Below are 282565 nucleotides of genomic sequence, written 5' to 3'. Positions count from 1 at the left end.
ACATAGAAGGTGCATGTTATTTGTATAAAAATATGGTAATCTTAGAATTTCTAAAATCTCTTTGCTTAGAGTCTAATCTTCCTCATTGATCATAGTTCCCATGAGAATGAATGGCATCAGTTTGTGTCTCCTATAGGAAAGGAAAGAAAATTATATTTTTTTTACTATATGGCAGGCACCTAGGTACATCATTTGGTTCTGGGTGTTACTATGAATTTCGTTAAACACTATCATAGCTCCTATTCAGCATTTTTCTTCCCTTCCCAAATTGTTTGCCCTCTGTTTGGTTTTTGTTCTCTGTTGGCAGTCTACTAATCTCCCAGAAATGATAGCAGCCATTATTGGTCACTTACTATATGCCAGGAACTGAGTTATACTCTTCACGCAGACATTTCTTTCTTAATCCTCAGATAATCCTGTATATTCTTATATTGCTCAGTAATGATGTTAGAAAAAAAAACTAAACCCATTGCCGTTGAGTCAATTCCAACTCATAGCCACCATAAAGGACAGAGTAGAACTGCCCCATAGGGTTTCCAAGGAGCGCCTGCTGAATTTGAACTGCCAACCTTTTGGTTAGCAACTGTTGCTATTAACAGCAACGCCACCAGGGTTTCCAGTAATTATGTTAAGCTACAAAAAATGAATCTAAAAAACAGCAGGGTAAACAACAGAAGACTGGTTTTGTTTTTCTGCCTTTAAAAAGTCTGGAGGTCAGTGGTTCAAGGCTGGTAATCAGCTCCATGTTGCCATCAGGGGTCCATCATGCCCATGTTCTAGACAGGAAGAAGGGAGGGGAAAGAAGTACATGGCATTTGTTCCTGTCCCCTTTTTAAAAGATTTCCAGAAAGCCACTCCCCTCATTTCTCAATGGCCAAAATTGTCACATGGCTACCTCTAATAACTGGTAGAGATGAGATTGGAGCCCAGGATTGCCTAAGTCCAGAATCAGAACTCTTATCCACTACAGGATAAACCAAAAACCCATTGCCATCAAGTGGATTCTGTTAGCAACCCTATAGGACAGCGTAGAACTGCCCCCATAGGGTTCCCACAGCTGTAAATCTTTATGAAAGCAGACTGCAAAATCTTTTTCCCAAGGAGCAGCTGGTGGGCTCCAATGGCGACCTTTTGGTTAACCGCCAATTGCTTTAACCACTGCACCACCAGGCTTCTCCACTAGAGGACAGTATTTCTAAAGGCCAGGAGTCTGAGGGCCCATCTGGATTTGAACAGGGCACCACAGGGTGTGCAGTTAGAACTGTCACCGCCAGTGGATTTTGCTTTTTAAACTAAGGCCAAAGCAGAGACAGGAAGTAAGAGATTGTCTCCCTGGTAGTATCTTGGCAACTATCCAGCCCATTAGTAACTAGCTTTTTTTATTATACACTCAGCCACCCTGTGAGGTTGGGTGAACTGAGGTTTCTTTTATCTGCTATTGACCAGCTGTACCATTAAATAGACTAATACACACTTTAAAAAAATACTTGCATTAGAAGGATGAGTTTAAATGCAAAACTGTACTTCATGATGCTTCATATACAGGCTTTTCTTTAAAAAGGTAATGTATATAAATAATCATTTGTATGTGGCACAGACGGTAAGCACTTAGTTGTTAACCAAAAGGTTGGCAGTTCGAACCCACCAGTGGCTCCACAGGAGAAAGATGTGGCAGTCTGTTTCTATAAAGATCACAGCCTTGGAAACCGTGTGAGGCAGTTCTACTCTGTCCTACAGGGTTGCTGAGTCAGAATCGACTCAATAGAACAGGTTTGGTTTTTGTTTTGTTTGGGGGGATTCACATTTTGTAAAGCATTATACATGTGAGATAGTATTTTCACACAAATATGTCATTCGCTGGTTATATATACTTTAAAAGTCTGCAACCTTTTTGAAGTTGAGAACCTCTGATTTGAACTTTGGAAATATGCAGAACCTATTTTTATATGTCAGTACTTAACATTTGAGTAACTAACACCTGTCTTGCCTTTGACAAACTTTCTGAAACCTACGGTTGTCAAAAGTAACAAATTAAATGAGTTAATCATGGAAGAAGGCATAGTATGTTACCTTGAGAGAAAAGCCAAATGAAATAGGTACGTCCTAACCCCTTTTGTGTAGTGAAAAATGTTCCCAAAGTCACACTGGAATGGCATCTTTTGTTAGGTTCAGTATGTTAGTGTAAACTGCACCTAGCACATGTATTTAATATCTCATAGAGGGCTTTCTTAGGCTCTCTAAAAATATACAAGAAGTAATTCTGAAAGACTTTAGAAACTCCTCCAAGATTGTCTTCAATTCATAATTCAGTTACAAAAGGGAATAATGTTCCATAAAGCAAATAATACTAATTCATTTATTTAACAAATATTTATGAAGCACTTTTTCTTTACTGAGGACAATACTAGCTGCAGTGTCAGGATCAGGTAAAACTGGACAGATTTTCTCCAAAGGAGCAAGCTCTTAAACATACACCTAAGAATTATCTGTCCTAACAAACATGAATTTAATTTTGAAAAACGCATTTCAGAATAAGCATTTGAAATAGATCTTGGATTTTACCATCCACTTTCTATCCTCAAGAAGCTTAGCAGTTTGAGACATCTCAGAATCTTTCTCTTTGCTAAGTGAATGCTGTTAGAATGGTTCCTTAGACAACAAGCATCCTTACCTTACACTTGGGTCCTTCAGCACGCACTTAAAGAATTGTGGAACAGTTGTCTGCTATCACACCAACAGAGGCCAGAAGAGAGCTATTTTTGGAAAAATAATCAGTGGAAACGGCTGAGTAGGATAATCATAAAGAAAATTTCTAGATAAATGCATAGGAGCTGGGAACCTTTGGTACAGTAATGAAGACTCATTGGGCAAAAACAGCTTTCAGGGTAGCTGTTGTTGGAATAAAACAAGTGGCAGAGGAAGAATTCATACCCTTGAGAGAAAAAAATAACACTGTGTACCTACCATGTATTGGGCATTCAAGGATTCAAAGAGATCTGTGAGATCCAGTTATTACCCAGTGGGAGACCATAAAAAGATGCCTAAGAGGTCAAAGCAGCTTAGGCTGAGTGCCAAAGACATACTGAAAATAGAGTGTGAACTGTGCCTTGAGGGTGAGTTGGACCTAGAGCAGCAGAGAGGAAGAGAGTACAGTGTAGATGGGAGCTAACCTGAATGTTGAATTGCTGGGATACTAAGAGTCAGAAGGAGCCCTAGAGATCATTTGGTTTTAGTGTTTCTGTGGCTTTTAAACCATTAGTAGCAGACACCTTTATTCAAATTAAATCTTACAGAGTCTCAATAAAAACATTGTGATATTTTAATGGCATGTTTATTTTAAGCATTCAAGTTGATCACCTTATAAATATAATCAGGCTAGTAATAAGGCTACAAGAGTGAAGTGAGTTATAGATGGCAAGTGATACCCTAGACAAGTATTTGCTGCACCCCAGACCAATTCAATCAGAATACCTGGGGCTGAGGACAAGGCATCAGTATTTTTTTTTTTTTTTTAAGCTTTCTAGGTGATTCTAGCGTGCAGCCAAGATTGAGAACCATTGCCTTAAATCATTGTTACAGGCTAGCGAGCGCAATCATAGTCAAACTTGAGTCTACATCGGAGTCACTTGGAAGGCTTGTTAAAACACAGATTGCTGGGATCCACCCCAAGGTTTCTGACTCAGTGGATCAGGTGGGGCCTAAAAATTTACGTTTCTAACATGTCAGTCCTTGGTGGTATTAATGCTGCTGTTCAAGGACTAGAAAGACCTAGTCATAAAAATTCCCTCGGAGGCTTGGTAAACAGAGATTCCCAGACTACTCACCTGGGGCTTTTCATTCACTGTACTGAGGAGACCTGAGCATTTATATTTTTAGCCTCAAAAAACCCAGATAACCTCAAAATCTGATATATATCTTGAGGCCCTTCAAGTCTCTATCATTCCAGCCTTGTGAGACTACCAGGAATTTTCTGTTGAGTTCTCTGCTTCCTAGTAGTGAGTCTCTGGCTTGGATTTCTCAGCCTTCTGCCTCCAGAGAAAAACTATTAATAGAATTAAGTTCACCTGCTCAGGCCCAATCTTGTATATACCACTTCCATTTAATGATGGATTACTGCTGTGCATGTCCAACTTTATGACTCTGTGGGTCAGACAAACCCAGTTCATGATGGGCAGCTCAGGCTGCATGGCGACTTGGTTAAACGTTCAGTCTCTACTAAGGCTCAATAACAAGCCAAAAGCTGGTACTCAAAAGGAGAGTAGTTATCTGCAGAGGATGGCAGGGCTCTGCTCCAAAATCCTAAGGATCTGCGCTGTGATTCACCAATAGGGGCCTGCCAAAGACTCCAAACAGCATCTCTATCTGCCACAGACACTTCGAGCACAATTGGATCAGCTGAATCATATGGCCCAAAGGGCAGAGCAGCTTGCCCAGCAGCCTGTACCTGTTGCAGAGTTTCTCTTATTCTGGGCCCCGCTGAAAAGTAGCAGCTTTTTGAGTCACTTGAAATAGGCCAGAGTAGCACACCCAAATGCGGAATATGTTGCCTCCAAAAACCAGAGAGACCCACTAGGCGTTGTGCTTCCTTTTTAGTTGTGGGAGCAGCCAGATGAAATAACTTATCCTTCACTTTAGAAGGAATATCTCAACGTGCACCACACCACTGCACCCCTAGAAATTTCACTGAGGTAGGAAGTGCCTGAATTTTTGTGGGATTAATTTCCCACCCTCTAGCACACAGGGTGTGTGTAGCACACAAATGTCTTACCAATAAGTCCAGAGTCATTGACATTTCTTCCTTACTAGGTCCAGTCAGCATCATGTCATCAGTGTAATGGACCAGTGTGACATCTTAGGGAAAGACAATCAAGGTCCCTATGGAGTAAATTATGACATAGGGCTGGAGAGTTGTTGTAGCTCTGAGGTAGACAACTGATGCTGGATTGCTGGCCTTGCCAGCTGAAGGCAAACTGCTTCTGATGGTCCTTCAAAGCAGGTATGGAGAAAAAGGCATTAGCCAGGTCATTAGCTGCATACCAGGTACCAGGAGACGTGTTAATTTGCTCAAGCAATGAAATCACAAGTGGAACAGCAGCTGCGATTGGGTTCACCACCTTGTTAGGTTTAGGATAATCCACCATCATTCTCCAAGATCCATCTGTGTTTTGCACAGGCCAGATAGGCGCGTTGAATGGGAACGTGGTGGGAATCACCACCTCTGCATCCTTCAAGTCCTTGATGGTGGCAGTAATCTCTGCAGTTCCTCCAGGAATGTGGTATTGCTTTTGATTTACTATTTTCCTAGGTAGGGGTAGTTTAATGGCTTTCACTTGGCTTTCCTACCATAATAGCCCTTACTGCGTTTGTCAAGGATCCAATGTGGGGGTTCTGCCAGTTGGTGAATATATCTATTCCAATTATGCATTCTGGTACTGGGGGAATCACTACAGGATAGGTTCGGGGACCCACTGGACATCCCGTGAGACTGACATGAGCTAAGACTCCATTAATAACCTGACCTGCATATGCCCTCACTCTGGTGGGCCATAGTGATGTTTTGGGTATCCTGGAATTAGTGTCAGTTCAGAGTCAGTATCCACTAATCCCGGAAAAGTCTGATTATTTCCTTTTCCCCAATGAAAAGTCAGTCGTAAAAGGCCATAGATCCCTTTGGGGACGACTGGGAGAAAGATTAACAGTGTAAATTTTCGGCAGTGTATTGGAACCTTTCCTCAAGGGACCCAGCCACCCCTTCAATCAAGGGGTTGTGGGTCTATAAACTCACTCCAGTCTGGGAATTGATTGAGGGACCATGACTCTCTATTCGGGCAATTGAAGTTAGACTGCTGTTCACTTGACCTAGAATTCATCCACTTGTACAGATCAAGTAAACATTTAGTAGATTTCCTATCTATTTCACTCCTAGGACACCATGACGAAGTAGCCAATGCCGTAAGTCCGTAAGAGTCAAACTATTCTGATTACTGCTTTGACTCTGCTGTCCATTACAGTAACCCTGTCCACCTTGTCTTTGCTGATTGAGTGCCACCACGTGCCCCTACCACCACAGACTCCAATCAACCCCATTGTATTCAGGTGTCTTCATTCAGTTAGGGCAGTTTCCACTGTCAAATCTGACTTACGTAAAATAACAATCACAGTAGTCTTCAAGGATGTTGGGGCTCCCTTCACAAATTTGCTCTTCACCGTTGTGGTAAAAGGTGTGTCTTCTGGGCACTCCATGTATGGGTCTGTGGGTCTAACCTGATAAATCCACTCTAGCGTGCCAGTTTCCCTAAGGCTTTGGATACCTTCTATGGTATACCAAGGCAGGTCTGGTACTTCAACTTGATTTAGTGTAGGCCATCACATAATAGATCCTTTAGCAACCCAACCAAATAAACTATTAGATCTTTTCCTAACTTCTCGAGCTGAAACATTAAATGAAGAATTCGTGCTTATGAGCCATATCGATAGACTGATCCATCTTTTTGTTCCTTATACCATTATCCCACACCCTTAATAGCCATTCCCACACATGTTCCCCAAGTTTCTGTTGTACATATTAAAAAAGTCAAGCAGTTCTTTCAGAGTGTAGCGTACCTCCTTGTGGGTTACACTTCGTACTTTACCTCTGGGGGTTCACTGGAACTTTAGGTCTTGAAGCCAAAATAGGTGGAGAAATGGTTTGAGAATGTTCAGCATTGTCTTGTAAAGCATCTGCCTCAGGCAATGTCTCAGACTATGAGTCAGACAGAGGCTCTTTAGATGCAGTTGGGTTAATCTCATTAGATGGGAGTGGAGTGGCTAATGGTTCTGTTGGAAGAAGTGATTCAACGGAATTTAGGGACTCTGTGTCTTCAGCTTCCTGATTATCTGCCCGTATGTCCCCATTCCAGGTTTCGGGATCCCATTTCTTCCCAATCAATGCCCTCACTTTAACTTCAGACACCTCTCGAGATTGGCAGTTGAATTGGCATTGTAATTCAGCCACTCTTAAAATAAGACTCTGGGTTTGGTTTTCAGCCATATCAGCACTGTTACTACAAGAAATAAGGCTTTCTTTCAAGGCACAAGTGGAAACTTTGAGGTCATTTATGCTGCACTTGAGCTTTGACTCTGAACCCCTGAGCTCATCTCTTTCACGAGTTTGTCTAGCAAAAGTAGGACCACGCAATCAGCTTCCTTACACTTCTCATTCTGACAAAATTGTAGTAAGGCATGCAATCACCCAGAGCCTCACCTTTCACCAATACCTGATTTATTGGTGGTGATATTTTTCATATTTGAATTGCCACCTCTCACCATGGACTAGCAGTGCCCTGTTTACTACTGGAAGCAGTGTCATCAACATCTTTAAGACTAATCAGACTTGAGAACCATCTTAGAAAATTCATCCTTACAATTTTGTTCCTCTAGAACCACTCTCGGTACTAAATGTGTTAGGCTGCGTTCTCTAGAGAAGCCAAACCAGTAAAGTGTATAAATATATATAGAGAGAGAGAGGTTTATATCAAGGAGATGGCTCACATGGTCATAGAGGCTGTAACATCCCAAGTCCATGGGTCAGGATAGAGGCCTCTGATTCACGAAACCGCAGGGGCTGGTGAACCCAAGATTGGCAGGTCGGAGAGCGGGGCTATTGCTCACAGGCTGTGAAGATCGATGGATCCCAAAACTAGCAGGCAAGACTGCAGGCAAGCTGCCAGCTCAAGTAAGTCCTAAGAACTGGAGGTCAGACAAATAGGAGCAGGTTGCAGGATCCAGAACAAGAAAAGCTCCCAAGACCTGCCAGAAAGTCCACCCACATTCAGTGCAGGCCACACACCCAAAGAAACTCCTTTTTAACCAATTGACAGTTGAATCATTTACAATACCTAAAAAGGGCTTGCATCTCTTATTGTAAATAGAACAAGTCATACAAGAAGTAGCTGAAACTTTCAAAAGCTCTATGTATTATACATTCACTTGTCCAATGATAGCAAATGCAACTGAGCGTGCTTGCTGTTTCAATATGCATTGTACACTTGTGATGTGGTAGTGTATTAACCCGTTGCCATCAAGTCAATTCTGACTCATAGCGACCCTAAGGGCAGAGTAGATCTACCCCCATAGGGTTTCCAAGGAGCAGCTGGTGGATTCAAACTGCCAGCTTTTGGTTAGCAACTGAGCTCTTAACCACTGTGCCAGCAAGGCTCCGGTGGTGTATAGTTGCAATTTTCTGTGAGCAGACATAACTAGGCCAAAATATGTATAGGCCAAAATTTTTAAAAGTCTTGTGCAGAGATACAAACTTTCTAATTGATTCCATATTTATAAAAACTTTAATATATGCCCAGAGATAGTGGGGAAACCTTTATTCTGAGTTGCCACAAAATTTGAGTTAATCTGGCAGCACAAGTTAACTCCATGCTGTCCAATTTTTCAGAATTTTATATACAGCATGTTTGCATGGGCATGTTTTTCTAATTGCAGTCTTTTAAAGAGTTTAAAATAATAACTATTTCACTTTAATAATTCTTTATTGTGCTTTAGGTGAAAATTTACAAAGTGAATTAGTTTCTCATTAAACAGTTAATACACAAATTGTTTTGTCTAGTTTTCCTGTCCCTTCCAGCCTTCTCATCTTTGCTTTTGGGCTGGTGTGCCCACTTAGTCTCATACACGTGATTGAAATACAAAGCATGTTTCTCATGTGTGTTATTGTTTGCTTTATAGACCTGTTTGATCATTGGCTGAAGGATGGTTACGTTGAAGGTAAAGAGCATCGGTAGGATTTGCTAGGGGACTTAAAAGGGTATAAAGGAAAATGAAGAGTCAAGGATCACGCCAAACGGGAACGACTTAAGCACTGAGTTAAAAGGGTTTTCAGGGGCCATACTCTTGGGGTTTCTCCAGTCTCTGTCAGACCAGTAAGTCTGGTCTTTTTATTGTGAATTTGAATTTCGTTCTACATTTTTCTCCCACTCTGTCCTGGACCCTCTATCATAAGCCGTGTCACAACAGCCAGTAGCCAGGCACCATCTATTTGTTCCGGGCTCAGTCTGGTGGAGTTGTGGTAGTTGTAGTCCATTAGTCCTTGGGATAATACTTTTAAAAACATTAAATACAATAACAACATCCAAAAGTGGAAATTCACACTAAAGAGCTTACTCCCCAGGAAGTGAGTACAATCACCAAGGATCATCTTTTCTCTTTGAAGTCTGGGTTTCATTTCAAGCCTTGCTGGTACCCTGGAGAGGCGTTCATTTATTCATTAACAAATATTTATTTAGTGCTTCCTAGGTGCTGGGAACCTAGGGGAACAAAAAGGGATAAATCCCTGCTCTTACGGAATTACATTCTCAAAGGTGGCAGAGGGTGCAGGGACTATTGTTGATGGGAGAGAGGTGTCAGGGAAGACCTCTCTATGGAGGTGGTCAAAATGAAGTGAGGAACTGAGCCACTGGTTGACAGGAATATCTAGGGAAGAGTTTCCAGACAGAGACCAGCAATATAAAGGCCTTAGGTAGAACCATGCTTAGTAGGTTGAGTCCTCATTATCTGGAGCAGAGAATAGTGGAATCAGGTCAGAGATGTCAGAAAGCTTGTAATGCCCCATGTGTGGAAAGGACTGGATTTTAGCCTAAGTTAAGATGGGGAATCATTAGAGGTGGGATGTGTGGGGGAGGGACCTGACCTGACCTGACCCATCTTAGAAGGATCCTTCAAGCTGACATGTGGAGAGAATGAGATAACGGGCAAAGGCGAGAGAGAGCAGGGAGTCTGAGGTGATTGCCTTTGTCCTGGAAAAAGATGGTGGTTTAAGATGGCAGCAGTGGAGGTGGTCATTTTGAAGGTAAGTAGCATCAGTAGCATTTGCTGGGGGACTTAAAACAGTGTAAGGGAAAATGAAGAGACAAGGATCACTCCAAAGTGTTTGATTTGAGGAGCTGGAATGTAGAAGGAGCAGATTTGGGGTGGAGCAAAAGGAATTAATTTGGACTGGGTAGGACCGAGATGCTGTCAGACTTCTAAGTACAGATGTTAGATGTACAACTGAACATATGAGTTTGAAGTTCAGGGGAGAGGCCAAGGCAGGAGATATAAACATGGGAGTCATCAACCCCTAGGTGCTATTGAAAGCAATGGGCCTGGATGAGATCACCAAGATTTGACCGTAGACAGAAAAGAGATGAGGCCTGGGAAATTTGAGTTAGATTAAAACCAGTTGCCAATGAATTGACCCTGACTCATGGCGATTCCATATTGTCAGAGTGGAACTGTGCTCCAGAGGATTTTCAATGGTTGATTTTTTTCAGAAGTTGATCACCAGGCCTTTCTTTCAAGGCATCTCTGGATGAATTTGAACCTCCAACCTTTTGGATAGCATCCAAAGGTGTTAGCTGTTTACACCACCCAAGAACTCCTGAGTTAGATCAGGGATGTTTAAAACTGTATGCTAGGATTACCTACAGCTTGGGCTTCTTGTAGTGACAAAAGTACAGAGTTACAGGGCAGTTGACATTGGTTTTCTATAAACTTGGAGTTGGCAGGGGCAGGCCCACAGATCCCTAGGCCTTGGTGGGGGCTAGGAGATGGGAGTGTTGGTGTTGAGAGTACTCAGCTGAGTCCCTCTCTGGGGAGACTTCAGCTCGAGACAGCCACTGAGCCCAAGGTCACAGTCCCTCCACGGACAGCCTGTGTCTATGAATGTTCTTTGGGGGTGAGAGGGGGTAGGGAAGGCCCAGTGCCCTTGTCTCAGAGCAGGACACCTCTGGAGGCCATCCCAGCTCCAGAGGTCCTGAAGGACCAGTCAAGGCCTTTATTGTAACTGCCTTCAGTTCAGTTCCTCCCTCTTGTTGATTGATTCCTAGAACATTCCCAATGAACTTCTTGCATGTAAGTCTTGACTAAGATCTGTTGCCTGGGACCCTCAACCTAATACAGGTTGTGGACCATTTGTTTTACCATTATGGGTAGTCCTGCTGTCAGCATGCTATTACATGTCTCCTTCTCCATATGTGCAAGTTTCTCCAACTTAAAAAATGGATTATTTGAATCATAAAGTATGTTCATATTCAACTTTACACAATCAATATCAAATGGTTTTCTAAAGTATACTCTCCCCAACAGTGTCTAAGATTCCCATTGTTCCATTAGCTTTATTGCATATTAGTTTGTAGGAAGAAATAAAACTGGCCCAGGGATTGGAATAATTGCATGGCAAGAAGTAAGAGCTAACTTGTCCTGGACTGCATCCTTGTAGACTGGTCTCTGGGGAAGGAGGTGACCTTCTGCAGAGATCCATGGAAACAGGTCAGTCAACCCCGGTAGAATGCTAAGGTGAGAGTTCGATCCTCTGGTCCTCCATGTCCTCCAGCTGTAATAGCCAGGCTGGGCCCATTCTTCTAATCACACCAGGGGAAGGGCTGATGCTGTTCCAGCTGATGAGGGCTGAGATGACAGAATCAGACCTGTGACCAACTTTCTGTCACATTGCTGTGGGATCCCAGCCTGAACCACATCAAAGGAGGGCCTACTACTTCCCATCCATGGAATATAGAAGCCTCACAGCCCAAGGGCCAGGGCCTCTCCTGAAGGCTGACATCTGGCCTTTCTGGATCAAAATAGGCTACACCGGATGTGATGGACAACAGGGCACCTGCACACCAGCTACTGCTTCCATGCCTGTGAGCTCCCCACTAGATACACTATTCCATGTGGCCGGTTTATGTGCTGCCTGGTCAGTCACCCTTGTTTCAGTGACATGTGGCATGATAAGCTGCAGTCAAATGCTGCTGCTGATCTGGTAGCCATTCTTTCTCCATTGCACACATGTGCATGCATACTTCTACTTGGATCCAGTGTGCGTGTTGATATTACTGTTTAACTCTCAACTACTGAATTTTCTTTTCCTTCCAAGTTCTCAAACAAGACCTTATTGTGGCCCCCAAGTCCTGTCAGCTCACTTGAGAGGGTTTGTTGGGCATCTCCAGGGATTCTCAGATAAATTTGCCTATGAAATAAATAATAAATCCAGGCAGTGGTGCCAGGATGGAAGACACCTAAGAGGACAAGCTTAGTAACTTCTGCATCCCTACACACTCTACAGCAAAGGAAGGACAGAGTCTTTTGGAATTGGATCCCTGGTGGCACAGTGGTTAAGAGATGGGCTGCTAACCAAAAGGTCAGCAGTTTGAATCCACCAGCCACTCTTTGGAAACCCTGTAGGGCAGTTCTACTCTGTTCTATAGGGTCGCTATGAGTTGGAATCGACTCCACGGCAATGGGTTTGGTTTTTGGTTTAGACTTAGCTGGCAAAACTAGGAGTCACGCTTCCTGTTTTCTAATGCTTGTACTTGAAACGTCAGTAGTTGCTTGAGCAGCGTTGAACCATCTTCATAAACAGGGCCTTTCCTGCATGTTCCACATACCCCTGAAAAGGAATAAACAGCTGTAATCAAACACCCTCTCCCCCGGTGTCCAACACACCCTCCCCTGTGGAACTGCAACTGCTTCTGAGCTTGAGTTGGTCCATGTGCCTAAGCCCCCGAGGACAAGTGAGCCACACTAGGAAGAGGCGGAGGTTTACTCGATCCCCCGTTTTAACGCAGTTCTGTGTGTGAATTCATTAAACTTGCAAAACGAGCACCCAGAGAGATGCAGTGGGAAAGATATGCAGGGCAGCAGAGCGACTTAAACATAGCAAGCTTGAGTAAATGTTTGTCAGACGAATAAATGATGAACGGGTGTGAGAACCAGGGAAGCTGGTACTTGTCTGGACTCTGCTGAAACTTCACTGTGTTACCTGGGTCCAGTCTCTACCTTTGGGGGCTGTAGGGTCCTCATCTATAAAATAAGAAGACTGGGCAGTATAGCCTTGGAGGTCCCATCCAGCTTTATCAGCTTCTCAAGATTAGGTAATTAGCATCTTCCAGGAGGGCAAACTGAGATCAGTTAAAAGCATGGCCTTTGGAACGAGGCAAACCAGAGCTGGCGTTCCCGCTCCATCACTTTGCGTATGGCATGGCAGTGCACTCAAATTCTCTGTAAATAACAAGATTATTATGACGAGCAAATGAGATTATATAAGAGCTTACGACAGTGTCTGGAGTCCCTAGGTGGTACAAATGGTAAAGAAGCTCGGCTGCTAACCAAAATGTTGGAAGTTCGAGTCCACCCAGAGGTGCCTTGGAAGAAAGGTCTAAAAATCTACTTCTGAAAAATCAGCCATTGAAAACCCTATGGAGCACTCACTTCGGCAGCATGTGTATTAAAATTGGAACGATGCAGAGAAGATTAGCCTGGCTCACGCATAAGGATAGCACACAAATTCATGAAGCGTTCCATATTAAAAAACGTTTTTTTAAAAACATGGAACACAGTTCTATTCTGACACACATGGGATTGCCACGAGTCAGAGCTGACTTGACAGCCTCTGGTTGGTTGGTAACTATTCAGTCACTGATCATCGTCATCATTATTGTCAATATTGCAGAGATGATGATGAATCAGAAATGAAAGCCTCTTGAAGAAGTCAGAATCTGAGTTGGGCTTTGACATCTAGGTCAGATTTAAAGAGGCTGGGGCACAAGGTGGGATGGATTTCATAAAGCGAGAGGGAGTCATATGAACAAAAGCAGGAGGCAGCCCGGTAAGAAGGGTGCTGCAGACTGTGGTGGGGGCTGCGGGTTGTGGTGGGGGCTGTGGGTTGTGGTGGGGGCTGCGGTTAGGGTGGGGCTGCAGGTTGCAGTGGGGGCTGCCAGGAGAAGACAACTGGCCTGGGCGGGAGGGTCCAGCAGGACAGTCACACTCATTAGGGCACACGGGATGTTTAAGTGAGGATTTCTAAGTAAAGTTGCACAAACTATGCTCCATGGCGCCAACACCCATGCTAAGCTCTGGGTTCTTCCTGCTTTATAAGTGTTCAAACTCTGGAGTGGGAGTATAGACCAAGTGTCCCTGCTGGGCCACAGAGTCATTTAAAGTGCTGTTATCTTTAAAGGGTGAATTTTATTCCATAAATACTAACTGACCACTTCTTATTTGCTTACCATGGATTCAGCAGAGACTAGAAATAGAAGTGTGAACAGTCTTCCCAGGACCAGATGAAAACCAAAAGGCTAAATTAGTACTTCTAAAAGGGTGTCTTAGAGGAACACCCACAAAGGGACTTTCCAGAATGTACTCAACGTTATTTCATAATTCAGGGTTTGAAAGAAAAGCCAGGTGACCTCTTCTGCAGATGCAACACATAGAGTGCTGATAGCTCACCTGGTAGGTGTGCATTTCAGGTGCAAGTTGTCTGCTTGGCAGCACTGCCTGTCCCCCAAATCTACCTTCCCGGGCACCCCATTTGTTTCATGCAAAGGAGGTAGCCAGAGCTAACCTGACACAACTGCTGAATTATGCAAAAACGTTCCCCATCACAGCCCTCCTCTCTCTGCAGAGAAAACAAGCTGGCAGCCTCCTTAGTCAGAACAAGAGTGGGCAAGGATGGGGCATAGACTTGGCCCCCAAAATATCGAAGAACGACCTACCCAAGTAACATCCAAACATCCGCACAGGGGACAGGGTGGAAATGCTGGAGATCAGCCATGTAAACTGAGACACGTGCCTTGGTTCTATTTAATGTCCTTTGATAGTGTAAGCATTGCACATTTTTCACTCCTTAGGAACTGAAACAAAAAGTTATATGGCCTTCATCTTATGAGGAGGCAAACCACTGTTCATGGATTTCATCTCCTAGCTCTCATCGGTCAATCATCAGTTCCTCTGACTTTGTTTCAGCAGAGTCTCAGCCCTTAATGTGATTTCAGAGGCTTCCAAATCACCTCCGTTTGCCTGAAATGCTCCCCACTGCAGAACTATTTCCTTACGTTAAGGCATAATGCCTCCAACAGCCTCCTGTTAAAATATAAACACCGCTGCTTAACACACTGAACACGTTAGTGGTCATTCTTATCTTGGCAGTGATTCACTTCTCAGCTAACCAGATGCTTTATTGAAAAAGGACAGCAGAGTTTTAGGGAAGGCTTTGGAAAATGAGGAAACCCTGGTGGCTTAGTGGTTAAGTGCTATGGGTGCTAACCAAGAGGTCGGCAGTTTGAATCCACCAGGCGCTCCTTGGAAACTCAATTGGGCAGCTCCACCCTGCCCTATAGGGTCACTATGAATCGGAATCGCTATGAGTTGGAATCGACTCAAGGGCAGTGGGTTTTTTTTGGTTTTGGAAAGCGAAAGGTTGAAGAAAGGAGAGAAAAGTCTGAGGTGAAAGGACTCCCTGTGAGCAGAGAGCCGGGGCATTGTCCAGGACAGGCAGGACAGGGCAGGGCTCCGGTAGCTGTACCTGTGGGGAGCACAGTCATGAGCATGGCACCCGCTCATTGAAGCTACTCTTCACACAGGGCCCCTCTTGTGTGGCCTTGGGCAGCAGGAAACCCAGGGCCCCTGGGATGCTGGGAAGAAGGCGCTGAAGAGAAGGTTCCTGGGAAGAGAGGCAGGAGGTGACACGGCTGTTCCTGTCGGCTCCTGTCTTCGTAATTCATCTGAATGGCAATTGTGCATATCTCCAGGGAGCTGGAAGAGTTGGGCCCCAGTTGCCAGTGTTGCTGCAGCAAGCTTGGCAGGTTTGATGTAAAAAACAAAATCTGAGTAGTTCTACCTCTACCAAGAGCTTTCAAGTTATGGTCCATACCTCCATGGGAGTCCCCAAGGCTCTTCCAGAAGGCCCATGGGGCCATTTCCATAACAGTACTAAGACAGTATTTGCCTTTTCCACTGTGACGATATTTTCACCGATGGTGCAAATGCAACAATAGGTAAAACAGGTGCCTGACACAGCCCGGCGGCGGTCGCATTCGGCGCCTGACACAGCCAGGCGGCGGTCGCATTCGGCGCCTGACACAGCCAGGCGGCGGTCGCATTCGGCGCCTGACACAGCCAGGCGGCGGTCGCATTCGGCGCCTGACACAGCCAGGCGGCGGTCGCATTCGGCGCCTGACACAGCCAGGCGGCGGTCGCATTCGGCGCCTGACACAGCCAGGCGGCGGTCGCATTCGGCGCCTGACACAGCCAGGCGGCGGTCGCATTCGGCGCCTGACACAGCCAGGCGGCGGTCGTATTCTTCACTGGCAGGAAAAAAAAAATGCCACTTTTGCTTAAGAATGTCTATGCAGAAGCACTAACAGAGCGTTCATTTGATTACATTTTAACTTTTTGAAAAAAATATTTATGTTGGGAGGGTTGTCTTGAGGACAAGTACTCGTCTGATTGAGTTACAAGCTGAGTTAGCCACTCTGCATGGACTGCCTTTTGAAAGGAAGACTTTTTTGGCAAGAAGGACATATTACGGTGATTCAGACTTGCATATTTGGCAGACATGTCCTCAAAAATGTATGAAGTGAGGCTGTGATTTCACAGGAAACAACTGACAGTATTTGTTCCCAATGATAAAATTTAAGTTTTCAAGCAAAAATTAGATTTTGAGCAAAGTTGTCTCTGCTACCCTGAGCTTGACAGCTTCCTAATACTTAAAGATTTTGCTGAGATTGGTGATGCTACTTAAGGAAGGTGATTTTTTTATCACATAACGAAATGTGTCAACATTTAATATTTTCCAAATGACCAACGCAAGTTGTCACAAATCACACCTGGGTTAGCATCCACTCACAGCGCAAGCCAGGCCCGTGGACTTTAAAGCAACAGGGAACGAAAGTTCACTGATACGCTTTCAGATTCCACAATACAACTATCCTTTAAGAAACAGCCACTTATCAGTATTGGTACAGTATCCAAGTATCCAAAACTGTCTAAGAAATCTGTTGAAGACGGATTTTCTTCAACCAAAACAATATATCACAACAGATTGAATGCAGAAGTAGACATGAAAATCCCACAGTCCTCTGTTAAGCCAGATAGAGATTTGAAACAGCTCTTCTCAGTAATTTTTTGTTGTTGTTTGGAACAGTTGTTTTTCATAAACATGTTATATTTTCCTTAAAATTTTTGTTTTTATTTTTTATGTTTAATATAAAAATTTTTTCATGATAAATTTTTCTCATTTTTTATTTCTGATATGGTAAATAGCAATCAATACAACCCACATTAACCAAAGCTTCTCCTTCAAGGTCTTCAGTAAGTTTTAAGGCTAAAGGTGTTCTGACACCACAAAGTTGGGGGACTACAAGTATGGTGGACAGAGAATGCTCCCTGGGTCAAATTTACACAGTATGCTATTTTATATACATATAAATATTTAACATTTTATAATATATATATTAAAAAAAAAAATCCATTGCCTTCGAGTCGATTCTGACTCATAGCAACCCTACAGGACAGAGGAGAACTGCCCCATCAGGTTTCCAAGGCTGTAAATCTTTAGCAGACTGCCACAACTTTCTCCCAAAGAGCGGCTGTTGGGTTTAAACCACTGACCTTTTGGCTAATAGCTGAGAGCTTTAGCTACTACACCACCAGAGTTCCTTGTCTGGCACATCATAGGGACTGAAAAAAAAGACGACGATGAAAATTTCATTTCCAGGATATAAGAATTCCGTATTAGGAGAGCTACAGGCATGATCTTTTCAATGCTGTGAGGATCCTCCCTTCAACATGCTCAAGTCCTCTTAGAAAGGGAACCCCCTCGTATGAGACTTCAGGAACTAGTGGACAGTTGAGGGACATGAGGCCCAGAAATACTCAGGGCCACACAAGCGACAGATTAACTCATCAACATGCAAAATGTCTAATGTTTACTCAGTAGATTAGTGGAGTGTTTTGGGTTTGTTTGTGAGGTTAAAAAAAAAACTTCTGGGGGAAAAACATGAGAATGAGTGCGTCTGAGCAGATGCATATCTAGGAGGGCGATCTGAAGCAAGATGAAGTTCTGAGAAAGACGTGTGGCATGCCATATTAGAATCAAAAGTTTGAAATAGAGTTTTCCTGAACTCAGGCTTTTTTAAGAAAATGTTTTCCTCATGGCTGGTTTTTTTAATTGAAAATTTTACGGAGATAATTGTAGACTCACATGCAGAGATCCCCTGTACCCTTCACCCAGTTTCCCCAGTGTTAACATTTCGCAAAACTGTAGTACAATATCACAACCAGGATATTCACATTCATACAATCTACCCATTTTATTCAGATTTTCCCAGTTTCACTTGTATACCTTTGTGTGTGTGTGTACTTAGTGCTATGCAATTTTATCACGAGTGCAGGTTCACTATCACAGTCAAGATGCAGAACGGTTCCATCATTACAAGATCCCTCATGTAGTCCTTTTATAACTACGCTCTCTCCTCTAACACCTGGCAACCACTAATCTGTTTTCCATTTCTAAAATTTTGTCGTTTCAAGAATGTCATATATAAATGGGATCGTACAGTACGTAATCTTTTGAGATTGACTTTTTTCACTCAGCATAATTCTCTGGAGGTTTATCCAAATTGTTGTACGTATCAATAGTTCATCCTTTTTGTTACTGAATAGTATTCCATGGTGGGAGTGCACCACAGTTTGCTTAACAATTCACCTGTTAAGGATATCTGGGCTGTTTCTAGTATTGGCTATCATGAATAAAGTTTTTATGAATATTCATGTTCAGGTTTTTGTGTAAACGCAAATTTTCATTTCTTTGGGAAAAATGCCCAAGAGTACAATTATTGGGCCATATGGTAATTATATATTTAGTTTCATAAGAAAGTTCCAAACTGTTTCCAGAGTGGTTGTATCATTTTACATTCCCACCTGCAATGTATAAGTGATCACTTTCTCCACATCCTTGCCAGTATTTGGTGATGTCATTATTTTTATTTTAGTCATTCTGGTATCTAATATCTCATATCTGGTTATAATTTGCATCTGTCCGATGGCTAAGGATGTTAAACAGCTTTTCATGTGCACGGACATCATACATGAAGGAAGCAAAAGGTCATTAACAAGATGGGAAAGAAAGAAAAGACCAAAATGGATGTCTGGAGAGACTCTGCAACTTGCTCTTGAATGTAGAGCAGCTAAAGAAAATAGAAGAAATGATGAAGTAAAAGAGCTGAAAAGAAGATTTCAAAGGGCAACACAAGAGGATAATGTAAAGTATTATAATGACATGTGCAAAGAGCTGGAGATAGAGAACCAAAAGGGAAGAACATGTTCAGCATTTCTCAAGCCGAAAGAGCGGAAGAAAAAATTCAAGCCTCGAACTGCAGTTTTGAAGGGTTCTATCAGAAACCCTGCGTAGTGGTTAAGAACTACGGCTGCTAACCAAAAGGTCGGCAGTTTGAATCCACCAGGCACTCCTTGGAAACTCTATGGGGCAGTTCCACTCTGTCCTATACGGTCCCTATGAGTTCGGAATCGACTCGATGGCGACGGGTTTGGTTTTTTGGTTTATGGCTAAAATCTGGGGCCCTGGAGGTGCAGTGGTTAAGAGTTATGGCTGCTAACCAAAAGGTCAGCAGTTCAAATCCACCAGCCACTCCTTGGAAACCCTATGGGGCAGTTCTACTCACTCTTATAGGGTCACTGTGAGTTGAAATTGACTAGATGGCAATAGGTTTTTTTGGTATAGGGAAAATACTGAATGACACAGGAAGAATAAAAAGAAGGAATAGAAAGTCACTGTACCAAAAAGAATTGGTTGACGCTCAACCATTTCAGGAGGTAACATATGATCAAGAACTGATGGTACTGAAGGAAGAAGTCCTAGCTGCACTAAAGGCATTAGCAAAAAACAAGGGTCCAGGAATTGAAGGAATACCAATTGAGATGTTTCAACAAACGGATGCAGTGCTGGAGGTGCTCACTTGTCTATGCCAAGAAATTTGGAAGACAGTTACCTGGCCGACCGACTGGAAGAAAATCCATATTTGTGCCCATTCCAAAGAAAAGTGATCCAAGAGAATGAAGAAATTATTGAACAATATCATTAATATTACACGCAAATAAAATTTTGCTGAAGGTAATTCAAAAACAGCTGCAGTAGTACATCGACAGGGAACTGTCAGAAATTCCAGCCATATTCAGAAGAGGATTTGGAATTAGGGATATCATTTCTGATGTCAGATGGATCCTGGCTGAAAGCAGAGAATGCCAGAAAGATGCGTACCTGTGTTTTATTGACTATGCAAAGGCATTCGACTGTGTGGATCACAATGAATTATGGATAACAATGCCAAGAGTGAGAATTCCAGAACACTTAATTGTGCTCGTGTGGAACCTGTACATAGACCAAAAGTCAGTCATTCAAACAGAACAAGGGGATACTGCTTGGTTTAAAGTCAAGAAAGGTGTGTGTCAGGGTTGTATCCTTTCACCATACTTATTCAATCTGTATGCTGAGCAAATAATCCGAGAAGTTAGACTATATGAAGAAGAACAGGGCATCAGGATTGGAGGAAGACTCATTAACAACCTGCATTATGCAGATGACACAATCTTGCTTGCTGGAGGTGGAGAGGACTTGAAGCACTTACCAATGAGAATCAAAGACTACAGCCTTCAGTATGGATTACACCTCAGCATAAAGAAAACAAAAATCCTCACAACTGGACCAGTAAGCAATATCATGAAAAATGGGGAAAAGATTGAAGTTGTCAAGGATTTCATTTTACTTAGATCCACAATCAACACCCACGGAAGCAGCAGCCAAGAAATCAAATGACACGTTGCACTGTGTCAATCTGCCATAAAAGACCTTTCCAATGTGCTGAAAAGCAAAAATGTCACTTTAAGGACCAAGGTGCACCTGACCCAAGCCATGATATTTTTAGTCCCCTCATATGCATGTGAAAGCTGGACAATGAATAAAGAAGACCAAAGAAGAATTGATGCCTTTGAATTATGGTGTTGGTGAAGAATATTGTATATACCATGGACTGCTGGACAAAGGAACAAGTCTGTCTTGGAAGAAGTACAGCCAGAGTGTTCCTTAGAAACGACAATGGTGAGACTTTGTCTCACATACTTTGGACATATTATCAGGAGGGACCAGTCCCTGGAGAAGGACATCATGCTTGGTAAGGCAGACAGTCAGTGAAAAAGAGGAAGACCCCCAACGAGATGGATCGACACCGTGGCTGCAACAATGAGCTCAAACATAACAATTATCGTGAGGATGGTGCAGGACCGGGCAGTGTTTCATTCTGTTGTACACAGGGTTGCTATGAATTGGAACCAACTTGATGGCACCTAAAAACAACAACAACATAGCCCCTTTGTTTATGTCTTTTGCTCATTTTCTAAATGGATTGTTTTACTGTTAAAAATGGTTTATTTTTAAATGGCAATCTGCTCACTTTGTCAATAGGAAGCCCATCTGTATTCTTGCAAAATTATTTTAAATTGAAGTCAGCTGTATCCCATAGCAATTTTCAGAGGCTCTAAGGGTGGTGGCTCAGTGGTAGAATTCTCAACTTCCACACAGGAGACCAGGGTTCGATTCCCAGCCAACACACCTTGTGCACAGCCACCACCTGTAGAGGCTTGCGTGCTGCTATGATGCTGAATAGGTTTCAGCAGACCTTCCAGACCAAGACAGACTAGGGAGAAAGGCCTGGCAATCTACTTCTGAAAATCAGGCAATGAAAAACCCTATGATCACAATGGTCTGATCTGCAACCCATCATGGGAATGGCACAGGGCTAAGCTGTGTTTCATTCCATTGTGTGTGGGGAACAACAAAGGGTGTTTATGGCCATCTGGTGAGTGCCAATTTTCTGACAAGGCCAGAAAAAAATAAAGACAAGAAAGCAAGTTGATTCCCTAAATCCTTAGGACTTCTTCCTTCCAGAGGTAGTGTTTCACCACCAGCTCTGTTGATTCACACCCACCCCACTGAGTAAGGGTGAAGTCCAGTAGGAGCCGGCTTGGGTGAAGACATGGACTAACGTTCAGTCCAGAGCACCTGTCCCTGTTTCCAGTAATTATCTCGAGGATTACCTGGGCACAATAAAGAGGTTTATTCCATGTTGGTTACTGGCTCACTCTGTAGTGAGTGTGCCCACAGAATGCTCAGCTTTGGGCAGTTCGAGAGGTTACGCGGCCAGGAAGTGTGGGCAAGAGGTAAGCAGTGAAACTTGAAATGCCTCTAAACTGGGACCTTAGCCAGTCAGTCAGCCATGACCCCACATTAGCTGCAACCCCATACGTTGGGGTTAACCCAACTCCTGTGGAACTGTGCTCAACAGGGCTTTCAGGGGCTGACTTTTCAGAAGCAGATCACCAGGTCTTTCTTCTGCAGTACCTTTGGGTGGACTTGAACCTCTAACCCTTGGGTTAGCAGCCGAGCATGTGAACTCTTTACGCCACCCGGGGACTCCTAAACTTGGATCTTGGTGGACGGGAAGTACAGAGCACCAACAGTGTGGAGGCGGCTGCTGGAAAAGTACAATTTGGCCACACTCAGCACTCACAACGTGTCAATCCTCTATGCCTACCTTATCCAGGTTTTTAACTTATCAGCTCAGACCAGCACTCCAAACTAGCATGCTTTCTAAGCCCAATAAAAGATTTTTTAAATATAGCTGAAACCACTCTTCACTTCGAGTTCTGATTCCACTCTCTGCACATCCTTTGATGTCATGTAAAAATGTGAGTCACCTTGTCCTGCTGAATGCGGCTCTGCCGTTGGCTCAGAGGACCTGAAGATGCCTGCTTTCTCCTTCAGGAAAAAAGAAAACTTTTCCCGTTTCATTTTCTCTTCAGCTCCTTTTTCGGAGAAGATAAGCTGATGCTGCGACACACTGATTAGCCATGTTATTTTTAAATGTATTTTTAATGGCAAATAATTTGTTCCATCTGGAAAAAGACTGATTGCATTTTCTGCAACTAGGCACGAATCAGGAGGGATTCTTTCTAGCGCTTAAAAAAAAAAAGGGTGTCCTTAGATCCCCATCACACCGGGCGCTCAGCATCAGTGGCGTTTTTGACCCTGAAGAGGGGCTGAACTCTTGGTTGCTTCTCCATCCCTTGAGACCACCCACCTCTCACACTATCAAAGAGTTTTGCTCACCAGGCACCCTGGTGGTTTTTGTCACCCAGTTTCAGGGGTGGGAGGGTGGACTCTTGTGGTTTCACACTGAGGTAGTTCACACCGTACCTCACCTCAGCCATTTGGCTAGCTCATCAGGTGGCGTCAAGTATCAGCCACTGAGCTTGGCTTGGCTTCTCTGGGTGCTGTTCACAAAGCACATGGCCTTCTGGTTGAGAAAAGGGAGCAGAAACAGTCAGAGAGCATTAGGACTGCAAGGGTTGGGGTACCCCAGCCCCGTTTTGATCCATCCAGCTCCAGAATTAACGACATTCATAAAAAGGAAGAAAAATACGATTGTGCTTGCCACTGTTCCCAGGTCCTTTTCTAAAAGAAGGCTTCTGAGCTCCATCATTGCCAAGTGAGGCGATGGTTAATGACTGAACTACTCATTGGTGTGCTGGTAAATGTTTAACAACTGGCTTGCCGACAAAAATATATTTGTACGTACATTTATTATAAATTTTACTGATACAAAGGATGTGTGTTGCATAACTAACAAATAATAATAAAATATACAATACTTATTGTAAATTCCATATAGCTGACTGATTTCACAGCATGTTCTCATTGATACCCCCCCATGGCAGATTTTTCAAAAGCTGATCACCAGGCCTTTCTTCTGAGGTGCCTCTGGGGTTTTAATTGATTTTTGCCAAACTCTTGTGTCCACAGCCAACAATGTTTGCAATTGATGAACAAATGTAGTTCTGACATGAATGCTAGTTAGATGTCTAAGATGAAATGAGTAAGATGAAAGTGAAATAAAGGCACAGGTCAAATGTCACTCATTTGTCAATGATGTAAGCAATTTCTTTGATGAATTGGAGAGTAATTTTGAATGTTGTTGCTGTTGTTAGCTGCCATCCAGTTGGCCCCCAACTCATGGAGGCCCCATGCACCATGGGATCAGACGGTTGTGTTCCATAGGGTTTTCACTGGATGATTTTTGGAAGTAGATCACCAGGCCTTTCTTCCTAGCCTGTCTTAGTCTAGAAGTGCCATGAATCCTGGAAGGCTGTGGAATTTCTGTGCCCAGAGCCCTACTTGGGGCCCGTCACACCCCACGGAACCGGGAGTGGCTCTGAGGGGCACAGGTCAGATTTCAAGAACAGTAGAAAAAATCAGGTTGATCAGACAAGGCTCTATTAGAGAACTTACATACAGAAATCGGTGCCAAGATTCTGGGGACAGTCATCCGAGAGTCATCCGAGTAGAGGTCACACATGGCAGAGTAGGGTGTGGGTTAGCACTTACATGGAAGGATACATGCAGTGGAACCAGGAAAAAACATGTTTAATCTAAGATAGATAGAGTTGTTTTTGTACTAGTTAATGGGTTCCAACTGAAGCTACCATGAGTCAGGTGTTTAGTGTGTTTTTTTCCTGGCCCAGGTCACTGTTTGGTTAGGTGCTTTGGTTCTTTCCCATGGTCCTTTGCAGGAAGGACCCATCTTGTATTGTTCATGGCCCTCACAGGGCCTCATTGTATAGGCATGATCAGAGCCTCATTTCATAGGCACAATTGATTCAGTCATGCTCCAACCACCCACTTCGTGAGGTCAGCTGATATCAAGCCACACAGTGGTCTGTCTGGCTTGGCCAGTGTCTTAGTTATCTAGTGCTGCTATAACAGAAATACCACAAATGGATTACTTTAACAAACGTAAGTTTATTCTCTCACGGGCTAGTAGGCTAGAAGTCTGAATTCAGGGCATCAGCTCCAGGGGAAATCTTTCTCTGTCTGTTGGCTCTGGGGGAACCAACCTTCCCTTCATCTGGGAGCGTCTAAGCACAAGAACCCTGGGTCCAAAGGACACGCTATTCTCCTGGCACTACTTTCTTGGTATGAGGTCCCCATGTCTCTCTGCTCGCTTCTCTTTTATAGCCAAGAGATTGACTCAAGACACAACCTAATCTTGTATATTCAATCTTGCCTCATTAATGTAACTGCTGCTAATCCCACCTCATTAACATCATTGAGGTAGGATTTACAACATACAGGAAAATCATATCAGATAACGAAATGGTGGACAATCACACAACATGGGGAATCATGGCCTAGCCAAGTTGATACACATTTTTGGGGGACACAATTCCTGCCTCATTAGCATAAACCCTCAAGTGGAGTCTGAAGACTTAGATAACAAAAGCCACCTCAGTTACTCAGGGAATTCCTACGGTTTTATCTCAGGAACCAAGGACAAAGGCCAAATTATTTGAGGTAAAGTAATTCTTTTTTTTTTTTTTTTTTTTAACTTCACAGTAAACTTTTTTTTAATTTAAGTTTTTAAATGACTGTGTTTAACAAATGGCACCCAAAATTCCTGAAAATCTAACAATTGGCTTCCGTAGGCCAGCACAGACCAGGCCTGGCACACCACTGAGGCTCCATTTCTCCAAGGGCATTACGGAGCCAGGGAACAGCTCCCTGCCTGGTATGGACTGATTTGGGTCCCCCCCAAAATATGTGTTGGAACCCTAACCCGTATATCTGTGGATACCATCTCATTTGAAAATTGAGTCTTCTTTGTTACATTAAAGAGACCACATCAGTGGTCTTGAACTTTTGAGATTTAAAAGAGCAGATTTGGCACAGAGAAGTAAGCACAAATGGAAGGAAGATGCCACATGGAGAGCTCCAACCTGGAGAAGCTGAGACAAGGATTTTCCCCAGAGCAGACAGAGCCTTCCACTAGAGCTGGTGCCCTGAATTTGGACTTTCAGCCTTCTAAACTCTGAGAAAAAAGAGCCCTAGTGGTGCAATAGTTAAGCACTCAGCTTCTAGCTGAGAGGTCAGTAGTTTGAACCCACCAGCTGAGCCATAGGAGAAAAGACTTGGCAATCTGCTCCCTTAAAGATTGAAAAAAAACATTGCTATTGAGTTGATTCTGACTCATAGTGACCCTATAGGACAGGGGAACTGCCCGACAGGGTTTCCAAGGAGCAGCGGGTAGATTCTAACCTTTTGGTTAGCAGCCAGTCACTTAACCACTGCACCATCAAGGCTCCCCTTAAGGATTATAGCCTAGGAAACCCTATGGGGCAGTTCTACGCTGTCCTATAGGGTTGCTATATGATGGAATTGACTAGATGGCACACAACAACAAACTGAGAAAATTAATTCCTCCTTTCTAAAACTACCCACTGAAGGTGTTTCTGTTCAGTAGCACTAAGAAACTAATGTACTACCTCTGAAGTAATCCCAGGAAGCACAGGAATTGGAGACACCTGTAACCCTGGCCTCACAACAGCTCTCTAGGTTTTTCTTCTCTCTCCATTTTCTTCATGCTTCCATGGATCTGGTATTTTCTAGGGCAGCATTCTCCATGTAGTATTTCCCACATATCCCACTCTTCTCAATGCTTCCTCTGTGGCTCTCTTTGGTATTGCTGTTATTTGTTCGTTTTTATTTCTGTTTCTTTATTCCCATTGCAGTCTTGGCTCTTCCTCCCCTTATTCCCCTTCCCCTTCTTCCATCTTTCAGTGTACCACTTTTCAGTCGCCATTTCCATGGTTTTCTCCACTCCCTCCCTCTTTTCTCTTCTCTTTTCTGGCAGAGCTGGAGCTTAAATTTAAGAGGAGGCTGCAGGACTCCATGTCTATCAGAGGACTCGGAGGAAATCTACTGCAGGCTCGCCTTCTTGGGCATTTTCTTTTTAGTCTTCTGATGCTCAGTGCAGCATTTAATGAATTCAATAATCAGAGGGGTGCACACTCTGGGATGTATCTGAAGTTGGACCCCTAGAGTGGCTGCCCACTGAGTAGGTTTTCATTAGAGAAAAGAGCACAGCACAGATGGAACTGATGGGAAAAGCCAATAAGCCCTATAATAAAACAAGGCAATGAAATGGTGCAAATTTCTAGAGGACTAAATACTCAGTGACATCCAGTCATCAAATATTGAGTAATTCACAGAGCCCTTTAAAGAGAAAAAATTTAAAACCAAAACCAAACCCACTGCCATCAAGTCGATTCTGACTCATAGCAACCCTACAGGACAGAGTAGAACAGCCTTATAGGGTTTCCTAGGGTAATCTTTATGGGAACAGACTGCCACTGTTTCTCCCATGGAGCCTCTGGCTGGGTTCAAACTGCTGGTCTTTCAGTTAGCAACTGCGCGCTTAACCACTGTGCCACCAGGTTTCAATAAAATTGATACAGATCCTCTTAAAGGAAAAAGAATTCTTACGAACTCTAAGTATTGCCTTAAGTTATTTTTATTTTGCCATTTAAAGTGTACAAACTAGGCATAAAGCCCCTATCCTTATGTTGTCATTGTTGTTAGGTGCTGTTGGGTCGGTTCCGACTCATAGCAATCCTATGTACAACAGAACCAAACACTGCCTGATCCTGCACCATGCTCACAATCACTGCTATGTTTGAGCCCATTGTTGCAGCTAGTGTGTCAATCTATCTTGTTGAGGGTCTTCCTCTTTTTCATTGACCCTCTACTTTACCAAGCATTACGTCCTTCTCCAGGGACTGGTCCCTCCTGATAACCCCAAAACAAATGTACTAAAATGCAAACAAAAACATAAAAATCAATGCCATTTTAATGAACAACATTAATATGATGAATGATGGTCTTAAAAGTCAGTTGCCAAAGAGTTGGCTTGTTGAAAAAAAAAATGAATGAATGAATCAATAAATTATTAAATCTTGACTTTGTTCATAGGTGGCAGTAAATGGGAATTTATGGCAACACTGATCCCCTAACCAGGCCCCACCAACTCTTCACTGCCACACAAACATCAGCCAGTGAAAAGCACTAGCCATCTTCTCTTTTACATTCTCCTACATCTGTCACTATTAATAAACAACCAAAAGAAAGAAAAACCAAGGAAAGCATATTTACCAGCTCATAAATGTATTTGATATTTAATTTTACAGTCTTAAAAATTGGCTGAGAAAAAATTTTAACTTTATTTTTCTATAATTGATTTTCTCTCTTGAACTCTCATTTCTGCCAGGCAACAGGAAATGTCATCTTGCCAGTTTAAGGTGAACTCAGCCCTACCTGGAGAAAATAATCAATTCTTGAATCTCTTCCTCACTTTCCTCCTAGAAAGTGACCTAAGTTGCAGGGGGCCTAGTCTAGAAGGAGAGGAATCCTGGTCCATGCCCATTGGTGTCCACCATGTTGGCTTCTTCTGAGATACGCCATCCCCACTGGTCTTTACAATGAGCACTTACCCTGCTTGCCTTCATGACGGAAGGTCAGTGATCTCACTGGCCTGTCCACTCCATGTCTCTGAGCCAGTTCCTGCCCCCATCCTGGTGGTAGACAGGAAATTTCTAAATGTTCCTTGGCTTCATCGGGAATTAAGGGAGACACGGCAGTGGGTGGGCATGGCAGGGAGGCCAATGCTACGCAGCACTCTGTGTAGCTGCCATCTTCTCAATCCACACAAACCACTCTTCTCCATATCTCCAGGCTTATGTGGGGGTTTTACTGCACCTACTTCCCTTACCCCCTTGGGTTCCTCCCAGGAAGGGTCTACTCTAGCAGTTCACCCATGCTCTTTTCTCTTAATTCTCCCTCTTTCCTCAATCTGTGGGATCTTTATCTAGATAGGGGCAGGAAACTACTCTTACATCGTCATTCATTCTTTTGAATCAATTATTCATGGAATAAAACAGTGGTAGTGGTATGTTGGTAAATGTGTAACAACTGACTCTCCAGGGGAAAAAACGTCCTGGTTTGCAGTGCTTGCCAATTTTCTTTATGTAAACACTTCCATTATGGCTGATTTCAAGCAACCAATGTGATGTTGCTGAATGTGGAGCTGGCAAAATTGGTTCTCATGAGCCCAGCCAGCACTGGCACACCAGTGGATGTTGAAGACACTGGTTATTAATAGTCAAAGATGATCTTTTTTAGAATTACAAACATTCTTTTCTCTCTCAAAAACCCATATCTTACAAGGGAAAGTCTTGACTTTCAAGACTTTCCTCCTTGCTGTAACTCTAAAGACCCTATTTTAGAACTCAAAGCCAAGAACTTGTATCTGTCAGTTCTCTTCTGAGGGCAGTGCCTTTAGAATCCTGTCCGTATGTCCCCAGTGGTCAGAGAAGGCTAATGGGTAAAAGAGAGCCTGGAAAAAGAGAAACCTCAATTAATATCACTTTCCACTTACTACCTTTCTGGATGGTTTGAAATAGCAACTCTACTGCCAAAAGAGGCTCCACGAAGAAACTTCTATCAAACTAAACTTGGTATTAAGTTAAAGAATGGGTCAGTTACTGGGACCTCTCAGCGGCCGAGAGAGAGAAGGATGGGAGAGCTAGAAGGAGAGTCATTAAAGCAGAACTACCAAAAATGTGATATACATGTGTTTTGTTGACTTTCAACAAATCAGTGGTTTCAGCACATGTACTCACCAAGTATAACTGTACGCCTAATCCCATTTGGAGATGTCATAAGACTAATTCTGACATCCTGAAGAACAGGAGGCCCTCCTGGTGCCTCTACCTCTACCATGGGTGCTGTAGCTACTGTCCCCTCAGGTGAAGAGGGGGAGACAGGAAGTCTAGTTACTGCTCGTTCCTTATCCCCCACACCCCTTCCCTCCTCTGTACCTCTCCTGAGACTAGCAGGGCAGAGTTTTGCACCCCCTCTTTAGTTTCCAATCTAGTGGGAGCCCCTGGCAGTATAAGAACTGGAGGTACACATGCTGGTGATGCTCTGGCCCCTGGATCTGGGAAGCCTACGACCCAGACTGAAAAGGGAAAGTAAAAAACCCATTGCCTTTCAGTCAATTCCAACTCACAGTGACCCTAAATGACAGAGTAGAACTGTCCTATAGGGTTTCCAAGGAGTGCCTGGTGGAGTCAAACTGCCAACCTTTTGGTTAGCAGCCATAGCTTTTAACCACTACACCACCATATTGACTAATTATATAAATTTTTGTTTGTTTTCTTGTGTGTGTGTGTGCTTTAGATGAAGGTTTATAGAGCAAACTAGTATCTCATTAAACAATTAATATAAATATTGTTTTGTGGCATTGGTTGCCAACCCCATGACATGTCAACACTCTCTCCTTCTCGACCTTGGTTTCCCCATTACCAGCTTTCCTGTTCTCTCCCGTATTCTCATCCTTGCCCCTGGGTTGGTGTGCCCATTTAGTCTCATTTTGTTTTATGGGCCTGTCAAGACTATATTTTGATCGTTTGTAAATGGTCTCCTTTCCCCCTTCCCATTTACTCTGGCCTGCAGTAGACAGGTACCTCAAAGTCTTATTCAACATGAGAAGCGGCAAAGGCACCAGATTCCAATTAGTCTAACCCCTGATTGCTTTAAAAGTCTGGGAAAGTGTACTGTGAAGCCCAAGAACTTCTGCTATTTACTTCTTGGGTGACTTTGCAAAAGTTACTTAGCATCTCTTAGCTGCAATTCCCTCATCTGTTAGTGGAAATAATTCTTACATTATAAGGCCAGTGTAAGCATTAAGTGAAATTTTATGTAAAAGGGTGATAGGCAAGCTAAAATTCTATATAGATGTTTGCTCTTGGTATTCCTCATTGATTTCCTCAGTGGCAGAGACCACGTTTTATTTATCTTTGTAACCACAGCACTAGCACAGATCCGCCCTCAGTAGATGTTAATGAATCAAATTATGGAAAGGGCTGCTTGTATTAGTCAGGGTCTAGTCAAGAAAACAGTCATACTAGTTATTTAGTCATACTAGTTATCTTTCCAGAGGTCATTTCAAATAGCATTTGATTAAACAGGTTTTGGCATACTGGAAAGGAAAAGAGAGGAGCTGAGGTAACAGAGACAGTGACTGCAGGAAGCAGCTACCACCCGTGGAGTGGGGTGAACACAGAAAGAGGCTGAGATCATTAGGACCCAGACCTCAGAGGAGGGCCCAGCTGGTGCTGGTGCATCTGAGGGGTTCCCAATGTAGGAAAAACTGGAATTTCTTGGGGCTGGAATCGACTGTTGCTGCCAAGGTGAAGAATCATTGCTGGGGCGACAATAGCAGGAACAGCAAGCATATCCAGCGCACCCACTCTCCCTCTAGCGCCCCCTACCTGCACAAGCAGAAGGGATCCAACTAGCAGAGATGTGCGTATCCCAGTCTCACCCCTAGGGCGGAGTCTAAAAGGGTGGCATATTAGCCAGACAGCATTCTTGAAATAAAAATTTTCATCATTCGCGGTAGTTCTGCCATATAGAGTCCCCACGTAGGCAAATCAGCGACTTCCGAATCAGCCGGGCTGGCCCTCCGCAGGGACGTTTCGGCCACTCTGCGCATGCGCATGTCTGCGATGTCCCCAAGGATGAGATGCGAGCATCTTTAGCCGATAGACAGGTCCTAGAATACAGAACTCGGGAATAATGAGACTCGCAGTAAAGGCATGTGGGACTTTTACCTGTGGGCGAAAATGCCAAGGGCTATGCTCTGAATGATTTCCTCGCTCTTTTTACGTTACTTCAGAATGATCAGCTGGGATATGACAGTGGCACCATGAGAATCAGAAGGATCCCAGCCCTCCGTGCCCTGCCCTCGCTGACTCTTACCTCCCTGGGGAGCACAGCCTGACCTACACCATCCAGGTGGGCGCGGAAGGCCCTATTGCTACCGCCCGTCATGTTGGGCAGTGGCTCCCAATGCGCACAAGCAGAGAATAGTGTTCTTACTTCCTAGGGCCACCGTAGAGGTAATCAGGAGAGCAAGGTGGTCTTGTCTCGGGCGACACACCTGGAGATGCTGGAGAGGAGATGCAGAGAGGGTCCTTTGCTGTCCGGCGCAGGTACCTCGGGCAAGTTTTACAGCTGCAAGAGACAGGAGTCTGTCCCTGAGGCCCCCTCATCTGGGCACAGTCTGATTGGTGATTTGACCTGGCTCCCTAGGGCAAGCGCCCAACTGGCCTCGGTGGGTTTAATCACAAGGAGAAACCCAAGAGCTTCAGTGATTTCTTACCTTCCTTCCCACCCCCCACGCCCACCCCCTTTCTCCTAAGGAACACTGATTACACTGAGGGCTATGAGAAGACTGCAAGGTTGATAGGACTGATTAACTCCCTGGCTCAACCCTAAAAAGATTTGCGTTTTTCTTTCTAAGTCAGAATCTAAATGAAACTGTTATTTCTTGGATGTCTCTTGAGATGATGTTTGAGAGTTATGACCCATCCTTCCTGTTTCAGCAGACTGCTAGATCACGATAGATTGCAGCGTGGCTCAGGAGAATAGGTTTCTCTTAGTCGGTGAAGGCTTACACTGCTCCAATTCTCTCATTAGGAAGGCAAGAATACATGGAGTTGGAGTTGCACTTGCTTCTAATCTTAGCTGGAATTTTCTTCCAAGTGAAATTCATCTCTCCTCTCACTCCAGGACAGGGAATTTTCCAAGTTAGCATTTTCCACGGGCAGAATCAGCACCGGGGCCATAGGGGACAGAAACGCAGGTTTGACTTCAGCTCCCATCATCCACTTTCTCCTTCTTTTGAACAGGCCTGTTTCCCCTCCGCCTGCTTCCCTTGGGGTATTACCTGTGTTCCTGCTGACCCCTGGCTGCCCCGGCACCCCACCCTGCCCCACTTTGAAGTCAGGCACTCTCTTTGAGGGCAGATCTTTCCCTCACTCCATATCCCTGCCAAAACATAACCAGCTTCGTATCTCAGTCTATTAAGGCTCTGTTCTGTTTTCCAAGGATATGGTTAGTTACCTAGATGCGCAGGGGGTGGGAGGGGGGCTGCAATTCAATTCACAGTATAAATTGTGTTATTAAGCTAACAAAATGTATGTAATTATTCTCTAGGTTGATATTGCCTCTGACATGTTGTGTCACGGAGAATAGACTTGGAAGCTGAGACTGAACGATGCAGTCCGGTTTAATGCTACCATAAATGATCAATGTTTTCTTTATCAAGATGATTATTTTTATAATAGCAGATGAGAGTTCATCCATAGATTTCCAGAAATCACAGCTAGTCCATGTAGTTACTCTTATCCCCTTCTGAAGAGGGACCCACACACAGACCGATAGTGTAAAATGTAGACAGGCATGCCTGGGTGGTACAACCGGTTAACACAACTGGCTGCTAACTGAAAGGTTGGATGTTCAAATCTACCCAGAGATGCCTTGGAAGAAAGGTCTGACAATCTACTTAAAAAAAAAAAAAAAAAAACAGCCATTGAAAACCTTATGGAGCACAGTTCTACTCTGCTGACATGCATGGGGTTGCCATAAATCAGAATTGACTAGATGGCAACTGGAAAAAAAAATTGTAGACACTCCCATACCAGTTTTACTAAGCCGCCACATTATTTCAGCTATGCTGTATTTCAAGTATTTGTTTATTTCCCCAGAAAGTACTGGTGTGTTTTGGAAATATTGACGATGCCCAGAATTAGAGTAACCCCCATATAAGGCATAGAACAGCAGTACGCTTGGTACTCAGACAGCTCAGGTTAGATCTTCTGGGGGGCTCTGGTTGAACCTGACGCTTCTCTGGGTCTCCTGTTCCTCACTTGTAAAATGGTGATAATAATGACAACCACAAAGGATTGTTAAGTGGATTAAATGAAAAGAGATGAAGGATGAAAGGGGGTGGCTTAGTACTTTGAACTCCATTTGTGGAGTCAGGCAGGTCTGGATTTGAATCCTGAGTTTGTTTCTTAAAACCTGTGTAAACTTGGACAATTCATTCAGTTCTCTGCATCTCAGCAGCAAGAGATATAAGGCATGTAAAGCACAGCACCTGGCACGTAGTAGGCACTCAAGAAATATTTCCTAGCCCTGTTAAATTATAAAACGTGCTGCAGATGTTAACTTTATTAGATGAGCTGATAATCATAGTCCTATCTCTGAGCATGGATGGTTTTTCTGAACCTATTCTAACATGAGATCAAGAGAGTCTAGTGGCACTTAGATTGGTATTTTGTTGATTTATAACCTACCAACTTTATGAGGGCATGAGTGTATTTGTAGGTTTAGGCTGAAAGTGTGATGGCATGCATTTGTCTTAAAGACACCTGAACTCATTTAGCTTGTCCACATTTCAGAATCCTTGTGTGGTAAATGTGAGGGTTGAACAGCATTCGTATGGTTGCAGCTTCTCTGTACTACGTTTCACTGTGTTGGTAATTTTAATAACCACTGCTTTGAGAGTAAGAATGAATTTGATGTTTCAGCTAAAAAGTAGACTTTTGCAGAAAAGGTCTATTGCATTGATTAATATCTGAAGTCTGAAGAAAAATGTTCCCCTGTCTTTCCTTAGCCAACTGCTTGTCAACTTTGTCTCCAAAATTTCTCAAGTATTTTCCCTTCTTTCCATGGTTCTACTTCTGTGCCTTCTGATGGATTTTTCCTCTTTTGGGATCTTTCCTCTTTAACCCAGTTTGTACATCTTGCCAGAGTCATTTACCTGTTCATTCCACTACCGGGCTCAGTGGTTCCTCATCCTGACCTAGGATGTCTGTCCCCAAAATAACATATTTCCACTACTCTTTTACGCATGTCCTGGAAACCCTGGTGGCATAGTGGTTGGGAGCTATGGCTGCTAACCAAAAGGTCGGCAGTTCAAATCCACCAGGCATTCCTTGGAAACTCTATGGGGCAGTTTTACTCTGCCCTATAGAGTGACTAGGAGTCAAAATTAACTCGAAGGCAATGGGTTTGGTTTCTGGGTTTTGTCCCATTAAATGATGCTATTCCATCATATAGCATAACTTTTAGATATTACATATTTATAGTCATTTCTAAGCCATTTTTTTGCAGGAAATGTCTGATCTTTTATACAGTATTTGATACATGATTTCAAACTCTAGTGATAAATACCATTTCAACAATTTCTACCTGTACAATTCAGTGACATTGATTACATTTTTCAAGTTCTACAACCATTCTCACTATTCTTTTCCAAATTACTCCACCACCATTAACATAAACTCACTACCCGCTAAGCCTCACATCTAATCTTTGATCCCACACAGATAATTCTTTAAAAGAGCAGAATGCTCAAGACAGACATACTTTACTAATTAAACTAAACTATTGTTTTTTATTATTTGATTCAAAGAAAATGTCAGGGGATAGTTTTGATTTAAGGTTTAAAGATTAGGGCAATAGATTTGGGGGTTCATCTAGTCTCAATGGCTCCAGAAATCTGGATTCCATTGATAAACTGAAATTCTGCTCCATCCACATTTTCCCCCCTTTTGATCAGGATTCAGCTGTCAAATCTTTGATCACAACAGAACTTTGTTTTTTTAAGTGACCTATTTAATGATGTTATGACTGACTGCCTGATAGAAGGACAATATTCTATATGGATTCTAGAACCTAGAGGAGACAAAAAGTAAATATTTGTTAGTGTTTATCCTCTGCTGCCCAATGGAGCAAACAGTATGTTTGACAGGTCACTGGATAAAATAAACCCAACATTTATAGAGCACTTACTATATGTGTAAGGCCAGAGTTAAATAAGTTTTATGTCAGCTTTCTCATTTAATCTTCACAAGCACATTATGAGGTACGTTTATCCATCAGCCTTTTGTGAGTTTAATTACTGGGGATCAGCCACCCAAAGCCTGATTATCTGAACTTGCAAAGCTAAGAGTTTGGAACACGGTGACCTGCCAACATACAGCCACCCTGAGAGTGGCAGGCTAAAACAGATGGTTAGACTCTCTTACACAATCTTGATTGCAAAAGAGATCATCCATTCTAGCCCTTGGATGACCTGGATAGCTTATCAAGCTGCTTTCATTTCAAGATGAGAGATTCCAAATACGCAAACCCAGATCTGAACAGAGGCATAACATGGAGTTCAGATGGGCCAGCCTCTGTGGACACTGTTTCCATCACATGTGCTTTGCTCTCAAGGACTCTTAAAGTGAAACAAGAATGCATCCTACCAGAGAAGACAAGTGACATGTCTCAAATAGCTTGTAGGAGGGTAAAAGTGGATCGTGGTGGGGAATGTGTTTGCAAGGGTTCTCCTTGCCCCGGAGAGGAGAGGAACCCCCTTTGACCAAAAAAGATTTGAAACTTGAACCATTGACATAAGAACCTTACCACAAAGTGTAAATATCTAAAAGGAGAGGATTATAATGATTCTGACATTATGCAGCTTCCAGCCTAATTTCACTCTGAGACAACTGATTATTCTGGGGTTTGTGGAACACCCATCGCCTCCCTAAGATAATCTAAAACAGCAGGGGTGTGGAGGGGCTGATGTGATGTTATTGCACCCAGAAGAAAGTGGCTCCCTAAGCGGGTCTGGTTTAGTAATTAGACTCTTTACTCTCAAAAGTAAAGCCTGCCCCAGCAACTTTCTTTGATAGTAAAATATTCCAATTCTCTTCCAGACTGTGGTAATGATCTAAGAGGTATATGTTTATAGTAACAAAATTATAAAAATATGGGTATTTGAGGTCAGAGAAAATTTGCAAAACAGTACATACCTATGACCTGAAGGACAATGAGACCATTAGCCTTCAAATACACATATATCATTTTAAACACTTCTTTTCCTTCCTATCCATGTCTCATTCAAGTCCATGTTGATGCAGTATCTTGGGGTCCCCATTCATTCATCCTTTCATTACCCCAGCACTGTGATAGAAGGACAAAGTAGAAGGACCCTCTTCCCCTATCCTTCTACCACCAAATAAGAGAGATAAGATTGTGAACAATGAGCCTTGTATTTGTGGTGTTCTAGTTTAACAATGCGGGGAGTGTTAAGAAAGGGCAACTATTTCTAAGAGTGTGTCTCCATACAGGGACAGAACAGTCCCAAGAGCAATTCCAACTGTCTCTTTCAATCAAACTAATCACTGATGTGTCCGCACCACAGTATAATCGGAACATCTAATCCTTCGAGCTCTCCCTGGCTATGTGGACAGAGAACATTGATCAGCTTCAGCAAAAGCTACAGCCAGAATAATTCTTGGATTTCTCCTATTGAAATTATTCTAAGAAGCAGTTTCACATAGTGGTGATGGTTGCACAACATGAACATAATAAATGTCACTAAATTGTACAGGAGCCCTGGTGGCACAATGGTTAAGAGCTTGGCTGCTAACCAAAAGGTTGGCAGTTGGTTCAAATCCACCAGCTGCTCCTTGGAAACTGTATGAGACAGTTCTACTCTGTCCTATAGGGTCGCTATGAGTCAGAAGCGACTCAACAACAAATTGTACATGTAAAAAATGTTAAAAAAAAATTTTTTTTTTAAGAAGTTGTTTCAGAAGGGTGGCAGTGACAAACTGAAAGTGTCAATGAGTCTGTGGGACAGTGAAAATAATTTGTAGACAGGTGCTTTTTTTTTAATTTTACTATTCTAGATATTTTTACTGGTTATTAAAATAATTCAACTCACTGCAGAAAATACAGCAAAGCATAAAGAAGAAAATAAGTCACCAGTAACCTTCCTCCCAGCCCAAATGAAGGACCGTGAACAACTTTTTCAACCTACCTAAAAGGTGGAGCCCTGGTGGCGCAGTGGTTAGCAGCTTGGCTGCTAACCAAAAGCTGGACAGTTGGAATCCACCAGCCACTCCCTGGAAATCTTATGGGGCAATTCTACTCTGTCCTGTAGGGTCACTATGAGTCAGGACCGTGGCAACGGCAATGGGTAAAATGTGGAACTAGGACAGTACATCACCATTCCAGTGGTGGAACAGGCAGCTGCAAACCCTGTCATCCCACAGAAACATCAAAAAACAAGCAGAAACTCCCAGAACAAACTTTGCTAGAACTCCGGAAAACAGTCAATGGTTTACAGCAACCAAGTGAAAGTTAAACCAAGAAAAAAAAAAAAACCCGTGGCCTGGAGTCAATTCCGATTCATGGTACCCTATCGGACAGAGTAGAACTGCCCCACAGGGTTTCCAAGGAGCAGCTGGTCAATTGGAACTGCCAACCTTTTGGTTAGCAGCCGAATGCTTAACCACTGCATCACCAGGGGACCAAGAAAAAGGAAATTAAAAAAATGATAGGGGAAAAGCTTATGGCTTTTTCCCTTGTCCCATATACTTTCTGGCTCCGTGGCTGACTTGAAAGGATCAGTCCATGTTCCCATTGTGGGACCCTGGTCTTTGGTTCTGGAGGGAGCAGAGCAGACGTAATTTGCAAATCACTGTGTTTGTTCTCATCTGTCTGGAGGCTACCTGAAGGACTGACATAGGCGCTTGTATCTGTTTTGCCTACTTTGGAGCCCACTCAGGGCAGAAAATTGATGGCATTGATTGAAAACATAGTAAGGCTAATGAAAAAACCTGCAGCTGTCTGGGGCAAAAGATTATGGTTAGACCCCCTAAGGCCTGGGAGGAAAAGCCAGAGAGAGAGAGAGTTTCTTTGGGAAATTAAAACAATCAAAATTGTCCATGTCTACTGGGGAATTTAGAAAGCAACATACATGCCCAGGACAGAACACATGTTCAGAAAAGACCTGAGACGACCCTAAGATTTCATCACTGGCTGAGATCTAGGCTCCCTGCAAGCAGGGAGTGAAGACTGAGGCAGAGTGTAAACAGCCTAGCTTAGTGTTAAAGGAGAACCTCAGCAAAGAGCCACTTCTCACATACTGAGAGAGGTGTTTTTTGGTTTGGGGGGTTATTTGTTTTGTTTTTAAGCTCCAGGCATTCAAGGAAGTCTCTGCCAAAAGACTAGCTGAACACAACCTAAAAGAACAGAAACTTCAGTGACCACGTTCAACAAAGAATACAGTCTTTGAGAAAATAGTATGTAAAACACACTAAATAAATGAACTACTACAACCTTCAGCAATAAAAAAAAAAAACAAAACACAGTATGGTGATCTTTCAAAAAACTAGAAATAGAACCACCATAAAAAAAAAAAAAACTATATCTGTTCATGTTGCTACTTTTATGAATAGTTCTACCATATGACCTAGCAATTCCACTCCTAGGTATATACCCTAGGGACCTAAAAGTAGCAACATGAACAGATACATGTACACCTATGTTCAGTGCAGCACTATTCACAATAGTGAAAAGGTGAAAACAACCCAAGTGAACATCAACAGATGAACGGATAAATAAAATATGGTACCTATATACAATGGAATACTACTCAGCCTTAAAGAAAAATGAAGTCCTGAAACACGCTACAATATGGATAAAACTTGAAGGCACTATAATGAGTGAAATAAGTAAATTACAAAAGGACAAATAATATTGTATGGTCTCACTTATATGAAATGACAAGAATAGGTAAATATATAGAGACCAATGGTTTCTAGTGGTTACCAAGGGGAAGAAGGAGACGACAGAGGGGAGAGTCATTCCCTGCAAAGTAGTGAATTTTTATCTACGGTGATGAGAAAATTGACATTGACTAAGGATAATGGTTACACAACTTAACTAATGTAACTTATATAACTAAGCTGTACACCAGAAAAAAGGACAAAATGGCAAATATAGTGTTATACATAATTTTAAAACAACAGCAGCCAAAAAAAAGAAGAAAAGAAAGTTTGCACTTGTTGATACTACTTAGGTACAACTAAACACCTCATAGGATTAGATTTCTTGTTTCAAAGGTTTAGGGTCATGGATTTCTGGGTCTACCCAGTCGATTGGCCTAACATTGTTTTTAGAGCCTCTGTTCTACCTTCTAGTTCAGTGAGTACTGCCCATGGTCTCAAAAGCTTACAAGCGGCCACTCAAGATACGATCGTTGGTCTCTATTTGCCTGGAGTAGTAGAAGGAGACCCAGGAACTGGAGAAGGAAATGGATTGCAGGTCTCATTGCCTTCATGAACTACCTCCTTTGCATGAGATCAGAAGAAATGGTTGGTGCCTAGCTACCATTACTGAATATTTCGATGAAGGACCTACTAGATGGATCCTGATCAAAAGGAGAATAAATGTGGAACAGAATGTCAAATTCTTATGGAAATCAGACTTACTGGATCCACTGAGATTGGAAGAACTCCCAAATCTATTGTCCTGACATAATCTTTGAACCTTGTACCAAAACTATCCCAGGAAGTCATCTTTAAACTAAAGAACAGCTTAGCTTAATTCATAAAGAATGTCAGCCTTGAACATTGTGCTCTTTTAAAGAATTATCTTAGTGAGATCAAACTGACAACAGTAACTCAAAAACTCAGATGAGAACTTTAAGGGGCACAGAGGGTGACTTAACTGTGGTGAAACAATATGGGTAGGGATAATGAGAATGCTGACACAATGTGAATGATTTGTACATGTACAAATTGTTGAATGGGTGTATGTTTCCTTGTGTATATCGTCACCAAAAATAAAATTACAAAAGAAAAGAAAACAACAAACCCAGAAGAAAGGGGAGAATCTGGTTTCCAGAGCTACCACATTATAATATTCAAAGAATCAGTTTCCAACAACAGCAACAACAAAATCACAAGGCATACAAAGAAACAGGAAAGGATGATCCATTTAAAAAACAACAACAACAACAATTAAGAGAAACCATCCCCCCAGATGTACTAGACAAAGACTTTAAAACAACGGTCTTATGTATGCTCAAAAAGCTAAAGGGGAGAGGGGTAGGCCAACATGGCGGAATAGCCAGACAATTCCAGTGATCCCACTTACAACAAAGACCACAAAAAACAAGTGAAACAATTATATTTATGACAAGCTAGGAGCCCTGAACATCAAAGGCAAAGTTAGAAAACAAACTGAGTGGCAGGGGATGGCAGAATCGGTTCAGAAGCAGAGAGGAGTTGCTGGACCTGAATCTCCAGGATCCCTGAGGCATTATTCCTGGGAGCAGCTCTGGTGGGCTAGTGGTAGTGATCAGCCGCAGTTTCCTCAGGGAGAAGCAGCCAGCTGCACAGCCTACTCACACCTCTGGAACCAGAGAAGAACGGCGCTCTTGGCAAAAGCTAAGTACGTGTGTATATTTTACCACAGCCCACACCCTGAAGCTGGCTTCAGAGGCTGTTGATTTCCCTGGGCCTGAGATATGCCCTGTTGAGTACCTGGAGCCATTCTTCCAGCCTTGGAGAAGGAAAAATTCATAATTGGGGGAAAAGATAATTTGCCAGCTCCACTGGCCTGGGAGCTCCACACAGAAGTGGCTCCAGTCCAGGCATAAATGGTCCATGGACTTTGAATAACTTTTGCCCCCGCATGGACCTGTGTGGGCCTATTTCATGAGAATAGGCCCTTGTTGGCAGGCTGCAACAGTTTCAGCCGTGCAACGGAGAGGTGGGTATTTGGTGATTGATACCACTTTGCCTATTAAACAGGGTCCTCACCTACAGGCATCAGGGACCTAAGGACTGGTGGCTCCACTCAGGTCACCAAACCACCCATGACGGGTCCAAGGATAACTGGTACCTCCCAGTCCTTACCATCAAAAGCCTTGGGTACCCATGGTCCGTCTGCAGAACCCACCCACCTGTATGCTCTAGGGAAGAGGGACGCGCTTTCCTCAAAGTCACTTGGACGATTCTAAGACCCTTTCCTTAATCAGAGCATGACCGCCTGCTGCAATCAGATACTGGTACCTACACCAATCACCCCTGCCCCTCTAAGACTTTAGGATAGAGCCTGGACCACACACTTGATGACCAGCTACCTGGACACCTGAGCTGAATCCATACAAGAAATCTGAATGGAATCCTAGACTGATATACTTGATAACAGCTCTAACCATCTGGTGACAGGAAGTCAGAGCTTCAAAGGCAAAATAATCAAGCTAGCTCACCCAAGCAACCCATTTGGGCATATCAAAATGAAACAAAGAAAGAAGCTAGGATATAGTAAACTAACATAAAATAAATTGATACAATAACTTATAGATGGCTCGGAGACAACAGTCAATATCAATTCACATAAAGAAACAGACCACGATCACTTCAACAAGTTCTCAAAACAAAGACTCAAGCGATCTTCTAGATGGAAGTGCCTTCCTGGAATTACCAGGTGCACAAAAGATTAATACACAGAACTCTTCAAGACATCAGGAACGAGATTAGGCAATACGCAGAACAAGCCAAGGAACACACAGATAAAACAGATGAAGAAATTAAAAAGCTTATTCCAGAACATAACAAAAAATTTAATAAGCTTATTCCAGAACATAATGAAAAATTTAATAAGCTGCACAAATCCATAGAGAGAAAGCAATCAGAAATTCAAATTAGCAATAAAATTACAGAATTAGACAACTCAATAGAAAGTCAGAGGAGCAGAATTGAGGTAGTGGAAGGAAGAATTGGTGAGCGTGAAGATAAAGCACTTGGCACCAATATATTTGAAAAAAATCAGATAAAAGAGTTTTTAAAAATGAAGAAACTTTAAGAATCACGTGGTACTCTATCAAAAGAAATAACCTGCGAGTGATTGGAGTACCAGGACAGGGAGGCATAACAGAAAATACAGACAGAATTGTTGAACATTTGTTGGCAGAAAACTTCCCTACATAGTGAAAGATGAGAAGGTATCTATCCCAGATGTTCACTGAACTCCACACAAAGTAGATTCTAAAAAAAAGTCACCAAGATATATTATAATCAAACTTGCTAAAACGAAAGATAAACAGAGAATTTTAAGAGCAGCTAGGGATAAACAAAAAGTCACCTACAAAGCAGAGTAAATAAAAATAAATTCAGACTACTTGGCAGAAACCATGTAGGCAAGAAGGCAATGGAAAGACTTATATAAAGCATTGAGGAAAAAAAAAAATTGCCAGCCAAGAATCATATATCCAGCAAAACAGTCTCTCGAATATGAAGGTGAAATTAGGACATTTCCAGGTAAACAGAAGCTTGGAGAATTCATAAAAACCAAACCAATAATATCAGGTATTAACCCAAGGCTAGAACACTGGAAAGAGCAATCAGAGGTCAACCCAGATAGGGAAATCACAAAAACAAATCAAGAAAAAAAAAAGACACTGAAAACAGGCAAACAGTGACTTTCTTACATAAAAGAAGACAACATTAAAACAAGAAAGAGGGACTAAGAAATGTAGTCATAGATCTTTCATATGGAGAGGAAGACAAGGTGATATAAAGAAATAAAAGATAGGTTTAAACTTAGAAAAGTGGGGGTAAATATTAAGGTAACCACAAAAGAGACTAACTATCCTACTCATCAAAATGAAACACAAGAAAAAAAGAGACTCACCAGAAACAAAATCAACAAAAACGAATAAAAGAAACAGACAATATATAAAGATGAACTACACAGCACAAAAAATTAAGTCAGGAAAAGAAGCTGTCAACAACACATAAAAAAAGACATTAATAACAGCACTAAACTCATAAACCCAGGAACCCAGTGCCGTCGAGTGAATTCCGACTCAACTCATACATATCCATAATTACGCTGATTGTAAATGGACTAAATGCACCAATAAAGAGACAGAGAGTGGCAGAATGGATTAAAAAACAAGATCGGTCTATATGCTGCCTACAAGAGACAAACCTTAGACTTAGAGACACAAACAGACTAAAACTGAAAAGACACAAATAAGTGTATCAAGCAAACAACTGTCAAAAAACAGCAGGTGTGGCAGTATAAATTTCCAACAAAATAGACTTTAAAGTTAAATCCACCACAAAGGACAAGGAAGGGCACTATATAATGATTAAAGGAACAATATACCAGGAGGATATAACCATATTAAATATTTATGCACCCAATGACAGGGCTGCAAGATACATAAAACAAACTCTAACAGCATTGAAAAATGGAATAGGCAGCTCCACAATTATAGCAGGAGACTTCAACATGACACTTTCGGTAAAAGATAGGACATCCAGAAAGAAGCTCAATAAAGACACGGAAGATCTAAATGCCACAATCAACCAACTTGACCTTATAAATGTATACAGAACACTCCACCCAACAGCAGCAAAGTATACTTTCTTTTCTAGCGCCCGTGGAATATTCTCTAGAACAGACCACATATTAGGTCATAAAGCAAGCCTTAGCAGAATCCAAAACATCGAAATATCACAAAACATCTTCTCTGAGCTTAAGGCCATAAAAGTAGAAATCAATAACAAGGAAAAGAAATCAAACACTTAGAAACTGAACAATGCCCTGCTCAGAAAAGCCTAGGTTATAGAAGACATTAAGGATGGAATAAAGAAATTCAGAGACGCCAATGAGAATGAAAACACTTCCTATCAGAGCCTTTGGGACACAGCGAAAACAGTGCTCAGAGGTCAATTTATATCAGTAAATGCACACACACAAAAAGAAGAAAGGGTCAAAATCAAAGAACTATCCCTACAACTTGAACAAATAGAAAGAGAGCAACGAAAGAAACCCTCAGGAACCAGAAGAAAACAAATAATTAAAATTAGACAGAACTAAATGAAACAGAAAAACAACTGAAAGAATTAACAAGACCAAAGCTGGCTTTTTGAAAAAATCAACAAAAATGATAAGCCACTGGCCAAACTGACAAAAGAAAAACAGGACAAGAAGCAAATAACCCGAATAAGAAATGAGATGAACGACATTACAACAGACCCAACTGAAATTAAAAGAATCATATCAGATTACTATGAAAAATTGTACTCTAACAAATTTGAAAACCTAGAAGAAATGGATGAATTCCTAGAAGCACACCACCTACCTAAACTAACACAGAGGTAAAACAACTAAATAGACCCATAACAAAAGAAGAGATTGAAAGGGTAATCAAAAAACTCCCAACAACAACAAAAAAAGCCCTGGCCCAGAGGCTTCACTGCAGAGTTCTACCAAACGTTCAGAGAAGAGTTAACATCACTACTACTAAAGGTATTTCAGAGCATAGAAAAGGACGGAATACTCCCAAACTCATTCTATGAAGCCAGCATATCCCTGATATCAAAACCAGGTAAAGACATTACAAAAAAAGAATATTACAAACCTATATCCCTCATGAACTTTAGATGCAGAAATCCTCAACAAAATTCTAGCCAATAGACTTCAGCAACATATCAAAAAAATAATTCACCATGACCAAGTGGGATTCATACCAGGTAGGCAGGGATGGTTCAACGTTAGAAAAACAATTAATGTAATCCATCATATAAATAAAATAAAAGACAAGAATCACATGATTTTATCAATTGATGCAGAAAAGGCATTTGACAAAGTTCAACACCCATTCATGATAAAAACTTCCAGCAAAATAGGAATAGAAGGAAAATTCCTCAACATAATAAAGGGCATTTATACCAAGCCAACAGCCAACATCATACTAAATGGAGAAAGCCTAAAAGCATTCCCCTTGAGATCAGGAAACAAACAAGAATGCCTTTATCACCACTCTTATTCCACATTGTGCTGGAGGTCCTAGCCAGAGCAATGAGGCTAGATAAAGAAATAAAGGGCATTCAGATTGGTAAGGAAGAAGTAAAAGTGTCTCTATTTGCAGATGACATGATATTATATACAGAAAACGCTAAAGAATCCTCAAGAACACTACTGCAACTAATAGTAGAGTTCAGCAAAGTATCCGGATACAAGATAAACATACAAAAATCAGTTGGATTCCCCTACACCAACAAAAAGAACATCAGAGAGGAAATCACCAAATCAATACTATTTACGGTAGCCCCAAAGAAGATAAAATACTTAAGAATAAATCTTACCAGAGATGTAAAAGACCTATAGACCTATACAAAGGAAACTACAAGGCACTACTGCAAGAAACCAAAAGAGGCCTACATAAGTGGAAAAACATACCTTGCTCATGGATAGGAAGATTTAACATTGTAAAAACATCTATTCTACCAAAAGCCATCTACAGATACAATGCAATTCCGATCCAAATTCCAATGACATTTTTTAATGAGATGGAGAAACAAATCACCAACTTCATACGGAAAGGCAAGAGACCCCGGATAAATAATGCATTACTGAAAAAGAAGAACAAAGTGAGAGGCCTCATGCTACCTGATTTTAAAACCTGTTATACCACCGCAGTAGTCAAAACAGCCAGGTACTGGTACAATGACAGATACATAGACCAATATAACAGAATTGAGAATCCAGACATAAATCCATTCACATATGAGCAGTTGATATTTGACAAAGGTCCCAAACAGTAAAATGCTGGCATAACTGGATATCCATCTGCAAAAAAATGAAACAAGACCCATACCTCACACCATGCATAAAAACTAACACAAAATGGATCAAAGACCTAAATATAAAATCTAAAACGATAAAGATCACAGAAGAAAAAATAGTGACAATGTTAGGAGCCATAATACATGGCATAAACAGTATACAAAACATTACTAACAACGCAGAAGAGAAACTAGATAACTGGGAGCTCCTACAAATCAAACAAGTATGCTCATCCAAAGATTTCACCAAAAGAGTAAAAAGATTACTTACAGACTGGGAAAAAGTTTTTAGCTATGACATTTCTGATCAGCGCCTGATCTCTAAAATCTACATGATACTGCAAAAACTCAACTACAAAAAGACAAATAAACTAAATAAAAAATGAGCAAAAGATATGAACAGGCACTTCACTGAAGAAGACGTTCATGCAGAAAACAATACATGAGGAAATGCTCATGAGCATTAGCCATTAGAGAAATGCAGATCAAAACCACAATGAGATTCCATCTCCAACAAGGCTGGCATTAATCCAAAAAACACAAAATAATAAATGTTGGAGAGGCTGTGGAGAGACTGGAACATTTATACACTGCTGGTGGGAATGTAAAATGGTACAACCACTTTGGAAATAGATTTGGCGCTTCCTTAAAAAGCTAGAAATAGAACTACCATACAATACAGCAATCCCACTCCTTGGAGTATATCCTAGAGAAATAAGAGCCTTTATATGAACAGATATATGCACACCCATGTTCACTGCAGCACTGTTTACAATAGCAAAAAGATGGACGCAACCAAGGTGCCCATCAACGGATGAATGGATAAATAAATTATGGTATATTCACACAATAGAATACTACACATCGATAAAGAACAATGATGAATCCGTGAAACACTGCATAACACGGAGAAATCTGGAAGACATTATGCTGAGTGAAAATAGTCAGCTGTGAAAGAACAAATATTGTATAAGACCACCATTATAAGAGCCGGAGAAATAGTTTAAACAGAGAAGAAAATATTCTTTGATAGTTACGAGAGGGGGTAGGGAGGGACGGAGGGAGAGAGGTTTTCACTAATTAGATAGCAGATACATTTTATTCTAGGTGAAGGGAAAGACAATACACAATAAAGAAGAGGTCAACACAGCTGGACTAAACCAAAAGCAAAGAAGTTTCCTGAATAAACTGAATGCTTCAAAGGCCAGTGCAGCAGGGGAGAGGGTTTGATGACCATGGTTTCAGGAGACATCTAAGTCAACTGGCTTAAGAAAATCTGTTACAAAAACATTCTGCATCCCACTTTGGAGAGTGGCATCTGGGGTCTTAAATACTAGCAAGTGGTCATCTAAGATTCATCAAGTGGTCTCGACCCACCTGGAGCAAGGAAGAATGAAGAACACCAAAGAGACAAGGTAATTATGAGCCTAAGAAACAGAAAGGACCACATAAACCAGAGACTACATCGGCCTGAGACCAGAAGAACTAGATGGTGCCCGGCCACAACCGACAACTGCCCTAACAGGGAACACAACAGAGAACCCCTGAGGGAGCAGGAGAGCAGTGGGATGCAGACTGCAAATTCTCATAAAAAGACCAGACTTAAGGGTTAGACTGGGACTAGAAGGACCCCGGAGGCCATGGTCCCCAGACCTTCTGTTAGCCCAAGACAAGAACCATTCCCAAAGCCAACTCTTCAGACAGGGATTGGACTGGACAATGGGATAGAAAATGTACTAGTGAAGAGTGGTCTTCTTGGATCAAGTAGGCACATGAGACTATGTTGGCATCTCCTGTCTGGAGGGGCGATGAGAGGGCAGAGGGGGTCAGAAGCTGGCCAAATGGACGTGAAAATAGAGAGTGGAGGGAAGCAGTGTGCTGTCTCATTAGGGGGAGAGCAATTAGGAGTATATAGCAAGGCATGTATAAATTTTTATATGAGAGTCCGATGATTTGTAAACTTTCACTTCAAGCACAATAAAAATTTTAAAAAATGCTAAAGGGAACCATAGATAAAAAAAACTAAAGGAATAAGAAAAAGTATGTATGAACAAAATGAGAATATTAATAAAGCGAAATTATAAAAAAGGAACATATTCAATGGTGAAAGACTGAAATTTTTCCCGCTATGATAAAGAACAAGATAAGGTTGCCTGCTGTCACCATTGCTATTCAACACAGTACTAAAAGTTCTAGCCAGAACAATTAGGCAAGAAAAAGATAAAGAGGCATTCCAGATTGGAAAGGAAGAAGTAAGACTATCCCTGTTTGCCGATCCTATATATAGGAAGGAAACCCTGGTGGCATAGTGATTAAGAGCTACGGCTGTTATTCAGAAGTTCAGTGATTTGAATCTACCAGGCGCTCCTTGGAAACTCTATGGGGCAGTTCTACTCTGTCCTATAGGGTCGCTATGAGTTCAGAATCATCACTATGAGTCAGAATCAACTCAATGGGAACAGGTTTGGGTTTTTTGGGTATATATAGGAAATCCACAAAAAAAGCTACTACAGCTAATAAATGAATTCAGCAAAGTGACAGGGTACAAGATCAACTTAAATATAAGAGTTAAAACCACAAAACTCATAAAAGAAATACAGAATTAAATCTTTAGGACCTTTTATTTGACAATGGATTCTCAGATACGACACCAAGAGCACAAATTGGATTTCATCAAACTTAAAAACTTTTGTGTATCAAAGGACATTATCAAGAAAGTGTAAAGAGAATCTACACACAGAATGGGGGAAAATATTTGGGAACCATATCTATGATAAGGGTTTAATACTCAGAATATATAAAGAACTACAACTCAACGGCAAAAAGACTAACAGCTCAATTTAAAAATAGACAAAGAACTTAATACACAAATGGCCAATAAGCACATGAAAATGTTAGCATTTTTAGTCATTAAGGAAATGCAAGTTAAAACTACAATTAGATATCACTTCTCACCCACCAGGATTGTTGGTGAGGATGTGGAGAAATTGGAATACTTCTTCATTGCAGGTGGGAATGTAAGATGATGCAGCCTCTGTGGAAAACCGTTTGGCAGTTTCTCAAAAAGATAAACATAAGATTATCATAACCAAACCAAACCTGCTGCCATCGAGTCAATTCCAACTCATAGCGATCCCCGAGGATTTCCAAGGCTGTCAATCTCTATGGAAGCAGACTGCCACATCTTTCTTCCGAAGAGCCACTGGTGGTTTCAAACCAGCAACCTTTCGTTTAGCAGTCAAATGCTTTAACCACTGTGCCACCCAAACCAGCAACTCCCCTCCTAGGTATATATGCCAAAAAAATGGAAAGCAGGGACTCAAACAGATACTTGCACACCAGTGTTCACTGTAGCATTATTCACAATAGCCAAAAAGTTAGAAACAACCCATGTGCCCATCAACAGATGAATGGATAAACAAAATGTGATATATACGTATAATGGAATATTATTCAGCTATAAAAAGGAATGAAGTTCTGAGACATGCTACAACATGGATGAACCTTGAAAACATGCTAAGTGACATAAGCCAGATGCAAAAGGACAAATATTATATGATCCCACTTATATGAAATAGCATAAAACCCTGGTGGCGTAGTGGTTAAGTGTTACGGCTGCTAACCAAAAGGTCAGCAGTTCGAATCCACCAGGCGCTCCTTGGAAAGTCTATGGGGCAGTTCTACTCCGTCCTCTAGGGTCGCTATGAGTCAGAATCAACTTGATGGCAATGGATTTGGTTTTTTATATGAAATATCTAGATTAAGCAAATTCATAGAGGCAGAAAGTAGCTTAGAGGTAACCAGGGCTGTGGGGAGGGGAATGGGAGTTATTGCTCAACGGGTACAGAGTTTCTGCTTGGGGTGATGAAAACGTTTTGGGAACTAATAGCAGCGATGGTTGGACAATATCGGGAATGTGATTAATGCCGCTTGAATTGTACACTTTAAAATGGTGAATTTTATGTTATGTATATTTTACCACAATTTAAAAAACAGTGCACAAAATGAATCTGCCACAATGAGCAAATATCCTAAAGTTCTATGGTGCCTGTGCCCTTTACTCCAAGAGTTTCACATCCACAGTCCCAAAACCCATGCTTACTCTTCATAGGTCAGTTTAGCCTTGGGCAAATTGGTAATCCCCCATAAAGTGAATGGTCAGTGTCCCCAAGGAGGCTTTGGCCCAGAAATACTCTTTTCCATTCTGCTCCCTGGAAACAGAATTCAGGACACAACACTCGTTATTTCACAATTAAATTTGGCTAAACATAAATATCCGTTGTCATAAGCATGTTGATAACAAAATGTAAATATTACTGTTGTTGTTAGTTGCCACTGAATCAGCTCTGACTCATGGTGACCCCATGTGCAACAGAAGGAAACACTGCGGGGTCTTGTGCCATCTTCATGATCACTGGCACATTTGAGGCCATTGCTGTGGCCATTGTGTATTCTGAGTGCCTTCCAACCTAGGGAACTCACCTTTCAGCACTGTATCAGAAAATACTCCGTTGTGATTGATAGGGTTTTCACTGGCTGATTTTCAGAAGTAGATCACAAGGGCTTTCCCCCGTGTTCGCCTTAGTCTGGAAATTCCACTGAAACCTGTCCACCATGAGTAATCCTGCTGGTATTTGAAATACCTGCTTAGCTTCCAGCATCATAGCAACAAGTTTTTACAAGGAGATGAGGGAACACTCCAGAATGCTAGGCATCTGAGTTAGGAAGCAGTATGCCACGGAAGACAATCCTAATTCACGAAACGGCCGTTCTAATGTCAGGCCGCCCTAATTGTTAGTGATTCTTTTAAACCCAATGTGCCTTCTGGTAACATAGAACATGGGTATTCTTTGAACCAAAGCCATTAAGGGCTACTTGTCCAGTGAAATGGCACTGTGGCATCTGTATCACCTGGGAAAGCCAGCCTGGGACACAAAAGTCAAATCACAGAAATTGTCTTAGTCATCTAGTGCTGCTATAAGTGGATGACTTTAACAAAGAGAAATTTATTCTCTCATAGTCCAGTAGGCTAGAAGTTTGAATTCAGGGCACTCGCTCCAGAGGAAAGCTTTCTCTCTCTGTGAAGGTCCTTGCTATCAGTCTTCCCTTGGTCTAGGAGCAACTCAGCACAGGAACCTCAGGTCCAAAGGACGTGCTGTGCTCCCTGCACTGCTCTCTTGGTGGCATGAGGTCCCCAACTCTCTGCTTGCTTCTCTTTCCTTTTTATCTCTTGAGAGATAAAAGGTGGTGCAGGCCACACCCCAGGGAAACCCCCTTTATACTGGCTCAGGAATGTGACCTCAGTAAGAGTCTTACAATCCCACCCTAATCCTCTAACTTAAAATTACAATCACAAAATGGAGGACAACCACACAATACTGGAAATCATGGCCCAGCCAAATTGATACACACATTTTTGGAGGGACATAATTCAATTCATGACAGACATTATTTCTTTTCTACCATCTTCTCTTTTGAAAACAGCCACTTTCTCTCATGCTTCTTTACTGTTAAATTAATTAAAAATAACAGTAAGCCTTAGGCCAAGAGTCCAATTTCACATGAGAATTTCTCATCTTTTGATAAGCATGCAGTCTTCTCACAGTTTGTTTCTATATTTGAATTAGACATGGCTTTGAGGTCACTGAACCCCAAACTGATTAAATCCCTTGAATTATCTTTGAGAAAGAGTCACTCTGGGTGTTTATTAAACAAAATTATCTAGTCTCTTCAGATTCCCTTACAACAAACTAATTCCCTTGTTGTTTCTTTGGAATTCTTTGATGTCCCAAGAGCTTCTGGAACATCTTACATGAGACTTCTCTAGGTTATTCTTCCTTAGAAACAGGAAGTTGACAAAAAACTCCAAACATTTATTTTATTTCCCAAAAGCGGAATAGGAAATGGCTAGTGAGCTCTAAAAATAGTAAAAGCCTTCAACACTGAATTTGGTCTTTAGAACGAAGATTTAAATTGAGTCTGAAATTTGTCAGAAACTCACCTGGTTAGTTTTGGAGGCACCTTCTACACTCGTTAATATTCTTGGTTTTGCTAATACTACCCTTGGAAAATTGCCCTTATTCTGTTCCTTGTCAGGATAAATGATTATAATAATAAATATCTCTGACAATAAAATACTGAACCATTCCAATCTCTCTTTTAGAAAAGGAATTGGCAAATTACATGGACCAAAACCACTTCGTGGCCTGTTTTTTGTAAATAAAGTTTTGTTAGAACACAGCCATGTCCATTTGTTCACACATTGTCTATGGCTGTTTTTGCTACAATGGCAGAGACTATATGGCCCATAAACTGAAAATATTTACTATCTGGCCCTTTAAGAAAATATTTGCCAAATTCTGTTTTAGAAGATTATTAGCCCTTCCTTTGTCATTTCAGTCCACAGCTCCCCAGAATAAAACCAAATAATATCATGCGGCCTTGGGTGACTCAGTTTATTTTTAGTCTTAAATGTCCTTGTCTATAAAAAGACAGGGTAGGACTAGTAATTTTCCAAGTTCTCTTTCAGCTGTAATCTATAAATCTGTGATGTTTCCAAACAGGTAATTCATTTTCTGCTTATACTTTCTTGTATAGTCTGTAACTTACTCAGCTTTCTCCCGGCTCAAAGTAATGATTTCCTCCATAGTTCTCCTTGACTTACTCATCTTACCAGCCGACAACAGTAGCCAGTTCCTAGTTTAGGCTGTTCTTTCTCCATACCAAGTCGGAGTGATTTGGTAGGATTGTCCTAGGAAGGTATGAACAAACTAATCAAAACCAAACCCACTGCTGTTGAGTTGGTGCCGACCCATAGCGACCCTACAGGACAGAGTAGAACTGCCCCACAGAGTTCCCAAGGAGCACCTGGCAGATTCGAACTGCCGACCTTTTGGTTAGCAGCCGTAGCACTTAACCACTATGCCGCCAGGGTTTCCATGATGCCAGCAGGGTTTCCGTGAACAAACTATCAAGTGAAAATTCCTGGGTCCTTTAGGAAAAAGGAATTCTGTGAAACCAAATGCATCATCGATGGCTTTTTAACCACAGAGGTGTGCCCAGCTGAAGACCAATTTTTCTTCCTGCAGCTCCTCAACCTGGGGAGGAGGGGGCCAGGGGGAAAACGAAGGGGAGAGAGAGAAACAGGCAGGGAGACAGAGAACACGAGATTATTTAAGAGTACCTCATAAAAGAAATTGCCAAAGTTAGATCCCTTTTATTAATAACCCATTCCTCACATTATAAAATTGTGAAAATGAACAACGTAATAAGAAACCTTGATCTGAACATCTTTGCCAAGTGTTCAAAACGGAAAAACAGAAGCTAAGTGACTTGCCCATATTCGCCAGGTAGATAGTTGCAGAACAAGGGTGAGACCCAGGTGTGCTAACTCCAAACCAATGAAAAGAGGTACCAGGGTAGCGTCTGTTCCGGAGAGCCGAAGCAAGGGTCTTGACTGACTAGCTGGAGTAGTAACTAGTTAAGGGGAAATGCACAGGCCAGCCAGGGGGACCTTCTGCTGCTTTACCCATTCTGACTCAGAATACTGCCCAGGGGCAGATTATACCATAGGCAAGGTAAGCACCGTGTTTACCTTATCAGATCACCCGTAGTGAACAATTCACATGGGTTTCACATTGATTCTGTAGGAAGGTGCTTTGGCGTCAGGCAAGAGATAGATGCCGACCATACCTAGAAGCAGAATCTTCGATGTGGTGAAAAAATTCTTCAAATGGTCTGTAGCACCTGGGCAGTATTCTGGACTGTTTTAGTCTGGAAGCCATGCTGAAACCTGCCCACCATGGGTGCCCTTGTTGGTATCTGAAATACCAGTAGCACAGCTTCTAGCCTCCTAGCTACATGCAAGCCACCACAGTGGAACAAACTGATAGGCAGGTGGGGGTATGGTCTATTGAAAAAAGCCAAACCCGTTGCTATCAAGTCGATTTCGATTCCTAGTGACCTTATAGGACAGAGTAAAACTGCCCCATAGGGTTTCCAACCTAGGGATTCAAACATCTGACCTTTTGGTTAGCAGCTATAGCTCTTAACCATTGCGGTATGGCCTATGTGTAACTGCAAACAATACCTGGGCATGTCTGAACCTTGTGTCTCTAAGATGGATTGAATAAGCCGCCTCATGAATTGAGCAGGACTTACGGTTTACTCAGCAAGTGGCTGAAACCTAATTAGTCAACAAACTACAAAACCTCTGGTGAGAAGTCAGGAGGTTAGTGTTCAGTTCCCCCACAATAAGGAGCTCATAGGGGTTCTCAGTCAAGCAAGGAGCACCCACCTCTCCCAGGCTTGACCTAGCTTAGTCACTTTCAGTCCCTTCCCTGTATCCCTCCCACCCCCAGGTCCCTTGGGTGCTGCTCACAGCTGGGCTGACTGCTCCCTGCTGTGAGGGCTCTTGTTATTATTTGTGAAAAATTCTCAACCTCTTGTTCTGAAAGCACTCAAAGTTTATGCTGAAAATCCAAGGTCACCTGCCCCCTTATCCCTTACACCTGAATGTAGCAGTCTCTGAGCCCACCCTGCCTCTTCCCTGAACCTTTGCCCAGGCTATTTCCTCTGCTGGCCAGATTCTACAGATCTCTCAAAACTCAAGTCAGGTACCTAACTCCTCCCCCAGGAAGCCTTCCTTGACCCCATCCTTTTCCTACCATACTTTTACCAGAGCCTTTATCACGCTCCACCTCACTTTTCCACTCACTGGCCTTTCTTCATAGGTGGCCTGTGAGTCTCTGGCAGACAGGGGCTGGGCTCTTTCATCTCTGCCTCCCTCACATTTATCTATCTTTGTGCCGGCTAGGAGCAGGCACGGGGTGAATGTTTGCTGACTCCGTGAGAGAGGTGCCTTCTTCCAGAGCTCTCTGCAGAGTGCCGGCCAGTTCCTCAGAGATCCCTTCCCTTGTGTTGGGGCATCACCTCCCTCTCAGAGCTCGCGGCCTGAGGCCCTGCCTGCTGGGTCCTGGAGGGGACTGCCCTGGTGGGCATTTTTGGGAACACAGTAAAGTGCATGCCCCCCTTCTACTGCTGGGGTGTGAGCTATTACTGTTCCCAGCTTTCGCAGCTGGAATGGGGGCTGGGGGGTGATGGACCATGACATGCTCTATTCCAAAAGGCCTGGACTACTGGCCCCCAACAGTGCCATAAAGACTTAGTTTAATTAATACCAATCTGAAATGCATTCTTTGTTTTTGCAATGTTGTTTGAATTTCTACCCCCACAAATATTTTCACTGTCGTCTCGTTTCAATTAGCTTCTGGTGTTTTCCTTGGACGGGTTTTTGTGATGGGATTGGGGTGGAGTATTTACAGTCTGACATGTCACCTGTGAAGCTCTGCACCCAAAACCACCATAGCCACAGTTCAGAGATCACATGGGTGTACAGTCAAAACAAGCCCAAGGGGTGCTCTGCGACCTCAACAGTGCTGTGTCTGAGCTGTAGGGTGACCCTGAAGTATAGGATGCCCAGAGGCAGCCATCACGTGGAAGAACACCACAAACGACCCCTCCACAAATCTTCCAGGACTCTGCCCTTGAACTGACACAAGATCACCACAATCCAGAACCTAACTTCAGGGAAGAATGCTTTCTTGGGTCAAGAGGGCAGTTCAGCCCAGACGAGGTAAAAGAGTCAGTAAGTGTCATTGAGAAATTGGTGCCTACATTTATAGTGGATAGCATAGGAGATACGTAGTCCCTGGGTGGTGTGAACTGTTAACATACTCAGCTGCTATCAGAAAGGTTGGAGATTCGAGTTCAACCAGAGGTACCTTAGAAGAAAGGCCTGGTGAGGTACTTCCAAAAAACCACCCATGGAAAACCTTACGGACCACAGCTCTACTCTGACACACAGGAGGTCGCCATGAGTCAATCAGCTCAGTGGCTACTGGTTTTGGTAGGAGGTATGTGGGACGTTGTACGAAGACTACTTGCAGAAAGGATGTCCAAGCCCTTCTGTAGGAGTCAGTGAACTCTAAGTTTTGATTTCTCCATCTGTAAAATGGGAAAATAATACTCATCTTGCTGATCACCCAGAGGTCAAATGAGAAAATTACGTAAATGAGGTCAATTTGAAAACTGTAAAGTGCTCTAGAAATACGGTTGATTATTGCTATTCTGTCATGTACACACAAAGCAAGTGGAATTTCACAGGCAAATATGTCTCACAGTGATGTCCACTAAAATGTACCAGGTAGAATGGGGCAACTCATTGTGAGATTTCAAGTTATTTCAAGTTTGATTTCATGTGCACTTTTAAACCCGGGGAAGGGGAAAAGAGACAGCTTTGTAAATACAATGAAATAACAAAAACACAGCAAGGTAGTATTAGAAAGGGACTTTGCATTGGCATTGAGTATTCCAGACAACAACGAGGCCGACCAAAAGGATAAATACTGTATGATCCACTTAGAACAGGCAAATGCATAGAAACAAAAATTTATTAGTGGTTACCAGGGCTGCGAGGATAGGGAGTGATTTCTTAACAGGTACTGAGTTTTTCATTGCGGTCATGGAAGACATTCGGAAATAGTGCTGATGGTTGCACAACACGGTGAATGTAATTAACATCACTTAAATAATTTTAATTTTTTAAATAAATATATTCTTTGTTATATATGCATATCCTACCACAATAAGATTTTAAAGACAAACAAAATGAAGCTGATAAGGCAGGTGAAATTTGCAGCCTGGAGGAGCTGACTCTCCCAGACACGCTGCACACAAGGTGGGTAATGGGTGGCTCCAAGCTTAAGGAGAACTTGATGCTAAGGGTTAGCGTTAGAGTCAATATATTCAGTTTTCTTTTACAACTAAAAATAAAATCAAGTTTCCTTTGAAATAATGTTAATCTCTGTAACATCTACTCATGTGCCCAATGAAAATGAGAAAAATTATATTCCAACTGAAAAGTTTTTATTAAGTTCCTTTTTGTCTCAAGATGGTAGCCTGAAGAAAAAGTGGAATTAAGAGTGACATTTCACAGTAGTCCATCAAATTTCATTAGAATCAATCTGTTGCTTAAAAAATTTCACAAAATTGACAGGAACCATTCCCAAAGCCAATTCTTCAGACAGGGATTGGACTGGACAATGGGTTGGAGAGGGATGCTGGTGAGGAGTGAGTTTCTTGCATCAGGTGGACACTTGAGACTATGTTGGCATCTCCTCCCTGGAGGGGAGATGAGAGGGTGGAGGGGGTTAGAAGCTGGCAAAATGGACACAAAAAGAGAGTGGAGAGAGGGGGCAGACTGTCTCATTAGGGGGAGAGCAATTGGGAGTGTGTAGCAAGGTGTATATAAGTTTTTGTGTGAGAGACTGACTTAATTTGTAAACTTTCACTTAAAGCACAATAAAAATTTTTTTTTTAAATATTCACAAAATCATAGAATGTCAAGGTTGTAAGAGATCTTAGTTGTTATCAGTCTAGCCATTCATCAAAGCTTCAATTTTTTTCCTAGAGTGTGCTGTTGTTAGGTGCCATCAGGTCGGTTCCAACCCACAGCAACTCTATGCACAACAGAATGAAACACTGCCTGGTCCTGAGCCATCCTCACAATCATAGCTACGTTTGAGTCCATTGTTGCAGCCACTGTGTCCATCCATCTCATTGAGGGTCTTCCTCTTTTTCTGCTCTCTGCTTTACCAAGCATGATATCTATCTCCAGGGACTGGTCCCTCCGATAACATGTCCAGAGCATGTGAGATGAAGACTCACCATTCTCACTTCTAAGGAATATTCTGTCTATACTTCTTCCAAGACAGATTAAGACAGGGAGCAAAGGCCCTGAGATGGGAGGGTGCCTGTTTGAGGAACAGCAAAGAGACTGGTGTGGTTAGAGGAAAAGCAAGTAAAAAGAAATAACTATCAGGGAGGTAATAGAGGGTTGGGTGTGGAAGCTAGGGACTGACTAAGACAAGGAACAGAGGGGCCCCCAAATCTGCAAACAAAGTAACAAGAAATGGGCCAGGGCACAGAAACAAAGCCATTCCCCAGAACAATGGGGCAGGGTATCTAAAAACAGCCTGCAAACTTCTTTAAAGTTGCCTTTCAGAAGCAGTTGGAGAAGACCAGGCCCAGGGACATGCGCAGAACATCCACCCACCTGTGACCGCTGTGTGACCTTCCACCAGGGGCAGTGAGGGGCTGCAGCCCCAGCCAGGGAATCAAACCCCGGGAGCGAGAGACTGCTATGAATCCCAGAGGCCTCCAGGACAGGAGGCATCTTGGAAAACTGCCACAGGAGAACCTTAGTAAACATATCCCGGCCTGTGTCTGTGAATAAACATATATCTTTTCCCGCCCCAGAACCTTAGTAAACATATCCCGGCCTGTGTCTGTGAATAAACATATATCTTTTCCCGCCCCAAAACTTTTAAAAACCCAGGCCTGTCTTTTGTTCTGTAAGACGGGGGTATGCGTTGCTCTAGGCTGTCCTTATCTCCCTTTGCAAGCCTCTTCAATAAAGCTTTGCTTGTGTGAAAAACTCTACGCGCCTTACCTGCTCATTCTTGACCAGTGAGAGGCAAGAACCTTATTCCGGTAACAAGATCTGTTTGTTCTTCTGGCAGTCCACGGTATATTGATATTCTTTGCCAACACCATAATTCAAAGCCTCCAATTCTTCTTCGGTCTTCCTTATTCATTGCCCAGCTTTCACATGCATATGAGGCAATTGAAAACACCATGGTTTGGGTCAGGTGCGTCTTAATCCTTAAAGTGACATCTTTGTTTTTCAACAGTTTAAAGAGAGCTTTTGCAGCAGATTTGTCCAATGCAATGTGTCTTTTGATTTCCCTTGACTGCTGCTTCCGTGGGCATTGATTGTGGATCCAAGTAGAATGAAATCCTTGACAACTTCAATCTTTTCTCCCTTTATCATGATGTTGCTTATTGGTCCAGTTGTGAGGATGTTTGTTTTCTTTATGTTGAGGTGCAATCCATACTGAAGACTGTGGCCTTGGATCTTAATTAGTAAGTGCTTCAAGTCCACTTCACTTTCAGCAAGCAACACTGTGTCATCTGTATAACATAGGTTGGTAATGAGTCTTCCTCAAATCCTGATGCCCCGTTCTTCATATAATCCATCCAGCTTCTCGGATTATTTGCTCAGCATACAGACTGAATAAGTATGGTGAAAGCATACAACCCTGACGCACACCGTTCCTGACTTTAAACCATGCAATATCCCTTTGTTCTGTTTGAACAACTGCCTTTTGGTTCATGCACAGGTTCGTCATGAGCACAATTAAGTATTCTGGAATTCCCATTTTTCACAATGTTATCCATAGTTTATTATGATCCACACAGTCAAATGTCTTTGCATAGTTAATAAAACATAGGTAAAAAATATCTTTCTGGTAGTCTCTGCTTTCAGCCAAGATCTGTCTGACATGGTCAATGATATGCCTCATTCCATGTCCTCTTCTGAATCCGGCTTGAATTTCTGGCAGTTCCCTGTTGATGTACTGCTACAATCGCTTTTAAATGATCTTCAGCAGAATTTTATTTGCGTGTGATATCAATGATACTGCTCAATAATTTCCGCGTTCTGTTGAATCACCTTTCTTTAGAATGGGCACAAATGTGGATCTCTTCCAGTTGGTTGGCCAGGTAGCTGTCTTCCAAATTACTTGGCATAGGCAAGTGAGCACCTCCAGTGCTACACCCATTTCTTGAAAAATCTCAATTGATATTCCATCAGTTCCTGGAGCCTTGTTTTTGGCCAGTGCTTTCAGCACAGCACTCCTACAGTGTTATTGTTGTTGTTAGGTGCCGTCGAATCGATTCCGGCTCACAGTGACCCTACAATACAGAGTAGAACTACCCATAGGGCTTATAAGGAGCAGCTGGTGAATTTGAACTGCCAACCTTTTGGTTAGCAGCCAAGCTCTTAACCACTTATGCCTCCAGGGCTCCTTACTACAGTGTAAGAAGAGGCTAAAAAGAGAGGTGTTAGAATTTGACCACCTGAGATCATACTCTGGCTTGATCATTTCTTAGCTGTGGGACTCTGAAATTTTTAAAATATCTCCTAATCCCAGTTAAATGGGAATAATAATAACAGTACCTACCTTGGGCTTCTTATAAAGCTACATGGAATAATGTGCTTCAGTGTAGTGTCTGCACCTAGCAAGTGCCCAGTTAATGTTAACTTATTACTATTAATAAGGACCCTGGGTGGGGCAGTGGTTAAGTGCTTGGCTGCTAACCTAAAGGTCGGTGGTTCAAACCCACCAGCCACTTCTCAGGCGAATGATGTGGCAGTCTAATTCCATAAAGATTATAGCCTTGGAAACTGTATGGGCCAGTACTACTCTGTCCTATAGAGTGGTTATGAGTTGGAATTGTCTTGATGGCAATGGGTTTATTTTATTATTACTATTAATCTCAGTAAAGTCAGATATCAAGTACAAAATACCCTGCAATCGAGGTAAAGCTAGACCTCTAGTGAGTCAACTCTGGCACTCCATGTCTGCCAGTTAGGTATCTGTTGATCTGCAATGCCAATTAACCGATTATTTATTAGTTAGAGTGAGGGGAGGGAAAGGTATTAGATCGGAATGACAATAAAATTCATTTAAATAAATCCAATTCAGTAAATCCTTTTACTAAAGAGGAGCGAACCACTGTTCACCTAATACAAAAAAATGTTATTAGTCTCCGACTTACCACAGGGTTCCACTCCCATGACTACTCCACTGTAAGACAGTTCTTACTTAAGGTGAGTACTTCATTATTTTTACACAAATAATGGGCATCTTCCACATTTGTTTGCCAACCACACTCTCCCCCTGCGAGGTATTTTCATAAACACCTTATGCCAACTTTTTTTTATTTGTTGCTGTAAAAAAACTAGCACAGTGTGCTTACAAAAATATCTCATGAGGGAAGGCACAGTTGTCAAACAGAACACACCCATTATTTGTGTGAAAATACGGTATTGCCATTTATTATCAGGATCTTCACAAATCCAACCCTTATCTGTCTTTGGGGGTTGGAAATATTACATCTGAGAATGATAACATCAGCAAGTTACGCTCTGCAACATCGTATGTAGCCCGTATGACTAACGACAAGATGGACACACACACACAAAAGTATACTCGTTAACTCTGCTATTTTTAAGTCAGGGACTACCTGTGTTTGTGCCAGTGTGCTTACAGTCCCAAATGAGCCTGGCACCCTTTTTCGAAGTGTGTGAAGGGTGTGTCAACAAGAGAGGCAGGGTGGCGGGGATAGAGCCCCTTCCTAAAACGCACTATGTGTAACCCAAGAGGGTTCCAGGGGCACTGGAGGCCACAAGAAGGAAATATGGCCCAGCTTTCTGGAGCACCTGTTTTAAGACATTTGCATGAATTTTTTTTTTTTTTAAAATATGATACTCCAAAGAACTTTCTGGCTTGCCATGTTCACTTCCAGCTGTGCCTCCAGTTCCGCAGGACCTGTGTACTCTGCCAAGGAAGGGTCTGGTGGAAAAGTCAGTGACCCGCTGGGGTGAGGGAAAGAGCACTGGGCCAGGAGTCAGTGATGGCAATGGCGTCAAGTTCTATCTCCCACTCACTTGCATCCCTACCCTGCTGATTGCCTCTAGAGACAACCCCTTAGTTCCTGGGTTACCTCAACAGCTCCCTCATGCTTCCTTCCATCTTTCCCATACCCTTCTCCTCGATGCTTCTGCAGGTCAGCCTTTCTAAAACAGAGGGCTCAGCCCTTTCTCCTCGACAGAAAACATTCGGCACTGCTCCCGGGCAGCATACGGAGTAACATCCAAATACTTTGAAGCCTCTGACCTCCCGGCTCCTCTGAACACCCCACTTCCCTCCACACAGCAGCAGCCTCTCCAGCCTCCATCCTTTTCCATATGCAGCTCTCTGCCTTGTATGCCCTCCCCAAGTGCTCTGCTGGAAAACCTCTCTCTAATTTTATTGTGGTAAAATATATCACAAAAAATTGCCATTTTATCCATTTTAAAGTGTACAATTCAGCAACGTTAATTATATTCGCCATGTTCTAGAACCATTGCCACTATCATTTCCTAAGGTTTCTCATCACCCTCAGATAGAAACCCAGGGCCCCTTAAACAATAACACCCCACTTGGCTCATCTCTGAGATCTAATTCAAAGTGCCCTCCAGTGGGACACCTTCCCCGTCTCCCCCTGGCTGCTGTTAGCAAGAGCAGAGCAAGGTTTACAATGCTAAATGGTGTCACCTGGCTCAGAAGGCACTGAGACAATTCTGTTCTCATTGGCTTGTCCAGTTTGCAGAGCAAACTGCTTCATGAAGTTGAGCTGCTCTTTTGAAACAAAATCTCAGCAGATTTTCTTATTTCCACACAGAATTAAAACAGGAAGCGAGAATCAAAAGTATGCTCAACTGTGACAAAAGTCACATTACGAAACCAAATTATCCTCATCTCTTAGGAGACTCTCAAGTCTCCTCAGGGACAGAATGACACTTCAGAGCTTCCATCTGAGACCTCATTAAAATTCATGTCTAGGGGTTCTCCTTGCTGGCGTTTGATTTCACTCCAACGCAGGATAAAAGGTCTTACAGTTCTGAACGCCAAAGAAAGCCTCTGTAGAACCTAAGTTAAATTGTGAAAAGAAAGTGGCTGCAGAGAGCCAGGCTGGGGGCCAGCTGGAGCTTAGAAGAGACAGAAGTGTTTCCTTCATTTGAAAAAAAACAAAAACAAAAAACTTGCAGAGGAAGTCCTGGGTCCCCAAGCAAGTTCTAATGTCACTAAGAGACAGAGAGAGCAAGCTAAGCTCTGCCAACCATTTCAGTCTCTTCCAGAGAGAGAGAAGAGAGGTGCCTATGTCCTCTCAACACCAGGACGGGGTGAGGTAATAATGAATTCTGCTGTCTTATAAATAACAAACCGTACTTTACTCAGTTTTACCCCAATTTATTGGTCAAAACCAAAATTGGCTGTCACTGAATTGTTGTCGTTAGGTGCCATTCTGACTCATAGTGACCCTATTATGTACAACAAAACGGAAACACTGCCCACTCCTGCACCATCCTCACAATCGTTGCTATGTTTGACCTCATTGTTGCAGCCACTGTGTCAATCCATCTCATTGAGGGTCTTCCTCTATTTCACTGACCCTCTCTACTTCACCAAGCGTGATGTCCGTCTCCAGGGACTGGTCCCTCCTGATAACATACCCAAAGTACATGAGAAAAAGTCTCACCATCCTCCCTTCTAAGGAGCATACTGGCTATACTTCTTCTAAGACAGATTTGTTCGTTCTTCTGGCAGCCCATGTTATATTCAATATTCCTCACCAACACCATAATTCAAAGGCATCAATTCTTCTTCAGTGTTCCTTAGTCATTGTCCAGCTTTTGCATGCATAAGAGGCAAATGGAAATACCATGGCTTGGATCAGGCACACCTTAGTCCTCAAAGTGACGTCTTTCCTTTTCAACACTTTAAAGAGGTCTTTTGCAGCAGATTTTGTCACTTTATTACTAAGACAGTAAACAAAGGCTCTGAGATCAAAGGGTGCCTGTTTGAGAAATAGCAAAGAGACTGGTGTGGCTAGAGGAAAAGCAAGTAAAAGAGAGATAGGCTATACTATCAGGGAGGTAATAGGGGGGTGGGTATGGAACCTAGGGACTTAGTAAGTCAGGGAACAGAGGGGCCCCCAAATCTGCAAACGAAGTAACAAGAAACGGGCCAGGGCGCAGAAACAGAGCCATTCCCCAGAACAATGGGGCAGGGTATCTAAAAATAGCCTGCAAACTTCTTTAAAGTTGCCTTTTTTCAGAAGCAGCTAGAGAAGCTAGAGAAAACCAGCCTCAGGGACATGCACAGAACATCCATCCACCCACCTGTGACCGCTGTATGACCTTCCACCAGGGGCAGTGAGGGGCTGTGGCCCCAGCCAGGGAATCAAACCTGGGGAGCGAGAGACTGCAGGCATGACACCCCATAATAAGTCCTGCTATGAATCCCAGAGGCCTCCAGGACAGGAGGCATCTTGGAAAACTGCCACAGGAGAACCTTAATAAACATATCCCCGCCTGTGCCTGTGAATAAACATATATCTTTTCCCGCCCAAGAACTTTTAAAAACCCAGGCCCGTCTTTTGTTCTGTAAGACGGGAGTATGCGTTGCTCTAGGCTGTCCTTGTCTCCCCTTGCAAGCCTCTTCAATAAAGCTTTGCTTGTGTGGAAAGCTCTACGTGTCTTACCTGCTCATTCTTGACCATTGAGAGGTAAGAACCTTATTCCAGTAACATTACCAATTCCTATAGGGTCACTATGAGTTGGAATCGACTCAATGGCAATGGGTTTGGTGTTTTGAGGGGGAGGGGGGCATCGTTGTTGTTGCTGCCTTTAACGTTGTTTATCTTGTTATTCGGAGCCCGTAGGTGGCACACAATCACAGTGACCCTATAGGACAGTTTCCAACAAGTGGCTGGTGGATTCGAACTGTCATCCTTTTGGTTAGCAGCCATAGCTCTTAACCACTGCACCACCAGGCCTCCATACCAAAAAAAAAAAACAAACAAAAAACCCAAATCTATTGCCATCTAGTCGATTCCAACTCATAGCAACCCTCCATATCTGCCACCAAATCCCTAGGCCTCCCTGAACTTAGAAGATGCTCAATAAATATTCATTAAACTGAATTCAGCAGATTTGAGAAAATCCTGAACTCCCTGAGATAACACATTAGCTTGTGCAAATGTTTACACTTTTCTCAAATGAAACAGAAACTTCATTGTGTGAAGACAACTTTAAAGAGCAGGGCATTCTCATTTATAGAATGAACAATAGGTGGAGAACAGAGTATTTTGCAGCTAACTTATTTGGCCAGCTGACATGGGAGTGGACATCTTGGGGATTATTAAGAAAAACAGGAAAATAACTTTATCATCTCTGCTACCTGCCTCTGCAGCCGGCTCTCCCTTCTCCCCCACCTGCCCCCCTTTTCCCCCATCTCCACAAGGCTATCAGTTAATATTTGTAAAAACTCTTTTGAGTTCTTGGGAGGGAAAAGCAGCAATGTTGCCAAATAATTTCTTTCTGTTCTTTAAGAAGGTAAACAGGGCAATATCATCACACCCCACCCCACCCCCCCCAAAAAAAATCCTACTTGCCTTTCTTTATAACATCCTGTTTCTCAAACATCAGGGCAAACAAGAAACTTCATTTTTATGACCTCAAGGTCCATAGTTTAAGGCTATTTTTGGAGTGGGCCTGTCAGTGGATATTTTAAATAATACTTTTAAACTTATAACAATGGCTTCTTTTCTATAAATAGTACCCTATCGAAGGTCCTTTTGTTTCCATTGGTTTCTCTCACTACTGCCAAATGATTTTATTGCTACTTACCAAGTGGCAAACCTGGGTAAACAAAAATGATGTGGGTTTATAATTTAGTTTTTGCTCCCTTTTGGTTATCTTGCAAAGAGAGAAAAATAACTTTATAATTCTTGCAACTTTAAAAATACACAGGAAACCATTAACCCTTTAAGGTTTTCATTCCCGGTAGTAATTTAATGTACCTTTTTGTGCAGTGTGTCTCTCATATGTCAATTCCGGTTGTCTTTTTAGTACTGTGGTAACCTTTGGAAAGTTTTCTTTTAATGATTTTTAGAATATAAACAATATGAGCATAATGGGTGGAGGGGGGAGAGCAATAAAGTCATCTAACAACACAGGCAATAGCAGATTTTGAAATACACCTCTGCATCAGAATCACAAATAGCATTTTTAACTACGGAAATTTTAAAATTTAACCTGAGTTTTGGCCTAACATAAAAAAAAAAACATAAGGAGAGGTCAAAAACATAGATTGAAACTCTTGTGTCTCTCATCAGAGAGCACAGATAATCTAAGAGGTGACCCTCAACTCCAGGGAGATTTAATCGAAAAGATGCAGGAACTAGATCCACCCAACTTCCCAATACACAAAATCCAAACCAGAAACAAAATGGTGCATAAGGACACTACAACATATTACCAGCTTCAGCATTCCTATGGAGCCCTGCTGGCAGAGCGGTTAAGAGCTCAGCTGCTAACCAAAAGGTTGGCAGTTCGAATCTACCAGGCGCTCCTTGGAAACCCAATAGGGTAGTTCTATGCTGTTCTATAGAGTTCCTTGCTGGGGGAGGGCATGGCCGGCAAACAAACACAAAAGGCTTGTTATCTGCATAAAAATATGATAGATGGAAGGATGGAAGGAAGGAGAGATGGAAAGCATTTTTTGACTGATTGCTAGATCTATCATATTACTTTTTTTTTTTTTTTTGAGCAGCTCCCCGTGGCTTTTTTTCGTTGGTTTCTTTTACTCTTTTTTTATTGTAGTGAAAACAAATACACCAAAACATCCACTAACACAACAGCTTCCACGTTCGCAACTCAATCACCTCAACGACATTGTATCATACTAGTTTTTTATTGAGATATAATTCATATTTTATTATGTTCACCCCTTTCAAGTGTACCGTTCAGTGGGTTTTAGCATATTCACAAAGTTGTGAAACCATCACCACTTGTTTCAGAACACCATCATCACCCCAAAAAGAAACCCTGTACCATTAGCAGTCACCAGACAGGAAGCATTTGAAGGTCCATTTCCTGTCTAACTAGACGAAGACAATTTTAATCTCTCAGCAGTGGAATAAGAATGCCTTGCAAGAAGAAGCTGTATTTTGCTGAGGAGATGGTTTAATAAGTCCAAACTGCAGAGTAAAAGCAAGGCTACTCTGCAATAATAAAGAGGGAGACTCTGGGGCCATCTGGGAAGATGGTGTGATGAAGGCTGCAAGCTGGGGAAGTAGGCTAAAGGGCAGGCATAAAGGACCCCGTTTAAGTAGAGATCTTGTTTTGTTCACTCATGTATCCCAAATGTGCCTGGTATATAGTATGTCCTCATTAAATACACGTTGAATCATTTAATTTTGTATTTGTTAGATGCAGGTATTTATATCTAAATCTATGAGATCAGGTTTTTCAATCTCCTTGTTTGAATTTTACATATTGTCATTGATATTTTGTCTCCCCGGAGCCCTGGTGGCACAGTGGTTAAGAGCTCCGCTGCTAATCAAAAAATCAGTAGTTCCAATCCACCAGCCACAACTTGAAAACCCTATGAGCTAGTTCTTCTCTGTCCTGTAGGGTCACTATGAGTTGGAATCGACTCTACAGCAATGGGATTTTTTTTTTTTTTTTTTGGTAGTCGTACCAATTTACACTCTCACCAGTAGTAGGTGCAAGTTCGTTTTCATTGCAACATGTCGCCCCAGCATTTATAACTGTCAGAGGTTTTTTTTTCGCAGACTGATGAGCGTGAATGTCATCTAGCTGTGGTTTAATTTGCATTTCTCTGGTTACTGGTGGAGTTGATCATCTTTGCACATATTTATTTGTCATTCTGAGTTTCTCTTTTCTACATTGCCCATTTATGTCATTAGCCATGTTTCTACTGGGTAGTGTACGTTTTTTAATTGATTTTTAGAAATTCTGTATATATTTCTATACTAATCGTTTGTTGGTCATAGGCACTGTAAAGAGATTCTCCTAGTCTATAACTAATTGTTTTGCTTTATTTATAGTGTATTTTGATGGAGAAAAGTTAAGGTAAGGAAATTTAGAATAAACAAATATTACTGGGTATTTCTAATGGAAAATCACGCATTATTTATTATAACATGCCCTTTCAGATTATTGGATGTTAGTCATTCATTGTGTTTGAGCTATTTTACAACTTGTAAGTTGTAGATACTGATAGCAATGCAAAATAATTCTTGTGTCTAGACATGAAAATAAATTCTGCTGGCAGTTCTGTTGACTTCCTCAGCCCTTCCTGCACCCCCAACCGCCTAAGGATAAAGCCAGTTTCACATCATTTGTAAATTTATTTCAATATTTCTTTCTTTTTTTTTTTTTCCTGTCATACAAACAAACCTATATTAGATAAGATTTTATCAGCAAATAGGCATAAAAACAGTCATATAAGCTTTAGGCTCAATGAAGTCTCAGCTCTGTGTCCTTCTATGTAATGCAACCATTTTCTTCCTTGACACATTCTCTTTTTTTTTCCACCTAATTTTATGTATCTTATTGATGTTGTGTAGAATATACAATGCAAAAAATATATCAATTCAAACATCTGGGATCTTAAAAGCTTGACAGCAGCCATCTAAGATATTCCACTGGTCTTATCTTTTCTGGAGCAAGGGAGAATAAAGAAAACCAAAGAGACAAGGGAAAGTTTAGTCCAAAGGACTAATGGACCACAAGTACCACAGCCTCCAGCAGACTAAGTCCAGCACTACCAGATGGCGCCTGGCTACCACCACCAACTGCTCTGATAGGGATCACATTAGAGGGTCCCAGACAGAGCTGGAAAAAAATGTAGAACAAAATTCAAACTCACAAAAAAAACAGACCAGACTTACTGGTCTGACAGAGACTGGAGAAACCCCCAGAGTATGGCCCCTGGACACCATTATAACTCACTAATGAAGTCTCTCCTGAGGTTCACTCCTCAGCCAAAGATTAGACAGTCCCGTAAAACAAAATGAAACTAAATGGACGCACCAGCCCAGGGGTAAGGATGAGGAGGCAGGAGGGGACAGGAAATCTGGTAATGGGGAAACCAAAGTCGAGAAGGGGAGAGTGTTGACATATCATGGGGTTGGCAGCCAAGTCACAAAGCAGTGTGTGTATTAATTGTTTAATGTGAAACTAGCTTGCTTTGTAAACCTTCCTCTAAAGTATAATTTAAAAAATTAAAATTAATTAATTAAACTAAATACCCTTTGCCGACTAGTTGATTCCGACTCATAGCAACCCTATAGGACAGAGTAGAACTGCCCCATAGAGTTTCCAAGGAGCACCTGGTGGATTTGAACTGCCGACCTTTTGGTTAGCAGCTGTAGCACTTAACCACTACGCGACCAGGGTTTCCAATTAAACTAAATATATGTATGTATATACCAATTCAACAGTTTCTACATGTACTGTTTAGTGACACTGATTACATTCTTCAAGCGCTGCAACCACTCTCGCCCTCCTTTTCAGAGTTGTTCCTCCCACATTAACATAAACACTACTGTCCCCTAAGGTTCCTATCTAATCTTTCTAGTTCCTTTGTCAATTTGATGCCATATAGATAGTTCTTAAAAGAGCATAATGTTCAAGGCAGACATTTTTTACTAGTTAAGCTAAATTATTGTTCATTTTTAAGATGACTTCAGGGGATATTTTTAGTTTAAGTTTTAAAGATTATCTCAGGGCAATAGTTTCAGGAGTTTATCTACCCTCCATGGCTCCAGAAAGTCTAGAGTCCATGAGAATTTGAAATTCTGTTCCACGTTTTCACCATTTTGATCAAGATTCTGATATGTACCTTTGATCAAAACGTTCAGTAATGGTAGGTGGGTGCCATCCAGTTCTTCTGGCTTCATGACAAAGGAAGCAGTTGTTCTTGGAGGCAGTTAGCCACACATTCCATATCTTCCTACTATTCCTGACTCTCTCTCTTCCTCTGTTGCTCCAGGTAAATAGAGACCAATTGTTGTGCCTTGGATGGCCAGCTGCAAGCTTTTAAGACCTGAAAACTACCAAAAGAACTCGGCAGTAGAACAGAAGCACTAAACATGTTATTGGACCAACTAACTGAAATGTTCCATGAAACCATGACCCTAAGCCTCCAAACCAAGGAACCAAATCCCGTGAGATGTTCAATTGTACAAACGCAGCCTCAGCAGCTACTCTTTTTTTTTTTGTTGTTGTTGTAAATACAACTTTCGCCAATTCAACTTTTTACAGGTGTATAACTTGTTGACAGCAATTGCAATAATCGGTTGTGCAATCCTACCCTTCATCAATGTGATGTTTCCATCACCACTGAAGGCCCTTTTCCCCCCTCTTTCCCACCCGGGGAACCACTAATAAACTTTGATTTCTATACATTTGCCTTTTCTGGTCTTTTTATATAAGTGAGGTCATACAATATTTGTCTTTTTTGATTGGCTTATTTCTCTCTGCATAATGTCTTCAAGCTCCATCCATACTGTAGCATGTAACAAGACTTCATTTCTCCCACTGGTTGAGTAGTATTCCATTGTATATATGTATCATATTTTGTTTATCCATTCATCTCTTCATGGGCATTTAGGTTATTTCTACCTTTTGGCTATTGTGAATAGTGCTGCAACAAACGTTGGTGTACAAGTCTCTTTTGAGTCTCTGCTTTCAAGTCTTTTGGGTATATTCCTAGGAGTAGAATTGCTGGATCATTTCTATTTTTAGTTTGTTGAGAAACCACAGCACTGTTTTCCACAACAGCTGCACCATTTTGCATTCTCATCAGTAATGGATAAGAGTTTCAATTTCCCCACGTCCTCACCAACTTTTGTTATTTTCTCTTTTTTCTTAACCATTCCTGTGGGAATGAAATCGTCTTTCATTGTGGTTTTGATTTGCATCTCTCTGATGGCTAATAACACTGAGCATCTTTTCATGTATTCGGTGGCCATTTGAATATCCTCTCTGGTGAAATATATATTCAAGTCCTTCGCCCATTTTATGACTCGCATATTTGTCTTTTTGTTGTTAAGTTGTCAAGTTTTATATATATTTTTGGTTACTAGATTCTTGTCAGATATATGGTTTCTGAAGATACTCTCCAACTCAGTAGCTTGTCTTTTCATTTTTTTGGTAAAGTCTTTTGATGAACAAAATTTATTAATTTTAATGAGGTCCCATTTATTTTATCTTTTGCCATTTGTGCTTTTGTTATTATATTAGATGATCCATTACTAAAAGCTAGGCCTAACACTGTTGCCTCTGCTTTTATCTTCTAAGATATTTATGGTTTTAGTTTGTACATTTAGTTCCTTAATGCCTTTTCAATTTGTTTTTGGATATGGTGTGAGGCATGGATCCTCCACATTTATTCTTTCTGGTTTTGTTTAACCCATCCTTTTTTCTTTTTTTCTTTAGTTTTTCTTTTTTTTTAATTTTTATTGTGCTTTAAGTGAAAGTTTATGAATCAAGTCAGTCTCTCATACAAAAATTTATATACACCTTGCTTTTTTTTTCTATAGGGTTGCTATGAGTCAGAATCAACGCGACGGCACTGAGTTATACACTCCTAGTTGCTCTCCCCCTAATGAGACAGCACACTCCTTCTCTCCACCCTCTATTTCTGTGTTCATTCTGCCAGCTTCTGTCCCCTCGGCCTTCTCATCTCCCCTTTAGACAGGAGCTGCCCACACAGTCTCATGCGTATACCTGATCTGAGAAGCTCACTCCTCACCAGTATCATTTTCTATCCCCTAGTCCAGTCCAATCCCTGTCTGAAGAGTTGCCTTTGGGAATGGTTCCTGTGGTGGTCTAAGAGAAGGTCTGGGGGCCATGACCACCGGGATCCTTCTACTCTCAGTCAGACCATTAAGTCTGGTCTTTTTATGAGAATTTGGGGTCTGCATCCCACTGCTGTCTTGCTCCCTCAGGGCTTCTTTGTTGTGTTCCCTGTCATGGCAGTCATCGGTTGTAGCCAGGCACCATCTAGTTCTTCCAGTCTCAAGCTGATGTAGTCTCTGGTTTATGTGGCCCTTTCTGCCTCTTGGGCTCCTAATTACCTTGTGTCTTTCTTTGGTGTTCTTCATTCTCCTTTGGCCACATTTATTCTTAAAGTCAGAATTTTAATGTGTGGTCCCTCCACTCAAGTCTTAGTTTTTAGACAAAATGGACTTATTTCTGTTTTCAAATCTACCTACTCATGGAAGCAAATTCTTCAGCTCAATACCTTGTGGAGTGTCAAACACATCGCACACATTCAGTAAATATTTGTTAAATGAATAATGGCTAGATGAAGGCATCTGCTTCAGTATTCTGAATTGTGCATTTTTCTATGATCTGTAAATTCCATATTCAGCTATGTAAGCCTAAGGATATGATAAACACATTCTCTACCATCCAATTTTTTATAGTTAAAATAAATATTGAGAGCAGGCCTAACAGGAGGCGGGGGAGGAAGGGAAGATCACAAATTGATATCTAGGGGGAGGTAAAGAGAGGGCTTTGTTGCTAGGCAAGCAACTTCATTCCAAGGATTGTTGACCCCAGTTCTATAAAGGTCTCCTTTTCTGCCCTTCCTTCCTCATTCGCCTCCTTTTCTCATCTGATAGAATCAAGAAAAAGTACCCCCAGGATACTGAGAGTTGAGGGTGGGGAGTGTGGTGTTTTCTGACCAAATCTCATGCCTGCGGCAAAGCTAGGATTCAGTTCATAAAATGTGCATTACTGGTTGAGATTTATTTCTCCCCTCTGGAGAGGCCAGGCTTGCATTAAGTTCATGTCGGAATATAATGCTTGTTCTGCGATCATAGACTTATACTTTTGAGATCTGGAAGGAAGATATAGTGAGCATGTTTCTGAAAATAAATTGCCCTCTTATGAGAAAATCTTAACAGAATTTTGAATCACATTGAGTGGGAGAGTGTTCAGGGTGGAAATGATGTGTTGTCTTTGGTATTTGAAATGTTTGTGGGGTATCCACATTAAAATCTAAGCAGTATGAGCCTGGGGAGCAGCTGAACTTCTGAAGTGGGGACTTAGAATTAAGAGTCATCAGCATGTCTTAGTTATCTAGTGCTGCTATAGCAGGAATACCACAAGTTGGTGGCTTTTTCAAACAGAATTTTATTTTTTCACAGTTTAGGAGGTTGAACATCCAGATTCAGGGTGCCAGTTCTAGGGGGAAGGCTTTCTCTCTGTGTTGGCTCTGGTGGAAGGTCCTGTTTCTTCTGCTACTGTGCCTGGGTGATCTTCATGTGTCTTAGCATCTCTCCTTCCCTATCTGTTTCTCTCCCTTGCTTGTTTAATCTCCTTTATGTAAGAGATTGACTCAAAATACACCCTCCACTAACCCTGCCTTGTCAACATAACAAAGACAACCCATTCCCAAATAGGATTATAACCACAGGTATAGAGGTTTTTTGTTTTTTTTTATAGAGGTTAGGATTTACAACACATATTTTGGGGAGACACAATTCAATCCATAGCAGCATGAGTGATGGTTGAGGCAACGGAAGTCAATGAACTCACCACAGAGGGTTTGCAATGTAAGAAAGGTGAAAGGCCCAGGGCACTCAAATTTTGTTGTATGTTAGCATCACTCAAACTTTGTTGTATGTTAGGGTCACTCAAACTGTGTTGTACATTAGAATCACATTAGAATTAACACTCTTAAAGCATTTTTTTTTTTTTTAAACCCTAGGCCAATTAGAGTTGGAATCTGGAGCTGGACCTAGGCATTATTATTTTTAAAGACTACCCAGATGATTCCAAAGTGTAGCCACATTTAAGAACTACCGCTCTAGACTAAAAAAACCAAACCAAACACATTACCGTCAAGTCAATTCTGACTCATAGTGACCCTATAGGACAGGGTAGAACTGCCCCATAAGGGTTTCCAAGGCTGTAATCTTTATGGAAGCAGACTGCTACATCTTTCTCCCACAGAGCAGCTAGTGGGTTCAAATCCTTTTGGTTGGTAGCTGAGCACTTAACCACTGTGCCACCAGGGCTCCTTGTGCTCTAGACAGTGGCTCTCAAAATTAGGTCTGTATTGGAATCACTTGAAGGACTTGTTAGACACAAATTTCTGGGCCCACTAATTTGCATGTCTGACATGTTCCCAGGGGATGCTGATGCTGCTGGTTTGGGGCCTACACTTTAAGAACCTCTCGTCTAGGACAGTGCTTCTCAAACTTTAAAATGCATACAAATTGCCTGGGAGGTCTTGCTAAAATGCAGATTCTGAAACGGTAGGTCTTGGTCAGACGTGAGATTCTGCTCCTCTAATGAGGTCTCAGGTGATGCTTACTCTTCCCTTTGCTCACATTCACTTACACATTAGAATCTGAGAAATATGGGACTGGGAGAAGCTGAACTGTCTGCAGTAGAAACTCAGCATGTGCGTGGTGGTTGAAGTCAGAGCAGTGGATGAGGTCACCACAGAGGGCTTGTGGCAAGAGAAGAGAAGAGGGCTGAGGACTAGCTGGGGGGAGTACCACCTCTTAAAGGGAAGGGATAGTGCCAAGGATGCCTACAGGGAGCAACCAGGGAGTGAGGAGTTGATTGGGGGGAAAGCGGGGAAAGAAACCACTATATATTGAGAAGGAAGTGGGAAAGGGTCAAATGCCAAAGAGGGGTCAGGAAGGTCAGCAGAGAGTGTGCACTGGATTGAATGCAAGTTGGCCACGGGCGATCTTGACCCTGGTGAGTCAATGAGTTCTTCTGTGCTGTGTCCTGTGACCCTGGAGTGATAAGGCCCAGGTCTGACTAGCTTGGTCGAGTCAGTTAACTTCTGTGGGTCTCTGTTTGCTCTTTTATAAATTAGGGTTGATAACAGCAACTTCTTTAAAGGGCTACTCTGAAAATTACTGAAGGAGCTACTCAGTGGGTGGCACAAACCATTGAGTTAGCCTGCTCATCTAAAGGTTGATGGTTCCAACCAACCTAGCAGCACTGCAGAAGAAAGGCCTGGTGATCTGCTTTCCTAAAGCTTACAGCCAAGAAAAACTCACTGCCATCTAGTCAATTCCAAATCATAGTGACCCTGGTGGCGTAGTGGTTAAGTGCTACAGCTGCTAACCAAAAGGTCGGCAGTTCGAATCTGCCAGGTGCTCCTTGGAAACTCTATGGGGCAGTTCTACCTTGTCCTATAGGGTCACTATGAGTTGGAATTGACTTGAAGGCAGTGGTTTACAGCCAAGAAAACCCTATGGAGCAGTTCTACTTTGTAATACCTGGGATCATCACAAGTGAGAGTTGACTCGATGACAATGGATTTGGTTTGGTTTGATCTTGATGATGTTTCTGCCTCTTGGCTTTTTTCTTCCATCTTCTTCCTCCCCCAGATCTCACCCTAGGAGCTCAGCTGTCTGTCTCCTACTTCACAGATAATCTGGGCCCTTTTCTGTAAATTCCCTTGTTTCTAAGTTTCCTGCAAAGACCTTATTTTGATGCAGAACGTACATCATAGGAGAGCATCAGGCTGTGTCTCCCATCCGGTAACCCCCAGACTTCTCTGCAGAACACAATCCCACCACACCCCAAACCTCAACAATTCCTTTGACTGTGACTTGTATTCTCTGGAAGCTGAGGAAACAAATTAGATAAGTGTCTTTTGCGTCCTTTGGGTGATTCTGAAGTGGAGATGTTCAAGCAACCCTCCCCATTTCTCCACAGAAAATATTCTTGGTTGCTAGAGAACCAACAATAAGTGTCAGCCACACCTAGCAGGAAAATGCTCCCAACTAAAAGCACTGCAATTATATTCAAAAGAATTTTTGGCTTCAAAAATTCAATTTGTAAAAAAAATGAAGAAACCTTAAGAATCAAGTGGGACTCTATCAAGAGAAATAACCTACAAGTGATGGAGTACCAGAACAGGGAGGGATAACAGAAAATATAGAGAAAATTGTTGAGGATTTGTTGGCAGAAAACTTCCCCGATATTGTGAAAGATGAGAAGATATCTATCCAAGACACTCATTGAACTCCACATAAGGTAGATCTTAAAAGAAAGTCACCAAGACATATTATAATCAAGCTTGCCAAAACCAAAGATAAGGAGACAATTATAAGAGCAGCGAGGGATAAAAGAAAAGTCACCTACAAGGGAGAGCCAATAAGAATAAGCTCGAACTACTCGGCAGAAACCATGCAGGCAAGAAGGCAATGGGATCACATACTTAAAAAATTGAAGGAAAAAAACTACCTGCCAAGAATCATATATCCATCAAAACTGTCTCTTAAATATGAAGGTGAAATTAAGACATTTCCAGATAAACACAAGTTGAGGGAATTCGTAAAAACCAAACCAAAACTATAAGAAATACTAAAGGGAGTTCATTGGTTAGAAAATCAGTAATATCAGGTATCGACCCAAGACTGGGCAGAGCAACCAGAAGTCAACCCAGACAGGAAAATCCAATAATAAAAAAAAAAAAAAGCCCAACACAGGGAAACAGCAATGTTATTACATAAAAGAAGACAACATTAAAATAATAAGAGGGACTAAGAAATGTAATCATACACCTTCCATAGGGAGAGGAAGATATGATGATACAAAGAAATAAAAGTTAGTTATAAATTTAGAAAAATAAGGGTAAATAATAAGGTAACCACAAAGGAGACAAACTACCCTACTCATCAAAATAAAATACAAGAGAAAAATACAGACTCAGCAGAAACAAAATCAACAACAACAAATATGAGGAAAGGACAATATATAAAGAAAATCTACTCAGCACATAAAATCAAGTGGGAAAAAGAAACTGTCATCAACACACAAAAAAAGACATCAAAATGATAGCACTAAATTCATACCTATCCATAATTACTTTGAATGTAAATAGACTAAGTACACCAATAAAGAGACAGAGAGTGGCACAAAGGATTAAAAAACAAGATCCATCTATATGCTGCCTACAAGAGACATGCCTTAGACTTAGAGACACAAACAAACTAAAACTCAAAGGATGGAAAAAAATACATCAAGCAAACAACAATCAAAAAAGAGCAAGAGTGGCAATATTAATTTCTGACAAAATACAGACTTTAAAGTTAAATCCATCAGAAAGGATAAGGAAGGGCACTATCTAATGATTAAAGGGAAAATACACCAAGAAGATATAACCATATTAAATATTTATGCACCCAATGACAGGGCTGCAAGATACATAAAACAAACTCTATCAGCATTGAAAAGTGAGACAGCTCCACAATAATAGTAGGAGACTTCAACACACCACTTTCGGTGAAGGACAAGACATCCAGAAAGAAGCTCAGCAAAGACACGGAAGATCTAAATGCCACAGCCAACCAACATGACCTCGTAGACATATACAGAACACTCCACCCAACAGCAACCAATCATACTTTCTTTTCTAGTGCACATGGAATATTCTCTAGAATAGACCACATATTAGGTCAAAAGCAGAATCCAAAACATTGAAATATTACAAAGCATCTTCTCTGACCATAAGGCCATAAAAGTGGAAATCAATAACAGGAAAAGCAGGGAAAAGAAATCAAACACTTGGAAACTGAACAATACCCTGCTCAAAAAAGACAGGATTATAGAAGACATTAAGGATGGAATAAAGAAATTCATAGAATTCAATGAGAATGAAAACACTTCCTTTCAGAACCTTTGGGACACAGCAAAAGCGGTGCTCAGAGGCCAATTTATATCAATAAATGCACACATCCAAAAAGCAGAAAGGGCCAAAATCAAAGAACTATCCCTACAACTTGAACAAATAGAAAGAGAGCAACAAAAGAAACCCACAGGCACCAGAAGAAAACAAATAATTAAAATTAGAGCTGAACTAAAGGAAATAGAAAACAGAAAAACAATTGAAAGAATTAACAAGACCAAAAGCTGGCTTTTTGAAAAAATCAACAAAATTGATAAACCATTGGCCAAACTGACGAACAAAAACAGGAGAGGAAGCAAATAACCTGAATAAGAAATGAGAGGGGTGATATTACAACAGACCCAACTGAAATTAAAAGAATCATATCAGATTACTATGAAAAACTATACTCAAACAAATTTGAAAACCTAGAAGAAATGGATGAATTCCTAGAAACACACTACCTACCTAAAATAACACAAACAGAGGTAGAACAACTAAATGGACACATAACAAAAGAAGAGATTGAAAAGGTAATCAAAAAACTCCCAACAAAAAAAAGCCCTGCTCTGGACGGCTTCACTGCAGAGGTCTACCAAACCTTAAGAGTTAACACCACTACTACTAAAGGTATTTCAGAGCATAGCAAAGGATGGAATACTACCAAATTCATTGTATGAAGCCACCATATCCCTGATACCAAAACCAGGTAAAGACACCACAAGAAAAGAAAATTATAGACTTACATCCCTCATGAATGTAGATGCAAAAATCCTCAACAAAATTCTAGCCAATAGAATTCAACAACATATCAAAAAAATAATTCACCATGACCAAGTGGGATTCATACCAGGTAGGCAGGGATGGTTCAACATTAGAAAAACAATTAATATAATCCACCACATAAATAAAACAAAAGACAAGAATCACATGATTTTATCAATTCATGCAAAAAGGCATTTGACAAAATTCAACACTCATTCATAATAAAAAAAAAACTCTCAGCAAAATAGGAATAGAAGGAAAATTCCTCAACATAATAAAGGGCATTTATACAAAGCCAACAGCCAACATCACCCTAAATGGAGAGAGCCTGAAAACATTCCCATTGAGATCGGGAACCAGACAAGGATGCCCTTTATCACTGCTCTTATTCAACATTGTGCTGGAAGTCCTAGCCAAAGAAATTAGGCTAGATAAAGAAAGGGCATCTAGATTGGCAAGGAAGAAGTAAAAGTATCTCTATTTGCAGATGACATGATCTTATACACAGAAAACCCTAAGGAATGCTCCAGAAAACTACTGAAACTAATAGAAGAGTTCAACAGAGTATCGGGAGACAAGATAAACATAAAAAAATCAGTTGGATTCCTCTACACCAACAAAAAGAACATTGCAGAGGAAATCACCAAATCAATGCCATTTACGGTAGCCCCCAAGAAGATAAAATACTTAGGAATAAATCTTACCAGAGATGTGAAAGACTTATACAAAGAAAACTACAGTACACTTCTGCAAGAAACAAGAGAGACATAAGTGGAAGAACACACCTTGCTCATGGACAGGAAGACTTAACATTATAAAAATGTCTATTCTACCAAAAGCGATCTATACATTTAATGGAGTTCCAATCCAAATCCCAACGACATTCTTTAATGAGATGGAGAAACAAATCCCCAATGTCATATGGAAGGGAAAGAAGCCCCGGATAAATAAGGCATTACTGAAAAAGAAGAAAAGTAGGAGGCCTTACTTTGCCTGATTTTAGAACCTATTATACCGCCACAGTAGTCAAAACAGCCTAGTACTGGTACAACAACAGACTCATGGACCAATGGAACAGAATTGAGAATCCAGACATAAATCCATCCACATATGAGCAGCTGATATTTGACAAAGACCCCAAAAGAGTTAAATGGGGAAAAGACAGTCTTTTTAACAAACAGTGCTGGCATACCTGGATACCCATCTGCAAAAAAATGAAACAAGACTCATACTTCACTCCATGCACAAAAACAAGCTCAAAATGGATAAAAGACCTAAATATAAAATCTAGAATGATGAAGATCATGGAAGAAAAAATAGGGACAACATTAGGAGCCCTAATACATGGCATAAACAGTATACAAAACGTTATAAAGAACGTAGAAGAAAAACTAGATAACTGGGAGCTCCTAAAAATCAAACACCTATACTTATCCAAAGACTTCACCAAAAGAGTAAAAAGACTACCTACAGACTGGGAAAAAGTTTTTAGCTAGGACATTTCTGATCAGCACCTGATCTCTAAAATCTACATAATACTGCAAAAACTCAACTGCAAAAAGACAAATAACCCCATTAAAAAATGGGCAAAAGATATGAATAGACACGTCACTAAAGAAGACATTCAGGTAGCTAACAGATATATGAGGAAATGTTCACAATCACTAGCAATTAGAGAAATGCATATCAAAACTACAATGAGATTTCATCTCACTCCAGCAAGGCTGGCATTAATCCAAAAAACACAAAATAATAAATGTTGGAGAGGTTGTGGAAAGATTGGAACACTTCTACACTGCTGGTACAACCACTCTGGAAATTGATTTGGTGCTTCCTTAAAAAGCTAGAAATAGAACTACCATACGATCCAGCAATCTCACTCCCTGGAATATATCCTAGAGGAGTAAGAGCCTTTACACAAACAGATATATGCATACCCTTGTTTATTGCAGCACCATTTACAGTAGCAGAAAGATAGAAACAACCAAGGTGCCCATCAACGGATGAATGGATAAATTAATTATGGTATATTCACACAATGGAATACTACGCATCAATAAAGAACAGTGAGGAATCTGTGAAACATTTCATAACATGGAGGAACCTGGAAGGCATTATGCTGAGTGAAATTAGTCAGTTGCAAAAGGACAAATATTGTATGAAATCACTATTATAAGAACTTGAGAAATAGTTTAAACTGAAAAGAAAACATTCTTTTGTGGTTATGTGAAGGGGGAGGGAGGAAGGGTGGGAGGGTGCATTCACTAATTAGACAGTAGATAAGAACTACTTTACGTTAAGGGAAAGACAGCACACAGTACAGGGGAGGTCAGCACAATTGCACTAAACCAAAAGCAAAGAAGTTTCCTGAATAAACTGAATGCTTCGAAGGCCAGCATAGCAGGGGCAGGGGTATGGGGACCATGGTTTCAGGGGGCATCTGAGTCAATTGGCATAATAGAATCTATTAACAAAACATTCTGCATCCCACTTTGAACAGTGGTGTCTGGGGTCTTAAACGCTAGCAAGCAGCCATCTAAGATGCATCAATTGGTCTCAACCCACCTGGATCAAAGGAGAATGAAGAACACCAAGGACACAAGGTGATTACGAACCCAAGAGACAGAAAGGGCCACATGAACCAGGGACTACATTATCCTGAGACCAGAAGAACTAGATGGTGCCCAGCTACAACGGATGACTGCGCTGACAGGGAACACAACAGAGAACCCCTGAGGGAGCAGGAGAGCAGTGGGATGCAGATCGCAAATTCTCCTAAGACCAGACTTTATGGTCTGACTGAGACTAGAAGGACCCCGGTGGTCATGGCCCCCAGTCCTTCTGTTGGCCCAGGACAGGAACCATTCCCGAAGCCAACTCTTCAGACATGGATTGGACTGGACAATGGGTTGGAGAGGGATGCTGGTGAGGAGTGAGCTTCTTGGATCAGGTGGACACCTGAGACCATGTTGGCATCTCCTGCCTGGAGGGGAGATGAGAGGGTGGAGGGGGTTAGAAGCTGGCGAAAAGGACACGAAAAGAGAGAGTGGAGGGAGAGAGCGGGTGTCTCATTAGGGGGAGAGTAATTGGGAGTGTGTAGCAAGGTGTATATGGGTTTTTGTGTGAGAGACAGACTTGATTTGTAAACTTTCACTTAAAGCACAATAAAAATTATTTTTAAAAAATTCATTTAGACAAATATTTATTGAGCTTGTATGTGCAAAGAACTTACAAAGTACAGATCCAATCATGTCATTCCTCAGCTTAAAAGCCTTTCTATGTCCTTCTCCCCTCCCCCCAAAAAAAATACAGAAAATGAAGTCAAACCTCCTTAATCTAACCCACAAAACCACCAGTTGATGTCAAGTCTGTTCCGAGCCAGGGGCAGATTTATCCAATAGGCGAGGAAAGCATGGTGCTTACTTTGCTTACCAGATCATCTGTAGTGAACAATTTCACATGGGTAAAACCCATCAAAGATGTGGTGAAACCCATGTGAAATTGTTCACTACAGTTTAGTAAATAAGCACAAGTAAGGCCATGCTTACCTTGCTTACTGGGTCATCTGCCCCTGTCAGGGATTGTAAATTTGAAAAGAGGCTTTGATTCTGTAGGAAAATCCTATGGGGTTGGGAGAGAGACAGATGCCCACCATACCTAGAAGCAGAGTCTTTGATGTGGTGAAAAAATATGAAATTGTTCACTACAGATCATCTGGTAAGCAAGGTAAGCACCATGCTTACCTTGCCTATTGAATAATCCACCCCTGCTTCTGATTTATGGTGGCCTCATGTGTCAGAGTACAACTGTGCACCATGGGGTTTGCAGTGGCTAATTTTTTGGAAGTAGATTAGCAGGACTTTCTTCTGAGGTGCCTCTGGGTGGACTCGAACCTCTAAGCTTTCAGTTAGCTTAACTTTTTGCACTGCCTGGGAGGCAGCGCCCTGGCCCATAAAGCCAGCCTCATTTCACAACACCCCCTACTCCAGCCGTACCTGGCTACACTCACTATTCCCACTTCACACTATTGGGTTGTCCTGAAATCCCATCCTGCTGTTGCCTGGACAATGGTTTGCCACACTTCAAAGCCCGGCTTAAAAGATGCCATTAATTCCAGGCAGAATAAATTGCTCATTCCTGTTCATTGATGATTCAAGGTTTGCAGGCATTCAACCCACAAAGGTTTTATGTCTCCTATGGCACAGTGGGAAACACTGGCGAAACAATGGTTAGCAGAAAAAAGGTCAACAGTTCAAATCCACCAGGCTCTCCTTGGAAACCCTATGGGGCAGTTCTACTCTGTCCTTTAGGGTCACTATAAGTCGGAATCGACTCGATGGCAGTGGGTTTGATTTTTTGGTTATGGTGCAGTGGTTAAAGCAATCAACTACAAACCAAAATGTTGGTGGTTCGAAACTACAGTGGCTCCAGAGGAGAAAGATGTCACAGTCTGCTTCTGTAGAGTTTACAGCCTTGGAAACCCTGGGGGCCACTATGAGTTGGAATCAACTTGATGGTAGCGGGCTTATGTACTGAGCACTTTTTTTTTTCTTTCTTTGAAGGGCACAGTCGTTCTATGTCTGCCTCTATAACATGGATTTCCTGCTGGTGACAAAACTGTAGCAGCTGGTAATTCTTTTATTTTGCAAATTATAGTCCTGACTTAATAAATACAGAGTTAAGAATTTTTAAAGTTAAAAAGCAGCTAGTAATTTTCCCAGAGTAGTTTTTAAAAAATTATATACGCTCTGTTACCCAAACACGCTTAACACAGCAACAAGAGCTGTCCTCCTCTGTCCAGGCTTGGTGTAAGTTATAATAAACCTGGACGCTCCCACAAGGCCTCGACTCAGGAAAACAAGTGAAGCAGAGAAAACACATTTTCTCAAGTGTTTTAATATCAGAGGGAATTAATTTTCTCGTTTGTTTTAGTATAGCTGTGTAAGCTGTGATTAATCTCTAGTCTTCGGAAAATGGTGCAGGTTCTGTTCCAGATATAGCTGAGCAGCCAGTTCCACTCTTAACATAACAAACATCCTAATATCTTACAACATGTTTTCTCCTGTTCACAATGGGTGCCTGAGAGCTTGACATAACTAACACCATAATGATGCTCTAAGTAATCTCTAGGCATTTTTTTATTGCACTAGCTACACCGGTCTCTTCCAAAGGGGTGTGGAGCTCTCTCAGTTCATGTGGCCTTGGTCTCTCTTCTTCTCTTTTTTGTTCTCTTGAGAGATGGCCTTCAGCCTGCAAAACAGCAGAAAGGCTGCCCGAGATTTTTAATCTGCAACTTTCTTTCTTGCTCCCTATCTCAGCCAGAGTGGACTTGGTAGAACAGTTCCACTAGCCGAGAGATTCTCATATGAGTTTTTCCAGCCTGTTACAAACATACAGATTAGAGTCCAGATGTTTGACATACATATCTTTAGTTCAATAAAGAGTTTCTTGTAGTTGTTTTGTGATGTGTAAGACCATCCGTGGGCTACGTGCTTAAAAACATTAGATAACCCTAACCTTCCCCCTATAAAGTCCTCCAGCTACCTCTTTAGAATTAGACACAATTTGGGAGAAATTTAGCCCCCTGCTTGTTGTCTCTTGAATACCAGTATTCAATAAAGCCCCCTTGCTGCTTACCTCCTCCTGTCTCAGTATTGGCTGTCCAGCAGGCAGCTCGGATCCGTGATTTGCAGTAACACAAGCATCGTTTGAAGCTCAATGTATGAAAAAGCTTGTTCGTAAGGAAATGAGTGCCTCTCCACATGACACGTAAATGACTATCAGCCACCAAACCTGATTAGTAAGACAGTCAGCTTCTGTTTTTATTTTGACACATACTTAAAATTCTCTCGAAATCTCTGTGCTTTTAACGGGCCCCAGTTCACGTAGTCTCTGAATTTTACCACCGTAATTGCAAAAAAAAAAAAAAATTTTTTTTTTTTTAATTGCAGCAAACGTTTCTGATGGTGCAATCGATCTTTGAAATATCTTCACTTGCCTCTCTCATGTATGTTTCCTTGAGCTGGAGTACATACCTCAGCACGATCCTAAGTTATAACCAGTTGCATAGTCAGTGTCCCCTCAGAAAAGCAGAAACCAACTTGAGTATTTCAGAGGGAATTTAATATAGGGGATTCATTACATAAGTCATGAAAGAGTGGAGAAGCCAAATAGGGAATAGTAAAGCAACCCATCAAAGGCATCAATTCTTCTTTGTCCTTCCTTATTCATTGTCCAGCTTTCACAGACATATGAGGGTGATTGAAAATACCATGGCTTGGGTCAGGCACACTTTAGTCCTCAAGGTGACATCTTTGCTTTTTAACACTTTAAAGAGGTCTTTTGCAGCAGATTTGCCCAATGCAATACGTCATTTGACTTTTTGACTGCTGTTTCCATGAGTATTGATTGTGGATCCAAGTCAGAAGAATGAACAAATCTGCCTTGGAAGAAGTACAATCAGAATGCTCCTTAAAAGTGAGGATGCCAAGACTTCATCTCATGTACTTTGGGCATATTGTCAGGAGGGACCAGTCGCTGGAGAAGGACATCATGCTCAGTAAGGTAGAGGGTCAGAAAAAAAGAGGAAGACCCTCAACAAGATGGATTCACACAGTGGCTGCAAGAACAGGCTCAAACACAGCAACGATTATGAGGATGGTGCAGGACGGGGCAGTGTTTTGTTCTGTTGTACATAGGGTTACTATGAGTTGGAACTAACTCAATAGCAAGTAACAACAACACAGACAACCCAGAGATTAGCAACAGTGGGAAGCTACTAAGGCTGGAAGGACAAAGGGAAGAGAGGGAGTTAACGGAGCCTAGAACATCACCTGGAAGAAGCTGGAACCAAAGAGGGGAAAAAGCTGTTACCAGAGATACAACCTGTCTTAGAACATCTAGTGCTTCTATAACAGAAATACCACAAGTGGATGGCTTTAACAAGGAGAAAATTTGTTAAATCTTCCCCGGTAGAAAATCTCAGCACAGGGATCCTGGGTCCAAAAAAAAAAAAAAATTTTTTTTTTTTTGGACGTGCTATTCTCGTGGCTCTTGTTTTTTGCCAGTATGAACTTCTCTCTGCTTGCTTCTCTCTTTTATATATCAAAAGAGATTGACTTAAGACAAAACCTAATCTTTCAGATTGAGTTCTGCCTCATTAACATCATGTTGTTGTTGTTGGGTGCCATCAGAGTACCACTATAGCGATTCTACAGGACAGAGTAGAACTGCCCCATAGGGTTTCCAAGGAGAGGCTAGTGGATTTGAACTGCCGACCTTTTGGTTAGCCGCCAAGCTCTTAACCACTATGCCACCAGGGCTCCCATTAACATCATAGAGGTAGGATTTACAACACATAGGAAAATCACATCACTTGACAAAATGGTCGACAATCACACAATACTGAGAATCTTGGCCTAACCAAGTTAACAGATATTTTGCAGGGGGATACGATTCAATCCATAACAAAATCCAAGGTAGAGAGAAAGGGAGAAAAATACCATGGCTTCTCACCCTGGCCTGGACCAATCTTCTAGCAGCTTCTATCGGCCAAACGTACATGGAGCCAGAGGGCAAAGGAAACTGAGAAGTGAAATTCCCTGAGATAACGGATGAGAGCAGGGTGACAGAGGACAGGACACTAACTGGAACGTGTTATAGAGGCAAGCATAGAACAATTGTGCCCTTTAAAGAAAGGAAGAAAGATGTGCTCAGTATACAGTCTCTGCCTTCGAGCCCTGGAGGTGAAGCTTTGTCACACCAAGCCTATACTTCTAAACCCACCAATTATTGACCTTAGCTAAACGATTCGACAGCACTGGGTTGGGTTTTTTTTGGTAATTGGTTATTGGGAAAGATGTCCCTCTCTTCACCAGGAGAGCTGATCAATGTTTGGGAAATACCATTCTAATTTAGTTCTAAAAACGATTTTCTACAGGAAAAATTAATACACCTGTATTATGACTGTGCCCTACATTTACATTTCAAGGGTTTTTTTTTTTTTTTTAAGGGTCCCTGGGTGGCACAAGAGGAGCCCTGGTGGCACAGTGGTTAAGCACTCAGCTGCTAACAGAAAGGTTGTGGTTCAAACCCACCAGCTACTCCTCAGGAGAAAGATGTGACAATCTGCTTCCGTAAAGATTCACAGCTTTGGAAACCCTATGGAGGCAGTTCTACTCTGTCCTGTAGTGTCACTATGAGTTGGAATATACTCGAAGGCAACAGGTTTTATTTGTTCTGTTTTGTTTTGGGTGGAACAAATGGTTTGCCCTCAACTACTAACCTAAATGTTGGTGGTTCGAACCTACCCAGCAGCCCCAAGGAAAAAAGGACTGATGATCTACTTCCGTAAAGATTACAGCCAAGAACCCTATGGAGCAGTACTCCTAACACCTGGGGTCACCATGAGTCAGAATCGACTCAACAGGACTGAGTTCGGTTTTGGGTTTTTTTTTTTTTTTTTGGTGGTATTATGAACATGCCCCACATTTAAATTTCAAGTGGTTTTTAGACTTTTACCTCCAATTGATAAATGTCTTTATTTTCAACATTTAATATGCAAATACAAAAAAAAAAAAGAAAAGGCATTTTAGCCCTGTCTTTGCAAAAAAAAAAAAAAATTTTTTTTTTTTTTTGCCACATTTATTCCCTGGGGTTTTTCTTGGGTTGTTTTTATTTTTAGCAGATATTTCAAGTAACAGCTGGTGAACTTTAGGCAAATTTAAGTAATCTCCTTTAAATTAGAGGCGCCTCTGTACTGCAGGGTTCCTTTCTCAGCAGTCTGGAAGTCATTTGCCCAAAATATTTACCACGTACTCCTGAGAAATGCTGCACATTCTGGGAATAGCCAAACTATTCAGTGCTATAGGGATCTGCTAAAAAGCGCTGAGTATAAGGGAAAGCGACAGAGAAAAATCATATTCCTATTCACAGACAGGACTTTTAAAACCACACATTTGTTTTCAGAAAACATAACCTTCAGAAACTCTTATCTATGTTGAAATGATAATATACAACCTCTTTACTACCTTGCATCCATCTTTTTATTATAAAAATAATAAAGGCTCATTACAGAATATTTGGAAAATACACTAAGGCGTAACAATTACATTTTTCTTTAAAACTTTTAACTCCAACATCCAAAGACTACATTTCAACGCATATCTTTTGTGTGTGTGTGCGTGTGCGTGTGTGTGTGTAAAACAACCTTATGGTCATACCACACATACTGTTTTATACTCTGATTTTTATCATTTACCGTTTTATTTTGACGATTAAAACCTGTTGCCGTCGAGTTGATTCCAATTCATAGAAACCCTATAGGGAAGAGTAGAATGGCCTCCATAGGGTTTCCAAGGCTGTAATCTTTATGCAAGCTGACTGCGGTATCTTTCTCCCACGGAGCGCCAGTGAGTTCTAACCAACGACCTTCCTTCGGTTAGCAGCTGAGTGCTTAACCACTGTGCCACAAGGGCTTCTTATTTTGAGGAATGCCCCATATTTAAATTTTCCCCATCCAAAAAAAGAAAAAAATTCATTGGCTCCTAATATCCCGTTGTATGACTGTACTATAATTTATTAATTTATTTTCCTCTTGTTAGACATTTAGGAACCACATTGCTATATTTGCCTTGACAAGCCAATACAAAAAATTTTGACTGGTTTTTAGTCTTTAAAAAGGAAGTAACATCATCATGAAAGAAGCTGGTTATTTCCTCTTCTCAGCCTCTGGTTTTCTTTTTTACTTGTCTTTGGCTTCAAATTAACTTCACTTGAAGTCTTCTTCTGTTGCATTAAAGAATAGGAGTGATCAAAGAGGCCACTTACTAGAGGAACACTGACCAAAGGAGTAGCAATGGATGATTGATTATTAAAACAACCATTTTGAAGAAGATAAGCCTATTGTTCTTTATAAGCTTCATGCCATATAATAATTTTCAAGGGTGTGTGTGTGTGTACATATATATATTTAGCTATTTTCCCCCATGTTTAGAAACACCTGCAATGAATTATGTATGCCAGCAGAGGCTGTGGTGAGCTGCTTATTTTGATTTATTTGGGGTACCCATTAGATTTTCTTCCTTCTTTTGTGTTTTTCTAGTAGGCATCAATGATTTGGAGAGGGTTGGCCTACAGTAGGCTTTACAGAACCAAAAGTTGCTTTATCAAACACGTTTATACTCTTGCTATATTTCTACTTACCATATGTTATGTTGGAGTCCTGGTGGCGAAGTGGTTAAGAGGTCGGCTGCTAGCCAAAAGGTCAGCAGTTCAAATCCATCAGCCACTCCCTGGAAGCCCTATGGGGCAGTTCTACTCTGCACTATAGGGTCATTATGGGTTGGAATTGACTCAACGACAACAGGATATGATATGTTTATATTATACTATATTATAATTTATTATACTGTAGTATAACATTGAAAGTATTTACACCATATTCTTTATACTATGTACTATATACCAGCAGTCCTCTAACTTTTTGGCCTCAAGACCCCTTTAAAACCAAAACAAAAATAAAACACACCCATGGCCCTGGAGTCAATTCCAACTATAACGACCTTATAGGACAGAGTAGAACTGCCTCTACAGGGTTTCCAAGGCTGTAAATCTCTACAGAATCAGACTGCCACATCTTTCTCTCATGGAGCGGCAGGGGGTTCAAACTGCCGACCTTTTGGCTAGCTGCTGAGTACTTAACCACTGTGCTACCAGACCTATCTCAGGACTCCTTAACAACTATTAAAAATTGTTGAGGACCCCAAAGAACTTTTGTTTATGTGAATCTTATCTATTAATTCTAATACTGTAAACTGTATTAGAAATTAAAATTGAGAAGATTTAAAAAATTTTATTGATTCATTTAAAAACAGCAATGCATCTATTACATGTTAACATAAGTAATATATTTTATGAAAAATAACTAATTTTCTAGAACAAATTAAAAAAAGTGAAAAGAATGGCATTATGTTTACATTTTTGCAAGTTGCTAGTGTCTGCCTTAGTAAAATACAGCTAAATTCTCCCATCTGCTTCTGCAGTTTCTTATGATATCCTGTTTTGATTCAAATATATGAAGAAAATCTGGCCTCACACAGATATGTAATGGGAAAAGGGAGGAAGGCATATTTAGTAGGCTCTCCAGATAACTGTGAATGTTCTCCTTTGATACCACATCAAAATTCACCAAATTCTTAAAGTTTCATTATAATGTGGAATCTGAAACCATACTGTTACATTAAAATCCATTGGTTTTCTAGATATTTGAATGGATCTTGTATCCACGCCCATGTATGGTTTTATAAGACCATGCTTTGGTCTTCCGGAATATCATGGTTGATTTGAATTACATAGATCTTCCAGACACTGGCACATTTCTTATATCAAAACAAATTACATTCATTTAATATCACTACAAGTCTCATCAGAAAAGTCCACTGGGAAGCTGTCAAGTTCATGGTGACAAATACAAGTTTTCTGAAATCCCTCTTTTTACTTGAAAGCTCTAAATGTATCATTGGGAATGAATAGTGAGTTATTTTCTGCAAAGTGACAAGCTTTCTTCATTCATTTTTGAGAAAATGTTGGCCACATATCCAAGTCTGAGTAACAATTCTTTCAAGAAAAAATAATATTTCATAGAAGAATTGTTTCATTCAACTCACGACTCAATTGCACAAGCGCTTTTCCTCAAGACAACCCCTGTACTTCAGGACACGCCTGTAAGGGATTGAATTGCGTCCCCCCAAAATATGTGTCAACTTGCTGAGGCCATGTGTGGTTGTCCTCCATTTTGTGGTTATAATTTTATGTTGAGAGAATTAGGGTGGGATTGTAACACCACCCTTACTCAGGTCACCTCTTTGATCCATCCAAGGTAAAGGGAGTTTCCCTGGGGTGTGGCCTGTACCAGCTTTTATCTTTCAAGAGATAAAAGGAAAGGGAAACAGGCAGAGAGTTGGGGACCTCATACCACCAAGAAAGCAGCACCAGGAGCAGAGCTCATCCTTTGGACATGGGTTCCCTGCACCTGAGAAGCTCCTCGGCCAGGGGAAGACTGAGGGCAAAGACCTTCCTCCAGAGCTGACAGACAGAGAAACCCTTCCCCTGGAGCTGACGCCCTGAATTTGGACTTGTAACCTACTACACTACGAAAAAATTAGTTTCTCTTCCTTAAAGCCATCCACTTGTGGTATTTCTGTTATAGCAGCACTAGATAACCTAAGATAGCACCAGAAATGTTTTATTCGTATTTTGCATTTCGTCCCACAGAGTATTAAAAAGACATACTCCAGGGTTGAGGTTTATTAAAATTAATAATTCTTACTGCTTCATCAAGAACATTCTTAATAAAAAATAATAAAAAGAACATTCTTAAAATATGAGACCAAAAGGATAAAATCTGCCCAAAAGCAAAAAAGAGAAGGCAGGAACAGATAGGAAAACTGGACAAAAGGTAATGGGGAATTCAGGGGGGAAATGCAGGCACATTGAGGGGACTGTGACCAAAGTCTTGGAACATTCTGTGCACAAATTATTGAATAGGAAACTATTTTGCTCTGTAAACGTTCACCTAAAGCACAATACTTTTTTGAAAAAGAACACTCTTTTGTAAGACCAATATTTTTTAAACAAAATTAAAAAATTTTTTAATCGCGAGTACATCATAGTGAAGAATTCAATGACTACTAGTACAGTTTGAGGTGCAGTGGTGGTTCAGTGGTAGAATCCTGGTGGTGCAGTGGTTACAAGCTACGGTCACTAACCAAAAGGTTGGCAGTTCGAATCCACCAGGCTCTCCTTGGAAACCCTGTGGGGCAGTTCTACTCTGTCTGATAGGGTCTCTGTGAGTAGGAATCAACTCCATGGCAATGGATTTGGGCTTTTTTTTTTTTTAATCCAGGAGCCCGGGGTTTGATTCCTGGCCAGTGCACCTCATGGGCAGCCAGTGGAGGCTTGTGCGTCCCTATGATGCTGAATAGGTTTCAGCAGAGCTTTCAGACTAAGACAGATTAGGAAGAAAGGCCTAGGGGTCTACTTCCGAAATTCAGCAAATGAAACCCCTATGGATCATGAGATCACCTTTCATCGAAATAGCAGAGTGGCACACAAAATAAAGGATATTACCTATGAGAATGGAGCTCTACTAAAAAACCCACCTGGATGAGACCAACAGGTCAGCATTTACTTTACAGCGACGATGAGAAGACAAGGGAGCAGGGAAATGAGAGAACTGGAAATGGAAGAACCAGAACACAATTAAAGAGAATGCTGACACATTGTGAAAAATGTAATAAATGTCACTGAACAATTTGTGTGGAAATTGTCAAATAGGAACCTAACTTGCTGTGTAATTTTTCACCAAAAGCACAATATTAAAAAAAAAAACTTGTGGATCACAACAGTCCAAGCGCCAACTGACCATGGGGATGGCACAGGGCCAGGCAACATTTCGTTCCATTGTGCATGGGGTCGGCATGAATTGGGGGCCAACTCAACTCAATAACCGCATCTTAGTCATCTAGTGCTGCTATAACACAAATACAAGTGGATGGCTTTAACAAAGAAAAGTTTATTTTCTTATAGTAAAGTAGGCTAAAAGTCCAAATTCAGGGTATCAGCTCCAGCGGAAAGGTTTCTCTCTCTGTCGGCCTTCTCATCAACGTTCCCCTGGACTAGGAGCTTCTTTATGCAGGGACCCTGGGTCCAAAGGACACGCTCTGCTCCCAGCACTGCTTTCTTGGTGGTATGAGTTCCCCCTGTTGATTCTTTCTTTTATATCTCAAGAGATTGCCCCAAGACACAATCCAATCTTGTAGGTTGAGTCCTGCATCACTAACACAACTGCTGCCAGTTCTCCCTCATTAACATCGCAAAAGCAGGATTTACAACATATAGGAAAATCATACAATACTGGGAATCATGGCCCAACCAAACTGATACACACATTTTTGGGGGGACATAATTCAATCCATGACAAGCAACTAACAATAACAACACCCTAATCTAGGTTTTTTTAAATCTAGGTTTAACATTACAAACACAGAGGAGGACAAGGCAGCCAAAATTAAGTCTCCTTTTAGGAATAGAACTTGGATAGAAAAGGATTCTGACAAGACTTGGCAAAACTACAAATCACTTACTAATTGAACATAACAATCTAAGGATTTTTTTCTGGTGTTTGATATGAGTGTTTAACAACCCCTTCCTTCAGCCGGGGCTGTTTGGGACTTGGGTGTATAGAATTGTTCAGGCTGTTCCTAACAGAGATCAAACCCCTTTAATTAAACACCCACCTAGAGGTTAGGAGTTGGAGGGGAGTTAAGTTACAGGAAAATTTTTTCCAAAGAATGACTGTGATTCAGTGAAAGGACTGGCCAATAAACTGCATTCTAAGTCAAGGTCATGGCTCCCAGCATAAACTGAAGAGCCCAGGGGCCTCACAGTCAATGGCTGGGCACTTATGAGTGCTCCAGGTCAAGCTTAGTGTCTACACGGCAGCCATCAATTTGTTTTCAAAGAGCTGCTCCAAAGTCAGCAGGGTTAATCAATTCTAACCACTAGGCAATCAAATAGCAAGCAAAGGTATCCCAAGAGGGGGAAGAAGGAAGAAAGCAGAACACACCATTTGACGACCTAATCATTCAAGTACAATTCATGACAGAACCATCATTTCAATCTTCTGTTGCGTATGAGCACTCACCCATTAACTGACAACATATTCTCCCTCCCCGCCACCCCCATTTTCAAACTATTCTTACAGACACAACTACAGAACAATCTGTTTGGCTTCATTCAGTGCTGGGAAAGGAATTGTGGCTTGAGTACATCGGCAGAAGGACATACTTTGTTCAAAAGTGGCAGAACAGGCAAAGAATAAAACATGAGGGTTTGTTAAATCATGGACTCAGAGTTCCCCGCCTGGTGGAGAGCTTCTCAGGGAACAAAAGGAGAGGCAGAAACGGAAGTGAAGACAGAAGAATGACTTAAAGAGATGACAAGCTTTCAAAACAGAGAGAGTCCATGGATAGAGGCACAAACAATCCCAGTTAGGGAGAAAGGGTATGTATTTTGGGGTGTGTGTGGGGGAAGGCAGCACCTAAAAGAGTTTTTGACTGGACTTGGTGTGGTATTATTTCCCTAGGGGCCATGTGGAAATGCATAGGGATACTTTTGCTGGTTGTAACCACTGGTGGCAATGCTGGTTCTCATGGGGTGGAGGGCCAGGGATACTAAAAGTCATCACACAGAACTGCCCTTCTCAATGTCAATAGTACTCCCACTGAACAGCATTGATCTGAGGAAGCCAAAGTGCCAAACTGGCCACTGGGGGAGCTCCTCTATTAATCAGATCTTAAAAGCATATGGCCCAAAGAAGGTCATCAATGTCACTGAACTGTACACGTAGGAACAATTGAATTGGCGTATGTTTTGCTGTATACATTCTTAACAACAACAACAAAACAATTTTTTAAAAGGATACCAAGATCCCAGGAAATATGGATGAGGCACTGACCATGTACGGCAGCCACGGTAGATCAGTGTTGTTGTAATTATTCTACTTTTGTAAAAACAAACCAATAAATCCTGTGTAATGATAGGGGAAAAAAAGAACGTAACGTCACTGAACAGTATGTGTAGAAACTGTAGAATGGGAACCTAGTATTCTGTATATATTTTCACCAAAAATATGATATTTAAAAAAAAAAAAAAAAAAAGCACATGGCTCACGAAGGATAAATAGTAAAGGATGAATCATAGAGACCTGCAAGGAATTGTAAGAAGTACAACAGGAAGGCTAAAGACCCAAGGATTAGAGGCTTGTCAAGATTCAAAAGTCAACACAAATACTTTTTGAGATACAGCAAGAATATTCCAAGTTGCAGAAAGAGGGGAGAATTTCCTATCATTTAGAAAAGGTAGGGAAACATGGTTAAAAGAGAATCGGAGAGCAAAATGGAAAGAGGATTAACAATTAGAAATCCCCACAAGGGACTTATGCCCTTACAGGGCTGGGCTAGGACCACTTACCCCTCTGACGAAAAGACTCAACCTTTGCCTCAGGCTCTGGAAGCAGTCTGTCCCCATTCAGGAGAACTGAATAAAACTGAATAAAAGAGCAAGCCTGACCTCTGGATATATCATTCCCACTGGGGTAAGTGGCCTCCCTCACTCTTGATCAGATCTTAACCTCAAGGAGCTGGTAGTCTGGTTTGAGGGAAGCAAGACAAGCTAAAATAACAACTCCAAAGATGTCAAAAGACACCATAAGATTAAGCCCTAGATAAGTTGTACAGATGTCAAATAGTATAAATAAATAAGCAAAAAAGAATAACTGTGGCTTAGAGCAGGTGGGAAGCCCTTTGTGAAAGATATAGAATTAGGGAGAGGAAATAAAATGAACATAGACCTCATTCCTTGACTCCTGTCTCGGCTTAGTACTTCAACTGTCACCAGCTTTCCCAGCTGGCTCTGTGCTTGGACTTCCACCTCTTGTCTTGCTCAGCCCTTTGGCATCTCCAGGTTTATCTGCTCTCTTGGCCAGATGCCACCAGTGCCTTGGCTTGATACAAGGAAATGTCACTGGTCACCAACTGTAGGCAAGCAGCCCAGACGTACTCATAAGAAAGGGAATGAGCATCCCCATTTTGTATAGAGTGGGGACCAGCCTCACCAGCTTCGATGCTTTCACAAAATCAAGCCCAAGGGAAAAAATTGTCAAAAAAATCTCTCTTTCAGCAAATATATAGAGATCAAAGCTTATTAGTGGTTACCAAAGGTGGGAGGGTCAGGAAGAAGGGGAGTCATTGCTTAGGGGACACTGAGTTTCTGTTAACGGTGCAAATGGAAAATGGCAGTGGTAATGGCTGCACAACGTGGTGGACCTAATCATCACTGAATTATCCATGTGAAAATGGTTGAATTGGGAAATGTTTTGTTATATATAGCTTTACTGCAATAAAAAAAAAAAATAAGTGAATAAAATGTCTTTTTCTCTCTATGCTTTGATCGCTTCCTTTTTGTTTTCCTTTTCTAAAAATTGGTCCCAAGTATAATAGGGAAATTCCCCGGTATCTATCATGAATGATAGACTGGAATGCTTTTGAATAACATTTACTAAAATCTTGGTAACCAAATCGGTAGCAATATGGTGTCTGGAATCAATTTAAAAAGTGTTGATCCATTAGCTCCACAGAGAGTCGATAAATCTATGAGCCATAATATAAACTGTGATACAAATAAACCTGCTGTGTAAGCCATGTGCATGTTGGGGCCGTAATAAATCTGGAATAAGACTGGAATAAATCATTATGTTTATTCTCAATGCGGTTTTTTTTTAAAACTACATGTTATGCATCTTTTATACTTTAATTAAGTTACTGCCACTCAAAGTCTGGTGAGCTAAGAAAAAAATTTTTTCCTTCTAAAAATTAAAAACTTATTTCCTAGCATGACACCCAAGTAGACACAAATTAGGACAATGGTTGGCTATATCATAAAAATGCCTTAAAATGCAGCCCACATGGGGGCAGATGAAGTAAGGGGGGCAGCAGAAGACGAGTTTTTTTCTTTGTTGGTAGGCTCTGCCAATGCCATGTTTGGGTTCTGGGTTTGTGCTTATCTGACATCATGTTGACACAGGCATGAATGTTCTGAATTTTTGAAGGATTTGTGTGTGAGTCTGAGGCTGTTGTTGCTATGCTTGCTGGCATGCATTTCTCTTAATGAAGAGTTTTTGATAAGCTGTAAAAATTTCACAACATGTAGCCACTTGATAACAGCAACATGTTTTCCTTGGGAAAAACAACCGGAGACTCAAAACCGTTGACACTGCAGTATGCACTATTGTGCAGGGAGAGTTCCTATGAGGACAGGATTTTCTAGAGAGTTTTTAGGAAGACCACAGTTTTGACTTACTGTATTATAATACTGATCACTGAGCATTTAGGAAGGTTGTACTTAGCTCCTTACCTTCAGGTTTCAATCTTCTTGTGTTTCCCAATTCAATAGGCTCTAGCTTGCTAATAACCAATATACACTGATGAAGGTCTTTCTTCTGAACTCTAAACTAAAAACGATGTTTTACTTTTCCCCAGTCATGAGATAATTAATCCAGCACATCAAACTTTCTTTAAGTAGCCACTCTAAGGTCTGTTGATTGATTACTAGGCTAAAAGCAGATCAAAGTTGAGTATTAAAACTGAGTTATGAAATTTAGGTTTATTCAAGCCCAAAGCACACGGAGTTTCTTTCTAAGATCTTTAATTCTGTTGTTCTTTTTTTTAAAATCCTTCAGCTATGTTTAGAAAGTTAACTCACCTTTGCATGATATAGACATTGAAATTCTAATAAACATGAATTATAACATTAAATTTATATAGCATAAAAATATACAAATAACTTTGAATACATATGTACATATAACTGACTTGTAACATCAGTCCTTGCTGGATGCATCTACTAGGTCAGCTGCAAAGAGCAGATCAGCAAGCCATGGACATACACACACCCCTCCCCGGGCAGGATGGGAAAACACTCCTCAAGTATGTGCTGTCTATGGCCAAGTTGTGTGTGCGCAGCAACGACACAGGCAGCAGGTCCCTCTGCCTCCCAGCCTGCCGAGTCTTCCCCACTGTGTCCAGAGTCAGTCCCAATACTCCAAGTACATCCTCTGACTTAGTTTCCTAGTGCTGCTGTAATGTAAAATAGCAAAACTGGTTGGCTTGGAAGAACAGAAATTTATTCTCCCACAGTTCAGGAGGCTAAAGGTCAGAACTCAGGGTGAGGCTCCAGGTCGTTTTTTGTCTCAGCTTCTAGTAACTACCTGCAATCCTTGGCGCTCCTGGGCTTGGACGTGCAGCTGTCTCCACTGTGGCATGGTGTCTGTCTTCCCCCGTGTGTGTGCCTCTGTGCTATTCTGCTTTTTTTATAAGACACCACTCAGAAGTGATTAGGTTTAGGACCCACCTTACCCCAGTAGGACCTCGTTAACATAAAAAAGAAAACCTGTATTTCCAAATTTAACCCATAACACCCCCAAAACTGCACATCAGTTAACTTTCATTCGATTAAAAAAAAAACTTCAAATAAAGTTTTATCAAATAGGCAGTGTAAAACTATTTTCGTTCATCAGCTTGTCCAAAAGTGAAATAAGAACAGAAACACTCAGAAACCTATTAAATATCCTCCTGCCTTAGTTCCATTCTTATCTCTCCCCCACTAATTTTTTCATCCCTCCAGACTTCTCAGCACTCAAAAAAGAATACTTGCAGCAGAGTCTGTTACTTTCATTGATCCAGAATAGAGAGGGGAAACCCCCACAATGTCCTTCTTTGCACGTTGATACTCCTAACCCCACCAAAGAAGCTTGCTGGCAGGCGATACCTTGGCCAAACCAAACCAAACCCACTGCCTTCGAGTTGATTCTGACTCATAGTGACCCTACAGGACAGAGTAGAACTGCCCCATAGAGTTTCCAAGGAGCGCCTGGCGGATTCAAGCTGCTGACCTCTTGGTTAGCAGCTGTAGCACTTAACCACTACGCCACCAGGGTTTCCGATACCTTGGCAGCTATGAGAAATCGTTTTGTTTCAGGTAGCATTGCTTTCTAGAAGCCTCCTCCAGCCTTACCTTCCATTTGGCTCTTGTGAGTTAGTTGTCTATTGATTGACCATTCCCTAAAAGCAGACCAAAGATGAAGACTAATAATGAATTAAGAGGCTCAGGCTTATCGAAGCCACAAGAACAAGGAGTTTCACTCATTTACCCCACCCTTGGAGCCCTGGTGGCACAGTGGTTAAGATCTTGGGTGCTAGTCAAAAGGTCAGCAGTTCGAATCCACCAGCTGCTCCTTGGAAAGCCTAAGGGCAGCTCTATGCTGTCCTATAGGATCCCTTTGAGTCAGAATCAACTCAATGGCAAACGGTTTGGTTTTATCAACAAATTAAGACTACTCTTCTCACTATAGTTGGTCTTTGCGTTTGCCACCAGCGCCCAGGTGGGCAGGCTAGGACACCACAGTGGATCTGCAGCCAGGCAAAAGTAGAGCTGTGACACTGCCACTAAGAACCGAACCCATTTCCATCCAGTTGATCCCGACTCATAGCGACCCTATAGGATAGAGGAGGACTGCCCCATAGGGTTTCCAAGGCTCTAGGCTTTACAGAAGCCGACTACCACATTTTTTCACCTGTAGAGGGGCTGGTGAGTTCAAACCAGCAAACTTTCAGTTAGCAGCTGAGTGATTTAACCACCGTGCCACCAGGGCTCCTTTCTGATGCTGCAGGACCCAGGAAAATCGGGGACACCTAACTACCAGAATAGTAGTTTCTGCAGAAACCTTGGAGTCCTCTTCCTTTGAGCTCTTCTCTTCCCACTCACCAAAATGCCTCATAGATTCTTACCTAAAAGTGGTTGTTTTTCTAAATTTCATATAACAATAGCTTCTAGAGAGGATGGTCATATATTTACATGTACATTTTGGGATACCCTTTTCTCACAGCCTTTGGGATACTTTCAACTGCAGAGCAATTGACACTTATAGATTTAGAACATAGGCTAAGTTTTAAGCTTATGTTACTGATCTCTGCCTAGAGTGTCAACAAGAGCTGGCAGGAGGATCTGGAAGCTAAAGGCCCTGGAACAAATAAGGGCTTTGCCCTTAGCCAGGCTGGGAAACAGTCCAAGAGCAGATGCCATGGTTCTTTCTCTGAAAGCCTCCAAAAAGCACCATGAGATCTAAAGGAACTATGCAGCTAGGGCCCAAGCCCCTCACAACTCCAGGGGGCGCTATTCATAGGAAACCAGTGGGAAGTGCTCCCTGGGGGCTGTGCTGTGTGCAGCTGCAGGCCTCTGAGAACAAGAATGCTTTTCTTCCCCGTATGCCCTTGATTCTCCTGAGAGACACACCACAGGGAGTCTCTTGAGTCAAGGGATGTTTCCTGTCCTGGGCATGGATACAGACCCATCCAAGAATGTGACAGTAAGTGGCAGTCTGTAAATATTGCTTAATGCTGTGTCTTGTCTACCCAGAGGCCCTCCCAGAGGGTTTCCCCTTGTATTTTGGGAACAGCTCAGGCTTTGGAGTCAGGAAGGTAGAAAACTGGTTCCGCTACTTACAGGTTGTACGGCCTTGGGTAAGTTACTTATCCTAGTTCTTGGTTTTCTCATTTGTCAGAATGAGTTAACTGTTTTTAACACTCAGAGTTATGACACCTAATGGGGAGAATTCCTCCTTTCCTGGTAGACTCTGGGCCTTTCTGTGTGAGGTTAGGGTTTTGTGTAAGGGAGAAATGAGAGGGGCCAAGGTTGGCTTGGTTTAATTTATAGTGGAAAGAACCGATGTTACTAGAGGAAGAAGGGAAAATCCGTTGGAAAAAGGTGAGAAAAAGGAGAGAGAAAGAGGGCAGGCTGGGCTAGGGGAAAAATTGGGAGCTTGTAGAGGAAAGGAGGAGAGATTTGTGGGTCAGCTGTAGAACATGTGACCAATATCTAGAGAGGGGGAGTTGAGGACATTTGTGTGACCCTTAATGGAATTTTCCTTTGGCATTTTTAGGTGTTATATTGCTTTGCAACTACCTTTTTGCTTGTTAGACCTTTTAATGTTACACTGTGTTGTATTTTGACCATGAGGAAACATTTTTTGGTTACTCTTAAATGAGATTATTTGCTACGTGAACCACCCAGCCTTGCATTGAAATCCTATTTTCATTTTCTCCTTGGTATTTAGGGGGTAGGAGTCATAAAATCTGCCTCTGTCGCTTACTAATTGCGTGACTGTGGTCAAGCCATGTGCAAATGACTCCAATTATACATGTTATTGAGTTTGTTTTCTATGATGTTTCCAGGTTTCAGGTGTCTACGATATTCCTGGAGAATGAAAAACCAAAACCCACTGCCATCAAGTTGATTCTGACTCATAGAGACCCTATAGGACATGGCAAAACTGCCCCATAGAGTTTTCAAGGCTGTAAAATCTTTACAGAAGTAGATGATCACATCTGTCTCCCACAGAGTGGCTGGTAGGTGTAAATCGCCAACCTTTTGGTGAGCAGTTGAGTGCTTTAAGCACTGTGCCAAGAGGGCTCCTTTCCTGGAGAATATTGAGATAGAATTACAGCTTTCTTTGACTTCATCTTCATGGGTCCTGGTCCCCATGACGTGTGATGTGGACTTGACTGCTCGCTGGGAAAGTGGGAGATGAGCTCACATAAACTTTCTAGAAGCATCTTTACAGAACTCATTTATGTCATTCAAAACTCCCTGAATCCAAAAAATATCTCACAAAAAGCCAGCTAAACAACTCATGCATTTAAAAACATGTTCTGATGTTTTGACACTTGCAAATAATACAGTGGAAAAAATACCTTGGGACCAAAGGAAAATGTCTTTGTACCTCTGGGCAGGTAGTATTCTGCATTGTGGACAGTCAGGGTTTAATGTTTGATGCAAGCATCTGAACGCAAATATTTTTAAAACTTCTCTCCTCCTTCTGCCCTCTGATATTCAGTTGTTTTAGCGGTCCCCAAAGAGCAGCAGGGTAGCTTATATGGGAATTATATGAACCATTGCTTTATTTTATGTTTTAGTTTTAAAGACTATTCCCATCGGGCTTCTTTAGCTTGATTTTTGTGAATCCTCATAAAACTGAGAACTAAATGAAGGTGAACAGAAGTAAACTTTGTTTCCCTCTTACAATCCAATTTCTCACCCCCATATTATTTTCACTTTCCTGCAGAATGCTGTAATTCACTTATCCTCCACTCCCATGTCCAGTGCAAAACCCAATTGTATCATCCCTTCATTTCTGTTGGGAGAAAATAAACCAAATCAGTCAGAGCACTTGCCCGTGAAACAGGCAACCTCCTGATGGGGTTAGAGTGGCATTTAGATGAACCAAGTTCTCCCATCCTAGGTCTTTCCATAGAATGTAGACAGAAGGACAGGAAATGACACACATTCTCCAACTCCAGGGAACAAAGAGCACCTATTCCCACCAACACATTGCCATAGAGTCCATTCGGACTCATAGCGACCCTATAGGACAGAGTAGAACTGTCCCATGGAGTTTCCAAGGAGTGCCTGGTGGATTTGAACTGCGGACCTTTTGTTTAGCAGCCGTAGCTCTTAACCACTGCACCATCAGGGTTTCCCTATTCCCATAGTCACACAGATTTACTGCAGGACAAGCTGCAAGTACAAACATTGCCCCAAACGCCTCCCCACCCACTCTATTCCCAGCAGAGAATGGGCTGTTGCAAATGTGTGTCCATGGGTCCTAGTAGATGTTTTCAAAGGGAACAGCCAGAACTGGCATTCCCATCTATATTTAAGGAGCAATTTCCATGCCACTTAAAAGAAATTATGGTATTTTTTTCCTGAATAGAAGAGTAATGTAAGTCAGTTTAAAAACAGAAAAAAATAAGAATTCTAAAATTCTGGTGTAAATCTTTCTAGATTTTTCTATACATATATATGTTTACAGAGTATGTATATGTTAGATGATAAAAAGTGAATGATACTACATTTGCATAATACAGATTTTTTAAATTAACTATATTGCCTGAATATTTTCTCATTTCATTAAATATTATTTCCTACCAGCATTTGAAATGGCTAATGTTCATATTTATTTAGCTAAGCCCCAATTAGTGGACCATTTAATCCCAATTTTCTGCTATTAAAAATAATACTTCAAGGAGTGTCTTTGTGTACAGATCTTGGCAAACCTCAGCCATAAATTCTTTGGCATAAATCTGGAAAAGCTGAAATGCCGGTAACAAAGTATGACCATTTTAAAGGTTTTTGATGTGCAACTTTAAACATCAATTTTCAGTCTCCCCTGTCTTGCCAACATTGCATATTATCTTAACAAAAAGTATTTTGCCAACTTGATAAAAGAAAAATCTTATTTCAGTGTGCTTTTAATACGAATGTCTATGGTTGCTTATGAAATTGAAGGTGTTTTTTCATATGTTTATTAGCCGTTTATATTTTTCTTTTGACTGTGTATATCCCTTCCTTAATTTTTTGGAGTATCTTTTTCTTACTGATATAAGACCTCTTCAAGTAGTCAGGATACTAACCTATTGTTAATATGCTGGCAAAATGATCTCTAGCTTGCCATTTGTCTTAGTTTTATTTACAATGTTTTTGATACACGGAAGGGTTTCATTTTTATGCAGTTGAAACCACTGCGTCCTTCTTTATGTTTCTGACTTGTGTGCATGCTTCTTCCAAGTCCCACAGACTTTTGCCAATAAGTCATAACCATGTATTGCCTTGTATTAGCTCTTTCACTGTTGTTCAAGATTTAAATAGTAATCGAGGGCGAGGACAAGCTTTTACACTGCTCTTGTTAGTTGCTGTTGAGTTGTCTCCAACTCAAGGCAACCCCATGTATAACAGAACAAAATGTTGCCAATTCCTGTGGGTTTTCTTACCCATGAAACTAAATATCACAGTCATTGGTAATCACACAGTGGTCTGTTGTGATCTACAGGGTTTTCACTGGCTAATTTTCAGAAGTAGATCACCAGGCCTTTCTTTCTAGTTTTAGTCTGGAAGCTCTGCTGAAACCCATCCACCATGTGTGACCCTGCTGGTATTTGAAATATTGGTGGCATAAGCTTCCAGCATAATCGCAAGTCACCACAGTCTGACAAACTGACAATGTCCTGTATTCAGTAGACTGCAATCTATTCCATTAATTTATTTTTTAATTGAGCACCTATTATTAAGTAGCACCTAGGCACTGGGTTTTTTTAATACTATACCAGGGTTATTAAGTAGAGATGAGATAGACCCTGGTACACAGCTGCTTCTTCATGAATTCCATCAGCACGTATTGGTAATTTCCTCGTGAACAGTGCAGAGGCCAGGGCGGGAAGGGAATAGTGGCGAATCAGACAAAGACCCTGCCCCTTGAAACATTTATAGTTCAATAAACTCTTGAGGGATTAAAGAGAGATAAAATTTGAAAGAGACAGATGAATAACTGTAATACAAGAAAGAGAGGAGGGGTTAAGTGCCTTATGAAGGATAAAAACCCTCTACACCCTGTAGCGCAATAAAAAGATGCTACCTGCTAAATATGCTTGTAATCAACTCACAGTGCCCAGAGGAGAGCTCAGTGAAGGGCTATGGAAAAGGGGCTAGCATTTCTTTATGCTGCATCAACTGTCTTTTGCATTTACGTTTTGCTCATAGCACTTTTCGGTGTACATACGTTTTCCTTTCTTACGTTGTTAAATCTTCTTGGATGGTGTGGCAGGCTGAATTTTCCAAAGATAGTTGCACCAGTATATATGCTGTCCTTAGAATGTGATATTAACAAGCCTCATTGAGAGGTAGGGTCTACATTCCTTCCCCTTGAACCTGGATGGATCTGTGTAACTGTCTCGACCAACAGAATGTGGCAGAAGTGATGCTGCGTGACATCCGAGATGAGATCCTAAAAGGCAATATGGCTCCTGGCTGGCTCTCCTCTCTCTCAAGAAGCTTCTCAGAACCCAGCCTCCATGTTGTGAGGATGTCCAGGCCACAAGGAGGCGCTAGGCGTGGGTATCTAGCCTCTCCAGCTGGGCTTCCGGGCATTTAAGTGAACAAGCCTTCAGGTGATTCCAGACCCCAGACGTCAAGTCTTCCAGCTGAAGCCCCAGACATCATGGAACAGGGATAAGTCATCCCTGCTGTGCCCACCAGGAATTTCTGACCTAGAGACAGCGCTGGCTTCATGGACATGGTGTGCAGCCTTGCAGTAGCAGCATCATTTCCACTGCATTCTATTGGTTACAAAAGAGCCACAAGCCTGCCCAGATTCAAGGCAGGGTGGGGTAATGGCGGACACTGACTCCCTCCTCTCGATGGAAGGAGTGCGAAGGTCACTTATAGAAGAGCATGTAGGATATAAGATATTGTAGCTGACTCTGGAAAATGATACCTGCTCCAGGTGGTATTTAGAGCTTTGTAATTGGATGAGAGCACTCAGGAACAGAGTGTAGACAGAGAAGGCTTGTTCTGGACTAAGCACTGGGCCGCTTCATATTTAGAGATTAGGAGGAGGAAGCCTGGAGTAAAGGCCATTTCTTGCAGTAGCTGCCACTTCCTGCTGAAGTTCCTTAGAGTGTGGGGTCATGGCAGGTTCTGGCATCAGCTGCAAGCCAGGGCCAGAGCCAGCCCTTCCACAGTGGGTGCTGCCTGGGGGCTCAACTGAGCACTACTTCACCAAGACAATCAAACAGTCTTCAGCGCCTCTCAGTCCCTGGTGCGCAATCTTCAATAACACAAGGATGTGGGTAGGGGATTGCCACAGACCAGTGTCAAAAACAGAAATTGATAGCAAATATCTTGCTTTGATTTTGGGATTTACTTACCCACGAAACTAAATATTTACTGTAAAGAAGTTCCTGACTAGGATTGATCCTAGCAGCAGCTTTTCTTTCACCCAAAGTTGCTAGTCTTTTACTTCCTGTTTGAAACTGGCTTGCTTAATTTGAATTTCAAAGGATATGGCTGAGAGGAGGGGCAGAGACTCTCTTGTAACCTGATATCAGTTGATCTCAGTGAAAGGGGGCAAGTAGGGTTCAACCAATCATGTTAAGATTAGCCAACGGGTTGATCTATATTTCTCCCTCTTCTCTTTATGGAAACCCTGGTGGTGCAGTGGCTAAGAGCTACAGCTGCTACTCAAAAGGTCAGCAGTTCAAATCTAACAGGTGCTCCTTAGAAACCTTATGGGGCAATTCTACTCTGTCCTATACAGTCGCTATGAGCCGGAATTGACTCAAGGGCAACCGGTTTGGTTTTCTGGTCTTCTCTGTATGGGATCTCTGGTGGTGCAGTGGTTAAACTCTTGGCTGCTAACCAAAAGGTCAGCAGTTTGAACCCACCAGGTGCTCTGCAAGAGAAAGATGTGGCATTCCGCTTCTGTAAAGATTCACAACCTTCAGAGGATCCCTGATGGCACAGGAGAACAGTGGGATAAATGCAGACCTCAAATTCTCATAAAAAGACCAAACTTAATGGTCTCGCTGAGACTAGAGGGACGCTGGTGGTCATGGTCCCCGGATCCTCTGTTGGCCCAAGACTGGAACCATTCCCGAAGCCAACTCTTCAGACAAGGATTGGACTGGACTATAAGACAGAAAATGATACTCGTGAGGAGTGAGCTTCTTGGCTCCAGTAGACACATGAGACTATGTGGGCAGCTCCCGTCTGGAGGTGAGATGAGAAGGCAGAGGGGGACAGGAGCTGGTTGAATGGACACAGGGAATACAGAGTGGAGAGGAGTGTGCTGTCTCATTAAGGGGAGAGCAACCAGGAGTTTTTGTATGAGAGACTGATTTGATTTGTAAACTTTCACTTAAAGCACAATTAAAAAAAAAAAAAAGATTCACAACCTTGTATACCCTATGGAGTAGTTCTACTCTGTCCCATAGGGTTGCTATGAGTCAGAATCAACTTGAGGCAACAGGTTTGGTTCGACTTTTTGGTCTGCTCTTTATAAGCCTCATTGTACCTAATGTCATCCAGCCATTTGTTTCTTCTAGAATCAGAATGGCTTCCCTATATACATACAGAATAACTGCTCAGAATAAACCTTATGTCTTAGGCTGAGTTCTCTAGAGAAGCAAAACCAGTAAAGCATATAAATATATATGGAGAGAGATTTATGTCAAGGAAACAGCTCACGCAATTGTAGAGGCTGGAACGTCCCAAGTTCATGGGTCAGGATAGAGGCTCCTCCTGATTCATGCAGCCACAGGGGCTGGGGAACCCAAGGTCAGCAGGTCAGAGAGCAGGGCTCTTATTCACAGGCTGTGAAGATCGATGAATCCCAAGATCGGCAGAGAAGACCACAAGGGTTCTCCTGATTCACTTAGCTGTAGGGGCTGGCGAACCCAAATTTGGCAGATCAGTGAGGGCTCTTGCTCACAGGCTGTGAAGATTGACGAATCCCAAGATCAGCAGGTAAGCTGCTAGCTCAAGTCCCAAGAACTGGAGGTCAGATGAACAAGAGGCAGCTGGAGGATCCAGAAAGGGCAAAAGCCAGAATGTCCACTTGTCTTTAGATGCAGGCCACATGCCCAAGGAAACTCCCTTTCAACTGATTGGCTACTCACAGTAGATCCCATCATGGGGCTGATCACATGTAAACACTGAGAATCACAGCCCAGCCAAGTTGACACACAGTCTTAACCATCACATGTTCTATTCAATTTTTTTTTTTGAGTTTTGATTATTTCTAAAACTAGTCAAAATCCATCTTTTTAGAAACCATAGTTGCCCCTTCTTCAAAAGCTAAAGAATCCTTCAATTTGCTCAACTCTAAAGGTACCTTAACATGCCAAATAGTAGCATCTGGATTTAGATTTAACTTGACTCCTGAGCTTTCTCTAAGAATAGTTGGTGAACTATTATATTTTGGAGAAGTTCCTAAACTAATAGAGTTCAAAGGTAACTTTTTTCTTTTTTCACCTCTAGGGACCAAAAACCCTGATGACAATGGAAAAAAAAAAAAAATTACGTTCCCCTTCACAAAGACCCTGCTATAAGAGTTGAACAGCCCATATTTTAGAATGGGAAATTGTGTTATCATATAGATGACTTGTTAAAATGGTTTTGACCTCTACAGACAGTTATAAAAATCAAGACATGCGCTGCTGTTCCTTTAATACCGTTTTTGCTCATGCAGTCAATGCCCTATTACATTCAGTAATGCTTAACTCCTGAGTTAAAAAACAACTACGTAGCAATTTGGACCACTCTGGAGTCCCCTTACTGTTTTGCGGTTTTATGCAATTCATACTTTGTATACAAGAGTGCGGGACCTGGAGCAGGCAGCAAGAAACGTGGAATTAGAAACACTTCCCAATGAAATTACGGTGACAACCGAAGGCTTGAGATTTCTGTGTGAGCCTGGAGCTGCAGATATTCATTATAGGTACTTGGAAGGCACAGCTGCCCCTGCGGAAAACCACATCTAATCATTGTGCTGCTGGGGCAGGCGTGGAGGACAGCCCAGGGCCACCCAGAGCCAGAAACTGTGTCCATGGCAACAGACAGCTCCATTTTTAAACTTTTCTTTGCATAAAAAGAAATTGCTTAGGCTTTTTTCTTTTTTTCTTCCTACCAATTTCTGAATTTGTGACAACAGTGAATACGCCGTAGGTCTAACACTTCCTGGTGGTTAATAAGTAACTGGGTTAAGTGCCCTTGGCTTTACCTCCGGCTTTGGCAGTGCCAGCCAGTCATTAATTACTGCACCAGGAAGCACTTTCCAATCAAATTATTGTTTAGTCAAAACAAAAGAAAATGAACTATTATTGCTGTCATCAACAATTATCAATTCTCCCTATGAGTCTAAGTAGGAATATTGGAGGTTTTTAGGGAAAAGTGTTCCTCTGTGAGTTGGTTGTCATCCCTGGCTGGTGCAAACAGTTAGCATACTCAACTGCTAACCAAAAGGTAGGAGGTTTGAGTCTACCCACAGGCACCTTGGAAGAGAGTCCTGGTGATCAACTTCTGAAAAATCGGCCATGGAAAATTCTATTGAGCACAGTTCTACTCTGACAAACATGGGGTCGCCATGAGTTGGAGTCCAATTTAGGGCAACTGGTAGTGGGTGGTGGATAGGTTAAGAAGGGCTTGATACTATGAAGTTACATCTAATATTGCAGGGATGGTTGAATGTGGATGGGAGGAGGCTGACACGCAGCAGGAAGACCCATGAAGGCTACACACACTTGCTCTAGAATTTTCACAGCATTTACAGATTGGTCCTGGAGCCCTCAGTCATTCTTCTTTGCCAGTGGCCTCATAACCCTGCCATTAAACCAAGTGTCCCAAATGCTTCTTGGGCAATAAAAAAAAAAAAAAACCGTGCCGTAAAAGGCGGAAAAGAACCACTAAGCAGAGTGAACATGCATGCCCCAAAGTCATGTTTCCTGAGTACTGACAATGTGCCAAGCAGGTACTGTGCGGCGTGCCGTGTGGTTTACACACACCACCTTGAGCAAACCCCCTAATCCCACCACGAGGAGAGTACAGTTATTATTTCTGTTTCACAGACAGAGAAACTGAGGTCACTTTGGGCTAAATTGACCACACCGTGGTAAATAGCAGAGCCAGAACTTGATTCCTAGTCTTTCCATCAGAGCCTCTTAACCACTAAGAGGCTTGGAGGCATGATTATTATAGGAGGGCATCATCAGGTCGCGGCTGTCTCAGTTCACTGCCTGTCCATACCATGGACACCCCAACCTTGTGCAGTTCGGCAGAGCACCACGTGCCCGTCAGCTGGTTCAGAGGGCACCCCCTAACTGTAGCGGAGAGAGGTGCCTGTGGCCAGAGACCTCATGCAGACTGGTCAACAGCGGTGCCTCAGTCCCACGCTGGAACGCTTGACGTGGAATTCTACCTGTTCAATTCCAAACTGTTTCCCAGAGCCCTAGGTGCTGGAGAAAAACAGGTCCTTCCTGGCTGGGTTCCCTAAATTCAGACTCTCCTCTGGGTTCAGGTGAACATGATCTAGTTATCCTCTTTCCTGCCTGTCTGCCTCGGGGTCTTTACAATTTAATTTTGTCATGTAAGCACCATCCCATGCAATCCCTACGAGGTAAGTGACTATATCTAATTGATGAAGGGCCATCCCTGCCTGGTCCAAGCGGAACAAATAGCTTTTGACCTAAGCATGACTGACCCTCCAATCTCCTCTCCCACCACTCTCATGCCCACAGATAAGCCCTTTTCTTTGCCTGAAATGCCCACTCTATCCCTTTTGTCCTGTATGTGAGAGATTCCTTCTTAACATCCCAGATTAAATGTCACCTACTTGTAAAACTTTCCCAAAGTTTCATTCCCTCAAGTGGGATCCCATAGCTCTTGGTAAGCTCATTTTTTTGAATACCTGCTAAATGCCAAGCTGTTTCAGGTCTAAATTGTGGATCAAAGGGCAAAGGGAGTATGTGATTATAGCCAGTACAAGGGGCTTCATAGGCCAGCTAAGAATTCAAACATGAATAAGACAGGGTCCTTGTCCTCAAGGAATCCCCAGTCTAGATAAAACAAAAAAGCCTAAACCATTGCCATCAAGTCAATTCCTACTCATAGTGGCCCTACAGGACACAGAACTGCCCCATAGGGTTTCCAAAGAGCAGCTGGTGGATTTGAACTGCCGATCTTCCAGTTAACAGCCAAGCTCTTAACCAGTCTGCCACCAGGGCTCCAATCTAGATACTTAAAAAAAAACTCAAACCCATTGCCATCCAGTGGATTCCAACCCTATAGGACAGAGTAGAACTGGCCCACAGGGTTTCCAAGGAGGGGCTGGTGGATTGAACAGCCAACCTTTTGGTTAGTAGCCGAGCTCTTAGCCACTGTGACACTGAGGCCCCAGGCCAGCCTGGGAAGAGACAGACAAATTGTCACTATGCAGTGCACCATGCGCTATAGTGGAGCGGGAGACAGCCCAGCAGGAGTCAGGAAAGAGCCACTAACCTGTAGTCTTGAGAGACTTCATTGAGAAGAGGTTGTTTCAACTAAGTTTTGAAGGGTTGAAAAGGAGAATCAGGCAGACAAAGGAGTGTCCATGACACAAAACGAGATAATTCTGCTTGAGTACAATGTAAGGTGTCTCTGGTGGTGCAGATGGTTAACAGGTAATGGGCTCAGCCTAAAGAGCTACTTCCAAAATCTCTGCCATTGAAACCCCAACAGAGCACAGTTCTACTCTGACACACATGGGGTCGCCATGAGTCATTCTGGACATGTAAGAGGCCAGTCCAGGAAGGCAGGCAGAGCTACGTCCTGAAGCATATCAGTGTCGTGATGAAGAACGTGGATCATACATAATGTTCGACTTCATGGGTAATGTCTACCAGGGCCTTGCTTGTGGGGGTAAGACACGCACCAGCCTCCTGACCTTGCCAACGGGCAGAGGGATTCCCTCCAAGTCTTCTCCCAGGAACAGTTCCGTTCCCACGGAGGACAAGAACTCACATTTGTGGAGCGGCTACTTAACGTGCCAAGTGCTTTGCAAAGTTCTGTTCTTTTCAGAAAGGAGATGCCCGCTGGTGTGCCCAGGAGACCCAATCAGGATAATGTGGGTGTCTTTCTTGAATGTTAATTTCAGTCAATGATTTCAGAAGGAAAATTAAATTGTAGTAATTTAAACATTTTTCCATTAAATCAATAACAGGTATATTCTAGAGCAGAATGCTCAATTTACACACATATTTCTTAATTTAGTTTATTATTTGAAGAGGTAATACACCTTCAACACACCTCATGATACAAAATTCAGAAGGTAAAAAAGAATGAAAAATTACAACTCTATTCTCCAACCACCCAGCTTCACTCCCAGAAGGCAATCACTAGTCCTAGTTTCTTGGGAGGCATTCTATACACAGTACAAGAAGATACCTACGGATGTGGTTTTAGAAAAAAAAAATATGTATATATAAACACACACACACCAATGATGATATATTCTGCTGCATGCTTTTTTTCAGTTTACAATACAGGTTGAGGCTCCTTCCATAACACGTCCATAAAGAGCTGCTTCATTCTTTTTAACAGCTGCACAAGGTTTCATTGCATGGATGTGTCAGAATTTGTTAACCAGCTTGAAGATGAATAGTTATGTTATTTCCAATATTTTCCTGTTATAAACAACACTACAGAGGTTCCTGGACAATCCTGAATGTTCTTCATTTGTACCTGTGCTAGTATGTCTGTAGGACAAATTTTTAGAAGCGGATCACAGGTTACACTGAATTGTCCAATTGTCCTCTGAAGAGATCTCTCGAATTTACACTGTATCAGAGTGTCTGTGTTAGCCAATACACAATAGGCAAGAGTGTGTTCTCAAACTTTCTGTCCTTTGCCAATCTGATAGATGAAAACTTGTATCTCATTAGAGTTTTTATTTGCTTTTTTTATATTATGAAGGAGGTTGAGTTTGTTTTTTTATGTTTAAGAGCTATTTGTACTTCTTACTCTAGGAACTGTTTCTTCATATCATTTGCCCATTGGATCGTTGACCTTATTCTTATGGACATTTAGGATTTAAGTATTAGGAGCCCTGGTGGTATAGTGGTTAAGCACTCGGCTGCTAACCAAAAGGTCGGCAGTTCAAATCTATCAGCTGTTCCTTGGAAACCCTATGGGGCAGTTCTACTCTGTCCTATAGGACCTGTATGAGTTGGAATTGACTCAACAGCAATGGGTTTTAAGTATTAAGGAAAGGTACCTTTTGTGATATGAATTGCAAACATTTATTTCCCTCTAGTACATCTGTCTTCGTTTTCCTCCGTATAGTAATTTGTAACTTATATTTATGACTGAATTTACCTTTTCTTTTATAGCTTCTAGGTTTTGTGTCATACTTAGAAAAGCTTCTCCCCTAACTGAGATGATTTTTAAAAATCTCTCTCATTAGTTTCATTCCACCGAAAAACGTACTAAGCCCCCACTCTGTGCCAAGCACTGTTTTAGACGCTGGGGTTACAGCTCTGAACACAACAGGCAGTGGAGTACATATTCTGAGCTCTTTTGCTAAGGTCTTTTTCATAGCACATTTTCTAGTACCTTTATGGTTGCATTTCATCCACCGGGGATTTAATTTGCTGTAAACAATGAGGAATCTATTTTTTTCCCCAGCTGGCAATCCAGTTGTCTGTCCCAAGATCACTGACTACATAATCTGTCTTGTATTTACTGGTTGTTGTTGTTAGCTGCTGGTGAGTCGATTTTCGACTCATGGCGACCCCATGTGACAGAGTAGAACTGCCCCATAGGGTTTCCAAGGAGCTGCTGGTGGATTCGAACTGCCGACCTTTTAGTTAGCAGCTGAAAGCTTAACCACTACACCACCAAGGCTCCCTTTACCGATTAGAGATGTCAATTTTATCACTATGTTAAATACCCATAGTCCATAAATTTTTAAGCTAAAAAGAAGACCTCAAAGAAATTGGCTGTTTGAAGCCTCACCCAGAGATCCTTAAGGGCTGCTAGTATTCTCTCTCTACTTCTAGGAGTACTTAGTGGGAAGTATCACCAGCAGGCACGTTATCCTCATTAATCTTCATGACAAGAACCTCTGAGGTAGATAGCATATCTCCACTTTGCAAGTGAGGAAATTAGGCCTAGAGAAGTTAAGAAAGTGCTCCAGGTCTTGGCGGTAGCCCTCTGTTGCTTTATTGCTATGAGTCGGAACCGACTTGATGGCACCTAATGACAACAACATGGTTCTTCTGGGAACTGCCCATCCCCACACACCCTCTGCCCATCCCTCTCACACCCTCTACCTGGTTACGGCAGTGAATGCAGGTTAGAGTGAGATCCAGCCAAGCTGACTGGTCCAGGGCAGGCTCCTTCTGCAAGCTTTGCCACACACAGTTTTCCTTTGTAAATTTGGAATGGAAAGATAGAAAGGTAGGAATCTGTCAGGGGCCATGTTTCTTCCCATGGACCAAAGAAGCAGGTGTGATAGAAAAGCCTGAATCAGGCAGATGGAGAAAGTTGGGAGACCAGAAAAGTAGAGTCCCGAAGTGGTCATATCCGGGATCTCGGGCGTGCTGGGAGCTCAGCTGCATTCCTTAGTATCCTTAGAACACATTCTCCTTTTTAGTGTAAGCTGGTTTGACTTTGGTTTCTGTCACCTGTTGTTATCAAAGGGGCCCTAGACAGTGGCCAAGTTGGGTGTGATCCTGGAATGCTTGGTTTCCAACGCCCTCTCTCAGGTGTATCACAAAGCAGGGTGAGAAGGCTGTTAGGGCTCTGAATTGTGTATCAAAGGGCAAATGGAGTCTGTGATTGTGGCCGGGGCGGGGGGGGCTCCTGAGGCCAAAGCCTCAGCCGCCCACCAGTTCAGACCATCTGAAACCAAATTAGAGGGTTGTGCTGGTACTAACTCAAAGCCTGCTTATCTTTCAATCTAGTAACAACCAGTTCAGTTGTGATTTTGAAAAACCTTAAGTCTCCTCACAAGGCCACCGTGTGAAGGTGTAGAATAGGAACTCTTGCCAAAATTAAGCCAGTGTCTCACCCTCTCATCTGTCCTCCCCTCCCAGGGTGCTTTTGGTTCTTCTAGGAATCACAGCTACCCCCAGGCTGGAAATCTGGAAGCCGTTTTCTCCTTGTAATGTCTCTCTCTTGACCCTTCTTTTCAATTCTCACTGCCAAGCCCAAGTTTTATTACCTCAAGCCTGAATCGTTTTAACAGATTTCTAACATTACTGCCCCTGTGTCCTTGCACAGCCTGAAATGCCCTGTCTTGCATGTAAGCTAGAGTCGAAGTTCACACAGCACCCTGCTCTGACCCCTTCTATACCAGGAACAGTATCTAACACAAACCTCCACACTCAGACATCATATAGATGGTCACCATCCCAACCCCGGCTCCTCCAGAGATAAGCTGTGTGACCTGAGGGATGTCACCATGCCTAACTTTGTTGAGCCTCAGTTTCTTCATCTGTCATATAGGATAGATAGCAGGGTTGTGGTGAGGCATCAGTGAAACTATGGACGTACAAGTGACTATTTCAGGGTTTGTATGTACATGGTAGCACACACTTGTGTCCTTTGTGCCCTTTCCCCAATTTTCTGAGCAGGCAGTTAGCTCTCTGAAGCCTGGGCCTTGCCTTACTCTGAAGGCCTAGCAGAGAGCGTGGCATAGAGTGGGAGTTCAATGAATGTTGCATGAAAAAATACAGGAATGGAAGAGCGAATCTGAAAAGCTCTCTCTGCTCCTGGAGACTCTCTTTTCAATCCCTTATCCACATTTGCCAAACTAATGTGCCCTCAGTTTGGCCCTCAACACACGTGCCATTTCTCGTTTAAAAATCATCTTCACCTCTCTAAGCCTAGAAATTGAAATTCCTTATCTTGGACCCAAAGCCCTTGTGATCTGGCCCCATATACAGTTTCTGAACTTCATCCCCCAGTATTCACTGCTACAGCCATTTCCATCTAGCTGCTCTGGCAGGTCCGTTCATTGACAGGCACCTCTAAAAAGTCCCCCTCCTTTCTCATCCCTGTCTCTGCACATTCGTTCATACCTGGTTCCCTCACTGAAAGGCATTGCCTTCTCCTCTGTGCCTAACTGCATCCTATTCATCTGTGGAAAGACAGCTAATTGTCTCCTAATATCCCTAAAGAAATTGAAAAAATGCCACCATTATTAACATTTTGGCATATTATCTTCCAAGATTTATTTCCATGCATTAAAAAACTTTTTTTTAATTGTCGAGAGGCAGTTTCTATAATGACCATAAAACCAGTTGTTGAGGAGTCAGCTCTGACTCATGGCGACCCCACGTGTGTCAGAGTAGAACTGTACTTCATGGCTAACTTTTCAGAAGTAGATTGCCAGACCTTTCTTCTGAGGTGCCTCTGGATAGACACATACCTCCAACTGAGCGTGTTAACTATTTGCACCACCCAGGGACTCCACGTTGTTGTTGTTGTCAGGTGCCTCTAGTCAGTTCCGACTCACAGTGACTCTATGTACAAAAGAATGAAACACAGCACAGTTCTGCATCATCCTCACAATCATTGTTGTATTTTAGACCATTGTTGCAGCCGCTGTGTCAATCCATCTTATTGAGGGTCTTCCTCTTTTTCACTGACCCTCTACTTTACGATGCATGTCCTTCTCCGGGGACTGGTCCCTTCTGATAGCATGCCGAAAGTACGTGAGACCAAGTCTCACCACCCTTGCTTCTAAGGAGCACTCTGGCTGTATTTCTTCCAGGACAGATCTGTTTATTCTTCTAGCAGTCCATGGTACATTCAATATTCTTCACCAACACCTTATTTCATAGGCATTAATTCTTCGGTCTCCCTTATTCATTGTCCACCTTTCGCACGCATGTGATGTGATTGAAAATACCATGGCTTGGGTCAGGTACACCTTGGGTCAGTCCTCAAAGTGACACCATTACTTTTTAACACTCCATAATAACCATAAAACCAAAAAAAAGAAAAAAAAAAACCTGCTGTGGGCGAGTTCCATTCAGTTTTTACAATGTTGAGATCTATGATCTGCCTAACTGCTATTATGCTTTATTTGGTTAGCATTGTTTTAAAAATATTTTTCACATAATTAAGAAAGCTTGGTAAAAACGATGTTTTAAAATCAAAGCACAATATCCCATTGTTTGAGTAAACTATAATTTACTTATTTTCTCTATTGCTCCATACTTAGAACTTCTTTTTTCAAGTTTTCTTTATTTTAAACAGTGCTGCAGTGAATAATTTTGTGTATAAACCTTTGACCTTGTTTCTCAATATCTCCTTATACTTTTTACAATCATTAAATTTCTTAAGTGCTTACTACAAACCAAGGATTTATTTTTTATTGTACTGCACTGAATTTTCTTACTAATGAATGCTGTAAGCCTAATAGTATTATTTCTGTTTCACAGATGACAAAATTAAAGCACAAATAAATAAATGTGCTCTATGTACTCAAAGCCACGATTTTTGGTGTAGTTGTTAGGTGCTGTTAATTCGGACTTATATCAACCCTATAGGACAGAGTAAAACTGCCCCGCAGGGTTTCCAAGGAGCGGCTGGCGGATTTGAACTGCCGACCTTTTGGTTAGCAGCCGAGCTCTTAACCACTATGCCACCAGGCTCCTAAAGCCATGATAAACCCAAAACCTGTTGTGTGGAGTTGATTCCGACTCGTAGTGGGGCCAAAATTTAACCCAATTCAGTCTGACTCCAAAGCCCATGCTCTCAATCATGAACTTTTTAAGGCTCTTGATACAAATTGCCAAGTTACTTTCCAGAAAATTTGTGCCAATTCACACCCCACCGGCAGTATAAGAGTGTCCCTCTCACTTCTCCTTCTTCCAAGTGATTGCTAGGCATTTTTTTTTTAATTGTGGTAAAATATATATAACAAAAAGTGCCCTTTTAACCATTTTAAGTGTATAATTCAGTAGTATTAATTACATTCACCAGGTCATGCAACCATCACCACCACTTCCAGAAGTTTTTCATCACCTCAAAAGAAACTCAGCACCCCTTAACAACTCCCCATTCCCTCCTCCTCCCCAGCCCAGGGTAACCATTAATAAACTTTTGCCTCTATGCATTTGCCTATTCTAGATAGTTTGTAGAATTGGGATCATACAATATTTGTGCTTTTGTGTCTGACTTAATTCACTCAGCACAATGTTTTCAAGGTTCATCCACGTCATGGCATATATCAGAACTTCCTCTCTCTTTATGGCCGAATAAAGTCCATCGTATGTATGTAGCACATTTTGTTTACCCATTCATTTACTGATGGACACTTGTGTTGTTTCCACCTTTTGGCTACTGTGAACAGTGCTGCAAAGACCATTGGTGTAGAAGACTCTGTTTGAGTCCGTGCTTTCAAGGACTGCTAGGCATTTGTATTTGACCTTCTGTTTGTGGTCTCTTCCTGTCCATTGTCTAAGAGCAAAGTATGCCATCAACCACCAATAAGTCTAGCTGAACCTCTAGTGGCAGACAAAGTGGTGATGTTTCCCCAGAATCCGTCCACATGCATCCCACCCTGATGGATGTGAGAATGTTCTGAACAAATGCCAACTCTATAAAATGATCTTGTTATTATTTATTTAAATAAAAAACAAAACAGGAGTAGCTGCTGAGGCTGCTTCCACCCAAAAAAAAAAACCCCAAACCCAGTGCCGTTGAGTCGATTCTGACTCATAGCGACCCTATAGGACAGAGTAGAACTGCCCTGTAGAGTTTCCAAGGAGCACCTGGCAGATTTGAACTGCCGACCCTTTGGTTAGCAGCCATAGCACTTAACCACTACGCCACCAGGGTTTCCTGAGGCTGCTTATGTACAATCAAATACTTCATGGGGATTTCGTTTCTTGGTTTGGAGGTTTAGGGTTATGGTTTCATGGGATATCCCAGTTAATTGGCCTAATAACATGCTTAGTGCTTCTGTTCTACCTCCTAGTTTGTTGTATAGTGCCTGGGGTCTTAAGAGCTTGCACGTGGCCATCCAAAACACAACAATTGGTCTCTATTCACCTGGAGCAATAGAGAAAGAAGGAGAGCCAGGAATAAGAGGAGGATATAGGATGTGTGGCTAACTGTATCCATGAACAACTGCTTCCTCTGTCATGAGATCAAGAGAACTGGATGGTGCCTGGCTACCATTACTAAACATTTTAATCAAAGATTCTGTAAAAGAATCCTAATCAAAAGGGGATAAATACAGAATTTCAAATTCTCATGGATTATGGTGTTGGCAAAGAATATTGAACATACCATGGGCTACCAGAAGAAGGAACAAACACCTTGAAAGAAGTACAGCCAAAATGTTCCTTAGAAGCAGGGATGGCGAGACTTTGTCTCACGTACTTTGGACATGTTATCAGGGGGGACCAATCACTGGAGAAGGACATAATGCTTGGTAAAGTAGAAAAAAAAAGAGGAAGACCCTCCCTCAATGAGATGGACTGATGCCATGAATGCAACAATGGGCTCAAACATAGCAATGACTGTGAGGATGGCACAGGAATATGCAGTGTTTTGTTCTGTTGTGCATAGGGTCACTATGAGCCGGAACCAACGCAACAGCACCTAACAACAACATGGACTCCTGGAGCCATGAAGGTTGGATGAACCCTAAACTAGTGCCCTGAGATAATCTTTAAATCTTAAACCAAAAATATTCCCTGATGTCTTCTTAAAACCAAACAAGAGTCTAGCTTAACTAGTAAAAATGTCTGCCTTGAGTATTATGCTCTTTTAAGAAATATCTATATGGGATCATATTGATAATAGCAACTGGAAAGATTAGATGGGAACTTTAAGGGGCAGCGTGTTTATGTCAGTAGGGGAAGAACAACTCGGGATAGAGGGTGAGAATGGTCGCACAACTTGAAGAATGTAATCAATGTCACTAAATGGCACGTGTAGAAACTGTTTTCAAATAGTGATCTTGTTTTATTGGAGACACAGAGCCCTCTAGGCTGGGACCTACTTCTGCTCTGCCTGTTTGCGCAGTGCAGTCTACAGGAGCCTTCTTTGGAGGCCTGTGTACGCAGGTCACATGTAAGTTATATGTTCACAAGCTCTAATGACACGAGAAGAGCTTTCTCCATTGTTTACTTCATGTTCCAGCGGCACAAACTAGTTTTTCACATAGGCCAGGATGTTTTCAAAACCAAGTTCATTTCAAAGAAAATAAAACCAGCAGTGTGATATAAGTATAAAGGTAGCACAACAAAGAACATATACTGATTTTCATTAAAATGCCAATATATAAAAACTCTGCAGTTGGATTATGGGTGGAGTTGTGGGCATACACAATCCCTTTTGGGAGACTGTGGATGTCTCGTGGAAGCATCTGAAGTGTATTTTCCGAACAGTTTTTTTTTCTTATAGAAGCTTCTACCTCTTACTTTTTTTTTCTTTCTTTTTTTTTAATTGTGCTTTAGGTGAAGGTTTACAGAACAAATTAGTTTCTCATTAAATAATTAATATACATATTGTTTTGCGACATTGGTTGCTGTCATAGATTGAATTGTATTCCCCAAAAATATATGTATCATTTTGGCTAGGCCATGATTCCCAGTGTTGTGTGACTGTCTACCATTTTGTCATCTGATGTGAATTTTCCTGTGTTGTAAATCCTACCTCTATGATGTTAATAAGATGGGACAGACAGCAGTTACGTTAATGAGGCATGACTCAGTCTGTAAGGTTGGATTGTATCTTGAGCCAATCTCTTTCCAGATATAAGAGAGAGAATCGAGAAGAGAGAGTGGGGGTGGGGGGGGAGGTACAGGGGGACACCTCCTACCACCAAGAAAGCAGCACTGGGAGCAGAACACATCCTTTGGACCCAGGGTTCCTGCGAGGAGAAGCTCCTAGTCCAGGGGAAGATTGATGGCAAGGATCTTACTCCAGAGCCGACAGAGAAAGCCTTCTCCTGGAGCTGATGCCCTGAATTTGGACTTCTAGCCTACTAGACTGTAAGAAAATAAAAAACTTATGTTCGTTAAAGCCATCCGCTTGTGATATTTCTGTTATTACAGCACTAGACGACTAAGACAGTTGCCAACCCCTTTGATGTGTCAACATTCTCCCTTTCTAGTTCTTGGGTTCCCCATTTCATTTTGCCCAGCTTTTCTGTCCCCTCCTGCCTTCTCATCCTTGCCCTGGGCTGGTGTGCCTATTTAGTCTCCTGTACATGATTGAGCTGCATGTATTATTGTTTTATAGGCCTGTCTAATCTTTGGCTGAAGGGTGAACTTTAGGAGTTGACTTCAGTACTCGGTTAAAAGGGTGTCCAGGGGCCATACTGTCAGGGTTTCTCTAGTCTCTGTCAGACCAGTAAGCCTGGTGTTTTTTTTTGAGTTGAAATTTTGTTCTACATTTTTCTCCAGCTCTGTCCAGGACCCTCTACTTTAATCCTTGTCAGAGCAGTCAGGATGGTAGCTGGACACCACCTAGTTGTGCTGGACTCAGTCTGGTGGAGACTATGGTAGTTGTGATCCATTAGTCCTTTGGACTAATCTTTCCCTTGTGTCTTTGGTTTTCTTCATTCTCCCTTGCTCCAGGTGGTGTGGGACCAGTAGACCTATCTTAGATGACCACTCACAAGCTTTTAAGACCCCGGACACTACTCACCAAAGTAGGTTGTAAAACATTTTCTTTATGAACTATGTTATGCCAATTGAGCTAGATGTCCCGAGGCCATGGTCCCCAGCCCTCAGCCCAGTAAATCAGTCCCTAAGGAAGTTTAGATGTGTCTATAAAGCTTCTTTGACTTTGCCTTGGTCAAGTTGTGCTAGCTTTACCAGTATTGTGTACTGTCTTACCCTGTTTTTCCCTCCCCACCCCCTCCTCCCTCGTAACCATCAGAAATTGTTTCTTTTTGTGTGTAAGCCTTTTCATAAGTTTTCATAATAGTGGTCTCAAACAATATTTGTCCTTTCGTGATTAACTTATTTCACTCAACATAATGCTCTCGAGATTCACCCATGTTGTAAGATGTTTCACAGATTCATCATTGTTCTTTATCATTGCATAGTATTCCATCGTGTATGTACCACAGTTTGTTTATCTATTCATCTGTTGGTGGGCACTTAGGTTGTTTCCATCTTTTTGCTATTGTGATGAATGCTGCAATGAACAAGGGTGTGCATATGTCTATTCGTGTGATGGCTCTTATTTCTCTAGGATATATTCCTAGGAGTGGGATAGCTGGATTCTACGGTGTTTCTATTTCTAGCTTTTTAAGGAAGTGCCATATCGTTACCCAAAATGGTTGTAACATTTTGCATTCCCACGAGCTGTGCATAAAAGTACCAATCTCCCCACAGCTTCTTCAACATTTATTTTGTTTTTTTGATTAGTGCCAGTAATGTCAGGGTGAAGAGGTATCTCACTGTGGTTTTGATTTCCATTTTTCTAGTGGCTAGTGATCGTGAGCATTTCCTCATGTGTCTGTTAGCTGCCTGAATGTCTTCTTTGACGAAGTGTCTGTTCATATCCTTTGCCCATTTCTTAACTGGATAGTCTTTTTGTTGTAGAAGTATTGAATTTTCCTATAGATTTTAGAGATTAGACCTTGGTCGGGTATATCATAGCCAAAGTTTTTTTTCCCAGTCAGTAGGTTCTCTTTTTGCTCTTTTGGTGACGTTTTTTATAACCCTAAGTGTTTACTTTTTAGAAGATCCCAGTTATTTAGCTTATCTTCTGGTGTTTGTGTATTGATAGTTATGGTTTGGATTCTATTTATGCTGTATATTAGGGCCCCTAGCATTGACCATATTTTTTCTTCCATGATCTTTATAGTTTTGGGTTTTATATTTAGGTCTTTGATCCATGTTGAATTAGTTTTTGTGTATGGTGTGAGGTATGGATCCTGTTTCATTTTTTACAGATGGACATCCAGTTTTGCCAGCACCATTTGTTAAAAAGACTGTCTTTTCCCCATTTGATGGACTTTGAGCCTTTGCTGAAGATCAGTTGACCTGTAGGTGGATGGATTTACATTTGGGTTTTGAATTCTGTTCCAGTACCAGGCTGTTCTGACTACCATAGCTTTATAGTAGGTCCTGAGGTTCCTAACTGTTTTGAAGCCAGGTTTCTTCCATGGTCAGCTAAGGCCTTTGATGGTAAAACAGGACAGTTATTGCTCACTTGTTCACACCATGCTTCTCTGGGTTCCATGTTTTATAGCAGGACCCTGAATAATGATAGTAGCCACCACTCAAAAACACCCACTATGCGCTCAATGCCTGGGAGGGTTTTGCACATGCCTTGTTGCTAATCTCCAAAAGAGCCACAGGGAGATAGGATCTGCTCCAGCCTCGAGATGTGGAAGCTGCAGCCCAGATTTCCTGCAGCATTTCAGAGCACTACAAACCAAAGCCTGGGCCCTTGTAACCCCCACCACCCTATTGCCCCCTCAGTGAGTGCCTGTTGAGTGTGATACTTCTACCACTGTGTTTCCTCCTTCATAATTAGCTGTGCAGCATCCAAAGGACAATTTTGATGAATCAGAGGAAATCTGAAGAGCAAATACATTGCACCATCATCTCTGGTTACCTACTCTAAAGGGACCGTGGAGGTGAGGAAGGACTGCCTGGAACATTGACATTTCTCCCCAAATTGACCAGGTACCTAAAGCCATTCTGGGTTGAACTATTCTCCTTGATAAGTGGTAACACATGCTTGTAGGACCATGCATACAGTCCAATGGGTACACTCCATCACCTATTTTTCTCAGGCTATCATGAAAGTAATAAAAGCCTGAAGGACCAAATATTCCTAAGCAGATACTGTGGCAAAATATAGTTCTCCCTCTTTCTTCAATATTGCATGTGGGGTCCCGAGATGATGATAATCCTGTTTGGACCCAGGGGTGGGCAGAGGCTTCTCTGACAGTGTCAGGGGCTTGTGGTGCCAATCACCGAGGAAAGGGCAGGTTCTCAGGTAGGAATGGGAAACTCGGGCAGTGGGACAGAGACAGGAAGTAGAGCAAATGTCATCTCCCCTTGGCATTCTTCTCCTCTGCAGAGAGAAGAGGATATTCTAGACGGGTGATCTTATGACGAAGGTTGAAATAGCCTCCGCTCTAAAAGGTATGCTGGAAGTAGGTTGAACCCTGCGAATATAGCTTTTTTTTTCCTTAACACTTAATGAATTATGGTGAAACACATTAAGTAGTTTGAATGCTTCCAGAATAACCAGAACCTATTCTCCTTGGTGGAGCCAATGGGTAGTGTAAATGGTTAATGTGCATGGCTCCTAAGCAAAAGGCTGAAGGTTCAAATCCACCCAGAGCTGCCTTGGAAGAAAGACCTGGCAATCTAATTCTGAAAGATCACAGTCACAGCCACAGCCACCACAGGTCTACTGATACGCATGAAGTTACCATTATTTGGAGTGCATTCTGCAGCAACCAGACTGGATTTTCCTTGGTACCCACAGAACCTAAAATGGAACCTGGCATGGGGTTGGCATTTAGTAATTATTGGGATGAGGCCCTCACAGACGCTTTTAACTCAGTACTGAAGTCACTCCTTAGGTTCACCCTTCAGCCAAAGATTAGACAGGCCCATGAACTATACAATAATACGCGTATCTCAACCATGTATATGAGACTAAATGGGAACACCAGCCCAGGGGCAAGGATGAGAAGGCAGAAGAGGACAGGGAAGCTGGATGAGTGGAAATGGGGAACCCAAGGTCAAGAACAGGAGAGTGTTGATATGTCATGGGAATGGCAACAAATGTCACAAAACAATATGTGTACTAACTGTTTAATGAGAAACCAATGTGTTCTGTAAACCTTCATCTAAAGCAAGCACAATAAAAAAAAATTGGGATGAGGGCTACAAGTCACACTTTGTGGATGCTATACATGGCTATACAGTAGTCTCCCTTTATCTGTGGGGGATACGTTCCAAGACCTCCCGTGGATGCCCGAAACTGCAAATAATACTAAACTCTAAACATACTGTGATTTGTCCTATACGTACATACCTACCATAAACTTTAATTTATAAATTAGGCACAATAAGAGATTAGGAACAATAACTAATAATAAAATACAATTATAACAATATACTGTAAGAAAAGTTATGTTGATGATGGTGTGGGACAGTGTCAGATTTCATCATGCTACCTACTCATTTAGCATTTTCGAACCACGGTTGACCTCGGGTAACTGAAACCATGGAAAGTGAAACCGCAGATAAGTGGGGGGTACTTGTATGTTATTCACTGAGTTCATTTCTTTATGTAATATCCCTGAGCTTTTAGTCAAGTCTTATTTAAATGTTGTATCTGATCTCAGATGTCCTGGGGAAATTAAGGAAGGAAATTAAAGTATCTATGCTTGGGCCCTGGATGGTGCAAGCAGTTCACAACTGGCTGTTAACCTAAGGGATAGCAGTTCAAACCTACACAGTGGCACTACAGAAGGAAGGCCTGGAAATCTGCTTCTGTAAAGATCACAGCCAAGAAAACTCTACCGAACAGTTCTACCCTGTAACACATGGGGTCAGTCGATGGCAATGGGTATGATTGGGCCCAACTGTAAAAGGAGGCAACAATGACCTCCCCTTATCCTTTCCTGCCTGCCAATAGAAATGATCAAAAGTCCTCATGTGGAAGGTGAATTTCAGCTAGAAGAGTGGGAGCTTTGAGGACCACCTCTTGGATATTCCCTTGCCGTTCCTAGTCTTGGAGGATGTAAGCTTCATTTGATTAAGGAAAGCAGCAAATTTCTCACAGGTGCTATGTCTAAATCTTAGATCTACTAGTCTGGTATGTGCTCCAGCAGTGAATAGCAGTCTGTACTCTTACACAACACACAACAAAATAATCTGATCTGAACTGGAGGTGGCAGCTGGAGTTTCTCATGGTCTGTGGTACAGTGAATTACTTAATATGGCCCTTCTACCCACAGGTTTTGTAACTCCCACCAAATGACTGGGTGGGACTATGCAAATGAGATGCTTCTATCCCACGGAGGGGATTAGATAGCTTACTAATAATGTAAATAAGGTGCATGGTACCCTTGTGGGAGTGGCACCATGCAAATAAGGTGTATGGAACCCTAACAAGGGGATTGGTCAGTTTTGCCACCCCACTAGGCTTAAAATGAGCCATCCTAGAGGCAGGAACGGAGGATCTCAACACCACGAAGAAAGAAGAGCCAGGAGTGGAGTGCATCCTTTGGACCCAGAATCCCTGTGCTGAGAAGCTCCTGGAACAGGAGGCTGAGCAAGAGAGCTGTAACACTGAAGATGGCGAGACACAGCGGTATAGAAACGGTAACAGCAGAGGTAGGAGACCACCAGAGACTGGCAGGAGACAGCACAGTGGGCTTCCTAGCCCACAGATTGAGAAAACTGAGCGCATTTAGGTAAGAGGCCTGCTGGTGGAGTAAGGTGCCTCAAGACACTCGGTGGAGCTAGGTGTGCTGACCCACAGGCTTATTGGCCTTGGGGCATTTACTGGCAGAGCTAAGAGAGCTTTGTAACACTTGCCAGAGCAGGTCAGAGGCTGAGGGCCAGAGAGGGGTGTGCCTACGGGCACAGCCAAGAAGAGGCTGTCTTGATTGAAGAGCTGTATCCTGAGCATTCCTGAACCTGAATTGTAACCTATTATTTCCCTAATAAACCTCATAACTTTGAGTATGGCCTCTGAGTCCTGTGCAGCCATTGCAAGGAATTATTGAGCCCCGCAGAGAAGGCAAGAGTGCCACGGAGGGAGGTCTGGTGTCAGAATCGGTAAAAGGGTTGGAGAAAGGAGGTATGTCTGACCTCTGCCTCATAGGAATCAGCCTTGGGCTGTTGTTGATCTTGATTCTCCTTGCCCCTTATGAAGTTAAACTAGTAAGCCAGATGCCTCTGCCCCACCATTTTTATGTGGTTCTGTCTCGCAGGGCCAGTGAAAACTACAACCTAGAACCTAAAACATCCTGTCCTTTGTTGTATGCCTCTTCAATAATTTGCATTTTTCTAATAATAGCTACTTACCAAACACCAGATACCCTGCTAGTTACATAATTTGTTATTGCTAACGCTCACAACTCTGCAAGGTAAAATACCTACCTTTATGGATGAGGCAACCAAGGCACGTTAAGTTTGTAACCCAAAGGTCACAAGCTTGGAAGGGCCTGAGCTGGTATTTGAACCCCATTATGTCTGACACTTGTTATTTCCACTATATCAGACCCCTTGTGTTATGAGTGATATTCACTGTCATCTATGAGCTAATTTTCAGACTTCTTGTTCAGTTAAAATTTTTTTTTTTAAAGGGTGCGTGATTACTTGTAGGTTCTTCTTCTTCCTTTAGTTTTTAAGTGACAATCCAGTATGTTTCAATCAAAACAGTCCATGCATTTTGGGTTCATGCATGCAAAAAATGTCCTCAGAATGGGTGCTTGGGTGAGGTGATATGAAAATGAAGGAAAAGCTTGGTAAAGGAGGAATTACATTTTAAATTCTACTTCTCTGCCTGCAATTTGCAAGAAATTTTTATGCAAAAAACTCCCTGTTCTGGAAATGTCCTCCTCCCTCCCCGCTTCAACTCTCAGGTCTGCTCAAGTCCTGGCTCTGGCCAGAAGCCTCCCCCCACAGGCCTCACTGCAAATAAAAGACTCCTTTTTCAAAGCTGACAACATTTACAGTCTGACTGCTCATTTCAGCCCTTAACCTTGCTCTGCCTTGCATTTTTATTTAAACTATTTAAATGTATCATGAGTTTTGTTTTCCACTTCTTTTTGAGTATCAAGGGCACACAGGCTTTTTACCCCTTTTGTAGCAAGGGGTGCTATGTACATAAAAGAGGCTAAGTTATACTTGATCAATGAATGACTAGATGGAAAGTAAGTGAATTTGGACTACTCCATGAAATAGGTTAAAAAAAAAAACCCAGTGCCGTCGAGTTGATTCCGACTCATAGCGACCCTATAGGACAGAGCAGAATTGCCCCATAGAGTTTCCAAGGAGCGCCTGGTGGATTTGAACATGTAGAATGGTATAAATGACAACTGACTTTTTTAAAGCACTTTAAGGTTTATAAAATGCTTCTTGTGCAGTTCCTTTTGTACCTCATAATAACCCATAGAGGAAATTGGCTTGGAGAAATTATGTGACTTACTTTTGAAGCCCAGATCCTCTTATTCCAAAGTTTCTATTATTTCCCTTATTATTGACTATTAATAATGAACACAAGATTAAATCTGGAGACCACCACCCGCCCATAAAACATCCTCACCAGCAGGGGGCGTCAGAGCATACATGGGTCTTGGAGTCAGTTGTAGGTTTGCAAACTGGCGCAGCCACATAAGAGCTTTCTTAACTTGGGCAAATTATTTTATTTTCCTGAGGCTTATCTGTAAAATATTGATGCGAATGTCTGCCCTGCAGGATGGTCATAAGGATTAGAAATATTTATGTGGCTGGCTTACAGTAATTAAATCCTATCTTTTATGATTCCCATAAAGGTGCAGTTAGGAGGATAAATAGATCTTGATTCTTGTATCATGCTTTGATACATATTTGAAATTAGTTTGTATACCTGAGCCTTAGAATAGGCAAAGGGTTATATCAAATGGGCAAAGAAGTGGATATTGATGAAAAAAAGTTGTGCTGGCAAGAATGTGAAGAAGCAGATTTCAGACTTGGCTGGTTGGGAATGTAAATTGGGACAATTTTTTTGATGGAATGTCTTAAAAACATGATATACTATTTGCCCTAGCATCTAACTATCTAACCCAAGAAAATAATATTGAATGGTAGCTAAGATTTAGAAAAACAAAGGATGTCATCACCACTGTGTTTTATAACAGTAAAGTGAAAACAACCTAAATGTTCAATAACAAAGCGTAAGTGTAATAAATTATAGTATCTTCACCAAACTGATTACTATGCAGTCATCAAAATGATGCTAGAGAAGAATATTCTAAAGGGAAAGAAGATCACAAAAAAATAAACAAAAATCACAAGATACGAACAGCACGATTACACTTTTGTTTAACAAGACACAAAGGACAGAAACCGAAACGTCAACAGTTATTTCAATAGAAGATGAGATTTTCAGTGATGCTTACTTTCTTCTCTTTATCTTATTCTCTAAATGTTCTGTATTTAATATTTATCGCTTTCATAATAGGAAAATAAAATCCAAATGTCTTTTTCTTGTAAATAAGCAGAGTCTTGTAGTCTTCCACTTAACACTGCCTTCCAGCACAACCTTTCAGGGCCAGTGGTCATGTAAATTAACTCAATTGTAATAAAGTAGCTCGGGCGTTTCAAGGTAGTTAGTTAAACGAAGTAATTAAAATCCTGATCAAATTTCACAGAGCTAGTAAAGCTTTGACTAAGCTGCTGTAAGGCTGCTGTAAATAGATACCAGGCTCCACTTTTTCAAAAGGCCTACAAGTGGCATAAAATAAAATACGAACATCAATTGTTCATTTGAGCAGCCGTGGGCCATGTTTGTCCTGCCCAAATGTAACCCGAAACCATTCCTACCTCAACCAGCGAGGTGGCCGCACATCTTAGCACTGGGTTTATTTGCTCTCCATTGCTCGGTTTACTTTCCCGAACTTGAAACGGAGTGGAATTTCCAAGTTGACTTACCTATTAGCTCCAGGGCTAAATTTAAACCTCTAATTAAATTAATCCGTTGATCTTAACCACATTGCTTTTTCCTCAGAAAAGTGTGGCGGGGTTTCTCATGTGTCACAGAGCTTAATTCAACGTGCCAACTGTTGCTTATTGCATTTGGTAAGTCACACAAACGCACGCATGTAAAACGCAGCACATGTTTTCTTATGCCCCTTGTGAACGCCTTCCCCAGGCAGGACCGGCACTAGTTAGGGTGGGGCTGCGGGGGCGGGCGGGTAGTGCACTCCTAGACCCCTCCCTGATCCAGAGTCGAAGTTCTGGAGGGGTCTTAGCGTCCTTGGGCAGGAACTCAACTTCATGAAAGGCATGGTTGGTGGCAAAGAGATGTTTATGAAATCAATGACATACAGTATTGGCCATGATGGCCCAAGTTTACGGCGGGGGAAAAAAAAGATCATAACCCCCAAAACGCAAAGTGGCAAGGGGGAAGGGTGTGAGGTCGTCTTAGCCCACTTTGGTCTTCATAGAAAACGAAGCACAATTCAGCGCCAAAGTAAAAATTTATGTTGCCCTTTGATAGAGAAAAATGAAAAGGGACAGTACCGTCGATGTGTAAACTCGTCCGGCCACACCGCTCACGCACCTGGGCACCGATGCACCGCGAGCTTGCCTTTATTTCACGGGCTGCATCCTCGGCCTGCGAATGAATGAGACCCAACGTCGAACGTTAGCGCTAACTTTGAGGTGGGGCTGTCCACGAAGAGGCTGTGAACCAACTCGTGAAACTATTAATAAGGACCTATGTTTCTCGCGGTCCAGTTAATCGCTCTACGGTCGAATTTCTGAATCGCCCCAAAAAACTGGCCTGCAGACCCACAACGCTCCCAGGAACACACCCCACTCCGTGACTCACGGGGTTCTCCTCACACCCCCAATTATTGGCCGGAGTGCGCAGGGGAAACACGCTCGCCTCCCGCACCTGGCCCCCGCGCGCCTCGGGCGCCACCAACTCTCCTGGAGGTAGACGCCCGACTGATTCCCCGCCCCGCTTTCCCTTCCTCCTCCGCGGGTCCCTTCGCCTCCAGCTGCCTGCTTCCGCGGCCGCCGCCTGCGGCTTTGTTTTCCTCCCAGGTTTCGTGCCCCACACGTGATACCGTGTTATTGCAAAGAGCGCTTCGGAGCGCGAGCGCGGGGCGCGCGCACCTATAAATACAGACACCCGGGCCCGGGAGCCAGAGTCCGCGGGGGCGGGTAGGGCCCAGGACCGACCCAGCGACCCGAGGGCGGACGGACGACCAGCCAGCCCAGCAGACGCGCGCGTGGGCCCAGCGGCAGCGCCCCCAGCCCGAGCCCGCGAGGGGCGAGCATGGCCGGCCCGCGGGGGGGCCAGGCCGCCGCGCACTCCGCCCGCGCTCCGCGCCCTGCCCAGCCCGGGTCGTCGCCGCTCGCGCCCGCCGCTTAGCACTCCGGCGCCGCTCGCTTCTGGGGCACCGCCGAAATATCGCCGCAGATGGACACAATGGCGGCTGCTGCAGCCACCGCGGCCGCCACCGCCGGCACGGCCGCCTGCAGCGGCAGCAACAGCAGCGGCGCCGGCACCGACGCCGCCGGCAGCAGCGGATTGCAGCAGCCGCCGCCACAGCCCCAGCCCGCGGCCGCGGCGCCGGCCCAGCCGCCGCCACCCGAGCCCCCCAGGAAGCCACGCATGGACCCGCGGCGGCGCCAGGCTGCTCTCTCCTTCCTCACCAACATCTCGCTGGACGGACGGCCGCCGCTGCAGGAAGAGGAGTGGGGCGGCGGCGAGGAGAGCGGCGCGGTCAAGGCGGGCGGCGGCAGTGCCTGCGGCGCGAGGACCCGCCTCAGCCTGCTCCCGTCCGCCGAACGCGCCGGCTGCACCGCGCTTGCGGCAGCGGCGTTTGCGGCTGGACCCGGCCTCTGCGCCCCGCAGTCCTCGCCACTGCCGCTTCTGCCCCCGGGAGGCCACGCGATCGTGCCCGGCCCCACGGCGGTCCGGGGGTTCGCCGGCCCCTTCGGCGCGGGCCGGGCGTCAGGGGAGCAGCTGCAGCTGCCCGACGGGTCCGGGGGCGCGGTTCAGGAGGAGTTGGAGGAGGACGATGCTTTTACAAGCGTGCAGGTGCCGGCGGCCGCCTTCTTGAGCTGCGGGGCCCCCGGGACTGGGAGCGGCAGTCGGGGCCGCCTCAATTCGTTTACTCAGGGAATTCTGCCCATCGCCTTCTCCAGGCCCACCTCTCAGAACTACTGCGCCCTGGAACAGCCGGGCCAGGGGGGCAGCACCAGCGCCTTCGAGCAGCTGCAGAGGTCCCGGTGAGTATCTAGGACCGGACGCGCGCCGAGCCTCCTGCCGGGTCCTTTTGCTGCGGGACATAGGTCCCTCCCAGTTATCCGCGCCCTCGCGGTTGCCTGGGCTTCTGGCCGGGATTCCAAACCACGACGGCACGCGAAAGAGGGGAAGTCCGTAGAGAATGTGTGATTACATGTGTGTGCAGACCCCGCACACGTAGGGAGCACGAGCCCGGCGCTCGCACAACAGGAGCGCCACGCTCCTGCAGTGTGAGTCGGGACCTGGAAGTGCGGGAGCCCATGAAAAAGCGGCACTCAAACCTCCCATTGCCAGGAGGAGATCACGAACCTCCTGGAACCCGGGGCAGACCCGGAGATGCGCCATGTCCAACGGCGTGCGACACTTCGCAGGCTTAAGTGCGGGCAGATTTGGCTTGTGGAGCCTCCGCCTCGGGTCCGGCCTGCAGCTGTGCGCGCGCGTGAGCCTAAACTTGTAGCTGATGCGCTCCGAACCCCTCCTGAGAAGTTCCTGCCCGCGCTAAAAGCATCCTGGGGCCCAGGACCATTTGGCGTTTTCCTTTTGCTGTTCTAAGAAGTGGCCCTTCTTGCATTCCCATGAACCCGGCCCGGGGAGTGGGGGACAGGGAGGAAGTAGGGCTTGAGGATTCTTTTCTCCATTCCAAGATGCATCTTCTAGAGTTAGGTAAAAGATTGTACTTGCTAGTTTAGGTTGCCTGCAGGTATTAGGTTTTTAGCAAAGTCAGGAAATGTTGGGTATTTGCTTAAAAATTGTTGGGAAAATAGCTAGAGCTTGTCACCGTATGTTCAAGGCTCTTGGGGTTAGGTCTGTGTAGGGCAGTGGGACTGGAGATGGGGCAGACCCTAGTGGGGAGAAGAAGCAGGCAGGCACTTTACCTGGGAGTGCCTTCCCTTGATAAGGCCTCATAGGAAGTTAGTTATAGCATGGACTCCACCCTGGCTCAGTTATTTTAACCCCTTGGAGCATCAGTTTCCCTTTCTATAATGGGACAGTGCCAAAACTTTGCAGGCATCAGGTGGGAGGAAACAACATTTTCTGTTACAATTTCTCACAGCTCAGGCTTACTCTGGCCTAAGTGGCCTACAGGAAAGCGTAAGTTCCTCCACCGAGGTATAAAGGGGGAACAAGCCAGGCTGGCCTAGAAGTTTGCTCTTGGTCTAATTTCTTCCCAAATGGATGAAATCATGCTGTGTAGCATTGCAGCCTGAGTGCACGTGGGCCACAGGCGGGTGTGGAGCGGGGAGGCAGCCTATGACCACATGAGTGAATTATCCATGCTGGACATAGGTGACAGTTGGCTCTGGCATTTGTTGCCAAAGCACGTGTTTCCCCAGTAGTCTCCTCTTTAGCGGGCGTGTGGACAGGAGGGGAATCCCTTCCATCCTGGGCAGGTGGCGCACACACAGCAGTTTCTGGGCAGCTTGATGTTATACTCAACATCACAGGCTGGCCGATAATGACTCTAGTTTGAGCCTAAGCCCAGTTAGTCAAGAGGGTCACGACAGGAATTGTAATAAACATACATGTTATTCTAAACCAGTGTGGAAGGCTGGCCTGCATCTGGTGATGGACAGATATGCTCCTGTTGCTAAAAGCAGCTGGAAATCAGATTGCCTCACACCACTCCAAGAAACTCAATTCAGGGGATGGTGGGGATTTAGTGTGTTGGTATTTCTGATCCAGAGAATATCCAGGATGTAATCTCTAGTCCTATATATGTGAACCTCTTAGATTTTTGTTGACCCCCCCTCAACACACACACAGTTAGCCAATACGAGATGCCTCCTTACCTGACAGTCACGTTAATCTCACTGCTTCTGAATAATCTGTATCTGGCAACTTGATAGGTTTTATTGTTATTATTAGTACAGCTGTCACTGGAAACAGCACCAACTTCAATGTAGATAGAGGGGGTAAAACGGGTTTAAGAAAGCCTTGAGGAATGAGCTTGGCTGTGAGAGGCTGGCTTCAGATTTGTGGAGGCAATGAACTTAAAATATCCTAGGATCCTTTGTTTTCTATACTGTTGTTGCCCCCAAGAAGTTTGTCAGAAGTGTGCTACTCTTCTGATCACTGAAGAGCATCCTTGCTTGCCTAGATCAAGTGTGATTTGGAGTATAAACTCATTTGAACTAGGCCCAGACAAGTTTAAAGAGTGTGATTAGACTTCTTGGTGTGCTTGCCTTCAAGAAAGCCTGGTAGCCTTGTGTAGCTTCATAGGCTCCTTAATGGGTGGGCTCCTGGGAAGTTGTTTTTAAATCAAAATATACTTCCCTGGGGTTAAACCATCGGAAACCCTGGTGGTGTAGTAATTAAGAGCTACGGCTGTTAACCAAAAGGTCGGCAGTTTGAATCCACCAGGCGCTCCTTGGAAACTCTATGGGGGAGTTCTACTCTGTCCTATAGGGTCGCACTGAGTCATAATTGACTCGATGGCAGTGGGTTTTTGGGTGGGGTTAAACAAAAAAAACAAACCTATTGCCTTTGAGTCTATTGAGGTTCATAGTGATCCTGTAGGACAGAGTAGAACTGCCTCATAGAGCTTCCAATTCTGTAATTTTTACAGGAGCAGACTGCCACATCTTTCTCCCCCTGGAGCAGCTGGCGGTGGGTTCAAACCCCTGACCTGCAGTTGAGAGCTTAACTATTATGCCACCAGGGCCCTTTTTCCTGGGATTAGTTTTCTGGTATTTAAAGAATTCGATAGAACCTTGCCACTCAAAAGCATGGTGTCTGGACCATCAGCTTCACCGCTGTTAGCTCCTTAGAAATACAGAATCTTGGGTACCTCCGCTTTAAACAGCTTGAGCCCCCGTCTGCTGTTTAACGAGCCCCCTTCCATCCCTGTGATTTGTATACAAATTAAAGTTTGAGAAGCACTGTTTCAGTGACCCTGAATCTACCTTTTTTTATGAACTTGTGATCTCATATTTTAGGTTTGTTATGGGTATGTGGGGCCCCTGGGTGGCACAAACAGTTTGTGCGTGACTACTGACTCAAAGGTTGGTGGTTCATACCCACCCAGAGGCACCTCAGAAGAAAAGCCTGGCGATCTGCTTCCATAAAGGTTATAGCCAAGAAAACTTGATAGAGCAGTTCTATCCTGTAACACACCAGGCCATCATGAGTTGGAGCCAGCACTACAGCAGTGGGTTTGGTTTGGTTTTATGGGTATGGAAAGATCACAGTTTCCAGGTCTGCACCCTTGAAGCCCTTTCTTTTCTGTTTCTCTCATCAGGGCACTCATAAAACAAGCCATAATTATTGCTTGAACTTCAGACTTTGAAATTCCACAGGGAGGAATATTTCCGCACCCAGGCTTTGGCACAGGGTAGAATGGTTAGTCGATTTAGTGATTACACCATGTCTGCACTGGGGTGGATACTTGACATCTATTTCATTTAATCCTTACTCTCTGTGTCTGAGTACAGCTGTACTCCATGGGGTTTTCAGTGGTTGATTTTTCGGAAGTAGGTCTCCAGGCATTTTTTTTCCCGAGGTGCTTCTGGGTGGCCTAAACTGCCTCCCTTTTGGTTAGCAGCTGAGTGCGTTAACTGTTGCACCACCCAGGGACTACTGCTGCTTACCAGTCTCATTCTGTTAGAATATCTGGGGAACCCAGGCCTGTGGACCTAGTGGTCCTCCTAGCCTCATGGACAGGCCCCAGCACCGGGAAGCAAATTCGCTGGGATTTGATCTTAGACTGAGGTGATATATGGAGACGGGAAGCCAAAAAGATGCCTTCTACCTTGATGCCCCGTGGTGATTCTCTGTGTGGGCAGCAAGCCTGCTTCAGGGAGGTGTTAATAAGTGAAGGGGGTTGTAAATTTATGAGGTGTGTTTTAGGCTTCCTTTTGCTTTAAAAATTTCATCTCGGGCAGCAGCCAGCAGCACCCCTGGGTAACTCCACTTCCTAGAGCTGGTGAGTGGCAGACAGCCACCAAGAAGCCAGGTGGAAGCTCAGGTGAACGAAAAGATGTGTGTTCTCAGGCCTGACAGGAGGAGTCACGGGGAGGGGGCTGGCATGCTCGTAGCCCCCAGGTTATTATTTTAAAATAGCTTGTTTGTTTTGCCTCTTAGAGTACCTGACTTGGTGTGGCGTCTCGAGTAGTTAGGCCTTAAAAGGAAGGAAACTTGTGGTGCAGAATGCTGAATCAGGAGTCTGAAGTCTTGGGTTCAAATCTTGGTGCCATCACAGACAGCTGTATGCCCCTGGGCAAACAACTCAGTGTTTTGAGTCTGTGTCCTCTGAGAGCCTTGGCCTGAGGCTTGGCCCCTTTCAGGCTCTAACGTGGCTGTGATGTGAATTCTAATAACAGGAACAACTGGATTGCCCATCCTGAGGGCTGAGAGAGTGTACTAGGCAGGTGATAAATGCTGTATATCAGGGCTTCTCAAATTTAAATGTTCTTGGAATCACCTGGGATCTTGTTAAAAGGGAGATTCATATTTGGTAAGTATAGGGGGTAAGAGTCTACATTTCTCACAAGTTCCCAGGGAAGCAAATAGACCATACTTTGGGTAGTGAGGCATTATGGGGTACTATTATTGTTCCTATTTTAAGGTCGAGGAAGCTAGGGCTGAGTGTTAAGTAACCTGCTCGAGGTCACTTGGCCAGTAAGCCATGGAAGTGGCAGAGCTTAAACACCGCCCCCCGCCCGCCACCGCCTTGCCCGCAGGGTAAAAGCTGGCTTGTGCCATGACTGCCGTATCATTCTTTCCTTACAATGAAAGACGTGGGTGGACTAGGAGGTGGACAGCCATAGTAGGGGAGGGGAGATTAGCGTTCTTTCTTAACGTTGTCACTGCCTTGCTTTGTGATGTCAGTGAGCTCATCGCTCTCTTGTGTTCATGCTGTAACCTCCTGACCCTTCCGGATTTGAGAAGTCCTGAAGGACTTTGATCTCCTCAGCAGTAAGCAAATACAAGTCTTTGTGGAGCATTTTTAACAGTAACATGAATTGCAGAAGGGAAAGCTGAAGCCCCAGGCCCTCACAAGCCCTGGTAAGGCCTAGGCCCTACCCTTCCCAGGGATGGAGGCCAGTGGCCCTTGCCCAAGATTCTCCCACCACCCTCCCCGCAGTCACAAAGCCTGTCATGTTGAGAGCCAGCTCAGAAGGGGAAATAAGTCGGAAGTCTGCTCATTGCTGGTAGATGCCCAGTGGGGGCAGCGAGTTCAAGTGTGACCTTTTACTCTCCAGGAAGGATGGGGAAGCCAGCACATGGCTCTGCACTGTGTCCCCAGCAGCTGTCAGAGGGAGCTGTGCATGGTGGATCTTTTCCCTGGTAGGAGGGAGAGTTACCAGATGGGGTGGGGCCGTGGGTGGGAGGCCTTTGGAGCAGAGTGGGAAGGAATGGTAGGGGAGCCCAGGTGATGTGACGTGATGTGGGATAGGGAATGCCAGCCTCGTACTTGGAAATCTTGGCTTCCAGCCGTGCCCTCACCACGGCGGGTAGCCTGGATGGGTCCCTTCACCCCCGGGCCTGTTTCCTTATGGAATTGAAGGGTTGGGACAGGTGAGTGCTGCCGCCTCTTCAGGTGTAGCATTCTAGTGTCTTCTGAGGGGGCCTGGGGCACGTTTAGATGGGGAAGTTGGATAATCGCACCCTTCAGAGGTAGACATGGAAGTGGGCTAAGCTTGTTCTGTCTGGCTGCAGTTGGCAGAATGTGGATGAAGCAATGAAGGGTTCCCTTGGTGTAAGGGAGAACTTGAAAATTACCTCAGTGGTGCTCTTTTTGGCAGCAAAGGCGTCACAACTGCACTGACAGCTCTAGGAGGCCATTCAAGCTGGGAGCAGTCCTCCACCACCACTGCCACTGCTGGCATGACCTGCGGTAATCCGTTTCGAAAGAACCTTAGCGTTTACAAAGTACTTGTGATTTCAGCCGTCTACCAACACAGATTGGCAGTTCAAATCCATCAGCCGCTCCACAGGAGAAAGATGTGGCAGTCTGCTTCTGTAAAGATTTACAGCCTTGGAAACTCTGTGGGGCACTTCTACTCTGTCCTGTAGGGTTGTTACGAGTCAGAATTCTACCGAACCGCAGTGGGTTTGGTTTATGGAATAACACAGAGGGGCAGGAATTCTAGTCACGGAGCTGGCTTGGAGTGACCTTAGGTGCTTTGTTATTTGTCAGGTACGTAGTAAGTTCTAGTATTGGGACTTAATGCCTCATATCATTTATTCGTTCAACAAACATTGAACATGTGTTGGGAGACATAAGTAACAGGTAACGAATTACAGCATGGTGCAGGCTGTGTTGGAGGTGAGCTCGTTTTCTGAGCTCCCACCAGGGCAGGGACACTTCATACCACCCATCACGGGGCCTGGCGTAATGCCATGGACATAGTAGTTTTTATTTAACAAACACTTATGCCCACTGTGTACCAGGAATTATTCTAAGCACTTTATGCGGCATTGAGTGAGTTCATATTTATAATAATCCTGAGACAAGGATGAGGCATTCCTGGTTCAGTGGTAGGATTCTCACCTTCCATGTGTGAGACCAGGTTCGATTCCTGGTCAGTATGCCTCATGCATAGCCACCGCCTATCTGTCAGTGGAGGAGGCTTGTGCATTGCTATGATGCCAGACTAGTTTCAGTGAAACATCTGGACTAAAACAGACTAGGAAGAAAGGCCTGGTGATCTGCTTCTGAAAATCAGCCACTGAAAACCCTATGAATCACAGCTGCCTGATCCACAGTGGATCATGGGGATGGCACAGGACCAGGCAGTGTTTTGTTCTTTTATTCATGGGGTTGCCATGAGTCGGGCCGACTAGATGGCAGCTAGCAACAACAGCATGAGACAGGTACTCCTACCATCATCCCTGAAGGGTTATGTAACTTGCCCAGAGTACTCGGCTGGGAAGTGGGAGCTGAGATTGAACCCTGGCAGTCTGGCTCTTATATACCTTGCCTTGCTGGGCTGTGTTTTAGGAGCTGGGCTCGTAAGTGCTTATTAAATTGGCTTCAGCTGAATGGGCAGAAGTTGGTCTAAATGACCTCTAAGGCCACTGCTAATTGCAATATTCTTTATTTTGGTTTCTGCCCTTCCGTTGTTGGGGGAGGACCTGTGTGAGTGAGGAACCTGAGCACAGTCCAGGCCATCCGGGATTCATATGGCTCTGTAATTAAGTCCTCCCAGTCCCTCTTTGCATCCACTTTTAAATTCCTGTAAACTTAATGCCTCTTTTATTTATCTGGTACTTTCTGTGCCTGGTGACGTTTAGAGCATTATGGAATAGGAACATGAGCCTGGCATCCCAAAGAGTTGGGTTTGTAGCCCTGGTTCTGCCACTTACTTTTTAACTAGGTTCTCATCCATTAAATGGGAGTAATAATGATACCTATTCTTGGGCATTCTTCCTTTGTAGACAGTGCCCCAGGACCATCTGTGTAACTTCTCAGCTTCACCCTTTCCCCCAGCCCAGGGGTCAGCAAACTATGGCCTGCGGGCCAAATATGGCCCACAGGCCAAATATGGCCCACTGGTTGTTTTTATCAATAAAACTTTATTGGAACACAGCCACTCCCACTCATTTGTGTGTTGTCTTTGGTTGTGTTCTGACAGGCAGAGTTGAGTCATTGCAGCAGAGACCACACAATCTGCAAAGCCTGAATGATTTATTTACTCTCTGGATCTTTACAGAAAAAGTGTGCTGACCCCTGCCCTAGCCCAGTGCTTTATACCCAGGAGGTATACCTAAGTCTCCTTGAGCCCTTCCCATCAGTCCTTACTGTTCATGCCTTGGTACCTGCCCTGGATGATGCAGTGGTCTTCCGAGAAGCCACTGGCTTCTGTTTGGTTCCCTGCTAATCCCTTCCCCCGAAGAGGGACCTTTGAGAACCCCACATCTGACCCTGTCAGTCTTAAAATTCCTGTCATCTCATGCCAGGTGGCCCTTGGCCTGACGCCCAGCCATCACCGCAGCCTTACTTCCTGTTCCCCTTCTTCACCACCTCCTTCCTCACCATCGTCACCATCGCAGCCAAACAGCCTTGGACTTGAATACTGCTGTCCCTGTTGTGGGTAAAGTGAGGCAGGTTGTGTAGGTGCACCCCTCACCACACCCCACCCATGCCTACTTCTCTGCAGGGATGGGGGTGGGGAGGTGACATCTGTGGAGTTCTGAGTACCTGGACTTTATGAGCATTACTTTGTTTAATTTGCACAGCAATCCTGTGAAATGGGGATTACATTCATGTTAGAGCTGAGGAGACTGAGACTCCAAGAGGTTAAGAAACTTGCCATGTTGCTGGAAGCAGGAGGTAGAAGTGGGGCCTTGACTTCTGGGTTCTGAGCTGGGTTTGTGCTAGACCCAGCAGTGTGCTATAGCTGGCTCCTAAGGCCTTAAACAGGCAGGCGCCTGTGAGCTGCTCGGTTACCTGAAATGGCAATGGTGGTCATATTTACATCAGGGAAATCAGCCAGAGCTACAAGTTGGGGCCTTTTCTTTCTTACTTTTTTCCAGAGAGCTGGCTTATGAGCACACCATTGTCTCCACCACACCTCTTTCTGTTCCATTTTCCCCTTGGGGCTGTGCAGAAAAGTCACTATCACAGGGAGAGTTTTGAAAACCAGACGTTTTATAAGAATCTGTTACTTGGCATAAAACTCGTTGCCATCCAGTCAGTTCTGACTCATAACCACCCTATAGGACAGAGTAGAACTGCCCCATAGGGTTTCCAAGGAGCAGCTGGTGGATTCAAACTGCTGACCTTGTGGTTAGCAGCCATAACACTTAACCACTACGCTGCTAGGGCTCCTGTTGCTTAGCATAGTGGTATGAATTTCCCTGAAGATCATCACCGTCCATTTTCCGCCTCAAAAAATATCTGACCCCCTCAAGCTTCAACCTGCGTGTAATCTAAAAACCAGACTTTTCAAGGACACTGTGGGGCTCAAACAGACGGTTTAGCTTTATGTGTAGGAATCATAAAACCATTAGCTAGCACTCTCTTTTACAAGCTGTGCAAGGTTGTATTTTTATTTTTATTTGGTTTTTAAAAGCCTCCAAGAACATATAATCAATCACGGTTTCCTGGTTTTTTTCCGTCTTTGTTTGTGTTAGCAGTTTGGATAATTGCACACCAGTTTATATTTAACAAGGTTATCATTAATGTGGTTTGGGGTTTATTGCTGCACAGTTAGTCACAAAGACAAAAACTTATAAGGTAGAACATGCAAATGTTAGCAGTTTAAGGCTTGGAATATTGTAATGATGTATGCATGAAATGGTTCAATCTTGTCCCTGGTTTAAAAGCCAGAGTATAGTTAAATCTAAATTAAGTTCCACGGTAAATAGATGACAAACTAGTTAACAAGACACCAATAAAATATTTGAGAATGCCAAAGATGTCTTCATGCCTGGCACACTGATTTTTATTTTAAAGCACTTTACTCACTGATCCAGTTATTTATAAAACAAAATGTCTGCTTTGACAGTTTTAAGAAAAGAAGGAGGGAGAAAGAATACAAGGGAGTAGAGGTCAATGTCTGTGCAGTTTTTTGCTTAAGAAGAAAAATTGGCAAGTTAGGGGACACATGGCTGGTTTGATGTTGGTAGGTGGTTCTCAATGAGTTGTCATGCTCTATTGAGTTGAATAAAGTTAGTTTTGTGATGGATAAATTATCATGTTATACTGTTCATATCAATTGTACTATTATCATAGTATACTAGTTGCCGTAGTATCTACCTTGATTCGTGGTGACCCCAGGTGTGTCAGAGTAGAACTATGCCCTATAAAGTTTTCAATGGCTGAATTTTCAAACGTAGATTGCCAGGCCTTTCTTCCGAGGCACCTCTGGGTCGACTTGAACCTCCAACCTTTCAGTTAGCATCTGAGCATGTAAACTGTACCACCCGGGGACTCCATTAACATTATAGGCTCTACCTATTTGTTTAGCACTTGACAGTTTACAAAGTTCTTCACATAATTTTATCAAAGCATTTCAGAACGGTGGTGTGGTGGCTGTTTTATAGATCACAAAGTCCAAACCATGAAGTGACTCATCCAGAGTCATGTACTATGTATGTGGTGGCAGAGCTGGGATTTTGAAACCCACATTTTCTAATTCTATACTGAAGGTTTTAAGACAAACAAACACACACAAATTCTACCGTTATTATTCAAGAAAAACAAAGAGCTCTATTCTGCTGTTAAAAACATTGAATATATTTTTTTCTCTGAGGTCGAAAGGAAAATGCGTTCTCTTTTCATGGCAGGTGCTCCGAAAAGTGCTGCAAACTTTTATTCTCCTTCCCACCCCAAATCTTCCACTTGGTGTATTCCTAACCTCAAAAGAACAGAAATCTTGGGGCTTGTCCATTTCAGACCTATGGGCTGGAGTCAGTCAAGGTCAGTATTTAAAAATACAGAGAAATATTGTGCTATAGTTTTGGCGAGCCAATGACTTCTCATCCAGCGGGGATGCTGATATTCACATAATAACCTCTGGTGCAGGCCAGCAGAGCCCTGGTTTGGGGCCCTAGTCATGGAAAATTTTCTCAGTAACGATGACTCCCTCCAAATAATAATTTGGTGTCAGTACTTGCTGCATGGAATGGGCCCTTCCGCCTTTCCCACACTCCAGATTCCAGAATGGAAAGACTGGCTTTGAGTCAGACAGCTCTGCCACTTGGTGCTACCTTTTGGGCCACTTGCTTAACCCATCTGAGTCCCAGTTTCCTCAACTGTAGAATGGGGGTATAAGTCCCTTGCCTTTTGGGGGTGTTGCAAAATAAAAATGCAGCATTAAGCACCTAGCAGATTGTTGGGCCCTGACTTACTCATCTAGTGCTGCTATAACAGAAATACCACGAGTGGATGGCTTTAACAAAGAGAAATTTATTCTCTCACAGTCTGGTAGGCTATAAGTCCACACTCAGGGCATCAGCTCCAGGGGGAGGATTTCTCTCTCTGTCAGCTCTGGAGGAAGGTTCTTGCCGTCAGTCTTTCCCTGCTCGAGGAGCTTCTCAGCACAGGGATCCCGGGTCCAAAGGACACACTGTTCTCCTCGCTCTTGTTTCTTGGTGGTATGAGGTCCCCGTGTCTCTCTGCTCACTTCTGTCTTATATATCTCAAAAGAGATTGGCTTAATACGCAACCTGATCTTATAGATAGAGGCCTGCCTCGTTAACATAACTGCCTCTAATCTTGCCTCATTAACACCATAGAGGTAGGGTGGTCACGTCAGATGACAAAATGGGGGACAATCACACAATACTGGGAATCATGGCCTAGCCAAACTGATATGCATATTTTGGGGGGACACAATTCAGTCCATGACAGGCCCTTAGGGGTGCAGCCTGATGAATCCAAGATTGGCAGGTAAGACGACGGGCTGTGGAGGCTGACGAATCCTGAGATCAGATGATGATGAGCTGGATGCAGGATTCAGAGCAAGCTTTGCCAGAGCATCCATATGTAAATTGGATGCAAGCCACACCCCTGAAGAAACTCCCTTTACAACTGATGGAATGATTACGTCAGATCACGTCATGGACGATTACTACATGATTACATAACTGCCAAATTACATCATTACATAACTGCCAAATCACTGAGAATCATGGCCCAGCCAAGCTGACACAAAACCTTAACTATCACAACAGGTTACATACAGTTCAGGATCAGGAATGACTCAGGATACAGTTCTTAGTTCAGAACATCTCCTTGGCAGTGCTCACAGTTAGGCCTCTCTCCCAGCTCCTTGGCCCTCAGCCTCGCCTCTGCCCTGGTTGGGCGAGTGTTACAAAGCTCTTTAGCTCTACCAATAAGTGCCCAGAGGTACCCCACTCCGCCAGTAACCCTTGGCCTGAAAGTGCTTAGCGCTCTCGCTCTGTGGGTCAGCGAACCTAGCTCTGCCAAGTGCCTGGATTAACCCCATTCTGACAGCAAGCCTCCTGCCTGAAGGCACTCAACTCTCTCGCTCAGTGGGTCAGCACACCCACTGTAGCTGCCTCGCTCTCTGGACCAGGAAGCCCACCACACCATCTTGTGCCAGTCTCCTGGTTCTTCTGCTGCCATTTCTCTGCCACCGTTTCTCGCCATCTCTGGTATTACAGCACTCTGTCTCCAAAGGACGCGCTCAGTTCCCATTTCTTCTTGGTGGCAGTGAGGCCCCTGTTTCTGCCTCTGGGATGGCTCATTTTAAGCCTAGTGGGGTGGCAAACTGACCAGTCCCCTCATTAGGGTTCCATATACCTTAATTGCATGGTCCCATTCCCGCAAGATTTCCATGCACCTTATTTGCATTATTAGCAGGCTGTCCAATCCTCTTGGTGGGCTATAAGCACCTTATCTGCCTAGTCCCATCCAATCATTTTGTGGGCATCACAAGATCATGAACTGCAAGGGGGTTCATAGGCTCCTGGAAATTCCTTCCTAAGGGAGGGAGATTAGCAAGGAAGCTGGTGCAAGAGTCCCAGGGAAAACTGAGGGCTGAATGTAAGTGCCTAAGACTATTACTAGCCTGTGACACGTTACCTTTTCACTTGAAGCAGGAGGAGCTCGGCAGCCTTATGGAAGCAGGACACGCTCTCCTGCAGCATCACTGCCTGTAGCCCCTGAAGTCTTTTGTTTGGGTCATGACCTCTGCAGCTCTTTGCTTTTGTCCTGCAGGTGATGGCTCGGAGTTATAGCTAGGATCTAGTTCTCTGCCCAGATGTGCCCGGTCCTCCTCTTCGTGGCCGCTGGGAATGAACAGAAACCCAATGCAGAGTCTAAACAGGCGTGGGGAGGGCGGCGTGTAGGTGGATGAGGCACCATGGAATTTGGGGGGAAAAAAATCTAAATTCTGTGTTCAGTAATTCTGTTTTTGTTCAGTTCACCTGGCAGCTTGTTAGGAGTACAAATTGTCAGGCCCCACCCCAGACCTACTGAGTCAAAAACCCTGGAGGTGGGGCCCAGCCCTTCAGGTAAGTCTGATGCAGGCTCAAATTGGGGAACAAGCTACGTAGACAGAGCCTCCTGTGTTTTGAGCTTTATTGTATCTTCTGAACGCTCTAAACAGTGGTTAGCGTTCAAGGAAATATTTTTATTTGGCTTCAAAATATTTATTCTAGCGCAGGTCAGTGGGTGCTGTCCCTTGACTCTGCCAAAAGCCCAGGTAATTCAGGTTTGAGACACCATACATAACCATTTTTGGTTTGAATTAGCCAGCTTCACTCTTCTTTCCCCCATGGCCACGCTGACTATACGGTGAACTTGTTCTGGAGTCACTGGGTGGTACAAACAGCTAACATGCTAGGCTGCTAACCAAAAGGTTGGCTGTTTGAGCCCACTCAGAGATGCCTCAGAAGAAAGGCCTGGTGATCTACTTCTAAAAAATCAGCCATTGAAAACCCTGTGGAGCACAGTTCTGCCCTGAGACACATGGGGTGTAGCCACGAGTCAGAATCGACTCCATGGCAACCAAGAGCCTCCTTGTTCTAGACTCAGCTTCCATGAGTTCCTTTCACACAGCTTTCCCAGATTCCTGCCTCCTCTGTCAGGCATATCTGTTCCCTCATCTGTGCCTCAAACATTGTACATCTCCTCCTGTTTGAAAGTCTCAGCACACTGTATTGCAGCCTTTTCAGGTTTTCACACTGACTTGTCAAAAGCTTTCTGTTTGTGCCAGCTCTGCAGGTTTGGGGAGAAACTGAGATGAGATCCCTGCCTGTTGTCGACCTGAATGTCTAGTGCTAGAGACAGGCCAGACAAACAAAAAAGGCAACAACAACAAAAACAGCCTACAAATAAAATAAAATGCTGAAATGTACTGTTGGAGGGAATCATTGGGGTCTATGGACGTCTGTAAGGGTGGTCGGGCAGGGGTTTTCTGAAGAGGAGGAGGAAAGAATTAACCACCTAACGGTGGGACATGTGATTCAGGCATTGGAAACTGGGTGTTCGAGGGCTCTGAGATGGGAGAGAGCTTCCCATTTTTATGGAAGGAAAAGATGGCCACGGTAGCGGGTACCTAGGGATATGGGGAGACGAGGAAGCAAAGCTGGAGAATTGGTAGGGACCATATAATGGAAGGAGCCCTGGTGGCACAGTGCTTAAGAGCTCGGCTGTTAACCAAAAGGTTTGCACTTCAAATCTACCAGCTGCTCCTTGGAAACTCTATGGGGCAGGTCTGTTCTGTCCTGTAGGGTCGCTATGAGTCAGAATCAACTTGACGGCAACAGGTTCAGTGTTTTTTGGTTATGTAATGCAAAGCCTTGTGGAATCCGCTGACAAGCTGGTGCCTTGTTGTAACTGCAGCTGGAAGCCATTGAAGTGTGTGAAGCTGGAAGCAGTGTGCTCTGACTGCTGTGTGGTGAGTGGATGGAAGGAGGCGGGGTGGGTGTAGGGGACGTTTGGGAGGCTGTTGTCACCACTTGAGAGTAGTCTGGACTTAGAGTGGAAATGGAGAGGTGTTGGCGTATTGAAGCTGCATCTTGGAAATAGAATTGATAGAACTTGTAGGTAACTTGGGTGGTCCTGCCATCGTGAACTTGTGTCTAGTTGGAGGGAGGCTCAACAAACGGAAGACTCGGCCCATGAGTGCCACAAGGGGGAGGGCCACACTCCTGTGAGAAGCGCTGTGGTGGATTTGACCAGTGTGTTTGGAATGGCGGGTAGGGGAGGCTTCATCCTGGAGTGACTACTGAGCTAAGGTCTGAAGGATGAATGGGCATTGAGTGGTTAAAGAGGGCTGGGAAGACAGGTGCAGGCAGGAGGAACAGCATGTGCAAAGTCCCCCTAGTGGGAAGGAGCACGGGACCCTGGGGGAAGCAGAAGCAGGTCAGTGTGGCCAGAGCACAGAGAACAGGGAAGAGAGCCGGCTACAGTAAGGGCCACATAGAAGATCTTGGAGGGGTTTTTAGACAGGCGGAATCATAGTGAGACTTGGGTTTAAAAGTGATTGCCCTGGCTGCAGTATGTAAGATGGATGAGACCAGGGGAAGCAACAGTGGTGAGGAGGCCAGAGAGAGTACTGCAGTGGTCCAGGCATGAGCTGGTGGCATCGAGGATGAGAGTGGGGTCCTGGTGGCGCAGTGGTTAAGAGCTCAGCTGCTCACCAAACGGTTGGCAGTTCAAATCTGCCAGTACTAGAGTGGTAGTGATAGGTGTATGGAGAAGTGGGCAGATGCGAGCAAGATTTAGGAATCAAGGAATGGATTTGGGATGGATTGAATATGGGGGGGGGGGAGGCATCAAGGGAGGCCCGCGGGTTTCTGGTCTGTGGGCTGATTACAGTCACGAGCTGCCATCTAGTTGATTCTAACTCATGGTGACCCCATGTTTGTCAGAGTAGAACTGCATGCTCCATGGGGTTTTCAGTGGCTCATTTTTCAGAAGTAGATTTCCAGGCCTTTTTTCCAAGGCACTGCTGGATGGACTTGAGCCTCTAGCCTTCCAGTTAGCAGCTCAAAGGGTTAACTACTTGCACTATCCAGGGACTTGTGATTAGATGGTAGTGCCTGTTTAAAAAATGCTACCAAGAAGAAAAATGGTAGACCTAAGCATGGCCCTGTTTCTTTTTGTTGTCTTTTCTTCTTCTTTTTTTAAATCTTGTGCTTTTACTCCTGGTGGCTCAAGGTGATACGTCCGTCAGGTAATAACTTTTTGATTGGACATGTGTATATGAACATTTTTCTTTTCCTCCCAAAGTGGAGGTGAATATTTATCCTTAAAGATCATCCTAAGTTTTATGTTCATGTCTAACTTATCTGGCCTAAAAACTCTAATATTTCCTTTTAAGGTAAATGCTGAACATATCAATTTCAAAAAACCCCAAACTGGATTTCCTTCATTTATTTTTAAAGAGTTACAATTTCTTTTATTATTGTAAAAATATGTATAACAAAGTTTGCCATTTTAACCATACCATACAATATCTTTTTATTAACAAAAATAAGCTTTTGAACTAGATTATTAGGTTTTTCAAACAATTCCTAGTTCATTTTGCACGTATTTGCAACTTACAACCAGGCGCAGAAGTATGAGTTGTCCTGAATGTGGAGCAGAAAGATATATTCTTGAAGAGGAACACAGATGCCTTAGGGAAACCGCTTAATTACTGCACTAACTAAATGCCAAGTACCTTGTGTCCGAGTTATTTTGTGCTTGTTCTGTGATTCAGAGAAAGGCCGGGGTGCATTCTCAGTATTGCAGCAGGAACCGCGTCTCTCTCGTTTCATTGGTGGTTTTTAGTGGTAATGACTGGCATGTCGAATGCTAACTTTATGTGAAGGTGAAGAGTATGAGCCATGGAGCCATATGGAAATCGGCTCACACCCCAAATCTGCCGTTCACTGTGTGTGACCTTGGGCAACTTCCTTAATCCTCTGGAGCCTTGGTGATCATCTGTAAAGAGGGGAAATAATATTAAATAGTCAGATACCTCAGGGGGTGGCTGTGAGGACTATGTACTATTCTTTCTGTACAGCACTTTGCACAATGCCTGGCACATAGTAAGTTCTCATTAAATATCTAATATTGTTGTATCTCTGGTACTATGCTGGAGCTTTACATATGTCATGGGGCTAATATCACCATCCACCACCTGTGTGTCAGTTTGTCATACTGTGGTGGCTTGTGTGTTGCTTTGATGCTAGAAGCTATGCCACTGATACTTCAAATACCAGCAGGGTTCCCTATGGTGGACACGTTTCAGCAGAGCTTCCAGACTAAGACAGGCTAGGAAGAAAGGTCTGGCAATCCATTTCAGAAAATTAGTGAAAACCCTATGGTCACAACAGAATATTGTTTAATATAGTGCTGGTTGATGAGTCTCCTAGGTTGGAAGGCGCTCAAAATACACAGTGGCCTCAACAATGGACTCAAGCATATTAACGATCATGAAGATGGCACAGAACCAGGCAACATTTTGTTCTCTTGTACATGGGGGTCTCCATAAGTCAGAGCCAACTCGAAGGCAACTAACAAGAATGTAAATGAGAACTTTGAGCTTTAGGGAGTTTAATTTTCTTGCCAAGTCACACAGAGCCTGTGGGAACAGAGTTCCTGTCTAACGCTGAAGATCTTGCTCTCACTATTTGCTTTATTGCCGTTTGCCACGTGTAACGTTTTATCTGAATAAGTTTGTGACCCTCCTGAGCAAAATAGGTTCTTTTCATTAAGATCTGGTGGCATTTCTTGACACTTTCCTCCTCCCATTATGTTCATGTCACTTACCTATCCTGTTTGACAACGGGTGTGTCAGTGAGAGACTGCTGGGTGTGTATGGAGTGACTAAGCCAGGTTTTGTATTTGACTCCGTCTGCTGTAAACGCTGGTGAATAATTGGGGCTAGGCAGAATGAAACAAATGTGAACGTTATATTTCAATCCAGTTATCCGATTGAGATACACCCTCCCTGCAAGCTGGAAAGGAGCTTGACTCCGGGGCTTATTAAGAGGTGTGGTATTTCTTTTGTGTGACTTAAGTTCTTTTGGAGCAGGAAAATGAAGTTGAGACTGAAATATAAGGAAATGAATAAGATATGTGCAGGCTGGTGAAATCTGGAATAAAAAAATATATATATATTTACATGAGAGTTCAGCTTTGATTTTATATTGTCACAAATTGGTACCAGATGCCGGTATTTCAGACAGATACCCAAGCTGATCAGAGAGTGTGAGTTGGAAAACAAACCACTTTGCCATTTGGAATGCTGATTGATATTTTAGAAGTTCCCTTTTGTTTTCTGAGGGAAAATTATGCCTCTTACAGACCTAGAAAACAGAACTTTTCTAAGTAGCAATTCACAGAAGATGCCCAAGGGAGGAAGTCTCCAGTTTCTTTTTACAACCCTGGCAGAAGTAATGGAGGTGACATTTTATTAGCATTGGCATCTCCTACTTTCCCTGGGAGTTAGTTCAGCCTTGTGGAGCCATGTCAAGAGCTCATGGCTTCATTTCTATTTTCCATCAACCTCTAGTCAGAGCAGAAATACTGGACTCCTATGTGGACAGCCGTGCTTCATGTGGTCCCCAGGGGGCAGGGTCCCAGAGTCTTGGGGCTGCTGTCTACAGTCTCCCCCTGTGGTTTTTTCCTTTTTTTAAGTTCTGAGTCTTCAGTTTGCACTCTACTGTTTCCTGGTCTGGTCTCTGGCTGACATTTGAATGAAGCGTTGCGTGAGTTTTGAATTGGATGGCACCTCTGGCAATTCCTTGAAGGCTTTCTGAATGGTGCTGCTGTGTAAGAATGTACACTGATCTTGTGGAGTCGCCTTGTGACCGGGAGAGCTCAACCTGGGCTTGGGCTCGGCTCCTTGGAAAGAGCAGACTTGGTGAGAAACGCTCTCTGAGGCTCAGATGCTAGGAGTATCAGTGTGGACATGCACCAGTGGGGTGGCTGGAGGATCCAGGGAGTGTTGTGTGGTGAGGATGCCCAGAACAGAGAAGGGGTACCCTGGAGGGTCACCAACCACCCACACCAGCCTTTTATCGCCTACAGGGTCTCAGAGGAGAAGGAATCCCGAAGAGGTCCCAAGAGGTGAGGCAGCCATGTGTTCTGAGCTCCCTCCCTGTACATTGAAACGAATGGATGGGTGCTCTCCTGCACTCTGGGGTTCACACTGGCCAAAGGCTTTTCAGCTGTGAACAGGAGACCCAGAGGGCCAGAGGGCACCGAGACTCTGTGTTCCAAGTGCAGTCAGCCCTCATTATCCGTGAATTCCGTATTTGCAAATTCAGCTACTCAACTGGAATTCATTTGTAACCTCAGATCAGTGCTCATGGCATTTACACATCATTCAGATACGGTGCAGAGCCCCCCCCCAAATTTTAGTTCCCTGAGACTCACGTTGCCTCATGCCCTGATGTTTAACAAGGGCTGCACTCTGCCTTCTTGTCCCAGCTCTCATGCTTTAGACAAGTGTCCTTTCTGTGGTCTATTTAATACCACGTTTTCCACATTTTGTGGTTTTCATTGGTAACTTCGCAGTTTGAAACGGCCCCTGTAGTGTTTAAGTGCTGTCTAGTGTTTGTCAGCACAGGAAGGCTGTGGCGAGCCTTATGGAGGAAATAAGTGTGTTAGATAAGCTTCATTCAGGCATGTATCATAGTGCTGCTGACCATGAGTTCAGTGCTGATGAATCAATAATATATATTAAATCAGGTGTCTTTAAACAGAACCATATTAACTGTTGACGAAAACATTGTGCCCAGAGGCTCTCAGGAGCCTAACCCTGTATCTGCCCTCAAGCATGGTTCAGTATTTGCTATTCTGTGTTCACAGTGACTTTGTAGAATGTAAAACCTTCAAATAATGAGAATTGATGTAATTATACATTTTCTCATTAGAGCCAGGATGCTTTTTTTTAAATCACTTTATTTTTCTTGTATAAAAACCACTTTGTGGTGGCCACAGCTGAAGGCTGGGTCCTCTGCGTGAACACGCTCATGTGGGTCTTTAGGAGATGGTCAGTGAGTTCCTGAGCGGAGACTTGGTGGACACAGTCTCTTTCCAGAGGTCAGGGGTGAGAGAGCTGTAGATCTCGGAAATGGCATCAGAGGTGGCTTTGGTGAAGTTACCCAGGTGGCAGTGCAGCCCGTGGCCAAGATGTGGCAGTCGTCAGTGCCAGCCTCGGCAGCAGCTTGCTGGGCACGGGGGCCAAGACGATTCCAGTGCCTCTGGGGGCCGGGATGAGGCACACCGACCAGTACAGAGCCAGGATTCTTGATGTCCAGAGTCTGAGCTTTTTCCTTCTGTGCTTGCTTTACTCTAAGGTAGTGATATTTAAGTATTTATTAAGTGCCTACTGTGTGCCTGGGAAGGAGGCCTGGCGGTACAGTGGTTAAGTGCTCCGCTGCCAACCAAAAGGTTGGCAGTTTGAGCCTACTAGCTGCTCCAGGGGAGTTGGCTCAATGGCAACAGGTTGGTTTGTTTTTCTGTATGTGCCTGGGTAGTTTCTCTAGATTGTCATGGTGTCATGGGAAGGCCCTTTCTGTTACAAAGACCTGCCTCATTACTTCGTATTTACGCCTCAAAACACCCCTGAGGTGGGGAGAGCTGGCTTTATGTCTTCACTTGATTGATGAGGAGATTTGATGTGTTGCAGTCACGGTAGAAACAGATCTGATGCTCCATCCCATTTCCTTGCTCTACACTAGGCTGGACAGGCGTAGATACGAGATAGCATGGGTGCCATTTAAAAGGTGACCTGCTTTCTAATAATTTCTTAGACTTAATTAGATGAAAGCTGGAACAGCACTGTGTTAAGAGTGTATGTTCTAGACTCAGACTTCTATTTCTGAATTCTGCCTCTGCTACTCTCTGCTGTGTGACTTTGGGTAATTTATAAAGTAAAACCTTTCTGATCCTTGCTTTCCTCATCTATAAAATACAGGTAGTAGTAACACCTAGCTAGCAGGGGGTTAATGTGAAGATTAAATGAACCAGTATACAGCACTTAGATCTGTGCCTGGCACATAATAGGTCCTCTGTGCCTGTGAACTATGATTATCACTTAGCGTGGAAGGTCCTCAGGAAAGACCTGTTGAGTCAACCAGCAGTGACTCTAGAAGTTAGGGAAATGGTAAAGTGTAATTGTAATTTTCTGGTCCAAAGCTGAGAGAAGATTTAGCAATTTTCCAGTCATTTTGATCCACTTGGGTTACATAGTTCAGACCTAGAGAAGCTGCTTTGGAGCTTTATTTATCCAGTGTGACTGTCATCAGTCTCCAGATGAGCAGACTGTTGTCAAGTCTGTGTCATTTTTAATGAATGGGCCACTGATCAGATGAGCTGAGATTTTAGTGGTACTGCTCGGTACCAGGCAGACTGCTGGGTTTGATGGTCCCTGCCTGGAAGGTGTAAAAATTTAAGTAATAGAACATGGGATGTCACAAGGCAGGGCATAGTTAGTCATGTGAATAGTAAATTTCCATTAAAAAAAAAAAATACCACCCCCAAAACCCGTCTTTACAGTTACTAAAATGCATTCTAGCTGTTTTCCTTCCCTTTCTTCTGTTAGAAGGGTCAGGCAGAAAGCAGTGCCCCATAGGGGTGGGAGAGGATGTAGGTGGACTCCAAACCAAAGCCATCCCCAGACCCATCAAACATGATCTTTCTAAACAGACCTCAGGTAACCTGCCCATCTACCAGCAGCAGATAATTATAAAGGATGTAGAGCTACTTTTCACAACTGTGTAAGTGTGTGATAGTAGTTTGAGAAACTGATGTTGCTTCCTTCTCCCTGGGAGCCTTACTACTGGGCAAAGTTACTTTCTTCATTCCTCCCTCCTTCTATTGACCCTAGTCTCACAACCGAGTGGTGCAATATTAAATTAATCTTTGGAGGAGGGGCAGGGGAGGGGTGTTTCAGCTATGAGTAAGCAAACAGGGCAGTAGAACAACCTAGGAAATTTCTGTTTGCTTTTGTAGAGACAGTCTCTTTTGCTTACAAAAAAAAAAAATCCAGACCCTAAACTCATATTTGCTCAATTACCTAATATTAAACTATGGCTTAATCTGCTTGTGTTAATAATATAAGCCCACTAAAGTTCTGTTGTTAGAAAACTCATATTTCTTTGAGAGAACAGGGCACCTTCCCTGTGAGCAAGTAATTTGTGACACGTTTTAAATAGACCTTCTACCCTCGATAGTTTTTTGTACAGTATAAACCTTTGACTAGTGAACAAGTGATACGTGTTTCTTCTGGGCCTGTGTTTGTTCCACCTGAGACGACAGTGCGAGATATGCTACTAAATAGATTCGTCGGATGATCTAGAGTGTGTGATCTTACAAGAGACATCTGTTTAAGTTTAAAAATAAATAATTAAGGTACACACACACAGACAAAAGGTTGTTGCTTCTAGCGAGATAAAATGAGTCTGTTCTGCTGTTACCAAGCCTTTTTATACTTTTCTCAAAAATTTTTGTTTTTTCTTTTTCGTTTACTCTGAAGGTAAAAATCTAGGTAGAGAAAATAATAACTTTTTTTTCTTTAAACTTTTTGGTAAGTTACACAGTTAGAATATCCTTACATGGTGCTAAGAATCTTTCTGGAGAATCATAGGGTAACTCTTGTTTATGACTACTTTGAAATACCTAATTATGATTACCCCCCACCACCCATCTGTCAGTTTGTCCTACTGTGATGGCTTTCGTGTTGCTATGATGGTGGAATCTAGACCACCGGTATGTCTAATACCAGCATGATCACCCATGGTGGACAGGTTTCCGTGGAGTTTCCAGACTAATAAAAGAGTAGGAAGAAAAGCCTGGTGACCGGCTTCCTTAAATCAGCCAGTGAAAACCTCATGGATCACGAAAGAACATTGTTTGACGCACTTGCTTGGGCCACGTCATAGGGAAAGACCAGTTGCTGGAGAAGGTTATCGTGTTTGGTGAAGTCGAGGGCCAACAGGGGTGAGGGAGACCCTTGGTGACATGGATTGCAACGATGGACTCCAACATGCCTGCAGCTGTGAGGATGGTGCAGACTGGGTAATGTTCTGTTGCAGATAAAGTTGCCATGGGTTGCAGTCCGCTCGGTGGCAGTTAGCAGCAAAATTACCCCAGGCAAGAACTTTCAAAAAGACTTACTGATTTAAAATAGCTGTTTTTATAGATGATGGTTTGGTAAAGTCTGGGATTTAGAAAGGGGAAAAAACACAGGCAAAGTCATCTTCCAGTTTTCTTTTGCAAGACCCTCCGCCCCAGGCACAGTGCTGAGCACGTAGTGTGAGAGCTGTAGACAGCTGTAGTGGGATGCTGCAGCAGAGACACAGGTCAGCTGGTAGCTCTGAAAGAGGCAAGGTGCCAGAAGGCTCTCCTTTTAAAGGTTCAGCATAGAAATTACTGTTCTCACAGCAGCCCCTCATAGGAAGTTAAGGTGCTCTCCAGGTCTGTGTTGTATATAATTTCTCTGCTGAGTATCTTAGTACAGGCATTCCCCCGTTTTATAGCAGAGAAAACAGGGAGTAGAAGCTGCCTCCAAATGACTTAACCAGGATGGGGAAACTGGAAAGAGAAACCAGATCCCTCCCTCACTGCCTTGTACTTGATCCACTTGATAAAACTAATCTCAAGATCACTAGCAGTGGAAATTATTTCCTCTAATCTCCTGGGAGTGTGCTTTTTATGCTTGCTTAATGATAATTTCAATACTGCACCTTTTTTTTTTTTTATCTATTTAAAATATGAAAACTTTTCATGTTTCTTTGGGAGACTTCTAGATCTTTACTTTTGTATGGCTGGAAACTTCGGCAGACATACAACAAATGAGCCAGGGACACCCTGGAGGGCCTGGCCTCCCCAGGCTGTCTGCAGCCTTCTTGGAGACTCATCAGACTCCATATGAGCCAGCTGTAGTCCACTTTTTTCAAAAACTGTTTGGAAATTCAGGGCCTGTTTTATTTATCAGATGACTCCTTTTTGCAGTTTTATTAGCTCATTCAAAATATAGTTTAAAGGGCCAACAAGATGCTATCCTTAATGGAAGTCGTGGTGGTTGGATGCTGTCAGTTATAGTTCTTTCAGTGTTAATTTGGTGCTAGTTATTTTGAGTTCCTTGGGTGGCGATTATTTTGGTTTGTTCCGTCATTCCACAGATACTCATCGTTGTTGTTAAGTGTCGTCGGGTCAGTTCTGACTTATAGTGACCCTCTGTACAGCAGAATGAAACACTACCTGGTCCCGTACCATCCTCATAATTGTTATGCTTGAGCCCATTGTTGTAGCCACTGTGTCAGTCCCTCTCATTGAGTGTTTTCCTCTTTTTTACTGACCCTCTACAAGGTCTGATGTCCTTCTCCAGGGACTGGTCGCTGCTGATAACATGTCCAAAGTACATCATACGAAGTCTGGCTATCCTCATTTCTAAGGAGCATTCTGGCTGTACTTCTTCCAAGACAGATTTGGAAGGCGGTGGCAGGGAGAGACAGAGGGGCTGTTCCAAGTGGCATGCCCTTAGGGAGCTGCTGTGCCCTCAGAGGGAAAGGTGTGTTTGGGGGCCTGGCCCAAAGCCAGCATGGAAGGAGTATGTGGGGCTGTGCCTTTCGGTCCCACTCCACGGTGGAAGGCGGCAAGCAGATCCCAGCACACCGTGGGACTGACAGTGAGCAGGGTGACGGCTGAGGCCGTGCGGGCAGGAGTGACTGATGGCAGTTCCTGGGGCTGCCTCTGTCTGTTCACATCCGAGGTCCCTCAGGCACTGCAAACAGTGCATGGTGCAAAGCTGGGCTCCAGAGTAGGGCTGCCACTGAGCCTGGAACAAGAGTCCCTCAGCAACTCTACCTGATTCCGTCAGCAAGGCACTCCAGCCCCATTCACTCCCTCTGTGTGTCTTCTTCTGAAGGAAGCCCTGCATTTAAAGATCCATGTATGGGACCATTCATACTGACCGGTCCAGCAAAATTCTTCCATCAGTATCCATCTCCACTAGGCCCCGATCACCCAAAGACCTGATTTAATTGTTGTTGTTGTTAGCTACTGTAGAGTCAGCCCCCAACTCATGGCAAACTCACGCGCAACAGGACGACCCTGCCCAGCCCCGCGCCATGCCCCCGATCAGTTGTGAATCAGACCTTCATGATCCATAGGGTTCTCATTGGCTGATTTTCAGAAATAGATCACCAGGCCTTTCTTCCTAGTCTGCCTTAGTCTGGGAGCTCTGCTGAAACCGGTGCAGCGTCATAGCAGCCCACAAGCCTCCCCTGACAGACGAGTAGTGACTGTGCCTGAGGTATTTTGGGCACCACAGAAGGTGAGAATTCTGCTGTAACTTCAGCCATTTTATAAAGAATTCTGCCGGACATGCAAAGTTTTTTCTAATGTTGATGGAGTTAATGACAGAGTGAAGACTCTCTCCTAGCTCAATTCAGGCTTCCAAAGCTAATTAAAAAAAAATACATCCAGTCGTTCCTCCCCAGTTGGATCAAACTTTCTTCTTTCTGTGGTAAAATAACTTTCATTTGTTTAAAACTAAAAGAGCTTTTTTTCAAACACCTCAGAAACAGAAAGAGGTTCACTTCTTTTGAAACATGCTTGTGGAGAACTCATCAGAATTTGAAGACTCGTGGGAGCCTGCACCCTGTTGCTGGGAGGAGTACGTGAGGGGTTTGAAGTGGTGTGTGATCTTCAGAGCTCCCCTGAGATGCCTTTGAAGACCTGTTGGTATCCCCTAATTAGAGCCAGCCACCGTGGGGTCGTGCCTGGCCGGCTGCCGTGAGCTGCTCATGCCTGGACTTGGCCTTGGCCGTGGGCTGCAGGTCTGGTGTGGGGACTACAGTTGAAAGCCCTCAGCAGAGGGGCACTGTGGTTTTGTAGGACTCCTGTACCTGAACCTTTCCTCCACTCGCTCCCCGCTCACATCTCCCTCTGAGATGGTTCCATCTCCTCTTCACTTGGAAGCTGGTAGGTCTGGAAGAGGCCAGATGCTAGAATGTTCTCCTTTTAAAGGTGTGACCTCAAACTGTTTAGCATTGCAGTTGCAGTCCTAGCTTCGACCACCTGGCTGGGTGACCTCGGGTCGGTTGCATACCACGGCTGAATCTCAGCTTCCCCATTTATAAACGGGAATTAGAAAAACCAGGTAACCAGTTACCGTTCAGTTGACTCTGACTCATGGTGACTTCATGTAGAACTGCTCCAGAGAGTTTTCAGTGGCTGCTTTTGCAGAAGTAGAGTGCCAGGCCTTTCTTCCAAGGAGCCTCTGGGTGGACTGGAACTTTCAGCCTTTCGCTTAGCAGCTGAGCTCATTAACTCAGAGATAGGAATCAAGAATAGTACCTACCTTGTAGGGGGTAGTATGAAGACAAAATGCAAAGATGTGCATAAAACCCATAGCAGAGTGCTTGGTACATGAGGTTCAGAAGATGAAATATGAACATGTGAGTGGGGCCTGCTGCGTTTTCACCTAGACTGGTGTGCTTCCCAAGAACCTACATCCTGCCTGAAGGAACACGTCTGGCCGTGCACAGAACGGGCGTCCCCTCTCCTCCCGCCTTGGCCTTGGCCCCTGGAGGTGGGCCAGCAGAAGAGCTTCACACAGGGTTTCTAGGTCCCAAGACCACCCCCTAGGCTTCTCAGGCAGCATATAGGTGGGCCTCAGGCACGTTTGTGCCCCTCATTCTTTTTTAAAAATAATTTTATTTATTTTGTTGTTGTTGAGAATATACACAGCAATTGTTTATACACCAGTTCAGCGGTTTCTGCATGTACCATTTAGTGACATTAATTACGTTCTTCGAGTTGCGGAACCATTCTCACCCTCCTTTTCTAAGCTGTTCCTCCCCAGTTACGTGGCCCCTTAGAGTTCCTATCTAATCTTTGCAATTGCCATTGTCAATTTGATCCCATACAGATAGTTCTTAAAAGAGTACAGTGCTCAAACCCACTGTCATTGAGGCAATTCTGACTCATAGTGATCCCATAGGACAGAGTACAAGTGCTTCCGAAGGGTTTCCAAGCCTGTAAATCTTTTTTTTTTTTTAATTTATTTATTGTGCTTTAGGTGAAGGTTTACGAATAAGTCAGTCTCTCATACAAAAAGCCATACACACACGACCCTGCACTCCCAGCTGCTCTCCCCTTAATGACCCAGCACATTCTTCCTCTGCACTGTGTATTCCCTGTGTTCATTCAACCAGCTCCTGTCCCCCTCTTCCTTCTCCTCTTGCCATCAGACAGGGGTCACCCACACCGTCTCATGTGTCTACTTGAGCCACGAAGTTCACTCCTCACCAGCGTCATTGTCTATCTTATAGTCCAGGCCAATCCCTGTCTGTAGAATTGGTTTCAGGAGTGGTTCCAATCTTGGGCTATCAAGGGGTCCAGGGACCATGACCTTCAGGATCCCTCCAGTCTCAGTCAGACCATTAAGCCTGGTCTTTGTACAAGAATTTAAGACCTGTATCCCACTGTTCTCCTGAACCATCAAGTATTCTCTGTTGTGTTCCCTGTCAGGGCAGTGATCAGTGGTAGCCGGGTACCATCTAGTTCTTTGGGTCTCAGGCTGATGGAGTTTCTGGTTTATGTGGCCCTTTCTGTCTCTTGGGCTTTTGTTTACCTTGTGTCTTTGGTGTTCTTCATTCACCTTTGCTTCAGGTGGATTGAGACCAATTTATGCATCTTAGATTGCCACTTGCTAGCATTTAAGACCCCAGATGCAGGGCTGTAAATCTTTACAGGAGCAGACTGGCACATCTTTCTCCCACAGAGCAGTAGTGGATTCAAACCACCAACATTTTGGTTAGCAGCCGAGTGCTTTAAACACTGCATCACCAGAGCTTAGTATAGTGTTCAAGGCAGACATTTTTTACTAGTTAAGCTAAATTATTCTTTGGTTTTAAGAAGACTTAAGGTTTTTTTTTTTTTTTAATAATTTTTATGATGCTTTAAGTGAAAGTTTACAAATCAAGTCAGTCTCTCACATATAAACTTGTATACACCTTACTACATACTCCCATTTACTCTCCCCTTAATGAGTCAGCCCGCTCCCTCCTTCCAGTCTCTCCTTTCATGACCGTTTTGCCAGTTTCTAACCCTCTCTACCCTCCTATCTCCCCTCCAGACAGGAGATGCCAATGCAGTCTCAAGTGTCCACCTGATACAAGTAGCTCACTCTTCATCAGTATCTCTCTCCAACCCATGGTCCAGTCCATTCCATGTCTGATGAGTTGTCTTCGGGAATGGTTCCTGTCCTGGGCCAACAGAAGGTTAGGGGACCGTGACCGCCAGGATTCTTCTAGTCTCAGTCAGACCATTAAGTCTGGTCTTTTTATGAGAATTTGGGGTCTGCATCCCACTGTTCTCCTGCTCCCTCGGGGGTTCTCTGTTGTGCTCCCTGTCAGGGCAGTCATCGGTTGTGGCTGGGCACCATCTAGTTCTTCTGATCTCAGGATGATGTAAGTCTCTAGTTCATGTGGCCCTTTCTGTCTCTTGGGCTCATAATTATCTTGTGCCCTTGGTGTTCTTCATTTAAGGGGATATTTTTGGTTTAAGGTTTAAAGATTATCTCAGGTCAGTAGTTTTAGGGGTTCATCCAACCGTCATGGCACCAGGAAGTCGGGAGTCCATAAGAATTTGAAATTCTGTATTTTTCTCCTTTTGATCAGGATTCTTCTGTGGAATCTTTGATCAAAATGTTCAGGAATGTCAGCCAAGCACCATCCAGTCTGGTTTCATGGCAAAGAAGGCAGTTGTTCATGGAGGCAGTTAGCCACGCATTCCATATCCTCCTCCTATTCCTGACTCTCCTTCCTCTGTTGCTCCAGGTGAATAGAGACCAATTGTTGTGCCCTGAATGGCCGCTTGCAAGCTTTTAAGACCTCAGGCACTATACATCAAACTAGGAGGTAGGAACAGAGGCACTAAACATGTTTTTAAGACAGTTAACTGAAGTGTCCCGTGAAATCATGACTCTAAACCACGGAACCAAGAAACTAAATCCCATGAGGTGTTTGGTTGTACGTAAGCAGGCTTAGCAGCTACTCTTTTTTTTTTTTTTTTGGCATTGTTGTAAATATATCTGTCACACAACTTTTGCGAGTTCAACATTTTACAGGTATACAACTTATTGACAGCAATTACAATAATCAGCTGTGCATCCCTACCCTTAATCGATGCGATTTTTCCTTCACCATTTCACTTAGCATGTCTTCCAGCTCCATCCATACTGTAACATGTATCAAGTCTTCATTTCTTCTACTGACTGAGTGTGACTCCATTGTATGTATGTTGTACCACATTTTGTTTATCCGTTCATCTGTGGACGGGCATTTAGTTTCCACCTTTTAGCTGTTGTGAATAGTGCTGCAATGGACATTGGTGTACAAGTCTCTGAGTCTCTGCTTTCAAGTCTTTTGGGTATATACCTAGGAGTGGAATTCCTGGGTCATATGGAAACCCTGGTAGCGTAGTGGTTAAGTGCTATGGCTGTTAACCAAGAGGTCGGCAGTTCAAATCTGCTAGGCGCTCCTTGGAAACTCTATCGGGCAGTTCTGCCCTGTCCTATAGGGTCGCTATGAGTCAGAATGGACTCGATGGCAGTGGGTTTTGGGTTTTTTTGTGGGTGTGGTAGTTCTATTTTTAGTTTTTTGAGGAATTGCCACAGTTTTCCACAATGGCTGTGCTATTTTGCATTACCATCAGCAATGGGCCAGGGTTCCAGTTTCCTCACATCCTCACGAAAATTTGTTGTTATTATTATTTTTTAATCTTAGCCATCCTAGTGGGAGTGAAGTGGTATCTCCTTGTGGTTTTGATCTGTGTCGCTCTGATGGCTAGTGATGCTGAGCATCTTTTCATGGGTTTGGTGAAATGTCTATTCAAGTCCTTTGTCCATTTTATGATTGGATTATTTGTCTTTTTTTTTTGTTGTCAAAGTTTTACATCATTTTGCTATTAGGTTCTTGTCCGACATATGGTATCTGAAGATATCGTCCCGGTCTGTAACTTGTCTTTCGCTTTTTTGGTAAGATCTTTTGGCGAACCCGTAACCTGTTGCTGTTGATTTGATTCTGACTCATAGTGACCTATAGGACAGAGTAGAACTGCCCCATAGGATTTCCAGGGAGTAGCTGGTGGATTCAAACTGCTGACCTTTTGGTGAGCGGCCTGAGCCCTTAACCACTGTGCCACCAGGACCCCTTTGATGAACAAAAGCTGTTTATTTTTATGAGGCCCCATTTATTTATTTTATCTTTTGCTGTTTGTGTATCTGTAATTATATTAGATAATCCATTGTTAAAGCTAGGCCTAATAGCGTTGCCCCCGGTTTTTTTTTTCCTAAGAATTTTATGATTTTAGTTTGCATATTTAGGTCCTTAATCCATTTTGAATTTGTTTTTGTGTATGGTGTGAGGCATCGATCCTATTTCATTTTTCTGCTTGTGGAAATCCTGTTTTCCCTGCACCATTTATTGAAGAGACTCTTCTTTCCCCATCAAATGGACTTAGCACCCTTGCCAAAAATCAGTTGACCGTAGATATGGGTTTATTTCTGGACTCTCAATTCCGCTGGACTATGTGCCTGTTATACTAGTGCCAGTCTGTTTTGATTATTGTAGCTGTACAGTATGTCTTAAAATCAGGAAGTGTGAGTCCTCCCCTCATGCTTTTTATTAATCTTAAAGCCAGAGCCAGACAGCTGGGTTTTTATGAACCCAGGAAAATGGGCTCATAGGCATTAAGTCTCAGAGCCAATTTATTTAATTTATTTTTTGAGGGCCCAAATCAATACTTTTTATTAAGTATACAAACTCCAGCTTTAGATATTTTTATCACCCCCCCCCAAAAAAAAAAAAATTCCTTGTGTCCCAGCCCCAGGCCACCACTAATCTGCTTTTTTTTTTTTTTTTTTAATTTATTGTGCTTTAAGTGGAAGTTCACAAATCAGGTCAGTCTCTTGTACAAAAATTTACATACACCTTGCTATATAGTCCTGATTGCTCTCCCTCTAATGAGATAGCACAGTTCTTCCCTCCACTCTGTCCCCTCGTGTCCATTTGGGTAGCTTCTGGCCCCCTCTGCCCTCTCATCTCCCCTCCAGACAGGAGATGCCAACATAGTCTCATGTGTCTACTGGATCCAAGAAGGTCGTTCTTCACCAGTATCATTTTTCATCCCATATTCCAGTCCAATCCCTGTCTGAAGAGTTGGCTTTTGGATGGTTCCTGTCCTGGGCTAACAGAAGGTCTGGGAACCATGGCCTCCGGGGTCCCTCTAGTCCCAGTCTGACTGACCATTAAGTCTGGTCTTTTTATAAGAATTTGGGGTCTGCATCCCACTGCTCTCTTGCCCCCTCAGGGGTTCTCTGTTATGTTCCCTGTCAGGGCAGTCATCAGTTGTGACTGGGCACCATCTAGTTCTTCTGGTCTCAGGCTGATGTAGTCTCTGGTTTATGTGGTCCTTTATGTCTCTTAGGCTCATAATTACCTTGTGTCTTTGGTGTTCTTCATTCTTCCTCTCTCCAGCTGGATTAAGACCACTTGATGCATCTTAGATGGCTGCTTGCTAGCATTTAAGACCCCGGATGCCACTCTCCAAAGTGAGATGCAGAATGTTTTCTTCATAGATTTTATTATGCCAATTGACTTATATGTCCCCTGAAACCATGGTCCTCAAACCCCCACCCCTGCTATGCTGGCCTTTGAAGCATTCAGTTTACTCAGGAAACTGCTTTGCTTTTGGTTCAGTCCAGCTATTCTGACCTCTCCTGTATTGTGTGTTGTCTTTCCCTTCACCTAAAATAAAACTTACCTACTACCAGAACCAATTTAAAAGGCACAATTTTGCGTCAGAGTGAGCCTCACATATCTTGACGCTTGACAGCTTCCGTTTCTGATGATGCGTATGAAAGCCCGGGAACAGAACTCTCCCAGACCCAGCAGGAGCCACTGTTTAACTTGTTGGAGGATAGGTTAGGACCACCTTTCCTCACACCTGTGATTGCATTGAAGGGACAGTTGCTCTTCCCTTTAGAGGATGGTATGTATTGTGCTAAATTACTGGGATGCTGGTGGGTTTTGTTAATACGGGACCTGTACAGCAGGGCCCTGGTCTCCTCACCTGGGTGTCTGATCTCCAGGGTCCGTCCCAGCACTATCACCCAGGAAGCTTTCTCTGACTCGTCCCTGCCCCAAGTTGGGCTGGGCTGGGGCCCTCCCTTCTCTTCGCTCCCAGAACGCTTCCAGCACATCTGTCAACACACTCTCTATTTTTATAATTTCCTCTTAATGTGCCTCCCCTACCAGATTGTTCTTGAAGGCAGAGGCTGTGTTCTCGTCATCCTTGATCCCCTAGCAACTTGTTAGTTGCCATCGAGTTGATTCCAACTCATGGCAACCCCAAGTATGTAGAGTAGAGCTGCTCCATAAGGTTTTCAAGGCTGTGACCTTTCAGAAATAGGTCACCAGACCTGTCTGTCTTTCCAGATGCCTCTGTCTGGGTTTGAGCTGTCAACCATTGGTTAATAGTCAAGCGCTTAAGTGTTTGTACCACCCAGGGGCTCAGTAAACCTTCCCCGAAAAAAACCAAACCCATTGCTGTCAAGTCAATTCTGTATAGGACAGGGTAGAACTGACCCATAGGGTTCCCAAGGAGCGGCTGGCTGATGGATTCGAACTACTGACCTTTTGGTTAGCAGCCTCAGCTCTTAACCACTGTGAGTGCTTAATTAGGGATGGATCATAGTTTATAATGCCGGTGAGTTTTGTCTCAGACAGCAGCGGGTAAGGAGGGGTCATGTGTGTCGAATCTTTCCATCATCCATACTGTTCTCACCAGCCCTGCGTATCTTTATTCATGCCTCAGTTTTGTGGTCAAGCTTTAAAAAGTCTTTCTGTTTTGCCATCCCTCCTTTTCCCTTTGCTAATCAAAGTGGTTGTTATGGATTGAATTGTGTACCTCTCAAATGTGTGTTGGAATTCTAACCCCTATACCTGTAAACCAAAACCAAATCCATTGCTGTCAAGTTGATTCCAACTCATAGTGACCTATAGGACAGAGTAGAACTGCCCCGTAGGGTTTCCAAGGAGCACCTTGGTGGATTCAAACTGCAGACCTACCCCTGTGGAGGTACTCTGATGTAATGTAATGTAATCACTTTCCATAATGCAATCTAATGTAATATCAGTCAGTTGAAGTCATATCAGTGAAGGGTGGATTATAAACCTGTTCACTTCTGAGTAATAAGAAAGCAGATTAGACACAGAGACACAAACAGACACAGGGGGAGGACAGACGCTATCTGACCACAATAGAGGTAAGTGCATCAACAAGCCCAGGAACCCCGAGAATTACCAGCTACTAGAAGCTGAAATAGGCAAAGAAAGGCATCCCCTAGAGCTGCACCCTGAATTCAGACTTCTAGCCTCCTGAACTGTGAGATAATAGATTTCTGGGGTTTTTTAAGCCCACCCTCTTGTGGTGTTTCTGTTACAGCAGCGCTAGGTAACTAAGACAGTGGTACTATTTCTGCCTGTGATCTTTGGGAATCTACCCATTCCTCAGAGAGGCTCCTCATCTTTAACTTGGTGTTGCTTTGACTGTCATTGCTTAGCTTTCCCCAAGAGTCCCACTATGCACTGTAGCCCTGGCAGCCTGGCCTTGGGCTCCATGGGTGCCCACTGAGCCCCTGTCTACTACACACACCCTCACTGGTACTTGGGTTCCCTGTGACCCCATCAGCTTGCATCCTAGCGGAGTCAGAGCACAGCTCAGAGCTGGTCCTGCCTTCCTAGCACTGGCCTCTGAGGATTTGATCCTAGTCTCAAAGTTTTAGAGCTGTTTGCCCTATCTCTGTATTAGGTCACAGCCAACTAGGACAGGGACCACTCACATTTTTTATACTTTTTTATGTCCTCAACACCTAAAACCAAAACCAAAAACCAAACCTGTTGCTGTCAAGTCAATTCTGACTCACAGAGACCCTATAGTACAGAGTAGAACTGCCGCACAGAGTTTCCAAAGAGCACCGGGTGGATTTGAACTGCCAGCCTTTTGGTTAGCAGCCATAGCTCTTAACCACTACACCACCAGGGTTTCTGCCCAACACCTTGGGCCGTGAATATTTGTGTGTATGCGGTGATGGTAGTTAATAACAATGACAATGACAACTTGCTTAAAATCACACAGTAGGTAGGATTGGATCTAGAATCCTGCCCTTCCCAACCCTTTTGCTACCCCTGTTAGCACCATCCCTTTGCATTGTCATTTGTTGTTCTTAGCTGCTGTGGAGTTGGTGCCGGTTCATGGAGATCGCATGCACAATGAGATTGAACTGTTGTATCCATAAGGTTTTCATTGGCTGATTTTTTGGAAGTAGATCACCAGGCCTTTCTTCCAAGGTGCATCTGGGTAGACTCAAACCGCTAACTTTTGGTTAGCAGCTGAGTTACTTAACTGTTTGCACCGCCTACCAAAAAAAAAAAAAAAACCCCAAACCTGTTGCTGTTGAGTCGATTCTGACTCATAGTGACACCACCTAGGTTGCCATCGAGTCAATTCCAACTCCTAGCGACCTTATAATAGTGGTTTCTGATTTTTTCTGGGGATCACAGACTCTCTTTGAGAAAAGAGGGGGAAATGCCTGTAGGTACTCACACATTAACACTTTGCATACAATTTGAGAAGGTTCAGAGAACCCCTAGGAGGTCCAGGGACCCCAGTTTAAGACTCCTTGCCCCAAACAATGATACCATTGAACATTCTTAGGAAAATAACAATGGCAATTAATTGCATTTATTCTAGCCAGTTGCTTTCTAAAAACTTTGGTTGAGAACAGTGTTCCCCTCACCCTCCCAAGTTGTTAAGAATATATTCTTTTCCACAATAACCATGTGGCATCACACCAAAGCCCTGGCATAAAGGGTCCATTCAGATCTCTGAGACAGGCTTTTGCCAAAGAGCCCAATAAGTGTCGACTCCACATAACACCTAGCTAATATCCATGTGGTTTTAGGCACAGCTCTCATGCTACAAATCCACGCTGAAAACCTTTCCTGAATAGCCTGTAATTAGAACTGGGGTTGCTGATTATGTATACGGTGAGGCAGATGTACTAATAATATATTTTCCAAAGACTCCGAATGAGCTGTTAAAAAATTAGACAGTTTCTGCAGACGCTGACAGAAGCATGTGATGGTGTGTTGTCTTCTCTCGGGGGTGATCGAAGGTGCTGTGGGTTCTGCCGTCTGAGAACAGTGTCAGCCTTTAAAAGAGTCATTTGCAAGGATTTCTCAAACCAGAGGCCAGGAAATGGTACCAGGCAAAGGATGGTTGGTGTGTACCATAATTAGGCTCCTTCTTCCCCATGGGGCTGCAGAGAGGAAGGGTGTGGAACTGTGGGCTTGTCAACAGGTGTTTGGGATGCAGTGCTTGAGGCAAAGTGGCCCATTGTTTTACAAACAGTTACCATTGAAAAATGAGGCAGTGCTGGTTCAGTGGTAGAATTCTCGCCTTCTAAGCGGGACACATGGGGTTGATTCCCACCCAGGGCACCTCATTTACAGCCATCACCCATCTGTCAGTAGAGGCTTGCATGTTGCCGTGATGCTGAAGAGGTTTCAGTAGAGCTCCCAGATGAAGACAGATGAGAAGGAAAGGCCTGGTGATCTACTTCTGAAAATCAGACAGTGAAAACCATGTCGATCACAGTGGTCCTGTCTACAGCTGATCATGGGGACAGCACAGGACTGGACAGCATTTCGTTCTGTTGTGCACGGGGTCTGTGTGAGTCGGGGCCAACTCAGTGGCAGATGACGACAAAGACAATATTGATAAAGGGGTGCTGGAGAGCTGAGGGAGATGTGGGAGCCTCTGAAACCCCAGGTGGAAGCGATGAGCTGAACGTTTTCTCTTGGGGGTTCGCCCACTTCCACCATGTTTGATTCTAACCTGGTGACTGACGCCCAGGGCTGGTCACAGCCACAGAAAGGACCGGCTTTACCTACATTAGAAAGGAAAGAGAATGCTCTGAAATTAGATAGTCTGGTTCTTAACCCTTGTTCTCCCACCATCTAGCTCTGGCCTCTTAGTTCCCATAACCCTAGTAGAAGTGTTATTGAGGTCTCAGGTCCTTACTCGGTGCGACTAAAGAGACATGGAATGGGTAAGAGCAAAAGAAGAAGCTTTATTTGGTTGACCACGCAAAGGACCACACCTGGACTTGTGTTGCCAAGATGGCTTCCTGAATAGTGGCTGAAACAGTATTTATCAGGGGAAGGATCCTGGCGAGAAGGAGCAAGGTTGTTGATTGGTCTGGCCCCAAAAATGTGTTCCTGGGGTGGTTCTGTCGTCTGCGCTTGCTCAGTCCAAAAGGCGGGGGATGCGTCTTTTAAACCAGATGTTAGGCTTGGATCCTTCGCTTCTGAAACTCTCACCCCAGTCTTGGGCCGCCAAAGTATGGTTCCATCCAGTGGGAGAAAAGTTCCAGGGTCACCCAGAGGACAGGTTGATGGTTCTGTGCATGTCAGGTGACCCAGATTTTGTCTTAACTGGTTCTGTGGTATGCAGACCCCAGCCTCTTGTTTTTCTTTTCTTGGACAGGAAGTTGGCCAGTTACCTAAAAAACATCTGGAGAAACCAGTTAGAAGGGGAGGTGGCTCATGCTACTCTACTTACAAGTTGGGGGTTGGTAACGGTGCCCGGAAGCTGTCGGCCGCTAAAGAAATTGAACCAGATCAGTGGTTTTCAAATTATGGTATCTGGGGTGCATAGTGTCTCAGCAAGGGCTTTAGGGGTTCCACAACGGTTGATTCATTTTCACGATGTGTTTTTTTCCAATATGTAGATTTTTTTATATCATACATATATACTTAACAGCTTTGTTGAGATATAATTTACATACCATCCAGTTCATCTATTTAAAGTGTACAATTCAGTGGTTTTTCTTATGTTCACAAAATTGTGGAACTATCACTACAATCTAATTTTAGAACATTTTCGTTACCCCAAAAAGAAATCCGTGGACGTTAGCAGTCATTCCCCCTTCCTCCCACCCTTGACCTGTGGCCCTAAACCACTAAACATACTGCTAATCTATTTTCTGTCTCTATGGATTTGCTTATTCTGGTCATTTCGTATAAAAAGTGTCATATACAATGAAAGGTCTTATGATTGGCTTCTTCCACTTACCATATGTTTTCAAGGTTCATGTCGTAGCATGTACCAGTACTTCATTCCTTTTTATGGCTGAATAGTATTCCATTGTGTGGATATAGCACATTTCATTCATCCATTTATCAATTAATAGACATTTGGGTGGCTTCCACTTTTTGACTGTTGTAAATAATGTTGCTATGAACATTCGCGTACAAGTTTTTGCGTGGACATACGTTTTCATTTCTCTTGGATGATATACATAGAGGTGGAATTGCTGGGCAAATGGTAACACTGTGTTCAACATTTGAGGTATAATTTATATATTATAGTTATGTATGTTTAATAAAAAAAAAAGAAATTCATACAATAAATTATATATACATATAACTCACAGGTTCCTGGGTGGCACAAATGGTTTGTGCTTGACCATTAACCTTGGGGTTGGCCTTTCAAACTCACCCAGCAGTACCATGGAAAATAGGCCTGGTGATCTGCTTTGGTTAAGATTGCAGCCAAGAAAACCCTATGGAGCAGCTCTGCTTTGTAACACATGGGGTCACCATGAATCCGAATCAACTCAATGACAACCATAGCGACAACAAAATGATTTATACAAAAACAATGAAGTACTAATACATACTACAACATGAACCTTGAAAAACACTTTCTAAATGAAAGAAGCCAGCCCCAAAAGACCACGTTGTATGTATATGCATATATATGTATATAAATATATGTCATGTGCCTTCAAAACTGCTGTAAAATACAAACAGAAGAGTGGTCCCTAGCAAACCCTGACACAGCTGGGACTGTCTATACATTAACTATGCAGTCATTAGCTCGTGCTGTCAGAGCGAGTTGATAATGCGTAGACTGTGGAACTAAGCTTCACCTGCTATATCTGTTTAATTGGATTGTGTCCTGAGATTGGAAGACAAGATGCTTAAAAATGGTTGCTAGTGACACCTACTTGTCTATGTCAATTGAGTATCCATATGGCACCACCAAGAGACCAAAAGAAACAAATTGGATGCTGAGATTGACCTTAGACTAAAATTGGTATCAACAACTCCTGGTTTCAGATTGGTTTGTACGCTAGAATAGCTTCACTGGTCTCATAATGATTGAGTTTCAAGTAAATATTTCACATTTAAACTTACAACGTTTATAATTGTTCTAATCTGTTCTACATTTTGGGGTTTGATGTGAGATTTAGTTTGGAAAAAAGCATCCTGCTGCTCAAAAGAAGTTTGATCTAGAGCAGCAGTGATCTCGGTGATTTCTAAGGTTCCAGCCTTGGTTTTCAACCTCACTCCTGACTTGGCTTGGTCTTCCGTTGGTTTACTGAGGGCCTCATCAGAGCTCCTAAAAGAAATGTTATTCTGACTCCCGAAGCTGCTGGGGAAACCCTGGTAGCATAGCAGTTAAGAGCTCTGGCTGCTAACCAAAAGGTCAGCAGTTCAAATCCACCAGGCACATCTTGAAAACCCTATGGGGCAGTTCTGCTCTGTCCTATAGAGTCACTATAAGTCAGAATCGACTCGATGGCAACGGGTTTGGTTTTGGTTTGGAGCTGTTAGAATCTGTTCTCACCCTTCCTGTGCCAGCTGTGGCCGTGGACCACCATGCTATACTGAAATATTCCTTGAACACCTACTATGTACAAGGTAACGCGCTAGTCGTTAAAGGGGTTTCAGAGACAGAAAGGCATTGCTCTCCATCCCCAGGATACTTCAGTCAGGTTGGAAATATGCCTGTCTGGATTTGCCCAAAATAATAAGACAAATAAGGCAATGATTTGTCTAAATAATAAGGGTGTCAAATGGCAACCAGTATGTTTTTGCTGTGTGTCTTTCTCAACAACAGGACAAGAATAAGTAAAAAATTTTAAAAAGGAATAAAGACAACCAGTCTACCAGTATTTAGATACGAATATTTCCAAAAGGGGTGGTAAAGATACCAAATGCTGTAGGAATTTAGAAAATGTCGGGATCGGCTTTGCGGAGCAGCCAACTTTACTGTCACTCAGGAGAAAGCCAGAATTTGGGCAGGTGAGGAGAGGGTGGCTCAGATTCTCATTTTTCTTTTGAACTAAGATTTGCTCACTCTTGAGACATCCCTAACCCTACAGACCCCTTATGATGAGACCACCAGTTCAGCTGCGACCCCTTATGTGACCACCAATTCATCTTTCATTAAAAAAGAATAAACACAGGTGGCCAAGGAGAAACAAGGCATTTTTTAAAAGGCTTCCAGAAAGGAATGTGAGATGGTGGTAGGAAACAGGATTCTATTGCTTGAACTGGATAGACAAGGAAGGCATCAATCTTTATTTCTATAAGCCACTGTTGAGCACAGGCCACAGCTAATCTGAAAAACACCGAGAAAATGAAGATTTATAAAGCCCCGTTAATCTCAAATTTGCTATTAAGTAATTGCATGTGGCTTCTGAGCCATGGAAACCCATTTCTGCTGAAGGCCCTTCAGAACAGAGAACGGTCAAGCTGGAGGCCAAGGGGGAACCTCAGGGGAGCGTTTATGATGGGGTCAGGACTGGGAAAGCAGCCTCATAAAGGTACTGTTAAACACCGATGTGGAAGTTAACTAACCCGCCTGACTCCCTGCTGGTTCTAATTAAATTAGCTTGCGTTGGCATCTGGGGTTTCCAGGACTGCAGTCAAGGATAGGGTTCGTGTCTGGCAGGATTTGACTTTCTCCTTCCATATTCATTCTTCACTGCAAACCCCATAGCTGGACAAAGAAGAGGCTCCGTTTTGCTTTCTAATTAAAAAAAAAAAAATTCTCTCTTAGAAAATCTGCAGCATGAGGAAGTCATTCTCCCGAGGAGCAGTGTTGTTATAAGCCACCGTGGAGTTGGCCCCCTACTCATAGTGACCCTATGCGCAGTGGAACAAAACACTGCCCAGTCCTGTGCCATCCCCGTGGTTGGTTGTGGTTCAGACTGTTGTGATCCATATGATTTTCACTGGCTGATTTTCAGAAGTAGATCGTCAGGGCTTTCTTCCCAGTCCATCTTAGACTGGAAGCTCCGCTGGAACCCGCTCAGGATCATAGCAACACGCAAGCCTTCACCAGCAGACGAGCGTTGGCTCCACATGAGGTGCATCGGTCAGGAATCGAAGCTGGGTCTCCCTCAGGGAAGACAGTTCTACCACTGAGCCATCACTGCCCTCTACAAGTACTTACTAATGAATGAAGGGCAGGTCACTGATGCTTAGGGCATTGGAGTGCTAGAGAGCAGACGGCATCCCGAGTAAAGAGAGAAGGGGCTCCAGGATGAAACACACCTGAACGGTCAGAAATAAGTGGAGGCCGGGGGTCCGTCAGACAGTGTGGCTGGAGTGTCGAGCCTTCAAAAGGCTCAGTAACACATTGCAGTCGGCCTCTGTCCAAGGAAGTACCTCTGGCCTTTTGTGCCCACTCCCCCAGGTAAGCCCTGCAGATGTTCCTGGCACCTTCTGCACCTCCTTTGTTCTTCTGGTGTCTGTATGTACACATGTTTGTGCAGCACGATTTGTCCCATCCCATCTCTGCATGGAGACAGTCGGTTCACGTGGCCCTTGGAGTCTCAAGAGCCCAGCGTCTTTGTCACTTTCCTCCCGGCATCAGCCCAAGCCATCTGATTGGGATCCTGTCTGTCTCCTGGCTCCTTCTCTGGTGCTAACTTTGCTCCAAGGGATTCCTCCTATGCTGTTCCATCCTCTTCAGCTCTGTTAAAGCAAAATGTGTAAGAAGTCTGTCCTGACTGTACCCCTTGAGCCCCCCACACAGTCTGGTTGCTCCCTCTCTGGGAGGCCCTCCACCTCCCAGTTAAGAGCTTGGCTTCCCTTTGAGGTGCCAACCTCACACCGGCCTCTTCTCACACGCTCCCTGCCTGCACTGTCTTGGCCTTAAAGACTGGGCTCAGGTGCTGGATTCCCAGGCTCTCACCCCTAACCTGGCTCAGGGAGCCTCTTTCACAGAGAACACCAGTATGTGATTCCTTGAATTCTGGATCTGCCCAGATTGTACATGGGTTGGTCCCCACAACTCCCTGGACTTGCTACATGAGATTTTCTCTGCAAGATGAGGCCGACCCTTTATTTTGAGTGGTTTTCTTTTGCTAGTCCCCCTTCTGCCCTCACCCTGTCCTGACTTGACCCCTCTTGCACTCTCCTGTGCATGCCCAGCACACTCTATAGCAAGGACCAAAAAAAACAAAAACCAAACCCATTACCGTCAAGTCAGTCTGACTTATAACAACCCTGTAGGACAGAGTAGTACTGCCCCATAGGCTTTCCAAGGAGCGCCTGGTGGATTTGAACTGCTGACCTTTTGGTTAGCAGCCATAGCTTTTAACCACTACGCCACCAGGGTTTCCATAGCAAGGATAGTGCCTTTATCTCATCAGCCTCACAAAAACTTTCTGGATCCTGATTTTTGTTTTCACCAATATACCTGCTCCTCCTGTGTGCTTCTGCACATTTGTTCAGCGTGCCCTCGCCAGCCACAAGTAGGGCTCCTCCCTTCAGGATGAGGCTGAGCCAAGAATCAGAACCAGCAGCAGCACCTCCTCCAGCCGGTGGCCCCGGGCTCTGCCTCTCTCTACCTGTGATACCCAGAGGATGCCCTCAGGATGCCCAGAGGTGCTGTGCTGACTTCTGACCGCCAGTCCCTTTGTCAGAGAAGGAGTTTGAACTTGCTTCCAGAGGGAATCATTGTGGATTTTCAAATTGGGGACTGACATGGCGAAGGAGTGTTTTTGCAAGATTAGCCGAGCAGCAGTGGGCAGGATGGGCCTGGGGTTCCTGGGGTGAGTGCCTGACCAGTTATTAAACCCTGGTAACAAGTCTGTTTGCTGCAAACAGCCCTCAACACTGAAATGACCTCACACCTTGGTCTGTCAGGATTTGGCAACTGATGAGAACCCTTGAAACAAAAGTAAACTCACTCAAGTCGAGTGCTTTTGTAGTCTATGTAAACATTTAGCCAGTCGCTTTCTTGACCCGCATATAAAAATACAGAAACATCTTATTTAAACAAGCCATATCACAGCTCTCGTTGTAAAGGTTTTCATTTGATTTTTGCCTGGTTCATTATCTCTGGAAACGTTAAAATGTCACCAGATTCAAAATCAGTTTCATAGCATTTTGTCTGTTTCTTGATCTACGTAAAGCTCTTTTTCTTTAAAGATAACCTGATTTTCCTTTATTTACAAGGAAGACACCAGTGAACCCCTGGGCATTTTAATTGCTTGGCTCCGTATTCTGGGTGTGGATCTTGCTTTAGGCATGTAGGCTGTCTCGGGTGGGGAAGGGTTTTATTGCAGGAGGCAAGGCAGCTGTGTGTCCTTTGCTCTGTGGCATCAATGGGGGCAAGGCGGTGCTGACTTCCGGGTGGGTTGCCCTGCAGCTCTGCCACTTTCTGTGGCCAGCGATGCAGCTGGCCTATTGTGCCATTCTAATGTCGAAAAGAACAAATCTGTCTTGAAAGAAGTACAGCCAGAGTGCTCCTAGGAAGTGAGGGTGGTGAGACTTCATCTCACATGATTTGGACATGTCATCAAGAGGTACCAGTCCCTAGAAAAGGACATCATGCTTGGTAAAGTAGGGAGTCAGTGAAAAAGAGGAAAACCCTCAACGATATGGATTGAGACAGTTGCTGCAAGAGTGGGCTCAGATACAGCAAAGATGGTGAGGATGGCGCAGGACTGGGCAGTGTTTCATTCTGTTGTACATAGGGTCGCCGTGAGTCAGAACCAACTTGATGGCACCTAACGTCAGATTCCACAGTGCTCCTCTGGGACTTCCTTCTCAGCCTACCCAGCAGCTGTTGCCAGTGGGCCAGTAAGGATGACACTTAATTTCGTCAGCGCCTTTGTTCCTGCACAAAGCTTTGTTGTTATAGTTGCATGCCATCGAGTCAGCTCTGACTAATAGTGACTCCACGTGACAGAGTAGGACTGGCTCATAGGGTTTTCTGGGCTGTAATCTTTACGGGAGCAGACTACCAGGTCTTTTGCCCACGGAGCCACTGGGTGAGTTCGAACCGCTAACCTTTTGGTTAGCAGCTGAGCACTTATCCATTCCACCACCAGGGTTCCTCACAGCTTTAGAGCAGTGGAAACCAAAACTAGTACAAATCTAACGAATATGTGTTCACAGTGAAGGGTGAGGCTGTTTTGCTTTAAGACTAGGGCAGCTTTTATTAAGAGGTAACAGCTGACTAATTTTTTCATCTGTGAACACATATGTATTGGTACAAAAATAGTTTGTTCCTTCAGCGAGTGCAATCTGATTTGACTTCTGCTCTAGCTCCTTTAGGAGCACCTGGGATCTTCGCTTAGCCAAGTATTATCATGACACATTTGTTGAGTATGGAGATCCAGCTAATAGTGCTGTGGCCCTTGAGAAACTAAGGAAGTAACAGTGGCATGTTAGAGGTACGTTTTGTTTTAAGAGAGCCCAGTATTTGAAAGGAGCCCTGGTGGCACATTGTCTAAGAGCTTGGCTGCTAACCAAAAGGTCAGCAGTTCAAATCCACCAGCTGCTCCTTGGAAACCCTGTGGGGCAGTTCTACTCTGTCCTATAGGGTCACTGTGAGTCAGAATCTATTCAACAGCAGTGGGTTTGGTTTTGGGGTTTCGTATCTGAAAACCAGCATTTTCACAAAAAATACATAAATGAAGGTATAATTTTTAGATTTCTACATAGGTTCTTCACTTTAGGATTCTTTTAAATAGCAGGCTTCCATAGTGAATCAGTTTACAAATTACAGGTTTATACCCAACTTTTTAGGACCACCATATTTCCAGAGTAAAAGAATATGTCTGTGATGTGTAGATATAAGAACTGGGGTTGGACACTCTGCTCAGAGAGAATGGCACGATGGTTAAGGTTGTGTGGCACCTTGGCTGAGCCATGATTTTCAGTGGTTTTGCTTCTCTAGAGAACCCAGCCTAAGACAAATGGGATATAAAGGGATTTTCTAGTGGCCAAAAAAGTGCTGGTGACCCCAGGCCTTTTCTTGCTGAGTTTTGATTTGGCACCAGTGAGACTTTTGACTTTAGTCAGAAAAGGAGGCTAAGGCATAATAGGTCCCCGTAAGAGGGACTCCTCATGGTTCGGAGCCTCTGGATGGTGGAAACAGTTACACACTCAACTGCTAACCAATAGGTCGGAGGTTCAGGTCCACTCAGAGGCATCTTGGAAGAAACGCGTGGTGATCTACTTCCAAAAAATCAGCCATTGAAAATCCTGTGGAGCACAGTTCTACTTACACATGTGACGTTGCCAGGAGTCGACTTGATGCACCTGGTTACTCATGGCCCAGCCTTGCCTCTGTCTTCACAACCCTGAAGCACTGGCTTTTCCTGGACAGGTCTGTGGTCTGAACAGACCCTCAGGGTCACTGCCCTCTGGTAGCCCTTAAGCCCCCTCAGAAGGGAATCAGGCCACCACTTCCACACCTGCGGCTTGACTTGGTGAAGGTGGCTGGTACCTCAGGCATGAGGATCAGGCTTTGAAGTGTGAGGCTGAGGCCTTTGATCCTACTGAGAGTCCTCAGCCTTCCTTGTCCCTAGCTGGTATTGTAGGTACTAAAGCCTGGCTCGTCTGTGCTGACTACTTTCCTCACTTGTTCTCCATAACCAGAACTTGTGGAGACAACAGGTTTACCAGCCCCAGTGATGCTCCCCAACGTGGGAGAGCAACCGTGGGTTCCGTCTTGGCTGGTGTCTAGCTGAGATCGTTCTTATATCTTGCTTAGAGACTGTGAGTGTCAGCAACAGTAGAACCAGAATCCAGCTTCCTTCCCATGGTGATGCTCTTCCCATCTGCCTTTGTTTATAAGGAGGCAAACCTTGCTTTTTCCTTCACACTTTTAATCACAGACAAGTGTGCATATTTATGTTTACAGGTGATTGTGTAACTAGGAAAGAGTTTGAGAGTATATAACTGTCACGGATTAAATTGTGTCCCCCCAAAATATGTGTCAGCTTGGCTAGGCCATGTGTGATCGTCCACCATTTTGTCATCTGATATAATTTTCCCATGTGTTGTAAATCCTATCTCTATGATGTTAATGAGGTGGGTTTAGCGGCAGTTATGTTAATGAGGCAGAACTCAATCTATAAGATTAGATTCTGTCTTGAGTCAATCTCTTTTGAGATATAACAGAGACAAGTGAGCAGAAAGACCAGGGGGACCTCACAGCACCAAGAATCAAGAACCAGGAGTATAGCGTGTCCTTTGGACCTATGGCCCTGAGCTGAGAAACTACTCAACTGGGGAAGATTGATGACAAGGACCTTCCCCCAGAGCCGACCGAAGAGAGAGAAGGCCTTCCCCTGGAGCTGGCACTGTGGGTTTGGACTTATAGCCTCCTAGACTGTGAGAGAATAAATTCCTCTTTGTTAAAACCACCCAGTTGTGGTCTTTCTGTTATAACATCACTAGATGACTAAGACAGTAACCAGACAGTAGTGCCGTGGGCGCTGGGATTTGCAGGTCCTTTTTTCAGTTTCTGCTATGTTTCTGGGTTTGAAATTTTTACAATGAGATGTCTTACTTACTTTTATAGTCATCAAAACAACAGTAATTCCATTTGAAAAAGTGAATGTTTAAGTAGATGCAAACAGAGGAAACCCATTTTAAACAGATTATGCCTTGTATTTATGAATTGCTCACCTGTGCTTGGGAATGGACTGTTCCCTTCTCCCCTCCCCCCCCCCACTTCTGCTAGATGAGGGTGTTTTACCTCCCTCACCTCCTTGATGTGAGAGGCTCAGGAGCTTAACTCTTTCTTAAGATGATTTCTGGACTTCTATTGACTAGACTAGGGGGGAAAAAACCACTTTACTATTCAATCAGTTCCAACTCATGGTGACACCGTGTGTGTTTTTAATGGCTGTGACCTTTTGGAAGTAGATGGCCAGGCCTTTCTTCTGAGGCACCTCTGGGTGGATTCAAACCTCCAACCTTTCAGTTAGTAGCTGAGCGCTTAACCATTTGTGCTACTCAGGGTCTCCTTATATTGAGTAGAGAGGGTTCCGTAATAACTGTGTGTAGAAAAGCATGGAGTGGAGGGTCAGACGATCTCTGAGGACAGTTCAAGAATCCCCACCCCCTGATGAGGGAGTTCATTAGTTTAGTCAGTCAGCCTTGATTGAGTACCTACTGTTTGGTAAGCATGGCCTGTCCCTTGGGGTACACAGAAGAGCAAGGCATGTCCCTCCCCTTAAGCAGCTCACTGCTGAGTGTGGCTCCATTTTGTTTGGTCAGTGGGAGAAAGACACAAGTGACAAAGCAAATAAATTACAAGTTTGTGTGTGTCTTGTGACTATATTAACTCATTTTTATTTATGCATTTTTTTTTAAGTAATGCCTGTCTGCACAGATCTGTAGTAATCATGATCTCAGGCCTCCCCTTCCACCATCTATCCTTATAGGCTGTGGTAACTTCGGCCACTGAGCTGTCAGTGTGTTCTGATGTCCTGTATGCCATCCAGTGGTCTGTCTTCCTAACTGGGGAACACCAGAGCCACATTGTAAATTGCATTGCCTTTTTGTGTGTCACTGTGAGTTGGAATCAACTCCACAGCAACGAGTTTTTTTTTTTTTGGTGAGTGCGCAGATGATAGGCTTAGGTTCACCAAGGCCCCTTCCTGCTCTCAAAGCTTATGTTTTGCCCCCAGAGAAAACAGGACTAGTTCTTCACTCATCTGGTTCTGCATATATGTAACATGTATATGTCAAATACATCGGCTGCCTGTTTATACTTGAAAATCTTGTGGCTTTTCTCTGACTTCATTTTCCCAGCTAAATAGCCCCCTTTACTTTTGCTCGTTGAACCAAAGAAGATCCTCATTGAAGGATAGAGGAGACAACTTATTATTTGAGGGTTAGTTATGGTCATTATCATCCCTGCGTGACTGATGCAGGATGGTAAGGTGAGTAATTGGAATGTTAGGGCTCGATCTTCACCTATCTGGACCTGGGCAGGACCTTGGAGATGATTGATTCGTTGGTACTCAGCCTTCCTGCAGACTATAATCACCTGGGCGCTTTGACAAATCCCCTTGCCCAGCCACACCCAGACCATTCAGGCAGAATCCTGGAGGGAGGCCCAGGCCTCAGCAACTTTCAGCACTCCCTGGGGATTCCAGCGTGCAGCCAGGTTGAGAACCCCTGATCTAACCTAACTTCCTCGCTTTATGCCCAGGAAGCCAGGTGAGGAACGGGTAACCATTCATGTCTCATGCAGGCCCTAACTCCCAGGCAGAGCTTCCCCTGTAGTGCTCACTGCCATGCTGACCTCAGGCTGAGCTGTGGCCCCAGGTGACTCGGGATTGGCCTTAACCATCTTGCCTGTCTGGATCCCAGGATGATGCTGTCCCAGCTTCAGCGATCAGCAAGGACATCAGTGAGCCCCAGAGGTGGACGCTGATGAGGTGTCACTGAGCCTTTTCTGCCATTTGCCCCACTCTCGTGCCTGGGCCTGGCTTCCCACTGAGGTGCTTACTTACCAGTCTTAGAAGAAACTGGCCATCTCCCAAGAGAGCCGATGACCACAGCTCCCCCTCCCCCTCACTGTCCTGGGCTGTCAGAGTTGCTGCTGACTGGGACAGACAACAGCAGAGCTTTTAGCAAGAGGGCCTTTCTGGAGGGTCGGGCCATTGGCCCGTCCCCCACCCCCCCATCAGTTAGTTTGGATAGCTGGTCACTGTTCCTGCCCTGAAAATAGGGCCAGTGACACTTTTGTGCCTAAAAGAGACTTTAGAAATCCTGGTTCTGGGTCCTGCCTCTTCCTGTGTCTGTCACCCCATTCACGTTTTTCTTGTGTGTAATTTTTATCTCTTCTTCCCATGATCTTTCCTTAAGCTTTCTATGTAAGTAGATTTATTATAACTGTGCCACCACAATCAGGCCTGGGTCCCAGGCTCATACAGAGACTTGCACTGCAGGCGAATCATTAGCCCTTAATAAGTGGATTAATTGGCTCAAGTAGGTATATCCAGATACATAATCTCATTTTCATGGATTATGACTTCTTTGCTGGGGCGGAGTCGAGCGCTCAAGGGATATTGTTCTAAAATGAGTCTGTGGTTATTGAGCGAACTTCTTCGGCCTTAAAAGCACATGTGGCCCGTGTGGCTGGGCCCAGACTGCAGTTGTCAGATGAGATGGGGAACACGAGTGTGCATTCTGCCTGGGGACTAGACACAGACACTTCCGTCTGGTGATGTCAGCACATAATCCTTTGCTTTGAGCTTTGCCGACCTCTTACTGAATGTCTGCATGCGTAAGAAAGTGGCATGCTGTTTTGGTCCCAGGCTAAGTAGCCTTCGTCAGTTACTAAAATATGCAGAGACCTCTGCTTGTTAACTTTGTCCCTTGATAAGGAGTTTACACAGTGATAGACTTAGTGTATGAGGCAAATTGCAGGGTGAAAAATGACTAGTTAATGTTGGCCACCAGTCTTTGGCAGACTTTCTGAGGACAGAAGGCAAGGGGAGGAGATTATTACATACCTGGGAAGGATCGAACAAGGTGGCAGGGGGCAGAGAGATGCATGAACACACATAAAACGAGGTTGTGTATTATCAGAAGGAAGGATGAAAGGAAAGAAAGAAGGTGTCATATCTCGTATTCATGGTGACAATAATGGTTTCTTTATGATGATGGTAGTAGTCCTGTCTAAGCTCTGGACTCCCACCTTAAAGAATGTCCTGCTTGGTTGCATTCATGGCCTCTGTTGAATTTAAAGGAACAGGTGGGCATTTGGGTTTTGGATTTTTTTTTTTTTTTTTGCCTTAAGGAATCCTGACCTTAAGTGCCTGTGTATGTTAATCCCATCTCTTCAGCTCATGTGGAGAATACTTCTTCCTTCCTTTCCACTTTCAACCTATTTGTGTCCATGGATTCAAGGTCTGTCTCTTGTAAACAGCATATAGTTGGATCATGTTTATCCATTCTGCCACTCTCTGCCTTTTGATTGGAGCATTTAGTTCATTTACATTCACTATAACTACTGATAAGAAGTGACTTACTTCTGCCATTTTGTGATTTGTTTTTTGTGTCTTAAGTCTTGTCTTTGACTTTTGGTACTGCTTGTTTTTGTGTTTTATTAGTTTGTTGTAGTGATCCTTTTCGGTTCCCTTCTTTCCTTTTCCATGTATTTTTTATGTATTTTCTTAGCAGTTACCATGAATATTACATTTAAGAGCTTGTATTTATAATATTGTAGTGTTAGTTGGTACCATCTTAATTTCAGTAACATGCCAGAAATTCTGTATGTTTACCATCCCTCCTCCCCCTTTGTTGTCATTGTCACTAATTATATCTTTATATTTCATTTGCGCTGTAACATAATTTTATTTTTGCCTTTTATATATTTGTTATTAAAAAACGTGAAGGACAAGACACTTAGAGTTATAAAGAATGAATACCTGATTACTAGCTCTTATACTTGTCCATGTTTTTCCCTTTATTAGGGATCTTTCTTTTATGTAGAACTTTCAATCACTTTGTAGTGTCTTTTCCCTTTCATCTACAGAACTCCCATTAGTATTTTTTGTAGGGCTTGTCTAGTGGATGTGAACTCTCTCTGCTTCTGTTGGTTTGAGAGTGTTTTAATTTTACCTGCATTCTTTTCCTTTTTTTATTGTAGTTTAGATGAAGGCGTACAGAACAAACTAGCTTCTCGTTAAACATGTAGTATACATATTGTTTCGTGACATTGATTGCCAACCCCATGACGTTTTTTTTTTTTTTTTTTTTATTGTTTCGTGACGTTGATTGCCAATCCCATGACATGTCAACACTATATCTTCTTGACATTGGGCTCCCTATTACCAGCTTTCCTTTCCCCTCCTGCCTTTTTGTCCTTGTCCCTGGGCTAGTGGGCCCATTTAGTCTCATTTTGTTCTATGGGCCTGTCTAATCTTTGGCTGATGGGTGAACCTCAGGAGTGACTTCATTACTGAGATATAAAGGTATGAGGGGGCCATACTCTCAGGGTTGCTCTAGTCTCTGTCAGACCAGTAAGTCTGGACTTTTTTTTTTATATAAGTTAGAATTTTGTTCTACATTTTTCTCCAGCTCTGTCTGGGACCCTCTATTGTGATCCCTGTCAGAGCAGTCTGTGGTGGTAGCCAGGCACCATCTAGTTGTACTGGACTCAGTCTGGTGGAGGCCATGGTAAATGTGGTCCATTAGTCCTTTGGACTAATCATTCCCATATGTCTTTGGTTTTCTTTATTCTCCCTTACTTCAGATGGAATGAGACCAGTGGAGTATCTTAAATGGCCACTCAGAAGCTTTTAAGACCCCAGATGCTACTAACCAAAGTAGAATGTAGAACATTTTCTTTATAAGCTTTGTTATGCCAATTGAGCTAGATGTTCCTTGAGACCAAGAAATTTTACCCTCATTCTTGAAGGATACTTTCACTGAGTATAGTGTACTTGGTTGACAGTTTTTTTTCTTTGAATACTTTAAGTAGATCATTGTATTGCTTTCTGGCCTCTAATGTTTCTGAGGAAAAATTGGCACTGTCTTATTGGAGATCCTTTGTATGTGACCATTTGCTTCTCTCTCATTGCTTTAAGGATTCTGTCTTTATCTTTAATTTTTGAGAGACTAACTATGATATGTCTTGGTGTGTATCTCTTTGGGTTTATCCTGCTTGGTGTTCTATAAGCTTCTTGGATTTGTAGCTTCATGTCTTTCTTAAATTAGGGAAAATTTCTGTCATTATTTCTTCAAATATTCTTCCCCTTCCTTCCTCTCATCTTATTCTGGAATCCCCATGATGCATATATTAGGTCTCTTGTTGCCCCTTAATTCCTTTAAACCGTGTTCAGCCTTTTTGAGCCTCCTTTCTTGTTGCTCTTTAGCTTTGTAATTTTAACTGTTTTGCCCTCTAATTTGCTAATTCTTTCTTCTGCCTGATTAAATCTGTTGCTAAGTCCTTCTATTATGTTTTTTTATTTTATTTTTCAGTTATTGTCTCTTTCAGTTGCAATCTCTTTTTTTAGATCCTCGTTTTCTTATTACATTGTTTTTCTTATTTCTTTGAGCTGTTTATCTGTTTTTCCCTTTAGTTCTTCAATTATGTTTAATGTCGTTATACTATAGTCTTCCGTTTTTTTCATTGTTTGGCCATTCCTAGATGTACTTTTACTTCCTTTTTCATGTTCATTTGGAAGGGTCATTATTTCTCTTTTTTGTGTGTGTATCTTGTAATTTTTTTGTTGGCATTAGGATTTTCAAGGGTGTTAACTTTCTCAGTGTTCCCCAGTATTTGGTTTTTTTTTTCCCATGACTCTGCCTGCAAGAATCTCTTAAGTGGGCAGATCCTTCAGCCTTTGCTTACCATTTTCTCTCCCTCTTTGTGATAGCTCCTTTTCCCTCCCTGGTTTAATTGGGATTCAGAAATTCCAGATTTCGTTTTTCAGCTTGCAGTCTCTCCCAAATGCAGGTGATAACATGCTGTGGTCAGTCTGTCCACCAGAAGGCACTGCCACTCAGGTGAGATATCATGTACTAATCAATATGTTCACCAGGGTGCACAGTCCCCTCTTTCTAGTTATTGCTCCCTTCCCTTCTCTGTTTCCACAATCACATTTTTAGTTGGAAAACCTATGCCCAGCAAGTCTCTTACAGGGCTGGATGTTGCCCTTTGGTTTTGCCTGAGATTTCCTTCCCTTCTCTGTGGGGGCTGCTTATATCTGACCTGGCATTCAGGGGATACACAGACCAACTTTCCTCTGTTTCTGGAGGAGGAGGGACTGGTACTCCCCAGAAGGACCTCTGAGAAATCTGTCTTGTTGATGTTAGAGCCCCAGTGGTCTCTGGTGGTTGAGGGAGCAGCCTCTACTTAGGTGACCCACCTCCTAACTCCACTGTAGGGTACTGTGTTAGCAATCTAGGGCTGCTATAACAGAAACATCACTAGTGGATGGCTTTAACAAAGAGAAGTTTATTCTCTCACAGTCCGGTAGGCTCTAAGTTCGAATTCAGGGCACTTTCTCCAGGGGAAAGCTTTCTTTCTCCATCGGCTCTGGAGGAAGGTCCTTGTGACGCATCAGTCTTCCCTTGGCCAGGGTGCATCTCAGCACAGGAACCTCAGGTCCAAAGGATGCACTCTGCTTCCAGTGCTGCTTTCTTGGTGGTATGGGGTCCCTATGTCTCTCTGCTCGATTCTCTCTTTTATATCTCAAAAGAGATTGGCTTAAGACACTATATAATCTTGCAGATCTCATCAGTATAAATGCCACTAATCCATCTTATTACATCATAGTGATAGGATTTACAACACATAGGGAAATCACATCAGAAGATAGAATGGTAGTCGTACAAGGGAATCATGACCTAGCCAAGCTGGCAGATATTTTGGAGGGACGCAATTCAATCTATGACAGGTAGCTTTTGTAGGAGTTCTTATCAGTCCAGCAGCTGACGGTTACTGGTCAGGGCAGGGGTAGTCATACTCCTGGGGAGGTTTGCCTTGTTGTTATCAAATCCCATTCTATGGTACGTTCACTGTGGGTATAGCCTCCACTCAAAATACTTGTTTCCTAGCACACAGCAGCCTTAATGCCGACTCTAAGGGGGAGCAGAGAGACCCAAATTGATCCCCAGGGACATCTGTCCTGTTGGTTTCAGAGGCCTGAGCTATGAGGTGCACAGGGAGGCAGGTAGAGTGCTGACCATGGAAGCAGACTCCGCTGTGGTGACCTTCTGTAGCATTTTGCAACAGCCTGGCAACCAAAAATTACCAGGAGGTGAAGAGGTTATTACGCTCTGGTCAGATTCCCATAGAAATCTGCCTTGTTGTTATCAGAGTCCCCCTGGTAGATTTTTGGCTATGAGTGCAGCCTCCACTCCATACTGCTGCTTCCTACACACATCAGCCTCAGCCAGCAACCCTCAGTGACAACTGTAAGTGTGGGCAGCCTAACCCTAATTGACTCCCAGGGTGGTTTTCCCTGTTGGGTTCAGAGTCTAGGGCTATGGAGCATGCAGGGATCCAGGTAGAGTGCTGATATGGGAGCCAACTCCACTGCAGGGTATTTCTGTAGTAACTAATAGCCAGCTTGCAGGTGACAGTGTCTAGGTCGGGGAGGACCCGTCATGCACCAAATGGATCTCCAGGGAGGTCTGCCATATTGCTGTCTGAACCTGCCCTGTAATATGTTGGCTGTGGGTATAGCTGCCACTAAAGATGCTTGCTTTTTAGCACACAGCACCCTCAGTCAGCAGTCCTCAGCACTGACCAAAAGTGGGAGCAGACAGACCTGAACTGATTCCTGTTGATTTCAGAGGCCTGAGCTATGAGGTGTGCAGGAAGGTAGATGGAGTGTTTACTATGAGACTCCACTGCACATTTCTTCTGTAGCATTTCATGGTAGGCTTGCAGCCAAGGGTGTCTGGGTGGGGAAGGTGCCAGCATACTTCAAATGGATTCCCGGGGAGGTCTGCCTTGTTGCTGTCAGAGTCCTCCCCGGAGTATGTTGGCTGTGGGTGTAGCTTCCACTAAAGACACCTGCTTCTTAGCACACAGAAGCCTCAGTCAGCAGTCCACAGCACTGATTGAAAGGGGGAGCAGACAGACCAGAACTGACTCCCCAGGAGGTCTGTCCTGTTGGTTTCAGAGATCTGAGCTCTTTAGTGCTCAGGGGGCAGGTAGAGTGTTGACTATGAGAGTAGACTCCACTGCATGGGCCTTCTTTTGCAATTCACAGTAAGCTTACAACAGTGTCAGAGTGAGGAATGTGTTGGTACACTCCAGACAGACCCCCGGTGTGGTCTGCCTTCTTGATTTTAGGGCAGAAGTTTGGAGTCCTGTCACTTTGTACAGGCAGGGGCTGTGGTGGTTAGGGAGTCAGGCTATTTTTCTGGGGCCGCTATCCCGGTTCACAGCAGCTAGCAGCCAACATGGTTGAGGGAGTGGTAGCGATTTTCCTTTCGTATGCGCCTCATTGATTTGTTGGTTGTTGCCCATCTGCAGTTCTCTACTTCTTTCCTTTGCTCCCCAATTCAGATTCCAAGTCCCTCAAATGTGAGCACCATTTCCTTTTTGTATTTCTTGTCATATTTGTGGGGGAGGATCAGAATGATAGTTTTTTTACTCTGCCATCTTACCAGAATTCCACAATGAGCATTTGAAAAAGGATTTGAATATCAGAAGACTAAGAAAGCCTCTTTGAAAATTGTTGATGAAAACCTTGAATAGTTTGCAGAAGTGACCTTTCTGCTTGTCTTATAAAAATAAAACATGGAGCAACAGGTGTCAGGGTAAGTTGGTCGGAAAAAGTACACCGAAAACAAAAAAAAACAGACGTTTTATTATTCTGAGAATTAAAACATGATTATAATTGCATATTCTTCATCTAAATTTTGTCAAGTGTAATACAAAATAGACTTATCTTCATAATTTTAATCTTTTTTTTTTTTCAAGTTAAAGACCCAGTGAAGTTATTTCTAAATACCCCTCCCCCCACCAAATGATGTACTATGAAATGACGGTCCTTGTTTCAAGTGGATTTACCTTAAAGTTAACATCACTCCCACTTGCAGCCTGTACCAGGTATTTTCTCAGTTAACTAGAACCTGTTCTTATTTGAAGGAGCCCTGGTGGTACAACGCTTAAGCACTCTGCTGCTAACCAAAAGGTTGGCCGATTGAACTCACCCAGTGGTACCACAGGAAAATGACCTGGCAATCTGCTACCATGAAGATTACAGCCTAGAAAATTCTATAGGGCACTTCTGCTCTGTCACATGGGATCATTATGAGTCGAAAATCTACTTGATGGCACCCTACAAGAAAATTCTTATTTCAGTCTAGCAAAAGAAACGAAATTGAAGAGGTTTTGGCCCGTGAAAGAATTAATGTTTTGCCTATCATGTCTCAGTATTTATTCTTACTGATCACCAAGAGACTCTCCCAAAGGAATAATTTCTCCCTTATTTCTAGTCGCTTTTGAAATCATGCAGATTCCAAAAAGGACAATAACAACACCAAGAGGGGATATCATATAACTTTACTTTTTATTGCATCCTAGTGATTTTGAGGATGTTATTGAACATGGTTTTAAAATTTAGCATTTCTTTTATCAGTTACCTTGTTCAGATCACTATATTTAAATACCCAACAGTATTGTCTAATGCTTTAAGGAAAACTGCACACAGCGCCTGAGTTACTCTACATGTTACAAGAGACGCCTTGACTTTTTTTGTCTTTGGGGGAGATTGCACCATAAAAAGCGTCAGTAACTTCCCTAGTCACAACAAAGAGGTCCTATGCCAGGGTGGATGCTCAGTTTCGGCCTGACAATAACTGCAGGGTGGGGCCGTGGCCTCCTCTTAAAGACAGCTTCTGTCTGCTCATTTGTTTTAGTGGACTTTACTTTTTAGAACAGCTTTAGGTTTGCAGAAATGTGTGATTTTTAAACGCACTTTTAACTCCAAGTTCTTTTCCTTTCCCTACAGACGTCGCCTCATCTCCCAGAGGTCTTCCTTGGAGACACTGGAAGACATTGAAGAGAACGCACCTCTACGGAGGTAATTTTTCAGTGTTGTACTTATGTATGCGTAGACAGTTTGTAGTACAAGGTGGTAGCAAAAGTCTGATTTTTTTAAGAAAAAGCTTTTCAATGTACAGAATTAAATTTAAAAATGACAGTCTGATCCCCAGACTATGGAACATATTCCTAGTTTGAAACCCCAACTCCGAGGCCCATTAGGAATAGAAAACTATTCAATCCCAATTATTTATTGCTGTTGTTTGCCACCGTCAAGTCAGACCCCGACTCACGGCCACCCCATGCACAATGAAGCTAAACACTGCCTGGTCCTATGCCATCCCCGCCATCGGTTGTTAATTGGACCGTGGTGATCCATAGGATTTTCACGAGCTGATTATCAGAGTTAGATGGCCAGGCCCAATTTGCGTTTATTTGGCTCGTCTTCCCCTTGGTAGTTTCCTTCATGTGCTTTCTTGTTTTGAAAGTTGCTACTTAATGGAAGAAGAGCCGCTCCTTTTCTCGGCTCTTTCCCCAGAAACAACACTGTGGTTCCTTATACTAGACTTCATTTTCAGCAACAGGGACACCAGTACTTATGAGATGGCCACGGTGTCACTTCACAGGTAGCCACAGAGGAAACTTGACTAGAATAGTTGTGAGCATTCTGCTCAGTTGGGCCTGAGAATGCTCCAGTTCTCCCTCAGGACTGGAAAGTGCTGGCTGGGCATCTTTCTGGTGACAGCCATTGCAGAGCTGTCCTGTTCCTCCACCTGGCAGATGTTCCTCCTCTACCTTGGGCCTCTCCACCCTGCCCCTTGTCTGCACCACCAGCCAGCCAGGCTCTCCCCAAGTGGAGGGGAAAATGCTCACATAGTTGATCTCCTTGAATCCTCACTGTAGCCCTGGGCTAGGCAGTGTGGGGGGCTTCCTGCTGCAGAAGGGGCGGAGGAGGGCTGCTGTGGCTTTCCTGGGTATGCGGGCAGGCAGCTGGGGAGGAGGGCCCTCCAGAGGGTTTGTGCACCCAATCCACTTGCATCAGCTCTTCAGCTTTGGCTGCCAGTGGGGACTCGGGCTTGGCTCTGACTTTGAGCCTGGGAGGTGCTGATGTGGAGGGCAGCATTTGTCCAGAGATGGTGTGCTCTGCCTGGAGCCTAATCCTAGGTTGTAGGTGTCGACCTCAGGCTCTGCCTGTGGGAATGAAGAGGAGAGTGAGCACAGAGGGGCCCAGTGTCTCAATGCAGGAATCTCATCACTGACATGATTCCAAAGAGAAAGACTGTGCTGAACAGCTGCTTTCCACTGTTGAAGTCTTCTGTATTTTTGAAAACATGTGCATCCTGTAAATGGGGCAGCGGTGATTCAGTATTAGCATTCTTGTTTTACATGCAGGAGACCCAGGCTTGATCCCTGGCCAACGCACCTCTTGCGCAGCCACCACCCATCTGTCAGCGGAGGCCTGTATGTTTCTTTGATGCTGCCCAGGTTTCAGCGGAGCTGCCAGACTAATACAGGCTAGGAAGAAAGGCTTGGCAATCCACTTCCAAAAATCAGCCAATAAAAACCCTATGGATCACAATGGCCTGAGCCTCAGCTGATCATGGGGATGGTGCAGGACCGGGCAGCGTTTCATTCCATTGGTGCATGGGGTCACCATGAGTCAGGCAGACTCAACAGCGGATAACAACAGCATGCATCCCCTGGGACCATCTCAGGAGGAGTGGCATGTAGCTGCATGAAGAGCGTGGCTTGGGTACAGTGTTCTTCCATTAGTCACTGTTCAGTGTTGGGAGAAGGCTTTCTCCCTGCTCTGCCAGTCAGCTGGCAGGAGTCATACAAAAAGCTACGTTAAAGTCAAATTAGAGAGCTGGCTTGGGTCCAAAGCAACCAGTTAGGGTGGAAGAGAAACCTTCTCAGCCCAGACCGTGTGGCTTTGGTATTAGAGCAGGTAAGGTCATGTTCTGACTAATTCTCTCCCTTATCCCTGCCGCAAACAGGAAAATTAATAAATAAAACTCAAAAGCCCCTGGTGTTTCAAGAGGCTGCTCGAAGCCAGTCATATGAGCAGTGCCCTGACAGTGAGCCCAAGGAAACCAGGCAATTCAGGGTGCAGGCTAAAAAAGGTTATTCCCACCCCAGGGATTCCAGGACACGGCTGTTACACCTCAGAACGCGCGTATTATATTTTGAGACAGTTAAGGAGAGGTCCTTGTCAAGGATTTCATTTTACTTGGATCCACAATCAACATCCATGGAAGCAGCAGTCAAGAAATCAAAAGACGCATTTCATTGGGCAAATTGGCTGCAAAAGACCTCTTTAAAGTGTTGAAAAGCAAAGATGTCACCTTGAAGGCTAAGGTGTACCTAACCCCAGCCATGGTCTTTTCAGTCACCTCCTATGCATGGGAAAGCTGGACAATGACTAAGGAAGACTGAAGAATTGACACCTTTGAATTGTGGTGTTGGAGAAAAATATTGAATATACCATGGACTGCCAAAAGAATGAACAAATCTAAATCTGTCCTGGGAAAAATACAACCAGAATGCTCCTTAGAAGCAAGGATGGCAAGACTACGTCTCACATACTTTGGACATGTTGTCAGAAAGGATCAGTCCCTGGAGAAGGACATCATTCTTGGTAAAGTAGAGGGTCAGCGAAAAAGAAGACCCTCAACGAGATTGACACAGTGACTACAACAATGGGCTCAAGCATAACAGCAGTTGGGGAGATGGTGCAGGACCAGGCAGTGTTTTATTTTGTTGTACGTGAGGGCTCTGTGAATCAGAACTGACCCAATTGCACCTAACAACAGGAACAACAACAAGGAGAGGCCCAAGCAGCACCTAGAGCTGTGTTCCTGGTCAGTGCCCTGTCACCCTTGTGCCCCTCTCCATCTTAGAATCAGCCCAGACTGCCCTCTGTCCCTCTACTTCTCAACTCTGTGATAGTACAAGTGAATAGAGTAAGAAAGTCCTATCTGTCTTAACGATGCGTTCTTCTAAGTCATATTTACCCCGGTTGCTATCAAGTCGACTCTGACTCATAGCATAGCAACCCTATAGGACAGACTAGAACTGCCTGTGATAGGGTTTCCAAGGAGCACCTGGTGGATTCAAACTTATGACCTTTTGGTTAGCAGCCGCAACTCTTAACCAGTACCCCACCAGCGTTTCCAAGTCATATTTACAGGATACTGTAATTCATTTGGAAACCCTGGTGGCATAGTGGTTAAGTGCTAAAGCTGCTAACCAAAGGATCAGCAGTTCATATCCACCAGCCGCTCCTTGGAAACCCTATGGGGCACTTCTACTCTGTCCTATAGGGTCGCTACGAGTTGGAAATCGACTCGACTGCAGCGGGTTTGGGTTTTTTTTTTTTTTGTATACTTCATTTAAAGTGAATCTTCTTTAAATATGGAATTAAAAAATAAGTCAAAGAAAGGGAGTTGGGGCAGTTTTAGAAGTCTTTATCTCCCCAAATAGGTTTTTTTTTTTTTAAATCATTCGGATATTTACTTAGAAACTTACTTGTTCCTAGGAAATGCACTTAGCATGTTGTAGAGGGAAGGATATTAGTTTGGGAGTCCTTGGCCTGAGTCTTTTACCAACTAGTTATGTGGCCTTGGAATGTTCCCTTAGCCTCTCTGATGCCTCAGTTTTTCCATCTGTAGAAGAGGAGAGCCAAATTGTCTGATCTCTGGGTCCTTTCCAGCTCTGTGATTCTGCAAAATGAATGCACCAATAAGCTCTGGGAACTGTGGGGGTGGAAGGCTATCAGCCTTACTTGATTTTAAAGTTAGCACTTTGAAGGAATGGCTCCGAGGCATCTATTAAAAACCTTTTGCATAATTAAAGCATATCTCATAATCAGCGCTAACAAGAAAAAAGATAATCTTTCGCTGAGTTAGTTTTTAATTTGATTCTGTCCTAATTAAATTTTGCATCACTTAAAATGTATGTTTTTAAACACATGTTGTTATTGTTAGGTGTGGTCGAGTCGGTTCCAACTCATAGCAATCCTGTGCACAACAGAACAAAACACTGCCCGGTCCTGAGCCATCCTTACAATCATTGTTATGCTTGAGCTCATTGTTGCAGCCACTGTGTCAGTCCACCTCGTTGAGAGTCTTCCTCTTTTCCGCTGACCCTGTGCTTTGCCAAGCATGATGTCCTTCTCCAGGGACTGATCCCTCCTGACAACATGTCCAAAGCATGTAAGACACAGTCTCACTTCCCTTGCTTCTAAGGAGCATTCTGGTTGTACTTCTTCCAAGACAGAGTTGTTCGTCCTTTTGGCAGTCCATGGTATGTATTCAGTATTCTTAGCTAATACCACAATTCAAAGGCCTCAAATCTTCGGTCTTCCTTATTCATTGTCCAACTTTCACATGCATATGATGCGATTGAAAATACTATGGCTTGGGTCAGGTACACCTTTGTCTTCAGGGTGACATCTTTGCTCTTCAACACTTTGAAGAGGTCCTTTGCAGCAGATTTGCCCAATGCAACGCGTCTTTTGATTTCTTGACTGCTGCTTCCACGGGTGTTGATTGTGGATTCAAGTAAAATGAAATCCTTGACAACTTCAATCTTTTCTCTGTTTATCATGATGTTGCTTATTGGTCCAGTTGTGAGGATTTTTGTTTTCTTTATGTTGGGGTGCAATCCATACTGAAGGCTGTGGCCTTTGATCTTCATTAGTAAGTGCTTCAAGTCCCTTTCTTTTTCATCAAGCAAGGTTGTGTCATCTGCATAACACAGGTTGTTAATGAGTCTTCCTCCAAACCTGATGCCCTGTTCTTCTTCATACAGACCAGCTTCTCGTATTATTTGCTCAGCATACAGATTGAATAGGTACGGTGAAAGGATACAAACCTGACACACACCTTTCCTGACTTTAAACCAATCAGTTTCCCCTTGATCTATGTAAAAGTTCCCCATGAGTACAATTAAGTGCTCTGGAATTCCCATTCTTTGCAGTGTTATCCATAGTTTGTTATGATCCGCATAGTCAAAAGTCAAATGCCTTTGCATAGTCAATAAAACAGAAGCAAACATCCTTCTGGTATTCTCTGCTTTCAGCCAGGATCCATCTGACATCAGCAATGATATCTCTGGTTCCATGTCCTCTTCTGAAACCAGCCTGAATTTCTGGCAGTTCCCTGTCAATACACTGCTGCAGCCGTTTTTGAAAGGTCATCAGCAAAATTTTGCTTGCGTGTGATATTAATGATATTGTTTTATGATTTCCACATTTGGTTGGATCACCTTTCTTGGGAATAGGCATAAATATGAATCTCTTCCAGTCAGTTGGCGAGGAATCTGTCTCCCGTATTTCTTGGCATAGATGAGCGAGCACCTCCAGTGCTGCACCTGTTCGTTGAAGCATCTCGTCTGATATCCCGTCAATTCCTGAAGCCTTGTTTTTGGCCAGTGCCTTCAGTGCAGCTTGGACATCTTCCTTCAGTACCATTGGTTCCTGATCATATGCTACCTCTTGAAATGGTTGAACATCAACTAATTCTTTTTGGTGTAATGACTCTGTGTATTCCTTCCATCTTCTTTTGATAGTTCCTGTGTCGTTTAATAGTTTCCCCATAGAATCCTTCACTATTGCAACTCGAGGCTTGAATTTTTTATTTAGTTCTTTCAGCTTGAGAAACGCCGAGCATGTTCTTCCCTTTTGGTTTTCCATCTCCAGTTCTTTGCAAATGTCATTATAATACTTTACTTTGTCTTTTCGAGCCACCCTTTGAAATCTTCTCTTTAGTTCTTTTACTTCATCATTTCTTCCTTTTGCTTTAGCTGCTTGACCTTTGTGAGCAAGTTTCGGAGTCTACCCTGATGTCCATCTTGGTCTTTTCTTTCTTTCCTGTCTTTTTGATGATCTCTTGCTTCATGTATCATGTCCTTGATGTCATTCCACAGTTCATCTGGTCTTTGGTCACTAGTGTTCAATGCATCAAGTCTATTTTTGACATGGTTTCTAAACTCAGGTGGGATATACTCAAGGTCATTTTTTGGGTATCATGGACTTGCTCTGATTTTTTTCAGTTCCAGCCAGAACTTGCACATGAGCGATTGATGGTCACTTCCACAGTTGGCCCCTGGTTATGTTCTGACTGAAGATACTGAGCTTTTCTATCATCTCTTTCCACAGATGTAGTCAGTTTGATTCCTGTGTGTTCCATCTGGCAAGGTCCATGTTGTAGAGTTGCCATTTATATTGGTGAAAGAAGGTATTTGCAATGAAGAAGTCATTGGTCTTGCAAAATTCTATCATTTGATGTCTGGCATTGTTTCTATCACCAAGGCCATATTTTCCAACTACTGATCCTTCTTCTTTGTTTCCAGCTTTTGCATTCCAATCACCAGTAATTATCCATGCATCCTGATTGCATGTTCGATCAATTTCAGACTGCAGCAGCTGATAAAAATCTTCTATTTCATCATCTTTGGCCTTAGTGGTTGGTGCATAAATTTGAATAATAGTCTTATTAATTGGTCTTCCTTGTAGGCATATGGATATTACCCTATCACTGACAGCATTGTACTTCAGGGTAGATCTTGAAATGTTCCTTTTGACAATGAATGCAACACCGTTCCTCTTCAAGTCGTCATTCCCAGCATAGTAGACTTTATGATAGTCCAGTTCAGAATGGCCAACACCACTCCATTTCAGCTCAGTAATGCCTAGGATATCAATGTTTATGTGTTCCATTTCATTTTTGACGATTTCCAATTTTCCTAGATTCATACTTTGTACCTTCCACGGTCCAATTTTTAATGGATGTTTGCAGCTGTTTCTTCTCACTTTGAGTCGTGCCACATCAGCAAATGAAGGTGTCAAAAGCTTTACTCCATCCACATCATTAAGGTCGACTCTACTTTTAGGAGGCAGCTCTTCCCCAGTCATCTTTTGAGTGCCTTCCAACCTGGGGGGCTCATCTTCCGGAACTATATCAGTGTTCCGCTGCTATTCATAAGGTTTTCACTGGCTAATGCTTTTCAGAAGTAGACTGCTGGGTCCTTCTTCCTAGCCTCTCTTAGTCTGGAAGCTCAGCTGAAACCTGTCCTCCATGGGTGACCCTGCTGGTATCTGAATACTGGTGGCATAGCTTCCAGCATCACAGCAACACGCAAGCCCCCACAGTACGACAAACTGACAGACACGTTGGTGGCTTTGAAATTAATGTGTTCTCTGCTTACCCAGCCCTAACCTGAGCACCCAGTATTCTGGTTTCCTTGGCAATTGTTGCTAACCCTGTAGTGTTTTTAATACATTTCTTAGATTCCCTGGTGGTTTAGTTCAATGCTAAAAAAGAAAACACAAAACAACAAAACAGCTTGCTGAATGAAGGGCTGGGTTAGCAGTGTGTACAGTCAGAATTGAGGGCCGATATGGAAATAAAGACCTTTGTTAAGATTCTTTTTTAAAGTATTGCTTTATACTCTTGCGCTTTGTGGTTTGTTGGTTGGTTGGCTTTTCTGTATTCACCCAGAACTTCAATAATTGAGCGTTTACAGTGGAGGACTTACTTAGACTGAGGAGTTCTCTTGCCTGGATATAAGGAATTAGGACATCTCAGCTAGGTGCCCACAAAACCCTCAGTTTGTCTGCGGCAAAGGTGGTTGCCGTCACCACCTGCCCCAAGTTCTCCAGACTGTCTGGGTTAATGGGTGCTGGTGGATGCAGCTGTTAAAGTGATTACTGCGGCAGCCTCCTTCCCCCAGTGGCATGGACGGCCACCTCCGGCACTTTAGCCAACTTCCAGTTCCAGCAGAGGCATTCAGCATTCAGAGCTGAGAGCAGCAGCAACAGCAGCTCTTTCTGAAGGTACAGGAGGCATGGAGAGTTTAGGGGCCATCCCTCCTCTGTGTTGGAATCAATACCAGCATCTAATTGCTGAGGGGAAGCTGCCAGAGTTTGCCAGGGTGGCAGCATCCAGGAGCCCTGACCAAGCTCACAGCCTAGCCCTTGGCACACTGCCCTCAGGTGGGCTCACTCAGGACACTCTGGTGTTTGGAAAGAGGTGAGGGTGAGGGTCTGAGGAGACTCCTAAAACCTTAGTCCGATCCAGAAACCACACAGACATACCTTTGTGCTCTCAGAGAGTCTTCTCTCTTCACTGTAGCCAAATGTGGACTAGTCAGTGGTTTTGCAGCGCACTTGGCAGTGATGAGGTGGTGTGTGCGCAGTAGGGCCTGAGGCTGGAGATGACAGTGAAAGCTTCTTGAGATGGAGTTTCCTCAGAAATGCCCATATACCAACAGCTTTTCTTATGTTCCTCAAAAAAATTGGGAAGATCCTGTTCTAAGATCCCAGAGAGGCTTTGAGTTTGAGGGTTTCTCAGCCCAGTGGCTTCACTTTGGGTAACTCCTTCTGTGAAGGTCATCCCTCCCCCTTTGTGGGACTGCAGGCATGGGGTGGGGTGACTGTCCTGCCCCTGTGGGGGTCAGGAAACACTGAGCAGGAGAAGAGCTTCTCTGCCCCCTCCACTGGCCCTGCCTCCGAAAGTTCTGGGAGTCTTGACCTTAGGTTTTATAAAGTTGACAGATAACGGCACCATCAGGGGTGGGGCTAGGGAATGTACAAGGCCTGACCTCCCTGAGATGAGCCATTGTGGGCCAGTAGAGATTGGAGTTACTGTGCTCATTCCCAATCCTGTTCCCAAACGTGTCCCCACACCCCCCACTTCCCTTCCCGATTCCTCCTCATTGAATCATTATGTTGCTCATTTAGCTGAAGCCTGTAAGTTCAAAACTGGCCCTGGGTGCTCAGGGCTGACACCCCAGCCCACACCTCAGTGTCAGCTTTGGGATGGATGCCAGGCACTGCTCTCAGGGGTTCACTTTCTGAAGTGTCAGGTCATGGGTACCCGCGGCGGAGGGCAAGAGCCAGCTCTTGGGACCCATGGTCAGAAAGGTTTAACTAAAAAAATTTAGGTAGCAAAAAATCAAAGTGGAAAAGGCACAGCTCCCTGTCTCAAAAAAAAAACCAAACTTCGGCTCTTCTTTTAGGGTAAAAAAAAAAAAAAATAGCTTCGTAGCTTAGAATTTATCAGGTAACTTTGAAAATAATGTACGCAAATAAGATCCAGTCAGCTGTGGTCTGGTCTCTCAGTCCTGTAGTGCAAGGAAATATATATTCCAGGGTGGGAAGAGTACTTTGGATTCAAGTCACTTATTTCAACAAATATTTATTTAAAATATATCTTTAAAAAAAACAACCAGCCAGGTCTCTGATTCTCATTCAGATCAGAACTGTGACTATCCAGGCATACTCATGCAGAGAGTCAAGGCAAATGTCCAGGTAATTCAGGCCAAAATCTTGCTACTGAAGAAAAATGATTCAGGGTTGTTTTTAAAACTGAATTTTCCAGTGGGTTTCCCGCCCCCCCAGTCCTTTAAATTTATAGTTTTCAGTTCCATTTGCTGTTGTTGATCCAGGATGGTTCTTTTTAAGATGACAATAAAGAATAACATATTTGGAACCTGTGTAGGTTATGTTATTGTACGTGGGGACCATAGTTTTCATTAGCTGGCTTTTCAAGACCCATATAAAATATCTCAGTATTATCAAGGAAGTTGTCTGTCGTCGGGGTTTTTTTAAGCCTTCCTTGCTCCCCGCCGTATTGTCTTATTATTCCTGCTGACTCCTGCTTGCCCTTGGGGTGACTCAAACCATTTGTCTGGTCTTTCCTTCCTGCCTTTGTGTGGAGATGTCTCAGCTGTCCAACGGGCAACTGACTGGTTTTTAAACGGCTCTATTTTTCAGATGTCGAACTCTCTCAGGTTCGCCCAGACCAAAGAATTTTAAGAAGATTCATTTTATCAAGAATATGCGGCAACATGACACCAGGAACGGCAGGTACAACACAAACAGAAGTGGCCCTGCCAGCTCTCCTGCAGAGGAGGCGGGTGGACTGGGGTGGGGAAGGGGGGAGAGAGAGGAAAGAGGGGGTACCGTTTTGATTGCCAGGCCTCAACAGAGGTTTTAACTCACACTTTATTTTTTTAATAATTTGTTTTTTGTTTTTGTTGAAAATATGTGCAGCAAAAAATACACCAATTCAATGCTGTGATATTGATTGCCTTCTTCAAGTTGTGCAACCATTCTCACCCTCCTTTTCCAAATTATTCCTCTACCATTAACATAAACTCACTGCCCACTAAGCTTCTTATTTAAACCTACACTTTTAATATGAACAGGATCTCCTATAACTTTCCCAGGCAAAATATTTCCACCCCGCCCCCACCGGTATTGCCAAAAGGAGTGCATATGAAATCATGCTCCCTATTGGAACCCTGGTGGCTCAGTGGTTAAGTGTTTGGCTGTTAGCCAAAAGGTCAACAGTTCAAATCCACCAGCAGCTCCTTGGAAACCCTAAGGGGTAGTTCTACTCTGTCCTATAAGGTTGCTATCAGTTGGAATTGACTTGATGGCAACAGGTTTGGTTTAGTTAATGGCAACTCATGGCTTGGTGGGACTTTTAGATCCCCAACAAACTGAATTTTTAATGGTATATTTTTATGGAAAACTTTGACCAGGAACACAGGGGGTTTTGTTTATTTTTTTCCCCTTTGTTTTGCTTTGTTGGTTTTTTATTTTTTCACCAGGGTTGTATGCTCTGGTAAATAACCACCCCGCCAGGCCTGTGCCTGGCCTTGGTTTTGATGACTGTCTAGGAGAGTAGAATCACAGCTTTACCACCCCTTTCTTCCTCTGCACTGATTCCAGGCCTGGGTCAGCTAACATTGGGACCACGTGCTTCTCCAGTGCTTTAGTGGCTCTTGGGGACGGCTAGTGAATGAAAAGTATTATGGTTGAAATTTACATTACAGTTATCTGAAAACAAATAGATTGGAATCACTGTCGCCCACATGCGTAGATGGAGTGACAGAGTCCGTTCATCTCAGCCTGGCTGTGCTGAGGACAGAGCTCCAAAAACTCTGGGTCCCCAGACGCTCCCAAATTCTGCGGCTCTTTGACCCTTTCAAACAGCCCCTCTGCACTAGCCTGTGATATGGGTTGTGGTTTCACTCAAACTGGTGAGTCAGAGATGCCGCCTTGGAAAGGAGGGCTGCTACAAAGACCGTTTTGTTTGATCTCCTCCTGATTCACAGGGGGCCATCTGGTCTCCACTAATACTCTCTAATCCATGCAAAATGAAAATGGCCAGAAAGCCTTTTAGTTAGACTTCTGGAATGACTCAGGCTCACAATTACTGCAATTTGATGGTGCAAAATACACTCTACCACCTGTGTAACATTAACGGTTATAGTTTTGAAAGGCTTGTTTTCTTGACGTTCATATCGTTTAAAACTAAAAAAAAAAAAATCTGCCATGGTGGGGGAACCTAATTTTTATAGCTATTGCAATGGTTCTAGAATAGCAAAACTGAGCTCTCTTCGAATAATTGTTACACTGTAAGGAGCCCTGGTGGTGCAGTGATTAAGAGCTACAACTGCTAACGAGAAGTTCGAATCCACCAGCCAGTCCTTGGAAACCCTATGGGGCAGTTCTTCTCTGTCCTATAGAGTCGCTATGAGTCAGACTCGACTCAACGGCAACAAGTTTTAGTCACTGTACATTCATATTTTAAGGATAGAGTGTTTAGTTAAATTTTATATAACTTTTATCTACTGAACAGAATGTTCTGAATTTCTCTATCTCACCCTTTCTGTCACTTAGAATGATTGTGCATTATTCACTTAATCACAGTTTTTTCTTTTCTTTTGAGGCTCGCTGTTACTGAATCCAAACCCTACCTATGCCATTTTCAGTATAACTCTTCATCATTTATTTACATTTGTGCTTTTGTCTTTAATCTCTCTGACCTTAAAATAAACATAGAAATCCTTTCATTCCTAAATAAAATCATGACAAAGTCAAAGGAATGAGCCAAATTGCTAGGATTCCACCAACCCTCCTTGGTGCTATCAAGGACACAAAGTCAGATTATTACCTGGCACGGTTGGGTAGTGAGAGTACGTAGTTAATAAGATACTTGGATTAATGGGATTACTCAAGTACATTGCAAAGCCGCCTTCCCAGGCACGCCCTGGGCCCATAAACAGTCAGGAAAGCATACGGTTGCTTGCTGTTTTCCTGGGGAGTCCTCAGAGGGAGCCAAGAGGGACTGTTAGCTTATCGGCAGATCTGAGAACTGGGATTTGGGGCAGGAAGGAGATCTGAGAGCTGTGTGGGAACAACGGGCCATGCGCCTGAGGTAGTGGCCAGTTTTCTCTGCCTCAGGTGAAAGCTGGTTTTCCTGTGTGAAAGGAAGATGAAAGGCTAGAGGCACCCCCCTTCCTCCCTCTGGTTTATTGGCCAGGCTAGACTGTCCTTAGGCAGGTGAAAGAACCCGTAGGAAACCAGAAATAAAGACAATCACTTCTGAGGTGACAGAAGGAAATTGTGGTTGAGAGCCTGATGAAGGGGAGGATGTGGCCCAGCCCTTCCAGAGAGGAGAGAAGAATTGCCCCCACCACACACAGCAGCAGGAGCCAGTTCTCCTGATGGAGGATCACCTGGCATGTTTGGATGCATCATCAGCTGTTGCTGCCCTCTCAGCAGCCAGCAGAAAAGATCCTGGGCACCTTCAGAGGGAGAGACGGTGTGATGACTGAGGATCTCTGATTCCCACCTCAGGTGCATAGAGACACCTGTGCAACACTGATGGGAGAGGGATGCATCCCTGCAGCCAGTATTTGAGCCTCTCCGCTCAGGTTTCCCTTCCCACATAGCAGATGAGTTTACAGGGAAGTATGGAAGAACTCACTGGAGAGTTTGAAATTCTGGGCTGAAAATGGAATGGCCTGAGCGTATAGCTGATATATCTGCCTCTTCTTGTCCCCCGAGGAAAAGAGACTGGAAAGGAGCCATGGAGGTGAGTGTGTGGAGCCTTTACACATATACCCCCCTCACCCACCAGGCTCACAGTGGACGCCCTCCCAGCCTGGAGTCTCAGTCACTGACTACCCCACAATGGCCGTATCAGGTCCTGAGTCTCCTTGTGACCTCTGGCTATCACAGGCCAGCCTGGGCCCCCTGGCTGTTCTGTCCGAAGGCCCTGGCATTGAGGCTTCTCCATCCCCAGGCCTGATGAGTGGTGATAGAAGCACCTCAGCAGGGATGAGGGTGCCACTCTTGAAACAAGTAGGGAGCATCTGTCATGAGGCTCAAGGCCTGACCTGACCATGAGTTTTAAGCACAATTTTGAAATACCAAAAAAAAAAAACCCAAATCCATTGCCATCAAGTTGATTCCAACTCGTAGCGACCCTATAGGACAGAGTAGAACTGCCCCAAGGAGCAGCTGATGGATTCACACTGCTGACCTTTTGGTTAATAGCCATAGCTCTTAACCACTGAGCCACCAGGGTTGCTAGGAGTCAGAATCAACTTGATGGTAACGGATTTTAATTTTGAAATAAAACCAAAAAAACCCGTTGCTGTCGAGTCAGTTCTGACTCATAGCGACCCTATAGGACAGAGTAGAACTGCCCTGTACAGGTTCTAAGGAGCGCCTGGTGGATTTGAACTGCCAACCTTGTGGTTAGCAGCTGTAGCATTTAACCAGTACACCACGAGGATTTCCATTTTGAAATAGGAAGAAAAAAATCTTAAAACTGAGAAGTGCATACAGTAAAAGACAATACTTGACACAAAACAAAAGACATTATGACCAGTAATAATCAGGGTAGCTGCTTGGAAGTAAACCTTGGGGACAGGTGGCTCTGTGTTTACCTGTTGACTACTGCCACTTGACTCTGGTATTAGAGGAACCCCCACTGGCCTGTTAAAATGGAAATGAGCACCTTCAGCAGAAGCATCCGGTTCCAGTGGAGGTTGGAGAGTCCACTTGAATAAAAGCCATATTCGAGTCTCTGGAGTCATTGGGTTCTGTGAGCTGGCATTGGAGCCATGCAGGAAGGCTTCCATGTGCGAATGGAAGTGTAGAGAACGGAGCTGAGAGTGTTTGGGAGTCATGCTAGCCAGGGGGGCCAGAGCCCAGGCTGGAGGGGTAGGAGCTAGAGAGCTCCAATTAGAGCCAGGCATGCCATGAGCTCTTTCTTGGCCCTGCTGCCTGTTTTGTCTCCTAGAAGATAAGGGGACAGTGAGGGGACTGCTGCTCTCTACTCTAATTCTGCCTTAACAAGGAAGATAGTTAGTGATGCGGAAGTTTAGGGACCTTGCGAGAAGTCTTACATAGTTGGAAAAGAAAGCAGTGCTTGGCTAGATTTTAGGAACAGAGGATCTCAGGAAGTTCAGACTACGAAGTGAATTCTTGTGGCTGGGACCAAATTGGCAGAAAAGATTATAAAATTAGTAGTGTCACAAGATGAAAATGGGTACCAGGCACTAAAGCAGTTTATGTTTTGCTTCATTCAATCTTTGAAACAACCTTACGAGGTAGGTATTATTACCATTGTGGTGGGCAGAATAATGCCCCCCCAGAAGATGTCCATGTCCTGTCCCCAAACCTGTGACTATGTTATGTTAGATGGCAAGGGGGAAAGGTTGCTAATCAGCTGACCTTAAGATATAGGGAGATTATCTGTGTGGGTCCAGTGTAATCAAACAAAAAACCAAATGGTTTGCCATCTAGTTGATTCAGGATCTTTGAAAATGGAAGCAAGAGGAAGAAAAGTATATGTAAGAATGATGCAATGTGAGAAAGATTCGACTGCCTGTTGTGGTTTTGAAGATGGAAGGGAGCCACGAGCCAAGGAATACAGGCAACGTCTAGAATCTGGAAAAGGACAGAGACGAATTCTTCCAGAAAAGAACACAGCCTTCCCAACACCTGGATTTTAGCCCAGTGAGACCCATTTCGGACTTCTGACCTCCAGAACTGCAAGATCATAAATTTGTGTTGTTTTAAGCCACTAACGTTTTGGTAATTTGTTACAGGAGCCACAGGAAATGAAAACAATCATCATCTCATTTTGCAGAGGAGGAAATTGGAATAAGCAGATAGTTAAAAAGTATTCAGATCCAGGCATCTGACACCAAAGCCCATTCTCTTAATTGAAGGGGGAAGGAGTGGGAGTTAAAAATCCATATATTGCAAGACAGCGTGTCATGGCGGGTTTTGAGATAACTCTGGGTCGAATTCTGATTTTTAAAAATTATTCTAGCACAGAGTTTCTCTTTGCGGGGATGAAGAAGTTTTGGAAATAGGCCTGATGGTTGCACAACATTGTGAAAGCAGTCAATGCTCTTGAATTATACATGTAAAAAATGGTTAAAATGGCAGTTTTTATGTTACATGTATGTTTTGTTGTTGTTGGATGCCACCGAGTCAATTTTGACTCATAGCGAACCCGTGTGACAGAGTAGAACTGCCCCGTAGGATTTTCTAGGAGAAGATCACAAGGTCTTTCTTCCTCAGAGCCGCTGGCTGGGTTCAAACTGCCAACCTTTCAGTTAGCAGCTGAGTGCGTAACCTTTGCACCAGCAGAGCACCTCTCCATGTATGTTTTACCACGATACAGTTTTTTTTAAATGTTAAGAAATGCAAAGAAAAACAAAAAACAAAATCATTAGCCAAAGACCAAGGACTAATAGAAGAAGAATGGTTTAAGCAGACTTGTGAGAGTGGTGTGAGGGAGACTGAAATCTGGAGCGAACCAAAGCTTGTTAAACAGAAGAGAAAGGCCAGTGATAGCCACAGGGCTTTTAAAACTCTTCAGAAGAGGAAGGGAAGGGGTGGTGAACTTCTTGGCGTTGATAGCACAAGGTCAGCAGATGTCAGCTGCTGCTCTTTAGCTTTTAGCTGTGTCAGCAACTATTACTGGGCAGTGCAGAATCATTAAAGAGAGGAAACAAAGCCATGTGCCAGCTACAGTAGGCATTCAGTAAATATCTGTTCACTAAATGAAGGGAGAAGTCTTTTAAAATTCTTTCTACCTTCAGGACTCGAGCCCAGGGAATGGAAAGAATTCAGAAATGCAAATAATCTTTAAAATGCCATGGACAAATGCACAGAGACAGAAGTGGGCTAGTGGTTATGAGGGACTAGGGAGGATGGGGAATGGGGATGTATTGCTTAAGGGGTACCGAGTTTCTGTTTGGGGATGAAAAACATTTGAAAACAGTGGTAGCAGTTCTACAATATGGGGAATGTAATTAATGTCACGGAATTGTGCCCTCAAAAATTCTTAAATGGCAAATGTTTCATTATATGTATATTTTACCACCAAAAAAAAAAAACCACCTTGGAAAATACAAGACATTCTAAATTTAATACCAGGGAAATGCTGCCTTAAAAAGGTGAGAAGAGGACTAAGTTGGTGGCAGATGGCAAGTCGTAATATTCGTAGACTTAGCAAGCCTAGAGCTGATTGCTGGCAGGATTTTGAATAGATGATTAAGCAGGTAGTTTGTGTGCTTTTAGAAGAGAGTGTGGTCGTGGCTAGCAGTCAACATGAGTTCACTCAGAAAAAATCGTGTTAAATTAGCTTCATTTCCTTAGCGATGGAATAACTAGGTTAGTGAATTAAAGGAATGCCATAGACATTACATTTCTAGATTTCAGCAAAATGTTAGACTGTTCCTCATTGCAGCATGTCCCCGTGGATAGCATGGTGGAAAGTGGGCTGGGTGATTGTGAAGCTGGGGGTCAGCTGACATTTGTGAGCTGACCATCAGCCTGAAGGGAAGTTTAGGTAGAACAGCGCATGGTATTTATTCTCTTGGGCATTATCTCCTTTGCCATGTACGCCAGTGATTAGAGTTAAGGCCCGTAAGCATCATTGCCCACCATATGGAAGGCCAGAAGAAGGGAGAGAAGGAGAGGGAATGAGTGCTATAGAGGACAACCAAGACTCAGTTACTTCAGCAGCTGGAAGTGCTAGACCCAGTTCACTGAGATTAAATGTAGACAGTCAGTTACAGGACAGGATAGGGACTTTTCAGAAGTTCATATCAAAAACATCTTGGCATTTAGATGGATGGGGTGCTCCATAAAAGATAACATGTGGTATAAATATGGAGAGAGCTAATTTAACTTTTCCCAAACAAAAATGTAGTATTACAGAAATGTATCCTCTTTGCACCCAGCCAGGGACAGCCCCATCTATAGCACTGCAACCAGTGTGAGTGTCATTTTAAGGCACTCGATTTGTTTTAGGACGGCCCCATTTGGGTGGACTCTAATTTTCCATGTCCCTTTCACATGAAGGGCCGGAGAGATAACAGGTTGTCAGTGGTGACTACCAGATCTTCTTCTGTCTGATCTCATGGAACCGCTTGTGTATGAACAGCCATTTTTCTAGAAAGAGCTGTGTGCATCCAGATGGGAGATGGTCTAGTAAAGCAGTTTCTTAACTACACGTAGAATGCATGATACATGTGTTGAGTGTTCAGCAAATACTTACTGGACATCTGCTTTGTGCCAGGACTGTTTTTAGCGCTAGTGGCGTATCAGTGAAATAACAGACAAAGACCCAGCTTCAAGGCGTACAGTCTAGTTGGGGGAGGTAGACAATAAACAAATGAATGTATACTATGAGTGAGGGCATAAATGTGCTATGGAGCGAAGCTGAGGCAGCTGAGGGTTTGGGAGTGCAGAGGCAGGCGTTGCTGGCGGCCATAGTCTTCCCTGATAGGGGCACTTTGAGCAGGGTTTGAAGAAGGTGAGGGAGTCAGCCTTGTGGCTATTCCTGTGAGGAGGAGCATTCAGGGTAGAAGGAACAGCAATTGCAGAGACCCTGAGGCCGAGTGTGGTTGGGGTGTTTGAGGAACCATAGGAAAGTTCTTGTGGGTGGAGAGAGGGAGAAAGTAGGAGAGATGAGACCCAGGAAGTCAGGGAAATGGTGTGTGAGGACATCTACTTTTATTGTAAACAGGACAGCTGTGGAGGGTGCTGGACAGGGAAGGGACAGGGTCTGGCTTGCATTTGAACAGGATCACTCTGATGAAAAATCAACCTCATCCAGCCCTAATACATGGCATTAACAGGATACAAACCATAATTAACAATACACAAACACCAAAAGATAAGCTAGATAACAGGGATCTTCTAAAAATTAAACACTTAATGCTCATCAAAAGACTTCACCAGAGTAAAAAAGAACCAACAGATTGGGAAAAAAAAATTGTATGACAAATCCGACAAAGGTCCAGTCGTTAAAATCTACAGGAAAATCCAACAGCTCTACAACAAAAAGACAAATAATCCAATTAAAAAATGGGCAAAGGATATGAACAGGCACTTCACCAAAGAAGACATTCAGGCAGATACAAGAGGATACATGAGGAAATGCTCGAGATCACTAGCCATTAGAGAAATACAAATCAAAACCACAGTGAGATGCCATTCCTACCACTACTGGCAGGAATCAAAAAAAAAGACAAAATAACAAATGTTGGAGAGGCTGCAGGGAAATTGGAACTCTTATGTACTGCTGTTGGGAATGCAAAATAGTACAACCATTTTGGAAAACAACGTGGCTCTTCCTTTAAAAGCTAGAAATAGAAATACCATATGATCCAGCAATCCCACTTCTAGGAATATATCCTGGAGAAATAAGAGCTGTCATACAAATAGACATGCACACCCATGTTCATTGCAGCATTGTTCACAATAGCAAAAAGATGGAAACAACCTAGGTGCCCATCAACAGATGAATGGATAAACAAACCATGATACATAACACACAATGGAATACTACACAATGATAAAAGAACAACGATGAATCTTCGAAGCATCTCACAACATGGATGAATCTGGAGGCCAGTATGCTGAGTGAAATAAGTCAATCACAAAGGGACAAATACTGTATGAGACCACTACTGTAAAAACTCATGATAAGGTTTACACACAAAAAGAAGCAAACTTTGATGGTTACAAGGAAGGGAAGGGGTGGGAGGGAAGAACGCTAATTACACAATAGATAAGTGGTAACTTTGGTGAAAGGTAAGACAGTACATACACTGGGGAAGGCAGCACAACTCATTCAAGGCAAGGTCATGGAAGCGCCACAGACACATCCAAATTCCCTCAGGGACCAAATTACTGGGCTGAGGGCTGTGGGGACCATGGTCTCAGGGGACATCTAGCTCAATTGGCAGAACATAGTTTATAAAGAAAATGTTCTACATTCTACTTTGGTGAGTAGCATCTGGGATCTTAAAAGCTTGTGAGCAACCAACTAAGATACTCCGCTGGTCTCACTCTGTCTGGAGCAAGGGAGAATGAAGAAAACCAAAGACAAGGGAAAGATTAGTCCAAAGGACTAATGGACCACAAGTACCACAGCTTCCACCAGACTGAGTCCAGAGCAAGTAGGTGGTGCCTGGCTACCACCACCAACTGCCCTGACAGGAATCACAATAGAGGGTCCTAGACAGGGCTGGAGAAAAATGTAGAACAAAATTCTAACAACAACAAAAAAAAAAAACATACTTACTGGTCTGACAAAGACTGGAGAAACCCGGGGAGTATATCCCCCGGACACCCTTTTAGCTCAGTCCTGAGGTTCACCCTTCAGCCAAAGATTAGACAGGCCCATAAAACAAAATGAGACTAAATGAGCACACAAGCCCAGGGGCAAAGATGAGAAGGCAGGAGGGGACAGGAAAGCTGGTAATGGGGAACCCAAGGTTGAGAAGGGAAGAGTGTTAGTATGTCGTGAGGGTGGCAGCCAATGTCACAAAACAATATGTGTGTTGCTTGTTTAATGAGAAACTAGTTAGCTCTGTAAACCTCACCTAAAGCACAAATTTTAAAAAGTTAAAGAGCATGAAATGGCAAATCTGTGGATAAATATAGAAGACTTTTTTATTGTTTAAAAAGATAATTGACTCTTAAAACAAAAAAAGTATCAATATATTATGGAATATAATATATATACAAGTAAAATGTGTGACAACAATACCAAAAACGAAGGGAGAAAGGAGATGGAAGTTTACTTTGTAAAGTTCTTATATTACTCATAAAGTGGTGTCATACTATTTAAAGGTAAACTGTAATAAGCTAAAAGTACATAAGATAAAAAATGCACATAATAAACGCTAGAGCAACTACTGGAAAATAAAGTCAAAGAAATAAGAGGAGAAAAATGAAATACTAAAGCTATTTAACCAAAAGATGGCAGGAAAAGAGAAAAAAAGGAACAAAAACAGAAGGGACAAATAGGAAGCAAATAAACAGCATGACAGTAAATTTAAACCCAACCATATCCATCTGTTCAGGTACTTTGGCTATTTATTTTTCTATTGGAATGGCTGTCTTTTCTTATTCTGTAAAAACTCTTTATACAAAATATAAATTCTTTGTCATAAAAGAAAAATCAGCTTCATCCTTCATATAGAAAATTGAGGGGTGTGTGTTTATCGTCTTCTGAAAGAAGACATACATTTCCCTATTTCCACAGTTAATTATATAGTGAATTTATTTTGATACGAATTTTAAAAGTGACGCAAGGTCTTTAAAGCACTGTTCACAAATGTATGAGCCAGCCCTTTGTCAAAGCAGAGGTGACAAGCAGCCCCAAGCCACACCATCTGGAATGGGCCCTTGGAAGGGTGTGAACTTCTCAAGTGGAAGCTGCTGCTCAATGAGAACCAGTCACAACGAGCTCCAACCTGTGTCTTCATGCCGGGAAGAGGAGGTTAAATGAAAGCAAAGATAGATCCAGTCCTTGGGAATAGGATACGCCCTTGAAAATGACAAACATTTAGAGCCTTACGTGACTGAAGCCTGTTAGCACCAACTGCAAGTTGAAAGCTGGCTGGTAGAACAGATTCATCAGAATGGACAGTGAGTTCTGAGCATGAAGACTGAAATTAGCCTCTCATGACATCTAGTGACTCTCATGGTCCTGTTGGAAAAGGATTTTTCCCCGCGGTGCTTCCAGTTGTTGACATTCATCAACATTTGGGAGGAATAGGGGACAAGAGGCCTCATTTAAAATGGGTGTCCTCCTCCCTCAGGCACGCAGCTCGTGTGGACGTTACGGATATCCTTTTCTGAAAATCTGCAGTGTACATAAGTGGTGGCTGTCATGTGCCCTGGAAGTGCCCCACTCCTGGGGCCTGTTTGAGATTTATTTCCTTCTGAACAAGCAGAGGACTTTGCAGTGAGTGGACTGGGCTGTCGTGTCCCTTGGGAGGAATTGCCAAAGAGATTTAACAGGATTTGAAATGGGAGTGGACAAAGAGGTGAGCTAGAGTGCTTTCTCTTTAAAATGTGAACTGAGTAGAAAAACATAAAAAAACATGTATGTGTGTGTATGTGTGTATATATATGTATATATAAGAGATTTTGGCACCCTTTATCTGCTTTTTAAAGTAAAATAGTAAAAGTACAGTAAACACAAGTCAGCTTTTAGCATTTCCTTTTTATGCTAAAAATTTTGGAGGGAAAGTGGGGGATGGGTAATAATTAAATGAAACTTTATCTGTGATCTCATTAGTTCCAATCCATCAGCCTAATTTAGTTTGAAAAATGAGTTGGAGGAAATGGCACATTTTAAAATTCAAGTAGCTAGTTAGCAACTCTGGACTGGCCTTCTTGAAGGAAGAAAAACACCTTTCATTTTATCCTTGAACTGAATCCATCTGACATGTGACAGATGTTGAGCGTCTTCTGTGAGGCATTGTCCAACATCAGCCCCTTGCCAAGCACGCTTTTCCCCTGTTAGGGCTTGTGTTTCTCATTGAAGGACTTAAACCCACCGTCCCCACAGCAGTAGGAGGCTGACAGGGGAAGCATCTTCACCCATGTCATCGGCAGTGCTTATAACTAATTGTCAGTGATACCTCAGTCTGAGGGACAGTGATCAGACAGTCCGAGAAACATTTTCCAACCGTCATTTATGCTCCCTGTTTTAGTCACCAGAGTTCTGTAGAAAAACAGAACCAGTGACAGAGAGAGAGAATATGTGTGTGTATGTATAGATACAGATATATATAGAGAGAGAGATTGATAGTTACTTCAGGGGATTGGTTTATTCCATTATGGGGGCTGGAAAGTCCAAGCTCCATAGGTCAGACAACAGAAAGAGTGAAGGGGCAAGCTTGGAGGCAGAACACTTCCTAAGGAACTCCCCTTCCAACTGGTCGATTACATTACATTAGATAACATTGTGGAAAGTGATTGCATTACATTAGACTACACTGTGGAAGATGATTGCATTACATTAGATAACATTGTAGAAGGTGATTGCAATACCTTGGGTTACATCATGGAAGATGATTGTATTACATTAGATTACATTGTGGAAAGTGATAGCATTACATTAGATTACATTGTGGAAGGTGATTGCATTACATTGGATTACATTGTGGAGTGTGACTGTGTTACTAGATTACATGTGGAATAGCAACTAGTCTAGTGTTTGGCCAAACCACTGGGATCCATAGCCTAGCCAAGTTAACATATAAAACTAACTGATACGGGCAGACCAGCCTCTTCTTCCACTGAAATGCCCCCTTGAGGTACTTACAAATAAGACTGATTCCCTGAATTGCCTTGCTTTACCTCCCCTGGTGCTAATGAGTGATGGGAGGAAGGGAGAAGCTGAGGCAAAGTGAGCCCCACAGGAGACCAGCTGCTCAGAGCTAAGGGTGCTTCTGCCCTTGGTGTCCTTCCTTGGGGCTGGGTGCTGGGTCAGCACAACACTTCGAAGGTATTCATTCCAGTCTCTTTAAAAAGCACAGAGGTTATCCCAGCTTCTTTGTGCCTGCAGAAGGCTTTTTAGAGAAATTATTTTCAGTTGTTAAGCAGCTGCTCAGTGCCTCCTGTGTGTAGACTGGCACTGCTGGAGAGCTCAAGGCCTATAAGTTCTCATTGCTTCTTTTCAACCAGTTGGATTTATAGGAAATAAAACACGTCACGAAGGAAGGGGTTAGGAGTTGAAAACAGTTTTAGATTGGACAGAACTTTCCCTTGGTGGTTCTGTTTCACTGTCTGCAGAGAAGGCCTGGAAGCCGGGGCAGACCAGTCTGTGGTTCCCGCAGCACTCCTAGAAGGAAGTGGGAAGTCACAGCGTAGCAGACAGCTCAGGCCATGAGGTTGCAGCTACCGGTGTTGCCCTGGAAGAGAGTGGCAGGGCTCAAGAGGTGACTTCCCAACCCACGACGCCACACTTGCCCTGTTTTCCTCCTCCTTCCTTGAGTCTCTGCCCTTGGCCTTTGTGAGCAATCCTGCTTATGCCCGCCCTGTCATGCTGGCTTTCCTCTCAGCTCTATCCAGCCCCTTCTCTCTTGTCAGGCCATATTTGCCATCACTACCTGAAGCTGGGGACTGCCCAACAAGCTCCCAGGCTCCTGTGCTCCAGGACTGAGTTCCTCTCGGACCAGGATGTCGTCCACGAGCTGGCCTACAAGCCCACAGGCTCTGCCACTTCTCCACCCCCATGCTACCCTCCTGCCACACTGAATTCTTTATATAAATGCTTGGTTTAGGGAAAAGGTTAGTAAATGCTAGAAGAAACACCTACAAAAATCACATATATAGCGTAAGCACTGTGCTTTAATTTAAGGCATATTAGTGACTATCCATTCAACAGCTTTTTTTGATGCCAGGCCTTTTCTTTGCATATGGGTACACTAGTTGGAGCCTGTCTGTGTCCTTACATTCTCATCATTCAAACGTATGGGCTGTCAGGTACAGATTTGACGTCTTTAAAGTGTCCTGAGGATCTAAGTACGAAGCCTTTTGGATTTTTGCAACTTTTTCTTGGTCTTTTATACTTGTCTTGCCCAGGGCGACTTGCCTTTATTGAATATTTGTTAGAGCATTCAGCGTTGTTCTTATAGAAATTGCATTCTTCTGTTTTTCACATTTTACTCGTTTGTGTAGTCTTTAATGAACCAAGTACCAGTATAACAAGTAAATCTGGCGTAACAGGATTGGAACATACACAACTGGTCCTCAGTAAAGTGTACCCCTCAGGGAGGGTATACCAGAGAGCAGCCTCCCGGCCCTGAGTGCTGAGTGCTGTACAGAGTGGAGTGGGGAACCTGGCAGAGGTCAGTGCAAAGAGTTTTACTACATACTTGCTCGGGCCCTTCAATAGGCCTTTTACTCTTTCCCTCCCAGCCATCATTCCCTTCTGCTAGGACACTCTTCTCACTGTTGCCGAGTTATCCCTTGGGTCTCAGTTTAGCTGTCCCTTCCTGCAGGAAGCCCACCCTGCCCCCTTCAGGCGAAGCCAGAGGTCACTCTTGTGTGCTTTCATAGTGCCCCCTACTTTCCCATCAGGGAACTTACACCCCTATGTACACATACCTCTTACAGAACGATAACCCTGGCTTGTAGAGATTTGTCTGCGTCGTTCATCAGTGGGTTCCTAGCACCTAGGACATGACTGGCATAGAGTAAGTGCTCCAGGATACTTGTGGAAGGAAGGGAGGAGGAGAGAAAGATGGCATAGAACTTATTTCTCAGAAATCTTCCAACACTCGCTAGGCTGTAGGATAAGGTAGAACCCCTTAGCATGCAGTGAAGACCCAAATGGTGGTAGTAGTAGTAACACTAGTAGTAATAGAAGTGGGAGTGGAGATGGCAGTGGTCGTAACGGTTATAAGAAGACTAACACCTCCACCAATAACAATACTACCGTCTGGTATTTGTGAGCTACTTAGCATTTTTGAAGATCTTCAGAGCCAGCTCCATGTTTCCCCAGCATCCCTTCTTGCCCTGTGCTCAGTCACTCGTGCTGCTGACCACACTCTGATGCCCTGTGCAACTTCGCTCATCCCTGCCTTGGGTCTTGTTACCCTTCATTCTGGTCTACACATTTCCCTGTTCTCGCCTGTTATCCCACTCTGCCCCCAGAGTCGGACCCAGATTACCAACTGTCTGTCCTGGGCCCAGCCCTACCACTTCTTCCACCTCCTTGTTCCAGGTCCTTCTCCATGCCTTCATTCCCTCATCCTAGCTCTCTGTGCTGGAATCTTATCTCCATCTCACTCCAGGACATAGGGGAGCTTCACAAAGATCGTCTTGGAACCCCTGCAGATTCTCTGCTTTTGCCTTTGTACCCACATAAGGCTCATCCAGCAGTGAGGGGGGTATTTCCTAAGGAAAGAAAACATCCCCCCAGTGACTAATGAGTTTTAACGTTAGAGAAAACATGACCATTTTATTTTTTTTCTTTTTGACACTCAGCATGTAACTGCCAGGCCTTCAGAAAGCGAGAGAAAGGGGTCAAATCTTCCTCCTTCCAGCTTTTAACAGAACATCGTAGAGGAGGAAAGAGCGGCTGTGAGTCAAGTGCTTGGGGAAGAGATGGCAGGCGTGTGGATCTGGCGGATATTAGATTTTCCAGATTTCATAATTTTCATTTGTCTCCTGTTGTTAGTCTTAGCAGCTTTAATTTCTCTGCGCATAGCAATCATAGCATGTGTGCACAGAGACCCTTCTGAGCTGGTGACTGGGGCACTGAGAAATGCAGGGAGGAAGGTAACCAAATGCCAGATTGTAGGGAATCAAGTCCAGAATTTGGGAAGTGTGTTTCTGCATAAGCGCCTGATCCCCTGCATAGACCCCAGGACTGTGGATACTCCTGTCTATGTACCTGCAATGCTGGACTCACCCATTGTGGTTGTGAATGTGATTTTCTTTCCTCTGCCTTTTGAAGTTGGTTGCTTGTTTTCACATACTTAAGATAATATTCTGCTATAATGGAGTATTCTACCTGGAAGAGATCGAACATTCTCACGGCCAACAGAGACTCCTCAGGGCTCTGAAACAGAACGAGAAGCCGCCAGTTTTTGGCAGAAGAGGCAACACATAAGGATCCTGGATAATGTTAGACGTTGCCTGCTTAGACACTGTCAGCGCTGGACTGAAAGCGGATTTGATGAAAGTGGTCCATGGTGTTCAGCCAACATTGGGGCCCTTTGTGCATCTCCTGGTTCTCTGGGTAGTGCAGTGGTTAACACACTCAACTACTAACCAAAAGGTTGACAATTAGAACTCACCCAGAGGCTCCTTGGAAGAAGGACCTGGTCCGTTTCTGAAAGATCACAACCTTGAAAACCCTGTGGAGCCATTCTACTCAGCTCACACGGAGTTGCCATGAATCAGAGCCGACTTGACAGCAAATGGTGCATTTCCTGGCTATTCTGAACACTCCAGTATGTCATGGCAGAGTGTGGCTATGGAAACGTAGTGGTGTGAAGCCTTAAGACTCCACATTCCAGAAACGCTTTGCTAAGCCCAGGAGATGGAAGCTCTGTAAAGAAGAAAGCCAGACAGTGTTGCAGCTGCAGAGTGCTCTCAGTGCTTCCCGGACGGGTTTGGAAAACACTGTGTACCCAGAGGCTCTGCCCATGTGGACTGTAGCCCTATGGTGCTTTTTCCTTTGCTGTTTTTTTCTTCCTGGGACAGATGTTTACATGGAAATGTGATCTTTAATTCCTTAGAGATCCATCTGCCTGCTGTTAATTCCTCTTTTGAAGTCGTAATCTTTTATATAATGCTTTCCAGTTAGCTGGACTCTGAGTTCGGTGTTATATGTCACAGATGGGAAAATTCGGTGGACTTGCGGAGTGCCATTTGGACATAAAAGAATCAGCTACAGTGGTTGGAGGCAAAGACCTGGAAGTCGTCAATCTCCAAAGCCCGGTGGAAATGAAGTTTGGTTGTCTGTCATTTTTGACCCCCCGTATCTGACTTAATTCTTTCACAGATACAGAAGCATGCAAAGGGGTAAACAAGCCTGATTTTTACCTGGGCATCTCTGTTATGATGGAAGTTTCCCGGTGCTTATAAAGAACAAAGCTGCAAATTCACAGACCAACATACCAGTTGGTCGCAGGAGACCTGTGTTGTTGTTGCTCTTGCATGCCATCAAGTTAATTCTGACTCATAGCAACCCTACAGAACAGAGTAGAACTGCCCCATAAGGCTCCCTAGGCTGTGATATTTACAGGAGCACATCACCGGGTCTTCTCCCACGGAGCCACTGATGGATTTAAACTGCTGACCTTTCGCTTAGCCAGGTGCTTAACCAGTGCACCACCAGGGCTCTTCTGCCTTTAGATCCAAATCTGCTCAAAGTTGCCAGTGTAGGAAACAGGAAGACGAGAGTTTGCCATTTATTGATATTCACCTGCTCTGGCTAAGGCCTGAAATTGCTCCCACACTCCCAGACTACTTCAGGAAACACTTACAGTATGCTCTTGGGAGCTCCTTGGCTACCACCAGCTACCCAGAGCCCAAACAGCTGCATACGTGTGACAGAGCTGCTGTGGCGGACTCTGCTCTGGATTCCTGCTCTGGCGCCTGCAGAAAGTGGGAGTCTGTGAGATCGTTGGACCTGAGAACAGAAGCCAAGTGCCCAAAGGGGCCAGGCTCCTTACTTACTCCCTCTCCCTCCAGCTGCTTGAGAATAGCCAACCAGAGAGGTACCAACTGTCCGGGAATTGTTGGGAAACAGTCCGTGTTTGGGGTTACTCAGTTTCACGTGCGCGTTAGAATAACCTGACACAGGTTTGTCAGCCTGCTCTGGACCTGATTGATGAGCACCCCACAGAGTGAGCCCTCATTTAACAGAAGGGTAGAGCCCATTGGCTAATAGGCATAATGGGGTTGGAACTTTAGAAAGAATACTTACATTTCACTTGTATTTATATTTTCTCGTTCTGTTAAACAACTTTGGTGTGTGGGAAGGAGGGGCACATTAGCACTGAGTAATGAAGAAAAGGCTGTCACGCTAAGCCAGTTGAGGTTGTACAACACGTTCCTTTCCCTGTGTTGCAGAAGATACTGATGTGGAATGACATGAGGAATGAGTAGTTACAGGCTTTTCTCCTGGCTAGACGTGTGGGATGAGGGGGGTGACGAACCTCTGTCTTTCTGTGTAGAAGGGCCCAGGCAGAGCTATAGCGGGAGTATGGAGCTGCACGTGGCCTTTAGCAGGTCTGATGTGGGGGCTTTCATGAACCATCACCCTCGGGCCCCACCCAGTGCTCTACCTAGAGACCTGCAGGCCAGGTTGGAAAGCCACCCTAGCAAACCTGGGTGAAGGAAGACTTCAGTGGTAGGGAATGCAGGGTGTTGTTTACCCTTCTGTGTGCATAAGTCATGGGTGCACAGTCACGCCCATAGGAACAGATTTCTACTAAGTCCTCAAAGAAGCACAAAGCAGGGGTAGAGAGCACCATTCAAATCCCACTAGGGACCACCGGAGCACGTTGCTGACACTCTCATGCCTCATCACTCAAAGCATTTAGAATCTGGTACATAATCTAGTCCTTGGCTTAAGTAAATTAATGTGGGCATTGGTGTATTAAGAAGTTCTGTTGCTGGTCTCAGGTGTGAGAACCCAAGGAACCTAGCTAGTGTTCAGGAGGTTATTATCCTGATTCATGTCAACCCTTGGCCCTTGGGTCTTGGTGGGCCACTTGGCCCACTCTGGACATGATGCTGCTGCCCCTGCAACAGTAGACAGGTACAGTTGTCCCCCTTTATCCACAGGGGATACATTCCAAGACCCCCAGTGGATGCCTGAAACCACGATTAGTAGTGAACCCTGTATATGCTGTGTTTTTTCCTATACGTATACACCTATGATGAAGTCTAATTTATAAATTATGCACAGTAAGAGGTCAACAATGATAATTAATGATAAATTAGAACAATTATAACAGAATATTGCAATAAAAGTTACGTCAATGTGGTCTCTTTGGCATATCCAAATTGCCAGCATCACTACTCTCGTGCTTTGGGGCCGTTATTAAAATAAGAGTTACTTAAACACAAGCACTGCGAGACTCCTACAGTCAATCCAAGATGGCTGCGAAGTGACTAAATGACTAACAGGTGGGTAGCCTATACAGCGTGGATACACTGGACAAGGGGGTGATTCATGTCCCAGGCTGGACAGAGCAGGACAGTACAAGATTTCATCATGCTACTCAAAACAGCGTGCAACCTAAAACTTAAGAATAGTTCATTTCTGAAATTTTCTAATATTTTTGGACTGTGGTTACCTACGGGTAACTGAAACTGAGGATAAGGGAGGACTGCTGTATATTGGCCATGCTTCTCCGGAGAAACAGAACCAATAGGAGATACAGATTTTATATATTTATATATGGAAATCCTGGTGGCGTAGTGGTGAAGTGCTGCGGCCGCTAACCAAGGGGCCGGCAGTTCAAATCTGCTAGGCGCTCCTTGGAAACTCTATGGGGCCGTTCTACTCTGTCCTATAGGGTCGCTATGAGTTGGAATCGACTCGACGGCACTGGGTTTCTGGGGTTTTTTTTATGTATATATATATACATATATATATATAAAATATGGAGCCCTGGTGGTGCAGTGGTTAATAGCTCAGCTGCTAATGAAAAGGTCGGTTATTTGAATCCACCAGCCCCTCCATGGAGACTCTCTGGGTTGTACTCTGTCCTATAGGGTCGCCATTAGTCAGGATCGGCTCAGCGGCAGTGGGTTTTGTAGTGGCCCCATGTGACAGAGTAGAACTTCCCCGTAGGGTTTTCTAGGCTGAAATCTTTACAGGAGCAGATCGCCACGTCTTTCTCCCCTGGAGCCACTGGGTGGGCTTGAACCACCAACCTTTTGGTTAGCAGCTGAGTGCTTAACCATTGCGCTGTCAGGGCTCCTATACAGAGAGACAGAGAGATTGATTTGCTTTAAAGAGTTGGCTTACGAGATTGTGGGAGCTGTTAAGCCGGAAATCAGTAGATCAGGTGGCAGGCTGGAAGCTGGCAATCTTGAGTCCGAAATCCATAGGCCAAACAGACTGGAAACTCTGGCAAGATGTTTATGTTACAGTCTTGAGGCAGGATCCTTCTTTATTCAGGAAACCCGTTTTTGCTCTTAAAGCCTTCACCCGATTGGATGAGACTCATCTAGTTTGGAGAGTAGGCTATTTAATGTCATAGTCTAAAAAATTATGGAGGGTAATGTGTTTTGCTTAAGGTCATCTGATTATAAATGTTAATCATTTTTAAATCCCTTCACAATGACATCTAGGCTAGTATTTGATCAAACAATTGGGTACCATAGCCTAGCCAAGTTGACCTATAGAATTAACTATCACACCAGAGGTACATCTCTGTGTGTTGTTAGCATCTCTGTAGACAGGCCACATGTATAGTTCTTCAGCCACCCTTATAGCGAGGTCTGTCATGTCTTAGCAGACCTGTGTATTTTAGCACAGAAGCCGGAAGAGTTTCCAAATCCAAATTCTAGGCTGGTAAAACTTAACGAAGAAGATGGTTCCCAGTAAAGATACCAGCCAATGAACCAGTTGCCGTCAAGTCAGTTCTGTCTTTCGGCAATCCCCTGTGTGTCGGGGTAGAACTATGCTCCGTAGGGTTTTCAGTGGCTGGTTTTTCAGATATAGATCACCAGGCCTTTCTTCCAAGGTGCCTCTGGGTGGATTCGAGCCACCAACCTTTCAGTTAGTAGTAGCCCAGCGCTTAATCCTTTAAGCCACTGAGAGACCCCTCCAGTCATGATTGTTCATATTTATTGTGTTAACTATTTACCAAGCAGTGTTCTGAGGGCTTGCCCAGTAGAAACTCATTTAATCTTTAGAGTATTCTGCTAAGATAGTTACTAATTTTACCCCATCTAGTAGGTGAGGAAACTGAGGCCCAGAAGAGTTAAGAAACCTGCCCGAGGTCATAAAAAAGTGGCAAAGCTGGTGTTTGAACCTGGTGTTGCTTCAGTTTGTGTTGTTAACCACTAGAATGAACTGCTAGCTACAGGATGCAGAGACTCCAGCAGGTGCGGCCCCGAAGCACAGCATTGCAGACTGCATCTCAGTGAAGTCTTGCTCGTCTTGATTGAGGATCTTCCATGTGCTAAACCCTTGGACTCACAGTCTAAAGAAGGAGTCAGGCAGGCAACTGATGAGCGGCACCTGGTGAACAGTGCCTTTCTGGAAGTGTAAATAAGATGTGGAAGCAGCACAGAAGAGGGAATGAGGAACTCAGTGGAGAAGGAGGAAAGTGGGAGAAAATGCTGCCAGAGGGGATTACCTTCTGAGCTAGGTTTTGCAGAATGAGTAAGAGTTCACCAAATGCACTCAGGTAGGCATAACAGGCTGGAACAATAGCATGCAGAGGACAGAGGTATGAGACCAAAAACCAAGACCTGCTGCCACCGAGTCTATTCTGACTCATAGCGACCCAATAGGACAGAGTAGAACTGCCCCATAGGGTTTCCAAAGAGTGGCTGGTGGATTTGGACTGCCGACCTTTTGGTTAGCTGCCGAGCTCTTAACCAAGGTATGAGACAGCAGGGAATTTTTTTAAGGAGGAAGTACAACAAGTCCGTTAGCGTGGATGGGTGATGCAGCCCAAGGGGGGAGATCAGGAGTGTTGTAACGGGAGAGGCAGAAAGAGCCTGGTTTTCCATGCCCGAAACCTGACTTTCCCTGGGGGATGTAGGCAATTTATCATCATCTCAAAACAAGATCCAGAACCGCAAACCTTGATGCATTCAGTTGTAGTGTTCTTTTTCCTCTAGTTTTATTATTACAATTATGGACAGAAAAGACGACAAAAGTGAATAAGCTCCATAAATGATGTATATTGACATTGTGCTAAAAAGAATGTTGTTTTCTGATTCCCTCCATGCGCTTATTTCTCTGTTTTTTCATCAGCAGTTCCCCTTGGGGAACTGGTTATTCTCAGATACCAAGATAAGTATTTTTGAGGCTTTTTTTTTTTTTTTTTAAGTGCCCTTTGATTGCATAAAAGCATTGCATAGAACTATTGCCAGGAGTATCTTTATAGCAGAAATGGAGGCTAAGGCAGATTATGTAATTGTGTCCTTAATGTGTTCTCTGAACCTAACATGCTGCTAGCATAAAAAAAAACCTAATCATCATAATGGCGTGAGTGTCTTTCTTGCTCACCAGCCTCTGGCACGATTGCGCTGGCGTTGTTTACTACAGAACAGAAATCGATGGTTTAAATGTGGTGTGAGTGTGAACCAGCTCTGGCCACCCTGACTCTCCGCTCCACTCCAGCCGGCCTGTGCAGCCCCTTGCAGCTCCTCTACAGAGCGGGGCTCATGTGTACGCATGGTCTCGCCTGTGAATGTTTGGATGAGGGGAGGCAGCACTTCCCCTCCATGGAGGAAGCCTGGTTGCGTTTTGCGAGGCGAGCAGAACACCATCTGGCAGAGGAGGTGACGGGAGAGTGCAAACACTGCTGTGAAGTCGATGAATGCTTAATGGCTACAGAATTTTTTTTTTTTAATTTGAACCTTTGTATTTAGTTTGTTTGTTTGTTCTTTTTTGTTTGTTTGTTTTTTAGAATAGTCCTTATCAGTGGCAGAAGATCCTTCTGTAGTATCTTTTCAGTGCTGCCGTACCGTGACAGTACCCAGGCCGGGTATGTATATACGTGCATGCTTTGTCGTTCTCTGGGTGAACTGATGTACGTGATGTGGCCACCCTCTCCACTTTCAAGAACACACCTTGCTTTGACACTGCAAATTCAGTGTTCATAAATTTGAAAGAAAAAAAGTTCCACGTTCTTTTCAGCCAGAAAGCTCCCTTGTTGTTGGTGTGCATGCGCGCACGTGTGTGTGTGTGTGTGTGTGTGTGTGTGTCTCCACTCCATAGTGTCTTTTGTTTCTGAATGTGCATTTTGTCACCCGTTTCCAAATTGTGAAACAAAAGCAATATAGGTGTGCCACCTCCCTTATGGCCACTTTGACTTTTGGAGAAAGGTAGGTCAGAAAATGAATCGGACCAAGCCATGTGGCTACCCTACCTCCTTGCATCTTGGGCTTGGGGTTGGGAACCTGACCAGCAAGCTGGAGCTGCCACTGCTGGGCAAAATTTTAAAGCAAAGTGGTACCAGGACCAGATGTGTGTGATTAGTTACAGACCAGAAGGGCACACGCAACTCTGTAGTAAGCCCCCATTTCATTTCAAAAACAGTAGATAAGTGAGGGTCTGCCCTTGCACAGCCTCTTCTCCTCATCATCAGCCCTGAACCCTGTGCCAGTTTCGTTATCTGAGTTTTGGCTCACTTGCCCTTTTTATGTTTTCCCTGTGTCCAGTGCTTGTCCTCATGGCAACTTCAGGTGTGTCAGAGTAGATCTGTGCTCCATAGGGTTTTCATTGGCTGATTTTTTTTGGAAGTAGATCACCAGGCCTTTCAGTTAGCAGCCAAGCATGTTAACTCTTTGCATCACCCAGGACAGTTCACCGTGTGGAATGTTGGTAGCATTGTAGGATGCTATCCCTGCCCTCTGCTCACTAAAAGCTAAATTGCCTTCTAGTCATTGTGTCAACCAAGGTACTACCCATATATTGCCACTGCCCTTTCAGAGGACAGTAGGGCCCAGTCCTGATTCATAATTTATTCATCTTTGACCATCTTCCATGAGTTGTATCCCTGTGGTTCCTACTCACCAACATCTTCCCTTTCCGTTTAGACCTGTCAGATTTTGGCCTGTTCAGTTCATCATGGTTCTTACCTGTATCCTAGATCATAAGCTCCATGGAACAGAAAGTAGTAGATGGAGTCCTGACTCAGTCATTTATTCAATGTGTGCCTTAAAGAGCAATAATAATCTTATTATTTATGGAGCACTTACTTCGTGCTGGTCCTTTTCATTATCTGCATCCTTAAAACAACCTTGCAAAGTAGGTGTGCTAGAAAAAGTAGCAGCAAGTCCTGCAGATCAAAGGTTTAAGGACCAGCTTGGGGTGGCTAGCTGGGAGGATTTCTTTACCTTATCAACATTTCATGGTCCTGGGTCTGGCTGCCCTTGAGGAGTGGGCTTGTTTCCTGGGGAAACTAGCTGGTACCAGCTCACAGACCTGGTGCGTGAACCCATTTGGCCAAATAAACCAAACCCAAACCCACTGCCGTTGAGTCGGTTCCGACTCATAGCGACCCTATAGGACAGAGTAGAACTGCCCCATAGAGTTTCCAGGGAGTGCCTGGCAGATTTGAACTGCTGACCTTTTGCTTAGCAGCTGTAGCGCTTAACCACTATGCCACCAGGGTTTCCCCCATTTGGCCAGTTAATTAATATAATTACAGATAATGTCCCAGGGCCAAGAATATTTGATTGAGAAGCCAACTCTTCAGACAGGGATTGGTTTGGACTATGGGATAGAAAGTGATACTGGTATAGAGTGAGCTTCTTGGATCAAGTAGACACATGAGACTACATGGGCAGCTGCTCTCTGGAGGGGAGATGAGAGGGCAGAGGGGGTCAGAAGCTGGCCGAATGGACACGAAAGTAGAAAGTGGAGAGAAGGAGTGTGCTGTCTCATTAGGGGGAGAGCAGCTAGAAGTATATAGCAATTTTTGTATGAGAGACTGACTTGATTTGTAAACTTTCGCTTAAAGCACAATAAAAATTAAAAAAAAAAAAAAAGAATATTTTGTTGTAACCAGCCAATAAGCACACCTCCAGCAGGATCTGAGTCATCAGTGGAAGGCTGCTTAACTAGAGCAGGAATCAGAACAAGCAGAATTAGCCAAGTGGGTATGCAAAGGCACCAGGAAAAATAGGCTCATGCTAAAGGAAGGGACACTTCTGAATTCATTCTATGAAGCTAACATAACCCTGATATGAAAACCAGGCAAAGACACCACAAACAAAAATTACGGACCAATATCTCTCATGAATATTGATGTAAAAATTCTCAACAAAATTCTAGCGAATAGAATTCAGCATCATATCAAAAAAATAATACACCACAACCAAGTGGGATTCATACCAGGTTGCAAGGATGATTCAACGTTAGAAAATCAATGAACATAATCCAGCACATAAATAAAATGAAAGAATCACATGATCATCTTAATCAACACAGAAAAGGCATTCAACAAAGTCCAACACCCATTCCTGATAAAAACTCTCAATAAAATAGGCATAGAAGGGAAATTCCTCAACACAATAAAGGGCATCTATACAAAACCAACAGCCAACATTATTCTTAAAGGAGAGAGATTGAAAACATTCCCCTTGATAACAGGAACAAGGTAAGGATGCCCTTTATCACTACTCCTATTTAACATTGTGCTGGAAGTCCTAGCTAAAGCAATAAGGCAAGAAAACAAACACACACACATCCAAATTGGTGATGAAGAAGTAAAACTGTCTCTGTTTGTGAATGATACGCTGCTGTACATAGAAAACCCCAAAGACTCCATGAGAAAACTACTGGAACTAATAAAAGGACTCAGCAGAGTAACAGGATATAAGATAAACATACAAAAATCAGTTGACTTCCTATACACCAGTAAAGCGAAGGAAACCCTGGCGGCATAGTGGTTAAGTGCTATGGCTGCTAACAAAAAGGTTGGCAGTTGGTATCCACCAGGTGCTCCTTGGAAACTCTATGGGGCAGTTCTACTCTGTCCTATAGGGTCCCTATGAGTCAAAATTGACGGCAATGGGTTTTTTTTTTTTTTTTTTTTTTAATAAAAAGAACAATGAAAAAGAAATCAGGAAAGCAATATCATTTATAATAGCCCCTAAAAAAAAAAATACTTCAGAATAAATCTAACCAGGATGTAAAAGACCTATACAAAGAAAATTACTTTTTTTTTCACTGCAAGAAACCAAAAGAGACCTACATAAATGGAAAAACATACCATGCTCATGTATGGGTAGACTTAACATTGTGAAAATGTCAATTTTACCCAAAGCAATCTACAAATACAATGCAATCCTGATCTAAATACCAACAGCATTCTTTAACAAGATGCAAAAACTAAACATTAAGTTTATATGGAAAGGGAAGAGGCCCCAGATAAGTAAAGCAGTATTGAAGAAGAAAAATAAAGTAGGAGGACTCGCACTACCTGACCTCAGAACCTACTATACAGCTATGGTAGTCAAAACAGCCTGGTACTGGTATAATGACAGATGCATTGACCAATGGAACGGAATTGAGAACCCAGATATAAATCCATCCACCTACAGTCACCTGATCTTTGACAAAGACCCAAAGTCCATCAGGTGGGGGACAAGACAGTCTTTTTAAAAAATAGTGCTGGCAAAACTGGATGTACATGTGCAGAAAAAAGAAACAGGACCCATACCTCACATCATATACAAAAACTAATTCAAAATGGATCAAAGACCTAGATGTAAAACCAAAAGCTATAAAGAGCATAGAAGAAAAAATAAGGGCAATGTTAGAGACCCTAATATATGGCATTAGCAGGATACAAACCATAGCTAGTAATATGCAAACTCACAGAAGATAAGCCAGATAACTGGGATCTTCTAAAACTTAAACACTCATGCTCATCAAAAGACTTGACCAAAAGAGTAAAAAGAGATCCTACAAAGATTCTGTATCTGTCATTATACCAACACCAGGCAGTTTTGACTACCGTAGGTGTATAGTATGTTCTGAGCCAAATTTTTGGCTATGACATATCAGACAAAAATCTGTAAAATCTACAGGAGAATCCAACACCTCTACCACAAAAAAGACAATCCAATTTAAAAATGGGCAAAAAATATGAACAGACATGTCACCAAAGAAGACATTCAGGCAGCTAACAGACACATTAGGTAATGCTCGCGATCACTAGCCATTGGAGAAATGCAAATCAGAACTACAATGAGATACTATTTCACCCCTACATTACTGGCAAAAAAACAGAAAATAACAAATGTTGGAGAGGCTGCAGGGAGATTGGAATTCTTATGCACTGCTGGTGGGAATGCAAAATGATACAACGATTTAGAAAATGATACAGCTGTTCCTTAAAAAGCTACAAATAGAAATACCATATGATCTAGCAGTCACACTCCTAGGAATATATCCTAGAGAAATAAGAGCCGTCACACAAATAGACATATGCATACCCATGTTTACTGCATTATTGTTCACAATAGTAAAAAGATGGAAACAACCTAGGTGCCCATCAACAGATGAATGGATAAACTATGGAACATACACGCAATGGAATACTACTCAACAATAAAGAACAATGATGAATCTGTGAAGCCTCTCACAACATGAATGAATCTGGAGGGCAGTGTACTGAGTGCAATAAATCAATCACAAGAGGACAAATATTGTATGAGACCACAACTAAAAACCCATAAAAAGATTTACACACAAAAAGAAACAATCTCTGATGGTTATGAGGGAAGGGAGAAGTGGGGAGGGAAAAACACTAACTAGACAATAGATAAGTGGTAACTTTGGTGGAGGGTAAGACAGTATACAATACTGGGGAAGCCTCCAGCACAACTTGTACTGCCAAGGTCATGGAAGCTCCATAGACATATCCAGATTCCCTGAGGGACCAAATTACTGGGCTTAGGGCTGTGGGGACCGTGGTTTCAGGGGACATCTAGCTCAACTGGTATAACATAGTTTATAGAGAAAATGTTCTACATTCTACTTTGGTGAGTTGCGTCTGGGGTCTTAAAAGCTTATGAGCGGCCATCTAAGGTACTGCATTGGTCTCACCCCATCTGGAGCAAGTGAGAATGAACAAAACCAAGAACACAAGGGAAAGATTAGTCCAAAGGACTAATGGACCACAAGTACCACACCCTCCACCAGACTGAGTCCAGCACAAGTAGATGGTACCTGGCTACCACCATCGACTGCTCTGACAGGGATCACAATAGAAGGTCCTGGACAGAGCTGGAGAAAAATGTAGACAAAAATTCTAACTCAGGAAAAAAAAAAAGACCAAGTTTACTGGTCTGACAGAGACTGGAGAAAACCCGAGAGTATGGTTCCCAGACACCCTTTTAGCTTAGTAATAAAGTCACTCTGAGGTTCACCCGTCAGCCAAAGATTAGATAGGCCCATGAAACAGAACGAGACTAAAGGGGCACAACAACCCAGGGGTAAGGATGAGAAGACAGGTGAGGACAAGAAAACTGGTAATGGGGAACCTAAGGTCGAGAAGAGGAGAGTGTTGACATGTCGCGGGATTGACAACCAATGTCACAAAACAGTATGTATTATTAATTATTTTATGAGAAGCTAGTTTTCTCTGTAAACCTTCATCTAAAGTACAATAAAAAAAAAATTTTTTTAATGCAAATCCAGAAAAAAAAAAGTAGGCTGATGCCTTAACTTCTTGAGAGGGTTGGTTTTATTAGTGAGACTGAACAATTCATTTTGTTTGCCAGGACGTCTTCTCTCCTGGACAAGGCTCAGGTGGGCACTGCCCATGTTTGCCTCTTTTTTTGGACTTCCCTTGCTCACCAGCACCCTTTCTTATTGATGTATTCTTTACTTAGACACGTTCCATTTATTCTTCTGAGTGTTTACTATGTGACTAGATATTAGGAATGGAGGTGGTGAAATTGGAGCTGGTTCCTGCCTTCCTGGAACTTAACTAGCCAGAGAGGAACGACATTAAAATTACCTCTATGATTAAATACAATTTTTAATAAAGATATTCAGGCAGGTTTGTCAAGGCTTCCTGACCTGTCTCATTCTGTTTCTTTAAGAGAGTTTGGCTTTTCTATGCTTTAATCTCATTTCCAAGTTTTGGGGTCCCTTCACTATGGTACCAAGTACTTATCTCCATTTATAGATAAGACCACTGATGCTCAAGAACTGAGGTCTCAAACATCAACTTTGTACCAGAGCAGGAATTTGAGTCCAAGATGGCGCACCCCTCTGTTTTTCCGTGGCCCACAGTGGCAGACAGGCGAGGCAAGTTCTGTATTCACTGAAACCCTTCTGTGAAATGGAGCTTTTATGATCTCCACCTCACAGAGGTTAACAGGATTCCAGGAGTGACTATGTACAAGGTTCCCAGTGAAGGACCTGGCTCCTGGACAGGTTGGTGGGCTCACTCCTAAAGGACCCTGTGTATCTTACAGAAAAAGACAGGTGGGGTCAGCGTGGAGAACTTCAGGGACATACAGATTTCTGCTTAGGCAAATCATTTACCTTCTGTGAGCCTCCGTTTCCTCCTGTGTAGAATGGGGATGCTAAGTTACTATCTTGCACAGTGAATTTGGAAATTACAGCATTTTTTGCAAAGCCAGTTGTTTTTGCTCTTATGTTCCATCGAGTTGGTTTCAATTTATAGCAACCCTGTGTACCTCAGAACGAAACACTGCCTGATCCCACACCATGCGCACAATTGTCATGCTTGAGCCCATTGTTGCAGCCACTGTGTCAGTCCATCTCATTGAGCATCTTCCTCTTTCCTGCTAACCCTCTACTTTACCAAGCATGAGGGACTGATCCCTCTTGACAACATATCCAAAGTATGTAGGACGCAACCTCACCATCCTTGCTTCTGAGGAGCATTCTGGTTGTATTTCTTCCAAGACAGATCTGTTCGTTCTTTTGGCGGTCATGGTATAGTCAATATTCTCTGCCAACACCATAATTCAAAGGCGTCAGCTCTTCTTCAGTCTTCCTTATTCATTGTCCAGCTTTGGCACGCATATGATGCAATTGAAAATACCACGGCTTGGGTCAGGCGCACCTTAGTCTCCAAGGTGACATCTTTGCTTTTCGACACTTTAAAGAGGTCCTCTGTAGCAGATTTGCCCAATGCAATGCGTCTTTTGATTTCCTAACTACTGCTTCCATGGGTATTGATTGTGGATCCAAGTGAAATGAAATCTTTGACAACTTCAGTCAAAGCCAGTAGGGATCCAAAAAGTTAAATTACCCAGGACAAGATCACCAAAACCATCTACATTCAGCATCCTTACAGATCTCTGTGGCTCTCTTGTATTTTTAAACACCTCAGAGAAATTCTAGCTGGAAGCTAGCTGGTGCTAGGGTCCTGGTTAATGTCTATCAGTTCCTGGGTCTCCTTCCCCACTGCTGTGAAGGCCTCATGGTGTCAGGGTCATCTCATAGGATCCTCAGTACACTCAGCTATTCTGTCTGTTGGCCCTGAATGGAAAGAAAGAAAACGAGTGTGTGGGGCTACAGGACAGAACCTTTTACAGCTGAAAGGTATTTTAGAGAGGAACGAGTTCAAACCCACTAAAACCCAAACCAAACCCAACCCATTGCCGTCAAGTCAGTGCTGACTCATAGCGACGCTGTAGGGCAGAGTAGAGCTGCCCCATAGGATTTCCAAGGCCATAATCTTTACGGAAGCAGACTGTCACATCTTTCTCCCACGGGAGCCACTGGTGAGCTCAGACCACTGACCTTTCAGTTAACAGCTGAGCGCTTCATCACTGTGCCACCAGGGCTCTTACTCAGACCCACTACTCCTCTAAATTTTATAGATGAGGAAACCAAGGTGCAGAAAGGTTAATTTTCTATAAAAATAACAGTTGGCTTCTTTGTTAGACTTAACAGAAGAAAGAACGTGCCCATTTCTACAGCAGATTCTACTGCAGTCCTCACATAGGAAACTGGGAATGCATTTCAGAGCGTCGTAATTTAGCAGCAGGATTAAGAAGCATTCTCCTTTATTTTAATTTTTTAATAAGCAGACATCCTATTTATGAATAATTTCTATCTACCATAGTTAGGAATTTTGTTTTTACTAACTATATAAAAACATTTATTCTAATAAGTTATGTACATACATATATTGAGCTACTTTAATTCATGTACGTATTAACTAATACCTTTCCACTGTAGAAGATTCCTTTTAAGCTGAAACTGTTTCTGGGACTAACCCAAACCAGACCCATTGCTGTGTCGAGTTGATTCCAACTCCCAGTGACCCTACAGGACAGAGTAGAATTGCCCCATGGGGTTTCCAAGGCTGTAAATCTTTATGGAAGCAGACTGCCACATATTTCTCCTGCAGAGCAGCTGGTGGATTGGAACCGCCAAACTTTTGGTTAGCAGCCCAGCGCTTAATCACGGTGCCACCAGGGCTCATTTATCTGAGACTAAGACTTAGATGGTAGAATATCAGGGATGGGAGGACTTTAGAGATCATGTGGTGTAACCTTCCTGCTTCACAAAGAAGACACAGGGAGGTGAAGCCTTCCACCTTTACACATGACGCCAGCAGAGTCAGTGCTAGAACTGGCTCTCCCGGCCACTCCTGCTTCTGGCTTCATGTTTCCGACTCCAGTGTTTCCATTGCACTTATGCATGCGGATTAGTCCACATGTGCCTGTTTATTCAGAACAAGCACAGCTTCCCCTGAAGGGGATAGTGTACAGCTTCAACTTTATCACAAGAAAGCTCTAAAAACAGGAAACACAAAAGTTCATCCAGCATGTACTTGAACCTCCTTTGCATGGGAAGCATCTATCAGGATGGCCTTATCTTTCCGTTTTTTGTTTTCTGGCTTCTCATTCTGTGCTGGTGCTTCCCAAGTCCGGTGCTCACGTCTTGGCTTGGTCTGCTTTCTACCCTGACCCTGATGTTTTGCTCTTTGTTTTGCAGTGAAGCTGAACACTTACTTTGACTCTTGACATCACTTGTCGAAAGTAGATCAATCTTGGGAGAGGTTTTACCATCTGTACTGGGTTGAATAGTGTCCCCCCAAAATCTGTTTCCTTCCTGGAACCTCAGAATGTGACCTTATTTGAAAATAGGGTCATTTCAGTTGTAATTATTTAAGGCGGGGTGAACCCTAATCCAATGTGATGGTGTCCTTGTGAGAAGAGAGAGACATAGGGAGAAGGCCACGGAGGCAGAGGTTGGAGTGATGTGTCTGTAAGCCAAGGACTGGCAGTAACACCAGAAGCTAAGAGAAGGGCACAAAACAGATTCTCCACTAGAGCCTTCAGAGCAAACATAGCCCTGCTGATTACCTTGATTTTTTGGACTTCTGGCCTCCAGAACTGTGAGATAATAAACTCCTGTTGTTTTAAGGCCCCCAGTTTGTGCTAATTTGTTACAGAAGCCCTAGAAAACCAGAACACCATGCACTCATGCATTATCTGGGTATTCAGTCATTTGTTCGGCCCCAGGGAGTACAAGGCTTGATGGACGTGGAGAGGTTTGAGTTTAAAACTCTGCTCTGCAGGAGCTTCACATTGAGTGAGAAAGCCCAACACGTGAACAATCAATCCAAGACAACTGGGGAGGTCCCAGGGAGGCATTGGAGAGTGCTTCACCCCCAAATCCTTATCAATGCCCACATTTAAAATAAATCTACATCTTAAGTAAAAACAAAGTGTTTGCTATGTAAAGTTTCTTTATGCCCATCCATCCTGTCCCTGCACTCCTATGTAGAAATTCAAGTGCTGCCACTGCACGGTGTAATCCATTTGTTCACTCAGCAAAATGTGTTGAGTACCTGTGATATGCCAGGCACTGGTCTAGGCAGTGCAGATGCCATGATGAACAAGAAAGCGCCTCTTCCGTCACAGAGCTTACCTTCTGACAGCAGGGGACAGAAATAAGCTAGTAAACAAGTAAATCATCAGACAAAATAGCAAACGATAGGATGTGTGCCCTAAGCGACGTGTGGCTGGAGCCCAGGGGAAGAAACTCAGAGAATTCAGACAGAGCGGTTGGGGGTGCTCCCCAGGGCAGATGGCTGAAACTGAGCCACTGTGCGGAGACTGCTGCTGGTTATTTTGAATGTGGATCGTGTACCTCCTGAAAAGGGGTGCCTCCTTTTGTGATGATACACCCCTCATGAATTCACGGGGGGCCTCCACAGTACCTGGCATATTGAGAGGATTTGATAAAGCACCATTCAAGCTGCAATCCCACTGATGGAGCGACGGACTCTGCAGCGCCCAGTCCTAGTGACGACAGAAGGCAGGTGAGGACCAAAAGACAAAAAAAGAAGCTATGTGGGAAGACGAAGCCCTGGGATGTTGTTGACTACATGGCCACAGCCCCATCATTCAGCCTTCCTGGATCTCAGTTCTATCATCTGTAAAATGGGGAGGTTTTCAAAGAATTATCCCTACAACTTGAACAAATAGAAAGAGAGCAACAAAGGAAACCCATAGGCACCAGAAGAAAACAAATAATAAAAATTAGAGCTAAACTAAATGAAATAGAAAACAGAAAAACAATTGAAAGAATTAACAAGACCAAAAGCTGGCTTTTTGAAAAAATTAACAAAATTGATAAACCACTGGCCAAACTGACAAAAGAAAGACAGAAGAGGAAGCAAATAACCCGAATAAGAAATGAGAGGGGCGATATTACAACAGACCCAACTGAAATTAAAAGAATCATATCAGATTACTATGAAAAACTATACTCAAACAAATTTGAAAACCTAGAAGAAATGCATGAATTTCTAGAAAGACACTACCTACCTAAACTAACACAAACAGAGGTAGAACAACTAAATAGACCCATAACAAAAGAAGAGATTGAAAAGGTAATCAAAAAACTCCCCACCAAAAAAAGCCCTGGTCCGGACAGCTTCACTGCAGATTTCTACCAAACATTCAGAGAAGAGTTTACACCACTACTACTAAAGGTGTTTCAGAGCATAGAAAAGGATGGAATACTACCAAACTCATTCTATGAAGCCACCATATCCCTGATACCAAAACCAGGTGAAGACACCACAAGAAAAGAAAATTGTAGACCTATATCCCTCATGAATGTAGATGCAGAAATTCTCAACAAAATTCTAGCCAATAGAATTCAACAACATATCAAAAAAATAATTCACCATGACCAAGTGGGATTCATACCGGGTATGCAGGGGTGGTTCAACATTAGAAAAACAATTAATATAATTCACCACATAAATAAAACAAAAGACAAGAATCACATGATTTTATCGATTGATACAGAAAAGGCATTTGACAAAGTTCAACACTCATTCATGATAAAAACTCTCAGCAAAATAGGAGTAGAAGGAAAATTTCTCAACATAATAAAGGGCATTTATACAAAGCCAACAGCCAACATCACCCTAAATGGAGAATGCCTGAAAACATTCCCACTGAGATCAGGAACCAGACAAGGATGCCCTTTATGACCACTTTTATTCAACATTGTACTTGAAGCCCTAGCCAGAGCAATTAGGCTACATAAAGAAATAAAGGGCATCCAGATTGGCAAGGAAGAAGTAAAAGTATCTCTATTTGCAGATGACATGATCTTATACACAGAAAACCCTAAGGAGTCCTCCAGAAAACTACTGAAACTAACAGAAGAGTTCAGCAGAGAATCGGGATACAAGATAAATGTACAAAAATCAGTTGGATTCCTCTACACCAACAAAAAGAACATCGAAGAGGAAGTCACCAAATCAATGCCATTTACAGTAGCCCCCAAGAAGATAAAATACTTAGGAATAAATCTTACCAGAGATGTAAAAGACTTATACAAAGTACACTTCTGCAAGAAACCAAAAGAGACTTACATAAGTGGGAGAACATACCTTGCTCGTGGATTGGAAGACTTAACATTATAAAAATGTCTATTCTACCAAAAGTACGTTTAATGTACTTCCGATCCAAATCCCAATGACATTGTTCAATGAGATGGAGAAACGAATCACCAACTTCATATGGAAGGGAAAGAGGCCCCGGATAAATAAGGCATTACTGAAAAAGAAGAACAAAGTGGGAGGCCTTACTTTACCTGATTTTAGAACCTATTATACCACCACAGTAGTCAAAACAGCCTGGTACTGGTACAACAACAGATACGTGGACCAATGGAACAGAAATGAGAATCCAGACATAAATCCATCCACATATGAGCAGTTGATGTTTGACAAAGGCCCCAAAACAGTTAAATGGGGAAAAGACAGTCTTTTTAACAAATGGTGCTGGCATAACTAGATATCTATCTGCAAAAAAATGAAACAAGACCCGTACCTCACCATGCACAAAAACTAACTCAAAATGGATCAAAGACCTAAATATAAAATATAAAACAATAAAGATCATGGGAGAAAAAATAGGGACGTTAGGAGCCCTAATACATGGCATAAACAGTATACAAAACATAAAGAATGTAGAAGAAAAACTAGATAACAGGGAGCTCCTAAAAATCAAACACCTATGCTCATCCAAAGACTTCACCAAAAGAGTAAAAAGACAACCTACAGACTGGGAAAAAGTTTTTAGCTATGACATTTCCGATGAGCGCCTGATCTCTAAATTCTACATGATACTGCAAAAACTCAACTGCAAAAAGACAAATAACCCAATTAAAAAATGGGCAAACGATATGAATAGACACTTCACTAAAGAAAACATTCAGGTAGCTAACAGAAACATGAGGAAATGTTCACTGTCATTAGCCATTAGAGAAATGCAGATCAAAACTACAATGAGATTTCATCTCACTCCAACAAGGCTGGCATTAATCCAAAAACCACAAAATAATAAATTTTGGAGAGGTTGTGGAGAGACTGGAACACTTCTACACTGCTGGTGAGAATGTCACATGGTGCAACCACTTTGGAAATTGATTTGGTGCTTCCTTAAAAAGCTAGAAATAGAACTACCATACGATCCAGCAATCTCACTCCCCGGAATATATCCTAGATATAAGATGTAAGAGCCTTTACACAAACAGATATATGCATACCCTTGTTTATTGCAGCACTGTTTACAGTAGCAGAAAGATAGAAGCAACCAAGGTGCCCATCAACGGATGAATGGATAAATAAATTATGGTATATTCACACAATGGAATACTACGCATCGATAAAGAACGGTGAGGAATCTGTGAAACATTTCATAACATGGAGGGACCTGGAAGGCATTGTGCTGAGTGTATTAGTCAGTTGCAAAAGGACGACTATTGTATAAGACTGCTATTATGAGAACCTGAGAAGTAGTTTAAACTGAGAAGAAATTCTTTTGTGGTTATTCGAGGGGGGCGGGAGGGGCATTCACTAATTGGATAGTAGATAAGAACTACTTTAGGTGAAGGGGAAGACAGCACCCAATACAGGGGAGGTCAGCACAATTGGACTAAACCAAAAGCAAAGAAGTTTTCTGAATAAACTGAATGCCTCGAAGGCCAACGTAGCAGGGGCAGGGGTCTGGGGACCATGGTTTCAGGGGACATCTAAGTCAATTGGCAAATAAAATCTATTAAGAAAACATTCTGCATCCCACTTTGAAGAGTGGCGTCTGGGGTCTTAAATGCTAGCAAGCAGCCCTCTAAGATGCATCAATTGGTCTCAACTCACCTGGATCAAAGGAGAATGAAGAACACCAAGGACTCAAGGTGATTATGAGCCCAAGAGACAGAAAGGGCCACATGAACCAGCGACTACATCATCCTGAGACTGGAAGAACTAGATGGTGCCCGGCTACAACAGATGACTGCCCTGACAGGGAACACAACAGAGAACCCCTGAGGGAGCAGGAGAGCAGTGGGATGCAGACCCTAAATTCTTATAAGACCAGACTTAATGGTCTGACTGAGACTAGAAGGACCCCGGTGGTCATGGCCCCCAGACCTTCTGTTGGCCCAGGACAGGAACTATTTCCGAAGCCAACTCTTCAGACATGGATTGGACTGGACAATGGGTTGGAGAGGGATGCTGGTGAGGAGTGAGCTTCTTGGATCTGGTGGACACTTGAGACTATGTTGGCATCTCCTGCCTGGAGGGGAGATGAGAGGTTAGAGGGGGTTACAAGCTGGCGAAATGGACACGAAAAGAGAGTGGAGGGAGAGAGAGGGCTGTCTCATTAGGGGGAAGAGTAACTGGGAGTGTGTAGCAAGGTGTATATGGGTTTTTGTGTGAGAAATGGACTTGATTTGTAAACTTTCACTTAAAGCACAATAAAAAGTATTAGAAAAAAAGTTTAAGTTAAAAAAAAGGGGGGGAGGTTTGACTAGACACTCCAAAGGTCCTGTGAGCTCAAATAGTTTGTCCCATGCCCTCATCCGTGTCAACACCGCTTTGCTGATGTGGAAGCCACTGGTTTTGTCCAACAAGGAGTTTCTGAATGAGACACGCTGTTCACATTTCCCGCCTATCAACGATCTCCTGCTTCTGGAGCTTCTAGAACTCATATTTGACTAATCTTCATCCAATTACTTAAAATTTGAGAATTTTAAAAAATGCAGATCTGGTGACTTTTTGAAATTTTACAGTAAGCTGATGATGTGACCATTCACAAAGTGGTTTCTGGAGCATCTGATTAACAACTGCCACAGACGGTACTTCCCTGCCTTGATTGGTAGATACAGATGTTTGAGAGATCCTGTTTCCTTTGTATTAACTGACAGCATGTTCAGCTGTTTATGTGGATATGATAAGTAGAGGTGGTAATAGAAACTGAAACCTAAGTAATACTTAGAGAATACCAGACGTATACATTCACTCATTTAATCTTCGCAATAACCTCCTGAGGGCAGAGAGAGTTTTAACAATTTTCTCAAATGGAAGAGGTGGGATTTGAACTAAGGCAGTCTGGTTCCAGACTCTGGTATTCGGCCTTCTGCTCTGGGCCAGCAGAACCTCTGAAGGCAGTCCTGGAAGCACACTAAGGTAAGCTTGAGAACCGCATGTATTTTCCTCAATGGTCACCCCTGGCGGGCTGAGCGCTGGCTCAGACCCATGATGCACACTGCTGATGGGTGTGCATCTGTGTAGCTTGAGGCCCGGGAATGGGGGCTTCCCTCTTTTCTGTCCCACTTGAGGGGTGCCTCCTGGGGACATGGCAGCCAGGGGTTGGTAGCTTTAGGCTCTGGAGGTTACTGGCTCCCCCTGCAGCCTTGGATCCCCTGAGGGGAAGCCTAGGCATCCCTGTGGTTATTTTTCCATCTGGGTAATTATCATCTCTGGAATAGAAAAGGTGTGGGGGGAGTGGGGAGGTGGTAAGATTGCTGGGTGTCAGCAGACCTCAGGTTACTGGTGTGTGACCCTGCTGTGCTGCTCACACCAGTCTCTGCAGCACCAGCCCAGTGCACCCAGGTCACCCCATAAGTGCTACATCTGCCACCAGGAGCAATTGGCGAGGGTCTTCTTTCTGTCTTAATACTGTGCCTGAAAAATGCTTTTCTTTGAGAGAGCGTGTAAATCAGTCAAATTTTTAGAGGATTGTTATTCACGTTGCTAAACATGTCCTCGCTGCACAGAAGGATTGTGACAGGGCTTCTTAGAGAGCTTTCTTAGCACTCATGAAATATTGTTGGATATACAGAGTTTGCTTGCATACAACAGTTCAGGAAATCATCTTCTAGATAAAATGAGAGGTTTCCAATAGCCTCCCTTTTTTCTGTTCTTTTACTTTATGAATTCCAGATCTTGCCTGTAACAGGTGAACCCGTAGTGGCTCTGATGAACAGAGGCTCCTGGAGTACAGGGTAGTGTCTTGTTCAGTGCCCTAAGTTACAGACAACAGAGTCCACTCAGGCTGCTGGGAACAGGAGTCAGGCAGAGGTTTTTAGATAGCTCACAGAACTGTCAGGAAGGAAGGAGAAACGACCATAGGCCCCCAGGAACAACACAGTGGGAGACAGCGCAGCCAGGAAAAATATATAGCCACACCTGGGGGCTTCTCCATGGAGACATTACCATTGATGCTGTCATTTGGGACCTGAGCTGCTAGGAGCTGGACACTAGGAATTCAACCCCTGTTGCTTCAAAAGGAACAGACCACTCCACCCCATGCTTGCTGGAAGTTCTGATCTTCCTTGTGTGTTGCTCACTCTGCCTCCAGGTTTCTTGTGAGCATCTCATGCAGAGTGTCCACCTGGCAGAGCTCGGCTCACCCCTGGCAGCCTGGGAAATGTACTTTTTAGCCTTCTGGGTTTACATTTCAGGAAAGCAAGCCGCGGAGGGGCTGGCATGGGATTGTGAGCCAGTCTGCGGTCTCTGCCACAGTGATTCACTAACCCAAGAATGGCAAGGGCCTTTTGTGACAGTTGCAGCTGGCTGCTGCAGGCTTTACCCAAGCCCCATCCGAGCTCCCTGGCTTTCAGCAGACTGGCTGACCTAGTCTTCTATGTACTCAAGTTGTCAGAACATCTCCAAACCAGCGTCACGTGATCAAAATGTAACATACAGCCCTAGTTTGGGGACACCAACACATGATTTTCCTTTCATATATACTGGCTTTGCTGAAAGCAAGGCGCCTCTTGGGATTGACTCTAGCACAGAGGCTCAGTGCTGTGGGGGGTGCTGAGTATCATCCTCTCAAAGGAGCCCATCTTGGTGGCTGGGCTGCATCAAAGCCCCCTCTGTGGTCCTGCTCGCCACCTCCCACACACTCAGCTTACTCACACAACCTAGGCCTGTGGCCTGGCCCTACTGGAGCCCAGCACAGCCATCTCTGATCAGGTGCACATGTTAGGAAGATGGTGGGCTTTGTTGGCATGTTTAGATTGAAGACTGGCTATGGGCTTTGCTCACTCCCTTCAAATAACAACTGCTGAGCCCAGGATCCCCCTAATTGTTACCAAGATGGACCATACTTCTTAACATCAGGCCTATTGGCTGAGCACAACGAGCAAAAAACACTGTGAGGACGTGTAAGTCCATCCTGGAAACAAGGGCATCCCCACTTCTTTTTGGGTCGTCCTTGGGCTGATTCAGAAAAGGATATTCAAATTGAATATGCACCAGGTAATGCAGCTCCAAATGAGTCCAATGATGGGGAGTATCTGCAGTCCAAATGACGGATTTTAGAGCTGAAGAGCGCTTGGAGCCTACCTAGTCCTATGGTTCTTAAAAAAACAAACAAAAAAAGGATCTTAGGCGTTTTTTTTTTTTTTAGCCCAAGAAACCTTGAAACCTTCCAACACAAGTCTAGTTTACACAGCACTCCAGTAAATCAAACAGCTAACCACAGAGCTGTTCTGGAGAAGTGGGAGTAGGGACAAGAACCCTACTCCTCCCCCACCATCTCTCATGGCCCTATTAGGAAAACCATAGTTCTCATCCAGCTGCCATCGGTGCAGATGGACCCCAGAGGCCAAGAGGCAGGATGGTTCATGAGAAAGGGCTGGTTAGGCAGAACTCCCAGTGATGGCAAGTTAACTAACCTTGCTGACCCCAGTTTACTCATCTGTAAAGTTATAATCTCGACCTCAAAAGGTTGAGAGCAATAAATGAAATACTAGTTATAAAAGCTCTGAGTACCAGCCAGGCTGTGGTAGATACTCAATAAGTGTTATGTTTCATTTCCATTTTTCCCCAGTCATAGAGCTATTCTATTGCTCACTCTGTGTGTGTGTGTGCGTGTGCGTGCACTTTAAGTGAAAGTTTATAGCTCAAGTTAGTTTTTCATGTAAAAATTTATACACATATTGTTATGTGACCCTAGTTGCCCTCCCTATAATGTGACAGCACGCTCCTCCTTTCCATCCCAGATTTCCCATGTCCATTCATTCAGCTCCTATCCCTTTTTGCTTTCTCATCTCGCCTCTAGACAATAGCTCCCCATTTAGTCTCACGTATCTACTTGAGCTAAGAAGCACACTCCTCATGCCTATCATTTTATGTCTTATACTCCAGTCTAATCTTTGAAGAGGTGGCTTCGGGAATGGTTTCAGTTCTGGACTAACAGAGAGTCCAGGGGCCATATCTTCCAGGGTCCCTCTAGTCTCAATCAGGCCATTAAGTCTGGTCTTTTTACTAGAATTTGAGGTCTGCACCACACCTTCACCTGCTCCGTCAGGGACTCTCGGTTGTGTTCCCTGTCAGGGCAGTCATTGGTGGTAGCCAGGCACCATCTAGTTCTTTTGGTCTCAGGCTGATGAAGTCTCTGGTTTATGTGGTCCTTTCTGTCTCTTGGGCTAATATTTTCCTTGTATCTGATGTTCTTCATTCTCCTGTGCTCCAGGGGGGTTGGGACGAATTGATGCATCTTAGATGGCTGCTTGCTAGCTTTTAAGACCCCAGACACCACACACCAAAGTGGGATGCAGAACATTTTCTTAATAAATTGTTATGCCAGCTGATGTAGATGTCCCCTGAAACCATGGTCCCCAGACCCCAACCCCTGCTACTCTGTCTCTTGAAGTATTTGGTTGTATTCAGGAAACTTCTTAGCTTTTGGTTTAGTCCAGTTGTGCTGACTTCCTCTGTATTGTGTGTTGTTCTTCCCTTCACCTAAGATAATTCTTGTCTACTATCTAGTTAGTGAATACCATTCTCCCTCCCTCCCCACCCTCGTAATCATCAAAGAATGTTTTCTTCTGTGTTTAAACCATTTGAGTTATTATAATAGTAGTGTCATGCAACATTTGTCTTTTTGTGACTAATTTCACTCAGCATAATGCCTTCCCAATTCATCCCTGTTATGAGATGTTTCAGGGATTCATCATGGTTCTTGATCGTTATGTAGTATTCCATTGTGTGAATATACCATAATTTGTTTATCCATTCATCCATTGATGGGCACCTAGGTTGTTTCCATCTTTTTGCTATTGCGAACACTGCTGCAGTGAACATGGGTGTGCATATATCTTTTCGTCTGAGGCCTCTTATTTCTCTAGGATGTATTCCAAGGAGTGGGATTGCTAGATCGTATGGTAGTTCTATTTCTAGCTTTTTAAGGAAGTGCCAAATCGATCTCCATCATGGTTGTACCACTTTACATTCTCACCAGCAGTGTATAAGTGTTCCAGTCTCTCCACAACCTCTCCAGCATTTATTATTTTGTGCTTTTTGTATTAATGCTAGCCTTGTTGGGGTGAGATTAGGTGCTGATTGGATTTGTCATAGCCAAAAAAAATTTTCCCACTGTGTAGGTTGTCATTTTACTCTTTTGATGAAGTCTTTTGATGAGCATAAGTGTTTGGTTTTTAAGAGCTCCCAGTTGTCTGATTTCTGTTCTGGTGTTTGTGCATTGTTACGTTTCATATTCTGTTTATGCCTCATATTAGGGCTCCTAGCATTGTCTCTATTTTTTCTTCCATGATCTTTATCGTTTTAGATTTTATATTTAGGTCTTTGATCCATTTTGAGTTAGTTTTTGTGCACGGTGTGAGATATGGGTCTTGTTTCATTTTTTGCAGGTGGATATCCAGTTATGTCAGCATCATTTGTTAAAGAGACTTGTCTTTTCCCCAGTTAATGGACTGTGGGCCTTTGTCAAGTATCAGCTGCTCATAGGTAGATGAATTTACCTCTGAATTTTTAATTCTGCTCCATGGGTCTATGTATCTGTTGTTGTACCAGTGCCAGGCTGTTTTGACTACCATGGCAGTATAATCTGTTCTAAAATCAGGCAGTATGAGGCCTCCCACTTTGTTCTTCTTCAGTAATACTTTACTTATCCGAGGCCTCTTCCCTTTCCATATAAAGTTGGTGGTTTGTTTCTCTATCTCATTAAAAAATGCCATTGGAATTTGGATGGGGATTGCATTGTATCTGTAGATTGCTTTGGGTATAATGGTCATTTTCATGACGTTGAGTCTTCCTATCCATGAGCAAGGTATGTTTTTCCGCTTACGTAGGTCTCTTTTCGTTTATTGCAGTAGCATCTTCTAGTTTTCTTTGTATAGGTCTTTTATATCTCTGGGTAGATTTATTCCTAAGTATTTTATCTTCTTGGGGGCTATTATAAATGGTATTGATTTGGTGATCTCCTCTTCAAAGTTCTCTTTGTTGGTGCAGAGGAATCTAACTGATTTTTGTATGTTTATCTTGTATCCTGATACTTTGCTGAAATCTTCTATTAGTTCCAGTAGTTTTCTTGTGTATTCTTTGGGGTTTTCTGTATGAATAAGATCGTATCACCTGCAAGTAGAAATACTTTCACTTCTTTCTTACCAATTTAGATGCCCTTTATTTCTTTTTCTGGCCTAATTGCTCTGGCTAGGACCTCTAGCACAGTGTTGAATAAGAGTGGTGATAAAGGGCATCCTTGTCTGGCTCCCCTTCTTAAGGGGAATGCTTTCAGACTCTCCCCATTTAGGATGATGTTGGTTGTTGGCTTTGTATAAATTGTAAGAGGGACCACTGGAAGTGTCTGACTACTCTGCCATTTTTGCCCCACCTCTTGCATTGCTCTTTCTAGATCTGTTCCAACACAGCAAATCTCCGACTGGCTCACAGTGAATTAGCCAACTGTGTGGTTCTACAAACATGATGGCTTCTTCTTCAGATCTGCTTTTACTTGGTCTTTAAAATTTTCTCAGTAGTACATACTCATTAAAGAAAATTTGGAAAGTACATAAACATTAGAGGAAGAGAAAAATTACCCAGAGCCTCACCTCCTGAACAAAACTACCATTAACAAGTTGGTCTATTTCCTTCTAGTCTTTTTTATTTTTCCCCTAGTAGAGATAGGTGTGTACACTTTGAAGAGATGATTGTTTTGTTTTGATCTTTCTTGCTACCAAATCCCACCTTTGAAAACAAGCTGTTGGAAGCCTGTTACAAGTGAAGAGGAACAGATGTTGCCCTTCTTTTTCACTACCACTGTAACAGCAAATCTTTCCATAGCTGTAAACACTCTTCTCATATTAAGCTTTTAAATTATACTGTTTTCTGGGAGGAGTCCCAGCCTTTAAACCAGCTCCTCTTCTCTCAACTAGCAGTTGCCAAAGCCAGACCGAAGCATTTTGCCTTTTGTCCACATTAGTCACTGCCTTCTCTTTCCTAGCCTAGATTTGTGGTTTGGCTTGGTGACACTCCGGTTACAAAATGAGTTGCAAACACCTTTTTGAACTCTCCTAATTAGGCTAACCCGACTTTTTAAGCAGCCAGCTTGTCTAACACCTGTACCTGAGAGTTTCAGAAACGGATTAACCAGTAGGCACGGTACATACTGGCCTACAACAAGCAAGGTATGCACGGGCTTACTTGTGCTTACTTACTAATCTGTAGTACGCAGTTTCACACAGGTTTCATCACATCTTTGATCAAAGATGTGGTGACAATGTGGTGAAACCCGTGTGAAATTGTGCACTTCAGATTAGTAAGTAAACACAATTAAGCCTGTGCTTACCTTGCTTGTTGGGTAATCCATCCCTGCATGAGAGCACTGCCTCTCCTCTGGTTCCCAGAGTCCCACACCCACCTTGTCCTCCTGGACCACTGCCATGGGACCAGGAGTGGAAAATCTGGGAGATTGAAAAGAATGCGTGGGTTCAGAAGTAGAGGGAAGAAATTGTGCAAAACAGGAACAGCTCAATGGAAAGGACCCTGGCCTTCTGAGAAGTGAAAGGAGGTTCTGAGAGGTGGGCATAATGCAAACCTGACCTGTTTTGAAATGTTACTGAGGGTCAGTCCCAAACCAGGAAACCAAGACAGAGACTCAGTTTCCTCCTATTTTTTTTACCCTCTTACCCCTTCTGACCTTTTACCCTTGCTTATACAATTGGCCTGGTTCAGTTATTTTAAAGGCTCAAAGGGCATTTGTGGATCAGTCTCCATTTACAACATTGTATCAGTGGGAAAATACATTCTGAGTTCCAGACAACCAACTCATAAACTTTAGGAACACAACCCACTCCTGAGTGAGAGACTGCAGGCATTGTACTGAGGGCTAGTCCAGGATTGTCCCTGTGCAGAGGGCCCGCCCTTCTCGCCAGTGAACTGGCATCAGCACCCAAATGCTCCTTATTTTCTGAAACACATGGGCCGCATTGGTATTTCTGTATAAGTGGATCGGACCAGAAGGAAGTTGTAGTGAACCTAGCTTACTTATGATTGGTTTTATGTAAAGTGACTTTGCTAGATGATTTCAGCAAAAACGGTTTCTGTAATGTGTCTGTAGGTGCAGACCCATTCTGATAACCATGCTTTATTGAATTAGCATAGCTAGGTTAGCTTACAGATGCCGTAGGGACCGTGTGATGAAGAAGATGGCTTCCTAATTAATGGAGTACAAGGTGTCTCTGGGAGCATGTTGTGAAGTTGCCAGCAGTTTCCACATGGTGTTTATGGTATGTCCTTAGCTTTTGGCATTCAGGACATTCAGTGAGATCATCCGCTTGGGTCCATTTCCTGAGTGTTGATCACTGTGTGACAGAGAACAGCTTCTTCTTCTATTCTTAGAGAGAATCTCCAAGCCTGAATGCTCCCTGCCTGGCTCTGGGCCCATTCCCCCTTCCTTCCCACCCACTTTCCCCAGAAATATGGCTTTTCGTTGTGGAAAATTACACATTCACAAATTGTGTTTCTTTCCTCACACCAAACCTATTCCCACACGGAGACAGATTCTAGAATGATCTCATGGATGAATCATGCCCTTATCCGGCTGTTTATGGGAGCTGCCTTTAGACAAAGATTTTGGTGTAAGTTACATTAAGACCCTTCCAGTGTGTGCCAGTTGCCCTTTGGGGGGGCTTATTAATGAAGTACTGAGTGTGAGAGGGGAAGGACTGCTAGACTAAAAACTGCTTTGATTTCACTTTTTTTCCTGTCAGCCCTGGGCCTTGTTCCATTTACTCTGAACTGTGGTGGTGTAACGTTCTGCACATTACAAATAAGCAGACCCAGCCCAAGATGGCAGGTGCACTGACTCTGAAAAGGAATAAATGGGATGTCTTAAACAGAATATCACAAATACTTACATACTTGAGTTCCAGTGGAGATGTAATCTCTTAATTAAAATTAGCTCACAACTGTATTTCCTTTCCTAATCAGCTTTCAAGCTTTGCTTTCTGTACAGCAAATTTATTTATTTTTTGAAGAGTCTGGATATCCTGTTAATATTTAATTGGCTTTTAAATTATTTACACATGAAAGCGTCAACCTATTGTTGTCCTTTAAAGAGCAAGTGCCCAGCAGAGCTCCTGGCTGGCATTCCAAGGTCTGGTATTTAGGGCACCATTAGAGAAATTACCCCTGACTGGAAGTCAGGCCATCCCCATTGTGGGCTCAGGAAGCCTGGGGAACTAGTTAATTGAATCATGCGCACTTCTTCCATCAGCTTCCCAGGGGTTAAGTATTTAAATCTTATATCTTTTTTTATTAAGAGTAATATTGGCTCATTAATCACGTGCACCCCTAAGGGAAGGGACGTAGCTTCAACTTCTTGTAATCTAATACAGAATCTTGTTTTCCCGTCAAGATCAATTGCATGCATTGTGCTGCACAGAGCAGCTGGCTGGGGCTTTTCCAGTGAGCCATGGAAGAGGAAACTAAGAGTCATTTTGCCTTTTACACAAGATGAAGCCAGGAGTTGGCTATTTTATGGTTAATAGCAACCTAGCTAATCCCCTTTGGGCACAGAGAGACCTAGATTGGCCATCTACTCTAATGAGATGACTCCGAAGCAAATCATATATTTTTGCTTTTTGCCGAGGAAGCCAAAACTGGGCAGGTTTCAGAGGATTCCCAACGCATGAGATTACAGGCTTCCAAGGAGCATAAAACCCAAAACCTGTGGCCGTCAAGTTGATTCCAATTCATAGTAACCCTATAGGACACAGTAGAACTGCCCCATAGGGTTTCCAAGGCTGTAATCTTTACAGAAGCTGACTGCCACATCTTTCTACCAATGAACAGCTGATGGGTTGAAACCGCCAACATTTCACGTAACAGCCAAGCGCTTAACCACTGAACCACCAGAGCTCTCTTTGAAGGACAGCCGCTTTAAATATTGTGTTCTCTGTATTTTTACAACAATAATAAAAGGAAAAGGTTTTTTAAAAAATACTGTGGGACCATCGTCTGAAGGAAGAACCCACCTGGTTTTCTGCCCCTTGCCTAAGCATGCAAACTGCTGCTTGGCTATCACCCCAGACGTACTTCCACCTACGGTTGTGGTTCCCTCCCACCAGTGTTCTATGAGCCCCTCCCCTGTTCTCACTCTCAACCACCACCCCCGGTCTACCAGTGTCAAAACTCAGCCTTTGTAAAAAAAATTTGCTTGTGCTGGGTTTTCAGAGTGTTTGTTGCCTTGCAGTCTGTGGAGACGTTAGCAAACTTGAATAAGCAATGAGCTCTTGTAGCTAAATACTGGGCTGAGGCAGTACCCGGTACCCAGAGCTGGAAAATAGAAGGAATCAGACCCTTATGTTGTCTGTATTTCCTAATTTGTATAAACACATCTGCCAAAACGAGATCTTTTCCAATAACCTGACGAACCATGTTCACCTCTGAGTGCGGGCTATAGCATGTTAAACCTTTGCTCACACACTTGGACAAGGTCCACATGTAGTATTTAACTTACCTCAGTTCCAGTTCTAGAAGGAGGTAGAATATAAACTAATTAATATTTGGACTTTAGATGTATGCAGAAAAAAAAAAAAATCTTCCAGGGCATTTCAAATAAATGGAAAAAAGTCCCACTGCAGATGGATTGTCCGAGTTTGCTTTTAATTAATGTCAGCTGCTGTCCACGTTGTCCGGCTTTATCTCCTGACACCACCACTTATTTCCTGACACTGGAGAGTTAATGCTGGCTTTTTTGAGCCAAACAGACATTTCTATTTTCATACAGATTTAAATGAGAACCCAGAACAATGATCTGAGAAAGAAAACATCAAGATGTTATCACTATACCCCTGGGATTTCTGCATACTTTTCTTTCACTGAAGTTTTCCCCCCCCCCCCTTCAGGATTCTTTTTGAGTGACCCAACTACACCGTTTGGAGTCCCTTTCTGAAGGCAACTCCAGTGGAACATCAAGGGCCATAGGTCTCTTGCTTCACACTCACACATAAGGCCTGAGCAGTTACCTTGTCAGTAGTAGGTGACACCATGTGAAATTGCTAGTTATGTAGGTCAAAAACCATCAAATAACAGCAATTTTATATGGTTCATGCTAATATAAGCTTTCAGTGACATAGAGCAATTAGCTAAGAAAATTCAGCCTAAAGAAGTTTGTCAGCCTCTTTGTAAAAGACAGTTTTTCAGATCCTGGGAGTCAACTAATATATTCAATTTGAGCAGCTATTAAAAGAAACCCACATTATTAGAAGCAGCTTAAATGAGACCTGTTTGATCTTCCATGGAAATGGGACTGCAAGTACGTGTGTGCGCGTGTGCACTCTTTCACTTAAACCTCCCAAAATGGCCGCCCTGGAGCTGGCGACAACTCTCTCTGAGTCTAGGGGAGGAAAAACAAGGAGCAGCCATTTTTGGGTATTTTTTTTTTTTAATAATATTACCATATCAATATAGTTTTATATTTTTTAAGTAATATTGTGTTTTCAGTGAAGTTTTACCCAGCAGTTTACGTTCCCATTCAACGATTTCTATGCAGGTTGTTCAGTGACCTTGGTTACATTCTTCACAGTGTGCGAACATTCCATTATTTCCATTCTGGTTGTTCTGTTTTCATTAATGTAGTTTCAGTGTAGTTTTTATATAAATATGCGAATGTAGCAGATATGAGTTTACCAGCTTAGTGTGCAAGAACTATCTCATCTTTTTTTTTTAATAATTTTTATTGAGCTTTAAGTGAGCGTTTACAAATCAAGTCCGTCTGTCACATATAAGCTTATATACACCTTACTCCATACTCCCACTTACTCTCCCCCTAATGAGTCAGCCCTTCCAGTCTCTCCTTTCGTGACAATTTTGCCAGTTTCTAACCCTCTCTATCCTCCCATCTCCCCTCCAGACAGGAGATGCCAACACAGTCTCAAGTGTCCACCTGATACAAGTAGCTCACTCCTCACCAGCATCTCTCGCCTACCCATCGTCCTGTCCCTTCCATGTCTGATAAATTGTCTTCGGGAATGGTTCCTGTCCTGGGCCAACAGAAGGTTTGGGGACCATGACGGCCAGGATTCCTCTAGTCTCAGTCAGACCATTAAGTCTGGTCTTTTTATGAGAATTTGGGGTCTGCATCCCACTGATCTCCTGCTTCCTCAGGGGCTCTCCATTGTGCTCCCTGTCAGGGCAGTCATCGGTTGTGGCCGGGCACCATTTAGTTCTTCTGGTCTCAGGATGATGTAAGTCTCTGGTTCCTGTGGCCCTTTCTGTCTCTTGGGCTCATAGTTATCGTGTCATCTTCTTTTAAAAAATCTGTTTAATTCGAACCATTAGCCCCTCCTTCTACAAGGCCGGAGTATAGTTCAAACTCAGTTATCTCTAGAGCATTCCCTCCCCACCCCCAGGGTTGTACATAGGTCATGGAGCTGCCTGGAATCCCTCGGGTTTGGGGAGCACAGCCTGGTCATTTGGTCATTGACATGCTGTGGCCCTGCTGAAATCCCCATCATCCTGCTCCTGTGGTCCCTGTAGGCCAGAGATCTGCTGGTTCTGTGTCACATGTGGGATGTGGGTTTTCATCAAGGCTGGAACCCTGTTCCTGGGGCACTGATGGGACACAGTGTGGATCCCCTTTGGTCGAACCCCACAGTCATTTCCCTGCCCACTCTGTGTTCACTACATCCATAGGGTCCTGCCCCTCCCACCTTGTCTGGGGCACCAACATAGTCTCTTCATCAAGCTGAGCCCCATAGTAGAAACATCCCCTATGGCAGCCCACAGAAAGTGACCCTCCAGGGGACCAAACGCAAGTCAACACATATATTATCTTTCCACAGGAAGTTAGGAATTAATGTTAGCCAAAGTCTTAACAAGTAAGCACCAGGACTTAGTCCAGTATGGCAGCCACCAGCCACATCTGGCTATTTACATTGAAATTAATTAAAATGAAATAAAAATTCCACTCCTCAGTCAAGAAGTTACACTTCAAAGTGCCCAAGAGCCACATGAAGCTAGTGGCTACCATTATTGGACAGTGCAGATGGAGAACACTTCCATCATCGCAGAAAGTCCAGATGGCACTGGTCTAGAATGAGCAATATCTGTTTTTCCACTAGCAGTAGAGCGTAGGCCCCTTGCTCTTCTAGCTCATTTTCTTATTCAGCTGGGCCTTGGCAATTAAGAAAGTATAAGGATACAAGTGAAAAGCCAACGGGAAATGGTGAGTCCAGTAAGCATCCAAAACAGTAATCCTCCAGAGGTTGGTTGGTTCATGTATGTAGGAGTGTGGAGCTTCGCTCTCGCTGTTTCATGCAGTGCAAAGCATCCACTGGGTCAGAGAATCCTTTTCTTTCAGCAGGGTTTATCTCATGGAGAGGAGTCTTGGGTTTTACGTGCGCACATAAAGCATATTTCTCGTTAGGGCTCCATTTCCCTTGGGGGAAGCGCCAAAGAGGCATGTGGGATGTACCAGGGCTAGTTTGGTCCTGTAGAGTGTTGTGTGTACATTTAGCAGTGAGGGGGCATCTGGCAAGGGGCAAGGCTGCCCCAGGGCAGCAGCAAGCCCATGAAGAGATCGAAGGCAGATGAAAGGGGGCAAGATGGAAAAGTACCCCGGTCCCGAGTCATCTTTATAAACCAATGCCAGTGAAACAGCAAAGATCCAGGCCACCTTAGCTCAGTTTGTTTTTCTTTAAGTGTCTACAGATGAGAGATAAAGTAGACAGGATACTGTTCCTGCCTGCAGTCAGCACTCCGTCCAGGAGCACTCTCAATATGGGCTTATTTTAATACTCCTCGTTTCTCTCAGCCATCTGTATAAAGATATACCCTGCGCATACATTAATTTTCAGCCCTAAATAACATTTGCTGCCTGGCAGATGGAAACAAGGAGAAAATCGTTTGGGAGTTGGGTATTTGAGGAACATGCTTTCTGGGTTTGGCTTTGGGAAAGCAGGAAGTCCATGAAATGGTGCCGTAGGTCCTTTAATGGAGTTTGTAACAGTGCACCTCCAGTTGTCCCTGTGGTCCCCTGCCCCTCACCACCAAGGATATTTTTGCATGGTTGCTTTGTTCAGGTTTTTGCTTTGGAGGCATTTCGTTTTGTTAAAGCTCCAATGCATTCATGATCTCCGTCCCTGTCTGCTTTAGGAAGCCTTTTGAGAACCAGCCAGTATTTCTCATTTAGAAGGTGGAGCAGCACAGCGTGTGGCCTTGTGGGTGTGTGCACTCCTGAGATCCTGAGACTGCCTGCTTGGCCTTGATGAATGCTGCTCGGCTCTAGCACTTGGTCTTCCCAGCACTGGATTTGAGGTCACTAAACTGAAGACAGGTTTCTTGGTTGGTAGAGTGTGTATTATAAAGTTAAAACCAAAATGAAACAAAGACCAAACCAGTTGTCATCATGTCGATTCTGACTCATGTTGACACCATGTATGCAGAGTAGAACTGTGCTCAATAGGGTTTTCAAGGTTGTAACCTTTTGGAAGCAGATTACCAGGCCTGTCTTCCGAGGTACCTCTGGGTGGATTAGAACATCCAACTTTTTTGGTTAGTAGCCGAGCACTTTAGCCGTTCATGCCACCGGGGACGGCCATGTTTATAAAGTAATAGGACTTAAGTAATCCTGGACTTGAGAGTGAGTGAGTGAGCGAGCGACCGAGCGAGCGAGCGTGGTCCTTTCAGAGAAGGCTCCTGAGGGAGAGGTCAGACACATCCCTGCAGCACTGCCAGTGCTCAGGGCATTTATGGAACTCTCACCTGGAGGATTTACGAAGTTACTGTCCTGTTCTGTCCCAGCCTTAAGGGGTAAGTTGGATGTTTGAAATAACCCGAAGTTATTTACAGTTAAATCTGGTGAGTAGGGTATAGGTGTGGGGATGGGGAGCAGTGATTAAACAAAGTAAGAGTGTTTAGAGTAAATGTATGTATGTTATACATGTATATAAAGTTTTCAGAGCGTGGGCTGGCTGGGCTGGTTGCTTTTTTTCAGTGTGACTTTGGTGTCGATTCTGAAAGGGACTTCAGAGACGTTCTGGGCACGGCAGCACCAGAGCCTTCCATGGCGACTACTTTAAAAGCGCAGGACTTACTGGGTGCAGATGGTCATGGCATTTATTTTGAAGACTGTCGTTGATCACACCCCACATTGCAGGTAGAATAAGGGAGCCACTTTGTCTGTGGAATACCCGTAGACCAGGATGATTGCACAACAAATCAAAGAATCCTTTTCCATGTGCAGAGTGGCCTTCTTTTTGCTCTTCTTTCCACCCACCTGGCTCCCTTTCTTTCTTTTTTCCTTGGGCCCAGAGACACCTGCCTTTGCATTTTATTTGTTCTTGCTGAGGTTGTAGAAGGGGGCCCTGAATATGGTGCCTCCCTCAGGCCACACAGCAGGAACACTGGTGGTCTAAGGGGGCTGTGACTAGCCGAGCACTGTGTGTGAGAGATACTGAAGCTGGCAAATAGGCATTCCCAAACTAGGCTGCAATTTAGAGTCACCTGGGGGGATTTTAGATCCCCGGTGGCATAGTGGTTAAGAGCTTAGCCACTAACCCAAAGGTCAGCAATTTGAATCCACCAGCCACTCTTTGGAAATCCTATGGGGCAGTTCTACTATATCCTATAGGGTCACTATGAATCAGAGTCAACTTGATGGCAACAGGTTTGTTTTTTTTTGGTTTGGAGGGTTTTTAAAACTCCTGATGCCCAGACCACACCCCAGAACCCCTAACTAGAGCGTTTGGGGGTGGGAGCCAGACAGCAGTAGCTTGTCAAAGAGGCCCAGGTGATTCCAAACAAACAAACAAAAAAAAAACCCACTGCCATCGAGTCAATTCCGACTCATAGCAACCGTATAGGACAGAGTAGAATTGCCCCCAGGGTTTCCAAGGAGCGCCTGGGGTATTTGAACTGCTAGCCTTTTGCTTAGCAGCTATAGCTCTTAACCACTGCACCATCAGGGTTTCCCAGGTGATTCCAGTGTGCAGCGAAGTTTGAGAACTACTGTTAAGGGAGGAGGGACTGGCCTTTGAAAATCCGAGCTGTTACATGGGAGTTCGGCCACAGCGAGTGCACCTTGCATCTCAGAGGCGACGTGTTAGAAAGAGCATTGGGTATAAAAGCAGTCTCTGCATCTTACCGTCCCTGACCTTGGGCAAGCCATTTACTGACTCAGGGTCTCGGTTTCCTCATCCCTAAAATAGGATCGTAACAATAGTTCTGTCTCATAGGGTCATCCTAAAGAAGGAAAGAGATGACATGTGACAGTCTTTGTAAAGTGTAAAGTGCTATCTGAATGCCGACTGTTAATCCTGTCGATTATTCTTTTATAGATAGGAAGATAGTCATTTTCTGGGTAGCCTTGCGAGGTGGCTGGGGCCATTACTGTGGCATTAATTCTTTTGTTGCCAGGCATAAACCAGAGAGCTGTTTAGGACAGGAGTTTATTTCTCTCACCTAATTAAGGGAGTGGCAAGGAAAAATGAGCACCAGAGAGAACCACCTTGCCCCTGACCATCTCCAAGAGTGCAGGGGCCGGGCAGAGGTGGAATGCTGGCAGCCCATTGTTTCTGAGGTGGCTTCACCTTCGGGCTCTCTGTTCCAGTCAATTTCTTTTACTTTAAAGTAGATGGGACAGGCAGAGTATCGCTGAGACACCCCAAAGGAGGGACAGTCACACCCTTCAGCCCACCAGGACCAATTGGTCATTTTTACCAGTGTGACTATGGTGTCTTGTGCAGTAAACATCCTCGTGGCTCTTTCAGCAGGGAACAAAAGCATTTTCTTGGCTTGTCCTCTCCAGGGATTTGAAGTTGGATGGAGGGAGACAGTCAGCAGGCGCCATGAGCTTGAAAGAGATCATCGGTCTGGAGGGCGTGGAGCTGGGCGCTGACGGGAAGGTAAGGGTACCAGGCTTCCCACGCAGGTGTTCATGCAGTGCCACATGTGTCAGGAAGCAGCACCGGACGCTGGACCAGCCTCACTCTCTCAGTGGGAGAGGCTGGGCCTGCGGGCAGGGAAGGCAAGGGCAGATTCCCAGACTGTCATGCCAGTTCCCCTGGTTCCCCCAGCACATACACAATTTCCCTCCCAGCCAGTGGTTTAGCAGCAGCATGGTTAGAGCCCCCACAGAACATTCGTTTCTCTGCCAACGCTGTTTACAACCGTGTGTGGAATACTTGGAGCTCTGGTGGCTCAGTGGTTGAGAGCTTGGCAGCTAACCCAAAGGTCAGCAGCTCGAATCTACCAGCTGTTCCTTGGAAACCCTATGGGGCAGTTCTACTCCATCCGCCCTGTAGGGTCACTGTGAGCTGGAGTCAACTCAACGGCAGTGGGTGTGGTTTTTGGTTTTGATGCAGTACTTTCTGGTATCTCAGATACACACAAACACATGCACACACACACACCGTGGTTTGACATGCTGCGCTCCAGGATGGTAGCTGGCGGTTTGAACATTCATTCAGTGGTGGGGTCAGCAAGCAGCGTTCCTGCTAGTAGAAAGCTTTCTAGAGTCCCATAGCCCATGGCTTTAAAAAACTCAAGAGTCCCTCCAGCTTCACTCTGGGACTCCTGAGTAGCAGGGCTGTCAGATTCCTCTCTCAGCCACATTCCAGTGGGCTGCTGGGTTGATGTCTGAGGAGTGAAAAGTTGAAAGATGAACTTTAACCTTTTCGTTCTGGGTCTTGAGCAGTCCTCATAAACCCTCCCCAAGCCTGTTTATGGAGATGATGCAAGTAGGTGATCAAAAGTAATATGGTGTTTGTCTCACATACTACACAGCACCTTTAACAGTTTCTGAGATAGTACCTTGTCATCTGTAGCCACGTTCCTGTGTCTGCAGCAGAACAGGAAGAGTGGCACCAAGTGGGAGCAATTAAAACTGTCCATCGCCTCAAGCCAGTTCAGGTTAGGCTTGGGCACAAATTTGACACACATGAACATCAAAATAAAAGTCACTTTTTGCATCTTATTGGAATAGAGAATTGCAAATGTGAGAATGTGGCCTGAACTTGGGGTGGTAATAACACAGCTTAGTCAGAATGCAGACCCTGCATTGCCTGGGAATAATCGCATGCCCACTTGTGTCTTCTCCTTTTAGACTGTTTCTTATACCCAATTTCTGTTACCCACAAATGCCTTCGGGGCCAGAAGAAACACCATAGACTCCACCTCGTCCTTTTCCCAGTTCCGGAACCTGAGCCACCGCAGTCTTTCCATCGGACGAGCAAGCAGCACCCAGGGGAGCCTCGACACAGGTGACCTGGGGCCCTGGCTGGGCCTGGGGAGCTCACAGGTGTGTGTGTGGTGGTGTGGGCTGGAGACCAGGTGCCAGTCGAGCATGAGCTCATCCTGAGTTCAGGCCAGGCCAACTCACAGTCAACGCACAGGGTGACCTCACTCTAATTAGTCTCCTCGGTGGCCGCCCCGCAAGGGCCCGCCAGGAGAAATGCCAAGGACACCTGCCCCAGGCTGCCCTGCAGAGATGGCTGAATGTCCAGCTTCTCAGCTGCTCAGCTCTTTGACTCAAGGATGACTTGGTTCTCTCCTGCGTATTCACAGTGCTCAGTTTGGCTTGCTTTCACATAATTGGGCCTGTAGCGTGGGCTCAAGGGTGAGAATTTCCTATGGTTATCACACTAGGTGGTGAATTGACTACATCCAGCTTTGCCTGCACAAACCTTTGTAAAAATTGGAGGGGAGAAACCCCTTTATGGAGCAATGTTGTTTGCACTCTCAGAGAAGCCCCAGGTGAATATGAAGTTGCCCAGGTGGGGTCCAAGTACTGAGTTCTGGAGTGCTCGTCCTCCTGATCTCAGCCGCCTGGTGTCATTGCTGCTGTGTATGCTCTGATGTGTGTCCCCACCATACAGATGAGTCACTGTGACCACTAGCCAGCCCAGAAGCAGTCACACCAAGTCATGCTTCTCAGAAGGCACAGCTGAGTTCCCTGATGTGATCTGCAAGTTTAGAAAGTGGCCTTTTGATGGTTTGCTCTGTGATCCAGGAGGGCTGCCTGAGCTTTTGCACTTTGTGAAGTTTTAGTGCTCTCCTGGGTCACTGAGATGAATACATCATTTTCTAAAATGGAAAAAAATGCCAGAATGTTAAGAATTTGGTGAAACCTTTTACAAGGGCTACACCTAATTGCCTGCTAAAGGTCAGGGTGACACAGTAACTCAGAGCTACAGATCTGCAGCCAGCCTTTCCTCCATCTAACCATGTACTTCTCCCCACTGCTCCTGGTCCTTGGTGTCCCGGACCCCTCATTACGACTTTGTGACCTTCAGGTAGTGACCTGGGAGACTTCATGGACTATGATCCCAATCTCCTGGATGACCCGCAGTGGCCTTGTGGCAAGCACAAGCGAGTTCTGATCTTCCCATCGTACATGGTGAGTAATGTTGGATAGTGGGTGGCTTGCTCCTCCCTGCAGCCTCTCAGAGTGGCTCTGGATAGAGCTGCATTAACAGGGACCTGAGTACGTAGGGTAGGGGGCTGGTTTACAGCCTGTGATGCCTGGGGACCTGCTTGAGAAGCCCTGCTCTATGGGCTGCTTGAGGAAGGACCAGTTCCTGCTGAGAATACAGGACTCAGCAGGTACCCTGGCCTGTACATGCTTTTTGGTGAGGAGGAGGGGGTAGTGTCAGCTCAGGTCAGGGACCCTTGCTTCTTCTGAGGGCATGCATGCATCTTAATACCCACAGACCCCACTGGGGACCATGCCAGTCACTGGGGGTGCCAAGTTCAAGTTCGGCTCTGCTTCAAGTGCTGCGGTCACTGTGGGCCTCTTTGTGCTCTGAGCAAACATTTGGCACCCGGGTTCTGGATGACAGAATTGTCTCTTGGGAAAGTGAAAGTAGGACAATGTGGGTGTTAAATGCAAAACCTTTCCTTGCTGTTTTTATTATATGGACTCTTACTGTTTTTCCTTTTGGTAATTTTGGTTTCAGCTTTTGGCTGACCACCGTTTCCCACAGTCCAGGCCCGCCACTATTCCTGACACCAGTGGAGCCTGCCAGGGCTCTGTCGGCTTTCTCTGGGCCATCCTGCCCAGAGCAGGGGCCAGCCAAGCCCTGGCTGGGTGGGCAAAGGGCAGAGCTGGGCTTGCAGGGGAAGCCAAGTGACCAGGCCTGCTCCACTCAGGTGGGCAAGCTCAGACCCAGATGCCCCCGGTGCCTGCCCACAACCTGGCCTACAAGCCCTGCCACAAGGGGCAGGCAGAGCCGAGTGCTTGCCCATAGGCTCCCGACTCCCCAGCCTTGCTGTTCTCAGAAGCCCCATCCCAGGAGTGAGACACACGGGTCCTTCTGCTGTTCCAGGCTCTTATGTTGCAGAAGCCAGGGTGGGAGCTAACCCGTTGTACTCTGAGGGCACCTGAATCCTGGCTCTCGACCCTGGAGGTCCCCCCCTCCTCCAGCCTTGCACCACACTGAACATTTGGCAAGTAGCTGACATCAGAGAAGCACCAGGCAGAACTCAGGCCCTTGCTGACTCCTTTCAGCATAGACTCTCCTCTTGAACTTTGGCAGATAGTTCAGAGGCCACTCTAATATGCTACCTTACATCAGAATTGATTTTCAAAGGCCTTTAGCTTCAAATTTCCCCTACTCCTCAGCCTCCCATACTTATTCTCCAACTCCTAGCGTAGAAAGCAAATCCATATCTTTTTTCTCTACTCTATGATCTGCTAGATTATATAATTTTTTTAAAAACCATGGCATATTGTTCGTGGCGTCCCCAAAGGCTGGCACATAATAAACATCCAGTAAGTGACCAAAATCCTTGTCTAGTGTCGAGGAGGGCGCAACTAAAAGGTCATGACTGGTGTAAGAATAAGGATCTTTGTGTTCGGTCCTTCATTTTATTATGTAAGTTGGGCAGGAAGCACAGTGGCTAGGGGAGTCACGTGAGCCCTGTGGACAGACAGGAAGTGGAGGCTGAGAGACCGCCTGGCTTGGGCTCTGCCGCTGTACCTGTGGGCTCTGAACCCTTCGTCCTTAGCAGTCCAGGGCAGAACTGCCAGCCACAGGACAGGACACAAAAGTGCTTCCTGAGGCCAAGCGTTTAACAGATCTATCTGTAGCCACAAAATCAGCGAGTACGATGTTTTTGATTGTCATTGGGGTATGCGGGGTTGTTACATCTGGTGATAACATGGCCTCCCCTTTTATAGGCCTTGTCTGGCTCCAGCCAGATCTGAGTGCTTTTTCTTTAAATGATTTCATTGTCACCTCTGAGGTGCCAGGCTTCGGCGTGTGCGTGTGCACATGCGTGCACGTGTGTGTGTGTGTGTGTGTGTGTGTGAGAGCGGGGTGTGTGTGCACGTGCACACGTGTAATTTTTTCTCCTTGGACAGTGTGCTGGATGACTTGCCAGGTCAGCACATATGGCCTTCCCTCCAAGTTTCATGTTCCCAGGTGGGCCGTTTTTCATTTCAGCGTGTTGAATCCACAGTCCCTGCTTCCTGTAATAGTCCATTTTCTAGAGAATGAAATTGCTCTTGAGCAGCGTTTGCCTGGTCAGCTCCGTAACATCTATATCTCCTCCTAGTCTGGCCACACAGGTACTTTGATAAAATGTGGAAAATCGGCTTTTCAGCATCCTTTTCTAAGCCATTTACTTGTGTGCTGTGTGCTACAAAGAGCCAGTTGTGCTTGTTGTGCAGTGGGCACAAAGCAGCCGTGACCCTCCTCCTCAGGCTTGTTAACCTAGTGCGGGCTGGGGGGAGTATACACATCGCTGCCCGCACATTGTTCTCGTTATCAGCTGCCCTGGAGTCCGCCCCAGGCATGACGAAACCAAACAGCACTGCGTCCTGTGACATCCCCATGATTGGTTGTAGACTGGACCATTGTGATCCATAGGGTTTTCATAGGCTGATTTTTGGAAGTGATCACCAGGCCTTTCCTCCTAGTCTGTCTTAGTCTGGGAGCTCGTCTGAAACCTGTTCAGCATCATAGCAACACACAAGCCTCCACTGAGAGATGGGTGGTGGCTGCGCATGAGTTGTGTTGGCCAGGAATCAGAAAGTGGTAGGAGGTGATAGGGAGGGCTGAAGGTGGGGCACTGATTGGTAGGCTTCAAGGAGGCTTCCCTGGGACATGGCCCTTCAAGGTGAGTGCTGAACGGTGAGGTGGAGAAGACCCTGAAGTGTGAAAATTTTTTATAAAATTGATATTTTTAACAGCGAAAGTAACTGCCCTTCCTACACACACGCACACACACACACTCCTGCGGGAGATCACACCTATAGAAAGGTGATCCTGACAAATTCCTCCTCCCCACTCACGTGACACCAGGCGCAGAGAACTACACTTGTAACTGGCTGAAGACAAGCAAGTTGTCCCAAGAGAAATGTGGTGTTTCTCTGCAGGGTGGGGGTACCAAGCAGGGTGAGCAGGAGGGAATTTTCTGGGGGCATAAAAGTGTTCTGGGCTTATTGGCCATAGGTGGTAGAAGGCCCTCTTTGTTTGAGGGTTGGGGTTGTGCCTTGGCCCCTGGTGAGAGTGGACAGCTGTGCCCAGGCCCAGAACCGGCTTCAGTCTTCTCATTCCTGCTGCAGTGTGACCGTCATGGTCAGCAGCGTGCCCACAAGTGGGCTCAGGCCTGGGTAGAACCTCTGCAGCCCAGCGCCTCCTCCATTCCCTCCAGCTGCCTGCTGGGTGATGGAAAAGGCCTGCAGGCCCATCACAGGCTGGCTGGCTGTCTGTGCAGAGCCACCCCCTCCCTAACTACCTACACCCATGGTCCTGCAGCCTCTTGAAATGCCTGGGTGCCCCAGTGTGCAGTGTTCTAGGGACAGCTCAGTCTCTGCAGTCCTGCCGCCTCGTGCTTGTCTTTCAGGGCATCCAAGTTAGGCCAGCCCAGCCGAGGCCCCAAGGCTGGGAACCGGGACTGTTGTCTGGAGTTTTAGGTGTCCTGTTCTAGATGAATTTGGGTGTCTGAGATGTCCACATGGCCTCAGTCAAGCAACATGCAAAGCGATAAGTTAATCCTTTTATCATGTCCAGTCCTGCTACAGACATTTATTTCCTTCTCTTTATTTTTTTCATGTTAAGGCATAATTTACATTTGCTAAGTTGCACCTATTTTATAAATGTACAGTTCCATGAGTTCTGTAACCACCACTCTGATCACGCTATAGAGCATTTCTGTCTCCCTGGAAAATCCCCTCCTGCCTACCCTGCTCCATCGCCACGGAGTAGTTTGCCTGTTCTAGAACTTCATATAGGTGGAATCATACAATCTGCACTCTGTTTTTGACTGTCATCTTTTTTTGTTGTTGCATGTATCAGTAGTTTTTTGTTTTTGCTGAGTAGTATTCCATTTGAGCCCCTGGGTGGTACAAACAGATAACATGCTCGGCTACTGACTTAAAGATTGGGGGTTCAGGTCTACCCAGAGGCACTTCAGAAGAAAGGCTTGGCCATCTATTTCCAAAAAATCAGCTATTGAAAACCCTGTGGGTGTCTCTGGCAGCATGCTTGTCCATTCCCCACTTTTGCCTCTTGGAACATATGCCAAGTAGAATCTTTCTCACTTAACAAAACAAAACTCTACGGAGCACAGTTTTACTGTGACGCACATGGGGTCAGCATGAGTCAGAATTGACTCACGGGCAACTGGTAAGTATCCCATTGTATGGCTTTACTGCCGTTTGTGTGTCTGCCCTCCTCTTGGTGGACACCTGGGTTGGCTCCAGCTTGGAGAAGTTATGAATATGGCCATTATGGACAATTTGGTACCTGCCTTGGTGTGGACATATATTTTCATTTCTCTTGGGTAAACACCTCCAAGTAGAATTTCTGAGTCACGGGGTAGGTGATGTTAGCCAGTGGGATGTAGCTGGACATACGTTTTCATTGGTGTCTATTCTCCAAGTGTCATATAAAAAGGCTATCCAGTGCTGCAGACACTGCCACAGTCAGGACAGGCTTTCAAGTCGAAGGGCTCCAGAGGCCAACGTTTTTCCGAGACTCAGAAGCCTGTTATTTGCAAAGGTTAAGTGGCCTCCTTTGAAAATTGGCCTAGCCGTTGTAGTTAACACACGTTTTTTAACTTTCATCCAGGCTGGTCATTTCCACTATTATCCGTTGTTTAAGAGCAAAAGTGAGATTTTGAACCCCACCCCCCCCAAAAAAAATCAGTGGGGCACGTGTGGAAATCAAATTGCAGCCACCCCTATGGTTTGGGCCCTAAAGTTGCTGCAGGCTGACCATGGAGCCTGAAAGAATGTTCCGCATCCAGCCAGGCTGGTGCACGTTCCTGCGGTTCTTGCTAATGACTGGGTTTCTCCAGGCAAGGGAGGGGTGTGAGGCCACTTGCCGGAACTGGTGCTTCACTTGGCTTATAATTCAAGTTTCACTAGAAAGTGGTTATTTATCATTAGGATCTGGCATCTGGTTTTCTTTTTTCCCCTCGTTATGGGTGTGGTGAGCAATTAAGAAGAGAAAGTAAGTAAGAGTTGAGATAATGCCAACAAAATTAACATTACTCGGATGGATTTTTAGATCCTTTCCTTTCTCAGGACATTAGAAACAAAACCAACTACCGTCCTTTCTAATATCTGGGGGTATATAAATCTCAAGAGAACATCTCTTGAATTGATCTTCCACGATATGGTGCCCATTCTTTTGTTTACTTAATCCTGTTGCCGTCAATTCGATTCCGATTCAAACATCTGAATACTCAGAAGCCCCACCTCCACCCCACCTCCCCCTAGTGTGGGAATATATCTCAGATTTTCAGTGCAGTGGAAGATGCTGAGCAGTGGGAACTAGATGACCCACTCGTTAAAAGGAACCCTAATTCAGTCTTCTGTGCAATAGGCAGTTGGCCTCAGAGCTCCGTGTTTGTTTTTAATTGAAAGTTGTCTTGATGGCTTAGGCGTTTCTTTACTTGCTTGCAGGGGTGGGTGGGTTGTGAAATAAAGCGGCTGGAGCTCCAGGACCCCTCACTTGCACAGGCCCCCTTCCAAGACCCTGGGAGGGTCCAGGGCAGATCTAGGGGCCTGAAGCTGATTCAATTCCAGTTGGCGTCTTTAAGAAAAATAATGCAACCTTCTAAAAGCACAGTTGTGAGGGGCCTCCCTGAGACTTGAAAGGGGCTGGCAGGTGAGGGCCCTGGAGCGGAGCTTCACCCACTTCAAGGAAAATCTGCCCCCACCTACCTAGAAGCAGGAGCTGGAGTGGTGAGATCTTCGTGGTCCGCCTGGCCTTGGTGTGCATGCCCAAATGCCTTCCTGTATTGTGCCAAAATGCCTTCTTGGATTGTGGTAGCTTTTTTTTTTTTTTGTCAACAACTTTATTAGGTATACTTCATATACAATATAGTTCACCCTTTTTACAGTGTACACTTCAGTGGTATTTAGTGTGTTCAGAGTTGTGCAACCATCACCACAATCAATTCCAGAACATTTTCTTCCCCCCAAAAAGAAACCCCATACCCTTTAGCTACTACCCCTCTAAACCCTAGGAGTCACGAATCTACTTTCTGTCTCTATTGATGTGCCTATTCTGGACATTTCGCATAAATCATACAATATGTGGTCTTTTGTGACTGTGTTCTTTCACTTAGCATTATATTTTCAAAGTTCATCCATGTTGTAGCATGTATTGGTATTGTGGTGTTTTTTAAATCCTTTTTTTTTGTTGTTGTTCCTTGTAAAAATAACAAAAATGAAGTACTGGCTTTACATTTACCCAAGATGCTACAGCTTCTTCCCCCTTTCTATTTGTCTCATACTGTTTTGATAATTGCTTGATGATTTTTAACAATATTCTATACACAGTTCATCGACTCATCGTCTAAAAACCAAACCCATTGGTGTCAAGTTGATTTCGACTCATAGCGACCATATAGGACAGAGTAGAATGGCCTCATAGAGTTTCCAAGGAGCACCTGGTGGACCTTTTGGTTAGCAGCCATAGCTCTTAACCACCACGTCACCAGGGTTTCCCATCCTCTAAAGCCACTGTTTTAAAAGCGTTCATTTAAAAGGACGTCCAGATATGATCTGGGTGTGCGCTAACTTGGTGCCACATCCACCCAGTGTCCTTTCAAGTGGATAGAGACACCACTCCAGAAGCTTCTGTAATACCAGATAAATATTGGACATATACCTGAAAATGTGAACATGCTTGCACTACCTGGTAAATCGATGTGTGGTGAAGCAAAGGCAACTCTTCATTTTTTCCTCCCCTCAATTTGCAGACCATTTCATTTCAAGGAGAGAAACTGAAGAGCTGCTCCCCGGAGGGGAAGGGAGGGAGAGTAAATCCAGGATATGTATTTGGAATTCAATGAATAGAAATAGAAACAAGTGTGACCCAAAGCTGCATAGGTTCATTCCGACGGTTTCCCTGTGATTTACTGTCCTCTTAGGGAAACGGATTAAATGCATAGAACGGCTGAAATGCCCATCTGTTCATGGTTAGAGAGCTCTAGTCGAGGGTTGATGCTCTGCTTAATTACCTCAGCGAGCGTGTATCATCTGCTTTCCCAGTGCCCGGCTGAGCTGGGGACTCTGATGGATATCAGACAAGTGCAGCTGAAGCAGAATTCTCTCGTTTTGCAGTGGATGTTGGTGCGGGAAGAAGTTGCAGAGATCACTGTGTTACTTCACCTGTTCTTCTTGTAGGCGTGGAGTCCCTGAGTGGTGCAAATGGTTAACCCACTCAGCTGCTAACTGAAACGTTGGTGGTTTAAGTTCACCCAGAGGTTCCTTGGAAGAAAGGCCTGCAACCTACTTCTGAAAAATTCAGCCATTAAAAACCCTGTGGAGCACAGTTCTACTTTGTCCCACATGGGGTCACCACGAGTTGGTTGGCATTGGCTTGATGGCAACTGGTTACTGGTTTCACAGGCAGGAAACCGAGGCTTGGAGAGACTGCATACCTGCCGAGGTCTCACAGCTAGCTCATAGGCTACAGGTAGCACTGGGACTGGAATTCAGCTTCCTTGGAATGTTCTTGCTCCCAGGGGGTTCTTGACCTAGAGGAGGACATACAGAGTCAATGGCAAGCTCACGTGCTTGTTGAGAGCTGCTCACAGGAATTTCTAGGGGGATTTGGAGGACAGGGGAGGTGGCCAGTGACGGAGGCCAGGGCCATCCTAGGCCCTTGTAGTGGAAGGAAACATCTACGCTGCTGTTTCTTTTGGAACTGGACCAGCAGCCGTCAGCTCTGAGCCCCTAGATGTTCTCCAGAATTGTTATCAGGGCACACATGCCCCCCGCATGCTGCTTCACTCCCCTTCACCTGTCCAGCCCTTGCCTATTGCACCCCCAAACCCAACCTGCGTGGTCTTCACATTACAGCACTGGGCCTGGTGCCCTGGGCCGTGATGGGGTCCAGGTTCAGTTCCATGGAGGCCCTCTCGTTGTGATGAGTCAAGCGTTTGTTTTTATAAAAGGCACAGGGTGTCTCAGTGACTCCACAAAAATGTGGTAGGGTCTCCCAGTGAGATAACTATGGTATGATCTTGCCATCTCTTCCTGTCATCTCAGAAGGGACTTAGGGTGTTAGCCCCACACTAGCCCCTCCTGACTACACCTCCCATCTCCGAAGGGGCAGGCAGGGCAGGGCTCCATTTGGAATTTCATCTCTGGACATTGTGTGTTTGGATGGTCTGCTCCTCCCAGCCAACCGTCCCCTCTTCCCGTCTGCAGCTATGTACACACGGCCTCCCTGTGTCCAGACAGCTGCGAGTAAGTGCATTCAAGCAACCTCTCACCCCAAGAGCAGAATTGCCACCTCTGCAAAATCGCCAGCACCTTGGAGCCAGGCCTGCCATCAGTGACATAGCCCAGCTGTCAGCCACTGCGGGCAGTGAGGAGCCTTCATTTGGGAAACTAGGTACCAGCGTACAGTGGTCACTGTGGCCCCAGACCAGGAAGGACCCACAGTCTGCTTAGTTTGCACTGAGTTATGGTAACATGCAGTAGCAAACCCAGGCATTGAGTGTTTTTATAAACCATAAAATTTGACTGATAGGTGTGACAGAACAAAGCATTAACCTAACTTTTCATTTATTCTCTCTTGAGCCATTAAGACCTGCTCTGTTCCCAAGAGAGGATAGTGGAGACACCATCTCCTCAGCGATCTGCCTGAGAGGCCTAGCCCTGGCTCAAGGCTGGTTCATCCCATTACCGAGTCTAGCATGTGCTGAGCAAGGGTCAGGGATACACTGTCACTTCAGGGGCCACCCCCTCAGCCATCCTGATGGTGTGTCACATGCAGCTGAGTGTGAGGAGAGTGTGGAGCAGCCCCACAGGTCTCCCAGTGCCCACGGCCATCAGCGTAAAGGAAAAGCTAGATGAAGAAACTGAGGCTGAGAGGGGCTAAGAAATTGGCGCAAGGTTGCCCATCTGTCGGGTGCAGAGCTGGGATCTCAGCCCAGGGGGTCTGCTCTAGGTCTACTGTTCTTTATCGCTGAGCGTAGCACAGAGAATGGGGAAGAAAGCAAGACTGAGGAGAGTGCTGTCCTAGTAAGCAAAAGAGGAAGGAAAAGCAGAGATATGGCTACGCAGGGCACCGGAGACTTTCCCTCCAAGACCAAGGCCAAGCCTGCTGTGGGACAGAGCTGGGCCCCAGGTGGTGGCTCAGGACGTGCAGGCGAGGGCAGCTGGGAGCACAGCAAGGCCATGGGAGCATTCTTACTAGCGAGCACCACTTTTATGCCTCAGCCAACCTGAGGGACTCAGAGACCTACATACACAGTTTACTGCCATTATCCTCTGGTCTTGAGTTTTGGGGTATAGTATTGCACCAGTAAGGCCAGTTGCCATCTAGCTGATTCCAACTCATGGCAATCCGTGTATAGAAGCATAGAAATGACGTATTGCTGGGAACTTGCCTCAGGTGTGGGCAGCTAGCAAGCTGTCAGCATCCACCGGGCGTCTTTCCCCAGGTGTCATTGGATTTTCCAGAGGGCCCAGTCTGACCCCCTCTGGGGCTGCAGGGCCTGGCTGGCCTCTGACTGTCCTGGGGGAACACTGTACTCTGGACTTGCATCCTCGTCTGCCCTGGACCTCTTGGGGTTGGGGGCGGGGGCTGCTAGCCAGTAGGTGGTCAGAAGATAGGGCCATGCAAAGAGAGACCAACAGTCCAGGGGGACACAGCTGCTGCTGCCTGCCTGAGAATAAAGTCAAGGGCTTCTGGCCCAAAGACTAGCTATCCCTGGACCTTGATGGAACAATGGAGATTTTTAGAGACCCCCGAGCCAAAGTTGATTGTATCTAGTTGCTGTGAGTCAAAATCAGCTCAAATGGCAATGAGTTTGATTTGGTTTTGGTCTAGTTTAGGAAAGACAAAGTGTGGTCAGTTGAAGGCTGAGTAGGTGTGTACATGTAAGGCCAGGTAGGCACCAGGCCTCCTGTGAGGTGCTGGGAGCACTTACTGGGGCCCGGCACCTGCAGCTAGAAACTTTCTTGTAGTAGGTGACAAGGAGGGGTACAGAAGGCCACTTCCTACCTCCCGTGCCAGAGCTGGGGTCTGGAAAGATTTAGTCACTTAGAAGATAGACTTCGAGGGCCATGCTAGCTTGCTGACTGCCGTGTTTGCTACTCGCTGAGGCCAGGACCCTGCCAGGTGTCCTACTACACAGCTCACCAACCCTTTGTCCCCCCCTCTCCAGGGACCAGCCACTCCTGTCACTCTCAGGAGAAGTAGGCCCTGGCACTATACCCCAAGAGCTAGAACAGGCTGCTGATAAACACAGCCTCTCCTGCAAGGCCCGGGGCCCCCAGCCCCTCATTGTCCACCCCTAAAGGCTGCAGACTGAACTGAGTTTTGGGCACTGGCAGGGTCTTTCTAAAGCTAGGTTGGTCAAGAAATGTGTAAGATCTCCAGGGAAGTGGGCTTTAAGGGCCCCAGGGAAGTGGGGTGTCATGGCCTGGAGACAAGCCCTAGTGCTCCAGGGAACTCATGCCTTTGGGTGGAATCAGAAGCTTTTCCCTGATCCCGCACTCTTCCAGCCCAGGTTCGGTTCACTAGTGGGAAATGCTGTAAACAAAAACGCAGTGTGCATCAGGTACAATTCATTTGCAAAGTATATAACCCACTCGCATTTGAAAGGCTAGAGAAACAGGTGAAGGTGAGATTTCAGAATGACTTCCAAAGCCACACCGTAGAACCAGGCTGCCTGGGAGGCTGCGGCTATAGCCTCTGTGCTCAGGACTTGGGCTGCTGAGTTGGGAAGCTGGCACTAGCTACCAGTTCTAGAAGTAAGTGGCTACTGCCACAATCAGGAAGTCACTGCTGCCATGGTCAGGAAGTCACCACCACAGTCAGGAAGTCACCACCACCAAGGTAAGGAAGTCACCGCATGATCAGGATGTCGCCCTCAAGGTCAGGATGTCACTGCCACAGTCAGAATGTCACCACCATGGTCAGGAAATCACCCCCAAGGCCAGGACGTTGCCACCAGCATGATCAGGAAGCCACTGCTCCTGCTGCTGCTCCAGATCCACACTGCACCCGCTGCAACACTGGCAAAATGGACACCCAGAAGCTAGTGGCTGGACGCTGGGACTCTGGCCACAGCTTTGCTACCGGTGGAAACAGCAGAAGGGAAGTCTGTGCTTCAGTTCTGCCCTCTCACATGTGCTTCTGACAGGAAGAACCAAAACTGTATTTGGGATCCTAGCTGAAAAGGAGCCTGGGGAAGGTCACTGTTAGCTCTCCAGCCTCTTGGTACAGCAGGGCATCCAGAGGAGGCTGGTTCTCCAGATAACAGTGTGTGGTGAAAGTAGGTAACCAGGAGCAGCTGAGCACCACGGGGTTGGGGAAGTCGATACTACAGAAGTGGTGGTTGTTGTTGTTAGGTGCCGTCAAGTTGGTTCCGACTCATAGCGACCCCATGCACAACAGAACGAAACACTGCCCGGTCCTGCGCCATCCTCACAATCATTATGCTTGAGCCCATCGTTGCAGCCACTGTGTCAATCCACCTCGTTGAGGGTCTTCCTCTTTTCTGCTGACCCTGTACTCTGCCAAGCATGATGTGCTTCTCCAGGGACTGGTCCCTCCTGACAACATGTCCAAAGTATGTAAGACGCAGTCTCGCCATCCTTGCCTCTAAGGAGCATTCTGGCCACACTTCTTCCAAGACAGATTTGTTTGTTCTTTTGGTATATTCAATATTCTTCGCCAGCACCACAGTTCAAAGGCGTCAACTCTTCTCCGGCCTTCCTTATTCATTGTCCAGCTTTCACATGCATATGATGCGATTGAAAATACCATGGCTTGGGTCAAGCGCACCTTAGTCTTCAGGGTGACATCTTTGCTCTTCAACACTTTGAAGAGGTCCTTTGCAGCAGATTTGCCCAATGCAATGTGTCTTTTGATATCTTGACTGCTGCTTCCATGGCTGTTGATTGTGGATCCAAGTAAAATGAAATCCTTGACAACTTAAGCCTTTTCTCCGTTTATCATGATGTTGCTCATTGGTCCAGTTGTGAGGATTTTTGTTCTCTTTATGTTGGGTGTAATCCATACTGAAGGCTGTGGTCTTTGATCTTCATTAGTAAGCGCTTCAAGTCCTCTTACTTCTAGCAAGCAAGGTTGTGTCATCTGCATAACGCAGGTTGTTAATGAGTCTTCCTCCAATCCTGATGCCCCGTTCTTCTTCATATAATCCAGCTTCTCGTATTATTTGTTCAGCATACAGATTAAATAGGTATGGTGAAAGAATACAACCCTGACGCACACCTTTCCTGACTTTAAACCAATCAGTATCCCCTTGTTCTGTCCGAACAACTGCCTCTTGATCTATGTAAAGGTTCCTCATGAGCACAATTAAGTGTTCTGACTGATGATGTTGAGCTTTTCCATCGTCTCTTTCCACAGATGTAGTCAGTTTGATTTCTGTGTGTTCCATCTGGCGAGGTCCATTTATGTTGGTGAAAGAAGGTATTTGCAATGAAGAAGTCGTTGGTCTTGCAAAATTCTATCATTTGATCTCTGGCATTGTTTCTGTCACCAAGGCCATGTTTTCCAACTACTGATCCTTCTTTGTTTCCAACTTTCACATTCCAATCACCAGTAATTATCAATGCATCTTGATTGCATGTTCGATCAATTTCAGACTGCAGTAGCTGATAAAAATCTATTTCTTCATCTTTGGCCCTAGTGGTTGGTGCATAAATTCGAATAATAGTCATATTAACTGGTCTTCCTTGTAGGCGTATGGATATTATCCTATCACTAACAGCATTGTACTTCAGGATAGATCTTGAAACGTTCTTTTTGATGATGAATACAACACCATTCCTCTTCGAGTTGTCATTCCCAGCATAGTAGACTATATGATTGTCTGATTCAAAATGGCCAATACCAGTTCATTTCAGCTCACTAATGCCTAGGATATCGATGTTTATGCGTTCCATTTCATTCTTGACGATTTCCAATTTTCCTAGATTCATACTTCGTACATTCCGGGTTCTGGTTATTAATGGATGTTTGCAGCTGTTTCTTCTCATTTTGAATTGTGCCACATCAGCAGATGAAGGTCCCAAAAGCTTTACTCCATCCATGTCATTAAGGCTGACTCTACTTTGAGGAGGCAGCTCTTCCCACCACCTGAGCCCTAGGCCCTGCCCACCACCTAAACCCCAGGCCTGTTCCAGGGCGCATGCATGCGTGCTGCGTGCCCTCCGTCCAGGATCCGTTTGATGCCCCTGAGTAGAGTGCTACAGCCCACTGCTCTTCTAGGTCAGGGGACGGGAAGAAAAGCACAAGGGGAGTGTGTGGATGACCTGGAAGCAGCCAGGGCTGCCACTTTACCTCTCTGAGCCTGTTTCCATCTCTGTGAAGCGAGGGGTGGGACCTGGTTTACAAACCTCAACTGTGGCAGAGAAGCCTTCTTTCCAGAGCAGTGTTATGCAGGACTGTGGATCACCAGATCAAAGCAGGGCTGCTGTGGTTGCCTCAGCGGAGGGACCCAGGAGCCTCTCTGCCCTCTCCATGCCCTCAGGCACTTTGACAGAACCCAGTTTGAAAACCCGAAAGATTGCTAAACCCTTGCTAAGGAGTCTATTCTGACTCACAGTGACCCTATAGAACAGACTAGAACTGCCCCATAGGGTTTCCAAGGAGTGGCTGGTGGATTCAAACTGCCAACCTTTTAGTTAGCAGCCGAGCTCGTAACCATTGCGCCACCAGGGCTCCTAATGATTGCTAAGTAGCAGAATATTCCTTGTTTGAGGCTCACAGGGCTTCTACCCCCAGCAGGCAGGTGGCATTTTGCTTGAGCCAGCTCACATCACCGTAAGCGGTGGTTTTTGTCTGGAGAGGGAGAGTGGGAGGCGCTGTCTCTGGGAGTTCAGGGTGCCTGAGGGTGGGAGGGTGAAAGAAAGAGGGGAGGGCAGTGCTGGGCATTTAGGAAATAAAAGAATTGGCTGCCAGCCCTAGCTTGAAGTAAGCATATTCAATGTGAATCCCATTCTACTGCCTGTTTCCTACATGAAAAATCTTACATCCTGTTCAGCCCAGAGGAGACATTTGTTTGAGATGAACTAGAGCCATTCTTAAAAGTAGAAAGGGAAACAAAGCACCCCGGGAGGGCTGCCTGCCCCAGGGAGGGTGCACTCTGCTGGGCCTCCGAGTATCAAGAGTGGCTTCCATAAAAATCCCACGCACACACACCCCGAGCCCCAGTAGAGCAGCACTGCACACGCGTGTGTACACATGTGCAAACGCTCGTGTTCACACACTGGTGCCTCATGCCTGGGTGGCCACTGGTACGTCGCTGACAGATACCAGAATGGGCACATCGTTGATCAGCTTGGAGGAAACCTGTCTTGGCTGGGCCCAGAAGGAGACGTGGCATTACATCCACTGAGGCCTCTTCCACCCAGAATTCTAGAAAACACTGAGTGGCTTAGGTGGAATGGTTTGCGTTGATTCTGCTGCGCTTTGCTTTTGTTCACCAGAGAGCGAAGACGGTACCGTTAAGATCCATTTGAATTGGGTGTGCCACCTGTTACCTCCTCTTGGTTGTTAACAGCCAAAGGTGCCTGCTCTACAGTCACCTCAAACCAAGTGTCTTATCAACAGAGGTGAACAGGAAAAGCTACCAACTGTTCAGAGCAGGAAGGAAACCTTGGATGCGCCTTGTCCAAGCAGAGGTTTGCAGTGGCCAGTTCGTGTGAATGGGCCCACCTGTCAGAATCAGGAGTTTCTTTTTCTCTGGCTTTGCCCGATTAAGGTCATTGCCTGTAGCTAGCGAGAAGCATCACACTTTGTCCCAGCCCTTTGGAAGGCGTTCTCTGGAGGGGGAGGGATGAGACCAGCCCAGGTGAAACCCAGCAAAAGCCTGTGTGTGATTCAGAGGTTGGCAACTCAGGACGAAGAGGAGCAGCGAAGACCAAAGGTTCAGACAGGGCTTCTGGAAGGAGCCAGTCTGTTGAGATTGATAGAAATGAGCAAGGAGGCAGAACTCAAAATTCAAGGGTCTGTTAGTAATAAAAAATGCTAATGTTTATTGAGCATTTGCTGTATGCCAGGTACTGTACAGAGCATGTTATTTGTCATATGCTTCTCAAAATAGCCATAGCAGGTAGGTGCTGTTGTTTTTACTCTACAAATGTGGAATCTGAGGCTTGGGGTCATAAGTCTCCCAAAGCCACACAGTTTGTAAATGATACAGTGTGGTTGAAGCCAGATCTGTCTGAGGCCAAATCCCTTGAACACCACACTGTGGAGCAATGGGCTGAAATACATAAACTCAAAGAGTGACCCCCTCCCCATTGTGGAATGGCTGCTGACGGTCTAAAAACCAACCAGTTGCTATTAAGTTGACTCCAACTCTTGGCAACCCATGTGTGTCCGAGTAGAACTGTGCTCCCTAGAGTTTTTAGTGGCTAATTTTTTAATTTTTCAGAAGTAGATCACCAGGCCTTTCTTCTGAGGCATCTCTGGCTGGACTCAAACCTCCAACCTCTCGATTAGCAGCTGAGCGTGTTACCCATTTAGACTACCCATTGGAAACACTGGTGGCATAGTGGCTAAGTGCTCTGGGTGCTAACCAAAGGGTCCCACCCAGACCCAGTGCCCTCGAGTCGATTCCAACTCATAGTGTCCCTATAGGACAGAGTAGAACTGCTCCATAGAGTTTCCAAGGAGCGCCTGGTGGATTCAAACTGCTGACCCTTTGGTTAGTAGCCGTAGCACTTAACCACTTCGCCACCAGGGTTTCCAAAAGTTAGGCAGTTCAAATCCACCAGGTACCTCTTGGAAACTATTGGGTGGGCAGTTCTACTGTGTCCCACAGGGTCGTTATGAGTTAGAATCAACTCGACAGCAGTGGGTTGGGTTTTTTCTGGGATGGACTCCACTGATGGTCTAGGAGCCAGTTTTTCTAAATGTTGCTGTATGTTCATCACTGCAATTCATTTTCCATCTGCCCTCGTCAAATGCCAGTGCCACTTCAGGCTCCTGGAGTCAGTAGAGCCCTTGCTGTGGCTGTAATCTGAGTTTTTCCTTGGCATAATGGTTTGGGGAGTTGTCAGCTGGTCATAATTCACATGTGATTCTTACATAAAGATACTTATTTTAAGGAGTGACCTGTGTTAACCCATCTGTTACAGACCACAGTCATTGACTATGTGAAGCCCTCAGATCTCAAGAAGGACATGAACGAGACCTTCAAGGAGAAGTTTCCGCACATTAAGTTAACACTCAGCAAAATAAGGAGGTACGAGAGGATTGGCCTCCACTTGAACTCTCCCTTCAGACCCCTCCCCAGCATGCATTCAAAGCTCATGCTGTGTATGATGGTTCTTCCTTTTGTTCCGGGGACATGAAACCTGGTCCTGTGTGATAAAAAGAGGCTGCTCCGATGCTGGCTGACCTGTGTCTGGGTGTGGCAGGAGAGCCAAGGGAAGTAGACAGGAGGTCAAGCTCTCGACATGGACTTGGCCTGGATTTGGGGGGGATGTTCCTTTGGTGAAAGACTCATTTCATTCTATTGCTGACTCACCAGTTCATTGAGATTTATGTTGTTGAAAACTCAGAATAGGAGAAGCCATAAGGTCACTGCTCTCTCAAATGTAGACAAAGCAAAAGAGAAAAGAGTTGGTGTAGCAGGTTTTGAAATAACCCTTCACCCTCAATAGTCTGTCCAGAGATGACAGTCAAGCCGCATCTTTATGCAGTCACCGATACAGCCCAAAGTCAGGCCCATACTTCCCTTACAACTGATCGGGTCAGTAGTCAGACTGAGGGGCAGAGAGGACCTGATTTGTGTCTGTGTGCCACAACAGCACAATTTATATCTCTGTGTGTGTGTGTGGGTAGTAATGGAAGCTAAACTGTACACCAACATGATGCCGAAATATGTGCCAGAGTTTATGCAAGTGTGTGTCCTGCTTCTGATTTGGTTTTGGTATATCCCAAGCCATAGAGGTGAGAAAAATAAGGTCTTCACACTTGGTTCATTGCTAGGTAGCTGTCATTAAGTACACTAGGTGTTACACTCTTAGCCCTTTTGGCCCTAGTTAATGAACACAACCAATATTTGGCAGAGCTTATGCCAAGTACCTAATTTATTTCTGTAATTTTTTTTTCCTGGAATGATTGAAATCCCCCAAATGGTTTCCCTCCTAACTTTGGAAGCTCTACTCTAGTTCCCGGTCACTCTTGGGCACTCACTTGTGTTGTTATATTCCTTAGGGCCCTGACTGGTCCGAATCCCTACGTTGTCTGCTGTTTCTTCCGGCACCACTTCTGGTGGTAGAGATGGCAGCAGCACTGGGCTGCTAGCACTAGGGCAAGAAGAAGAGTAAATGTGGTTCATATAACTTGGATGACAGAGAAGAGTCAAAAGCCCCAGCCCATAATGCAACTTTGACACTCATTCCACCTCACCCTTCTGGGAATGGAAAAGAGAAAGTGCTTTCCAGCTTGGACAGTCTGTTTCTCGTGTGTCCCCTGAAATTCCAAGCTCTAACAAGATTTATTTCCCCTCCCTATCTTTCTCTAGTCTGAAGCGAGAGATGCGGAAGCTGGCTCAGGAGGACTGCGGCTTTGAGGAGCCCACTGTGGCCATGGCCTTTGTCTACTTTGAGAAGCTGGCCCTCAAGGGAAAGCTAAACAAACAGAACCGGAAGCTTTGTGCTGGAGCATGTGTGCTGTTAGCAGCCAAAATTGGAAGTGACCTCAAAAAGCATGAGGTCAAGCATCTAATTGATGTAAGTGGCCCTATGTGCTAACGGCTGGGCGAGCACACGTTACAACCTAGGTTGTCTCTCAGTGCAGCATGGCCTTGTGACCCTGCTGCAAGGGGCGCTGAGACTTAGCGGGTGATAGGGGTGAGGGCTGTGAAGTCATTCTTTTATGGTAGATCCAGATGCCATGTCTCGGGTTGTCTTAGAATGGAGAGACAAGACTGAAGATCTCCAGCATAGAATCTGGCCTTAAAACTCCATTTTCAGAAGCCATGAGGGGTGAATTAGCTCCCTCACAGCTGCAGACATCACTGTAATTCCCAGGGAGCTGTGGGCAGTGCAGCCCATAGAACGTCTGTTGGACACACTGGCTTAGCAGACCTTGATGTCCCTGCTGCCCTGGCTGCCACCTCCTTGGGGAAGGGTGTGGGTTTGGCTTGTGGTCGTCCTTTGAAAGGAGAGCCCCCATCAAAGCAAGGAAACACTGATCTCCTTGGACTGATACATGGAAGCCTCTGCATCCATGTGTCTACCGGTCTTCATTGGCAAAAGAGAAGAGGCAGAAAGGGAGCTAATGCCAGTGCTACATACACACACAGACCACACACATCACAAACACACCACACACACACACACAACCCACAGACACACACAGAGTGTGCTGTAAGTCAGTGCTTTCCTGATTTTAAGCAGAAATGATACAATATCTAGCTTATACAATAGTTTCAGGAACATGGAGGTGATCACTGAACACCTATCTGTTGAGACTCTATAGGCATTTGTGGAGAGTTGCTGAACTAGAGGATCTTTAGCAACACCAAATAGTAATACAAATTATAACTGGTATCATGCACATTTAATCATATTTGAGTACCATACCCCACAGCAAATAATCGTATTGACCAAGAATATAATGGTGATCGTTGACAAGCTCTTTGCAGTAGCAGTTAACCTAGTGCGAGAGCCGAGTTAAAGTCTGAATGTAGTCACCAGTTATTCAGTTGGCTAGATTTTTTTTTTATTATTCCTAAGCTAAAAGCTGAGTTGAAGCGAAAGCGGAATGTACCCTAGCAAAAACTAGGCCTTCCCTCCGCATGCCTGGCCTGTTAGCTGTCCATTTCTGACTCCAGCAGCCCCTGCACTGAGGTAGACTGAAGAGGCAGCCGGGTGGTGGGGCCGCACACCTGGGCTTTCAGCCCCGCTTAGATGCCCAGTTGCCCTGTGCCACCCTGAAATGAGGACTTGAGTCCCTGCCTGTAAAATGAGAAGATTGAACAGTGCAGTCAGTTCACCCAGTTCTGAACTTAACGTGTGGCTATCTGTAGATCATTTGCGATGTTAACAGTAAACGTGAAGAGCGTCATTGTAACACGGTACAGCTTTGAATCCAATTAGATTTGAATCTCAGCTTTGCAACTTTTCCTGTCCACATGACCTTGGGCAAGTTGGCGAACCTCTTGGAACCTCTTTTCTTATCTGTAAAATGGAGATAAATCTAACATTAGCCTTGTAACGTTAACTGAGTGAGACTTAAATGGCATCATGTGATATACGCGATGTTACCGCCGACCGTGGGCTCTGGGGAAGGTTCTGTCTCTTCATCTGCAGGACTGAGGGCAGGGAGCACACCTGGTATCACCCTTTCTTCCTCTATAAGGTCTTGCCCGTAGTGGGTTTCTCTGTAAACACTCACTGGCTGATGGATAGAATGTTAAACCAAAGCCAGACCCACAGCCATTGAATCGATTCCAACTCATAGCAACCCTGTAGGACAGAGTAGAACTGCCCTGTAGGGTTTCAAAGGCTGTAATCTTTATGGAAGCTGACTGCCCCATCTTTCTTCCTCGGAGCAGCCGGTGGGTTCAGATAGCCAACCTTTGGTTGGCAGCCAAGAGCTTTAACCTCTGTGCCACCAGCGCTCCTTGATAAAACTGTTACACACTGAGAAAGCCTAGAGTTTTCATTTCAAAGCTAAAATGCTTTTGGTTTTCTATAACTTTTGTTACAGAAACTGGAAGAGAAGTTCCGGCTGAACAGACGAGAGCTGATTGCCTTTGAATTCCCAGTGTTAGTGGCCTTAGAGTTCGCGCTTCATCTGCCAGAGCACGAAGTCATGCCCCACTACAGACGCCTGGTCCAGAGCTCCTAGCACAGGCCCCATGGGGGGGCGCCTGCCCGGGAGGCGAGGGCCGCTTCCTCCAAGCCTGTGGAGCTGCACTCACTACTGGAAATGCAAAAACAGAACTTAGAACGCCACACTTTGTTTGTCTTCTCAACGTGTTTTTGTGGAAACAGCACCAGAAGCTTTTCAGGGAGCCTTCAGTCTGGCTAGCTGAGAGGACTGTAAGCTGTTTACCGCTCAGAGCGAGGGAAGGAGGAAACCATGCTGAAGACAGCAGGCCAGTGCTGAAGCTGGGGCGGCCCAAGACCCAGCGCAAACCCTCCGTGAGCAAGAATTCTTAGTTGTCCCATCCCAGTTCTCCTTCCAGGCACACACACACCTCACAAGTATGGTCCAGGGCCTTCTCTCCAGACCTGTTCCAACTCCAAGTGTGTGGCATTAAAGAGCATAGGGGAAGAGAATTTGCAGAAGTTGGGGGAAAGCTTTGAAATATCCCCTCACTGTGTCAAAAGAGGAAGCCTTGGTGGTGTAGTGGTTAAGTGCTACGGCTGCTAACCAAAGGGTTAGCAGTTCGAATCCGCCAGGCGCTCCTTGGAAACTCTATGGGGCAGTTCTACTCTGTCCTATAGGGTCAGTATGAGTCGGAATTGACTCACCGGCACTGGGTTTGGTTTGGGGTTTTGGTGCCAAAAGAGCGTGACAACCTATTTTTGTATCTGCTATTGGAAGTGCACTTTCCCCCGGGGTGTGGGAATGAGTGAGTGTGTGTGCACACGTGTGTTTGTGTGTGTGAGTGATTGAGGGTACTGCATCAGCCCTAGTCCCCCAAAGGCAGGCCCCCTGTTCATAGTGCAGACCTCAGCCTGCAGTTGGGAACCAGGCTGACCTTCAGCAATTACTTCTTGACTATTTCTGGTTAGGGATCACTCTGTCAATTCCAGACTGCTTGACACCCTCAGCCGCTTACAAAATGACACTATTTCTGTTACTGCTACTACAACCCACAGGACAGAGAAAATAAGTTTTCATATCGGACCCAGCTGTATGGAACAGGTGTTGCATTTGGGTATGGGTAACATTTCTGTTGTCTGGCCGTCGTGACACCATGGGCAAGTCTTCAGCCATCGCACTTTGCCACTGTGGGGGCAGCGGGAGTGGCACCCCACGGGGTTCCTGTGCTCTATGTTAGAGCGCTTAATGAGCACATTGACTGTGCTATATGTAAAAAAAAAAGAAGTGTTTTATAAAAATCCAGAGTAGGGGCAAGACCATGACTGGTGATTTGATACTTTTGACAGCTGAGAGAAACTGCGTTTTGAGCTGAAGCTGAGTCAAGGAGGCAGTGGCTCGTAACAGGACCACCATGTTCCCAGAGCTCAGCACAGCATTTCAGTCAGCTGGTTCCAGCAGTAATGGTGACTCGCGCCGACTCGCTAAGAGAACCTGTACCTGAAACAGGTCACCACGCGGTCACCTCCCAGCATGAGAGAGGTGCCAGCCAGGGATTTATCTGACTGAAGAAAGCCTTCTGTGGCCATGTAAAAAGAGAATTAAAATATTTTCTTGTTTTATATCTACATGTATGTGTATACACATGTATCCTACCAGCATCCCTTTGCCCTGCGGTGCTCATACTTCTGCCACCGCTGGCAACTCTGACTTGTCACAGAACCAGAGTTTTTCACATCACCCCAGAGAAAGGGAAATGGGGGAACAAGTGTAGTTAGCAGAACTTGAAAGAACCAGATTGTCACATAAAACAACAAAAAACAAACCCATTGCTGTCCAGTCGATGCCAACTCATAGTGACCCTATACTACAGCGTAGAAGTGCCCCGTGGGGCTTCAAGGGGCACATGGTGGATTCGAACTGCTGACCTTTTGGTTAGCAGCCAAGCTCTTAACCACTGCGCCACCAGGGCTTCGATCATCGTATGGAAAAATTCAAGCAGCAGCTGTTGAAAGAGAAAACAATACTTGGCTTCTTGGAGTCTTAGATTTAACCGAGGATAGTCCTCAATATCTTGCTAATAAATTCTCTTGTCGGAATCAATTGTGAGACAGCAGTTTGGGTTGAAAGGATATATGATCTCTCTGGCTGACCTAAAGCTAACCAGTTGTTAAGTCAACCCTGAATGTGGCGACCCCATGCGTGTCAGAGTAGAACTGTGCTCCTGAGGATTTTCAGTGTCTGATTTTTCGGAAGTAGATTACCAGGCCTTTCTTTCAAGGTGCCTCTGGGTGGATTTAAACCTCCAGCTTTTAGGTTAGCAGCCAAGCACCTAACCACTTGCACCACCCAGTGACTCCAAGGTAGGCTAACTAGTGTTTAAGGGGAACCTACTGTTGGAGCCCTGGTGGGACAGTGGTTAAGAGCTTGGCTGCTAACCAAAAAGGTTGGCAGTTCAAATCCACCAGCCATTCCTTGGAAACCCTGTGCTATAGGGTTGCTATAAGTCGGAATCAGCTCGAAGGCAACAGGTTAACAGGTAACAGGTAAGGCAGACTGGGAAGCACAGAGTGTTCAAAGCATCCCCGTCACCCATGCTCTCGGGCTCAGGTAGAGTGGGTGGTGTCTGTCACCTGCATCCTCTGATGAACCACCCTGGCTGAGCAGCCCCTTGGCGCCCTCATGAGTGCCCAGCAGGAGCCTTTCCAAGAAGCAGGGCTGCTGGCATCTGGAAGCTTCCTGCAGAGCTCTCCACCGTCCATTCGCCTGAGTCTCCTGCCAAGAACAGGGGGCACCAGTCCAGGACACAGGCCACCAGCCCAGATGTGGGGAATGAAGCCTGCACCCTTCCTGTGTCTTCAAACCAGCCTAATATCCTTGGGTTTGGGGGGATTTTTTGTTTCATTTTTAAGAAGCCCTGGTGGTGCAGTGCTTAAAGTGCTTGCCTGCTAACTGAAAGGTGAGCTGTTCAAACCCACCAGGTGCTCCATGGGAAAAAGAAGGGGAAGTCTGCTTCCATAAAGATTACAGCCTTGGAAACTCTGTGGGACAGTTCTGCTCTGTCCTGTAGGATTGCTAAGAGTTGGAATAGACTCTGTAGCAGTGAGTTTTTGGTTTTTTTTATTTGTTTGTTTTTTGGCATTTATGAGATGGACTCAAGAGTAACTGGTTATATTTGTTATCTAGTGCTGCCATAACAGAAATACCACAAGTGGATGGCTTTAACAAAGAGAAATTTATCGTCTCACAGTCTGGTAGGTTACAAGTCCAAATTCAGGGGAAGGCTTTCTCTCTCTGTCAGCTCTGGAGGAAGCTCTTTGTCCTCAATCTTCCTCTGGTCAAGGAGCTTCTCAGGCAGGCGCAGGGACTCCGTGTTCAAAGGACGCGCTCTGCTCCTGGTGCTGCTTTCTTGGTGGTATGAGGTCTCCAACTCTCTGCTTGCTTCCCTTTCCTTTTATTTCTTGAGAGAGAAAAGGTGGTGCGGGCCACACCCCAGGGAAACTCCTGTTACCTTGGATCAGGGTGGTGTTAGAATCCCAACCTAATCCTCAACATAAAATTACAATCACAAAATGGAGGACCACCACACATGCCCTAACCAAGTTGGTACATTTTTGGGGGGACATAATCCATGACACCGGTCCCTTTTTTTTTTTTTTTAAGACTCAATTTTAAACTATTTTGGCATGTGAGTTTCACTGGTTTCAATTTAGTTGCAGGGGTGCTGGGAATGAAGATGTTCTGCTAAGAGATCTTTTGTCCATAACACGAGCTCTCTAGTAGCAGAAGAGAATGTGAAGGAGGATGGTGAGGGACACAGGTTGCTACCAGAGCTGCCTCTGTGATGTGCATTCTAGAAAATTCCCCCAGCCTTGGGCTTCTGGGAGCCTGGTGGTGAGGACTCAAGGAGGCAGCCTGAGGCACTCAGCAGGCTGATTCAAGAAGACTGTGAGGCCAGGCCCTTGCACTCTCCACTAGAGGGCAGTTCCAGCCCCCTGCCAAGCCCCACTCCCACCCTGGCTGCCCTGAAGCCTACCAGTTCTCTCCTAGCACAGGGAAGAAGCTCTGCCATATGCTCCTAGCGACAGCACGGCTTGTTCTGCCTGAAATAGTTTCTCCAGAGCTGGCCTGGGAGGGCAGGGGACAGGGGCAGGTCGCCAATCCTCGGAGCAACCCTGACTGTTGTCAATAACAGCTGGGAACCAGCCTATAGAAAGGCTGGGGGTGCTGCCCTTGGAAGGAAGCGGGACAGCAGCAAGGGACGCCATTCAGCAGGGGTGGGCCCATCGTGTGCCCCTGCCTGTGCTGGGCTCTGGCCCCCTCCTCTCTTCCTGCAGGCCTGCTGGGTGCTTCAGCACCCATGGACTGCAGACAGCTCCAGTGTCCCTGCCCTTGTGGACTGAGCCGTAGCCAGCCTGGAGACACTTGGGTTGAAGTCATTACTTTTCCTTCTTTTTCCACCCTAATAAATCCTATATTGAAATGGGAAGTCTACACACGGCTCAGCTTGGGTCGGTCACTTACTCGGCATAGATCACTGGAATACATGCCCTGCCTTGCTGATCTAGGAGCAGGGAGGTTTGAAGTTGCATCCACTCCTCCTCCTTCCTGTCCCCTCCATCCCCCAACAGCAAATAAAACCATTCAGTGCACTTGCTGCCACATTCTTTCTCCAGGCGCCTCTGGTTCTGTGCTAACGAGCCCCTTTGCTGGCCCTGGCCACCTCAGATAACTCGTTACATATACCCCGCAATTTGTAAACGAGGCAAGGGGAGGCTGGAGAACAAAAGGAACTTGAGCTGGGTAATTTTGTTACCTGTAATTATGTAATCTGCCGGCCAATGAAAGCGTTCTCCAAAGGAAGAGGGTCATAGGGGAGCCTCCCAGGGGCAGGCTGAGCTCACCACCCTTGGGCTGTCTTGGGAGTTTGGTTAAGGAAGGTGCTGGCCAGGTCACAGTGGGGTCAGGGTGGCGCAGGGAGAGTGCTGAGGGCCAGAGAAGGAGCAAACACCAAGAGTCTAAATCTGGAGACGTCATTAACACCAAAGTAAGTAAAAGGTGGCATCCGGCAGTGCAATTGCACAGCAGAGCTGAAGTGAAAAGATCAAAGGCCTGCTCCAAGTTCTGCACATACACACACACCAAGCCAAGGGACCCAATCCAGAATGAGAGGATACCACCTCAAAGAGCCCCCATCCACAGAAAGGACCAACCCAACTTCTAAAGGCTTCTAATTGACACCCCAGAAAGTCTAAAAATGTAGGGCTGGTTAAAACTTAGATGCCCCTGGCCAGTACTGTGCTTTCATATATAGGATCTCAAATCTTGAGCTACCATCTTGTCACTCAGCAGCATCAGCACCACCCAGGGACTTGTAGGAAACACAGAATCTGCACCTTAACAAGATGCCCTAGTGATGTGTATGCATGTGAGAGTCTGAGAGGCACTGTTCCTCCGTATAAGCGTTGTTGCTGTCAGGTGCCGTGGACTTGATTCCAACTTAATGACCCCGTGGAACAGAGTAGAACTGCCTCATAGGATTTTCATGGGTGTAATCTTTATGGAAGTAGATCATCAGGTCTTTGTCCCGTGGAGCCACTGGGTGAGTTTGAACTGCTAACTTTTCAGTTAGCAGCTGAGAGCTTTGTCGTTTTCTCCACTAGGGCTTCTTCCATATAAGCATAGGAAATAAAATTTTTGTTTTAAAAGAAAAAAAAGGTACCACTCAGCGTGTCTTACCACGGCACCTGGACTGGATTGGTGAGAAACCAGAGACAGGAACTTCGATAGGCAGATAAATCCTTGAATACAATGTTTGACAAGGGGGAGGATGCTCTACAGGCCAGCCCTGTGCTGGGCACTTCAAACGCATTTTCTTATTTAACTCTTAAACTCTAAAATTAGGTATCAGGATCCTGTTTCATAGCTGAGGAAACTGAGGCTCCAAGAGATTACTTGCTCAAAGTCACACAGCTAGGAAGTGACAGAGTCAGGATTCAAACCCAGGTCAGTCTGATTCGAAAGCCCAGCCAGTTGGCCTGCCTCAGAGAAATTACGAAGGTGGAGGCCAGAGCCAGGCTGAAGTCCAATGTGCCCCGGGATCTGCTGCATTGCTCACATCGTCAGGTTAGATGGAGTCTTCTCCCCGCCCTGCTCAGCAGCTGCCGGCCCTTTCCCATGCAGAGAGGAGAGGGATCTGGGTCCACTGAGTCCCTAACAGCATTCTCTTGGTTGTGCGCAGCGTTCGCATATCTGATTGGGACACGCTTCTGTGCCTCCTGGCAGAATGTGGGCTTTCTGGAAAACTTGCTTCCATAACAGGGGAGTTACGGAGCTCCTGAAGGCAAGTGGAAGATCACAGTGACGTGGATTACAGCCAGTGTTCGTGGCAGACCAGAATCGAGAGGCAGTTTCTCATTTGCATGTGTGGGCTTTCTACTCTGCATGTTATAATGGACACACGCGCTGCCCTACTTACTGCCCTGCGCATTCCTTGCCTACTGGCCTCCCATCAGCATGTGGCTGGGAAATGCAGATTGTTGGCTCCCAGCCAGGTATGTGTGGGCAGTGGGACAGCCAGAGAGAAGGCCACATCACAGGTGAAGTCCAACCCCCAAAGAATGGCTTAGGGGTTACGAGCACATAACACAGCTCAGCTTGGGTCGGTCACTTACTCGGCACAGATCACTGGAATACATGCCCTGTCTTGCTGATAGCCATGTATGCCAGTTAGGGCACTGGGGCGGCTGGATGGCCATGTTCTGCCAGAGCCGCTCACTATGAATTTTTTTTTTTTTTTAAACCCTGGCTTCAAGAAAAAGGAGGCTGATCCCCTTTGAGGCATCTCTCGAAGTCCCTGGTGAAACCTACATGCTATTCTATGAGATACTAAGCCAGATATAATTTTTCCCTAAGGCAGCTGCCTTCTCCCATGAAACAAGTTCTCATTTGCAAAACAAAAAACAAGACACAGATAGATTACTTTCCTCTCTCCTCTCTTGTACATATTGGAGAAAGTGGCAGAGACCATTTTCAAGGGAAGCCTGGAGGCAAGACATTTTCCTGGGATAAGCACGCAGCCAGAAGCAGGAGGTCCAGGACAGAGGGACAGTTTTCCAAGGCTGCCAACCCTGGGAGAGGCAGGCAAAAAGGGAAGGAAAACACTTCAGGGCCACCAGACAGGGTGACCTCCAGCTGGGACAGTCAGCACCTATAAGGGGGACATAACACCTCTTGTCAGAGGGAGCCTGGGAGGACTGAATAAGATAGTACAGTAAACATCCAGCCCAGGGCCAAACACACAGTAGATGCTCAATAAATGGAAACAATTATTATCACCTCCCTCTGAACTCAATTGAGTTAGCAAAAAAAAAAAAAAAAATCCTGCTGTGTAGAGAAAGAGTTTGTAGCACAGATACGTCACCTAGAACCAGATGGGGAAGATAAAGGGCCTTGTTTGGGTTCACAGACCTGGGTTCTCAAGGTACAGGGCACAGCCGAGAGGTGCTGGGAGGGGCCAGAAATTCAGCCCAGTTTCAGGATCTAAGCTGTGCCTTGGGTGAGCCCAGAGGAAGGGGTGCCTTTCTGATTGTTCTGGCCAGAATGGACAGCCTCTGTCATGCAGCCGAAGAGAGGAACGCCTTTTTCTGACCCTTCAGAGGTCTGGACCACCACTCATCTGTCAGATTGTCATACTGTGGTGGCTTTCACATTGCTATGATACTGGAAGCTATGCCACCGGTATTTCAAATATCAGCAGGGTCACCCATGGTGGACAAATTTCAGCAGAACTTCCAGACTAAGACAAACTAGGAAGAAAACCCTATGGATCACAACAGAACAGTGTCTAATGTAGTGCTGGGAGATGAGCCCCTAGGTCGGGGGGAAACCTGTTGCTGTTAAGGACACAGTAGAACTGCCCCACAGGGTTTCCAAGGAGAGCCTGGTGGAGTCATACTGCTGACTTTTGGTTAGCAACCATAACTCTTAACCACTACACCACCAGTTGGAAGGCACTCAAAATGACACCATGGATGTAGCAATGCACTCAGACATACCAAAGATCATGAAGATGGTGCAAACCAGGCAACGTTTTGTTGTATACATAAGGACGCCATGAGTTGGAGCTGACTTGGTAGCCTGGATGGTGGGAGGGTGGGTGGGACAGAGCAGAGGGCAGAGGTAGAGGGAAGACCCGGGTCCTTGCAAGCCCCATGGGATGAGCCAGCCTCAGAGGGGCTCACTCATTTCCTATCCCCCTCTGGGTGGGCAGTGCAGTGGAGCATTGTCTGTATCCTCCTGGAAAGCACTCCCTCCCCAACTACTGGTGGCAAAGTAGGTGCCGCTCAGGGCACCATAGTTTCCAGCACAGACAGGAAGTCCACAGTCTTCAGAATAAGTCTGTAGGAGACCAAGGGGACAGGCAGGCACATAAACAGAACAGCAGGGTTGTTAGTGAAGAGGAATTAGACTCAGAGCCATGGCCCCTGCAGCCCAGAAGAATGGGTATGCTGAGTGCTAGAAGTATCTGAGTGATGGTGAACACAGCACCCGGAATCTCATGGCAGCGAGGGACCTGGACCATCACTACTCACTTTGGAGACAGAGAAACAAGATGGTCCTGTTGGGGGGGTGGGGGCGAGGCTGACTTGCAGGGCTCTACCAGGGGCCACCCGCCCTCCCACCTGAGTCTGGACCTGAGCCCAGACGTCTAGTTAGCCAGGTCCAACAGGGTCAGAGGCTGTTCCTCCTACACATAGATACTCACACACACACAGATACACACAGACACACTCACAGATACAGACACACACAGGTACACACAGTCACAGACACAGATAGACACACAGGTACACATAGTCACAGATATACACAGACACATATACACACAAATATACACAAACACACATAAGTACCACACATACACACAGATACACACAGACACCCTCGGGTATGCACACACACATAGATACACACACACAGACATGCCCAGAACCACATTCACAGATACACAGACATACACACAAATTCAGATACACACATACAGATACATACACAGACACACACACACACACAGATACACACAGACACAGTGATACATACACAGAAACACACAGAGATACACACTCACACACACACATACGCTCTGCATTTGAAGCCATTTCTCAGGACCCAGGAACCATCCACTACACAATCACAAAGGCTGGTGCCAGCAGCAGGCAAGATCATCAAGGTACCTGGATGGGGTCTCTAACACAAAAAGGCATGACCAGAGGCCAGGGAGGATAGTGGGGGTGGCAGGCATTGAGTCTTAGATAATGACATCCAGCCCCCAGCTCACAGGGACAGCTACACTAGTGGCAGCCAGTGCCAGCTCTGAGGACTCTGATGTCCCTGTTTCACTTTTCCAATCTGAGGGGTTATAGCCACATGGCAGTGCACAGTGCCCTCAAATCCCTGGTGGGGGGCCCAACTGGCCCTGGGCTGTCCCCTCCCCCTCCTACTCCCAGGCAGGCTTTGGGCTGCAGAGGGACTGGGGGCAGGCTGGATAGGGCAGAGACCACCTCGTCCTTGCCCCGCAGCGATGGAGCAATAACTCAGGGTGTGGAGGAGGTCTGTGGTATCTGCATACAGGAAACAGACAGCAAAGGACTCCATGTGACACAGGTTCCATAGCGCACCCCAGGCACCCTGGCTCCATTCTGACTCCCAGCTGGGAAGTGGGGAGTCTCCTGATTCACCTTGTATTTTACTCATTACTTACACTCCACTGAGTGACAGAGGGGTTGCTGCGGTTTCCTGGAGGCATTGTTCGTTCGTTTCCTGTCCCCACTGATTGGTCAGACGCAGGAGTTGGCTGCAGCCCCGGGGACCCAGGACCTGAGACAGTTGATGTCCCTGAAGAGGCTCAATAATCTCTTCAACCAAAAGGTGGCTTCACACTTTCTGCCAGCAAACAGACTTTGGAGGCCTTGCTGCTGCCTTGATCCCAAATTACCCCCAGGTGATTATTTGAGGGACACTGTGGGATGAACATAAGGTCCCGGTGAGTCAAGGCTCCCACCTAGGCGATGTGAGTTCAGTTACCACCACAAAATGGTGTTTGTCCCAGCACCCCTCAGTAAAATATCTACATCAGGCCAGGCTGAAAAAGCTGCTGATGAGTCTGGAGCCAAAACAAACAAACAAACAAAAAACCCACTGCCATTCAGTCAATTCCAGCTCATAGCAACCCTATAGCACAGAGTAGAACTGCCCCATAGGGTTTCCAAGGAGAGGACGGTAGATTCAAACTGTCAATTTTTGGTTAGCAGCCAAATGCTTAACCGCTGCAGCACCAGGCCTCCAAGTCTGGAGCAGTTTTGTGAAAAGAGATGTGGCCCCTCCCCCCACCCTTGTTAACTGGTACAACTCTACCACACTATTGATTGCCACTTCCCACAGATGGGAAAACATCATAAAGTCCTTCTCCAGGGACTGGTCCCTCCTGATGACATATCCAAAGTGATTGAGTCAAAGCCTCAGACAATACTCTGTGATCCACAGGGTCATATCATAATGTTTGGCAAAGTGGAGGACCAGTGAAGGTGAGGGAGACTCTCAAAGAGATGAACTTGTCACAATGGCTGAAACAAGGGACTCCAACAAACCAACAATCGTGAAGATGACACAGGACCGGGCAACATTTTATTCTGTTATACATAGGGTCACCATGAGTTGGAGTCAACTAGATAGCAACTAACAACAGGTGAAAGGAGAAGGCTGTTCCTCATCTTTGTCCTGCCTTCCCACACTGTCCCCTCTGCTGTCCAGCATGCAGCCTCAGGACCAAACCAAACACTGTGGTGTGGGTGGGTCTCAGAGCGAATTTCATATGCTGCCAAGTCAAGACCCTCCACAAGTTCAGTTCAAGTAACACAGACATGTCAGATCAAATTCAAAACAAGCTCTTCTGGATGCTTCCTGTTTCTTCTACTTGGCCTTGCGCCAGCCCCTTGGTGGGTGTTTCTAGGTCTGAGGTAGTTCTAGTTCCCTCACCTCAGCCTACCTCCAACCCCCAATGTTCTGCTGTCAGAAGCGGGTTGCATTCCCCTCCCCTCCCGGGACACTCATGTGTCTCCTGGTCTGTGCAAGGTGGTGCCTGTTCCCACTAGCTTGTCTCTTAGCTGCCTTTGTCACTGCTCTCCCTCCACTACTGTTTTAGTCATCTAGTGATGTTGTAACAGAAATACCACAGGTGGATGGCTTTAACAAAGAGAAATTTATTTTCTCACAGTCTAGTAGGCTAGAAGTCCAATTTCAGGGCGTCAGCTCCAGGGGAAGTCTTTCTCTGTCACCTCTGGAGGAAGGTCCTTGTCATCAATCTTCCCCTGGACTAGGAGCTCCTCCGCACAGGAACCCTGGGTCCAAAGGATGCGCTCTGCTCCCGGCACTGCTTTCTTGGTGGTATGAGTTCCCCCCTCTCTGCTTGTTTCCCTTTTCTTTTACCTCTTGTAATATAAAAGGTCATGCAGGCCACACCCCAGGGAAGCTCCCTTTACATTGGCTCAGGGATGTGACTTTAGTAAGAGTGTTAAAATCCCACCCTAATCCTCTTTAACATAGAATTACAATCACAAAATGGAGGACAGCCACAGAATACTGGGAATCATGGCCTAACTAAGTTGACACATATTTTGGGGGAACACAATCCAACCCATGACAACTACCAACCACCAGCCTGGCTCCTCCCCTGAGTTTCCTTCTTCCTGACCTTCCAACTCCACCCTCTCCCTCTGCTTCATATCTGGGATCGCCTACCCCATCCCCCTTTCCCTCTGCAAAACTCCCTTGGGTCCTTCCCAACTCCACCCTTGCCACCCACCTGTCCTGCTGACCCCACTAAGGGTGTTCTGCTACCTCACATGTCACACAGC

The 282565-nt window shown here is 44.2% G+C and overlaps 1 protein-coding gene and 1 non-coding gene across 2 annotated transcripts; both read left to right on the top strand.

Annotated features, from left to right (window-relative positions):
• Positions 1-13231: 13231 nt before the first annotated feature.
• On the top strand, positions 13232-13338 carry LOC111749667 (U6 spliceosomal RNA). Its single transcript, XR_002784865.1, has one exon. It is a non-coding gene; the product is annotated as a U6 spliceosomal RNA (small nuclear RNA).
• A 115814-nt stretch (positions 13339-129152) lies between these two features.
• Positions 129153-274280, top strand: CABLES1 (Cdk5 and Abl enzyme substrate 1). Its single transcript, XM_064293222.1, has 10 exons — positions 129153-129958; positions 185009-185080; positions 194819-194911; positions 217300-217377; positions 248216-248312; positions 249512-249668; positions 250701-250804; positions 267002-267108; positions 268396-268603; positions 270588-274280. The coding sequence occupies exons 1-10, from the start codon at positions 129153-129155 to the stop codon at positions 270726-270728; spliced, it is 1863 nt and encodes a 620-aa protein (XP_064149292.1). The 3' UTR covers positions 270729-274280.
• Positions 274281-282565: the final 8285 nt, after the last annotated feature.

Source organism: Loxodonta africana, chromosome 11, assembly GCF_030014295.1.
Source record: "Loxodonta africana isolate mLoxAfr1 chromosome 11, mLoxAfr1.hap2, whole genome shotgun sequence".
Lineage (NCBI taxonomy): Eukaryota > Metazoa > Chordata > Mammalia > Proboscidea > Elephantidae > Loxodonta > Loxodonta africana.
Note: the sequence above shows the minus strand (reverse complement) of the source record. Positions and strands in the feature narration are given on the sequence as shown.

Coding starts and splice junctions, on each gene's coding strand:
- CABLES1 (XM_064293222.1), top strand. CDS start 129,153: ATGGCGGCTGCTGCAGCCACCGCGGCCGCCACCGCCGGCACGGCCGCC. Junction 185,081..194,818: donor GAGAACGCACCTCTACGGAG/GTAATTTTTCAG, acceptor TCTATTTTTCAG/ATGTCGAACTCTCTCAGGTT. Junction 217,378..248,215: donor CGTGACAGTACCCAGGCCGG/GTATGTATATAC, acceptor TGTCCTCTCCAG/GGATTTGAAGTTGGATGGAG.